The sequence below is a fragment of the Homalodisca vitripennis genome, chromosome 6, assembly GCF_021130785.1.
Source record: "Homalodisca vitripennis isolate AUS2020 chromosome 6, UT_GWSS_2.1, whole genome shotgun sequence".
Taxonomy (NCBI): Eukaryota; Metazoa; Arthropoda; class Insecta; order Hemiptera; family Cicadellidae; genus Homalodisca; species Homalodisca vitripennis.
The window spans coordinates 35,749,500-36,037,857 of NC_060212.1; the positions used below are offsets into that span (position 1 = coordinate 35,749,500).

Sequence of the window (288,358 nt, forward strand, 5' to 3'; positions counted from 1 at the left end):
ACCTCAATAAAGAGCTAGTAGTGGGGATAATGTTCTGTCCCTCGCTCCATTGATTATCTATTGTCACTATCTGCTCTGGTTCACTTAGGTAGCTCTTAAATCTTGCCGTGAGTGCTGTGCTCTATCATTAATACCCTGTGAACTTATTTTAGCCATGACTAATCGATGATCCAAGCAATTAAACACTGCTTAAACTGAGAAATAAACTGGTGACAGAATTATTTACTTCAATATTATTAGTTATATGGTCAAATAAATCAGTTAGAGTGGTAAAAATACATTTTTCAGCCAGAAAAACCATTCTATCAGTCAGGAGGTTGTTTGTTTAGAAGACTGTTAAGTAAATGTTTTGTAAAAATTTGGAGTACGATGACACAAAAGTTATAAATCTGAAATTTGAAGCGTATGAGTGTTCCTTTTTATGTATGAAGGGGATATACTTTTTATATATTTTGCTTCAAAGCGAAGATCCCCGCAGACAATGGCTTCTTTATTAAAAGCCACTGAGTGGATGGCACAACTGAACATGCATGTTTTAAGCACTCTTGATGTAACTTCATCTACACCTGCTGCTGAAGAGGATAGTTCTAGAGGTACGGATATTGGGGTCTACTGTATTCACTTTCCGGATATGCCTCCTAAATAAAATAAGTACAGAAAGCCTCAATCTTGCAGGTTTGTATGACCTTACTTCTGAAAAGCAATGGGCTTTTTTATCTTTGACAACCAGTATAAGGTTTTTTTGATGATGATTAAGATCAATTATATACATGTTAAATCAATTATATAATTTAAAAAAAAGATAAAATGATAATAATTAACCCTCCTAACTTCATTGCTCTTCTTCTCAGCATGTTTTAGCTGTTAAGAATTTCAGAACACTGCGCAGCTGATGGAAATTTCGAGCTGCAGGAGATGTTAGGAGTATAAAGGGTAAAAACTCAATAATGCACCAAATACTGATCGCTTTGCATGTATTTTATTTTTGGTAACATTTATAAACACTTTAATATTACAAAAGAATATTGAAGTTGCAACTGCAGATTACATGTGAATACATTTAAAAAAATTGAGAATACATGAACATGAACGGCATACATTCAAGTCTGCTGGACACTTACCTAATCTATCAGACACAACGAGTAACATTTTATAAAACTATTGTCATTTTAATTTTTATAACAGCAAAACCATTTATTATCTATATTTAACACTTCAAGTTATTAAATAAGTTGGGTTTATGTTTTTTATCCTTTTTGATTTTTTGTGTTCACTACGCTCAATAATTTTTTACACAAATTGTTAAAATTATATGAGGCAGAAGTAAAGTGGTAAAACTTCCTGAACATTTGATCAAAGCAATAGTAAGTATATTACACATTGAAACTGTACCTTTTCAACTTCTCGCTGTGACTTATTGAAATCAATTTGACGGTTCAGATTCTGGATAATCAAAACTCACATCTATAAAGGTGATGCAATAATGGACGTGTAGTAATACATGCTGTTATCATTTGAGAGATAATACAGCATCAAATGACAGACAACTTATCATATTTTCTGAACAAACATAAATTATCCATTATAAAATTAAAATTTCTCGCTGTACATCTCTTCCCCATTAGGACACAAATTTGTAATATTGAAATACAAATACCATTAACATATTGTACGGTACGGCTAAAGCTACTTGTATGTTGCTACAGTAAACAATATCACACTGCTCGGCTGAGTATTGAGCGAGGGGCGGAAGAGAACCCCGGACGACAATCTTTAAAGATTATAAAAATTTGTAAAGTACAAAAATGTAAAAAGGAATGTAGTAAATGGACTCCTAGTGTCTCATATTATTTGCAACAGGCTTATTTGATGTTTTATAAGGTTCAATACATTTTTCACTTAATCCTACAACTAAAATGAAATTGTCTACTTAAATACAAAATTCGTAATGATGTTACGAACAACATAATAAATTTACGTGATAAATAATATTAATGGATGTAATAAATATAAGCAGTAATCAAGTATTTTCATACTTTTTCCAAGAATGTAATTTGTCTTACAAAATGTATCAAGTTTGAATTCAGATGTATTTATAGAAAAAACATCAGTTGTTTCTTTTTCCTTTGTTTGAACAAACATAGAAAATCAACTTGCACCATTACATAGGTAGGTTTATCAAATTAACGTATAGTAACTGCAACTAAAAAAAACCTATAATCTACAAGTTTAAAATAAAAATCATGAATTTAATTTAAATAACGTTTAAACAGTAAACAACTAAGCATGAAACCCCGTTTCAACTAGGTTTAACACTCTTGGTTTCAAACGTTTACATATCACATTTATAATATACGCTTAAGTAAATATTAAAAAAATGTTTTATTTACTAGAAAATGGACAAACGTCTGAAAGCCTAACCTATACTACCAACAATAATGGACATCTCAGGTGGATAACCTAGCTTAACATACAATATATTGATGTTTGTTTGTCATTGAAATGCAACCCAATTTTTCGCAATGCAGAAACGTTTTGGCAGACAGGAGAGTCTGAAGAGTTGTGCATCTTTTCATCCGCTTTTAAGGAGAGAGCAGCCTATATTGTTCAGAAAAACATTGCACCCCAACTCAGATTCAATAAATACTACTTCTTTCATCTTCCTTATGTACCTCAACGTTCTGCTGATGTACTACGCAAGGTAGCTGACAAGTGACTTACATTTACCTCCACTTGTTTATTATTTGAGATGTATGATCTCAGTTCGCAGCAAACTTATTCTGAAACAGCAGCTCCATAACTTATCACGAAGGAATAAGATGACTCTCAATTTGAAATGAGCAAAAATTATATGCTTAATTTGAAGATATTGAAAAAACCAAAAAACGATTTTCATTAAGAATCCATTAAATTCTAAAGTTATAAGCATCCTTCAGGAGGATCCGCTCTGTAGAAGGTGTAATGAGCAGGAGGAGACTGCTGAGCACCTGATCTTTGATTGCCCCACAATAGCAAGAGCGGTATGCCATCTTTGGTAGTTTGGACAGGGGTGGTGAATTTTCCCAGGAGGACTTGATAGGTTGTTTTCGGCGGTTTGTGGAACTGCTGAAATTGTAGACTGGTGGGCCTCATGGTGTGTTTCCGGGGTGTGCAAAAAGCCCTTGAGGCTTAAGTGCATGGCAGAAGGCCGCCCCAAGGGAAAAAAAAAGTTATAAATGCTGAATGTCAACCTAGCAGTAGGTATATGTGTGTTATACTGCTGTACAGTTTTTATCAATATCAACTGGAAGAAAAATTTTAATCACAGTTGGCGCTATCCAAAATTTGAAGTATCAGAAATAGGCTTGATACCATCAACTTCAAATAATTGCGTCTGTAATGTAGTACTAAAATTAGGCACAAATTTCTTACCTTATATACAATAATGTGTTTTACTATATCTACATTACAAATCTTTAGGGTTCTCCACGGTTATAATTTCATTTTTGTACAAAATCAAAAAATATCTTTGTTTTTGAAAGAGAATTTTCATGTAAATTTGGTTTATGAAATTTTAACCATCTAATGGCTAATTTTATCATTAATGCTGTATGAACAAGTTTGGACTAATTGTATTTAAACAAAAAGATATATTTTTTTATAAATACTAAATGAAAATGTTGTCTCTGAAAGTATTTATAAATCATATGTAAATTGTGAGTTTTATAAAAAATTTGATCTTTTGAACGGCAATTACCACAGTTTTATGTTTAATTTTTACCCAAAATTAAATTTAAACTGTTTAGACATCTTTTGTGTTTTAATCTAAAAACTAATGTTTGGATAAAATATAAAAGAATATTGATTTTCTAAAATTCATAAAATACATCTTGGTAATTTTCAAATATAGGTACCCGAATGACAAATTAAGTCAAAACTTATCTATTCCTTTGGTTACAATATGTATATATTTAACTCCATTTTACATAAAATATCTGTCTCAGAATAAGATGCCAAGAAACCAGATCAAAAAATATTTCAAATAACAACAAAGTTAAGGAAGTACTGTGAAGTTTTGTTCTATCTACCGCCTGGTACACCGCAAACTCCAGACTACATTACAGAGACAACCACACGTATTGCTGGTTTGCTAAGACAGCACTGAAAGACATAACCAATGTTTGGCACACTTATAGTATAGAGGAAATATAATAATGAAACACAATTACTTAACACTATAAACGCTCATGTTACGTATCATGTTCTCTGTAGTTCTGAACACTATAAGCAAAACACTAAATTATTATTTTACATTGTTAGTTAACCCTCTCCCGGTCGAATACCGCGACGTGCTTTTGGCGCTACTGGGCTGAATTATATCGGGCGCTCTGATACGAGGGGACACTTATTCGCGTTTTTACTAAGTTAAGAACTTTATTTTAATGAAACTATTATGTATTGTGCATCGTTACAAAGATGATTAAATCCTCTATAATAATGTTGTATTTATTTTTTTTAAATATTATACTTATGAGGTAAATTAAAATTAAACAAAAAGTCAAACTTACATGAAAAATCTTGTTTTGATTGATTCTGAAAACAACTAACAAAATGATTTCAGTAAATGAGTGGTTATAAAAAGTCTCAAATAGTTCATCAAATTACGTAACATAGCAGCACAAGTCAGAAAGAATTACTACTAAACAACTAGATCACCGTCAATGAAGTAATCAATGAACCGTTTCAAATTATTAATCCTAGATAGCGTCCCTAGTCATAAAACTATGAATAAACAAGGCAACAATGACACTGCCAATAGATATTTCCAGTATTAGTTCCCTAAACAACCGTATGACAGCAGCACAAAGCAGAGGGCGTTGATACAGCAGTTGGAGGCGATTGGAGGCGTTTGGACTTTTGAGCCAGGCGCCCTGCCGAGGCGTTTCGAGGCGTTTGCCCGGGAGAGGGTTAATACAATTCACAATTGTAAATATAGCTTGCAAATTCAACTAAATTTATTACAATAAAATAATTTAGAATCATACAACTAATTAAATAATCACTTGTAGCAGATAATGTACGTTTGGCCACAAAAAATAATTAAAATACAGTAAGAGGTCCACTCCCCTCATTTTTCATCATTTTAATAAATAAACAAGAAAAGAATGATGACAAGTAAAGTGTTGCTAGTACAGTTTTATGAAAGGGTTTCCAGCAGAAAAATCCTCAGTTTCCAGCATCTGCTTTAAAAATGATTATATTTTGTGTTATCGCTAAGGTAAAGCACAATACGAGACACTGAGATTTTGCAACAAAAGCTAAACTCCAAAACTCAATCCATTGCAACTCACCTCACAATGCCCACTGTCACTCTAATGCCACATCCCCACTGTGACAAGTGGACACCCTGCACGGTACATCCAAATGGCACAGTTTTATAAAAATGTATTAGTCTCAATACAGATAGATATAAACAGAGGAAAATCTTTTGTTAGCCCGCATAAGTTGTTATTATTGAGTATTATTTGTTTCTATTTTTAATAAATTAACATATTATATTTTCAACTGTTTTTATTATTAGTTATATTGAATTATGTGGATTATTAAATCTTTTTAAAGATTAACTAATGAAACGTTGTATTTAGAATGTTGTAATGAGTTGGTCTGAAGTGCTAACATCACTGCCTGCTCGTTTATGTCAAAATACAACACACATTTCATCTTCTAATAGGATCCACCTTTGAACAATTGTGGTATAGTGTATTATCAATGATTATAATCCATTTTCTAGTCAGCATCATATGTATTTGGAAGTGATCATTGTTATTTTATTAAATCTCTTGGAGGTTTAAATTTATACGTTATCTCAATAGCAGACAACCACTGCCAATATTTAATGAAAAATGTACTATTTGTTACAGAACTTTTTCTAATACCCGGATTTGATATTATCCTTTATCAAAAATTACTTGTCACCATATTTTCTACACTTTAATTTCACTCAAGAGTATATTGTATCTTAACTTAGAATTTATTTAATTGGTTCCATGATTCAGAACATAAGAAGAATGTATGTATATTAATAAATATGCTTGCCAGTGCCCAGACTCAGAGATCATGATGTAACATGTACAGTATTAACCTGAAATAGTCTCAGACACTCTGACGTAGCTGCGGAGTCAGCTGACTTATCCGTCAGAGAGTGGCGGTGTGACCCAGCCGTACTTGTCGTGGGTCTTCACCAAGCTGCGGAATGATTCTTCCGCAGAACGCCGTGTGAAGTCCTTACTGCTGCTTTTCGACTTCTTGGCTATTCTCCCCTGAAAACATTTCAATATTGATGGTTATTATCTTAGATGACTGATTTTAGTGGCTTCGAGGTCACGCTCCCACTTTATTTAATAACCGCTGAGTTCCATTATACACAATTTATTATACAAAAGGTTCTTTGTTTAGACCATTTAGTACTTCAGAGAAATTCACACTGATCTCCCAAAAAATTTGTATGTAGTTTCATCTTCTATCTTCATTTGAGTGTTGCCGTTGTAGTGATGAGAATAATGATCCCAAAATTTATATTTTAACTACAGAAAACAATGTTTTTGCAAAAGAAACTAAACATTTACTTTAATTTTATTAACAAAAATGTAAATTTAAAATGTCTATGTAATTTGGTTACTACCACTTTCTTAAGAAGATATTACAGGAGGAAATATTGTGTTGATAAACTTTGCTTTTCAGTGAACTGTTCTTGGAGACCAATTTAAAAAAAGCAATGGTTTTGAAGATGTCAAGGTGTACGTGTCATCCAGGTGTGTGTGCTATCTATAAGTGTACAGTATACGTGCCTGATGTATTGTATTTGTATTCAACAGATAGCCACATCTAAACAGAAATACTGATTTCGAAAAGATTTAGTAAAGAAGTAAGTAAGTTAGCTATTACATTCTTTTTCTTTATAAATGTTTATACACTTTTGTTATCCATGATGTATATTTATAATGTTAGTTTAAAAAATGGGGTTTTGATTGTGCTCTTGATGAGCCTATGAATTTCTTTTGTAGTGTACAGTTGAAGATTTATTTTAATGGCTGTTTCTTATCTTTGAGATACCTCGATTTCCAAGTCGAGGTCAACTGGAAATGCTAGTATATTTTCGATCTGTGCCTAGTCCAATACATATCTCTCTATATAATGAGATAAAACATCGTAAGAGACATGTATTCTTAAAGTATGTAAAACAGAAAAGCACTGCTGGAACAGAGAGAGGGGGAATTATAGCCACTCACCCACTGTGAAAACGCAATGATAAGACTGCTTGTGAATGTAAGTGCCAATGAATATTTGAACTCTACGGGTACATGTTGCTGAGAGGCAGGCCGTTGTATTACATGAGCCGGGTGTGATGAATAAATAAATTGTATAACCTCTGTATGTTGATCTTATGGGAGAATTCTTAGATGCTTCAGCCCAAATGGCGACACTCCCAAAAGTTTATATATATATTTGAAATTTCAAGATCTGTTTATAAATAATTGGTTTTATAATCTATTCATTCCTTGTAGTAAACTGGAACAATCGACTTACTACATGACATGAAAAATAATAAAAAACTCTATCATTTTACAATAAATGTAGTATTTAACAACTTATTTCTTTAAAAGAAATAAAAAAACAGAACTTTGTACTTATGCATTTTACTCCTTGGACGAATATTTTAAAACAAATTCATATCTAAATCTCAAACACCTAAAAACCGATTTATCACCCAAAATTTACATCAAATTTTTTTGTTTATTTTAATTTCAGACAATTTAAAGACATAATCTATAAAAATCCCAATTGTTATCTTATTATGGGACTTAAATGTTTACAAATCATGTATGGTATTTAAAATGTAATATTCCATACACTTCTAAAACTGTTTAGTACTGCTTCACTGTAATGGAACAGGAACAAGAACACCAGCAGTACATAGTTGAAGATTCCATGTTGTGATTAAAAGAACCTAATGAAATGTTAATGCCACAAAGTCAGAATATATATCCAGAAGACCGTGTTTGTACTTTATGCCATGGATACTTCAGACCAGTGGTTCCCAACAAAAATATTTCAAGGACCCCCTCATCAGTCACTTTACTTACACGGACCCCTTCAAATTCTTAAACTTAAATGGTAGATTTCATGCATAATAATCTGAGTTACATTAGTCAGTAACTATCTACCCATTTTACTTTAAGATAGAAACTGTTCTTATGAAATTTAAATTTGATGCTAGCACAAGTTTATTATAGTTTATTCAACAAGTGTAATGTTTTTATTTTTATTTAAAAAACCAAAAGTAAGACCACCAATATGTCAGAATATGTAGATCAGGCGAAATTCAATACACTTTTTTATATTATTAATTTCTTAGGAAAAAGTTGGTAATGAAGTAAAAACAAGTATGATGTGTGTGTGTGTGTGTGTGTGTGTGTGTGTGTGTGTGTGTGTGTGTGTGTGTGTGTGTGTGTGTGTGTGTGTTAATTTCGATATACAGAGAAAAGTATTGATTACAATAATATGAAAATGAATATTATTAAATCAAAATGATGATTTATGAACAAAGCAATGCATTAACTCAACTCAACAACTTTAAAAACTTTCAGTGAGAACATTGAACCTGTCCTATGAATTCATATCTTTCTGAATTTCTGATATGTTAGGTTCTATACGTGACCACTTTTACTCTGAAATCATACTGCACATTAAGCATTAGTAGATGTAGTACCTAACATTGCCGCTAGACTGAGCTAGTGTTGGTTGACTGTAATGATGAGTAGCCAGATGAACTTACACGGGAACTATAATACAATAATGGCTACTGAAAGTGAAGTTAAATATAAAATACCTATTTTAATTTCTCGAAACATCTTGTGTACCACCTGTTAGGAACCACTGCTTCAGAGAGTTAAGCTAATTTTATATTATCATCTTGTTGGAGATCGCTTGTACATTTGATTTTGTCAATAAATTGAATACTGACCTGGCCCTTGACAATACTGGCGGCGAACTGCATGATGATGGCCTCGACGGTGTAGGCGCTGGCCCAACCCCTGGGAGTCAGCAGCTCCATGCAGATAGCCCCTCCTTCCATGACGAAGCCCCTCTCTATACGCGGCGAGATGACTCGCATGAACGGCGGTGCGAAGGGGAAGTTGTCAGGAAACGTAAGGTGCAGCAAGATGTGTGAGATGTGCTGCTCCCTCATATCTGCGGCGAGATCACTCTCCGAGTCTATGCGGTGGAGCCGAACATGCCACTCGAACAGGTTGTCGTTCACAAGGCTTACCTGCACATATTCATTGTGTCACACACAAACAAACTGTAAAACTTGATATCACTTAAACCTTTTGATAAATGAAATATATGAACAGATAACCACACAATACTGGAATTAGATACATGATATTGGAATAGCCAATGTATCTAATCGTAAAAATAATTTGGAAAACAGTGGTTGATTAACTTTTACACCACAGGAGTAACATTGTCTTGTTCAAGATACATGAAACATGGCAATCCTCAAAAATACTTGAATCGCACAGAAATCTCTGGAAGGATGTGAGGAGCGAGTTCAGAAAAAGCAAGAACCTAGGAACCTCCATACACTTAGGCCTAAGAGGTTTTTTATTGTTTCTTTTGTTTTTGTGTCGTAAATATAGTGTAAATAAAATGTTTTAAAAGTTTGACTGTTGAGTCATCTTGGCAGTGTATTGCTCTTAATAATTAGCCTCTACTTTCCAACCAATGGTTAAAAGAATAAAATGGTTCAAAAGTTTTGAATTGTTTGTTGTAAAATGTAAACACACGGTTGATATGTATTAGGCTCTTGTCTTGTTTTCTACAATGATTTATGTGAAATAGTATTTTATTACATTTAAAATTCCATTACAAACATGTTCAGGTATTGTTAGTTGAGTTGTTTGAATTGTCTTTTCTTTTGAAGTAGAAGTCTGTTAGGTCTATTGTCAGTTGAAACTCCCATTACAGGACAATAAGGATATTCACAATGGGTAGGAAGGACCGTGGCCTGTCTTTTTCCAAGATTCTATTGAAAATACCCAGAAAAGGAAGACTGTAAACTAACTTCAGCCTCGTCCATGCCAACTTGGAAGAAGGAGAGACTTAGCAAGAATCCAGCCACTACAGGCCAAAGTGGGCAGGGAAAGTATGTTTACTCCACATGTCAGAGCTTGCCAAAGCATCTGGTGGGGTACCAAGGTTCCCTACCCATTCAACTGTCATGTTCCACTTTGAACTATACTACTTATTAACCAAGTCATACCATAATCCAATATAAGAGCATTTGTAGTAATGTACCACTCCTGGAAACATTATGTGTTACTCCGATGAGATACTAGTTTTAAGTAAGTTTGAACTTTAAACACTCACTGTGAACACGGGATCTTCCTTCCTCTCGTTCCTCTGGATGTCTTTCAGCTCTTTCATGAGTCGCCGAGTTCGGACAGTTTTCTGTGTGAAGGTCTCGGGAGTCGCGCCTGGTGCCGGCTTCTTCTTGAACAGTCCTGCGCGTGCCGGGGGCTCCAGGGGGCCGGCCTCTGCCGGAGTCACGATGTCGCGGTGCCTGCTGAGCAGACGACGTGCCGGCGATCCTCCGGACTTGGCTTGGCCGCTCCCCCCTTCCCCTTCCACCAGCTTGTCTGAAGAACGAAACAACTTGCGGAACGCTGCTGCCATCTTCTCCTTGGACCTGGAAGTCATCGTGGAGACGTTAACTGTGCATTCGCTCTTGGAGATGAGACCTAACCCTGGAAACAAGAGACGTCTTGCAATCAACTGGGAAAGATTGGTAACAAGTTGTTTGTTTGAAATAGCTGTAAAGCTTATAGTGTTTGGTACATTAATGCCTTTTAACAGCAGCCTTCTTTCTCAACTTGGGATCAAACTCATTAACAGTTTCCCTGAAACACTAAATTTAGAAACCAATAAAAAAATTAAAACCCCAATTAACACGTTACTTGGCGTCTTATTCCTTTTACTCAGTAGACGAGTTCATGAAGAACACTCGGAATTGATATTCGCGGTAGTGTTTCAAACCTGCGGGTTGACCCCACGAATTTTGTATGTTTGTATTTGTACGAATGCGTGCCTGCGTGCAACTGGATTGAAAGTCGAGAGAATGGATTTAGTTTTTAAGATAAATACCGTGAAAATTGGTATTATTGACTAAGCACTACAATGTAATATACATTGTCAACGCAAAATATATATATATATTTGGTGATTAACATTATTATGCGTTTTTAGATTTTTCCGGACACTTGCCATGGTGCAGTGATACAATACAATCAGTAACAAAAATCATGTTTCCTTCACAATCCTTCCATCGTTACAAAACAAACAAAAAAACGAATGATATTATAAATACGAAAGTGTTTTTTTGTTTGTTTGTTTTGCTTTCGTGCATAAACGATTCAACCAATTGTACTAAAATTTTGTATGAACTTTCGTAAGGCTCCTGGTGTGAATATAGATAGGCCTACTCTTATTTCGAAAATCCTTCTGGGTTATGCCCCGCTGGTCTAATAATTATTTTCCATTTGTTTAGATTTATATATGTGAATTCTCTATGAAGTAACAATAAGTTATCACACAGTTTTTTTATTTCCACAATTAGGTAAGCACTTAACTACCTTAGAAAATGTCCTTAAACATAAGATGGTCATCATTTGACTCCGAATAATCCATTTGAAGCAGATGCTAAGAACTATGCTAGATGAAAGTTCGCTGGATTGTGTACCAATTCCAGCTCTAAGTATTATAAAATATTTAAAATATACTCAGTTTATAAAGAAACAAACACGTAATATACTTATAGTACAAGCATAAAAACTTATTAAAAAGAATTTGTGGCTATGGTGGAAAGGTTTGATTCAATGTGAATGTTGGGTTTAACTCCTGTTGACTTTCCTCTTAGTGGAGTAGCATTTGAAATCTGACACTGTCATAGACTAGACTCCTGGAATCTGGAGTCATGTTCGTCAGAAGAGATCCAAAAACTGTTGGCAACGAAGGAGCTCAAAACGAACTCTGCATCGTTTCGACATCAGAGACACTGAAACTACAGAATGTAGTGTAATCTAGGTGAAGAGGGATGCTCATTGTCTCATCAGGTTCAAAATTGTAAAGGTATTCGATATATTTATTATGGACCCAACAGGTCCCTAATATGGCCATACATCCATCTGTATGCCCAGCTGTATGATAACTCTTGCTAGAAAGGTCCTAAAGACTTGAAACTTGGTACACAGGTTCCTCTTGGTTGCTATTAAGGTTAAAAGACAGTTTGGCCAACTGTTCGGCAATAATTCTTTCTTTAAGTTTTGTTGAGTCCTTCAATACAGTTGTATCGGCTTATTTAATGTTGAAAATTTAGGAACGTTTTTAAAATTTATTCTTAAGACAGGAGCTGGTACCAATTTTATCGCCCTTAACTCGGGCATTATTACGAGGATGACACTAATACCGCATCTCATGAATGGTAATTTACTAATAAACTTTACCATGGCATACAAGACTAACTGTTACCAAGTTGTTACCAACTGTTACTGTAGGTGGAGTGCGCCACATCATGTGATTGCGTAACAGGTTCGCTAAGACTGTATACAAAATTTCTAACTAAAGCTCATTTCATTCTCAAGATGTCCTAAGCTCAAATTGACAGAAAACATCATAAAGAAACGAAAGTTTTACTTTGCCGGCAGTCAAAAATAAGAAATTGTGTCAGCCTATTAAAGTAAAGTAAAGTCGCCTTATTTTACCAGGCGAAGTTAGGGCTAAGAAGCCCTTTCTAACAACCTGGGCTTAGAGGTGACTTCCGAACCGAACCACCACGAATGGCCGGGCAGGCAGGCTGCTTCCAAGGACAGGATCGCTCAGCGGTCACCCATCCAAGCAGCAGCCACGCTCAACATTGCTTGATCCGGTTATCTTGCGATAAACCGTTGTACCCGCTATACTGCACCATTGGCAACGTGATTAAGGCATAGGCTTTAATGAGGCTTAGCTAAATTCGATAGTTGAACATGCACCGTCATATAATTCATTCTTTTATAAGTAGAAATGTAGTTTCATGCAAAATTTAAAGTTTGCAAATGATCTTTATCGATATCCATATGATACATTTACATCTTTTACCATTGTGTTATTTTTCACAGCAGAGTTTAAATAATGAAAAGTTCCGATGAGAGTGAGGAGAGTACTACAAGGCCAAGAGTGGACTGAAATCGAATCTTGTTACCAACTGTTAACATTGACTTGCACTCTTTTTTTTAGATATAATCTGCATGTATTAATATTTCACATTTTAAAAACTCATGATTGTACCAAGCTTGTTTAAAAATTTATTTATTGTGCCATCTCTTCGTTACCATCATGGTTAACCACATGTAAAACACCATAACACCAATGTAAAAATATTTGCTAACGTTCAGCCAACCCCCTTGGAATGCCATGCACCATCATCGAACCCACTGTTGCTCATATAGAAATAAAGCTTCATACACAAGTTCAAGTCTATTATAGACCACTTCATTTTTTAGATATCGCGTGGACAGACAGACAGGTAAAAAGAGAGATATGAAATTATATGAAGCCGGATCCGCCAATAAAGTTACAAGAATTACGTATTAGGTGAAATAATAAGTTTCAACCCATTATTGATAATTAGATATTTTTCACTGACATTCTTTATAAGTTATGCTTGAGTTTCAAAAAAGCTACATACTAAACTTTTAACGAAAGTATGAAATATTCATGCTTATATTCATTTGTAGCCTTGTATTTGTAAGAACCTATTATTAAAATTTAGAAACAAAACAAAACTTGTGACACATTGAACAATGATAAACAATGATGGAGCAGTATAAATGAGGCTTTTAGCTGAGGAATGTAGATTGCATTGGAGTAAGTGAAAGCTAGAGTGCTTAATTGTTTGGGCACAATCATGCATATCCAATTAACTGGTTCTGCTGTCTTTATTAAGTGACGACCTTGCTGATTTACGAGTATTACAGGTCCATGTAATTTAGGACTGCGATGAAAAAAGTTGTCACCACATTATCTATTTACAGCATTGTGATTAGGCTTTCATATATGTTGTAACTTTTACAATATCAAAAAAGGATAACACTGTTGTTTTATTACACTGATATTATAACACTACGTATCTCATCATCATCATCATCATCTGACGTTTCCGTTATCACGGGTCGTCGTACACAGCCTCCTCCACTTTTGTCTATCATTCCAGGTCTCCTCTTCCTCCACCTGTATTTTCTGTAGTCCCCTTCTCTCTATGTCTCTCCACACTTGGTCCTCCCATCTTCCTCTCGGTCTTCCTCTTGGTCTTCTTCCTCCTTCCTCCTTCTCCAGTGCTATTCTAGGCATTCTATTATCTCCCATCCTCTTCACATGCCCCATCCACTGTATTCTTCTTCCTTCCATTGTCTCTTGCAGTGAAACTACCTTCAATCTTTCTCTGGTTATTTCGTTCCTTATTCTATCTCTTCTTGTAGTCTTCTCTATCCCTCTTAAAAATCTCATTTCTGCAGCTTGCAATCTGCTTAAATCATTTTTAGTCCACGTCCACGTCTCTGCTCCATATAATAAAATTGGTTGGAAATAAGATTTATACATCAATACTTTTGATTCTTTCCCAATGTTCCAACTCCACACAATCTTCTTCACCAAATTGAAAAACTTTCCACTCTTCCATATTCTGTTTCCTATCTCTTCTCTTATTGTGCCCCATATCTGTTATGATACTTCCTAAATAACAGAATTCCTTCACCTTTTCAAGTCTTTTTCCTTCAACTAACACGTCTTTGTTATTTCCTTCCCTTCTCTCTATTTTCATTACTTTACATTTTTGTATGTTCATCTCTAAACCATATTTCTTCGCCACTTTTGCCCATTTGTTCAACTCTCGTTCTAACTCTTCTTCCCTATTTTCCCATATCATTATGTCATCCGCATATGCTACTGTCTTAAGTTCTTCTGCTCCTCTGTTTCCTTGTACTTCTAGAATAATTTCATCCATTATAATATTGAAAAGGAAAGGTGACAATATGCTTCCCTGCCTTACTCCTCTCTCTGTTTTAAAAGTTTCCGTATATTTTTCTTCAATTCTTACCCTGTTTTTACATATGCCGTACAGGTTCTTTATTCTTTCTACTATTCCCTCACGCAATCCTCTCTTTCTCATACTCTCCCATATCCTTTCTCTCAGTACCTTATCATATGCCTTCTGTAGGTCTATAAAAGTTACCACTACAGTAAAATCCGGTACTGGCTTAGCACCGAGTCTATTATAACGCGAAAAATGCAAAGTACAATTCACTGCCACCTTGATTCTGAAGAACTGTTCACCACAACAAATCGTAAAACGTATTTTGATATAGTATGATTTATTTCCTCAAACGTTTTCGCGGACGAAACTTACCGACTAAAAATGTATAGTAGTGGGCGACTTACTTTTTCATGTATAAAATTTCAACATAAACGTGTTTTTGCTTTTTTTTAACTTTTTCCATAAACATCTGCTGTTTGATACAATCTCCATTGTCATAATGGGTTCTTCTTTAGTGCAAACCAAACATTTCCTCATAACTTTAACTGTGTTTTCTAACTATGTTGATTAAACGAGGCGATTTAAAATTTGTGCCAGAAGCGGGCGGTTTTCCGGGCTGTACGACCTCAGAGAGATGCAGAATTAAGATTGCCAGTATTTTGTGGGTATCCGGTAATCAGTATGTGGTGCGGGAAACAACAGAAATCGGAATGCTGGGATGCATTTGGCGAGGATATTCCTTACATCCAAGTTCTCATGAACGTAGATATACTCTCGCTTTCTTCAACGTTTGCCTGATTGTTCTTTATTTTTGTAAATACGTAACTCCTAAACGGCAAGTTGCACTGTGATTTTGCACAGAAGTTGTTTATTAAAAGGTATATCTTATGAAAAAAAATAAAAGCTACATTCGTAATCGCGAATATCTAAAATTGTTTACATCGAACTGAGCAAAAGCTTACAATGGATACACAACAGATCCAGGAATATAAAATTTTGCTTTGGAAACGTGCTTTGTTGTTGCAAATTTATTTGTTAACATCGGATACGAATACAACATGATCTAAAAGTGCACTGTGTAAACTACCTAAAATTTGGTTGCATTAAAGGAATACAATTACATTTTTCACTTGTTTTTATCGCTCTTTTGAGATTAGGCCTACTCAACAAAAAATGGTTTTTTATGGTTTGTGTACCGGCCATTTTGTTTTATAATAAATGTAATGAAATTTTAATGTAATAAATTCTATTTTGAATCCACTGTAAATATATACCGTATTGGTTGTTATCATTAGTTTCGGTTTAAGAGATCACAGCGATGAAAAATTACAAAGATATAAATCATTTCTATTTTATACATTCTTAAGTTAAGTATATATATATATATAAAAAAACTTGTAGTTAAACGCTAAGCAAGGCTAGACATCTATACATTCATGGGAAGAACTTGCCCAAGATAATCTTGTATTCTTATTTATTGAATACAATGAGAATAGTCGTGGAGTTGAGAGCCAATTTTCACTGAAAAAGCTCACAATGTGGGTTTCCTTGAAATCGATAGATTTCTTTTCCTTAGACTATCAAGGGTTAAATTACGAAATGATATTTTCTCAGATTATATATTTCCTAGATTTATACATTTTAAACCGACCTTCAGAAACTTAGATAATAGCTGTATCATCATCAGAAAAGTAAATAAAGAGACTGATAGTCGCCAATTTAAGTTAGCTGATGCTGATTTAAGATTTTTAAGTGTATTGATCTAAGATAAATATGATCAGAGAAAAAATTATCATTTCATAATTCAACCCTTTTGATACCCTCCCATTTAGACATTCGCCAAAACTAGGGCTGCTGATGAGCGATTTGAAATTTCTCCGTGGACTTCAAGAAAAGCAAGTTGTGTGCTTGTACAGTCCAAATTGGCGCTTTGCTCCTATACTAGAAGGTTAATCTCGCGATCACAATTAGTAATCATCTCGTTGATTTATTTAATTGTCAATCAGCTGATTTAAAGGTCTGCATTCATTAGTCATCTGTTACGAATTATCAGTTAGTCTACGACAACGAACTATACTACGTTGGTCTACGAGCCCCCTGCTCAACAGAGTAAAGACCCTGCTCTGATTAATCAGTACCTTTGGAATTAAAGTATAAAAATTGTATTTTTTAGATACATTATGATTTTATTGCGGAGATTTTTGTAATTTTTTATTGTAATTGTTATAAAGATATGTTTCTTTGTGTGTTTATACACTTTTGTGCAATCATTAATTTTGTATAAACGGCAATAGCCTCATTTAATTTCAATAAAGATCGAATCACAAAAGGTATTAGCTCCGCCGCGACACGAACTTGGTCTCTCACTTTCCGGTCGAGCATGCTACCACTACACCACAGAGCCCTTACTTTTTACAATTCATTTATTTTGTATTTAACCTTTTCTGCCACATGTGTTTTTAAATAACTAAATTAATATATGATCGGAAGACCAAATACCTACATGTTTATACACTAATCGATAGAGAAATAACTGTGAAAATCCTGTCTAACTTTAAATAAATATTAAAAGTTTTATTTTGTGTTGTAATGAATTATCTTAAAAAAATATCATTTTCTGATAATACCAGGAAAATGTTAGGATTCACCATTTATAATAGTATGGGTTTTAGTCTTTTCAAAAATAATAACATTATGCTGAAGGCAACATCAGAGAAAACGTAAATTAGTCTAGGATATTTCCCGATTCGATCAGAACTGTTTTTATTAGAAACACCTTCCTGGAAATATAGGAAATTGTTAAATGGAATTAGGCATCTATTTAAATCGGGCATTATCGAGTTCAGGAATGTTTATTATAGCTTGAAAACGAGACTAAACTAAAAAAAAGAGTATTACTGATGTTGCCACTCACAAGATTAAGGAAATTAGAAATACTAGAGCAGCCCTCCCCCCCCCCCCCGCCATCGATCAAAATAGCCGGATTGTGACTGTTATGTTTTTATTCCCAACATAACAGTCCGCGTCCAACACTGATGCCAGTTTTAATTGTGTGAAAAATTATTGCTTCATATCAACATTAAGGAACAGCTGATAGTCAGCAACGATATGGCAACACCGCCTCAAATATCATAGGACTATTTTGGTGCGGCCTCCTCTAGTTACTTCGTGACGTCATCACAGTATTTTAGCATTACATGCCCATACGCTTTACTGGGTAAATAACTATGAGGGCCATACAAAGGATGTTTTAACAAATCCATATTAAACATTTCTCGAAGTTTTAAATACACTCTTAGCGCACTGTAATACCCATAATACGCAAAAAATCTATTCTCCGAAATCTCATCCCATGAAATTCTAATCCTGGATACGCTACTGTTTTCCAACATTGAATATTCATCACATTTAAAGCACTAATGCAATCCAATCCACTCCAGCGAACCCGGCAGCAAGTAACTCGATTAGTTTTAATTCCGGTGAAATTAACACTAATTGGACTGTCTTTGAGATAAACCCCTCGCGCCTTTGTTGACACAACGGTTTTCTCCATTTTGTTTCACAAAAATGAGTGTTGAATGCAAATTTTACTAAGATATTTATTTATACTTATAATATTTAAATATCGCAAAATTCGCACTACGCATACTTACTTGCTAAATGTGACCGACCCTAGAATATAGTGTATTACTGTAATCAAGCCTGAGGTAGCATATACGAGCTAATGTCATTTGGGGATTCCCTCGATGATGTCAGCGCTTGTACGCTGCAAACAGAGTTATCTTGTAACGAACTGTCTGTCTGTGTGATTGTATCAGAGTTTTTGTGAAATCTGTATTGTGTTAGTAACAAAATAATGACATTATTTTAATATTATATAGGCACTCGGACTATAATATTTATTTACTAGCAGACTTCTAATTAGTTTTGTATTAATTATTGTCTTTGCAACAACAACGTTTTTAGCAAGAGTACGACGGTTGCTGTAAACAAGATACAATTTTAATAGGTTTGTTTTGTTATTTGTGATTAGTTGTTTGTGGTGATTATTTCTTGTATCCTATGTTGGTTATTGCTTAGCTTTGTAGGTCCTTGATTCTCCAATGGTTAGAAGTTCTTTGTTTGGTCCACGATTTATTTATATTGACTGATGAGTTGTTTGGTCCCTGATTCTCGATTGGATGGTCCTATTGATCTTGGATTGGCTAGTGGTCTGTGAACTTGCTTGAATCTTGACTGGTTGATTAAGCTCTTTGATTCTTGATGGATGCTGGTTTGTTGTGAGTGGCTGATCTGATTCTCGATTGATTAGTTGTTTCTTGTTTGGTTCTCTAGTAATATTGACTGGGGAGTTATTTGGCCCTTGATTGTCAATTGGGCGATTCCATTGGTGGTCTGATAATTGGCCCTCAACATTTTTATTGGATTGAGACTGATATTTGTCTTTGTATTTTGTTAACAGTATTGTGGCTATTAACGAAAACTTCATAAATATACTATATTCACTGTTTTAACAACAGGTAACAGTTTTGTTGAACCCTCTTGATACCTTTATTACGAGTAGACCTGAATACTGATGAAAGTAACAGATATTTTTTTTTTTTTTTTAAGTAACGGTCGGCCTTATTTATTAACCAAATATAAAATAGACTATAAGCAATATAGTACTACTGTTAATTATTATACTAGAGTAAATAATACATAACAAAAATAAAACATCGATTACAATAGTTAATACAAGCTAAAAACAATTATATATTTATCCATGTTATCCATAATTACCCCATTTATTAAAACAGATCACCAACTAAGTTACTTACTCCCACCCCCATGAAATGGGAGGATAGGGTTGGGGACATCCTAATCTAACTCATGACAAAATCTAAAGTTATTGATTCGAATTATTGTACAACATTTCTCAAGGCCTCGAACATTTAACTCCAACTACTGTATGTTCGCCAAACAATTACGCTACTAGAATGTAAAATATTCCCATTGTCAGTTTTTCTCCAAGGTCATACAACTGCACACATATAACGTATAACATACAGCATAAGAGGAGGAAAGAAGTGCAGGAAGAATAATAACCAGACACCTGCCCGGATACTAACAAGTTCTACTCATTATGTTGTATAACAGTCTGGCGGTCTTTCGAAAACAATCATTAATTTCACACTATTTGAGGATAATTTACAGTATATAAACACATTGACGTGGTATATTTTACTCAACAGATTACAATTAATAACTTTTATTTATGTATTAATAATAGTGATACCTTACGTTTAAATTAATCACTTAGATAAAACGTACTTTAATGGTAAAATCTTCAAGTTTAAAAACCAAGAGCGCTACGTTGAGAGATTATATAAACAATAGAATTATATAAACTATAAATTATATCTAATAAAAAGGATGAAGCCGAACCCTCATAAACTCCCTACCAGACTTCGCCCACATGAAGAAAATGCCATACAATTATGTTTATGAAGACACACTGCTTATTATGTGATATCAGTCCTTGAAACCAACATAATGCTAAACACAGATGTAGAGCTTTGACTTAAACGCAATCATAGAGGACATAATCCAATGTCTTTGACAAGTAGAATATCAAACATAACCTAAAAACGGCTGTCTTGAATAAACTATTCTAGCTAGCTATACTGTATGCATAGGTCTACGGTAGACATTTATTTCGTTCAATGACTATCACGACCAATAACCATAATTCAGGCCCGTGCGAATGGGGGGGGGGTTTTGGGGGTTCAAACCCCCCCCCCCTTGAAGATTGGGATATATCATATTGTTTCCATATATCAGTTTAATTGTGCTCTATTGCGCCGTCAGTTTACGCGCATGCGCGCGCAAATATTTCCAATCATTTGATTGCGCGCGCTTTCCGCCTGATTTGTGTTATATACTGTTTAAAAATTGGAGCTCTGACGCGCTACGGCTACACAATTGGTCGCGCGGGACCAAAAATGGAGCGCGCATGCGCGGACCAGAGCGATAGAGCGACGGAAGCGTGCAGCGCTCAGTCCTCCTGCAGCCACGAATAGGTGTGAATATTTTGTGTATTAATTTGTAATCTATTACTTATTTAAGTTTCTTCTTTTTTATTTCATAAAATAAGTATAGAACCCCCCCCCCCCTTAAATAAAATTCTGCGCACGGTCCTGACCATCATGATATTGATGCTATATCTTTTATTGGTACTTATTAATTGATCAATCAACAATAAATCAACTAATATATGTATTTGATTTTAACATAAACTACAAAATATACACTTCGTCAGATAACCGCATAATACTGTGTACTTTGGTAAAGCAATGTAAACTGAAAAGAGCTCGACCATAAAAGCATAGTATTTATTATTATTTCAAAAAAATAAATAAATCCATATTTAGACAACAGTTACTTATTGGAATCGTATTCAATTTGGGGGTAAAATGTCTCTTATACATTATTGCTCTATTTCAAACTGCTACAATCATAAATTAGATCAGATTTCATGCCAATAAATTAGATTTATAAAAAATATTATAAATTGGTATACATTTTTTTATAAATGAGCACTAAACATCATTTAACTAAAGTGTCTTACAGGAGTTCTTTGTAAATTTCATAAAATATTTTATACGTAAATATGCATAGTGTGGTATATCACTTTTCTTGATAAAAATCAGAGAATAAAACTATACAATTTTGAGTCAAAATAAAATATATTTTTTTTTACAGTATACATGGTATTTATTATTTGACACGTGGAAAATATATTATATAAAAGTATCCACACTATATTCAAATCTAAGATGTTTCAAAAGTCCAAAATAGCTAAATTATAGGAATGTAGTTGAGAACACAAACATATGTAGCGTTAAGGAGTCCAGAAATAACAAATGGTAATAATTTGTAAGTTTACAGAGAAAAGTACAAAACGGCAAATCTTTAACAATTTTGTTACTCAGCAACACAATGAAATAAATTTAAAACAACTGACTATAATGGAAATAAATGTGTTTTTTCTCGTACCTTTTTATGAGGATGTAGAACAATATATAAGTCAAATTTCTTAATTCAACATTATCAAAAAAGAAAACATGATACAACACTTATGTCAGATTCTATAGAATGTCATGAATATCACGGATATACAAGGGTCACCCATTCTGAAGTATTACAATCAACGGTGTATGATAAAACTTTGCCCAATTCGAATTCAAAACTTCCGAACAAAGAACAAAATGGTTTCTTTACAAACAACAATATCCGCTGCACAGAGCCTAACAACAAAATAAATTCTTTGTTTGAAGGTTATTTTTGACGATGGAAGGATTGTGAAGGAAACAGGATTTTTCCAGACATTTCCATCGTTCAGTGAAACAATAAATCAGTAACACTACGTTTCGAGATCTGCAATCTGATCTCTTCTTCAGGTAATAACTAACCTAATACATAATTACAAACTACGTTAAAATAAACAAATCATACCAAAGCGTTGTGGCACGCCTAAGTCAGGAATCACAACCACCATGTTGTTTGTCAACTTCACTAACTCTAAAAACATGCACTTAATAAAAAACTATACGGTACACAACACTAATCATTAAAACTGAACTACAGAATACAGGTCACAATACGTCGTTGGTTGTTGGTAGACGAATGCAGACGTATTGTGACCTGTATTCTGTAGTTCAGTTTTAATGATTAGTGTTGTGTACCGTATAGTTTTTTATTAAGTGCATGTTTTTAGAGTTAGTGAAGTTGATTGTGATTCCTGACTTAGGCGTGCCACAACGCTTTGGTATGATTTGTTTATTTTAACGTAGTTTGTAATTATGTATTAGGTTAGTTATTACCTGAAGAAGAGATCAGATTGCAGATCTCGAAACGTAGTGTTACTGATTTATTGTTTCACTGAATGATGGCAAATGTCCGGAAAATCCTGTTTCCTTAACGAAATCAACTTGGAAAACCACACGATTGGCAACTAGTAACAGGATAAAAGAAAATCAATGACTACTAAACATTAAAAACAACTCATAGGCTTTCGATTGATGTATAATTTAAAGTTCTTTGACCGGTAATGATGCATTTACCAGTAAGTGTGTTTTAATATTTAACAATTACTAATAATATAAAATATACTATGATAAATTTACATAAAAAGTGGAGTACGTTGCAATATGTTATGCAATTCCCAATCAAATGTTATAACGCAATATTGTTCAATTTCTTTGTACGTGAATTCATGTTACAAACTGAGTATTAATGTTTGATGTATTGGCGAAGTAAAATATATTGCTACTGACTCTGAATGACAGCTTGATATATGAGGTATCATGTCGATAAGCCATAAGATATATTTCTCTAGTAAAATATATAATTTTGTCTAAAATAAAAATGTATTTTAGTCTGTCCGTTGGAGCGGAAAGAAAGGATTGTTCTATAAAAGTTTTTACTTGGCTGTTACAACATCTCTATAACAGTAATTTCTTTTCCTTCTTATACATAAACAGATCTACATGTTATATCCGGGGAAAAAATGTTATAATGTTACCATAAAAATAATTTAATCACTTAACCTAAACATAGGTCAAAATGTGAAGTACAGCAATTCCAAATTTGCATATCTATTTATAAACAGAGTTTATTTTAGGACGCCCATTTTTGCCTAATTTTTATACTAAATTAAAATAATCAACATTAACATTTTTTTGGTATTATATCATTTATAAACTGTACCAGTTTTCTGGTACCAACATTTTCCAATCCAGAAATATTGTAATAAGATCGTATTATAATAAAAAATGACAATTTTTTATTGTATCTAATACAATTTATGTCCTAAGAAAACGATATTAAAAATATTGGTTTATCAAGAGAAGGGGAGTACAATTTTGTGCGATTTTATAGCAGAAGGGTGTTTTAATTTAGACCTTTACAGAAATTTCCGCTCCAAACATGATTGTTAAATCGACTTGAAATAAAAACTTTGAAATCCAAAAATAACTAATAATTAGTGACACAGTCTGTATAAGTGAGTTTGCCCACTCACCAGACCAATGTGGCTGTTTCCATTTTTCATAAATAAGTCTAAGTAGACATGATTAGTAAAACTGTTTAGCATTATTTATTTGTAACTACAAAATCATCGCAGATCATTTCAGAACATTGGGGAGAAACGACTACAATATGTATGCTGTTAGTAGAAGTTATATTGTGTTCCAAATTAGCACAAGACGTAAAATGTTTGTAAAAAAATTACTAAAATCTGATGAACTCGGGATTAATGCTGAGTTGGGCATTAGCTAGAGCGTCATAAGGTTTCAGAACAAGTCGGAAACTCGATATAATCTCAACTCATCCCCTTTGTCTCCTACTTGTACCCCCACCCCTTCACCCACCCACTAACCCCAGTTACCTTACAACGTCACCGCGCATTTAATGCTAATTACGGTACGTATTATTTTTGTGTACTAAGTACCCGCAGCAAATTCATTACGGCACGAGTTGGCACGTGTTTACCGTACTAAGCTACAGTTTACTCGGCATTCCAGCGGTGTTTGGAATGACACAACACAAATATATCATTCAAATGTTTTAAAAGAGTTTAAATTGAAAATGCAAAATAGGAAATAGATGTGAATGTTGAGTTGACCTCCAGTTCACCTTCCTCTTAGTGCAGCGTCTGGAATTTGTGCACCTGATGAGACAATGAGAATACCTCTTTACTCAGATCACACTATATTTTTTGGACTCGGTGTCTCTAATGTCGAAATGATGTAAAGAGTGAGTTCATTTTGAGCCGAGTTTTTTTATCTGTTCAAACGAAAATGCCTCCAGATTCCAGGAGTTAAGTATATTTATAACAGTGCCAGGCTCCAAACGCTGCACTGAGAGGGAGGTGAATTGGAGCTAAACCCAACATTCAAACAGGAGGATTTCAAGTTGTAATTATAAGAGTATTCCTAATAAAATGTCAATGTCACAAAGTCTGGAAATATACCCTAAAGAGAGTGTTTTGTTCTATTATACCATGAATACTACAGACAGTTCAATTTAATGCTCCTATTAAGTTAATTTTGGATCATCATTTTGTTGAAGATAGAATATAGAATAGTATAGAAATACTTCTTTATTGAGGCGAAATTAGGACTGTATGGTCCTTTCTTACATTTAACCTCTTAAACAAAATGTATCTTAATGGTAAAAAATAAGGCTTATTAACTAAAACTTGCTAACACAATATTCCATTCACACAGTCAAGATTCAAAGAGTAGCCCCGCAACCCGCCACGATCATCCGGTCTAGGTATCTTCGTCTCAGCTCCGCCACAATGATCATTTGTACATTTTATTTTGTCAATAAATTGAGTACCGCCCTCGTTCTTGACAACACTGTCAAAATGTTGAGCTAAACTCAAAATTCACAGTGAACCACCTCTTTCCACCATAGCTTCCGTATGTGTAGTAAATAAATATTACAGTTCTTAGATCTTTGTCACGTTTTTATTATTTTTCAAAAAATATTCTCGTAAGTGTTTCCTCACTCTCATCAATGAATACGCCGCTGCACAGATATATTCTCATTATCATTATTTTTTGGAAATGAACTGTGTCGAGTAATTTCAACACGGAGTACGGAAGGAAACGAGTTTAAAAATGATAGTATGATTGCGAAGAAAATTAATGGTCTACAGGAATTATTGTAACTTTACCAAACAAATAAAGCAACAAAGAATGTTGACTGATGGTCTTTTTGAGAAAGCGGTGAAACTTCCGGGAACCTCGGCTCAGGACATTATCGAAGGCAGTCCTTGACTGGGCGGGGCCGCTGCTGAGTCCTCCAGGATATAAATACACACCGTCAACAAGATCTCCCGACTGAGAGGGTTTAAGCATTTATATTGATATGTTCGTTGGAACAAAGACACTACACAACGTAAAAACTATCGATTATTGGGGATTTTCATGAAAAAGCCAAACTGAATTCGTGACGGATTAACTGTGATGAAATGTTTGTTATCGAATCGATCAATCGATGACCAAACGAACTGTTGATCAATCAAGTTGTTTTTCTCCGTTCAGGTTTACTTTCAAGGCTTGACTCTAATGATTCCCCGTAAACGTGGGAGGAAGCCACAGAATTGGTTTTAAAGTGAGATTACTATTTCTTATGTAGCTACTGCGGTCGCTATCGCGGCAATGTACAACGGGACAAGAAGTATGGGCGATCTAAAATCCACAGAAACTTTTTAAAGATCTTTTTAAAAACTGTATATGCGTAAATATGCTGTGATAAAAATGTTATATACCGTGTGTTTAACTGCATTCATTCGAATTTAAACTGCCTTCCTTTCCGAATTACTCGGATCTGGATAATTTTGTTACCCGTAGAATGCCTACCATGGAAAATGTTGTTTAAAGCTAACTAATTAAAGAGTTTTAATTGGAACAATGGTTTATACGTCTATAAAAACGAGAAAAATGACCAAATTTAGGGCTTTAGATTAGTTGTAGAAATTTTTAGAAAGTAAAATAATTGCGAACTCAGCTATGGGAATTATGCGTTTTATTCCGTACAGCTTCTCTCGTAGTACGAGAACACATGGGAGCCCAGCGCGGATTATATTGGTAGAAGTATTAATCAATTCCCTCATATCGGTTTTTCTTATCTGCAGTACTACGAAATATAATCAACACTGCCCAGGCGGGGTAAACTTTCCTGTGTTACTGGAGATAACACTATACAGTGTAACTGATACCACAATGTGAATGTTGAGTTTAGCCCCAGTTTACACTCCTCTTAGTGCAGCTGTCACAGATTTGACTCCTGGAATCTGAAGTCATGTTCGTCTGAAGACATCCAAACACAAGTCAGCGACGAAGAAGCTCAAAACAAATTCTTTAAATCATTTCGACACCAGACACACTTAAGAGTACAAATTTAATCTAATCTATATAAATAGGTATTCTCCTTATCTAATCAAGTGCAAAATAGAGTTTCCAGACGCTGCACTTAAGAGGAAGGTGAACTGGAGCTAAACTCAACATTCTATTTGAATCAACCCTTCCCACCATGGCTACGTTATGTGATATCACCATATCCACCGATTAGGAAACAAAGTACCCTCACAAATCGGTGCATTTGCCTGAAGGGCTTTAACCTCAAATGTAGGCTACTCGCAGTCGACAATCTATTGACTGAATCAGAATATTTTTTCACTGATTCAAAAATACACGCAAACGCACGCACGCACATTCACAATTATACAAACTAGACAGTAAGTATTTTTTGATCAAGTTTATTATATCGTACAATGTCCTGTCTAGAGTACTATTAATTTACATTTGTTATAAATATTGATGTATGTATTATTGTTCATAGTAATTATTGATTGTATAAGTATAGTAAGAGGTGTATTAGTTTTCTCTTTGTTAGTTATTTATAGGCCTAATTGTTGTTACAGTTTGTTTTTTATATACAGGGTGTCCCACGGGTCCCCCACGGGAAAAAAAGTTCATATAAACATATGTCCGGAAACGCTTTATTAAGGAGCTACGGCTAATGAAAGATTTCGCCCGATTTTCTAGGCAAGGGCGGAGATAAAGCGAAACTGATGTTTATATGGCGTAAAGATAGTTGTCAAATTTATTGGATTTTATGTAAAATGAACTTAAAAATTGAATAAAATACGTCTCAGATCTGTAAGACCACCCACCTCTTTTGAAAGTTTTGGTGTTTATTACCCATTTAGTGAAGTACTTCAAATCGAAACAAAGCATGCTTTTCGAGACCGAATTTTGCATATTCTGTCTGATACCTCAGACATGGGGTACTTTTAAGACATCCGGTATATTACTCACTATTGAGCTTTCATCGAATTACAGTAAAACCACTAATAAAACTTATATATTTTTATTTGGATCGTGTAACTTTTCGTTTTGGAATTGCCATAGAAAATAACAAGCATATAAAATGACACTTTTGTAAAGAAATAAATCCAATGGAAATGGAGTAGTTATAAACGTATATGGGCAATGGTTTGAATTTTTGTTCTGCGTTAGGGCGAGCGACATTTCCCCGGTGAGTCTCGAAGGCCGTCGTCCATCTCGAAGAATAGAATGAAACAATGACTTGGGAGGTCTAGAACTGCGCTCGTGGCGACCCGGAACTGGTAGTGTTCAATGACTCAGTTCGAGCTGACAACGACAACTGGTAGTGCTTGCTCAGTGGCTCAGTTCGAGCTGACAACGAGCAAATGTCAAGAGCAGGTGATCTTTAGAACCCACCGTGGCCGGAAGACTCACTGGAGGTTGCTGAGCGAATCAACTTCCGTGCAGCAGTGATTGTATACGTGCCGTGGCGATGAAGAGAAGCACAATACGCTCTTCCGAGTTTCAAAACTAATAGCTAACCGGAATGTTCCGATTTGTGCTATATGAACGATGTATTCCATACTGGAATATTATTTTGGTACACACTTCGAACGTGCAATAAAGATACTAGTTGCAATAAAGACTACAGTTGGCCTAGTATAAAAAAATCCAAAAATTTATTTTGCCCTGTTTGTTTTTTCATCGCAAAAATTTTAAAATGCTACAATCACTGACCAAATTAAAACCTGTATTATATCTAACTCGAACCACACATTTTTAATAGTTTATAAATTGTTTAGGGTTGTTGATATGTTTAAGAGAGTCCAGACAGTATATCTTCTTTCGCATTTTAATTTTAGGTGAGTGATAAAAAACACTTTTTTCACACCGCATTAGACCATGAATTTTTAAACCAAGTGTCGTGGTACGCAAACGTTTTCCAGTTAATAATTGCTTCTTTTATACACATTGCGCTGCAACCACTCAGGGGTGTAGTGGTTAGCCACCCGCGGGCGCACAAGTTTTCTTCAAAAGTGTTCACTTTTTATAAAACACAAATGTAGCCTACTTAGATTTGTATGAGAAAACGAAGTAAATCTATAAATTTTAAACATAAATTGACAATAATTGAAGGCTTAGTCATTGCAAGGTTACAAAAGGTTTTGATTTGTGTTATATGCAACGTGTTTCCGCCTATGTCGATGCTGCGCATGCAGCATATTTTACAAACAACGATAATACAGTACTTTGCTTCGTCAGTGCAACGCGATCTGCACACTGCTTCGTGGCGCTGTTTTACTTTGTGTAAAATCTAAACATTAAAAAGAATATAAATGTTGCTTTGATTATTCCAAGAAAAGGTCTACTTAGTTACAACATATTTTATGAGATACACTGTTATATACTATTTAGTGAATTTTAATTATTTATCTAATAATACGTATTTTGTATTTTATAACATTGATCAAATCTTAATCTAACCTCAAAATGTACGACACTCTTGTACTGTGATACTCTCCCGGTTCATCGGAATGGGTGGAATCTGGTTTTCGGTATCAACGGAATGGCGGCAATCAAATCCGTCAACGCCTAATTAATTCTGCCAAGATAAGGACGGCATGATGAGCTTGAATGTCGACTTATTTCGCCAAATAATCGGCCTTCGTATTGTTGGTGGGTTCATTTAACTGTTATTAAGTGTTTGACAGTGTTTTAATCGCGACACGTTGGTAAACAATATGATTTGAGTAAAAAAAATCGTTTGATATTTTTAATCAATTTTATACCCACAACTATAGATGCTCACCAAAACTAGAGGATCCCACGATCAATATATACATATCTTAGCGAAAATTCTTTTATCGATTTCAAACATTGTATTACAAAAAATCATTATGGTAAATGATATTCTTACGTATTTATTATTAAGTATTATATATTGGGTTGTTTTTAATTAAAATTGATAAAAAGGAGATAACATGTTTTATTAATCTCCGTGAATTGTAAACAGTTTAGGCCATTTTGTAATCACACCCATTTGGGAAAAAAAAGACTTTCAGTTTTTTTTTGTAAAAAAGACTGAAAAAATGTCTAATTAAATGTTTTTATTATATAAATGAGTTATAGCTTCAGGGAGTAATGTGTTATTCATTAACTTATAACTGAAGGACATTATATTTTAAATTTAGATATCATTTAAGAAAATTACTGACTAAATATTTTTTTAAATAATTTTTTTCCAAAAGCAAAAACATGGGGCTCCCTTGAGCTAACTCGAATATAACTATAAATATAACTGTTAATATTTCACATTTTTATCTTCAGCCATTCTAAATGTCCTGATTGCAAAATAGTCGAAATTTCTCCTATTTTAATGCATGTAATTTCACAAGGTGTGATCCCAAACATCTGTTCTACTTTTTGTGCATCAGGCCGTTATCTTAAGAGCTACGAATTTAACAAAATAATACCAAAACTGAATAGTCCCTATCTACTACCTGTTATTACACCATAGAAGTAGATAAATAGTCGTCTTACGTACGTATTATAAATAGAAAAGGGCAAAGTTAAACTTGACGAGCGAGCTTGAATTTACGTCAGATTACGTTTAGCACGTAATCTGGGGTCGGGAAAGTACCGATCGGAAATGCCCCTGGCCAACAAAAGTGTGGGCTTCGGTGGCGACTTATGGTGAAAAAAAAAATATCCCCAAGATAGTACCCAAATTCAAGCTCAGATCACGTGAGCGCTCGTAAAGGGTGACTTTTGGTACTACTTAGTAACATATTTATGATAACATAATTTAAACAGTAGGCTATATCGTAATAACAATTAGTAGAAAGGGACAGAATGGCCTCCTATAATACCTAAGTATCGATTGTCTTTATAAATACAAATACATACAGTACATGTAGGCTATGCGTCAAATATTATAACACGAGATTCAAATGAAACTAAACTATTCCACGAATTGGACTTCAACAAAAAATACAAGCTCGAGCGATGTCAGCAGTGTAATAACATCAAGTTGAGTTCGCGATTTAACAAAGAAAGAAGAATGGAACAGCTGATTGTTGTTTATTTGTCGCCACACGATCGGATGCAGATGGCACTGGCAAGCGGCGCGGCGCGACTGGTGACCTTGATCAGTTGGAGGTCGACTCTGGCACGTCCACTGCCACCACGATCACGGTGTCTGTCTGCAGTCTAGTACGTGACGGGCGCCTCAACAATACCGCAGGGTCTGCGAGGTGTTATGATATTTTACCTGGCGTACTAACCATCAACATTCGCTAAAACAAACAAAGGCATACGTATAAATGTACACTGCATGCCGTGCCATTTCGTGTTTAGTGTGGATGCCGTTGGACCTTGGTAATTATTATGTATTTCTTCGTCAAAACATTTGCAATAACAATAAAAAAGTAATCAATAATTTCAGCTGAAATGAAAAATTACAAGTTCTCTGCCGCATTTTATTTATATTTCTTTCAGGAATGTACTGTATATAAGAAACATCAGTCTCTAACGTTGTAATAAAAATAAAATAAAGAAAACCAATCATTAGTGCACGTTTTTTTTTCTCCGGCAGTGAAGCTAATCCAGTAAAATAAGATTATTATACGCCATTCTCTTAAGCCGTTTAGCAACAAGCGGCGTAATCCATTTGTGCGATTGATTCTCTCACTTTGTTACCAACTACAAAGTACAATGACAGAATATTGTAATTATTCTCAAATTCAGCCATTGCTCTGCACGTATGTGTGGGTTTATTATAAAGGGTGTCATTAAATAACTCTATCAAATCATTTTATTGTCAGGCCAAAATAAGTAATAATGGCCATGCAAAGTACAGTATAGTCCTATCTTACTTAGTTTATTTTTACAAATTATTTAAATTGGATACATACTGTACATGAAATTCAAACTTTTTAAAACGTTTAGCCCAAAGAACTTCTGTAATTAGAGTCATCCGAAAGAAGTCGGCGTTGAAGAAGTTCAAAATGAATTTACACCGTTTCGACATCAGAAGCACCTAGACTACAAAATATAGCATAATCTTGAGGTATTTTTATTGTCTCATCAGGTGTACAATGGAGATTCCAGACGCTGCACTTGGAGGAAGGTGAACTGGAGCTCTAACCTCGACATTCACATTGAATCACTCCTTCCCACCATAGCTGCGTTATGTGATAACCACAAGGAAAGTTGTACAACCTTTCAAAATAAATGTAGGTCAGAAGAACTCAAACCCTTAAAAACATTATTACGGTAACTTATTAGCTAATGTCTAAAAAAAATAATATAATTGTCACTTACAGCACAAGCAGGCTTGGATCCGGTCGTACAGGCACTGGAACAAACAAAAAATATTAGCCTATAGTCCTACTAGGCATGTAAACAATGTGAATTATCGTAATGACGTTTCTGAAAAAGGTTTAAATACCTGCATTTGCCCAGTTGTCATTTTTAGTACTTATTATATTGCAAGAAACATTGTTACTTTATATAGTAAACCGGTGACGTCGAGCAAGAAAATAATTGTATTCTAGACGAGACTCCTGCTAGGGAACTCTCGATGCTAGGCCTCCTTGGGTAGTCCGGAATATTGCTGAGTTTAATTTTTGTCCTAAGTGTATCTATCCCTTGCTTGAATTATGGGGAGGAACTATACATAATCGTCATACACACTTTTTTATTTTAATTTTTAATTAAAAAGAAATTCCATGATACATATTTAAGTTATGTTTTTGAGACCCCATCCCCAGGTTATGGCGTATTTACAATGCAAGAGTACGTTCAAATTCACAAGAAAAAGGCCCTTAATAAAATGCCCCTCGACAACTCACTGTTTACATCTTGCGCGCCATATAAAAATAGATTTAGTCCTAAATCCATGTGTGTAGTTCGTATGTATACGTATATGCGAATTTGATACAACTAATTTTAGTAGGTTTTGGTTAGATAAACACAAATAAGATAAATAAATAACAATTTTCATATTTTTCAGTAAACACGTACAAGGAGTTTTTCTTTCAAAATGTGTCTTCAAAACACTGGTCTTAAATAACTGTAATTAGTAAAGGAATTACAGAAATAGGTTAAGGGGAGGCGGGCAGTCGAAATTAAGAAAATATTTATTTTTATTATATGGTTTTATTATTACATAATTAATTAGAAACTAATTAAAACAAATTCAAACTTAAACGGTTAAATATAAACATTTTTATCACAGGTTTTATGAAGCACTGTCTAACGAGTTTGCATGTTCTCGAGAGTTTTTATGTTTTGTATAAAAAACAGTGCAGTGCAATATCCAGAATGATTTTGTGTTGACAGGTTGGTAATTGTTGCTTCTGAACAACAAAACCGCTGCCAAAACAAAATACCTATCAGCTGTTGTGAGTTGTGTGTTTATCAAACACTAGCTGTTTCCCGCGGCTTCGCACGCGTCTCTTAAGCTTTGCCCGTATATTTCTTTGCCTTCAAATAGTGTTTGGATATTTTAATATACGTAACTACTGTGTTGTAATTGCAGTTTATAATGTGCAGGCGCTTTGATAACTTTTATATCTTGCAGTACAGCCTGGTGGTTAGTTACATCAATGGGCATTGCGTATAAACCTTCTACATAGAAAAATACAAATTTTCATAGTGATCGGTCCAATAGTTTCTGAGTCTATAAAGGACAAACACACAAACATTCATTTTTATATATTATGATTGCAGAAACAGTTTAAACAAAATTTGTCGTTTCTCTTAAGCTTACTCTATGCTTTAAAACTATAAGTGTAAAGAAATTTATATATAAATATATTTTTTGTCGCATTATATATGTTTACAAAGAACAGCTGATTAAAAATTTGAAAAGACTCTTTCACTTAATAACATATGTTTGCTGCAATGCATTTCTTACGGGTATTTCTGTAACCAGTGGGGCGGAATCCTGAATCGGGAAAGGGATAAAAAGTATCCTATAACCTTCTACAGATCAAGACGAACAAATTTAAAAAAAATTAGGCGAATCCGTCCAGCCGTTTGTGAGTGATGCTGTTACACACGAACAGTTTCATTTATATTTATATATATATAGATTTGTGTTGTTCGATAAATGTTATTCTTATTATTGTGTGTGTGAGTAAATTTGAGTGTTTGACTTTGTGAAGTTACTGCCTTTCAAGACATGGTGAGATATAAAAAATGGGTAGAGTATGATAAGCGAACCCGGTTTTTATATCGATTAGTACAATCATCGATATCTAATATTAATTTATCGAATACGCGTTTATAAATCATATCAACATATCTACAATCACAATCACAATCATATTTTAAATTAAAATAACTAATATAATGCAAATAGTGATAATCCCGTAAATAATAAATGAGCTCTAACGATCAAACAAACGATTAGAACTGGAAATAGAAAAAACTCATAAATAATAATGAAATGATAACAACATAAAAACATTTATAACAGGAATATGTTTTTTTTTCTGGGTAGCAATGATTAACCACTTTCGAGAAGTTAATAAAAGGAGCAAATCCCTTGGGAGAAAAGTGAAAACAAGAAACTAGGTTTATCTAATTGTAATGATAACTTAAGCCTGGCTAGTCGCATTTCCAAATTGAGTGCTTCAATCGAAAGCTTAGATGCAAGCTTAGTTTACCATCGGCAAGTGCTTCTAAATCTAGGTTACAAAAACACCTCGAAGGTTGCAATGAGTTTGAGAGTTCAAATTTTATGTATGAAATGGTTGACCTAATGAGTGTAATGGAGCCAATACTTTTATAGGCTTGTAAAAAGTGTGACTCTACACTGCAGTTTGATGTTCCAAAATGAATCGGACTTGTTTATTAAATTCTCGTTAAGTGCTATAGTCCTACCTGTGATTCAGTGAAGACATGCTATTCTTCACCTCAACTTGAAATTGATGACAGCACACACAATCTATATGACATAAACTTGAGGATAGTTTATGGAATGCGTTCAATTGGCAAAGCTTTTGCTTTGAACCAAGAACGTAGCCAGACTAAAAATGGGGAGGGAGGGTGTAAAGACAACTGATATTTTTCCGTTGTGGACAGAAAGTAAGACCCCAATTTGTTCCTTAAAAAGTTCTTGACCCATTTCTATGTTTAGAACGATCTTTCAGCAGTACATGTCAGTAGTACTGAATTATTTAAATAATAATAATTGTTTAATAAGAAATTAATTGAAAGAAGTAAAAGTTTGGGTGGGGGTCCGGAGTCGTTTGACCCCCTCGCTGGCTACGTCCTTTTTTGAACATACCTAAACCAACGGCTAAGTTTTCCAGGTGCATGGGACATATTGTTCCTGTTGTAGTAGAAGTATCCAAAGAGTATATGAACTGAGGCAGTGAAAAAAATTATGATGACAGGGATATATGTATAGGCAGGCCTAGATGGTTCTTGGCAAAAACGGAGGCACTTTTCAATATGCTACAAGTTGGCGACTTTATTGATCTTGAATTCTTGAACAAACATTGTCTGTGCCCTGAAAAGAATAAATGATACACAAACCAGCTTGTGGTATTAATTATTCTAGAACCAGTGGAGGGATAGAGATACATGGTGGACGACAAGTATTTTTAGATCAGAACACCTAAACAATGTTCAATATGTAAAATACTTAGGCGATGGGGATTCAAAGGGATTTGATACAGTTAGCAAAGAATATATGTATGACAATGAAGTACAAATAAAAAATTTGGAAGCACTGGCCATGTGCAAAGGAAGATGTATAAAACACGTTTGACACTTAAAACTCAACTGAGGGAATATTTTTGCTCTCTGGTGGCAGAAATATTAGGGCAAGGGAGGCTAACTGAAGTTGCTATGAAAAGTTTCAAAAATACTACTATGGCATTTCCATTAGAAGGCATACAAATAGGACTCTAAACCAAATCAAAGAGGGAGTTTGGGCTAGTTTCTTCCATGTATGCTCATTAAATGAAAAACATAATCATGGTTTATGTCCCAAAGGATCTTGTAAGTTGATGTAAATTTCAAAGAGCCCAAGCCGAACACACAACGTATGACCATGGAAAAAAAACTTCCATTTACCTGAAGCTGTTATGGAAGTAGTAAAAAAAAGGTATATCAAGACCTAGCAGCTCCTGACTTACTACAAAAATGTCTGCATGGAAAAAGACAGAACCCAAACGAGTCCTTCAAAAACGTTTTTTGAACCCAAGTAAAAATGGCAATTCTGCGAAATGCTAGTAGCCACACATTATTCATTGTGAAATTCGATATGTAATAATTCACATTTATCCATAACTATTAGTTAGGGTAAAAGTATACCGGATAATTTTACAATTTGTATTTATATTATTAATAAGCTATTGAAATTACATACAAAAACAACCATACCATTAAAGATATTTAAATAAGTAATAAGTTTGGCTGTTAGATTACATCAAGTTTCATTCCATTTCCCATCCATTACTTGTATACAAATTTTTAATCGTTTTAAACAGACCATATGCTATAACAATAATGAGGTAAAATATTTTAAACTGGGATTTTAAATAAATAATGATTTTAAATTAAATTACTTTGTGTAGAGTAGCACTTAACTAAACATGTTATTCGAGTTATATTTACTAATGCAAAATTTATATTCCGATTCCTGTCGATAACACATGTTTGGAGATAGCGCTTAGACTTGATTTGAGAAACGGGGCCACGGCAGGTTATCTTACTTACTCCGCTCAATGTTTTGAAGATCAACTTCCTTTGACGTCATTTTATACAAGCGTTCGATCATCTCTAATAGAATAAACTAAATTCATTATTCAACAACTTAGTGACAACTACGACCAGTACTGTAACAACGTTTTGGTTATAACGACAACAACCAGTGTTGTGACAACTGTGTGATTATAACAACGATAACCAGCATTGTGGCCTTTGTGATTATAAGAACGGAATATTATAGCAATGTGAACTTTGTGATTATAACAAAGAAAATCAGGATTGTTACAACTGTGTGATTATAAAAATGAAAACCAGCATTGTGACAATATTGTGATTATAAAAACGTCAACATTCATAATTGTAACATCTTTGTGGTTATAACAAACAACAACCAGCATTGTAACAACTTTGTGATTATAACAACGACAACCGGCATTTTGACGACTTTGTGATTATGAAAACGACAACAATCCACAATTATGACAACTTTGTGATTATAACAAACAACAACCAGCATTTGTGACAACTTTGTGATTATAACAACGACAATCAGTATTGAAACAACGTTAAGCTAGTTATAACGTAACCAATATCGTGAAAAAGCTGTTGTTGTGACAATGATAATTATTGTTAATATAACAACGATAACGTTGTGATTTTGACTACGACGACAGCAACAATTATTGCAATATTTACACACGGTAACCAGAATAGTGACAACTTTGTGGATGTCAACATAACCGGCACTACAACTAAGTGATTGTGACATTGCGGCTGTTACGACAACTTTGCGATTGTGACAACGACAACCAGCATTGCGAGAACGTTGTGATCGTGAAGGCTGTATCAATATAATCAATCGAGAGACTCAGACCAACCAGACGCATCGCGTTATCACGAATGTATTGATCGTTATCAATTATTCATCGCCATTCGCGTCGGCAGTCCTGGTCATTTCATTTGCGTGACTTCTACATCAATCACAGTCAATTCATACAGGAATTATTCAGCGACCGAGAACTTACACCTATATTTAGGGTCTTGTGTGTATACATTCTACGACTACAAACTGAATAATTAGGTTCCCTGTGCTCGTATAATGAACCTACACCATGAGCATAGTCTGGGTACAGCTTGAGTTCTGACATCTTCATCACAGCAAAACTTTAAAGTAATACATGAGGTTATCCATGATTAGACTAAGTCGTTTTTCTCAGTACCAACTACTCGTACAAAGAAAACCGAACAATGATCAAAATGTATATTCAATCTTTTAATTTACAGGCTTGACTACACCTTTCGGACGGCTAGAAAAGTTGAAGACTCGACCTAGTACTGTATATAGTAAGTTTTCTATATTAACTCTATTGCGAATTATTTACCATATGATTTATTGTTGTTGAAGAAGGCCTCGGCATTGAACTCTTCTTCAACCCCATATTTTACCTTACACATAACATAGCATTCATTGGTGGGAGAGATTGATTCAGTGAGAATATTATGAGTTTAGCTACATTCCACCATCCTCCCAGTGGTGTCTAATATTTGACGCTGTCACAGATTTGACTTCTGGAATCTGGAGTCCACCTCCGTGAAAGATTGAAAAATGTCGGCGACGAACATCTTCAAAACGAACACTTTGCATCGTTTGACATAAGGGACACAGACTAAAACGACTCAACATTCTCGTTAAATCAAATCTTACCACCATGGCTATATTATGTGTAGAATACTACTCGGTTATGTGTAGATAGTGTCTAAAACATCGTTGTGCACTCAATTGTGCACCTGATGAGCCAATGAGAACGCATTTTCATCTACACAGCCATGGATGGCTCCTGGGCAAACCGGGCAGAGCTCAAAAAAGTGTTATCTAGGTGTGTCTGATGTCGAAACGATGCAAAGAACCCGTTTTAAACGTCTTCGTCGCCGACGTTTTGGATCTCTTCAGACGAACATGACTCCAAATTCCAGGACTCAAGCAAGTCTGTGACGATGTCAGATTTCAGGTGCTGCACTGGGCGGAAGGTGAAATGGAAGTGAACTCATCATTCTCGTATGTTAAATATTAATAAAATAACAAAAATAGAAGTTTTTGAACAATAATGCTCAAACAGTATTTTGAAGACGATGTAACAGTTTATTTTTGATAAGTATGAAATGGTTTTCTAATCACCAAGTTTAGGCGTGCTAGAGCTTTATCTTAACAACGGTGAAACACTGTTATACTTGATATTGGAAGTATACAGTTCTCTCTTTATCCAAACCTCAAACCAGACAAAGGATCAGGAAGGCAGTGGCAGGCGGAAGTTGCCGTGAGGCGCGAAGAGCAGCTGATAGGACAAGGACAGGTGGCGGGCGAGCTGCACCAGACGACAGGTGTTGAGGTGGGAACCTGAATGTGTCGATAGTCATAGATAAAGGGGCGTATCTAGGAAGGGGCCCGGGGCCCTCCCGAGACGAAATTTAAAGTAAGCAACGAATATTTATAAAAATACTTTTAAAGCGTGATTGATCTAAGGTTAAAAAAATATTGATTCATAACTGTACAAATCTAATGAAATGACAATTTCAGGCACGGTATAGTAATGATAATATATATTCTTAAATCAGTCAATCTTTCATTTATTACACTGTAATAAACTCCAGCTTCAAAAAATGGCTCAAATGCTGCTTTTAGAAAAAAAGAACTAAACTGTTAGATACCACAATTGAGGCAATTATCCTCAAAAGTCAAAGAACGGGTCTTTTTACACTCTAGATTACATTAAATTTTGTGTTTTCTTATAAAGACCTGAATTAATGTGCATCTTGATATATTTTCATTCGATGCGCTATGGGTCGATCCCTTGAGGAGAAAAAGAGTCTATGCTGTTAGCTACCAGTCATTAATGACCTTTATGTGTACATGTTGATTTATATAAGTGTAACAGTTCTATCTAATGGGCAGTTTCCAGATTGTTTAGTAGCCTAAAGAAATGTGTTCGATTTCAAAGCCCTCTTTTATTAAATAGTAACATTCCTCTATTCTAAAAGGTCACACTGAAGGTCATTCAAAATCACCGTTAGTACATTATTACCGCATTTGAGGTCTACAAGGCAAGAGTACGCCAGACCACATGTAGAGCGACAGGCTTGCAAACTGAAGTTGCATAAAAATTCAACTCAGTATATGTTGTGTGTGTGGGGGGGGGGGACTGACATACAGACCGCAGAGACATTTTCCTAATACTTCGCTAACGCTCAGTTAAGTAACATCAACAAAATAAGTAATATTTTGCCGATCCACGAAACATTAAAATTTGTCCACCTTATTAAAATTTAGCTGTCAGATTCGAGAACTACCCAAGCAATTTGCACGAACTCGGTTAAATGTTAACCCCTAATAAACTCGCATCAGTTTCAAACTCGAGCCCCCCTCTGCCCCCTCCCGTAACTGCTGCAGTCGGACCTGGCGGCGTCTACACGCTTTTCTTGGCAGAGACCATAATTTCATGCCACAAGTAGATGTGCAAGGAGTCGACCTTAACTTGGAATCGTCGAAGGATCCGTCACGGCTTCCTAACCTAATTGTATTGGCACTTCACCAAGGGCAAGTGGATCGTAGACTAAGCAATTCAAAATAACAATCCAATGTAATCCACTGGTACTATCCAGGAAGCGTTTTACGAAGCCACGGCACTTGAGCGGCCTACATGTCGATCTCACTTCAAGATTCCGTTTATTTCACTCAGTGTACAAAATTTATTAAGATAATAAAGCATTCATTTGCCTAAAACGTGTGTACAAATGAGCAGCTTCACATATTCCATAATTGTTTAAGAATACATAGGTGTATGCCTATATAAAATGCAGAGTATTACAATTAATTGTACTTGATTTTAAATGTATAACTGAATAAGTCTTTATATTAGTTCCTACTCAAACATTAATGAAATCGTACACGATTGTACGGGCTGCACGTACAATCGTGTAGCTCTACAAGCTTCGCTGAGGTTGCATGCAACATTTCAGGTCTACATTTCATTTTTCCTGCAGACAGATAGGCAGACAATCATATAGAGAAGATAATTTTACTTTTTCTCGATATACTGGCGCAGGAAAACTGTTATTTTCCGAGGGCCTTCCTGGTGCCTTGTGATATAACATGAGGTAATTCTGGAAAATCAGGGGTTTTCCAGACTTAATTTGGCAAAGCTGGGAAAAACGATTTGCATCGTTAAAACGATGCTATCGATAAAACGATTTGCATTTAAACGATCTATCCAGCGTGTATCATATGACTAGGCCGTTTACTTAATCACTATTTTTGTTCATTGGCGTCATACATGGTAATTTGGAAGCCTAAGGATATAAACAGGAAAGGAATATTTCGATGGACGCTGCTGGTGTGGCTCTGACTCACATGCGGCAGAGGTGTTACTATGTACAGGCCTGCATAGCGCTGACACTGCAGCTTTAGCGATAATTTATTCCACCCACTGCAGTTCATACGAGTGGCTCGGGGAAACTCAATCGTGATCCCCGAGGAATTAGGGACAACGTCACCGTGAATTGAGACGTTAACATCATGCGCCAAGTGATCGTGCATGACGAGGTAATTACGTTACCGACCTCGACATTGTATTGAGCGCACTAAATCGTGATTTCCGGAGAGTTTGGGTGAACTTCACTGCGAATTGAGAAGTTCACATCTCGCACCAAGTGATCGTGCACGACGGGAAAATGACGTCACTACCTCAAAGTTGTAATAAGACGCACTCAATTGTGATATCCGAGGAGTTTGGGCGAGCTTCAATGCGAATTGAGACGTTCATATCTCGCAGCAAGTGATCGTGCACGATGGGAAAATGACGTCACTACTTCAAAGTTGTAATAAGGCGCACTCAATTGTGATATCCGAGGAGTTTGGGTGAACTTCACTGCGAATTGAGACGTTCACATCTCGCATTAAGTGATCGTGCACGACGAGAACATGACGTCAGTTACCTCGACATTGTACTGAGTCGCACTAAATCGTGTTTTCCGAGTGGTTACGACGAACTTCACTGCGAATTGAGACTTTCACATCTCGCACAAAGTGATCATGCACGACTAATTGCGTCACTGACCTCGACATTGTACTGAGGCGCAATAAATCGTGATTTCCGAGGAGTTGGGGTCAACCTCACCGCGAATTGAGCGTAATGACCGGAAATGATGATAGCGTTAGAAGAGCCTAGTCCACCTTGTTATCTGTAGGAAAAGCTTTACGAACATACTTTGGAAGTCGTGTGCGACTTCCTCAACGTTACTGTGGGAAATCTTACTTAAAAATCGATGTTTCGTTAGTTGCTTCTCTTATAAATAGAATATAAAAACAGCGAAACAGGAAAGTGACTTTAAAATAAGTTAACTTTACATTCTTCCATAGATTTCAGAGTAAGCTTGCAAGTTTAATTCAGCGACCTACTGACCTAAATGTGTAGATATAGATGTAGGGGAAAACAGTAATCCCAACTCTCGAGAAGAATCTCTGTACTACTCTCTACTACTTATCTTTATAATGATTTTGACAGCCTTTTAAACCTTGAGGTTTCACTCAATTTGTTTGTCTCAAAAGTCTCACGCCGTATGCAAAATGTGATTAGGCCACAACAAACCTTTTTCAGATGGTAGAAAGATCTCTGCTAGAAAGATGGAGGGTACACACAAACTCTAGCAAGTATAACGGGCTGTAGTCTAATGTGCGTGCAAAGAAACCACCAATCTTTGCTAGCAACAGGCTACAACTCCTTGTACGGTACAATTACCCTTCGTGCTTCAGCTCCTCTAGTTTGCACTAGCTGGTAATAACAGCCCTTATCAAAGAATAATAAACAGTTCTAAAAAAAGATCCCATTTTCTAAAAGGACGATTCTTGGACAAATACTATCCAATCACAACATTCTTCCAGTGACCCGGATCAAGAGCAATTTACATTAGAAACGAATCAGATCCACGATTGATGCGGTAAACAACCTACTAGGGAATTGAAGTTAACAATATGTGCTTATAATTTTTCTTCGTCTGTACAAATCGTTTGACTGTGTGCACTTTGAGACAATGCAGAACCAGTTTGAGATAGAGATATGGCACGCGGGGTCTTCCATACATATAGCTCAATTCTTATTCAGTACGTGAGGATTCCCGGATGTCCATTCAGTACGTGAGGATTCCGGACGTCCATTCAGTACATGAGGATTTCGGATGTCCGCTCAAACAACATTGAAATGGTCAATGGTGTTCCTCAAGAATCTATCTTGGCGCCTCTATGAATCAAAATGTTGACGAATAGATTCCCTATTAAAAAAGATAAACCGATGAAAAAATCTGCAAATGACTTCGTTTATGAAATTGAATACGTTGATTCTGCGTTTCACTTGAGCAAGAATTAGTCAAAACCAAGTATCCAAATTTCCTGTTTCCGTCAGAATATAGTTGTGGCCTACTGTTTTTATGGAAGGAAGCCTTCTAGAAAAAAACCAATAACATACAGCTTCCGGAAAAGCTCTTAGGCAGAGAACTGACCTGGAGCATGTTGACAATATTTGTATTTATACTAGAGTTACATCATGTCTCAAAAACAAAATGAATCAACACTTCAGACTTCAAAATAATGATTCCGTGTAAGGAGTTAGATAGTTCACCTATATTCTTGATGGATCCTGTAGTGAAGTTCAAGGTGCCCCTTGGTTCGTAGTAGGATCAAATTTCGAACTGCCACAAGATTTTACAGTTGAACTATCGTGTGGGGTTCAAGACGAAATTAACCGGGAGGCTTCCCCAAAGAATTATTCAAATTTTTGAAAGAAGTAAAATAGTGAATTTTGCACAAAGTTTTTACGTTTTTGAATAATAGGTTAAATTTACGATTGATATTCATAATATTGCGGAGACACTGCTTTAGTAGGGTTAATAATTGAAAATGATTAGACTTGTGTAGTAATGTAATTACAAAAATATGCATTATTGTCAGCAAAACACAGTACATTGTATATGAATCAACAGTGAGAAATGATAATATGTAAAACAGTTTTTGCAGAAGTAAAATTCTTCTTCACCTCTGAGCTATCGTATCAAGTACTTGCTCTGGAAAAACTGATATTTCCCCGTAGTGGACAGAAAGTAAGGCAAGTGCACTCATTCCCCATTTTGATCCTTAAAAAGGTCTTGACTCGTTTCAATGTTGGGAACGATCTTTCAGCAGTACATGTTAGTAATGCTAAATTATTTAAATAAAAAATGGTAAAAAAGCTAAAAAAATGTGCGGAGGGTCCGGGCCCCTTGGACCCCCTCGCAGGCTACGTCCCTGCCTGAACGCATCAAAACATTCAACAACAGAAGTCAATTTAAAACACATCACTAACGACTATTGCTGTGCTTTCTTTGTTGATGAATTCATGATAAGAAGCTAGGATATCTGAAGGTGCTGGATTTGAAGTTACTGCGGTTTTGTTTGAGAATGTGAAACATGAGCTATAGGTCCGGGATAAGTGGGGTTTTCTAGATGAGAGCCTACTAATTCAATAAAATTATTTATTAGTGACTACGATCATATGTAAGTTGTGAAAATGATTCAATATTGAGATTTGTATTAGTAGGTCTACTTATTGGCGAGTGTGGTTCAGATAAGATCAGTACGGTAGTCAACAATCAAACCAAAGACCACACAGCAAGATTAAAGCTGCAGTCATCCGTTTAACTGAATAGTCAAGGCCTTTGTTCTTATCTTCGTTACGTCATCCAAATATCATCTAAGAAATGTGTCAGGACATTTAACGGTCTCTGAAATGCGACGCTTTACTTTGCATTCAAATCCAGATCGATCACCTTCAGAGTTTGGATAATTGCCCGTAGATTAGCTACATTATTTAGGCTAATTAGATTTTTGTTTAACCAATACATCTCGCAATTGTTTACAAGATTACTCGTTAGATTACTCTTAACTTTACAATTAGCATTTTATTTTTATATTACAAAAACTAAAAATGGTATAAGAATAAAATTATAATGGCTTTTATACACTGTACTTGTATAGCTCTTGTATGTGGGTATTTTTTTAACACTAAAGAACTCTTACCGAAAAATGTTTACATAAAACTACACATTAGTTAAAATACGCTAATAAAAATGGTGTCGACAAAACTTTGTAGTGTCGAATAATAGGTTGAATTCCTTGTGGTTCATAATTCATTTCCTTCTCTGTTCAAATCTACATTAAGTTAAGTCTATGTGCATTAGACAACCAATGTTTTATAGAAACCCATAAGCTTTTGTACTCGGCATTCAAAAACTTGAACAAACCGCCATTTTTTCAAAACTTAATAATTATAAATTACTGTTAATAATATTACCAAATGTTATTTGACAGAATTCCTAAATTTAGGAATGTTAATTTAATTAAAACTATTTATTACCTTATTCTTAAAATAGCTATGTACTGTAACGATGTCAATTGCACATTAACTGTGTCTAAAGACTAATAAAGAATCTTTAATCTAGTCATCTTCAGTTAACAAAACTTTAACTCCATTTTGACAAGACCAGTAATGCACATCCTGATATCAATGGATAGGCAGAGCTTTATCATGATTGGCTGAATCTTAACCAAACACCGATCTATCGGACGAATCGGAGACAAACACAGCCTGCCAGCTTTTCGATAATATGATGTCGTCTTTCGTGTTGAAGTTATTTTTCTTCTCGATTCTTTCCACATGTTGACTTCTTCAATGAGACTGTCGCATCTTTCAAGAGAAAAGTGGCTTCCCTTGTAAACAACTAACTAGTAGCCTGCCCCCACGCGCGCGCGCGCGCGCACGCACACACACGCGCGCACACACACACACACACACACACACACACTCTCACTCAAACACGCACGTCACTGGTATGCATGTAGTGGATTTAGTTTATATTTATTTCAATTTTAAATTATTTAAGATGTTGTTGATTATTTATTAGGTATACGCCTGTTCCTGATTGTTTATCTTTTCTTGCATGTCGCTAGTTATTTATTGTTACTTTTGCATGTGTCAAATTTTGTTATCACTTAGTTGTTATTTAATTCTTATCACATACTACACATTTATTACTGTTGCTTCGTTTTTATATTTAACTATTTATTATTGTTTTTTTTTTACCTTTTCGTTGATTATTTGTTAACTTATATTTATTACTATTTCGCTGTTTTTTATTACTTATTTTAACACTGTTTGTTATTTAATTATATATGTATACATTATATTAGTGCTATTAATAGTTTATACTCCTTTTAACTTATTACATGTACAAGTGGTGTAATTCCGTAGGAAGAATAAATAAATAAATAAGGACTCTATAATTATCCTTAGAATTTTCGCAAGTAATTGTGACTTTTTTTATTCAATCCCATGTTTGGTATTGTATCTAGCCTATGTCCTGATATTACTGATCTTTTCATATGGTATTTTTTGTTCTGAAATTTTGATACCCCAAAGTCCTGTTATGGATCATAGAGGTTATTGTACAGGAAGTATCACTTCTTTCAGCTACTTGAATAATTTTGCATAGTATTCAAATCAGTACTTTTTGTTTCCTTTTTAAAAAGATTACTCAATCGTATGACGGATTGATTTTTAGGAACCAGATATTTGTAGTGGTTTTTAGGGTCTGACAAAAAATTGTCTAAAAAAGGATGTACTTTTTTTTAACTCAACTTCCCATAGTTTAGAGTAGGAGATGGTTCGTATGTCACTGATATTGTATAACCTCAAAGTGAATACAAAAACAATTTTTGTTTTCTATTCAACTCGCCTAGTGAAGGAATGAAATTTCATCGCGTAACCAATATCTTATCTCGTAATCAGACCCCTCCCCCCAAAATCAGGTGGAGAATAGCACTTGGCGGCCTTTAAGAGTACAAAAAGCAGGGTACGGGCGGTACAGTCAGGGTCAAGAGTGTTTAAAGTGGCGCGTCACAATCGATAGCCATTGTTGCAGTACAGTCCAGTCCACCAGCCGATAGTGTCGTTGCATGTTCTGGCATACAGTAAAACATTGTTTAATCACCATGTCGTGCACAAGGAACATCCTCGAGTTGATCAATTATTCATTCACACCACCAAACATCCTTTTGTTCGAGTACGCGTCGAAACTTTTACAAGCATGGCTGAACCTCGAGTAAGGAAGTGATTCGAGGTTCTTGAGAAGCTTATCACTTATTGGTTATAAACAGTCAATATTTGGCTAGAGTTTGATCTAGTGGTCCGAGATTCATATTTCTGTAACACCAGGAAACTAAGGCTATTAGAGATTCTATTGGACCTGTGCGCCCGCCGCGCATTCAAAACGGTACGGGGTGACTATCGAGCAGCAAAACTCCTATATTTCGACCGCAAAGAATTCCGAAAAATCATTTCTAACTCCTAAAAATACTCCAAAATGGCACTTTGGGGTGAGGAATAGCGGTCATTTTTTAAAGGTTTTGAAATGTAAAGGTAGGTCGAACCGTACCTCATTTTAAAGGTCTCTCTATTCACTGATTATTTTAAAAAAAGAGTTAATTTATTTCACTTTTTGAATACAGGGTATTCCAGAATGTCAAATTTGTACAGTTCCACAATTTTGTTACTCTCACCTCATTAAACATTTTAGGAAACCCACATTTTATACAATTTTACCAAAGTACTCTTTCTAAAAAAAATAATATGTTACAGTCAGGCCCGTACTCAGACCGGCTTTTTCGGACAATTTTACCAGGCCCGGGCCCTCAGGGGCCTCCGCCACACGTCTATTTGAAGGGACAGTGTCGGCGGACGAATACATTTCCCGGGGCCCGCAAAAGCTTAGTACGGCCCTGGTTAAGGTTGTCACTTTTCAGCATATTTCCAATTTTTATTAAATAGGTCAAATTTAGGATATTTTTTTATAACTCATAAAACCTACAGCTTCAAATGTCAAGGTATAACTTTAATTGCATCCATCAATAGCTCTCTCAAAAACAAAAATATGGTGTACTTAAAGTTTGGTTTTATCTTGGATGGTCGAGAAATGGCTCCAAAAATACTAATAGATAACAGATAAAAATGTGAAGCCGTTCAATGTTCACATTTTGGATTATCCTGTATACAAGAAGCAAAATAAATTAAAACTTGTTTTCAAAATGATCAGTGAACCTAAATGGGGTAAGGCTCAATCTAATTTTACATTTGAAATTCTTTCAAAAATCGCTCATATCCCTCCCCTTTGAAACGTGACATTTTGGGGTATTTTTAGGTGTTAAAGATTATTTTCCTGAAGTCTTCGGGATCGCAATCTCGGTTTAGTCTTATACATTGCGAACAGGTGGTCTGCCTCACCCTGTATAGTAGGACACCTGAGTTATTATCCCCACTAACTTACCCCACTGCATCAGAGTATGAAACGTTATTTAGGTCATACTCTGAAACACGTACTTGACTTCAAACATATGTAAATTCCGTAACTGATGTTTGATGCTCTTGCGGAACAACACGCGGGAACCGTGAAGTAAAACTGTTCAATTGTTGTTTATAAAATAAACATAAAAAACTCAAGACAAATAAAGTTGAATCCTCAGGTCAGAGGGCGAATCGATTTCTTAACGCAGTTGTTTCAATAAGTGTGCAAAATAGCGTGTTATTTCAGTTATTAGTTATTTAGATCTCTTGATATTTAGGGTTTTTACTTCATATAAGAAAAAACAGACAAGAGTAAAAGAGATCAGCAGCCGAACGTGTTTTTCACACAACACAATTTAATGCAATATAAAACTGTTAACAAGTTATTGTTTTTTGTCAATGTAATAAAACAAGAAATTCCATAATGTAGTCATCGTATTTTCCATACTCACTAAGTTTTACTTTACAGGCCAGTGTGGCGAATTCTAATGTCTGAGAGCGCAACTTTATAATAGAAAACACCCATCACGTAGAATGAAATTTAGTTATAAGATAAATATGGCTATATAGGTAATCGACTCGAAATTAAGTCCACCCTCTGAAAATTTGACCAATTTTGTGACTAGTTACAAATAAAAGTGACTGAGAATTGTTTAAAATGTGAATTTTTAACAGAATGGATACGAATAATAGTTTCAAGGAGTGATAAGAATTTAGTGATTTATAAATCAAGGAAATTGCACATTTTCACGAAATATAATGTAAGAAAATTACATGTCTTTTTAATAAAACCTAATTTAAAGAGAATATATATTGTCAAACATAAAAACGCATCAGTCTTTTAGGTACGTTCTTTAACAACATTTTAAACTTTTTTGTCCTCAAAAATGCATTAGAGCTTTGACTAGTCATTTTTGTAATAAAAACTATTTTTCCATCGAACAACGATTGCACCTGATCTACTGATCTCCTGATCTCCTGATCCCTTTGCTACAGATCCCGTCGCCTCCCTGAGAGCTACAAGTCGTGGAAATCGAAAGGTAATCAGAAGAAGTATAAATTGTGAAAATTTGTAAACTGTCTGTTGTTTGAGAAGCCTGGTTAGCCTTTAGGAAGCATGGGAAGAGAAAAGCGTGAGGAACGGTCACTTACAAAGCGAAGGCTCTCGTCCTCTTTGGAAAAAACAGGACACTTCAAATTCAAATAACTGAACAATGTCGACTGCTGTGATAAACTGCTACAATACACTCCCACCACTAAGGTAGCGTCTATAACACCATCATGTAATGGAGTGTGCGTGCCGTTTGATGCATTGCTTTATCTGTGACTCACTGTACAGAACGTACTTTAATTACCTTCGGCTGACACGTGTTGATCAAGTACAATATTTCAAAGCTCTTGGCGTTATAAGGCCAGTTATTACATATTGACAACCATGAAAAATACCGGTTTGTTAAAGTATTTTAGTATTTGGTACAAAGGCTTCTCGATTCGAACTATTGTCTAATAAATATTAGACTTACATAATTTAAACCGTCCAATAGTTAAATTATATTCTGTCTAAATGTGTTTAAATTGGATGGTTTTGTTTTTTAAATTAATGAAGATTCTAACTCAGTATAGATTTTGTACAGTAAAGGAAATAATATTCAAGCCACAAGGAAAACATTTTATGATCTGAGATTCAAAACTTTACTCGTCACCATTTTATTAGCATCGTTCAAATTTCATATAGTTTGATGTAACTGAACCCCTTTTTTGTTCTCTTAGGACAAGGAGCTTATAAATTGCACTTAGTCCTGTAAGAACCTTTGCGCTGCTTCCGGAGTGACAGGATATTAAGGATGGGTAAGGTTAGGGAGTAGGGGCCGCCTCCTATCGAGATCCACGAGGAAGAATTAGAACACTAATCTCAAAGTCATGTCTTCCCCGAAGAATGGGAGGCCAGCTCTGAACCAGCCTCTCCAGTCAAAGTAGGCAGGGGGTGGCACACCCTTGTTGAGGTTAACAAGAGCCTCTGAGGTAAGGGAACAAACCCCACCAACTCCAACAGTCATCCTCCACAGTAGACTAGACCTATCGAATTGCCCATGAACGCCAGAATCTTGACATTTGCGGTTAGTGACGTGGCGCTCCTGGACATCCATAAGGCTGCTCAGATTGAAGTAACACATCGGTGTTTTACTGTGCCCAGTGGTGGGTTCAACTGGAAGGTATAAACCAGCCAAAATGGATCCCTGCTGGGTAACTGAACCCCTTTACTCCCCAAGACAATGGTATGCTTTTTGACCTGATTCATGAATGTTCATCGACTTTTCAAAAGCCTGAGGAGGTAAGAATCGTTGGACTTTGAATCCAAGTTAGAGAAAACGCAATTTCAATTTTTCATCAGTACCATTGACCTTGTACTGTATCGACTCTCGCCCTTATTCTGTTTTTAAGATCCACGCACAAGCCACTGGCCCGTGAGGGCGGACAGAATAAGTCTTAAAAGGAGATCAGCCTTTTGGAAAAAAAAACACTTCTAACATTACAATATACTTGAGTAATAAGATGACAAATTGCAATAGTCACCAAATTGTGTGTACAACATATCTTTGTAACGTGTTTTCACTCCTAAACTACGAAAACTCTACTGAGAACCGGGTATTTATGTACATTGAACATAAATATTTGGTATTGAATCATCTCGGACGATAACCGCGCGGGGCCAGCTCGCTGGGGTCAGGCCAAGCGTTGATAAGCCCGGGCCTACTCCTCTTTGTTGCATCGGTGCGCGTCAATGATTGGTCCGAAGACGTCAACGCGCGATTGACGCCACGAGGCAACACGGAACGTCATCTTCGCGATGCGCATTTAAATGAAAAGAATGTTAGGTGCTCAGTCAGTCGAGCCTGTTGATTTGTTCGGCTAATCAATGGGTTCGCAGAGGTCAAAACAACTTAATCAATTGAGAATAAAGATGTCTAATTGCTATGTTGATAATGAATAAATTTGTGAATCGCAGCTTAGACTGACGTGACGGATGTTCGATGTTAGTTAAGACTTGGAGGTTAGGATTTATCCTTAGAAATTGTAAATTGTGTGTAACTTTACACGACGACAAAGAATACGCCTAGAAGCCGTCTTCTTAACCAGCAGAGATAGAGTAAAAAGTTACTGGACGTTTTTGTAGATCACTTAATTTTCTAATATAATGGGTAAATTAGATTTGAGCTACGACCAACCGTTCGGCCGCTATCGGGCTCGAAACAGTATTTTAAGAGAAACAAATCAGTGAATGTCAAATATGCGAGCGTTTTGTCGTTTAACCATAGGAGTTAGGAACTCCCTAGTCCATAGTCATTGGACTTTTTTGTAGTTCACTTCGTTCCTGACTAACGATTTTCTCGTTAAATCCGAGCTAGCTCCAAATGTTCGGCCGCTATCGGGCTTATTATTCATTTTGAAACATTTCGTAGCCAGGCCCTTATGAAAATAGCTGAAGGTAAGGATATGAATGTTTTGTTGTCTGTAAATTAATAATAGTACTTAAGGCATTAATACGTATTTCAATGTAGTATAACGTAAGAAATTAAATTACTTGTAATTCCTTCAGTAAAGTTCCATACACATACCGAACGAGACATATGCTTACCTCAACCCGTTATTCTGTGGGCTTGAATTTAAGATCACCCAAATTAATATTCTGAATGCCTTCAATTCCTTGTGGAATAATGTCAAAATTGTCACATTTTCCTGTAATACATAAATGTACCTTAAAGAAGAAATGTGTAACAAAATTGAACAAAACTTTTTAAGAAGTTCAATTCAAGAGAATTAGAGGGAAGTTTACAACAACTGCATTTTTAATTATAGCTATCCTTTAAACCCCTCCTAATTGGCTAGGTTGGTTACGAGCTCATTCTATACTGGTATCAAATAGGGTATGTGGCTGAAGGGCCGGATCTATTAGGCTCGCGCACACGCACACCCACACTCGAAAAGGGTTGAAGATTAGGGCTGCTCCATTCCAACCCAGTGGGTGCCAGATGAATTTTGCACTGGCAATTTCAGTGTGTTATAGGTTGGTATCATTTTCTTGGAATGATGTTTGTACTGAGATATTTACAATATTAAATCCTAATCGTAATCGTATTATAAATGCGAAAGTGCCTTTGTTTGGTTTGCTTTCACGCAAACTACTCAACGGATTGTACTGATATTTTACATGAACACTCTTAGGTTTCCTGGGATAAATATAGGCGTATTCTTATTTCGGAAATCACTCCGGGCTACGCCCCACTGGTCACCTAAAGCAGTAAAAATCCCGTTCTGGGTCTCTAAAGTTGTGTAATTACAATTAATAAAGAGCGTGGCAAATGTAATCAACTGTTCTGTGTAAACATTGTTTTATGACACCACTACCATATTTTTAGTTAATTTAACCACTGTTTTTTTTTATTTTTTTACATTTATAGTTTGTAAATTCACTAAGGAGTAACCATTAGTTTTCGTGCCGTTTTTAGATTTCAGCGATTAGATAAGTACTCATCTAACTTAGAAAATGACCTAAATAAAAGATTATCAGAATTTGACTCCGAAGACTCTCTTTGAAGCAGTCGGCAAAGACTGTGCTAGATGAAAGTTCTCTGGACTGTGGTTTTGAAGCTATGTACAAATTCCAGCTCTAAGTGTTCTAAAACATTACAAATATTGGGCATTTTATTAAGAAACAAACACGTAAATGTAAATAGTACAGTGACATTGTGAACATACTTTTAACTGTAAATGTTTAGCAAATATGAAGTATTACAATGTTACCATCTCACTTTTACTATAAATTTAAAGACTGTTATGAAAACCCATATTAGTTGTCTTTTGACAGAAGTAGACTTCCATGATCTGTGTATGTATATTTATTTTCTTGATCGAGAAACAAGGCAAAATCATCTATGAATCAAACAATACTAAGAACGAAGTAAATAACAATGGCTATAAATATACAATTTTGACGTATTTTCTTGATCGTGGCAACAAGACAAACTAATCATTGGCGTCGAAAATAGAATTCACTCCGTCGAAAATAGAATTCACTCCAATCAGCAGTGGTCATACACGTGCAACGCCTACTAAAGTGCGTGCTAAGCAGCGAGTAAAGTGCTAGCAGTGCAGATATAAGAGACAAAGTAGTTTAATTTTTACTATTCATTTAAGGACTGTTTAAGTACAATGTCATTGTTAACGTACTACTTTTAACTGTACATTTTTGTAAATATTAAGTACTAGTTATAAAGTTACTATGTTACTATAAATGTAAACACTATTATAAAACCCATATTAGTTTTCTTTTGACAGAAGTAGACTTCTCAGACCTTAGAATGTATTGTATTATTTTAAACAGGGAAAAGCGAAAATCAACTATAGGACAAAATACCGAAGTAAATTATAATGGACATAAAAATACACTTTTTTACATATTTTCTTCATCGTGGCAAGAAGCTAAACTCATCATTGACGTCAGAAGTACATTTTACTCGAACCAGAAGTGCTCATACAGGTGCAAAATCTACGAAATTGCGTGAGAAGCCGCGGGCAACTGCTAGTAATATTATAAATGCGAAAGTGCCTTTGTTTGTTTGTTTTGCCTTCATAAGTAAACTATTCAACCAATTGTACTGAAATTTTTTACCTACTCTTAGTTCAAAAATCCCTCCGGGCTACGCCCCACTGGTCTTTAAAGTACCGAAAATCCTATCTTGGTCTCTAAAGTTTTGAAATATTAATTGAAAGAGCCTATCAAATATAATAAACTGTTATGTCTAAACATCGTTTCATAGCAGCACATGTTTGATTAATTAAACCATTATTTTCGACTTGTTGTGTAAAAGCATACAGTAAGCTTGATAGAAGCAACACGTCTTATCTTAACCTTTTCTGCAACCGCTTTTACGACTAGAGTAAGATAATATCGAAATGAAAAAATTAAAATGAATAGTAAAATATACTTTTAACTGTAAATTTGATCAAATATTAAGTATTATATGTAATAGACAGAGCTACTATTTAACTTTTACAATAAATTGAAAGAATACTATAAAAAGAATCTTAATTGTCGTTTAACAGAAGTAGCCTTCTGAGAAATGTATTTTTACCAGGAAACAAGGCAAAATCAAATATAGAAAAAAATACTAAGACAGGAGGAAATTAACATTTTCATAAATTTCACTTTTTGACATGTACTTGATCGTGGCAACAAGGCAAACTCAACATAAGCGTTGGAAATATATTTCACTGGAACCAGAAGTGCTTATACAGGTGCAAAATCTACGAAATTGCGTGCGAAGCCGTGGGTAACTGCTAGTTTAGGATATAATTACAAATACCAACATTCTGTTCTATGGGAAATTGCATTACTGTCGGTGCAGAAAGTATGTACCCTGGAGTTTGTGGGACATGTATGGACAACCCGACAGGCCACACACTGTTTACTCCCCAGCTCTGACCAGCGGCTGCATCATTTCATAAGACCAGTACAAATATAAACCACTTTACAACCGTTGGATTCATTAATGCTTATACAACGTTGTTATGTAACTTTAACTACCAACGATTACAGCGATGCCGAGAAATGGATTTTACGACATCACAATAACAAGAATAGTATAATCAGAAAATATAGGCTTCGTCAACATCTTTCCTTGCAAAGTTTAACTTTGAAATTTGAAAACTACGGAATAGTCTATCCTTCTACTAGTATTGAAATTGGAATGCAATCTGAAGGCACGATTTAAAGGAATGAAAATCTGTAAATCGGTAAAAACAAGTAAAAATTCTGTACCTTCTTACATTCCAACTGCGATATAAACTATTAACACTTCAAAAAATATGTTTAACCTTGTACACGGTGTTCACAAAAGGGTGTCAGAAACTTCTGTTGGTGACAGTAATTCACACTTCGAACAATACTTACATATATTACTCGTTTTTTTTGTCATTTCACTTTAAAAACTTTCAACTGATTCTATTTTGTTAATATTGAAGAAAATAACACAATTATTATTTTTAATTTTTTTCTCTTATTTATTAAAACATAAGTGATAATTTGGTTTGTTTAACTTGACTAGTTTAAGAGATAATAATTGTTTGAAAAAAACACAAAATGTCGGCTAGCGATTAAACAAGACATTTCTCGACCTACGTTTATTTGAATTTTTTATTTAAAATTATGAGTACTAAATCCCTTAGAAGTTTGTGACACCCTTTCGGGAACACTCGTTAAAAACTAACGTGACATTAAACGAGAAAAACAGTAGTATGAAAATCGGGGGTACATACTTTCTGCGCGGAAAGTGACTGTGCGGAATTTTCGCAGCAGCACCCCCCCCCCCCCAATGTTATAGTATGATAATGGTAGAGTTCATTTACAAAAGTTTATTTCCAACATGAAAAAATCTCTTGGACTTTTTTAAATGCATTTCCACACAAGCACGTGGGCGCGATACATACATATGGATAGGTATATATAAAACATTTCACCATTCCGGGCGAGATGTGTCTCGTCTTAATGAGTAGCTCGTTTTCCTTACTACAACGAAACACGTGTCTGGAAACGTGTCTAGAATAGTGCCACTGCTAAGTTCATCAGTGTTGATACGTCGTTTGTAAACTGATAAGTGGCACACAGCTGGACTTTACTGTCATTCATTACTGTTGTATACTACTACAAGGAAATTAATCTTGAAGAGTCATATCATGTTTGATACCGCGTAGGTCTAGCTATCATAGCCTATATGATACAAAATCAGTTATATATATGAGATTTTGTCAACATAACCTAAAAATGACTCAAACCACTATTGGATCCGGAGAGCATGGTGGCTAAGTAACTCTTAGTCTATATAACGAGTGCGTCAACATAACCTAAAAATGAATAACCCATAATGGATCCGGAGAGCATGGTGGCTAAGTAACTCTTAGTCTATATAACGAGTGCGTCAACATAACCTAAAAATGAATAAAACCAATAATGGATCCGGAGAGGATGGCGGCCAGATTATGTAGAGAGTGCGTCAACATAACCTGAAAATGAATAAAACCAATAATGGATCTGGAGGGAATGGTGGCTGAGTGCATACTATGTAGAGAGTTCACTCACCTAACCTAAAAATGAATAAAACCAATACAGGATCCTGTGTAACCCCAGACTATGTAGACATTCAGTTATCTCGCTGTTGCTAATAGAAACTATTCGCTCTTCGACATCAGAACTCCAACACACTCCCCGTTGAATAAATCCCTACTATTCAAAAGAGGATCCCGTTTTGGGAATATCACCTATTCTAAGAGTGTATGGTACCGTATTACGTATAATAAAAAACAGTATATAGTAAAAAAGCAGTATTAATGACTAGCTAGAGCTAGTTAAAACTCAATTTGATCCATCCAGTAAAATATATTAAGCAAAGAAAATGTCTTAGCTATTGAATCTGGAAAATAAACAGATTATGGGAACGTCATATATGTTATCAAGAAACTAAAATTATTACCACAGGTCAATTTTTGTAGTAACCAGTCTTATTTTATGTTCTCTTAAAATCAATTTGTTGTTTAAATGTATATATTCTATTTATAATATTGATATTTTGCCTTTTACCTTGTGTATTAGTAAGCCAAAAATAAAATATAAAACCTGATACTGTTACAATACAATTATTAAGTAAAACAATTTAAAGTTTTTAATTTTTTACAGACCTTCAGTACACAATTTAATAGTTTACCAATATCAGATGTGAAATATGTCTGATGTCGCGGCTAACAATGGAGAAGGAACTATCACCTTCTAAATTACCTGTGACAACGACAGTAAATTGTCACTGGTTAGTCCTTTGCGTGTCGCACGATCACCATCAATCCAGTTTCTTGCAGTGGATTGCACTGTCAAGGTTGATCCACGTTAACAGAATCCAATGGATTTTTACATCCCTGAGATTTTTCTTTTAACCAGCGAGATACATACATTTTGCAGAAGTTCGAATCGTTTAGTATTTCTAGAACATGTTTAAGCTGTATAGTATTTTTAAGAGAACTAAGAAACCAAGAAATAAAGATAACAGATTTTGATGATCAATAAAAACACATAAAGCGAGAGTAAGCTCTCCCCACATTTTCACCGGGGTCGATCCACAAGTTTTGCAACTTTTTTGTCTGAAAGGGTTCTTTTGGGTTGGAGCTTTCTTTAAAAAATAACGAACCGTTTTAGTGTGAGGATACCATAGAGTGAAGAATAAAAATATAAAGTAGAAAAATGGATATTATAGATCGGTTATAAAAGTTGATCACCGTAGCACAAACCCTCGCTAGCTCACTGAAAAATCGAGGCCCTAGTTTCCGCAACTATCGCATAAAACGAAACTAGGAAAACATTTTGGGGGGTTCAGACAAGTGATATTTTCCCGTAGTGAACAGAGAATAAGGCCCAATTTCGTTCCTTAAAAAATTCTTGGCCAGTTTCTTTGTTGGCAACAATCTTTCAGCACTACATGTCTGTAATACTGAATTATTTAAATCGTTTACTAAAAAAGTAATTGAAAAAAATTGAAAATTTGGGAAGTCCGGACCCCTTGGACCCCCTCGATGGCTACGTCCTTGCTATCACATGAATTTCAAAATTAAAAATGGAAAATGTTAAAGATGAAATAACGATCAATAGTATGGTATTATTTTATTTATACTCCTTACTTTGATGTTAGGAGTGAAACACCTTCAGCCAATTAAAACGATGAACTGTGACGAGTACTCTACCCTCACTATGTCGAGTTTAAGATGTTCTAGAGGAAGCCGCTTTTAAATTTGTGACGACAATGAATACAAATTAGACGCTAGAGCGAAGCCACCGCTAAAAACAGACCGATTTATAATACTTTTAGTGGATTTGTAGAAAACCAAGTAGGGGTGACGTTGGTCCTTGGTCACAAGTACTAACGATCAATCCAACCACAGACATTTTCTTCCGTACTCAATCTCACGCCGTAAGCGCCTCGCGCAGGTACGAAGATAAGGTGTTTACAACAGAATAGGCTATAAAACTCACGCTTGTACCATCAAATAACCTACGATACTCGTGCTTGCAACGTCGAATAGACCATAAACTCATGCTTTACTGTCAGATCGACTATGATACTCGTGCTTGCAACGTCGAATAGACTATAAACTCACGCTTTACTATCATATCGACTATAATACTCGTGATTGCAACGACGAATAGACTATAAAACTCATGCTTAAACATCAAATCGGCTATGATACTCTTGTTTGCAACGTCGAATAGACTATAAAATACACGCTTGAACTATAAAATCGGCTATGATACTCGTGATTGCAACGTCGAATAAGACTGTAAAACTCATGCTTTACTATAAAATCGGCTATGATACTCGTACTTGCAACGTCGAATAGACTATAAACTCATGCTTTACTGTCAGATCGACTATGATACTCTTGATTGCAACGTCGAATAGACTATAAAACTCATGTTTTACCATCAGATCGGCTATGATACTCGTGTTTGCAACGTCGAATATAAAACTCATGCTTGTTGTACCACCCAATCGCCTACAATACTCGTGTCGAATGAGATAAGAAACTCGTGTTCACAACAATGATGTAGGATGTCTCATTATTTTACCGTCTTCCAACAAAAATGACCATTTTCAACGCGCTGCTTTTGAGAGAAATTTATAAATTGCGGGTTGCGATTATTGTGTTTCTAACTACGCTATTTTAATCTACGAGGAATTATTGACAGGAAATCGTAATTAATTAATACAAACCGTGTCGGTGACTTTGGTCTGGCAGGAGGGTCTGTTCACAAAAATATACCTCAGGGAGAAATTGTTCTTGCACTGTGGCCTTGGGACAGAGGAGGCTAGATACACGTTAAAAGTTGTGCGAATATACCAGAGAACTAGTCGATATATCAGGCCGGGGAATGTATAAATGGCGACGGCGTGGCAGGATGATCTAAGTTTCTCCCGCGGACATCTCGGTCGCGTGTGGCCTGTGGTGATGAAACTGGCTCCCGCAGCGTCCGCCGTCTCGTCACACTGTGGAATGTGCTTTATCCGATGCAGCAGGACTATGACACACAGTGCGTTCTACACTGAGGACGCTGTAACAAGATATGGCTTGTCACAGACACGAACCTGTGTGTAGTGTTTTACGTCGAGTCGTTTGTATGTTTCAGAGCGTAGCCAAGTTTGGGGACAATCAGTAATGGTACTAACAGCCAAATGATAATGACGTAAAGATGGCCAAGGGTAATCTTGAACTGATGATCCGACAGCTCTGCGGCGCCAGAACATTAGTGCAAGCATTTTTTACTGTTTCCCCAAGCCTTTTATTTATTTATTTCCTCCTATTTTAGACTTACTCTGCCCGTCCTAGTGGCATGTACGAGGATCTTATCAAACAGAGTAAGAAGCAGAGTGAACACAGAACTTACAAAGTCGATAGTAACAGCGCAAAAGTGCTAAGGACTCAAACAGAATACGAACCTGCGCTATTTCTAATTCAAACAAAAGTCTGACGCCTTAGATAGTGAGGTGAGAAAACTGGCTCTTCCATATTAAGCTGCTGCGTTCAGGTATAATGTAGTGTTATGATGTAAGTTAAATGCACAGTATTCTGAAGAATGTTTTACAAACCTTAAAACAAAAAGTGTAACTAAAAACGTGTTTGATACATAATTACCTTGTAAGTCACGCTATTTTTAAATTTCAAGAGTTGTTGCGTTCGATTAGAAAAAAATGCACATCAAAGAAAAACATAACTAGACACAGGGTAGTAGGGAACATTAATCTAATGTTATTATAATATTTTTTCACTTGTATTTTACTTAACTTAACGTCTTGCGTATATTGCAATGATCCAAAACCAATATATCAAGTGAAATCTATTATTTATCAAAAACACGTAACTCTTATCCCAGCAGACTTGCAGAACTGAAACCTTCTCGGCTCTTTAATAATTCTGAAATACAGTTTTTATTAAAAGACCACGCAAGTTGGGCCCCAGAATATTGTCCCATACCTTGATATCGTTCTAAATGTGGAAAGTACAATATACGCAGAACCTCATTACTACAGACCTTGGCGAGATAGTTTAGTACAAATCCTATGGTTCGAAGTCTTTCCCATATATGTTCTACGGGACCGCTCCATTGGAGCCTATTATCGACGTGCAGACTCTGAAGTTTCTTGTTTGGCATCTTCGTGTTCCGATCTGTTGACCCTGAAAATGAGACGGAAGACTCGTATGAACAATCTTAGTTTTGCTGATATTTAACTTCGTTCAGAGTGTACAATAGCTGGATGCAGTAGATTTTGCAGTAGATGCAGTAAAAGTTTGAAATATATGCAGTAGTCAATTTTTAAAATTTATTAGACACAATAAAAGAACAATCATCGGCAAACTTTGTAACATGTAGCTCTGTTATTCACATACCAGGGAATAGTATTGGACCAAGAATCGATCCTTGGGGAACGCCACAAGTGGTAGTTCCATACGAAGATAGAAGGTTATGGAAGACCATTGTGGATTCAGACAATTTGATTCCTTTCAGACTGATACGATTTATAAATTGAACACCATGGCCTCAAACTCCATATCTATCAGGTTCCAAGAATGTTGTTATCAACAGAATCAGACGTTTTGCTTCGATAACAAAAATACCAAGAGCATCATAATTATTTATTGCCTAAAAAATATGCAAGGTTGTTAATGAAATTGACTACTGTAACTGTATGGTGTAACTTAGAATGCTCCATTTGCATTTTGAAATTTGTATTAATAGGTATTTAATGCTACTACGTATTTCAGTTACTGTTGTTTATCTTTTAATAACTATCAAATATTTAAGAGTCAGAGAGGGCTCCTTAGATGTAACTTCGCCTGGTGAAAAGAGACATCTTCTTATACGTACCGTATTTAAAGTGTTATTACTAAAGTACTATTATTTGAAAGTTAACAGATGGGAGATAGCAACTGGCATAGCCAAAGCGAACGCAAATATATTTATTGTATTGCATTTGATTACCTTAATTAAAAATCAATCTTAATAATTTAGTTTTATTTTCCGTTCAGTCAAGCGCGGACATGGTTATCCCGATCTTAACTCAGTGTTGATGAGTTAACTGAAATCTTCTTCCGGTTTATTCTGTACAAGCCAATACAAACTACAGTACAGAGAGTAATACATCTCCTTCGAGTTGCCGACAACTCTCGCCGCTTGATAAACGAGTTTACTCGACGAAGGCACTGTAACGAAGATGAACGACTGGAAAGATGGGCTCACTGAGGAACAGCACTGTGCAAAGTTCTACTGAGTTGAAAAAGAGTTGAAATTCAATTGAAAGTTCCGAGAAGTAACGAAGTGTGAAGTGAACTGAAAGACTTCCGGCCCCGTCACGCAACGTTCTCTGAGGTGTTTATTTGCTAAAGTTGGGTTTATTAAATTCAATAACGGAAGTGATTCATTCAAAATGTTCTTTACAATTACAGTTTTAACAGTATTAAATATGGACTGCCATTTGGGCTTTGTTTATCCCCAGCGTTTTTCTTCGTCGTTTTCAACTTATCACGAATTTAATAAAACACAGTTTAGTCACATAAAAAAGTTAAACTCGCTTCACATGGTAAAAATTAATCAAAATGGATAAAAAGTTTTTAATATGTTTTACTGTAATGTTTATTAAATATGGACTGCCTTTTGGGCTTTGTCGGCGATTAAAATGTATTCTTTTGTTTTTTACTTATCACGAATTTAATAAAACACAGTTCAGTTGCGTAATAAATTTAAATTTGCTTTACAAAGTAAAAATTGATCAAAATGGATACAAAGATTGTTAATATGATTCATTATGTTGTTACACATAATGTAATTGTATTTTACATAAATAAAAACCTGGATGCATATCATTGCCACATCAAGGAATAGAACTAATGGAAAGTGCATTTAAATGTAAAGAGTAAACACCGTCAATGTTTGCTACTAAAACATAAAAAATAAATTATGAAATCGTACTATGGCTATGGAATAGATGGAATGAGCGCTTCTCTTGCTTCTGACACCTTCAAGGAATGTTAAGTTGAAATTTCTTTCGTATAGGTCAAAGCTAATACTTAACCCTGGCGGTGGAATTGACAATGTAAAATATTACACATTCATGTGTATTAATATGTATGCATATCAGTATGCATGTACACACACATAGAACAACAAATTGTGATACAGAATATTTTAAAGTACCCCAAGGCTTCTAGTTGGGATGTATATTTTTCTAGTTGTTTACACTTTATCAAAGACGTCCGGCATCATATTCAGGAGTACCCCAAGGTTCCTAGTTGGGATCTATATTTTTATAGTGGTTTAATGTTCATCGATGACATCCGGCATTACGGTGACGATATTACGATCTCTCCATTGATCGCGGGAGTTGAATACCGTGTAGCTCTGCAATTAGACTTATTTTGCTTAAGGATGGGCTTGTGTCACTGAACCTCAGTCGGCGACTGATAACTGTGTAACTGACTCTTATACGCCCAATTAAAAGTTTGATGATTGGGCTTTACTCTCAGCCAAGGACGTAGACGTAGCCAGCGAGGGGGTCCAATGGGTCCGGACCCCCCCCCCCCGGATTTTTGAATTACTTTTTTAGTAAGCGATTAATATTATTTAAATAATTCAGTATTACTGACATGTACTGCTTAAAGGTCGTTCTCAACAAAGAAATGGGTCAAGAACTTTTTAAGGAACAAAATGAGGCATAAATGGTCCACTACGGAAAAATATCAGTTGTCTGGACCCCCCCCCTCCCACTCAAATCTTTTTCTGGCTACATTCTTACCCTCAGCCCAGATTATTTCGAGTTTTTCTGATCGGATGTCACAAGCCAATGAGAGGTTGGTAAAACAGAGAGAGAGGGGAGATTTCTATTGTTAAATAATATTAAACTAGAACGCGATAAAATATTTCTGTTTTTATTCAATTTAATGATATATATATAAATATAATTATACTTATATTTCAGTTCGTAGCATTCATATTAGGCCTAATAATGTAAATAATACGTTAAATGTAAGGGCGGGTTCTAATTTACAGACATACTTGTTGGAACTGTTTTTATTCATGTGCACTATTCCCTGTTACTTCTGTTACCCGTTATTTAACAAATCTAGGGGATTCCGTAATGACCTTATGGAATCGTGCACTTGGTATTCAACTCACATCTGCATGTAGTGTATCGCTAAGATGATGATTAAAGAAAGTTTATAAACAATACCGTGGTGTCTTAACGTGGGTTGATAAATAATATAGATAATCATAATTCTTGAGGCAGCTATATTTCAAATTAATAACCATTACTACTCTGTATTATCTTTTATATTCTTTCAAATCATATTTGTTTTATTGCTGAAACAATAATTACATTGTATGACAAACGTCAATTAGTAAGGATATGCTAAAATTTCTGTCATTCATACTACAATACACATTCATACAAACAATCTTAACAATCACGCCTCTTTCATTCATCGCTAATGCAACCCACTTCGAACAGCGGGGCCAGTCTTCTAATTGGGCGGCCTCCCAGTTGAAAGCCAAAACCTCACCTGCATTAAAAACTGCCTGACACACCAAGAAGCGTTTTAAGCGAGTCTTTGAGTCTTTAACGCCTTAGGCGTTCGAAATTGAATTGGACAGTCTTTACTTTGTTATATTTTTAATTTTAAACTTAGTAAATCCTTTATGATTTATAGTCTGATGAACTCAAACCAGAGTTCACTCAATACAGAATGCTTATTACTATCGTGTAACGTGTTTTTAATCACCGTTTCTGGTCAGATTCCGTTATATGCCCCCAACGCTTGAACTTTTTTCAATGAACTTAGAACGTTATAAAACGATGTAGTAGTTGAGTAACAGAACTAACATTATGCCCCCAACGCTAATTTTTCATTTACGGATGATTATAATGAATTACAACTGGTTACTAGCTAAGAAAAAGGGTATACTTACGTGTTATATCGACCACACCCCTACATTTCTCCAAACACAAAAATTCAACAAACACAAACATTACCAAACAAAAACTAAACTCTTTATAGAAAAAAAACACACAAAACTTGTTTTTATTCTTGATCACACTCCGCCACCCAAAATGCGAGTGTCTCCGGCCGAAGCCAAAGGTGCTGCCGAAGCCCGCGCTGATGTCAACGAAAGAAAAACATCCCTCGAGATAGTACCTATCAGTAAAATATCAAATTTTAGAGGGGCTGATCAGAAATATAAATTGAATTGTAAAGGAAAGGCAATTATGTACCGTGCAAAGAACTTAAATAATCATGTGATGCCGCGCGGCCTGCCGTAATCGGGATTATCGAGAAATATCTCATAAGATAACAGCGACAACAATACCGATCGCAGTACCTGGAAATGCTTGTTGATTGATAGAATGTTAGCTCTGTTAATCAACTACATCGTTTTATAACGTTCTAAGTTCATTGAAAAAAGTTTAAGCGTTGGGGGCATATAACGGAATCTGACCCCGTTTCTTAGCACCCAGAACGTTTTTAGCATCCGATGACATATTTTACAACATAATTTTTAGATAACTTTTTAATCACTCATTATTTTTCCACGTAACTGGTACGAGGATGTATTGTTGTCTGCCCTATTAAACGATTCCATAAGAAACACTAGCGTATTAGAGGGGTCTCGAGACCTTCTGGCCCCAACTTTTGGAAGGTATTTTGTACTTCTTAAACCATCCAGTGTGTCAGCTCCCCCCCCCTCAAAATAATTGTCTATAGACTATACACTACTGATAAAAACATATAATACATAGATGAGTTTATTGTGGGAGAGATGCCAGTTAATTAATTTAAATACAGACACAAAACATGGGTGGACAAAAGGCATAAGTTTGGAGACACAAATAAAGTAGATGGAGGGGGAGTATATCTGGTATTTATACAAAAATGTCACTTTTTTAAGTAGCAATTATTTTTGTACAGACTAATCACAATTTATTAATAACACCATGAGAAATGTAATTTTTAACTGTAATAGTTTGAAATTAATCATAATTTTATTCGAAACTAAGTAATAAACAGTAAAAGTGAAGTAGGTTAATTCAAATACAATTTTAAAAGGCAATCAAAAACTTTACCGTTAATTTGCTATTTAAAATATTTTTTTAACTATTTTGTATCTTAAGTTCAAGAAATATTACTAAAAGATACTGAGTCAACTTTATTCCTATACGAGAATGAGCTTTTCGCTGAATTGGAAGCTGGTTAAGGTTAAAAGTAGAAAGAAATCATTAAATGGTGAAAAATAAACTTAAATTGAATGTACAGTTTGAAATTTAGCTCTGCGACATGGGGATCCATGTAGTCATAGAAGAAAATTATTTTATTACAAATCAGCAACAAACATAAAGTAACAGTTTTTAAGCTTAAATATAAATTATTTATTTTGCAAAATGATGAGTGTGACGCACCCCCTAGCACCCCTTTTAATCCGCCCGTGACCAAAATACAGGGAACCGTACGTTGTTGTTTAGAAAATATAACAACTGTATTCAAATATTAAGGTACACAAATCAAAACTTATAGCGTGAATCGATTTTACGAGATTCTCTAACAGATGGTCTGAACGGCTGTCTGTGGCTACAGACAAATTCACGCTCTTTCTGAGAAAAACGATAATTGTATTAGAATTGTAATGTATTTAGTATTGATTGTATTTTATTTATTGGAACGCGCTTATTAAGTCGCTTCTTAAATATTTGTTTGTGTTTAAATAAATTACAATAACACATTTATTTATTCATTACTACGATATATAATTTTCAATACAGCTGTCTCCACAGTTGACACATTAACGATAGTAATGGTAGTTTACAACGTTAAATAAGTAAACAGCGTAAATATTTGTAACACAAATCCGTGCTTTCCCTTTGTTGGTCAACACACCTGAAGAGTGTTAAAGCGTGGCAACACAACCTGAATATAGACAGATTTATTTAATATCTATAAAATAGTGAAACAAGCAGTTTAGTAACACAAAATAATTATTGCAAGGTAAGTTTCAGGCATGGGAATAATAAAAGTTGTTAACTTACCAAGTTCAAAACCCAACGGCAACCTACGACCTCACACGGCGTCACAACCTAGGCCACTGCGGTGGGATAAAGTGGGATTGGTGGCGGAGTACAAATCAGGCTGGCCACACAGCCGCATTTCCCTCTCTGTCAAACTTAAATTTCCCTTCTGCAAAATGCATTTACCGTCAACAAAGAACTGTCACCTACTTTGCCGTAAAATGTAGTTTTTTTAATGTGAATAAATACAAACAAAAAGTTAGTCAGTTTACTTATGCATGTCTTTTTTTAATAATCTTACCTCATTTTTTATAAATCAGTGTAAAACTAGTGGACCCGTCTCTTGAAACGAAGACTTGAACTTAGTTTGTAAACTAACTATCGCTATTTATAAACTACTTTCAATCGCTTAGTATAAATATCTTGACAAAGTAAACAAAACTTGTCTAAGAATTAATATAAATAAAAATAAAATAACTAACATTTCTATTAGCTATCCGGTGTATAAGTTAATGCACAAATTTAAGGGTTTGAAATAATTAAATAAAAAACTATTCAAAAGCAGAATACCTAATTATAAACAAAATGTTTGGTAGCAAAATCTCCAGTTTGAGATTTCTCTTTTTGTTAAGTTTTTGTTCTACCTACAGCAAAAATGCAAAACGACCTTATAAATAAATTAACCTTATAAACCTATTTATCTTATAAATTTAACCTTGTGTGGAACAAGGATTTTTTTAGATATACGGATAGCTTAGTAAAGTTACTCCCCTAAGGCTCTTTAAATAGTAATTGCAAAGGTCAATATGAGAGGAAATTGCTTTCCTTGCATTTAAATGGAAATTACTTACTTCTATAATAACTTCGAATTGAAAATCAAAATGTACGTCCATATTATTCAATATCAATTGTGCCAATTATATTATTGCAATTATTATATTACCGTTCTTCCTCCGAGAGTTTAGACAACACTGGCTCATTTATAAAACCACATTCAACATTACCAGGTGCAGGAATGGCGTCAGTTATTTTTTCTCCTCTTCCATACGTTCATCAATATTATGTACAGTAAGTAACTTATGTAAAATATATAAATTATGTGAACTTCTTGGTCACCGACTAACCGATTACAGCACCTGTACGAATTCCAAAATCCATTACCAAATTTAATTTGTTATCACAGTTTACAGTTCAAAAATCCTTTATTTTCTATAAAATTGACAAAATATATATACATATCCAAGTGGTTGTCACAGCACGCTTGGAATTTTTTTTTAGATATATTTGATTACATACATTAATTTACACGACTATCCGTACAGTTGGCAATTAGTCCATCATTTATCAACTATTTTTCAGTCTATCTCGTGTTTATGTTTTCAGTCCTGTTGCGTATCCACATGCAACACTGTCCATATATACCCAGCATTCCATTAAATAATACAATATTAATATAAAATAAATGTTTTTATTAATAACAAATATACAGTACTTATGATCTCATAACGGTGCAACAATAAGTAATAATAAATCAATAACAGCAACAAACGTAATAAAATGAATGAGAAACAACAGTTTATAACATTTACATAATCAAAAAGATAACAAATTAATAATGTAACGATTCAACAATAATTTCCACATAAAATGTAGCTCATTTTACATTAAAAAGTAGTTTACAAAAAATGATTTTACCTTCATTTTGAATTTTGATTTACCCTCAAACAATAAATCACTACCAAACTCAACTAAGAATCTATTAAACTGACGTATGCCTGTATAAGAGAACTGTTTTCTACACATGTCCTTAGAGTAATTTGAAACACAGAGTTATTATATTTGAAGAGAGTGTATTTATTTCGTTCAGCTTCTCTAAAAGTATAATTTTGGATGTGTTCAAAAATAATGATTAAGTGTACAAGAGGAATATACAACTGTTTTAGAATTTCTGTTATTTTACAATTTCTCCTTCTACATCATGATTAGACCTTTTCTAACAGTATTATGTAAACATAACTGGCAGCTTAGTGCTTAGTCAGAGCCTATATCTGCTTGACCCTTGTTACATCAGGAAGGCTCATTCAGCTCTAAGTATTTACTGTTTGATTCTACTACAAACTCTCCTTCGAATTAAGTGAACATGCCTACTGAATATACACACATGTTTCTATATCGACGCAATTAAGAATTCCTGTCTTAGAGCGATTTAAGTCCGGTCGATATAAACTGGAGTCTGTTTTTCGGAGCCTAGTAGCTCGACTTTCAACTTGAGGCATCCTTCAAAACTAATTCTAATTCCTTAAGGACAAAACGAAGGATATGCGCCGTTATCTTTCGGTAAAGGCCGGACCAATTTGAATAGAATTGTTTAAGTTTAATAAGCACGTTTTGAACCCCTGCACCTTCTTATAGCTATAGGGGATATAGCTAATCCAAATTGAAAACTCAATTGTTTTTGTTTTTTATTTATTCAAATGAGAGTAGGCCTACGTGCTGGAAGCAGTATTATTTCATAATACTAAAAATCTATCCCATAATGGCGACACACATTTTTTAGAACTGGTCAATATTGTTAATTTTCAGCTTTTATTAAACAGTATTAGAATGCCAGAGTCTCACAAAAATCATAAACTATTCAAATTTAATTTTTGCGTAAACTCATATTGTCTTACACATATTTGTCCTTGTGAAACACGAAGAGTTAATGTTAGTTTGTAATACTTATATTCTTATTATAGGGAAACAGATTTGCTATTAAAAGTCCTAGCAAAGCTAATGGACTCATCGAGGTTACGTCAAGTTAATTTAAACTTTAAAGCAAATTGGAATTAACAAAAAGCATACAACCAATTCAACATTCAATTGACTTAGAAAAAAACATGCGCATGTAGACGTCACGCTGTAGCGTGTTTACAACGTTCTTAGGATTTTATGATTGTCGATGTATTACAAATATTTAAAGAGATGCATACAAATTAGAGTATAGCTCACATGGAGGCCATTGAACAATGCCTCCATTCTACTTTAGCCGTCGTTAAGAGCCGTAGATAACTGTCTATCACTGACTCACGTGGTAAAAGAGTGAGTAATGGAATATTTAAACTATCTTCACTTGGAGTTCCGTTCACAATATTTACATATAAGTGGAAAGAGAATGAAATAAGTTTCACTAAATTTTGACGTTTTTACAGGAAGAGGTGCAAATGTTTTTATTTCGTTTTCCATTTACACACAGTAGCTGTGGTGGGAGGGGTTCGTTCAATGTGAACTTTGAGTTTAGCTCCAGTTCACCTTCCTCTTAGTGACCGTAGGCTACTTAGAGATTGTATCTTAAACATCGCAGTGCACTCAAGTGTGCACCTGATGAGATATGTAATTACCTCTTTGCCTAGATTACAAAATTTTTAAAATATTTTGTAGTCATTGTGTCTCTGATGTTGAAACGATGTAGAGTTCATTTTAAACTCCTTCGTGGTAGAAGTTTCTTGGGTCTCTTCAGACGAACATGACTCCAGATTCCAGGAGTCAAGTCTGTAACAACATCATATCTCAGGCGCTGCACTAAGAGGAAGGTGAACTGGAGCTAAACTCAACATTCACAAATGGTCTAGTTGTGACCTTGACATACCAACATTTCACCTTGTATGAAAGGTAAAAATAGTCGTCGATCTGTTAATATACTACAGTCTAGATGCCGAGAGCGAATTTTCATATTATTGAGTGCACAACCAAATTTTCCGCTAAATCAATACAGGAATCTCGATCAATGTTTAGTCGTGATACATTTTTTAATTTAAAAGTAATTTCTTTTCATGGTAACCAACCTTAAGACAGAAAAAGTGTAATTTTAATTTCTTCAAGAGGAATTAAAATAATTTAAAGTAAGAAATTGTATAACCAGGACCAAATAAAAACAACTGGAGGTAAAAGATATGTCGTTTTTCCAGCATGTATATGAGTCATAGGTTTAGAGAGTGATATATAGCTTATATTTATTTATTTTGACGTAATGAAATAGTATTTTCTTTATTTGAAATATAATTTAAGAAAATCGCATTTTTATTAATTAACAAAATCTTTTATAAATAAAACCATATAATTTTTAGTAACTATATATATATGATTGACTAAAAATTATATTGTTTGAAAACTTTATAATTATATTGGACTAAAACAATATAATTTTTGAAAGAATATTGAATTATATATATATAATTAATATATTTATAATTATATCTTATATATATAAAAATCTTGAGTCACGATGTATGTTGCCAATAAACTCCAAAACGACTGAACCAATTTCAATCAAATTTCACATGTATCCGTAATTTAGTCTAACTTAGAAGATAGGATAGTTATTATCTGAATTATTCTCTTATGTCGTGAATATAAACGAATAATAATTTTTTAATTATAAATCGTTGTTGATGTTAGAGTGTTTTATATTGGATCCGACAGACTGCGCTACGACACATAATACAAAGCGAACTGATACTTAACAGCTGTTAATACTTTCAGCTGAAGTTCATCAAAAGGGTCAGAAACATTTGTTTACATTTAAAATTTAGAAAATTTTTATTGTAAAGTACTTGATCAGTGGTGTAATGCAGGTTGCATAGAAGACGTCATTGCCTAATTTTAAATTCAGATTGCACCAATGATCAATAAACTATCTAATGCAATGAAAATACGCGTACTATTAAACGCTATTATGAAAAACAACCTCATTGTAAAAATCCGTGAATGTTTGCACATAAGGTAATCGAATTTGTACAGTTGCTATAAACATATACTTTTTAACAGATTTTCTTGAATGTGGCATCAAGGTAAACTCTACATCGGTGTTGACAATATAATTCACTAGAATTAGTCGCTCTTAGACACGTGCTTACGAAAAGCGTGCGAAGCCGCTGGAAACAACTAGTATATATATATATATAATGTTGCGCAACCGGTTTTCAGTTCTAGTATTGTTTATCTGTAAACAAAATTATGTTCGCAATATAATGAACATATTTTATTAAGACTAGAAAAAATTATCGTTCAGAAGAGAAATATCTATATATATAAAAATCTTGAGTCACGATGTATGTTGCCAATAAACTCCAAAACGACTGAACCAATTTCAATCAAATTTCACATGTATCCGTAATTTAGTCTTAATAAAATATGTTCATTATATTGCGAACATAATTTTGTTTACAGATAAACAATACTAGAACTGAAAACCGGTTGCGCAACATTATGAATTTAATGTACCGCAAAGAAAAGCGTTTTACGTATATCAACCGAAAAAGCATAATCTCAGGAAAATTTTTTTATATTAAAAAAATTTTTATGCCCTTCCATTTTTGAGCACCGGCGAAACCAGCGAGGCAGACGATCTATTTCTTTCTCAGGGAAAATATATCAATCACGAAATACTAAACTGAGTGATTATAAAATTCAAATTTGTTCTCAGCTAATGGACTGTTGAGAGAAAGTGGATTTCTCGCAGCAATATCCCTGAGTAGGGAAAAGTTCCCGGCAGGGGCAACACTGACGCGCTTGTGCAGCTCTGCTGATCGATATCAGCTGGGTCCAGGTTCACGTGGGGGCGGAGTACCAGGCCAGGCGATCAGGCGTTGGTCGAGGGCATGGAAAGCAATACATCTTCCTGTAAACAAACGGTCTCTTGGCCTAACTGTGATATTAAGTACAATAGCAACAACACACTTTCACCTAATCATAAATACTAGTTATTTATCTCTTTTTAAATTACAAGCAGAGTATGTATTGGTTTGTTTTTTCACCGTTGTTCTTTCACCTTTTGTTTTTCACCTCAATATGTTGGATATCTTCAAACAAAATTATAAATCTTACAAATTTAAATTAAAATGTAGAGACGTTCTATCTGTTTGGAAATTTATGAAGGGTATTATTACAATATTGTTATATTGCATGACAATTTGTTTCTAGTCACCGATAAAACTATTGCAGAAAGAAGATTTTTCCGTGTATCTATATTTTTTTATTCTAAAATGTAGGAAACTGAATTTATTTTTTGTTAGCGTTTAATCCCACTGATGTTTTACTTTAGTTTTAATCAAATTGTATATTCATGTTTACGGTCGTGATATATAAATTGTTCAATTTTATGTTTACTGTATAATTTATTCAAGAGATAAATTTCACTCAACACTGAAATGGAGAAATGTAAACCGCAAATATATAGAAGACATATGGAGACTAAGTGATATAGAAAGTGTTGCTGTCAGACGAAGCTGTTTGCTCTTTTATATACTAAAGTTTAGGAACTATTTAAGAAGTGCCCACTAAAGAAGTGATGGATCAGAAAATTGCATAGTTTGACCAAGGACAGATATGTACAGGTGTTCAGTAAAAGTATTCCAATACTTTGAGATTTGTTCTACAAATAAAAATGAGCAAAAATGTTCGCATGAAGGCATGTCCTAAAACCTTTAGTTTTCCGTCTATCTGACTGTATGTGTTTTTTAGTTAAAAAAATATATATATTTTGAATCAGTTCAGATAAAGTTATGAAACTTGAGATTTGTATTAACCTTTGGTAGACTTTTTTGAAATACCGTTTGTCCGTTTCAAAATGGCGTCTGTTTAAACTTTTTTTAAGTACAATGTAAAAAATGGTTATAACATATCCATTGGATACTAACTATTTAATAATTTTTATACCAATTCCAACGGTACCTTTTTCAAAGAAATCCGTCAACGCATAACCGAGCAAGACACTTTGAAGACACGCTTGCACAAACCGGAAGCACCAAACATGTCCCAGTTAAGTGGTATCAGTTCTTTGTTGCTCCTGGCTTGAGCAAGCGTATCTTTAAAGTGGCCGTGCTCGTTGTGCCTTAGCGGATTTCGTTGGCAAAAGTAGCCTACCATTGGAATTGGTATAAACATGACTAAATAGTTGGTAACCTATGCATGTTTTGTAACTATACCGGTTTTTTGTTATTTGACTTTAAACATTTTAAACAGACGCCATTTTGTTAATATGACAGAAAATAGCACAACTATTTTCTTAATTTCTCTCTTATCTCTATAAAACTATGTGCAAAATTTGATTTCTTTAGCTTTGCTGCTTTAAAAGATAATAATTCTTTTATAACAATACAAAATGGTGGTTAGCGGCTAAACGAGACATTTCTCGGCTTATGTTTATATGGCATTTTTTTTTTAATAATGAATACTATCATCCACAGAATTTTGTGACACCTTTTGTGAACACCCTGTATAATAGTACAGTCCGGAGTCCTGATATTGTGACAGTACAAAACTCCTCTGACCGCTCGTCTTCATTCAGCGAGAACAATAAGCGAGCGATCGGCCTCATAATTTTTAATATTTGTAAGTTTCTATTTTGAAATTGGAAATAATTGAATGCCTTACTTACGATAGATCATTTTGCATTTTTAAATAGTTGTTTTGTTATTGAAATAGGTTATGTATCTTTTAACATGTAAACCCTTACACGGTAAAAGAGTTTGTAGCAGAAAACTTTACTAATAACCGGTAATTCCCTCGCTTTTAATTAGTCAGCTGTGATGAATACGAGAGGAGTACACGGCTGGTCGGCCGAATAGTGTGACCATAAAGCCAGGAAAGTCCAACAGCGAGCGCCTCAACACAATTTAGGTCGATATTGGGTGACTTCCTTTGGAGTGAATAATAAATTCACTAACAGACTTTCAATAACTAAAAACAACAATAAAAAATTATATTGTAGTCCGCAAAAAAACAATAAGGAATACAAAATTAAAACTTTGTACAGACTTACAAAAAAGAAAAATAAGTTCAGAATTCACATACAAAAACACAGTCCACTTCTGTAGCGTGTAAAGTTTATAACCATTTAAAGCAGAATCGGAATATATTGTATCGTTACGGTTTTTATGTAAACATGCTTAAATGAAATAGTTAATAAGTAAAAGATACAGCAGGTGTTTACATTAAAAGAGAAACATACTGTATATTACTAACAGTTAGAATGTTAAATCTAATCCCCTTATTTATTATATTTATAATTCATTATAGGTACAATATATTTCTTGCCGAAATATAAATTTAAATTTGTTAAAAGTCAATTAAATTTTTTTTAACCAATATTTGAAAGGCCAATGAATAATTTATTTTCGTTCAAAGAAAAATGAAGTATCCTCTACATTAGTATTTCTTATTTAAAGAAAATTTCAAATCTCCATTAAATGATAGTTCTTATTAAAAGCAAAATTTAAACATATATAAATATTTAATTTTATTAAAAAAATAAAATCTATAAATTTATTAAACGGCTATTTTTTTATTTAAAGTTAAATATGTTCACAAATGTGTATTTCTTAATGTACAAGACCATTAAATATTTTGATTTAAATCATTAAAAGGTCCATGAAATGTTTAGCAGTGGTGGCTAAAGTTCAAATCTTTTACTCTATTTGCAGTCGCACAGATATGAATTCTCAAACAATGTTTCCTTAACTTTTGGTCTTTAGACATTACGATGTTTACAGTTACGTGTTCTATAGCCATCATACACACTCATATAAAACATTCTTAAAACCATAAAAACCTATAAATGTCGAATTGGAAGAATGTTTAGATTAGTGGTAAAGAAAATTCCCGTTTCTGTTTCAAAAACATCACTCACATGATTTTGTGTTTTTCTTAAATTTGTCCATGTATATTTTGAAAGTTCACACCAACAATGAATGCATATTAAAGACCTGAATGTACTCGTGATAATACGTAGTGCAGTATTAGCATTTTCGTAACACCCATATCACACATATGCCTTATTATAAACAAAAACTTGTACATACAAAATTAATGTACTTCGTTTTTTGAAAGTTTACTACTATTTGATTTGATGTACACCATTCCTTTAGTATGCCAAGAATATGTATTATTTGACTCCATAACTGCTCCTTATCAAGGTGTGAATAAGTAGAAGCAACGAGGTCAACAAAGGCTTAAAAGCCATTAAAGGGCTTTCATAAATCATTAATACAAATTAGGAACATATTCTCTGCCAGTATTGAGCCTTAGGGAACTCCTTTTTATAACTCTATTGATGTACACCCTTATAAGTGTAGACTTATTTTTGATTTTTACTATTTGTTCACGTCCTGTTAAATAACTCCTAAACCAATCCAGCGCAACTTCCCTTACTCCAGCTCTTTACCAATAGAAATGCATAATCAACCATATCAACGGCCTTATTGAAATCGATGAACAAGGCTGTCACCTTTTCATTCTTATTTAATGAGTTGTAAACATTTTTGTCTTAATGAGAGAACAGTTTCCGTAGACTTTCCTTTAATAAATTTATACTGGTTTTACAAACTTATTATGTGTAAAGATACTGACTAACCTAGCCCTCATTAATTTATTTTAAACTTTCGAGAGTCCAGAAAGAAGCCTTCGGTCTCACATCATTAAACCTGTCGGAATTAGGCTGTATCTGAATTGCAATTTCCGAGCTAGTTTTAAAATAGTCTGGGAATTGGGTTTGCTTCAAAACTTAAGGGGGGAGTTTCACGGCAAAAACACTAAAAATCAAATTTTTTTGACATTTTATAAATTTATTTTTTTTCTTATTCTCTCCGTGTTTTTACGAACACGGTGATTGTATAATACATGACCAAAAACATTTTTTTTTCTACTCATAAAAAAAATAATTAGTGCGGCACTACACCGCTAAATTTTTGCTACTTTGAGCGTTACCTCTAGTGTCTCGCGAAGGCAACTCCCAATTTATTAGATAACATGCATTTATGGTGAGTACATGACTTATAGTATGTATTCTATAATTCTTTTGTAAATTATTTATACTAATAGAATCTTTGGGATATGATTTCTGCAAGTCTGCCTGCAGACAGTTGTGATGTGTCTTCTGCAAGATCAACAAGTGATTCATACTACCATCTGATTGTATTTACAAAACAGTTTGTTATTAGTTCTCATAAACAACATTACAGTGATCTGTGTATTGCAATAACATTTAGTGATTATTCAGTTTTATTTATTGCTTATTTAGTTTCATTCGTTCTAGTAAGTGTTGGTTTCGTGTATTGGTTAGTAAGTATTGTAGAGTAGCCAAACTAGGCTAGTTCAGCTGGAAAATGCCTCGAATGAAAAATATTCAAAAGTGAAACAAGATAAGAGCTAGGTTAGCTATTCAAAGAGATGGGAATTGGACAAAAATCTAGAATCAAAAAATGAAATCCTGAGTGGGGATATTCTAAGTGTCACTAGTTCAATAGGCAGTCCAAATATGCCTGAGCCTATTCCTAACATAGAGCAAATAAGTCTAATACCTGGACCAAGTACGTCTACTCAACCTAATGTTCCAGAAACCAATGAATATAGATGATTTGTACACGAACGTCAGAAAAAAGGACTTTGTAGACAGTGACATCCAGGTAGGCCTACAAGATTTAGACGCTGCGCCTGAATATTTTGTTTCGTGGACAAAAGTGTTTCTGAGCAATTTGGTGACAAATTTGTTATGCCCCGATTGTTTTAGGTCAAGCCTGAAGCTATCTATTACAAATAGAGTAGGGTTTTAACGCTCAGCTTTCTGTGGAATGTAGTGATTGTGTGCCCGGAAACATAATGTCCATGTCTATTCAAGGCAAATAGAATCGGAAACTGAGTACGACATAAAAAAAAGAGTTGCTAAAGCTTTTAGTACTATAAGCAAGGGATATGCCGCTATAGAGCAGTTTGCTTTAGTAATGAAACATGAACATTATGAGCAAGGATATTATAGCAAGTGTATGAAAAGCGTAAACAAATCCACAAAAATGGCCGGTATTGCTAGTCTTTCAAAAGCACGAGCACGTGTGCGTGAACATTGTCAAAAAGAAAACAGCGCCTTAGAAGCTAATAGTGCCCATAGACTTAGCGGTCAGTTTCGATGGATCGTGGCACAAAAGGGGGTTTACGTCAAACTATGGAGTAGGCTCTATTATTCATATAGATACGGGACTAGTAATTGACTATTGCGTTCTCTCGAAATTTTGTCGCAACTGTGCCTCAGCAGAACATGATTTGGGGAGAGAAGCCCAGAGTTTGACATTTGGTATGCAGGCCATGCTATAGATTGCGATAAGAATTATGAAGGATCCTCTCCAGGTATGGAAGTCGCCGCCGCTGAAATTCTTTGGAAACGCTCACTAAGCTACAAATTTCGCTACACAACATTAGTGAGCGATGGAGATTCAAAGGTGTTCACTCATTTAAAAAGACCTCAACATCTATGGAGAAAGATGTTTTAAAAAAAGAGGAGTGTATAAATCACGTTTCTAAAAGACTGGGCACTGCTCTCCGCAACCAAGTAAAAGTGTGCAAAGCTCAAAAAATCACTCTTGGAGGAAAATCCCATGGCAGTCTAAAGGACTCAACCATCAAAAAGCTTACCAGGTATTACCACAATGCTGTATTTAGTAGTATCAACAAAAAATGCACCCACTGTTAGAAACTCTATCTTAGCTACTCTTCACCACTGCACATCGACCGATGAAAAACCTAGTCATACCAAGTGTCCAACCGATACAAATTCATGGTGTTTTTACAACCGTGCGATTGCTAATAATGAAATTCCTGGAAGCCATAGGACAACATAAAAACACCTCTCAATCCAACTGTTCTCAAACATATTGCTCCAATATATAAGAGACTCACAGAAACTAGCCTGTTAGAAAGATGTCTCAAAGGTCAAACTCAGAATGCCAATGAAAGCTTACATAGCTTCATTTGGCGGAAAATGTGACAAAGCGAGAAGTGTATCAAGAAGGATAGTTGAAGCTGCTGTAGCTGAGGGTGTGAGTGTGAGTGAATTTAACTTTGGAAATGCCTCAGCTATCAGCATTCTTCAAAAGAACAAAATATCACCTGGAAAAAAAAGCATCATGATTGCAAGAGTGCGAGATCGACGTCGAAAACTTAAAATCCATCAAGCGAAGTCGGAGAGAGTCAAACGAAGAAGGAACTATTTGAGAATGAAAAATCTGCAAGAAGAGGAAAAGAGGAAGGAGCTAGAGGGCATAATGTATGGTGCTGGAGAATTTTTAATAAAAAGGTAGGCCTATTCATCAACTAGTCTATTTTTTCCTTACTATTTTTAGTTTTTTTACGTTTTCCGAAAGTTTGTTTTTATATAACAAACATTTGAATAACTCAGGTTGTAAAAAGAGATAGAGCCCTAATTTTTTTTTTATTTTGTTCATAATTTAAATTGTCTACAAAGTGGAGTATGGATTTGCTGTTAAAAATAATGAGAAGTGTTTAAAAATCATTTTTTAACTAAAAAAGTTGGTTTATTTATTTCTGAGTTTGAAAAAAAAGTTTTTCTCGACCTAATTTTAATACTAAGTACAAACCCATACTCCACATTTTAAAGACCAGTATTCATGACAAAATAAAAAAAAAAAAAATAGCTGAAAATGTTTATTAGTTTTTGAGCCTTAGTAATTTTACTAAACAGCTAAAATTCGGCAAAAACCCTCCCCCCTGGAGGGGGGGGAGAATTTTCAAGGTTTAAAAAATACAATTTCTTTCTTAAAACTGTCCTCTATCCAATTAAAAGGGTTTGAAAACATAATAATAACAAATAAAAAAATTGTCCTTTTTCATGAACTCCCCCCTTAAATTAAGTATACGTTGTTAAACTAGTGATAGATTTGTCGCAACCCTTTTCAACAGAAAGACTGATGTGGAATTATCTATGCGACAAGATTCTTATTTTTAAGCTGGCAATAACTTTCTCAATCTCTTCTTTGGTTATGAAAGAAACGAAAAAGGAGTCAACTAAACTAGAATAGTCTGTTTTTACTACAGAATTGTGAGGTGTATTTGGTTCGATGTTTACAAAATAGCCATTTATCGTATCGTAGGCCTACATATCGTCATTGCTATCTACTATCCTACCGTTATCAAGAATAACTAGACTATCCGCATTTTCCCCTTTACTTCCTGTTTAACCATACACCAATTTCTACAGTTGACTTATACCACATTACGTTTTATAAATTTGCTTCTATGATACATTTGTTTTACAAATCTATTTCTTTCCTAACATTTCACTTAAATTGTTATGATTTAAATTTGAAATTGTAAGGGGGTTTTCTAATATTTTAGTGTATACTGTTTACATTTTTTTTTCAAAATACTTCCTGTTATCCGTGGACTTTTTCTCTTAGCCTGGCTAGATTATTGTTTATTTTATTCCTGTTAAAATATTTTTAACGAGATTTTCAATATTATCATACACAATTTTAAAGCGCGAATTAATATTCTTAGATGCAATTTCAATTAATTTTCTTTAATTCCTCCACAACTTTCACGTAATCAATAATTGTCTTTTCTTCATAATACATTATTTTTCTTATAATAATTATTAAGGTATAATTTAATTCCAGCAAAATAATGATCATGATGACATTCTTAGGTCAAAAATTGCTACTGAAACAGAGTTTAAATGTGTGTAACACATAAAAGCATGATCAATGCAAGATTCAGATACTTTGCAAATGTTTTTATAACATATACATTAATACTTTTATTTTGATAACATCATTTCTCTTATAACATGTTTATCTATATTTTTTACTTATCATAGGGATCAGGTAAAGTAACTGATTCTGAAATCTCTCGCTCGTTCCTAATTGGCCTTACAAATAATGCGATTTAGATAGCGTGGTGAAGCAACAGCTTGGCCATGCTTCTTGGGCAAATTCTACACGATCAAGATGTATGCATCATATTGGTTGGAATCCTCTCGTGTTGGTGGATAGTTTTGACGTGGTTTTCTCTTTTAATTATACTCTTTTATTAATAATCAAATGAATTGTGAGCTTCTCAAACAACATCGTTACACTTACACATTCTGAAAACTGCATTCGACAATGTTGAGAACTATGTTTGTCAATACTCCATCAAGTGTACTTTGGATATCCAGTGACAACTCCATAGACTATCCAGAGGCGTGTGCGAACTCAGCGAGCTGTCACGTGTGTCTGATGAAGAATCTTCCCGCAAGTTGCAGCATGTCTTATAATCATTACATTTTATATAAAACCTCATTAACATATATTTACTCTGCTCTATTCATAGCCCACATTTTATTTGAAACGATAAATTACAATAGCTTATTATAGCCACTTTTACAGTCTTATGTTTGAGTATTTCAATTTATATGATTTATGTTTTTATTAGAAAGTGAAAATTTTATACACGTTTCCAGCACTAAGCGCAACCGTGTACAATTTATTAACCTCTCGCATAGTCAATATTTTAGTGTATTGATTATTAATTTGTTAAATAATAAATACAGTTTTAATTAAGTCTTATAATTTTTTCTATATGCTTATTTTTATAAGAAAGAAATATTTGTAAATCCACTAAATATTACATTTTATTAAAAATCTTTAAAGGACATTAAAATGTATTTTAATTTTAAAATAAATTCAAATTTTATAAAAAACAGAAAAACAAGTGTTCATGTTTTTACGAGTTCGTTTTTAATTCCCAGAACCCTTCATCAGAAACACACTTATTTAATGAAAAAAAAACAAACTGAATCCAAGCCAAGAATTAAAAACATAACCAAAAAAAGAATGTTAACAAATAAATACCATAAACAACATGATTTAAATCAGCTTTATGAAGAAAATTTGTAAATGTTTACATAGAACTAAAAACAAGAAGGAAAATATAATCACCTGAGATTCAACCCATCTGATTGCCTTGATTTTAAACTTAACAGATGTGCGATTTCAACATTTCTTAAATTGATTTTATTTTATTATGTTGAATCGCATGAGCAGATAATGGTGTCTCGTAATTTTGATGAACAGCATCAAACCGATAATTGGTCATTCTCATTATTAATGCAGATATGGTTTTCCCAATATAATCTTTGGGATATAATTTACAGGTTATCTGATAAATGACTTTATTGTGGTGCAATCAATATTGTCTTTAATAGGATATTCTTTTTCAGTTGTACTATTTTAAAAAATATGTAGAATTTATTTACATCATACAAATGCCGCATCTTGGCGTGTTACAAAGATTGCACACGTTACATTTGATGTTCTTACTTTTTGGGTTGCCTTCTTAATTTAATATCGGTCTAGAGAGAATGCTTTGTAAAATTAGAGGTCTTTTAAACAATACTTTAGGGTACTTAGAAAATAAATTTCTAGTTTCGGGAGAAGATTCCAAACTAGGAAGGGAAAAGTTCAGAATTTTGATGAGGAAAATATTGAGTAATATATTTAGGGTCATTTGGATTAATAGCGCTGTAATTGTATTTAGATGCTCTGACTTGTTTACTAACAAGATGTTTAGGACACCCCTTTTCATAAAGTACATTAGATAGTCTATATACGCAGTTATGAAAATCAAAGTGATTGCTACAAAGATGTTTACACGCACGCACACATATTGATCTTCAAAATAATAAATAAGAAGGTGTTATTAAAAGATCTATATTTCGGTTTCAACCGTCTTCAGGAAATTAAAGAAAAGTTATAGAAATAGGGCTATAAGAACATTAAAAACATAAACATCAACACAGAAAATCAAAATAAAGAATAATGAAGTAGAATTTGTAACGTATGGCTTAATTTTATAAATTCACGTTGTTGACTTGAAAATTTTGATTTGGTGACGAGATGGTAGGCTTGTTCCATAGTTCTTAGGTTATCCGTACTTAAATTTTGTGACATTTTTCTTATCAGTGTCACTGAATATTCTTCTTCAAAATTTACATTATGCATCAAGCCGTGTGCCACAACATGTTGCTCTGTCTTGTTATATTTATATGCATTCCTGTGACCTGTCCTTATTCTCAGAGAAGTTATTGTTAAAACAGTGTAATCTTTAAGGCATAACTTGCATTGCATTTGGTAAATAATATTTTTTATTCACAGTACTACCTTAAATGAAATCCCAGATTTCGAAATGTACATTGTAAAAAAATGTACATTGTTGCAAGGATGTGATCCGATTGTTATGTTTTCTTGTTCCTTGTGTTTATTGATTTCAAGTTATGTTGGGTGCACTAAAATGTCCTTTAAAATTGTCGGTTTTCTTAATCTTATTTTTGGAATGTGTTTAAAGATTTTGTTAGTTGGATCATAACAGTCCAATAAACTATGTTCTAGTAGAAATATATTGTTAATTTTATACAGTCCCGGGTGGTATTTTGTCAAAAAAATTGATAGTGATTTAGTGTTAAAATTGTTGTTTAGAAGTTTCCGAGGAAACCCTCTGTTAGAAAACGCTGATAATAAATCATCAATATATTTTTTTAATGATATTTTTAACTGCATACATTGCTCTGTTTTGCTAAGCTCTTTGGAATGGCTTTTTGACATGGAACGGATGACAAATGTTATAATGTAGATATTGAAATGTGTTCGTGTTTTTCATATTGATTTGAGTTTTCAAGTTGTGATTTTCAATAAAAATATCTATACCTAGAACACTTACAATTGAGTCAGATATGTCCCACGTAAACTTTAATTTGCAGAAATTGTTCAGTGATTGTAAAAATTCTGTAATTGTTAATTACTATATGTTCATATCTTAAAGATATCGCCAATGTAACGTTTCCAAAATATAGGTTTGTATGTTTGGTTTTCTAGAAAATCATGTTCAATCTCGCCCGTGACAAGATTAGCATAAGAAGGAGCCATTCTTGTCCCCATAGCTGTCCCTTTTTGCTGTATATAAAATTTATTTTGAAACCTAAAGCAGTTCATAGTTAAAATTAAATTTATTAAAGTTAAAAGAAAATCTGACGATGGTTGTACATATTTTTGGCGTTGGTTTGAATAAAATTTAACAAAATCAATTTCTGGTTGGTTTTCAATATTTGTGTATAATGATTGAACATCGATTGTTATTAATTTAGTATTTTCAGGAAGAGGTTGAGCTACCTTTTTCAAAAGATGCAAACAATCGTTACTATTTTCACGTAAGAAGGAAGATTTGTCACAAATTCATTTTAATGGTCATCAACAAATGAAGAAATTCTCTCAGTTGTAGAAGTTATTGCAGCATTCGTCTTTCTGGTGGATGTAAAATATTCTTGTGGACTTTTGGCTATATGTAGAATATTGGTGTTTTTGGAGATTGATTTATTAGTAACTGAACTGAACTATCACTTATTTTCTCTTGTAAGGCACTATTTTTTTTTATTTATTTATATATTTTTCAACAAAATTCTCCATTAAGATCTATTTTTAAAAGTTTAAAAGTGGTTTTGACCAAAACTAGTTGGTGACGAAGAACGAGCCGCTCAAAGCGAACCCCCGCATCATTTCAGGTGCACAATTGAGCTCACTACGATGTTGACTGACACGATCCCAAAGCACGGTGGAGCAACCGAGTCTTCTACACATAAAGCAGCTATGGTGGAAAGGGCTGATGCGATTGTGAATGTTCAATTTAGCTAGTAAGAGGATGGTGTACTGGAGCTAAATTCAACATTCACATCGAATCAGCCCTTCCCACTATAGCCGCTTTATGTGTAGATACACTTTTTGTTTTAATAAAAATATTTAAAAATTATTCTAAGTACTTATATTTGGAAAAAAAACGTGAACGTTCTACAAATATCAATACATTTCATTGTATTCAATAGTCTGTTCACTCAATATTGTATTAAACTTGAATATATTTAATATTTTTGAGAGAAAACTAAAATGTATAATATTTATTATATTTAAAGGTCAACTAAATTCCATTAGACAGTGTTCTATTATAAACCAAGTCTATATATGTTGGCTTTTAGTATATAAACGTTTATACCTTTTGAAAATAACTAGGTATAAAGTCCACGCAATACTTTATTTTTTATTTAAATTAAATTTATTTTAAGGAAGGTGAGATAAATATATATGTTACACTCAAACACCGAATTCGGACAATGTCCGAAATTTTTACTCACTCCGCGATGTGGACAACGTGAATTACCCACGTCGCGTATTGAGCATTTTTTTCGGACATTGGCCGAAGCGAAATACCCAGAACGCGTTGTGGGTAAGCGAAAGTACTCAAGAGACGAAATAAACACGTTCATCGGAGATTGAGCAAAACCATAATACCCATAACCCGACGTGGGTAATCTAATTTGCCCCACGTCGGTTGTGGGTATTTGTAATTTGCGCAAACGCCGAAAAGCCTCCAAAACACAACCATACCCTACCCTACACTAATTCCATTATAACAAGTAAGTAAAATAAAATCAAATTTTCCTTGAAATTCCATTTAATTTCAATCAAAACAAAAACTAAACAGTAAAATACAAGTATCTTATTATTGAAAATAGAAAAAAAAGTTATTTTTCACACATGTACCACTTTCAATGTTTATTAAAGTTCTTTTCAGAAAGTATTCACTTTACTTGTTAGCACAAGAAGTGCTACCGTGACATTTAGAATTGCATTTTAAATTTGATTTTACACATTTGCAAGATCTGCCCGAACACTTCTTCTTGCATCCACATCTGATGAAACCTTGTTTGGACCCGGATGACTTCATTGCTTCTTTACGGACATTGAGCTGTTCATCAGGTACATCGATGTTATTAATACATTTATTAGGAGCTACCTGGAACTGGTTTCTGGAAAACTGTTTGTCAAGAACTCCATGCTTTGTACCAAAGGGTATAGGAATCATCGTTCTTATTTATTACAACCAGCCATTACATTTCTTGGAGCTAGTCGGCCCCGGTCGACATCAGGAATGTTTACCAAAACGTTATCGCCGACTGAGACTGGAGTTAATTTTCTTTTTCAGTACGCTTTAACATTTTGGGCTGCCTGACTTTTCAATGCAGTTACACAGTTTTCTCGTATTGTGTCTATGGCAGATTTTCTTGAGCAAAGAGTGCACAAAGGTAAGCCTAGGTCTTCGTTATTTAAAACTTCATAATGTATGTGCTGACCACATTCAAAACAGCTGTTTGCTTTGTCACAATCTATTGCTTTGTCACAATCTATTGCTTTGTCACAATCTATTTTTACAGAGTGTTAAGTTATCGCTGGACATAGTTTTCTTTTTCTATGTGTTCATTGTTTTCTACAGTCCTTGTCAAAATCTCCGAAGCATCTTCATCCACAGCATTTATTTCTTCGTTGTCTTCTTCATTAAAACTTTTTTCAAGCTTAGAGAACTCTCCTTCTAGTTCTTCCTCAGTAGTTTATTTTTTTTACGACGTCGGCTGTCAAAGGGGAAATCTAATAATCCATTTTTCTGTGGTGAACCAAACATTGCCTCATAAGGGTTCTCTTGATCCCACTGTGGTAACTGTTGTTCTTAGTATTCTGAATGATCCTGAGACCATTTGCCTATCCTGAGGTGTTGTTATCAGTCATCCAAGCCACAAGACTATCTCGAACGTCTTGATTGGCCCGTTCGACAGACCCTTGACTCTGCGAGTGTCTTGGTTTTCCATGTACTAGTTTTATGGCAACTCCATTTTACTGGCTAGGTTCTCGATAACCTGAAAACCGTACCATTACCATTACAAAAATACTAAATTCTAGGGTGGGATCTTTTCACTACAGTAATTTGTTTTTTACCACTTACCCGGATTACAAAATTCCCGTCCATTATCACTGTTGAAGTATGTATGGAGCCCCAAATAAGCAAAATATATCCAAAAGGATGTCGGATACTTCATCAGCAGTTTTAGTTTTCAAGGACGTAGAACAACAAACTTGGTGAGATGATCTTGATAATTAAGGATAAACTTGTATTCGCCGTCAGGCTCTGATTGCATATCAATTAGATCCACCTAAAATACAATAAAAATACATAAATCGACTCAACATAAATGTTTATGTCAACTATATACCATATACCTCATTATAAACAACTGCCAGTGCGTAATACGCTTAGGTATTTGTCAGCAAAGGAGAAACTGTCTTATTTAGAGAAATGCTATGATATCTTACCTGGCAGCGTGAATTTAATGCTGTCATAATGATGGGTTTAACAACCAGCCCTTTACTTTTTGACTTTTTCTTAAGTGCGCAAGGTTCGCAAAAGATCCAAATATATTTAATTACCTCCCTGGTAATGTTACAAATTTCTTTTTTAGCTCGGCTTCCATAGCTTTTTCTTTTTTATGACCAACTCGTAAGTGAGCTGAATGAATTGTGTTCATACATTTGATCAATGCGACAGAAATATTTATATCTGTCATTTCTTCAGTTGTTTTTTCAATCAACATTTCTTTATCGCCAATGTTTATGACATCAAACCGATTGATTCGGCGATAATCTTTAGACATCAAGGACTGACCATTTTTCCTCTTCTGTTTTGCCTCCTTTACTTCGCTGATAATTTCTTCATAGCGTGGCTCCTCGATAATAAAATTTCGACTTGTGAGGACCATTCTTCTTGGACATCAGATCTTCCAATTTACTGTGAAATGATTCCTTCATTTCAAACAAAATCACAAAACACAACAGCACTTTAAAATAAGTCAACACACGCCACTTACGCACAGAACAAAGAAAAACTGCTTGTGTATAACGACAGTGCACTAATGTCAATGAAAATAGACAGTAGGCCTATTTGTTGCTAACAGTGACGATAGTGGGGGGGCGCATGTCTCGACCTGCACGTCTGGACTGTGGGAAACGGATTACGGCGTTTGCGCAAATTACAAATACCCACAACCCGACGTGGGCAAATTAGATTACCCACGTCGGGTTATGGGTATTATGGTTTTGCTCAATCTCCGATGAACGTGTTTTATTTCGTCTCTTGGAGTACTTTCGCTTACCCACAACGCGTTCTGGGTATTTCGCTTCGGCCAATGTCCGAAAAAAAATGCTCAATCCGCGACGTGGGTAAATTCACGTTGTCCACATCGCGGAGTGAGTAAAAATTTCGGACATTGTCCGAATTCGGTGTTTGAGTGTAACATATATATAATTTCTTTTAAGGAAGGTGAACTGGAGCTAACTTCAAATTAAATCTACTTTTCATACCATAGTTACATCATGTGTAGAAAACTTGGTTACACTCGGTTTATATATATATATCATACATATATATACGGCTCATCGGCTTGTATTTTACTTCACAGTAGAATAAGTTAAGTTTATTTTCACTGAAATTGTGCGATTGTCTAAAAGGGATAAAATGATGCTCTGGCATTCATTTTAAAATATAATTATGTACGGTTTGTAAAGAAAGTTAGCTTACCATACTTGGTCTAAAGCATGTGCCACTTCTAGAAACAGGCAGTAAAGTACACTTTATTTTCAAAACCTTGTACTAAGTTGTATCTAGTTGTAGATCAGTTGTAATAGTTTTGCAGGATGCCGAGTTGTTGAAATATTGTAAAGACATCCAAATCGATTGAAAAGAATAGATTGAGCTTCATCAATAATCATGACCAGTATTTTCTGAACCAGTATATCAACGCATTGGACATGGTAATTAAAAGGCAAATAGGTCTTTAACTTGGGGGAAAATTTGGATGTTTCAGGTTTATGAATAACGGCCACTTTAAAATGTTTGATACCATAGTAATACAACCAATGATTATACACGTATTAAATATAGTTTCAAGTAATTGATATGATCTTTTAGTTCAATCCTTAACCACTACTTACACTCCTTACACTAATTTAAAAGAATATTTTCAAGAAGATTATTTTTGGTTTGACTGTCTAATAAGAACAAAATCAGATGTATATTACTTTCATTAAAAAATAAATTCTTTCTTTCTACATTAAGTATATATTCGTATCTAGAAGAAGTTTTCAGTGGTAGATTATGGATAATATTTTTATAATATTCTGAAATGAAAGAAATAGGAAGTGCCACGGGAAAATACGCCATTTAAGGAGTTATTTGTTTGTTTCTAGCATTAATAATATTGAAGTAAGATTTTAAGATAACGCATTCTTGGAAAATTCTGCTAACAATTATTCACTCTTTTTTGAGCCACTTTGATAAATTCTTCAACTTTCTTTGTTTAAAGTTTGTTTTTGACGATAGAATTTTGGAAGGATAATAGGATGTTGGTCATGTGCTAACGTTATATGTTACAAAATGTATAGCACTACGTTTTAAGGATTGAAATCTATCCTCTTCGTCAGGTATGAAGAAAGTTAATAAATATACAAGTACTTAAAACTTATAACGTGCTGCAACAAACTAAAACTAAAAATAAACAAAAGAACATAAAATAAAGAAATCATACCAAACACTGCTTGGAGTCATGATTTTTTTTTTATAATAAATAAATGAGAACAAATCATACAAACCTCTATGCAGCGTTAGAGAGGTCTGTGGTTTTGATACATACTCCAGTCAAGCCCAATATTGATACTCACGCAAGGGTATTCTTCAACTCTCAGACGCTCGCTTATAATTAGTCGCTCGTGAAGTTGATTGGTTTGGTTTTAAAATACGAATTTGTTTTCTTAATAAACCAACTCGAGATTTAATTCATAAAATGGCTTCAGTGTTGCTACCAAATGATCCTGCTCCTGGATTTTCCTTTGACAACTGTAGAAGGTACAAAATTGACTAGTTATTGTTTTCAATACATTTATAGGTTAGTTTTAAGTGCATAGTCATGATTGCAAGTTTTATTATAGCTAAGTGTTTTCTGAATGTAAAATGTATAATTATAGGTGGTTTAGTTTTAATTATCCAGTTTGATAGGTGATTCATTATGTCTAGAAAATGAAATTATAGCCTATGTAGTATGTAGTCATATTATCAACAAAATTAAATTTAGGACTGGCAGTTGCCCTCAGCTTCAAAAGCAATCTTCTGCTGAAAAAACAAGGACGCCAAGACATAACCATTTTAAATGCCATACCAAATACTCTTGGCTAAGTGATGATCAATGAAGAAATTCTAAAGTCGGTATCAATTTACAATAACGTGACCATGGAAAGGTATGTTCATTTTTTTCCCCTGAAAACTACAATTTTTCCTGAAAACAATGGTGAAGAAAAAATTCGTCGGCAAAGAAAATCAAAGGAGTTACGATTTTTTTGAAATCCTCTGAAAACTCTGTTTTTGACAGTACCTCTGGCTGAAATGATGCTGACTAGTACGTTAATCCTGTCAACGATGCCTGCCCGCTGCGCAGTGCTGCGCACTGCTGCGCACTGCTTGCTCTTTTAGAAAAAAAATTAACTCGAGCTTGCAAAAGTCGAATTCCCAGATCACGTGATGCCCCTGCTCCTTAACCCTCTAAGTGTTGTTCGACAAAATTTTGTCAGTTATTTTCCATCCTTAACGCAATAATGCCCGAAAGGCATCAATATGATACAATAATATACTTTCCCCCCAGTTTATGTGCACCTGTGATAATAATACTTGGCTATAAATGCCCAACCCCAGGAAAAAAAAGTCCATTTTCCATGGTCACGCTATTGTAAATAAATACCCTAAACTCTTCTTTGGTAAAGAAGCGTTCTAGTATATGTATTTTCAACGACATAGTTGAGTAGCCTATACCTTAGTGCCTTAATCAAGAAAATATGTACGTAAATATGTAGATGCTTTAATCTGAGAAGCTTATCTCTGTCAGAAAGCATCTGCTGTTGCAGATTGTAATTTATTTCCGATCTAAATAAAGTTTTTTTAGTGCCCACACCAAGAGGATTCACTTCTGTCAGATATTCTTTTCAGTGAGACCTACGCTTGGTACAGTATCTTTGCAACCCTATCGATGTTGAGGAACACATCATTAGCCGCAAATGTTCAGGTATTGGGTGAAAGATAGATTGATAGGCCTATTATGCTGCAGAGAATGAGTGTTTGAAGCTCCCTTAGTTAAAGGCTATTGGGTACTTTGGGATTATACCGACCACACCAGTATGAAGAACACAAAAATATAAATTTATAGAAATAAACATGATAGAACGAAAAAACAACTCTTTAATTACAAAATTACAAACTTACAAGCATTTCCAGGTATTGTGATCGGTATTGTTGTCGCTGTTATCTTATCTTTCTCGAGAATCCCGATTACGGCAGGCCGCGCGGCATCACATGATTTGCACTGTACATAATTGCCTTTCCATTACAATTCAATTTATATTTCTGATCAGCCCCTCTAGAATTTGATATTTTACTGATAGGTACTATCTCGAGGGATGTTTTTCTTTCGTTGACATCAGCGCGGGGCAGCACCAGAGGTGCTACTAGACCGCTCGACTTTGACCTCTGTCTGAGGATGGGGAGGGGTTTGCGATAAGACAATTCCTGTTTTATATTGACGAAATATTGTTCTACGCTAATCTAGTAATCAGTAGAAACAAAATGTCAAATAACGATTCATGTCTGGGTGTGGTCGGTATAATCCCAAAGTACCTATACAAGTCATTAAGACGAACGGTTATGGTATTCTGCCTCCCAAATGAAAGCGATATCTGTGAGAATTGAGTTGAATGCATCGCCACCAGACGCCGCTACTCCCGTTACATGAGTTCTACAAATAAAAAGTTTTCCTCTTCAGTTCGTGGTAAATTCCAGAGGTGAAGATAATTATTCATGATGAAATTATAAATTAATCAAGCGATCAACAATCAATGGAAAAGAACTAAAAGAACAATAATTAATTATTCAAAAGTGACATGTGATTCGTGGGTCTAGGCCTATTTGGAGGCGATTTGGCGACAGGAAGTATGACTCATTGGGTATTCGTTATGAAACAAGGTAAGTACTAGTAACATATAATAAAGTTTATTTTGTTTCCCGATAAGGAAAACTCGTCCAAAAATAGTGGCCTCTGGATAATACTAAAGAACATAAAAATTGGAGTTTACCTCACATAACTCATGGTACAAACAAAGAGTTGATTTATTCAAGGGGTGAAACGTCGAAACGCTTAATTGATTTGTTTGTGTTAACTTTCATACTCAGGTATTTAAACTTTTCAATGTAAGAGTAAGGAGTTAACATATTTCAACATCAAGTTCTTAAGTGCCTACTCTAATTTACCATGTTCAGTGTAGTATTTAGTAAATGTTACTATCTGTTTTGAATAAACATGTTAAGTGTGATTTTTTGTGGTAATTCAGAAGCCTCTAGATAATTTAACATCTATTTCCTAATGGATAATAGAAGCATTTCAATGATGGTATTACAGACAGTATGTAAGACTGGGAATACCAACAATGTTTCTTATGATATTTCATTGATGAATAATGGTTCATGATTAGTTGGATTGAATAATGATTGAGTTGTAAGAAAATTATTTGTTTACACAATCATAAAAGAAAGTTTGGAATGACAAAACCTGTGAATTTCGATAGTCAATATTTTACCAAAATCAGATAATATATTCACTGGTTTTAAAAGTACATAATATGAAAGTAGCCTACACAAATATGCCTTCTCATACGGCAATGCCACTTACACAACAGGCTTAAGTGCCGCATTCTACTTCCAAGGTTAATTGTGATGTATATTAATGTGTACAGGATCCATGAATCATTCATTAAAATGAGGTATCATGGCATTGTTAATTAGAATAAGAAAAATTGCTAATATACTTTTAATGTCCGTAGAAATACAATGTTAGAAGCCAAGGGTTTCCAAGTGCCCAAAGCGGTGAAGACAGGAACAACAATCGCTGGGATCGTGTTCAAGGACGGAGTTATCCTTGGTGCTGACACAAGAGCCACTGAGGGGAACATCGTTGCTGACAAGAACTGCTCCAAGATCCATTATTTAGCCAAAAATATCTAGTGAGTCTCAGTTATGCATTTGGTTTCATCAGTGAATAATGTTTACTTTAGCCACGTTACCTAAAACAACCGGGACCAGGAGGAATTGAGGTTTTGGGATGGCGGAGAATAAACTAAGGAAGGGTAGGTTTAAGAAGAGGAGATATCAATGTTGTCAACATTCATCTGAGAGTTTGGGGTGGAAAATGGGTCTATAAACTGCATTTAAATGTAATTGAAGAGTTTTTCTGTACTTCTGTTTTTTGTTATGTTTGCCTCAGTACCTAACTCCATGGTTATTTTTTCCAGGTTACTACATATGGTACCTTTGTTATTTCAGATGGTTGGCTATTGCACATTTTCTTTGGGCATCTTCACATTGCTTTTCCTGATAGTTTAGATTTGATTGCATAATCATTTACAGAAATAATCATAATTATTCTCCTTTGTGGTTCTAATGAGTGATGTTTTTCTGTATATTTTTTAATGTAAAAGTATAGTGAGAAAACTTTAAAATATACCCTTTATTATTCTATCAGAATGAACAGAAAAGATGTTGTGTTGTTTTCTTTTACCTAGTATTGTGAGTTTAAATTCTTAGTGTACTTGGTATTGGTTATTGGCCATGGCCCTGCTACATAGAAAAGTAAGGTTAGGTTAGTTTGTAATATATATAGTTCTCAAGCATTAGTGATCAGGCTTTTGGAGTTTTATATTTTATTGATCAGAACTATTTCAAGGAATGTTTTTTGTTTTTTGCCACCAGCACAAGGCAGCAACCTTTGGTGCTGCCACAGCCCACGCTAATTGCCAGAGGTTTTATTGTCTGTCCGTTCAATTACCAGTTTCTTTTACAAGATTAAACAATTATGTTGGCCTGTCCAAAATGTAATTGATTTTTTAAATTTGCTTTTTAAGCATGTTCCTCTTGAAAAAAACATCAAATATTGTGAAGTGGCTGAAGTAAACATTTACCACATAATTTATATTAAATTCATTTATAAAATAATCTTTAAATTTCTAAGCGTTTAAAAATATTATAAGAATGTAATTATCATCATAAATAAACACAACGAATACCAACAGCTGCTGTGGAGCAGGCACTGCTGCAGACACAGATATGACCACAAAGCTGATTGCTTCTCAGCTGGAGCTGCACCGACTGCATAGTGGCCGTCCTGTCAGGGTTGTCACCGCGGAGACTATGATGAAGCAAATGCTCTTTCGTTATCAGGTGAGTTCGAAAATGTTCCTGTATCAAAGCTTCTTTCTAACAAATAATACCCTTATATTTTACTTATACGTGTTTAAGTGTTTCTGTATAACACGTAGTAAATTAAATTGTAGACAGATAACAGAAAGACATCCTATACTGTAGTTCTATGTGTTTTTGCACATGAAGAGAAGGAAGACAGCTATATGTTTTTTATTTGTGATGTTGTTTATAAAAACAATTAGCCTTGAAATTACTATTTTTCCCACGAAAACCATGAAGGACCCGTGAAACTTTTTCATTGTCAATATTTTAAATAGACAAAGGTAACTTACTGTAAACTTTAGTACCATTGCCACACATGAAAGTGGTAAAATATAATGACTAATAAGTGTTTGAAGTATTTCTTTGGAATGTGAAAGGATTTTAGATCTAATGTCAATATTAGCTGTGGACAACCATTGGTACAACTCTTTGTACCACCGGTTAACAGTGATGTTGCAATTTAATGAACTAATTAGGGGTATCAACTGTGAAAGATCGATTGCTCAACTAAAAATAGTTCTATAACTAGTTGACGACAGTGTCTGGACAGGAAGATGGCGCCGTCTAATAAGAATCCGTTATGTGGAGCTTGTCCGAAAAATGTTACAAGTCATTCTGGAGGAGTTATGTGTGAGGGGAGGTGTCTTAAGTGGTTCCATTTTGCATGTGCGGGGAAAGAGGAAGAAAGATTTTTCATTTTCTAAAGGTGAAAAGTCTAATTTTCTATGTGACAGTTGTAGGGTGGATCCTGAAGATAACAGTGCCGTTGCAAGTGTCTTACCGGCTGCCAAACCTTTTATTAAAGAAGACTATAGTGCTACGTGTGATTGTATCTCACATATAAAAATTTCTAACCGACCAAATTCTTGATTTAACGCAAAACCAAACGTGATCTATGCAATCGTTTTGGACATTGTGGAGGCAGAAAATGCCAGGTTATCATCTATCGTGAGTAACCACACTGAGGCAATTGGCGATGTTTTAATCGGCAATGATAATACAATTTCTTATTCTAGTGTTTTGAAATCTACACACAAGAACACTAACTTGTGTCCTATGATTTTAAATGGCAATGATAGTTCTTATGCTAATTCTAACCAAGAAATTAAAGATAGTCTTGATTTGATTTCAGTAGCTAATAAATCTGACAGTCGGACATCTTTTTTTAGTGGCAGAAACGTTTCATCAGTGCTGCCAATCAGTTCTGTAGCACGAAAAAAACATCATGACTGAAAATGGGAAAAAAAAGTCTGCGGTCAGCAACGGCTTTGAAAATAAAGTAGTTTACAACTAATTCGGAGGACTGTGAGTCACCGACCAACTCTGAAGTTCAAGTTCCAGTATGTAACTTTGTCGGCGGTGACGTGACATCGGAAACGTTGGACTTGGAACAAGGGAATAATATAGGAAGTGGAGAATTGAACAATAACAGTGGGTTTGTTAAGGTTACCTACCAAAAAGCGTAATAGGCCTAGGCCTAATACGAAAACTCAACATAGTTTACCTAATACGATGACAAATAAAAATAAAAAGCCATGTTTTTGACAGGTAGGGCTTCTGTTAATAATGAAAGACTGAGGGCTGTGGAGAAATACAGACACATTTTTGCGTCTAGATTTGGTGAAAATGTTCAATGTGAAGATCTGAAACAGTACCTAAACGATACTGTCAGTGGTAGTTATGAAGTAATTAAACTAAAAAATAGGTTTCCAGGCTACAGCTCCTTTAAAATTGGAGTCCCTCTGCCACTTTGGGAGAATGTGTTCAACCAGGATGTCTGGCCTGCAGGTATTTATGTGTCACGCTTTAGATATTCTAGTAAGAGTGCTCCTGGTATGTCTTTTTTGGAACCCCGGGACTGCAAAGGAAACCGGGTACATAGGACTATTATCGTCAGTGCAAGTATATTGCCAAAAGCCTATTTTAAGTGCTTCCCAACTTGGGCCTAATGGACCTTGTGAAACTATACTTCACTTAGCCCACATTAATATCCAGTCTATAAGGAATAAATTTGAACTTACTTAACATATTTAACAGCAGTACCAATTGCGACATACTTTGTGTGAATGAACATTGGTGTACCAAAGACGAGATTTATCTATATGTACCAGATAATTTCATCTTGGCTGATAGCTTCTGCAGGACATCTTCATACGGTGGAGCTGCAATTTTTGTAAAGGAAGCCTTTCCACACCCTTTTTCGGTTGTAAATATTGACTCTATTTGTGAACCTAAACTGTTTGAATCTGTAATGATAGCCTTTGGTACTATAAAATTGTTAGTCATAGCTGTATATCGTACCCTGATTCATCTTTTAGATGGTTTTGTATATAAGTTGTCTCAGCTTCTTGATTTTGTTAACAACAATGCTAAGTATCGAAATTTTTAGATTGTTATTGCGGGAGACCTAAATGTTGATCTCAATAGATGCAGCTCTTCAAAAAACTAACCGAGCATAAAAACTAATAAATGTGTACTTTATGCTGATGACACTACGTTAATGTGCTCTAACTTAAATCCTGAAATCAATGCAGCCATGATCACATATATGAGAGAAAGGTCCAACCTCTGGTTTTCTGCCCAATGGCCTATGTGTGAATGAAGATAAGACAGAAAACATCATCTTTAGCCTAAGCACCAGTTCTGTAAACTAAGTCAGTTAAGCTACTTGGAATTAACTTAGACTCTAAGCTTACCTGGAAACATTCACACAGATGCTCTTTGTGCTCGGTTGTCTAGAGTTATATTTTTACTAAAAAAACTTAAAACCTGTACAAGCTGTAGTCTATTAATGAAAGCATACTTTGCATTATTCCACTCACATCTTTTGTATGGAACTTTTCTTTGGGGAAATTTCAGGTGGGGCTAAGGAGGTCTTCTCATGCCAAAAGAAAGCTTTGCGCATAATGTTTAATTTTAATGTCACTGACTCTTGTAAGCCACTATTTATAAAGCATAGTATAACTCACTGTTCCTTCCATTTATATCTTGCAAAGCTTATGTATGTTAAGGAAAATCTAGATTTATTTAAACTTAGACGCTCTAAGCATGACTACTGCACTAGACAACGAGACCTTATTGACCTAAAAGCACGCTGACTAACAAAAAACTCAGCACGCATACTCTTATATTGGTATCAAACTGTTTAACAAGCTGCCTATGTCTGCTAAGGATGTTACCTGTTAAAAACTTTAAAAATGTTGTAATTAAGTGGTTAAAAGAAAAAAGCCTTTTATAGTATAGATGAAATGCTTCTGTGTAGTATAGACGATTTAGCCTTTAGATTTTATTTCCTTTTGACTTGTACTTTTAACCATAAGTGTCTAGTATGTATTTTATTTTATACTATCTTGTTATACTGTGTAAAATGTATAACAAAATGACTTTGTCAATGCATTGTAATATTGTGGGACGACAATAAACAGATTCTTGATTCTTGATTCTTGACCCTGCAACAGCTCCGTCAGCTTTTTTTTGTCTTAGTTGAGTCAGGGGCATTGCTGTATATGCAGGCCTACTAGCCTATATGCAGACCACATTGGAGCAACCCTAGTGCTGGGTGGAGTGGATGTGGAGGGTCCCTGGGTCTACTGCATCTACTCCCACAGTTCCTCGGAGTTTCTACCCTATACCACGATGGGCTCAGGCTGTCCACGGCTAATAGTGGTCTCTACATTGTGTATGTGTTTGTAGGGCCACATTGGAGCCGCCCTAGTGCTGGGTGGAGTGGATGTGGAGGGTCCCTGAGTCTACTGCATCTACCCCCACAGTTCCTCGGAGTTTCTACTCTATACCATGATGGGCTCAGGCTGTCCACAGCTAATAGTGGTCTCTACATTGTGTATGTGTTTGTAGGGCCACATTCGAACAGCCCTAGTGCTGGGTGGAGTAGATGTGGAGGGTCCCTGGGTCTACTGCATCTACCTCTATGGTTCCTCAAGTTTCTACTCTATACCATGATGGGCTCAGGCTGTCCACAGCTAATAGTGGTCTCTACATTGTGTATGTGTTTGTAGGGCCACATTGGAGCCGCCCTAGTGCTGGGTGGAGTGGATGTGGAGGGTCCCTGGGTCTACTGCATCTACCTCTATGGTTCCTCAAGTTTCTACTCTATACCATGATGGGCTCAGGCTGTCCACAGCTAATAGTGGTCTCTACATTGTGTATTTGTTTGTAGGGCCACATTGGAGCCGCCCTAGTGCTGGGTGGAGTGGATGTGGAGGGTCCCTGGGTCTACTGTATCTACCCTCACGGTTCTTCTGAGTCTCTACCCTATACCACGATGGGCTCAGGATCCCGTGCCGCTATGGCCGTCTTTGAGTCTCGCTGGAAACCTGACATGACGGTAAGGTGTACTCTCTATCTATTACAGTGCTGTAGTTGCTATGGTTTGGTTATTAAAAATGTGGTATTTAAATTTAATTTGTTCATATTCAATTAATAAGGAAGCTCTTGTATACTTCAGGATAGTCCAAGGTCAAAAAAAATTTGTTCTTGAAAATTAAATTTCACCAAGTTCATTAATTTAATATGTCAAGTCTTTTTTATAAATGGAATGTGTTATTTGATTGAGTGGATTTAATTTGGGAATTAAGATTAATTAATTTTGTCACTTGAATTCTATTACTCAGGAGAAATAAATCTCATTAAAATATTTTCACTCACTAAATTGAAAAAATTGTCTTTGTATAAATTTAGAGGTATAATATTTAATAACAAAAATCTCCTGATTTTACTTGAAATATATATATAATATACATTTTTTAATAAGTTATTATAAAATGTTTAACTCACGACCCTGTAAATGTACTGACGACACCTTCACGTAGTCGCCCATCATATAATAGTACTGAATGGCTACGTGGACGTCTCATCTCAGTTCGTGGCTTGGAGAGAACTGACTACTCCAAGCCACCTCCTCCTCCTTTGTGTCCTTTCCTCCACCTCCTCATGAGCCAATCAGACACAAGATTACCTTATATGGGAGCTTGAACCAATGTGAAAACATTTGCTAACACTCAGCCAAATTCTATGAGATGACATGCACCATCATCAAACTCAATGTTGCAAATGTATGAAGCATCATACCAAATTTTAAGTCTGTAGGTCAGTTTGTTTTCGATACATCATATGGACATAGAAATCCTCTTGCGCAGGCTTCGCTGACGCTCAGCCAATAACGAATCTATTCACTTTCCTCTACCCCCATCCCTGTTCCATTCCAGGGAGAAAAATATTCCATAGTGAGTAGAGTCAGTGATCTTGCACTGTTTACAGCAACTACGCAGATTTGCACTGGTCTAGATAAACTAAAGTTTGAACATTTCATCTTAAAACAACACATTCGCACAAGCACGCCTTATTTATGAGTTTTGCATATTGTAAAGTCGACAAAGGATTGCCTCTTGGAAGACAAAATGTATTGATTGTTGAACAATAGAAGTTCATTATAATTGTATCTGCCATGTTGGTGAACAGTGAAGGCAAATTCCCATTTGCATTTTACCAGACAAAATGAGAACTAAAAATTGTCTTCCTTATGGAAATTAGTTTAGTTAGGCTAGCATGTCTCTATTTTTTGTAAGTCAATACTTACTAATGAGGGTTTGTAGTAAACCAATACTTACTAATGAGGGTGTGACCACCAGGAGGAGGAAGGCAAGCAACTGGTGAGAGATGCAATCGCTGGAGGTATCTTCAACGACGCCGCCTCTGGTGGTTTAGTTGATCTTTGCGTCATCCGTAAGGATTCCGTAGATTATTTGCGTCCTTATGAAGTCACAGTATCGAAGGGCAAACGGTAAGTTTTCAACACCAATATTCTAAAAAATAATTCACTATATTCACAGACAAGGTATAGTTCACTTCAACCTTTACTTGGTTTTCAATTCATAGACAGATCAAGTATAAATTCTGATAATTTCACTTAAAGTTGGTAATACTCAGCAGGCTGCTGTTGGCTGACCACAGTTTCAGCAGCAGCATGAGTAAGCAAAGTGGTGAAACTTGTTACCAGGACTTGTACTACAGTACAATAAAAAATTTCTAATTATGTGAAAAATGTGTAACTTTCATGTGTTCTTTCAATCAGTGGACCCTAGAAGATAGTTATAATGTAAGCCTGTTGATTTTCTTCTAATTCAGTGAATAAAAGAATACTAATTTAACAGATCAGATCTAGATCCAGCTATAGATTAAGAGAGAAGAAAATTCTACACATTTACTAAGACATTATATGTAATCACAAAAGGTGCCATCGTCAAGAACACAATTACCTTGTGTTTTAATGTTTTTTTTATTAAATTTATACTTATCACGTAGAAATGAGGAGCATTAAGTTTCAAAAGACTAGAAACCTAATGATCATCATCATATCATATGATTAAATGAGTTATACTACATTTTTGTGTATAGATGTGGGAATTAATCTCTCGAAGTTGTAGTAATAAATTGTTTTGTAAATAAATTACACATGAATGTTTGCAGCCAAGGGTCCTACAGCTACGCCAGAGGCACTACAGCTGTGTTGACTACTAAGATAATTCCTGTGGACGTCGTAGATGAGACTGTGCGTAGGCTTGAGCCAGAGTCCATGGAAGTGGCTTAAACTATACAAGCTTTAATTTTAAATAAATTCAATTTCACTTTTTTTGATGAATTAAAGTTGTTTCTATACTATAGTTGTAAAATTCTTACCCTTTTGTCCTAGCCTCTTTGCGTTTATTGAAATGCAATCATTCATATTTAAAACAGTTTATTGTTGTACAGTAAATGAGGTATTATTTGCAAAGTTTTTCGATTAGTTGTTTCATTTTACACCTCACTGTTAAATGACAACACTATATTTCGAGGATTGGATTGGAATCCATCCTCTTCACAGATGTCAAAAATCTTTTAAGGCATAAATAAGGTTAAGCATTCACAAAATTTAAAAATCGAATAAATTTGTGACAATGACCTGTCATCATCTCCAAACTTTTCACCTCATTGTTGGTGAACATTTCAGCATATACATGAAACAAAGCTCCAACTGAGATTTTAGCAAACCCTACGATTTTAGGTTAGCTAAAATTTGACCAATACTGTCATGTAATAAAACTTCAAATCATTAAGAAGAAAATTATATGTAATACAAGAAAGAAAGTATAAAAACTCAATGTTTAAAAGTTAGCATGCAGAGGTGAAAAATGTGTCATTTTGGAAGCATTTGTATATTTGGAGCCACAATGCCTGTGGAAGAACAAAGTTAAAAATTTACTGGCATCCTAATTTTGGTGTAAACCATTGTATATAAACCTTCTACTGGTCAGTGACTCATTTGAGTTCCTCTTTGCTCACTTAATGAGGAAATCAGAATCAGTTCTGGCCTTGCGGATGATAGTCATTTTCAATCAACAGATGTTAAACCAAATTGAAAGATCAGTAATTCACATCCACAGGTGAGTGAAGAGGGAAGAGCAATACCATGATTAGCTTCATCTTCACCCATTTTTAATCAATATGTCCTGATTTTAATGTGATGTGCTGGTTATAAAATTGGTATAATCTAATGTTGTCTCTATGTTGGAATTACTAACAAAAAAAAAAAACTAATGTTTCCGCCTTGCTTAGTAAAGCCATCTTCGATCAAAAGATGTTAACCAAACTTAACAGGATTGTACTTCACATTCACAGGTGAGTGAAGAGGGAGGATGAATATCACGATTAGCTGGAGCTTCACCAATCAGTGATAGGTTGGCATCAATATCAATTGTCACCAAATTTTAATCAAACTAACAGTATGGGTACTGCAATCCACAGGTGGTTGAAGAGGTTGGAGCAATGATGTGATTAGAGTTCCACCAATTGTTTGATCAATATGATTTTTTTCTATCAAATTAAGCTGATTCTTTGGTGGAATTATTAACACAATCTCTATTGAAACATTTTGTCTTACATAGGAAAGCCATCTTAGGTCATCAGATGTTACACCTAATATACAGGGGGTGATCCCCAGTGGACTGAAAAAGTAAATTTGAAGGGTGACACCGGCTCTAGTGTCTCTCAATATCAACGGGGAGTTCCAACCATTGGTTAGACTCTTTTCAACGGTCCTTCATGAGCTGGTTTTTGCAACGTCCCAGAAACTATACTAGTGGCCTGAAAGTGCACACAGATAGAGGTTGTCCTTGGAGTGGTGGTGCCAGTTTAGATATGTCTAGTCTTGACTGGCGTTTCTTAACTTGATTTGTACCACACATTACAACCTTTAAAATATTGAGTTTTAGTTCGTTTTCTAGACACCCCATTTTTAATTCTTTTTTGTCTTTTATATAAACCTTCTGTTACAAATTATTTTGTTCAGTTTTATAACGAGCAAAATTAAATAATCAAGATTTTGGGACGACACATTTACAATCACTGGGCATATTTACAGGAACATTCACAGTTGAATTTTTTTATATGAGCAAATTGTGTTCTCTTGAGATTTTAAACGTTTTCCTCACTTAAACATAATGCTTCAGGAAATGTAAAACAAAATTAAATCAACAAGAATCTACTGTTGGGTGGGGAAGGTGTAAGTCAATAATTTGTACTCTGGCTAGTTTGATATAATTTTATTTCCTAAGTACATAACAGTATCCAGTATCAACAGTATAGAACGGTTTGTATAATAAATACTTTTATTACACCACTACTTCTTTATTAAAATATTAGGATTAAGAAGAACGTATCTACAAAATATCTTTGGATGGATATTAAATATACACATTATTATACAATATGCACAATCTGTTAATTAGATTTAAATTTTTAACAAAAGTTTGTCGTTTATGAAAAGGCCAAAACTCAGATATACATAGTAAATACATTCATATTAACATAAGATTGACAATCGCTGTACATATATAAAATCTACAATGTATAGTTTTTTACAGTCTTGCGTTGGGGGTTTCCTTAGAATTAAATTCATACAGTTTAGTAAACATGGGTGATAAAAATTAAACTTTGACAGGATTTTCTTACACTTTTAACACAGAAGAACTTAAGCCAAACCAAATAATTTACACTTAATAATTATGTGTAGGTAATTGGAAAAGGAATTATTTCCTTGAAAACTCTTTCAAACACGATGGGTTTTCTACAGTGAGTCTCCTGACATAACTTGTGGCTGTGACATACCTTTCAGTGAAATGAAGAAGTTATAAGCTTATTCTATGTAAAATTTGAAGAAAGGTAATAGAACTTAATATTTTTTGAGCATTCTAAAGACACATGCCAGAATTGATAAAATATGTTCGGTGCAGTAAAACCATCACATGTGAAAGAGCTGTTGGTTATCATTAACAAAGTTCAGGTATGTAAGTTTGATACAAAGTAAAAGCTACTTAAGGGCGACTGGAAACAGTGCTTATGGCACTTTAGGGCGGCACCATGTAACACTGAAGAGCAAGTTTGGTGACTTCAGGGCTTGTCATATTTGACTTGAAATCTCCGCTCCCTTCAGTAGCTTTTTCTCAGATCAATCACCAAGGTCAAACTTCATAAAATATTTTAAAAATTGCAAATTAGGTGAAGAAAAATAATATTGCACTTAAGACGCATAAAGTAGTTTACAGGACCTGTGTTGTACTTATATAACTGTACAAATTTCATGTGACCAGTGAAGTTAATTCTTTATTTTTAAAATGAGCAATTCTTTTCATTGATTTTTAAGTTAACCTTTAGAGCGATAAATACCCATTACAGGATGTTCAAGGATCAGTATGTACCAGGTAGTCTGCTTACAGTGTGCCTAGGGTTAGGAGATTTTAAATTTCATTTTATTAATACTACGTGTACATAGCCAAAATGCGGAGCGGCACAGAAAAAAGAAAACATCCCGCGAGATAGTATCTAACTTCAAGTTCAGATAACGTAAGCGTACAACATTGCAGACATCCAACAATATAATCAAAACTAATAGTGTATTGTCATTTGCCCTGCTTTTTATAATTACTAAGTACCGACATTTCTATGGAGTAGAGCAGAAATACTAGAGGAACCAATGTTAGACAGGATTGACAAGAGAGGAGTGCTGAAAGAGAGACACGTTTGCCGCAAAAGATATTGTACAAAGCCAATCCAATGACAATGTATTTAATGATATCTTAAAGAATATATTAAATTTATCTACAAACTAGAGAACATCCTTACTCGTTAGTATTTCTTATCCAGTCTTGCGGAGTAGAGTGCCAGCAAAACCTGTCCAAAACTTGCCTTGCTCATAAATGGTTTGTTCATTTTTATAATCCTTTTTAAAAATTAAAAAATTTTAAATTATTTGAATTCTGCACAACTATTACATTTTATAATTAGTAGTATGAAATGAAAGAGATCTCTTTTCATTGTTTTCCTCACTGTTGTCAAAATATTTAATCATTAATTTGCAACAGCATGTATTTTAAATGAATTCAAAACATGTCTTACGATTATTAATTAACAACATTAAGTTGATTTGAAAGATTGAGCCTCATTTTACATTTTTCAATTTTGACCTACCTCACCCTCACAAAATTCTTTATAAGGGTTCTGACCCATTCTTAAGCATAAAATTCACGATTTTCACAGTACAAAAATAGTAATTTCACGGTTGATTGTTTTTATAATACAATAGCAATAATTGTTTTACAAATAAAAATAAAAAAAGATGGGTGTTTTTTCACAAGGAGTGGCCGATTTCAGTGTCTAGAGCGCCAAAACGCACTACGAGAGTTGCAGTGGCCCTGGACTCTGCGCTTCAGCATCTGTTGCCGGTTCTCATGTAAGTTGTAAAGATCTTCACAGTTTGTACATTAAATTCATGCTTATTTAAGGATTTTTCACAGTGAACCAAATTCACGGTCAGGTTGGGACTGTGTTTATAAAACAAATATTGTAAATTTATAGAATTCTTCTCATGCTTACACATCTAGAGTAACATAAATTCCAATTCTTGTGTAGTTTTATACATTTTTTTTTATTTAAGGGCAGTTTTAAATGGGTTTCTACTACAATTTTTTTACATACACTTGTAAAAGGTACCCTTCAAATAGAAAAAGCAGCTGCATCGACTTGGTTGATTTCAGCCCAAGCCCTAAACTAAATTTAATCATATAGTGTTTAGGAAAATTTCTTTCTCTTCCGACAATCTGAAACTTTGATATCTTTTACATAGAACCTTATGAAAAGAGTCCAGTCATGTGATTTAAATCGAACCATTTCCAACATAAACATTGCTTTGTTTATAGTTTTTGACTGACAATGGAAGGTTTGAAAGGATAATACGATTTCAGACATTAGCCATTGTTATGACAAAAACGATGATGTCTGATATCTTATAAACATTACAATTATTTTAAGCAGCAAAAAGTACAATAATATAATTACTACCCAGTGTAATAAAGCTGTTAGTTTTAATTCATCTCGTAGTATCTATGATAGTAATAATTACGAAATTGTCATAACATTTTTTATGTGCAGTATTATTCTGTATAATAGTCATCAATATATTTTTTTTGATTTGTTAAAAATATTAACAATAATAAAAAATACTATTTTTACTTTGACTGTATTTATAGCACCATTTATTATTAAATTGGTAAAAATAAATGTGTTGTTATATTTAATAAAATTGACAACACAATTTTTTTAAACCCACCTGCCAAGTTTTTAGCTTGTGTAACTAGGTGGTTAGAAGTATCATATAAAACTATTTATTTATTAATAGTTTGATTTTGACACCAAATTTAAAAAAAAGCATCCTGGGAATTTCATGTATCACCAATCTAGTGTTCCTGTACTTTACTATATGTGTTGTCAGTCCGTAACGAACAGTACATTGACACAAGTTACTTGATTATAAACAACATTTGTTCTATTTTATTTAGCAAAAATCGCTTTAAATCCATAACTGCTTAAAATACTTAATTGTACACAGAATACCAAACCCGAAAATGTGAAGTTCTTAATCCAAAACGATTTTCTATATCACGTACAGGCGAAGCAGAATACTTAGCTAAAACTCTTTTACAATTTATTAAACATAATAAATACAATACACTTAAATTTATGCAAAAAATTCTAAACTTATCACACTTTATTGTACTAATGCAATGAAATTTGATTTAATATAACAATTAAAAGAAGGCATTATGAAAAAAGTTGTTCAAAAGTGTGTTGGTTGGTAGTAATGGCCTAGTTCAATGATTCCCAGAGTGGCTGAGGCACCCTGGAGTGCCTCGAAATCCTGCCAGGGGCGCAGCGGTTGAGCTACAGTGAGTAAAAAAATATTTCATGTGAAAAAATTTAAAATATATATTTATTATTGCCTACATGATAGACTTGAATGTGCATAAACAAAAGAGATTGCTGCAGAGACGCTGTAACAATTTTATTAAAGTAATTAAATTTCAAAATTTTTATTATTCTATTATTAATATAAATGGAGTTGTTCCCCTTATACTATGGGCCTTATTAAGGGTAGAACTTTTACAGGTGAAAGGTATTTATTCCGATCTCTAAGGCGTTTCAAAATAAACAATTAGAAAATGTTGTAACCATAGAAATAACTTAGTAAAAATCATTCAAATTTCAAAAGTGACATAAGAAGCAAGTCTGGTTAAATTCTTTAGTATCTAGTAAAAAAATCCTGATGTGCCTATGCTCTGATGTGCAAAACAGAGATTGAAACGACTATATAAATTCAAAAAGCCATAGTAAAGGCAGTTTCTAAAATTTGACATTCCTGCTAAATCAAAATCAATATGAAGAGTAAAGAATGGAAATGCAAAGAAAATAAATCAAAAGCCCCAGGGACCGTACTAACAGATCAACAGCACCCATCACAATTCAAAGAAAATGGTTGATGTTAAATTCCTGCTTGACGGCTTCATCATTCATTTATAAGTTTTACCAAGGATACTTACCACCACGTGCCAAAAATTAAAATTGACAGGCGCTTTGAAATTAGTCATCTAGTCCAAATTCAATTGTGGATACTCTTCAGGAACCCAAATTCCAGTTTGCGGCCGCTGCACTACTGATTATCAAATCTGAAGAACCGTTGAAGACACACCAGCTACCTAAATTCCAGTTTGCAGCCACTGCACTGTTGATTATCAAATCTGAAGAACAGTTGAAGACTCATACCAGGTACCTAAATTCTGGTTTGCAGCCGCTGCACTGTCCTCCATTCAATCTGAAGTCCCGTTGAAGACACACACCAGGTACATAAATTCTAGTTTGCAGCCGCTGCACTGTCCTCCATGCAATCTGATGTCCCGTTGAAGAAACACACCAGGTACCTACATTCTAATTTGCAGCCGCTGCACTGTCCTCCATGCAATCTGATGTCCCGTTGAAGACACACACCAGGTACCTAAATTCTAGTTTGCAGCCGCTGCACCGTCCTCCATGCAATCTGATGTCCCATTGAAGAAACACACCAGGTACCTAAATTCTAGTTTGCAGCCGCTGCAGTGTCCATGCAATCTGATGTCCCGTTGAAGACACACACCAGGTACCTAAATTCTAGTTTGCAGCCGCTGCACTGTCCTCCATGTAATCTGAGTCCTGTTGAAGACACACACCAGATACATAAATTCAAGTTTGCGGCCGGTGCACTTTTGATTATCAAATCTGAAGTCCCGTTGAAGACACACACCAGGTACCTAAATTCTAGTTTGCAGCCGCTGCACCGTCCTCCATGCAACCTGATGTCCCGTTGAAGAAACACACCAGGTACCTAAATTCTAGTTTGCAGCCGCTGCACTGTCCATGCAATCTGATGTCCCGTTGAAGACACACACCAGGTACCTAAATTCCAGTTTGCGGCCGCTGCACTTTTGATTATCAAATCTGAAGTCCCGTTGAAGACACACACCAGGTACCTAAATTCTAGTTTGCAGCCGCTGCACTTTTGATTATCAAATCTGAAGTCCCGTTGAAGACACACACCAGGTACCTAAATTCCAGTTTGCGGCCGCTGCACTATTGATTATCAAATCTGAAGAACAGTCGAAGACACATACCAGGTACTTAAATTCCAGTTTGCGGCCGCTGCACTGTTGATTATCAAATCTGAAGAACCGTCGAAGACACACACCCGCTGCCTAAATTCCAGTTTGCGGCCGCTGTACTATTGATTAACAAATCTGAAGTCCCGTTGAACACACACACCAGGTACTGAAGTTCCGTCGTGGATGTTTACTAGTTGCCAACATTGCCACTGCACTATTGGCCGTCTGCTTTCATTTAGAACACTGCAGTTGAATACAAGTCACTGGGGCTGCTGATTAATGGATTCAAGTTTCCTTTATTCTGTCTCTGGCTCTTCATAATTGTAATTGTTATTATTTAATGTCATATAATTTTTTAATATAACAATAAAAATGTTCTCTTAAATCTGAATATTTACTTGTCTAGATAATATAAAAATATCAATATTTGTTAAGAATAACCATAACTCCTTCCCTTTATTATCCAATCACAGTTGGTTTACAATATGAATATTTTTAACTAATTATTTATTAATTATAAATTTATAGGTCTTCGTGTTAGGGAAAATTTAAAACTTTAAATTGAATGCTAAAAACCCTTAAATAACTCAAATCTTCAGTGTTATTGTGACAATCAATCACAAATCCTGTTTTTCTTTCAGCTTAGTAAATGTAATTTCCTCTTAACTTTATTGGAGAGTGATAATCGCCAGGAAAACATTATCTTACAAATCGTTTTTCATCCATAAAATCCTATCAAAAAACGAGCAAATTAGGAAACTAGTGTCCTGCGGTTGTCAAGAAACCTCACCATAAAACATCCCTTCAAGAGTTCTTGTTAATATTGATGGTAGTTACCATCAATGTTACCACCCAGTTGGAAGGATTGTTTAATTTGCGTTCAATAAACGCAGAGCCATTTTTGAGATATTTGTCATCATTATTTATACATTTTTATCATTTTAAAATATTCCCATTTCCATAAATCAAACTGGGCCTGATTGACAACGGTCAATCTGCTGAGAGACTCGCAGGTGCACTTACCACCATTTCTTGGAACGTGTTGTCTGGACAATACATATGACTCCACCCAGACAAGCCAATAAGCATGACATTGATTGGCAAATACTGTGATAGTGTCAGTTCAATGGCGGATCGAAAAGGGGAACTTCAAGCTCCGTTCAGGCAAAAGCGACCATTGTGATTTAGATCCATTGCATGATCCACAGAGAAGCCTTACTGAACATCTCATTAAGGAGTTTCATTACATACTTAACATTGGTAAGTGTGCAATCAACTACTTTTTAAAAACTCTCTTTAAAAGTAACATTTTTTCAACAATTGTACAAGTACATGGAACCGACCGCTCATGTTTTATTCTACAGTTTGTAGTTCTTGTTGGCTATCTCTTGGTAACCCCCTTTCTAGAGTGTTTGAGCTGAGACATGAAATATATGCTTACCAGAAGGATAAAAACCATGTTATTGCTGATACATTTATTGATAAGAACTTTCTGTCGACAACAGCTTTTCTTGCTGAATTGTTTGAAAAGTTGAACATACTAAGTAAGTAATTGCAAGAAAAGAAGACGAATATCTGTCAGACAAAGTGGAAGATTTTAAAAAGAAACTCAATTTGCGGAAGGTTATCATGGCTAAAGGTGAACACACTAGATTTTACAACAGTGCATTTTAATGAATATCTTTATGTCGACTCTTTTCGAACATGAGTCCAGATTTTGATGTAGTAATTAAGGGAAAAAATCTCATCCTTCCCAGACTTTTAGCAAATATGTCCAATTGTTTTTTGAGAAACTTTAAACGAATATTACAAACTGTGATGAATTTGAGTAGATTTATAATCTGGGTAGCTAAACTATTTATTTATTATTATATATTTATATATTATTATTTATGAAGCAATCATTGAATTATTAAAACAATACTTGAAATGTTAAACGCTTTTTTACTTTACTTACTTCCCTTTATATATTTACTAATGTGAATTAATTATTATGTGAATTTGTAGATTTACGCCGGACCCTGGATAGATATTAGAAAATAATGACACGACCTAACAGGTAGCAACGTCAGTCAAAGCGTGAATACCAAGAGGTAGATCTGGTGAGAGAACAGCCAGCCATTTTTGATAACCTTAAAGTTATTTAAAGACAAAAACCAACTACAAAACCTACAATTTTTATACCTCCTAACCCAAACATTAAATTTCAAATTAATCCCATAGCACAGCCTGTCATACACCACCCCCTGACCTACTTAATCATCATTATTAAACTTAGCCATTTTCACAATTATTATTACCAAAACTAATAGTAATGCCAATCATATAAATAACACTCAAATTATCCTTGTCGACAACACCCCACAGCAAGCTGACAGATTCACTGAATACCTTGTACTCCTCCTGATGCGTACCTGTCGACATCACCTGAACGACTCCACTGCACTTATCCTGCAGACCTTATCATTCTGCCCAACTCCTCTCTATCTCTCTCTCAGTCACAAATCAATTAATCATCTGCCCCTCTGTTCACTGGGTTACCCCCTAATAGAATTAATATCTGGTGAAAATCACCACAAATTAAGAAGTAAAAATACTTTGTTATTCTTCATCGACTCTATTGAGATGAGAGCTGAGGAGGTGGGGCACCATGGAAAGTGGTACAAACATAAAGGGAGCCTTGAGTCCAAAAAGTTTGGGAAACACTGACCTATTGTCTCCAAAATTAGAACTTAAATATTTCTCTAAACTACACTTATTATTTTATGAAAACAAGTTATGAAAATTTCTTTTAAATATCTGAAACAGTTTTTTTAATCTAGCCAACTAAAACTGTACATAAAAATATAACTTTTGAGTAACCCATTGCGGATCAATTTGTTTGGCTGTATGTGTCCCAGCGGGTGCGAATTAATTTATGTGTCAGCAGCAGAACCGTATTGCTATTATTGTTACTGTTATTACATGAAACCAATACGTAAAATGTGAAATTTAGTTGCTGTTGAAAAACAGCAGATTAAAACAATAAATCAGTAGTGCTACACAGCAGAGAGTGAATTCAGCTGATTTTTCAACTTCTATATAAAAAAAACTGTGATCTTTAGAATATTTACAAATATGTTTGAGAAAACTAAATAAAGACCATTGTTAAGAACATTCAGTAGGCTAGTAATCTTGCTCACGCCATCTACAGGTCAGTGAACTGAGCTGATCACCACGAAGCTAGGCCCAGCTATTGCATGACGAGATATTTTATCAGTGATCCACAATGGCTTAAGTGAATTTTAAGTATTAAGAGGCAACAACAGAATTTGAAAAAATATACTCATGCACCTTTGCCTAATTTGCAACCGTGAGCAATTAATCCACCTCCCAGAAGTATTTGACCGTCCACTCCAGAATTATTGATTTTAAAGCAACAAATCAGCAATAATAAAACATATATCAACATTTTATTTATATTTACAAACTATAACATCATTACTATTTACATAATTATGTCCAACCATCACTGATACAATCATAATTTGGAATTTTTTCGCGATCACTTAATCTGATATAAACTGTTCCAAGACTAAACTATCAAATGTTATTTATAATGTACTACACTAAGAAACGTGTTTGCTAACTCAAAGTACTAAGAAATAAAAGATAATAGATTTTTAAAACACCATTAGCGATTTGTGTAAAATGTAACAATCCAAATATCAAATAAGGAAAATACTTACATCACATAGAATACCTTTTAAAAATATAAAATGAAATAATACACCCGAAAACTATAGTAAGTAAAATATAAATAGTCTTAGTATTTGAGTACAATTCAACAACTAAAAGAATCTAAACAAAGATTACAGCTGCAAAACATACTATACACATATAATTTATTATAAGCCAAAGATATACAAAGTATAAGTTACATAAATCACTTTCTACGATCAAAAGTTCAAGTTTCATATTTTCTTGTTGGAAAGGTACAAAGATTGTGTTTATTAGAGTCTTGTATTTATTCTCATATATGTAGCAGATACAATTTAACTGTTTAAATTTGTTAAGTCGATCTAAGTACATTTAAATTTTGAGAATAGTAGTTAGCTATTTTAAATTATATATAATTAAAACGCTGACTTTTCCCTATGACTAAATTATAACAAAATTATTAACCCTGTGAGTGCCACAGATAAAAAAAAAACATTGTGCAAAACATATTTCAACTAATTCATATTGTAAGACACATGTGAGGAACACCTGGCAAAATAAATAAATGGGCAATAGAAAAAATGTTTGTACAAGAAAAAAAACCAATAAATTGACCTAAACCATATAAAATCTTAAATTGTATAAAACTATTTGTTTTATTACTTTAACAAATAATGTAACTGTGGGGACATTTTTATTTGCTGTAATGTAATAAATGTGAAATATCAATTCTAACATTAGTTTTTTGAAAACACTTTATGGAGTTAAATATTTTTTTAGGGAAAATGTACACAATCCAAACAAGCAGTTTAACAGGATTGTAGAGTACACAATGTTTATTCATTAAATAAATGAAATATTAAAACATTAGCATGCTAAAACGAGAGTTAACTGATGGATATAACGGATGGGATAGTCTCATTACGAAACTTTGACTATGTAGTTATACTGTTGTCTGCTAGATAGCAACACTGAACATGCTTAGAATTCTTTCTTATCTTATCAGTCACATAGTTAATGTTTTTGGTTGGCATTAGCAAGCCAATGGGTAAATCATATTATTGTGGTTCCAAATTCCAATCTTTACGCTTATTTATATTTGCCCAAAAGTTGATATACATTATTTACACTATATACACCTCTACTAAACCAACAAAATTAAATTACATTTGTGTTAACGGAAACATATGCCATAGCAACATTTTCCACTGTTTACACAAGACTTTATATTTTTCCTTCCTTTCTTATAACAATAAAAATCTAAATCAATTTTAGTTGTAATTAAATTGTAGTTTTTAAATTCTTTGTTACAGATGACCTTGTATGGTCCTGAAAAATAGTTTGAAATGAATTATAAAAAAACTAAACATTATATGAAAAACATTTTTAATTTACAAAAATGTCTGTTGATTGTGAATTTTACGCACAGTTTAGTGGTGTCAGAGTATCAGCACATTTAGCATGGTTTTCTAAAAAAAGTCCTCTTTATGGCACTCACAAGAATTAATAAAAACTGAAGGAACTAAAAACAATGATAAAACTAACAAGAAAAATATAAATACAAATTAAGCTATTTCTCTCTCTATATATATCACAATAATATTGATATACATACTTGTATTATCTTTAAACAAATTATTCTGGATTCAGTATTTAAAATATGTTGTAGTGCTTGCCTAATGTACTATATGTACTTAAATTCTAAAAATCTTTTATAATTAATTATGTTTTTCCTAAAAAATAACTCAGATGTTTGTATACATAAATTTAATTTACAATTAATTGTTTAAAAATCATAAATCTATCAACACTTCAAAGGTTCAGAGAATTTACACTTTTATTAATGATGATACCATGACCTATACTTATTTAGGATTTTGAATATATATGAAAGTACAAGTTGTGAAAGAAATTGTACTTGAGAATACACTTTTGGAAACTGGCTTTTGGACAATGTGTTTATTGTTTGTGTTTTTACAATCTAAAGTTTAAAAAAAGAGTTATACAAAACTGCGCAACATTAAAAAAAAAAGTAGGCAAAGAGGCTGAAAGTAAAAAGAACAAGTACACATTACCACTTGTAATTTTTAACTAAAACACATCGAAACTTCACTAAGTTTAACTTCACTTTAACGGTAATGACTAACAAATAGGGACAAATAATTTAATGTAATTTTGGTAACGTTAGCCATTCAATGATATTTTTCAATTCTTATTTACTAGCTTGCAAACTCTCTCCGTGTGTATATCGTTGTTATGTAAAAATAAATTGCTTAATTGAACCACTCTTCATTACTCGATCCAGCTGAAATTTTGCATGTAAACTGAAATCCCATGACATGTTACTTTAAAAATATTTAGACCGATTACTCAATTAATTACAGCAGCTGTCTACAGTTAGCTATTATTGTTTAGTGACTGAGTTTTTGTGTGTATGGTTTCTTTCTCTTGTAGGAATTGGTTGTAACCAAATTATAAACTATTAATTTAACATAGCTATTATATTGTACCAACTTTCTCCACAATAATGCGTGGAATTAAAATGGATTCAAATAATAAACCCGGATTAACGGTAATGATCTCGGCTATTCAAACTGACAATGAGAAAGAACACAATGCAAGCAACGTTTAGAGAAAGAGAAGCGAAAGCACCAAAAGAAGCAAAAAAGGAGAAGCGTTTTACGCTTAGATAAATATAAAATGCGCTTACAAAATGAATTACAAGAAGAACGCAAAGTGCAGTTAAATGCTTAACATGAGCAATATATAACAGCACACTCACTAGAAACTCTAACAAAGTATGAATTGATTTTTAAAAACTTTGTAACTATTTTAATGTAAAATTTATTTATATTTGTTGTGTATTAATTTGTCGAGCTTCAAGGTACTTGCTACGTAATACAACTAACATCTCTTTACTAATTCCAAAACTCAGACCCCGTGTCATTATAAAACCAGTATTGAAGGAGGACAGGCCTTTAAAGCAGAACAGTTTTATTGGAGTAAAGACAATAAAATCAAAACTATTTATATACTCCTTTTCCAAGCCAAAATGTATATACTCGTATGTAGTTGGTATACACTGCTTTTGAAATGTCCTCATTCATTATCCTATATTGATCAAAATAAGAACAATTTTTTCCCTCATAAGAACCCGTTTATATAATATTTCTCCATTATCATACATCCACAATGGTGCTCTCTGCAGTGTGTTTTTCAATACTAAGAGATCCGTAAATTAACTCGAAACCCATAAAATTGGTAACAGTAATAACAAATAATGATCAGCAATGTGCTACTTGCAATGATGGTATATTTTACTAATTTTAAAATCCTACTAAGTGATAATAATAACATTAATAACAAAACAAAATATGCATGATTTACACTGGACGCTTGGCCAAACATTTGATTGTATATTGATGCAACGGTTAACATTCACCGTAAGCGGTGTAGAGTGCTATAAACAAGAATACGACAATTATTTCAGTTCAGTTATTATATCCAGTAATGACATCCCTTCAAGTATTATTTTCAAATACAAGCAACGTATAATAAAGATAAATAAAATAATTATGAACATAAACATCTTTAAAATCAACAACTAAAACAACTACATATACATATATATAATTTACAATGTTCAGGTATTCATCTGGTAAAATAAATTAATAACACCATAAAAAAATAATTTTCACCTATGTTAAGTAAGCAGGATAAAGTTTTATCAAGAAAATACATTTCCACTGTGATTTCAATATAATCTCTGTCACGTTTAAAAAAATATAAAGATACCTTAAACCTTAACTATTATTGCAAAAATAAAACTTTCAGTAGCAAATAATTGGATAGTTTATGAATGTACAGTACAAGGTGTGGTGCGAGGTGTGAACCTGCCGCTGGAATGATAAGTTACTCCTGTCCGAAGCCCTCCGTCTCCTCGATCGCGTAGTTCAGCTTCTCCACCATCTGGTCATAACTCTTGTACGGCGGAAGGTCCAGTCGGTTGAAGCAAGTGTGTGACCTGGGCAGCCACGTCTCTTTGCCCACTTTCTCTATACAGAACCTCTGAGGACCGTTACTCCCTGGAACCGAGCAAACAATTAACTCTTGCCCACACGGGGAGCAGTCTCACCTAATTCTTTGTTTGAAGTTTGTTTTTGACTATGAAGGAAACAGGATTTTTCCAGACATTTTTGCCATCGTTCAGTGATACAAAAAAATCAATAACACTAAGTTTAGAGATCTGCAATCTGATCTCTTCTTCAGGTAAATAACTAACCTAACACATAATTAAAAACTACGTTAAAATAAAGAAATGATAACAGAGCATTGTCGTAGGTGAATGCAGACATATTGTGACTTGTATCCTGTAGTTCAGATTTAATAATTAATGTTGTATATAGTTTTATAATAAGTGCATGTTTTCAAGTTTGTGAAGTTGACACACAACATGGTGGTTGTGTTTCCTGACTTACGCGTGTCACAACGCTCTGGTATGATTTGTTTATTTTAACCCAGTTTTCAATTATGTGTTAGGTTAGTTATTTACCTGTAGAAGAGATCAGGTTGCAGATCTCGAAACGTAGTGTTATTGTATTTTTGTATTACTGAATGAGGGCAAAAGTCCGGAAAAATCCTGTTTCTCTCAGCTAATGTCGTTTGTTAGGGTAACAATTTCATTCCTAATTACTACTACCGCCTTCTTAGTAACTCATTAACCCATGAGTTGGAATATACAGGATAAGAATGTTAAGTTCACCACTGTCTCATTGTTTCATCAGGTACACAATTGAACGTCAGACAATGAGAACACCACTTCGTCTTGATTACATTTGTTTTTAGTCAAGGTTTCTCTGATGTGGAAATGATGTTTGTTTTGAGCTTCTTCATCGCTGACTGTTTTAGACCTTTTCATATGGATATTGATTCCAGACTCCAGGAGTCAAATCTGTCACAGCGTCAGACTTCAGGCACTGAACTAAGTGGAAGGTGAATTGGAGCTGAACTTAACATTCTAATCACCATCATTCCCATCATTGCCCCTCGAATATACAAGATGTTTCATAAATCTGGACAAATATTTGGGTTCCTCCAACACTATGCACTATGGTCTATTTCACTTTGTTTAGTGTCTGTTTATGTTTTTAATAAAAATAAACATATTTCAGAAACATTTTTAGTTACGCCATTGTAATTTTGCATGTGAGCATCATATCTTATTTCTGTTAAAAGAAATAATTCTATCTTTGATACTTTCGAAATTGCCTAAATTAAATAGTTTTAAAATTTTATAAAAATGTACGAGAAGAGAAAAAATTGTCAAGACACATAAAAGATAGCTTGTAAAAACACAAAAGTACTGATACCTCATTTGTTACGACCATGAGTTGATCTAAAAATAATGTGCTCTGATGACAAAACGTTGCCGTCACTCCAGAAAATGTTGATCATGTGCATACAACAACACTATGATCCAAAAGGACAGATACCATTAGTGATACCATTTAGTGATTGAAGCTTCCCTAGGGCAGCAGTCCGAATAATCTTGCATAACTTTTTAAAAGTCAGAAAAATTGTTTCTTGATCAATCAGCAAATGCTCCAACTGCTTAATAATGGTGGTCATCAGATTATTTCCAAATTGGCACTGGTGAGATGTACATACCATTTTATAATGTTCCAACTCGAAGAGAGAGCACATATGGGTGATTTGAAGATGAGCCATTCTTCACAAGAGTAATAAAAAAACAACGATCGCTGAAGAAAGTAATGAACGCTAATTTTTTCAGGAGTATAGGATTGGTGAAATCTATTAATTTGGAGGGATAGAGGATTGTCACAAAGTGTTGGTACACTTAACAATACTTGCCAGATGTTCTTTAGGGTTTGGCACATTACAATAGGATTTAATTTTGCACCACGATGCCTCTTCATAAGCTGCTACAAAAAATGTTTTCTAAAGGAGTTTATGGCTGAAGATGGCATCAAAACGTTGTGTGACTTCTTGCTATTCTTCAATGTGAAGAAACAATTGCACAGTCATCACTTTTATTTGGAAACTGAAATTGATGATATTTCCAAATAATCTGACTCCATTCCAAAATATTGTGTCCTGAATGCTTTCAACGATTGGCTTATAAGTAGATTGACTGATGCAGAAGGGGACCATTTTGAACACACAAAGTATTAGGTAAGTCTGTCAACTCTGAAAAAGTTTTTGTTCTTTAAACTGGTAATTATTTTTTTTAATTTTTAGTTTGATATTACATAGGTATAAATGTTGATATCTGTTCTGTTGGTAGTACTTAAGACTGAAGTGCATCAATATAAAATATTTTCACTTTTCCAGATAAGTTCACTGATTTTATTTCTATATCCTCAAAGCTTAACATTTTCTTTTAATTAAAAGTAATTACTTACCCATAAGTTCTGCGAACCCTCCAACAGGCACTCTACACGTTCCAGTGACAAACTGTAGCAGACGAGCTCTTTTCTCACTGTCCGTTTGACGAACAAACTAAAAAAAATTATTACTTTTAAATAATCACATTATAATTACTATTTTAGTTACAAATTTATCACAGAGTTATTCGTTAAAAGAGTTTTGAATGAAAATTTACTTATAAAATATAACACAATAGATCACAAATTTACAATGTATTACTTAAATAATTTCTGTTACAGATCATAAATAAACATAGGTTCATTTCAATAAATGGGGAAAATTAATCTGAATTTATATTAAAAGGGAATTTGTACTGGTGATAACTTATATTGGAGGGGGTTTAATGATCTATATATATAAAAATGAATGTTTGTATGTTTGTCCTTTATGGAATCGTGAACTATTGGACCGATCATGATGAAAATTTGTACGTATATGTATTTTTCCACGGAGAAGGTTTATAAGCTATGCCCATCCCTTTCCCGATTCAGGATTCCGCCCCACTGGTTACAGAAATACCCATAAGAAATGCATTGCAGCAAACATATGTTAACGTCTTTTCAAATTTTTAATCAGCTGTTCTTTGTAAACATATATTACACTTATAGTTTTAAAGCATAGAGTAAGCTTAAGAGAAACGACAAATTTTGTTTAAACTGTTTCTGCAATCACTGTTAAACATAGACTTTACTATCCAGATAATACAATTCAAATTTGACGTAAAAATTCACCTTTAACTGCAATATTTATTTAATATAAACCATGCTCATGCTTGATCAGAAGAGCAATGCAGATATCATAATTACTATCTTACGTTGGCTACAAATATAAAGAATGTTATAAAATCAACCTTAGTTGTTTTTTTTGACAGAAGTATGGTTCTCAAAACTCCGTGTGTACATATTCTCTCGATCGAGACAACAAAGCAAGCTCAATCGTGGCATCGGAGATATAACTAATTTAATCTAAAATTTATTATAGTAAAAAAAAAAAATTTACTAAGTAATATAAGGACTTCGGTTCTTAAGATTTGCGTGCGAAGCCGTGGGTAACAGCTAGATAGAGGCAGGAATATGGTACATACCTTCATAATACGCCCAAGAGGCTCACGATGGAACGACTATCAATTATCTCAGCAATGTTTAGAATGTGATAGAAAAAGAATAAGTGAATATAGTGTACTGTTTTCAACGGGAAATTGCGTGCGAAGCCGCGGGCAACTTTTGCAAAAAATTATTGAAATGCGCAGCAAAGCGCGCCGGGCCCGCTAGTGATCTATATATTTAAAACGTAAAAACGCAGTGAATTTGATGGGTCCGGAACACGTGGTGATGACCGTACAAATAAGGTGATAGTCGTGGTGCCTGGTACTGGCCTCGTATTGGTCGATGATATAGTGCGAAAGAGTGAGGATAGATGTCTGATGCAGCAACAGCCAAAATTACAGTATAGTGTTATACGGACAACAGTATTTATACCCTATACACCCATCTCGCATCTTTGGAACATGTGGTGACATTCAACTGAGGATGTCGTCAATCATGAGTTGATGAACAATCCTTTTATTATTCATATTATTTATTACTTAATGAAAATTTAATAACAGGAGATTTTATTTTTTAAACATGAGAAATAATAGCTAAATTTATTTGTGAACATAAATTTGAATTTGAATTCATAATCAATCTTAGAGTACATATTATTTACATTTCAAATTGAAAAAGCCATTAATTTATTTAACCTATGTTTGAGTATAAAAATCAAAATATTAATTAATTATAAACATAACATCAATTTTATATAAAAATAACCTTAACAATTATTTATCCATACAAATGGGACACCAACTATAACTGATGGGATAACCTGGCCAACAAAAATTAGTTAACAAAAATTGACATCAGTACTGGTAGGAATTACTAGCCACTGTATCCAGTAAGCGTGGCTAACTCAACTGAAAGTTGTACTTAATTGTATAATTTCAGTTGAATCTTAACAAGTACATCGTGCGGTTAATCTTGCAGTGTGCAGTGTGTGTAATTACTACACTAACGCGGTTGGCCTCCTACACGAGACGCACTAGCAGATGATCAACTATTATAATTAATACTATCCGGTTGTACATAAAAATGGCACATCCAATGTGTGGCTAGTAAACAATTCCACAGCAAATATTAAATAATTGAACAGGATCCACATCAAACAAAATTGAACTTGCATGCTTATTGCAATGTCAGTTGCACTCCTATATATAATTTAACATAGTAACATAATCACAATTGAAGTATGCATATATTTTATGGTATCTTTTAATACCATATTGTACAACTAATGTTACAGGTATACTCATTAAATTCAATCAAGTACAGTGATTTTTAATGAAATATATTAGTTTAATGAAAAATAAATAGTTTATATTTTGATATCCTACAAACACTCACATAAAACTGTTATAATAGAGCCATAGGATACACTAACCTGCCAGAACCAGACAACTTGTTTGCTGTTGCGCGTGTAGTGCCTGTAGATTGTGTTACGCTGCCAGTCTTCCACATCTATCTCCTGCATGCCACAAAGCATCAGCTCTAGTTCCCTCTCATCAAAGTACTTAAGCCATTCCAGTGGCACTACTTCGTTGAAACCCTCCAGGAACGCTTGAGTCTGGTCTTTGATCCCCCTCGTCATCCTCCACTCTGTCATCGACCTGTCACAACATATAACATCAGCTCCAGTTCCCTCTCATCAAAGTACTTAAGCCATTCCAGTGGCACTACTTTTGAAACCCTCCAGGAACGCTTGTGTCTGGTCTTTGATCCCCCTCGTCATCCTCCACTCTGTCATCGACCTGTCACAACATATAACATCAGCTCTAGTTCCCTCTCATCAAAGTACTTAAACCATTCCAGTGGCACTACTTCGTTGAAACCCTCCAGGAACGCTTGTGTCTGGTCTTTGATCCCCCTCGTCATCGACCCTCTGCCAACGACCTGTCCCAAAATATAACAGCTCTAGTTCCCTCTAATTCCACCCTCTCAAGAACTTGCTTATGTTTTGAACTAAAGTCATTTGGGATGAAAAAGGTAATGATATTAAGATTACAAAGCCACTAACGATGTCTACTGAAAGCATTGTGAAAGGAAACGCTTGTTATGTTGTGAATTGTGACACAGACAAGTAAACTTTATTTCAAAAATCATGATTGATATTTGTACATGTAAACTGATATTGATTTGTGATCAATTGTACAAAAGAGAAATAAATTAAAGATCCAAATTCTGATTTTGATTGGACTACAGACGTTAGCAATAGTAAATTGTTGTATAATTCTCACTACTTTAATATACATGCCTAGAAGATAAGAAATGTTAAGATAGTGATGACAACATAAGTGATATATATATATGAACATTTTTTATAGTTTAAAATATTAAAACAGGTAACTTTGCACAAAACTTAGAGCATAATATTCTATCTAATATAAACTTTCTATTGTTAATTCTTGTTGTTGATTATTGACAAAGTGCTTATTTTTAATTACATATTTTTACACAATTTCCACACCTTTTCACAGCCCTTCAGTAATTTGTTTGGGATATGGTAAATTTCACCATTACTGTTTGTATTATGACACAATTCATGATCAATTATTATGTCTTATAATTCACTTTCACTTTGTTTGCCACTACTTTTTCAAAACATTTTCAGTTAATGCCATGAAATCATTACAATTTGTAAAAGATGCACGAGTTTATATAACAAATTTTAACTACAAAAAATTGTTTACAAAACAACAACAATTTGGCTATAAATTATGATTAAAAAGATTATAAAGTAGCGTAACGTACTTCCTTTACAAGTATAATGTATATTTAAAGTCTTAATTGGTCAATCGAGGAGAAATAATAATGACTTCTGAATATACTTTACTTACCTCATGTATTCCTCTTTGTTTTCTTCACAAACTCTAATTTTATCACCGTTTTCCTTCAGTTCGTGATGAATGACCTGCCCTAACACTTCAAAATCTACACTAAAGAACAGTTCGAGTCCGCACTCATCGATGTTATTGTCTCTGATCCACACCAGCGAATTGTAGAACTCTGGGTCTATTGACTCGATGTCTTTCATTGTGAGTTTCTTGTTTAACATCCTCTTGTAGAAGGGCATCGTGAAACCGGAATAAATGAATCTGCCATGATAAAGTGCCTGTGAAAAAAAAAACATACTCTTAATCAAAAGATTCATGTTTCTGTGATGGTTAGTTGACCATGACATTCAAATTGTCTCTAGAGCAACATCAGATTAGCTGAAGGCTACTGCTTCATGGCCAGAACAATAAACAACACACAGGAATTAACGATAACAGCTGTGGAAGAAACTACAAAGTTAATTTAACACTATAGAATTTAATACTTCAATACCAACTGCCAGCTGGTAATTTATTAGATTTTCAATGTTTTAACCCTCCCTTTTTAACCCTCCAAGTGGTAATTAAATCACTTTAAAGTGCTGGGCTGTTTTGAAGCAAAATACGTGGTTTCTTAAAAGCCACTTTTTAGATACAAATATACATTCAAAGATCATGTGTTATATATAATTCTTTTTAGAAAAACATGCTTTATGAAATAAAGATAATTCAAACAATTACCACTTTTCTCTAAAAAAAGTCTTGATGAATTATTTTTGTTTTTTTTTTAGATGTTGAGGTTGTAAATGTGTTTTAAAACGTGGTTATAAATATTTCAAAATATACAAATTTTTTCAAATTTAATTGTGAACAATACAAATGTCACTTCTTTGAAGTGACAAAACTACACACACAAAATATAAAAACTAAAAAAAATGTTCCGCACACCAAAATTTGCACAATGGACACATTCAAAGTAAACACTTCTCAAACAGTTTGGTTTGGATGTACATATAACCTCACAAAAGCTAAATGTCTGTTATAATAATTATGAATAGTAAAAAAATCCTATTATGGTCCTTTTGTTTATATACATATTTACATTTGACTAAAGAAACTTAGTCAGAGTCAGATTCTGATTGCTGCGCTACCCTCTTTCTTCTGCCTCCCCCTACAGGCCTCCTGAAAGTGCTCTAAAGCACTGTAGCAACTCATAATAAAATAGAAAATACACACCCAAGAAGCAAGAATCTATCGCACATTGAATAATAACACAAATCAAAACAATACGTCGTGGCCGAACAATAACTAACCTAGACGAAAACTACAAGGAGGGTTAAATATTTTTTTATTTATTTATTTTTGTAAACATCAACAGTTTTTGCTGTAGGCTTATTAAAATATGTGGCTTTGATCTAAGAATAGTTTAATTATTTTCTTATTACTAAAAAAAGATAAAAATGTTAACCAATAAAAAATAACATTTTCATTGTCTATTCACAATTTCAGATTTTTAGTGTTATTATTATTTCCTCTCATAATTAAGTAAATTTTTTAAACAAAATTGTTCAAATAACTCAAAATTTTTAACAACTAATTTGGAAATAACCGTGTACATGTATGACTGTACCAATTTTATAAATATTTTTCAAATTTGCGTTAACTGAAAATAATACATTTTTGTGAAAAAATATTGTATATGGACGGCAAAAAATGTCTTCCTCCACAAACCACAGTATTTATTTTATTTACTTATCCCTATAAAAAAGTTTAAAATATATGAATAATAATTACATTAGGGTAGAAGATACAGTTTTCCAATTTTGGTAAAAACTTGGAGATCATGTTGCCAAGGAAAATCTGAAAACCTTTGGTCCTAAAAGGTTAAAACAAATTAACTTTATATGTTGGTACTTCTGTAAACATTAATAAAAGTCCTAGTCTACCTGGTCTTGACTCAAGTGTATTGTATCATGTCACATTAATAATTATTTTCTTATTTATTCAAGATGCCACTACAATAACTAACATAAAAGTATTCCAGTTTATTCTGCATGGAAACATTGCTTAGCCTACACAATTAATTTCTTAAAACTGTTCATCAACTTTTGGGCTGGCATAGTAATTAATTTATAGGAATGAGCAATAAAATAGGGAGGATATTAAGCCAGCCCAAAAGTCAAAGAACTTTTTGAGACCAAAGAAGGAAAAGATTCATCTATGTACATCAGGAGTTTACAAAATCTCATGAAGCTATATCTTAGTCAACATTGGAGAGACCATTGCTATAAACCTCCCAATGAACTTGAAACTCTACTCACCATTGCTACAAAACTCTCCATGAACTTGAGACTCTACTCACCATTGCTTTAAACCTACCAATGAACTTGAGACTCTACTCACCATTGCTATAAACCTACCAATGAACTTGAGGCTCTACTCACCATTGCTATAAACCTCCCAATGAACTTGAGACTCTACTCACCATTGCTACAAAACTCTCCATGAACTTGAGACTCTACTCACCATTGCTTTAAACCTACCAATGAACTTGAGACTCTACTCACCATTGCTATAAACCTACCAATGAACTTGAGGCTCTACTCACCATTGCTATAAACCTCCCAATGAACTTGAGACTCTACTCACCATTGCTATAAACCTCCCAATGAACATTAGAGTCTACTCACCATTGCTATAAACCTCCCAATGAACTTGAGACTCTACTCACCATTGCTATAAACCTCCCAATGAACTTGAGACTCTACTCACCATTGCTATAAACCTCCCAATGAACTTGAAGTATAACAAATGGTCAGGATTCACGTAGGAGGCTGGGTTGATCTGTAGGCTGTAGTTGTTCTTGTTTGCGTATTCAAAAAGGCAATACATTGGATTGAGCACCTCGTGTGACAGTAAAAAGAACCATTCTCTGTCGGCAGACAATAACAATTATTATTATTAGATGGCAAAACACAACATATCTGAGAGAGATTACTGATATGTCCCCACTTATCAAATACCTTATCTCCGATATTTGTCAAGGGTAGAATCATCAATGGTAACTAAATAACTTATGTATTATTGTAATCATTACATGCTTTTATGTTCATTGGAAAAGTGTTCCTTTTTACTTTTTAATTTGAGTGAGAATAACATGTGTTTACCTATCAAATGTCTATATTTGATTCCTTTCCAAATGAGGCCTTCAAAAATTATTAAGCAATATTTGACAGTTTCTCTGATTATATCTATGATAATGAATTAAGATTTTGAACGACGTTAAGAGTACTAGGAAAAGTGTTTGGAGTGTTAAGGAAATTATTTTGAAGATAATTTTATTAAAAATAATTGACAAATGAATAACCTTTTTCCAGATTAAGGTAAAATACTTTTTGAACACACTTCATATACTGGACTTTTAAAGCATCTTTTACAATGTGTTGTATATTGAACATAAATCGTTTGAGAATTTAACAAAGAAAAATAATACTTATTCTCCTACTGCTTTATAATTATCTGAAATTGGAATTCAGTCTTTTTTTGTGGATAGGTGAGATGGACTGTATTACCAAAATAAATTTATTAATAACACTTGATTGTACCACACTAAAACAAACATATAAAGCAGAGAATAAAACAGAGCAGAAATTATTTTAAAATACACATGTGAAATGTTTCTTTTCAAAGGTCAACTTTGTAATTACTGTATTGATCAGGACATTTTATCAACCTTGGAGTTCAATATGTGAAATTTTACCTTGACACTCCGCCATAATCCAATCCCTCCTCTCCTCTAAAGATTATATACAGGCGTCTCCTTAGTTCGTAAGCTGGCAACCGCATTATCTGGTGGTAAGAATCATCGAAAAGTGTTTGTCTCGTGACTGTGATCTTTATATGACTTGGTAGGACGTTACTTTGACACAGGTACCGGAACTGACTCAACTTCCAGCGGAATGATCTCTCGTACGCTCTCGGTACACCGTACACTCCTTTCGGTCTGAAAACACACACAATTCAACATGAACTATTGGAGACTTTCTGGAGATGCTGTGCTATTGCCCTTGAAGTGGAGCAGTGGGTAACTTTCAGAACATTATCTTCACCCTTTGAATGCCAACGTCCCATTTTACCGGAATGTCAAAAGTTGGCCGAAAAGTGCCAACGTCCGATTTTAATAGACGTTAGGGAAAAAAAATCACAAATAATCGAAAACTTGATATTTTTAAACTAATATTATATTAAATTGTTTGTGAAGAACTGTTCTTATCAAAATAAATTGTTATATAGTACACTTCCAACCAATTGACTTCAACGAAAATCAATCTAGAACTCACATATAAACATTTTTTGTTGACATGCCTACCGGAAACAATGTGACATTAGTTTCTTAAACGTTGCATAACTCACTCATTATTGAAGATAATGATATACATTTTTCAAGATTTATAGACAATTGAATACCCTTACCAGTGATATGGACAAAGAAAAGGATATGATTTTTTTTGTAATGATAATTACGTAGGTTAAAAAATGAAATTTAAATAAATTCTGGAATTCTTTTACGTAAGTCCATTTTTAATATTTCTAAATTTAATGTTATGGTAAATTTGTTATTTAATGTTAATTTGACAGAGTTTTAAGAGAAAAATTGCAAAAAAGTATGTCGATAGCTTATTAAATAATCAAACTGTGTATTTTTTACTGAAACCTTGCAAAATGCCTTCAAAAGGGTTGGCACTTTTAGGTGCACCCACTTGAAAAATCGTTGGCACTTTTCAGTACACCCACTCAATCAATTCTTGGCACTCAAAGGGTTAAACAGTTTTACGGTAAATTTCCAAACTTACCGGTGTTAGTAGATTAAACGTTTTATACGTTCAACTAAAAGATATAAATAAACAGTTTATCAGTAGGAACCTTTATGTAAGCTACCTGTGAAGTAGGCTACATTTGGTAATCCCCCAATAGCAGAAAGCGTGGAGAAAAGCATAATAATGTGTGATGTGCTGTTGTTGCTTTATATATTGTATGAATACAGTTACAACCAGTTCATTCCAAAACAAAAGGAACCTAAGATTACTACTATGATATGAATTATTTTTACTTTATTGTGGAACTAGATTTAAATGATAACAATATGACAATGGATATGCAAATTTGAATAGATTTGTTATTATTATTTCAAAGTAAACTTTTATTTACTAATATCATACTTGCATGAATTGTGTAACTGATATGTATATAATGCTAACTTTACATTATTTCAATAACTATCGATTAATAGGACAAGTCAAACTTTACATTGAAAAATATTTCTGAAGCCTGATGACAAAATGTTCTTTACACGACTATATTTACTTATTCTAATGTCTACAAGGAACATTTTGATTTCAACAGGAGCTCTATGAACCCTTTTATCACTAACATTGTTTTAAAAATTTTAAGGTGTGATTATTTTTGTCAGAGATAAGATTTTACATTATGAAAAAGGCCATTAAAACATAATTCAAGTAAATATTATTATGTTTAAACAATTTTCCATTATTTTACTGAGGATTAAATATTCTTTTAAATAATACACTACTTAACTAAAAAGATATATATATATAAATAAATTAATATGAATGTATATTTGTTCAAAAATTGGTTCAACAATTTTCCATTATTTTACTGAGGATTAAATATTCTTTTAAATAATACACTACTTAACTAAAAAAATATATATAAATAAATTAATATGAATGTATATTTGTTCAAAAATTGGTTTTTGTCTCATTATACCTGAAAAAGAAAACAAATTATCTGTTGAAGACGTAATATTGTTTTATTATAATTACAGTATAACTTACTGCCAAAACAAAAAAAAGTCATAAGAATTGAGTGAACTTTAATTGCAATACAATGAAAAATTTACAATATTGCAATAAGCAAAATTATCAATTAATTCCATTCAAGCACCCAATGGAGTGGTTCTCAATGTTGAGAGTTGTTATCATGAGTATTAGCTGACAATGTCACCAGTATCACTAATGTCAGACAATCATAGTTCACGATCTACCACACTGCAGTAATCTACAATGTTGAGATTTGTTATCATGAGTATTAGCTGACAATGTCACCAGTATCACTAATGTCAGACAATCATAGTTCACGATCTACCACACTGCAGTAATCTACAATGTTGAGAGTTGTTATCATGAGTATTAGCTGACAATGTCACCAGTATCACTAATGTCAGACAATCATAGTTCACGATCTTCTACCACACTGCAGTAATCTACAATGTTGAGATTTGTTATCATGAGTATTAGCTGACAATGTCACCAGTATCACTAATGTCAGACAATCATAGTTCACGATCTACCACACTGCAGTATAATCTAACAATGTTGAGATTTGTTATCATGAGTATTAGCTGACAATGTCACCAGTATCACTAATGTCAGACAATCATAGTTCACGATCTACCACACTGCAGTAATCTACAATGTTGAGAATTTTTGTTATCATGAGTATTAGCTGACAATGTCCACCAGTATCACTAATGTCAGACAATCATAAGTTCACGATCTACCACACTGCAGTAATCTACAATGTTGAGATTTGTTATCATGAGTATTAGCTGACAATGTCACCAGTATCACTAATGTCAGACAATCATAGTTCACGATCTACCACACTGCAGTAATCTACAATGTTGAGAGTTGTTATCATGATGTATTAGCTGACAATGTCACCAGTATCACTAATGTCAGACAATCAATAGTTCACGATCTACAACCGGGGGGGGGGGGGGGGGGGGGGGGGGGGGGGGGGGGGGGGGGGGGAGGGGGGGGGGGGGGGGGGGTGTCCACACTGCAGTAATCTACAATGTTGAGAGCTTGTTATCATGAGTATTAAGCTGACAATGTCACCAGTATCACTAATGTCAGACAATCATAGTTCAACGATCTACCACACTGCAGTAATCTACAATGTGAGATTTGTTATCATGAGTATTAGCTGACAATGTCACCAGTATCACTAATGTCAGGACAATCATAGTTCACGATCTACCACACTGCAGTAATCTTTTAAACAATGTTGAGATTTGTTATCATGAGTATTAGCTGACAATGTCACCAGTATCACTAATGTCAGACAATCATAGTTCACGATCTTACCACACTGCAGTAATCTACAATGTTGAGATTTGTTATCATGAGTATTAGCTGACAATGTCACCAGTATCACTAATGTCAGACAATCATAGTTCACGATCTACCACACTGCAGTAATCTACAATGTTGAGATTTTGTTAATCATGTGTATTAGCTGACAATGTCACCAGTATCACTAATGTCAGACAATCATAGTTCACGATCACCGACACTGCAGTAATCTACAATGTTGAAGATTTGTTATCATGAGTATTAGCTGACAATGTCACCAGTATCACTAATGTCAGACAATCATAGTTCACGATCTACCACACTGCAGTAATCTACAATGTTTGAGAGTTGTTATCATGAGTATTAGCTGACAATGTCACCAGTATCAACTAATGTCAGACAATCATAGTTCACGATCTACCACACTGCAGTAATCTACAATGTTGAGAGTTGTTATCATGAGTATTAGCTGACAATGTCCACCAGTATCACTAATGTCAGACAATCATAGTTCACGATCTACCACACTGCAGTAATCTACAATGTTGAGATTTGTTATCATGAGTATTAGCTGACCCAATGTTCACCAGTATCACTAATGTCAGACAATCATAGTTCACGATCTACCACACTTGCAGTAATCTACAATGTTGAGATTTGTTATCATGAGAGTTATTAGCTGACAATGTCACCAGTATCACTAATGTCAGACAATCATAGTTTCACGATCTACCACACTGCAGTAATCTACAATGTTGAGATTTGTTATCATGAGTATTAGCTGACAATGTCCACCAGTATCACTAATGTCAGACAATCATAGTTCACGATCTACCACACTGCAGTAATCTACAATGTTGAGATTTGTTATCATGAGTATTAGCTGACAATGTCACCAAGTATCACTAATGTCAGACAATCATAGTTCACGATCTACCACACTGCAGTAATCTACAATGTTGAGATTTGTTATCATGAGTATTAGCTGACAATGTCACCAGTATCACATAATGTCAGACAATCAATTTAGTTCACGATCTACCACACTGCAGTAATCTACAATGTTGAGAGTTTGTTATCATGAGTATTAGCTGACAATGTCACCAGTATCACTAATGTCAGACAATCATAGTTCACGATCTACCACACTGCAGTAATCTACAATGTTGAGATTTGTTATCATGAGTATTAGCTGACAATGTCACCAGTATCACTAATGTCAGGACAATCATAGTTCACGATCTACCACACTGCAGTAATCTACAATGTTGAGATTTGTTATCATGAGTATTAGCTGACAATGTCACCAGTATCACTAATGTCAGACAATCATAGTTCACGATCTACCACACTGCAGTAATCTACAATGTTGAGATTTGTTATCATGTATTAGCTGACAATGTCACCAGTATCACTAATGTCAGACAATCATAGTTCACGATCTACCACACTGCAGTAATCTACAATGTTGAGATTTGTTGATCATGAGTATTAGCTGACAATGTCACCAGTATCACTAATGTCAGACAATCATAGTTCACGATCTACCACACTGCAGTAATCTACAATGTTGAGAGATTTGTTATCATTGAGTATTAGCTGACAATGTCACCAGTATCACTAATGTCAGACAATCATAGTTCACGATCTACCACACACACTGCAGTAATCTACAATGTTGAGAGTTGTTATCATGAGTATTAGCTGACAATGTCACCAGTATCACTAATGTCAGACAATCATAGTTCACGATCTACCACACTGCAGTAATCTACAATGTTTGAGATTTGTTATCATGAGTATTAGCTGACAATGTACCACCAGTAATCACTAATGTCAGATCAATCATAGTTCACGATCTACCACACTGCAGTAATCTACAATGTTGAGATTTGTTATCATGTTGTATTAGCTGACAATGTCACCATGGGGGGTATCACTAATGTCAGACAATCATAGTTCACGATCTACCACACTGCAGTAATCCTACAATGTTGAGATATTGTTATCATGGAGTATTAGCTGACAATGTCACCAGTATCACTAATGTCAGACAATCATAGTTCACGATCTACCCACACTGCAGTAATCTACAATGTTGAGATTTGTTATCATGAGTATTAGCTGACAATGTCACCAGTATCACTAATGTCAGACAATCACATAGTTCACGATCTACCACACTGCAGTAATCTACAATGTTGAGAGTTGTTATCATGAGTATTAGCTGACAATGTCACCAGTATCACTAATGTCAGACAATCATAGTTCACGATCTACCACACTGCAGTAATCTACAATGTTGAGATTTGTTATCATGAGTATTAGCTGACAATGTCACCAGTATCACTAATGTCAGACAAATCATAGTTCACGATCTACCACACTGCAGTTAATTCTACAATGTTGAGATTTGTTATCATGAGTATTAGCTGGACAAATGTCACCAGTATCACTAATGTCAGACAATCATAGTTCACGATCTACACACTGCAGTAATCTACAATGTTGAGATTTGTTATCATGAGTATTAGCTGACAAATGTCACCAGTATCACATAATGTCAGACAATCATAGTTCACGATCTACCACACTGCAGTAATATCTACAAATGTTGAGATTTGTTTATCATGAGTATTTAGCTGACAATGTCACCAGTATCACTAATGTCAGACAATCATAGTTCACGATCTACCACACTGCAGTAATCTACAATGTTGAGATGTTGTTATCATGAGTATTAGCTGACAATGTCACCAGTATCCTAATGTCAGACAATCATAGTTCACGATCTACCACACTGCAGTAATCCTACAATAGTTGAGAGTTGTTATCATGAGTATTAGCTGACAATGTCACCAGTATCAGCATAATGTCAGACAATCATAGTTCACGATCTACCACACTGCCTGTAATCTACAATGTTTTGAGAGTTGTGTATCATGAGTATTAGATGAACATGTCAGTTGATCAGAGTTCACGGATCTACCACACTGCCAGTAATCTACAATGTTGAGATTTGTTATCATGTGTATTTAGCTGACATGTCACCAGTATCACTAATGTAATGTCAGACAATCATAGTTCACGATCTACCACACTGCAGTAATCTACAATGTTGAGATTTGTTATCATGAGTATTAGCTGACAATGTCACCAGTATCACTAATGTCAGACAATCATAGTTCACGATCTACCACACTGCAGTAATCTACAATGTTGAGAGTTGTTATCATGAGTATTAGCTGACAATGTTACCAGTATCACTAATGTCAGACAATCATAGTTCACGATCTACCACACTGCAGTAATCTACAATGTTGAGATTTGATCAGATCACAAGTTGGAATAAAGGAATCACAAGTTATATTGTATGGGAAATAACTGCAAGGAATGACATTAAACACTGGGTGGTGTGAATATAAACTGGTATTTGCACAAATATAACAACTACCTTATAATGCTATGTTTTATGTGAATAACCACGGTTGACATTTAGTAGAGACGGATAGTAATTGATATATATATATATATATATATATATACATTATTATGTTAAATCCAATATGTAATTAATTATTAAAGTGATTTAGTTTACGTGTCACTTACAATGTTGTAATAGGTATGATTATATTTTACTTTGTTTGTTTTGTTTGGAGGTTAAGTGGTAGAGAGGACTTTTAAGTCCTAACTTCGCCTCTGTAAATAAAGACATTTTTCATTTCATTTAATTTCATTGTAAATGCTTGTAACTCTGTGTAAATAAACACATTTAGGAGATTGTTCTCTAGCATTTGCTAGATTTTCAAGCCTGATCAGGGGAATTCTAGACTATTACCTAGCACTTACTACCTTACTCTCAGTTCATACTCAGCTACTGAACTTGGCCGAGTTTATGCTCGCAAATCACGGTAAAATATATTCTGTCACAGTGGAAAACAAGATCTTAATAGTTTAATCGCCAAAGACATACGACCGCACAAACTCCAAGTCTGAATGTTTGCAGACCAGACGACAAGCGCTACAACTGAAAACATAATGGAGAAATCACCTATTTCTGACATCTTTTCAAACAATGAAAAATCCACTTATACAATGTAATAAAAAATAAAAGAAATTGTTAGTAAATAAACATATTTGAACAGTAAACAATAGCTAGAGCTATAATTTATATATTTTGTATTGTTTGTCATTAATTGTTTTACATTTATATGTTTATTTTGAAAACTTGTGTTAGATTTTAAATTTTACTTATGTTAAAAATATGGTAACATTTTTTAGCTTTATTTAATTTTTTTTAAAGTATATGTAACTTTTAATTTTGTGTTAACTATATATTTATTTAAAATTTTGAAATTATAGTGTAACTGTATTATTGTTATCCCAATAGCCCAAAGTTAGCACATAAAAGCTAGCTTCTTATTACAGTAAAAACACTGAAGAAATAAAAAAATAAAAACATGTTTGATACTATTTACACATATTTACAAACCATGTTAATCAGCTGACCCAAGCATACAGCTCGCACATCATGGCCTACCTGATATCTTTTGTTGTTCTAACACTCTTAGATATATTAATTTTGTAATTTTATACGAAGCAACTATTTAGAGTGGTTCTTTACCCTATATATTGGTGTAAATTTTATGTTCATCGGTAAAACAATCGTACAGTAAAAATAATAAGGAAAGCCAATCTTATCGGCCCATGGTGTTTCTCGGTATGAATGCCTGAGCCGAGCACATTGGCAAAACTTTGAAGCAAGTCCCATGGCCACTTGGATTGGCTTGTAGTAGTAACTGGATTAACCATAAAAAATTGTTAAGGTTTAACAATCCAAGTTGATTTTATAGCAGGAGAGTTTCTTAACATGATATTCGATGTGGCATTATTTTTAAAAGACAACAGGTGGAAATATATTTACGATTTGTGAAAGATCATCGATTTGTCAGATGTGCCACAATATGTGGGCATTCTCCCTAGCACTGTTAACGAGACTGAAGGCTGTCAGGATGCCTCATACAATGAACAAAAGGACAAATCATCAGATATGATGTTCATAGAAAGCAAAGAGATAGCACCCTTCAAAACTGCAATGTAAGAGATAATGCTACGAAAACAGGCATGTTTTCCACCATTTTTTATTAAAATACAATATTTTGGCCATAACCTGATGCTACAATCACTGTTTGATAACCACATTGTTTGGCTCAATCGGTCTGGGTTCTGGTCTGTTGGCTGGTTAAGATCAGAGCTTCCACTGTAATGGGTTTTCTGTAACCTCACAATATACCTGGTAAATTGTGACATATAAACAATACTAACCCTTTAGGGGCACCAGGTCGAGGGTCCTGAAATGTTGTAGTCCTAGTGTTATGATCCACAAAGTATCTTATACCGTCCTCCGTCAGCCGTATTTCCCATCCTGGAGGCAGAGGTGGTTCATCAGGGGCTACTTCCAATCTGTCACATAAATAAACTTGATTAATAACAAAATTAAGTAAATTAGTGTACCTGAAGTATTTTAATACAGTTAAGTACGTCAGTCAACCTTTCTTATAAGCAAGTTAACCTACCGTAGGTCTAGTTTTTATTTTACAAAACAATCAATTGTAAGTTTCAACTAACAAATGAACTACTAATACTCTATACAGCAGATAAGTAACTACCACACTGACTGTACGCTCACCCTTGTGTTCTTGGATCCTCCCATTGTGTTGTCCTGTTCTTATGGTTGACAAAGTACACTCGCCCGTCCGGCTGGACTCTCTTCTCCCAGTCCTTGGGCAGAGGTCCCAACGCATCTTCCTCTTCCACCTTGGCTGTGGCTCCAGAGTTTACAGCTGGTTGCTGTTCAACAGGAGTATTTAGCTAATTTATTAACGTTAGTCCAACTTTAACAACAATAGCATTACTGTAACCTACTACGTACCATGGTCGATGATTATGGGATTTAGAAAACATGTGCCTTAAAATTTACATGATCATATTCCTTAAAAGAAAATAAGGTACTAAAAGTCTTACAAAACATGCATGTATCTTGCATTGTTCCTAACATTTACGTTGTGTTATTCTTCAAAATCTATAACTCATAAATGTTTAAAATTAAAGCATTGTGATTTGGCATAATTATTTGTCTTTTCAAGACTTCACTGTAAGTAAATACTTTTTGCATATTTCAAAATTGTGATTTGATATTTTGTGAAAACTTAAAGATTTATCATAAATGTACATTAAATTTATTGATTGAATAAATGTGGAACTGATTTGCATCCCAATTGGAATAGAGATTTAATGAGCAGATTGCCTGGAGCTCAAAGGGTAGAATTTGATTACATTAGAGCAGTAAAATTGCATGTTCTCAATTATATACGTACCTGAGGATAGAGGAAACGCTGGTTGCCCTGCTGTACGACATGTGCCCGCTCGCCCTGCCACTGCTGATAGTGCTGGAGTCTCTCGGTGTTGGGCCGTTGCCACGTGGTGGTCCGTGTGTTGTGGTCCACATAGTATATCCTGCCACGTGGGTCTCTGCGGATCTCCCAGCCCTGTGGCAGTGGCTGTGGACGTTCCCACGAGGTGCTGCGGCTGTTGTGGTCCACATAGTACCGCCGACCATACACATCGTACCTCATCTCCCATCTGAGTAAACGTTAATTGTTATTACTTTCAATAAAACTGATACAATCTAACTCCACTTATCTGATACCATGTTCGAAGTTCAAAATGGGAACCACGTTTTTAGTATTCTGTAATCCCTTTTTAAAGTAATTTAAAAAAATCTAAACCTTATCTAAATTACATAATATTGAAAACTGAGGGTAATAAACTACAAAAATTATTTGTCTTTGCATAAAAATTGTATCGAAATAACAAAATTATATTCGTACTTTGACATAAATATTCAAAATTTAACCACACTTTTTAATCCTTTCTATAAACATCACAGAAATCTCATGCTGTATAAATGACTCCATGCACACATGAAGGCAAGAGTAAAATTCTTGAGACTTGCGTGTAAGCTTTGTTCCTGTGTCTTGTGCATGTTACATGCCATGTGTGCACATTGTACAGTGTTCTTCAAACCCAACTCTGTATCTAAATTAGTGCATCAAAGTGTGTCATTTATTGAAATTGGCAAATTCCAAGTTTCATTTTATCTTTAACCCTTTGAACCCCAGGCGACGAAATATCGTCGCCGAGAAGATATGCGAAGATCCCCGCGGCGACGATGTATCGTCGCCAATGAAGTTGCGAGAATCCCCGGGCGACGTAATATCGTCGCCATGGTATATGCGTTTTAATACATATTTATTTGAAATCGTAAAATACTTATTTTATGAGTATTAATACAAATTTATATGTATTTTATTAAAATACTAATTTTTTTATTTATTTATTTACTAATTTATTTATTTAGGTAATATCAGTGATTTTTGTGTTGTACGCCTAGATGTTTTTACAAGTCGCACACTTTTTATATAAAAATTCAAAAAAAGTTTATTTTTAGAGATATCAATATAATTTTTTTTTGTACATACACAAAACTAATTTTAGAAAAATAAAATGTGGGTGCCCATGGTAAAAATATTTCTTATTTTTTAATTAAAAAATCTTAAAATCAATTTTTTTGCCTAAAAATCTATATACATATATTTTAAAATTATTTTAATGCTGTTAAACATTTTTTTTATACTTCAGACTAATCTTTTTCTGTGTATACAATTTCATTCTGGACATTTTGGTGTGTAATACAAGACAATAGCATAAAAAATAGCAAAAGTATTAATTTTTTACAAACAGTATGCAAAACAGCTGTTTCTGCTCCGGGGATTCTCGGTAGTTCTTAGGTCAAATGATTTTGGTACGTTTTTTCCACCATCAATATTTTGGTCTGGGGTTCAAAGGGTTAATACTTTGAGTGCTGGCACCGAGTTACATGCCTCTTTATAGAATTGTAAAATTTTAAAAAAATCATGTCAAAAAATGTTCATTTATAATTAAAAAATCAGTGTTTCCCTCCTTTTCTTCCTTCTTTTAATGAGAAAAATCATTGAATTCTGTTAAAAACAGATTATTAGCACATGTTTTAAAGAAAAAAGTTCTTTACACATGTTACAATCTAAACTAAACACATTTATATTCATTTTACAATGTTTCACTTGAATATAGCAATTGTCCCTACACACATAACATATAGCCCATAAACAGCACACAGTTCCCTATAAATAGCTGCCACTAAATATTGTTTTCATAATCGGAGAGAAACTCAACTACGGCACACATCAAGTGATCGTACAACAGCTAAATGCTGACTGAACTTCTGTGCACACCAATGTGTAAGAGAGGAAGAGCTACTCCCACCACTTTTGGAATAGTCCTCGTATTATTTCTTATCACCCACTTTTGGAATAGTCCTTGTATTATTTCTTATCACATACGTATATAACATGTTGGCAGGCAATTGTCAGTATCTACTCACCCTGCAGGAAGAGGTTCCTCTGTGGCAGGGGCCCCACTTGCCTCTGGAGGCTCAGGAGCCGGACCCGGCGGGGGCCCTGTGGAGCCATTCTGCATTGGAGGCACTACAGAAGAGGCTGCGGGGTTCGGAACCACACTTCTCACTGCAACAACAACCACTATTCTCATCACATCCCACAAACATTTAGCTTTTCATAAACTAGTACTGTAAATGTTACATGGCTTGTATAATTAAAAATAAGATTCTATCAACAAAAACAAAGAAATCTTGCTAAATTAATTAATATAATAGTCAACCAATCAATTTCTCATGTCATTTTACCCTAAAGTAGGTAAAATATTTAATCTGTTTACATATTCAAAAATTTAAAATATTTTAATTTTTTAGATTATAAAATGGATTTTTTACTTACATTTTGAATAAACAACAAAAGTATTGGTTTAAACTTGGGTTATGGATGGGAAAATAGATCCACTGAAAACGAATAATTAGTTCCAGTGAACTGAATTACAAACTAGTTTCATTTATATTAATCAGGAGTAGGGAAGATTATTTAAATATATTAATAAACATTAGCTCTTCAATATATATGTAACATATGAGGGGAAAGGATGATTGGCTGAACAGCCCAGAACTTAACTTATCTTAATTACTCTTTCTGATGTCAGGATGGCAAACAAAGTGATCAACCATCTTTGTGGATGATACTTCGTTTTTACACAGTTATCAAATTACAAACATGAATCAAACATCTTTTAGTGTACTTTAATTTACAATTTTGCACTACTTTTAAAAGGTGAAATGAGATGAATGAGTTATATGTTTATCAGCAGATACAACTTACCGTCCAGCAGAACCAGTACTGTGACGCCTAACATTATGAGGAATTTGAGACCAATTGTTTTTAAGTCCAAAACTTAATATATCAAGAGGGATAACAAAAGAGATATACAAAGTAATCTACAAAAGTCTAGAGAGAGCTGAGAGACAGAGTTTTTGGGCTCTCAGGAGCTTATATACTCTGGATGTCACTGCCGAGGACTAAAGCCCCCACCGTTGGCTTCAACTCCCCACCTTAGATTTCCAGGTTTTCTATTGGTTATTGTTGGCTGCCAAGGACAATACATTCAGCCAAATGTTACATTTACCTAATACAACCTGGTCAAGGTGTGTCTCTTACAAGGTTTGAAAAATGCTTGTGTTTATTTCTCACCAGGTAGTTAGCTTGGCGACATACAACATATAATACATGTTGAATTTGGGCTTAGCTCAGTTTATTGGAAATTAGTTGAATAAGATTTATGATTAAGAAAATAAAGTGTAGGCATAACTATTATGGGACATGTGATCTTTACTTGACTCGGTTAAAAGATGAACATGCCCGTCTAGTCTAGTAACCCACCTGAGTTGACAGGCCTTGTTGGCAGTTCGGGCAACACGACAGAACCAACGGGAGGAGCTGAGTTCTCTGCACCTGGAGGTCTACTCCTCGCTCTCACTCCTCCATTCAGCACACTACGGTTGGCAACATCGTTGTTTGTTGGTGCTAGGAAAATAGTTTGAACCAAATCATAAACATTTCATTACCAGCATTTTAAATACTTGCCAGTGTACATCTGACAATCTAATCGATTTATTTATTAATGCATAGAAAAACTAAACCATAAAATATTGACCTCTAATTCATAACATTAAAAGTAGATACAAAAATAAATTGTATTAATTATGAAATATAATCAATATTTGTGCATTGCTGCTAAGCTATTGCGTCTAACTGAAAACAACAGCAGATCAGCAATGTGCAAATTATCGATTGCTAAAACTGTTATCTTTATGTAGACAGATCAAATAATTACTACAATTGCACAAATGATAAATATTGTTCTTACTATTCGTATTTTCTATTTTTATATTTGTTCAATACCATGGAATTTGCTAGGCCTATTTAAATACAACAGCTATAATTTTCATTTCATAATGTGATTAGAGGAGCTTAAATATGTCAAATCACTATATTTGTAATTATTAATCTTAATTTAATTGTTTTAAACCTTACAAATCTAACACCAAATTATAAATCAAGATCTCTAGATTCAACTAGACACAGTTTTCAGAAATGTTACAATGTAAACAAGAACGGCAGTGTAACCAAAATAGTTAGCACTAACTTTGATCACCAAAATTTCACTCAACACAATGACATGACTAGTTAGTTACCTAATGGCGTAACCTGTCTCGGAGCAGTCTCCGGTGGGCAGGTGGTCATATCGATCTTGAGGCCGTTGAGGAGGATGATGAGGTCACCGACCTTGATGGGTGTGAGGTCATGTTTGGCATCAGTCATGAGGTCAAGAGTGACCTCGAGGTGCTCGCAGCGACCACTGTAGTGCGCCAACACATCGTACAGGATCAGCTTCTTCTCACCGACCACTGTATCCTTGCGGAACGTGCTGTGGTCTAATAGTCGAAAGTGGAGGTGTGAGTACGGCGTTATCAACCTGCACAATCACAACAATAACTCACCTACGGTATCACCTACACCCATTAAGTAAAATTAAGACTCCATCAAGGAGAAAGAGATTTTAAAGGTGTCAATGTGTTTAATGTGTGAGCAGTGCACTCTCCAACATTCCCGTAAAACATCCTTGAGTACCCTGAAAATTATCATCATCGTCAATATTTTTGCATAACAAAATAGTTTATTCTTTGTTTGAAGTTTGATTCTGAAGATGGAAGGATTCTGAAGGAAACCAGAATTTTCCGGACATTTGTCATTGTTCAGTGATACAGTACAATCAATATTGTACTGTATCACTGAACAATGGCAAATGTCCGGAAAATTCCTGTTTCCTTAAAAATAGTTATTTTGAAATGGTCTGGTGTTATTTTGTTTTAAATGGATTTTTAGGTTTAAATGCTATTATTTTAAGTGTATACTAGACTGCAAAAATCCCTAGCGTCAGCCACGGGAATCGAAGATGTGACTCCAAGACCAATTCTGTGTCCGAGAGAGGCTCCTTAGATCAACATTATCCTGACTGGATGTCGTAAACATGCAGAAAGCTCACTTACGACAGCTATACAATGTCGGATTACATCTAGCATACGAGTGGAACGACAAAATCGCAATGTCAGACGTCATTAAAAGTGGACAAGAGAGGTGACCAAGCAAAGTGACACTTTGCACTTAATCCAACTGAACTGTCAGTTCCTTCTACATGTTGTGTTTGTTCACTTCAGTTCATCAATCATTCTCTAAATGCTTATTATTGCTGATTATATTAAAAAAAAAAAAGGCAGTATAATCAATAGTATAGGATCAAGTTAAATATAAAGTCCTGGATTGGTACTTACACAGTGAATTCCTCATTCCACTTGGGTTGATAAGTACACTTAACTACCTCGGTCTTCCGTGGCGCCTTGTCATCCACAGACAGTTCTACGTATGGGTTCGGTTTAAGAAAACTTCCACTGCCTCTCAAATGCGCACATTCAACTAAAACAGAAAAATATCACAACTGTAGTTCTTTACCAAGGCAGTACAGAATATGACAGGGTGCAGTTTTAAAATATAATGTGAAAATTCTTAGGATTAAAAATACGAAATTATAATTCTTTTCTCAGATTGTCTTTTTTTACTTAGATATACCTAAACCCCAGCTGTCAGACACGAAAATAAATATTAAATACTAGCTGTTCCCTGTGGCTTCGTACGCTTTTTGTAAGCTTTGCTAGTGTATGAGCACTTCTGGTTCAAGTGAATTATATTGTCAACGCCGATGTAAAGTTTACCTTGTTGACACTATCAAGAAAATCTGCCAAAAGTGTATGTTTACAGCCATTGTACACGTACATGTACTTAATTAATAAAGTGGTCTAACATTCAAGCCATAAGGCCAAACAGAAATTCATTTGAAAGACAAATATCCATAAAAACTTAGCGCCTTCACATAGTGTGTGGTTATTATACACAACTATCTCGTAATTGTAGTTTACAATGTGCAGGCGCTTTGATAACTTATATATTTTGCAGCGCCTCCTGGTGGTGAGTTACATCAATGGGCATAGCATATAAACCTTCTATGTGGAAAAATACATATACATAGAAATTTTCATAATGATCGGTCATATAGTTTCTGAGTCTATAAAGGAGAAACACACAAACATTCATTTTTATATATATAGAAGTTCATCCAACCATATACAGAGCCTTACAGTGGTGATTTAAAGTCTCGTCTTGTTATCTGATAGTAATGTGATTATTATTTATATGCCTTTCAGTCAGTTTTAAGCGTCTCAAGTTAGGAAAAATAAAATCTGAGAAAAATGATAGTTTCATATTTTTAACCCTTTTGATAACTTTCCACTTCAACCTCCACCAATATCAATGTGGCGATTCATTTCTCTTTCAGAAAATATTCCTAAATCAATTTCAAGAAACACTAGATTGTGAGTTTACAAAGTGCAAATTAGATCTTGGCTCCTAGACTACAAAAATGTCTGGCAAACCTATATATGACTTGAAAAAATCATCTGAAGTCATATCTCTTTATTAATCACGAGTTTACATAGTATGTCACATAAACATATTATATGTGATAAGACTAATAAATCTGAGGTTACAGAATACCTGAGTTGGGTGGAACACATAAACTTAAAACTAAATAAGAGCTCTAGAAGGGCTTAGGCTGGTCGATAAACTTCTGTTATTAGCCTATAAAGAAAGAGATAATATAACCAAACATAAAAAATACAACTAAAAGAACAACTCATGATATCTACACTTATTGCACTGCCATGATAACTTTAAAACAATTATATTCAGCACGAATAATGCAATCATAAAATACATTGAGATTTTCTTGGAAAAGAAGATGAATTTTAAGAATTTCCAAAGTTTTTTACTATGGATTAATTTTATGTTATTTGATTTAGAGTTACAAAATTTTTGTGTAAGATACATAGAGAATTTCTTATACATAGTGGGCTTAGCATATAAGCATTTTATCTACTTCTCAGACCGTTATTGGTGTTACAGTTATCAATTCGTTGTTTGTTACTCATAATACAGTAAACAAGTTTTACAACGGTAATATATTAAACTTTCTAAATATAGGTAAAGTATGGTTTGTTTCTTAACTGTTATTTATTATTCACAAAAATAGTTTTTGTTAACTAAAAAAGTTTTTGTTAAAAGTTAACTGTTGTGTTTTGTTTTGTAGTTTTTGTTTTGTAAAATAGTTGAGTTATAACTGTTTTCAGAGTAGAAATATAAGCCCATTAACTTTATCTCCTTAGTAAATTAGCGTCGCAAAATGGTCTTGACTAGACAAACAATCCTAATGTATTTTAAGCTCTTATTCTTTACATAATTTACATGGATCTTCCAGTTTAATCTATGATCCACAAACAAAGCTAAATGTATAACACTATCCACTACATCAATATCTGAGCAACCACAATTTTGTAACACACAAGTTATTTCATAGTATTTCAATGATAAGTTTACTCTATTTTAGCAACAAAATTAAACACCAATGCTTGACTCTTGCGGCTAATTACTAAATAACTGTCTATAAACCAAATTCTCAGTAGATTTATATAATTTTGCATAATATTTTGTCAGTTCCAGGGCAGAGTTTAATCTGTAAAAGTGAGAAGTGTTGTCAGTAAAAACTGCTAACAGCAAGTGTTGAAATGTATATAATATATGGTTAGGTAAGATTTTAACTAAAAATATATTTAAAAAATAAGTGCAATTGGTATAATGCGTAATTAACCAGAATAATATAATATACTTACTCGTTACACTTAGTTGATAGAAGCCAGTTGCCGAAGCTTCAGACATTCTTGTTAATACTTGCGATAACCTCACAGACAATTAAAACGCTAGACTCTGCTGCTCTTATAGTAAAACCTGAAAATAAATTATAAATGAAACAAAACTATAAACCAGTTTGTAAAACTTAATATATTTTTTAAATACAAGGGTCAATCTAAATGTTTAGAGATACTAGCAGACAGTGCATACTGCAATAATCTTACCATTCTTATCTGATTGTCCTAATGCCTAGTACCTGACAGCAACTTTGGTTCATCAGTGTAAAGGGACTACTTACGTCATCTGTTTGGAAAGATCAACTTACTTAGGTATTTATTTACAATACCGTGACCATGAAAAATGGACTTTTTTTCATGGGTTGGGCATTTATAGCCCAGTATTATTATCACAGGTGCATATAAACTGGGGGGAAAGTATATCATTGTATTATATTGATGCCTTTCGGGCATTATTGCATTAAGGATGGAAAATAACCGACAAAATTTTGTCGAACAACACTTGGAGGGTTAAGGATCAGGGGCATCACGTGATCTGGGATTCGACTTTTGCAAGTCTCTTAGATTAAAATTTATAACTTTTCTTAAAAGAGCAAGCAGTGCGCAGCACTGCGCAGCGGGCAGGCATCGTTGACAGGATTAACGTCATCATTTCAGTAAAATTGCCAGAGAGGTACTGTCAAAAACAGAGTTTTCAGAGGATTTCAAAAAATCGTAACTCCTTTGATTTTCGTTGCCGACGAATTTTTTCTTCACTATTGTTTTCAGGAAAAATTGTAGTTTTCAGGAAAAAAAAATGAACATACCTTTCCATGGTCACGTTATTGTAAATTGATACCCTTACTTAAAACCTACAATGTTCAGCAACAATGGATTGCCACTAAAATAATTGGAATCATAGCCGACAATAGCTTAAGAGTCCAGACAGGAGAAAATGAACCCAAGCATTGTCACTGAACAGAAGTCAAGAGCACAAACAATGTGTCACACATACACCAGCTCGAGTGGAACACATTATCTTAACTTTTTAGTGGCAGTCCATCTTAAGTGGATAAACAACTAGAATGCTTAAAAAGTTGTGGATAAACAACTTACTAAAAGAAGAAAAACTTGGTATCAAATAAAAGTCAGCTGGAATATGCTTTAAAGACTATCTAAAAGTATCAGAGACACGCAGGAATAATGATCTGATGAATTAGAAGCTAGACTGCATCACTTTGTGATACAAGAATAAATGTGTTCATCTTGTGATCATATGTTTATAAATCAGAAAACTGATATCGGATGTGATCACAAGTTACATGCAGTTTGTAAGGCTTTACATACGTACAAAATTAGAAAGTTATGGTTAGGTCAGTTTTCCTCATTTATTAAATTAATCAAAGTTATAGTTTAGACATTTTTACATTATTTATTAGGTTTGTACAAAGTTACGTTTAAATTTGTTTGCTTTAACATATTTATATTTGTGTTTATACATCCACACTGATATAATTTCAAGATTTGCAACATTAACCTTTTACCACAGTCTTCGCGAACAAAACCAGTTCAATGGATGAAAAATGAAACAAAGTTGAGAAAGTTAAAAGTGTAACTACTTCTTGCAAGATATTACGAAGTTATGATTAGATAAATTTACAATATTTTTTTGAGGTGTCAGCCCAAATGAACTTGAATTCTCCAAAGGTTTTTGTAATAAATAATACCATAATTCATTTAAGCCAGAACTCAATCCTCTTAAATTCCCTCACAAACTCACCTAACCACATTATTTTATGTAGCAGGGCAATAGCCAACAATTGCTGCAAACTAGAAGTGCGCAAACAAATCAAATTAGCAATACAAAGTAAAAAAAAACAACACACCTTTTCTGTCCATTCATACACAATTTTTAGTAAACTTTAAGATACATTCACAACACTAACTTTTATATTTAAAATGCTGATAAACATCACTCAATGGAACCTTAAAGGAGATAAACGATTGTTTCTGCAAATGACTCCACAATCAAATCTAACAAATCAGGAAAAGCAATGTTAAGATGTCCAAAGAAGTTGCGCAATAGTGATCAGGACCAAAATAACAAAGAAATATGATAAATAATCTTCACCATGGAGGTAGAAATGACAAATAAACAACTTCCATGGAGATAGGAGTGTGGCCAAAATGACGAAAAACAGAAAAATATATTGAAAAACTCTTAATTATCTTCAAATTCAGTTGGTAGATCTAATCTTCCTCTCCAAATTCTTACATAAATGACAATCCTGACATCCCCTCCTATTATAACAAGCCTAAACCTCCTTATTTTGTCCTCTATGTTGAGACTAACTAAGATATAACCTAATTTATAATAAGACTAATCATTTTACGGTACTTTGGTATTATCCTGAGTCCACTATAATTAGAACATTTATTTTTCTTACTGAGACCTAAAAAACTACATTATTATAAATGACATACTTCATCTGACTTATTGTGAAAATTACATGTCATTATGACTATCAGTTCTTGTTTCTGTCTCTAAAAAGAAAGTGATATCAGCAAGAAAAAATAGTAGCCTCCAGATAATACCAAAGTACCAATCTTTGTGCAATATATTGTTTGCAGCTGCTGTATAAGCAGCCACCACCACAATTGAATCATCAATATTCATGGTTATCTAAACTACCGAAACCAAAATGTACAACCGAATTATGTTATAAGTATTTCAAATTACATTATAGTTCAGCTGTTTTTATAGACAAAATTTAATAATTTAAAGAGGAATAAAATCTCTCGGCTATGTGTATTTATAAAATGTTACAAATAAAACAATGTATGTCTAATGTTTAGTTAATTCTTATACTTGGGGATGAATGTTTCTAACAGCTTGAGACAAATAACTCATGTAAATCACCATTATATTTACAGCCATTACTCAAATGCAAAAAAAAATGATGTTACTTTCGCAGAACTATTTTGGAACAATATTGTTAATCAATTTTTTAAAAAGAGCTGGCAATAATTAATTGTTAATATCTATTAGTGTTTTTGTATTTGATAGTCTAGGCATTTCCACTGGTACTCTGATTTGAGTGCAATGGTGGACTTACTTTACTTCAACATTGTTTGCGACAAACAATATCTTTTGTGAAATAAAAGTATATTATTTTAAGAAATTTTTGAAAGTGGTTTATATAGTTATAGGGGCTGCAGTATAATAAGCGTCCAACACTCAATTTATCGATATTTATCTATATTCATAAGTAATGAATCCTCAATATAACTACTTAAACCAAATTACATTACAGGTATTTCAAATTTCAGGATAGTTCGGATATTTTTATATCATAAAAAGAAATAATTTTATGATGAATAAAAGACTAGCTTATCTAGGTTATGTGTATTTATAAAATGTAACAAACAATACACAGTATTACTTTTTACTATTCTGAAGGATAAACATGTCTAACACCAGTGACACAAAATAAAACGTGTACACTAGCATTGTACTTACGGCCATTACAGATGAACAGTAATTAGTGTCTATAACAAGTTAATCAGTGGTACCCTATTACCGGGATACTGTTCTTCCAGTAACAACTGAGTTGAATGATTTAGCGTTCTCATAACGACTTTCTGCTATTAGGTCATGGAAATATTACAGTATGGAATGTTATTACGTGATATATGTAGGTCTAGGTTAGGTAAAAATATCTTACTAGAGTAGTTTCAAAATTAAAGATAACCTTAAAAGCACTTATGTGATCTGAGCTTGAATTTGGGTACTATCTCAAGGGATTTTTTCTTTTTTCATCATAAGTTCAGGTGAATCTCTTACTGATGGTCAAGGGCATTTCTGATTTGGTACTTTTCCGACCTCAGATCATGTTACAGACCACCCAACTTCACTGACGTCAGATCATGTATTTCTCCTGCACTTCAGGTGAAAAAAGAAAAACATCCCTCGAGATAGAACCTAAATTCAAGCTCAGATCATGTGAGCAATCATATAAATAAAGATTTAGTCTCAGTTTATTTACAACTTAGTATTGTCATTTCAATAACAGTATGATGCTAATATCAAGATTGGATCGGTTGGAAACACAAAACCACAGTAACAGGTTAACATGAATGAAATATTTCAACACATTATTTTGTAATATGTTATTGACAAATAATTGTATATCTCAACTCTAGCGGCCATTACTCAAATAGCAAACACATGATTTAACTTTGTTCGAATTAATTTGAACAATAATGTTGAACTGAATTATGTTAGGCCTACAGACTCTTAAGATTGTATATAGTTTTAATAATATGTAAATGAAATATACACATTTTAGATTATAGAAAATAATACAACTTTATTTATACTAAGTTCAACCAGTGTAGTACTTACAATTACTTTACAACCAGTAAACATGTTTGATATCTTTTAAATAGTTCTAATTGATATTTGATTCCTTTTGAGTGTTGAGTACTTATCATACTGCAGCTGTTTTAGTTAACGTGGTTAAATAATTAATCATTACTCAAGTACTAAAGACTTAAAGGTAGAGTTACGCCTAATTGAATTAAAATTAGCTGTTTGGGTGCTAGAACATAGAATCCTGTCAGTTTGAACTCGTAACACGAAGAAGACTAATATGATGCCTAATATTATCACAGTTGTCATTCAGAAGACAAGTTAATGACTGAAACTGTGCTTTGGGCAATAAGCCAGTAGTCATTTGTACAAATTTGCAATTTGATTGTGGATAACAGTAATATGGGCATCTATAACCTGTACTGAACAGGACTCTATAATAAAGAATAATGGAAGAAAATATACATAAACTTACTCGAGATGACTGTACTCAATACTTATCCTAGGTATCTTAGAGGTACAATCCATCCAATTAACAGGGATGATTTTGTAGGTGGAACAGTTTCTTGAGTTGGCAAGTGATCTACAACTTGATCTAGAGCCTAATCGAATTAGAAAAGGGGCTTTGTAAACACTAATATTAACCTTTATCAGGTAAATAAACTCGTACGCGGATTATGTAATCTTTATTATACATCCTGTAGTATATGCAGAATAAAAATTCAAGTACTTGTGCAATTTCATAAACAAATCAGTGAATCAACAAGGAAATTACTAATCTAAAAAAGACACTTTACACGACGTCTAAGCAATTACATGCAAACTTACCGCAGACATTTTAAAATACCACTTTTCTAGTATTAAAAGACCAACAGTTACTTGAAATTTTACGCGATACACCCCCAAATAATTACGTTATCAACCACTTCTGAAGTACTAACTGATCCGCCATTGCCGTAATCTTGATTAGTTGACTGCTCTCTGATGTTTCTGACGTCATAATTCGTCGCCTTGAAAATTTCAAAGGCTGCCAAGAGTTGAACGATTTCATAGAATACATCTTTTAATTTAAACGTGAATGTGTATGCGTATTTAACAAATGAAGTTTTTTAATTACTATAACCTGTGCTCGATTTTAGGTGGAACGCATCTAAACGGCGTCGTTCAAATTCCATCCCTCCGGAAAATAAACTTTCTTGATTAACGCGGAAAACATTCCCCTGAGTCTCAGAATCCATAACAGCATAATTTTGTAATCTCCAAATACATTGGTGTAAATTAAGCGTATTATACTGCCTCCTCTGTTTGTACAGTTTTTAGTAGGGTATATACTTATTTATTTATCATATGATTATCTTGTAGTAATACATATAATTTGGGAGTGGTTGTTTTTTCCAAACTTCTTTCTTTTTGACGTGACAACGTCTTAAATTAGGTTGCGGCTCGGAGTCACTCATGAAAAAGTGTAACGCCCGGTAACGTTACGATGCCCGTCCAGTGGGTCCGCCGCACGGGATAAAGCAGATAACTATGTTTATTCGTGAAAATGTGGAGTGCTTAGATTCGTCATTTACAACAACTACAACAATAAAGGTAAATAATTGTACACTGATATTTCATTATCGTAAACTATGATTGATTGATTAATTGTTAGATTGACACAAAAGTTGAGAAACTGAGTTTATAGGTTATGTCATACTATTGACAAATGTTGATAGTGTTAAGTAAATTATTAGTTTAAATCACTCTGCAATCAATCGTAATTCAGTCGATTGAGAAGAAACAGCGCGTATTGCTAGTCAAACATTTAAAATAACAAATTATAACCTCTAACCTGTCATAACAGTGCGACCAAACAAACGAACTAAACCGACCAATCACCACGCGCGGAGTTAGAATTTAACTGTGTTTAGCAAGAATTTCAAATTCCAATTTTAGTAAATGTTTTATTCAACTTTACCATTTACAATAACAAATTTTAATTAATTTCAAATTATGTACAATGTTTTAGTAAACAAAATATATTTCTATAGTTAAAATTTGTGCAATTCTTATTTTCATTCAATTCCTTGTTCCTATTGTGCAATTTAATAATATTCATATCAATAAATATTCTACCGAGAAAAAGACGTTGTCACGTAAAATCTTCGCCCGTAAAACCGACTTTACAGGCAACCATAATTTTTTTATTACATCTTGATTGTGCCTTGATATGTTTTATTATTGCATAATTTGAATATTGCATAATACACATAAGTGTTTAATTTTATGTACACTTATTATTTAATAGAAGACTTTATGGCAAGATCGTTCTAATTATGCATTCATAGTATATGTCATATTCTATTTATATGCTTATGTACTGGTGAGCTGTCGTTTTAATAGTAGTTATTACTTGTAATTACCAATAATTAACGTTTGCTCCTTTATTATATTGCATATTAATTGATCCAATGTGTGTTTTCCTGATGCTTCTGATTTTCTTTGTTAGTATTTTCATTATTTGTTGCTATGTCATTTGCTGATTGTAATGTTGACTGGGATTTTAGCTTATGATTTTAACTTCTTAAAATTTACATTAACAAGAAAACACGTTAAGTTTACCATTAAAGTATATTTGTTAAGGCTTTGTTCCAACTTATGTGCAATTTATTTCCCCCTCAAAGTATATACATCCAAAAAAAATTAAGGATGATGCATTCACATGCAATAAAAATATACTTGTCTCTATAAGCAATATAAAGTTCATAAATTAACAATCTTGAGCTTTCAACACAACTAAATTAGAAGTGACGAATGGCTTTGATATACAGATACACTGACATTGCATTCATTTTTATTCTACCAAAAACTGTTATAATCTGTGTACTCTACAATTTGAGTTGCACTCCACTCCCTGCTATTTGTTATTTTATATCCTTGATTATTCGTATATATAATCGAGGTTCATATCGTGCATTCGTGGTAGTAAAGTCACTGAAGCATTTTTGCTACTAGTAGCCATGGAGTAGCCCATGAAACAAGACGTGATATAGTGCCGATGTGTGCTTTTACCCTAGGGGTGGATGCCACACCTTTTAAGGGTTGGACATTTTTTTATAAAAAACCTAAACATTCGAGGGGCAAATTCTAAGAAAACATTTTCTGAGTAGTGAATATATTTGAAATATTTCCACCTAAATGTGGCCGTTTTAGCTTATAAATGCATATTTCTAGCGATTGTTTGCAAATATCTTAAAAACTTAAAGTTTTATAGAATAAATAATTGTAAATATAATTAAATAACTAATAGGTTGCGTATTGTTTTATTTTTGTAGGTGGTATATAAACAGAATTATAGCTTTTTGAATTTGAAGTAGATTTTTAACATGGCTAAATAGAAACTTTCACATGTCATTTAGCGGGGAAATGAAAGCTTTAAAAAGAAAATTGCTACATTTTTCAAGTACTTGAATAAACCTTTAAACTGAGCCAAAGTAAACGTCATTAGCTTGAAAATTAACAAATTTACAATCAAAACAACATCGTTTTTTTATTTTTTTAGAAAAAATTGGTATTACAATTTATTACTTGACAGCAAAAATTAAAATTAAATGTATGGTAATTCATCGCCAGTTTACTTTATTCTTATGTCAACAATACTTTTTGGTAGTTTGGAAGGCCAAAATTTCAGCTTGTAGAAACTGAAATTTGAATAAATGTTTTTTATTAGTGTTAACAGGTTAAGGGGAGCAGACCTCCCTATCTCAGTCCATGTTAGCCTAGGTGCACTTCTCTCTGGAACCACTGCAGATAGAGATCTGAAATTTTTAAAACTTATTTATATATTCAGACTTTGTTCAGTGAGAATCATTATTTCTTCATCAGAGAAGAAATTATAGTTATTTTCAAAACATGTAGCGTGGAACTGGTTCTTAAAATATCTTGTGCATGAATATAATTCATACTTGAAAAATGTCCTTCTTATATAATATACATATTACATGTGGGATTTTTTTTATTGGGTTTAATACTAGGGACAAACATTTTTTCTGGCAACCATAGATGTTTCAGCTGTGAAAATCTTGTATCTGCTGTTGTATCACAGGTAAAAGTTTATAATCTGAGCTAGGAGTATGTATTGAAGAACCTGGAGGGTTTAGCAGCCTCTTCACAAGACTCAGCGAGTCAATAATTTGATAGAGTATATGGCACTTCTAGTATAGACGCAATTTGTTACAAAGCAAAATCCAAACAGTAAGGAGAAACACTTTGAACTATCCCTTACAAAACAACATGATAACTCTTTGGCTTCCAAAGCAAAAACAAAGTGGAAACAGGTGGTCTATATTATGGGTTTATTTGTCCTCTTTCTGATGGAAAGGTATAATCACATTTCTCATCTCTGTGTGTTGCATTTGTAGTATTACTAGCACTTTGGTTTGTGACATCAGCACAATTTAGTAATGGGAGAGTCGAATACGGTGTATTCGAAAACACCCTTGTATTCTAGTATTTGCATACTTTATCTGCACTGAATATTTTTAACAGACAAGTATAGACTTGTCTTACTTCCACTCTGCTGTTTCTTTATTATTTGCAATTACCCATTACAAAAATGTGGGAGAATCTTTTACCTTTTTGTGCCTCCTACAAACATGTTATACCCATAATTGACTTTATTTACCGGCTACTTCAGTTCCATCTGAAAGACTCATTTCTACTACAGGTCTTGTTGCCAATGATCGTAGAATTCTACTGCAGCCAAAAAAATCACATTTGGTTTTTAAACATGAAATATTCACTTTTGTCTTCATTGCTTTTAAATGTATTTATTAATTGAAAGCAAAATTATACATTTTGTCAAGTTTGACCCTCCAATGAATACTTGTAAATGATTACGAGTACAGCTCTTGAATACCTGTAAATGATTGCAGCTCTTTAATACCTGTAAATGATTGCAGCTCTTTAATACCTGTAAATTCTTGCCCTTTTAAAAACTTCAAAATGTTCTAAAATTGACAATAGGTGACTTTTTTGCATATGTGTAAAATGCAAGATTGTTTTCGATATTTGTGTATGTATGACACGTACTATTTAAATGGTTAGCATATTTTGAATTTGATGCTGTCTTCAATGATTTTACATGTCTTTAATTAAAATTTTAAAGGAACGATTGGTTCAAAATAGTGGTTTTGACCTTTGTTACATTTGGAGGCTACAATACAAACTGCTGTACATTACTTTGACTGTCAGTTTGTAAAATATTAATATGACAATAAAGGTAATATTATGGATCTAGGATATGTTTACAAGTACACTGATAAATAATAAAACATATAAAATTAAGAAAATATTGGTTTGAATAAAATGCTGTCAACAAGACCCTTTTTATATTTTATTAACAGCTGGTTTCATAAACTATCTTTCCAGACATATGTATAAAGAAACTTACAAGTCATAAAACTATATTTAACAATTTTTATTTACAAATTTTATATAAAAAGTATTGAACATTAACACATTATATAAGCTCAAACTTCGACAGGATATACATACTGTAGTTGTTTCAGAGCACTTGCACAAAGCACTGCTAGCTGTATTTAAGCCACTTTATCTTACTTAGATACGTTCAAAAGAGGGCTATATTGCACACCTTCATGTTACCCCGAAAGACAAATGGTTGTTAAATTCTTAACTCCTTAATGGCTTTTACTGAGTTACTTCATTACTGACTTATGACTAAAAAATGCCGCAGACAAGTTAATTCGTTGTGCAACAATGACCAAGTTTTATTTTGATTTGTGATCGGTGGTGATTCAACAAGTGGAAAAACGTAGAAATAATTACCAGTACGTAGTTCACTATTTTGTGTGGGCATACTAGTGATTGGCTTACATGGGGATGGATTTGTAGTCTTATTGAAGCTTAACATACCCTGAGAATTGTGTCTTAAGTACAGTGATTGTGATAGGTTTGTGTGCAGCTCCTTGCTTCAAGGTTTTCCATACCGAAAAAATAAAAACTACTAAAACTAGCATTCACATACAAGTGCATGTAAATAATGTCTATAATGTTTGAAACATTGGTGTACCTTGATTTTCATTAATTCAAAATATATAAGTGAAATTCAACAAAACCTTCAATAAGGTATTTTTGCATATTTTTAAGCCGAAAAATAATTATTTTGTTGTAGTTAAAGGGATCAATAATTTAAATATGTAATAAAAAATAAGCAATTTGTTAATTTTTGCCATTCTAATAAGCCGTTAAGGGGTTAACAAGAAAATCAGTATTTTACTACTATCCCACAATATGGAAAATTTACATCTATCATAGGTGACAGGCAGCTTCTTCCGAAGATGACACGTTTTTCCTCTTACACATTGTTTTTATTACTTTAACTTCATAAAAGAAAGATGAAATTGTGCTTTATGATATCACAGCACTGCATCAGGTACCTGTATGAGTCGTAATGAAAAATCCATCACCAAATCACCAAACAAACTTGAACACGTGTTAAATTATGCTAAAAGAGAGTCAAGTTTTTCAATAACTTGTAAGATGTTTGGCCTCTTGCGTTTTTCCAACAAACATAAATCTACAAGTTCGAACATTTTGGTAACAACTTCAGGAGGCCAGTTCCCGGCTTTGTCGTCAACCATAGCTTCTCTGTCATCGGAGTCCTCTACATGAGTTATCTGGAACATAATTTAAACAAGAACTAAAATCATTCGGCGTAAATATATTACATCATAAACCAGACTGTATAATCTTGCTTGGCAATCAAATTTTGATTTAACTACTATACTCATACATTTTGTTTGACAATTTAAAATCTACTTTTAGACGACACAATATTTTGTATGTAAATACCTGCATAGTTCAGAATTAAAATCCATTCAAATTCTCAAGCTTCTTTTGATGCATAAATGACAAGTTACTCAATAATGTTAATGTTTTAAATTTATTCTTTTTCTCAAACTGTTTTTTTTTTTTTTTTTTTTTTTTTTTTTTTTTTTTTTTTTTTTTTTTTTTTTTTTTTTTTTTTACAAAATTAAGTATAAAATGAAATAATACATTTTAACTTTCACTTGAGGAGTAAACTTTATATAAAACAGCTACAAATTCCCAAAATTGTTATTTTCCTAAATGTTTTAGAAATTAAAAACTGAAGGAAGGTTTTGGTTTTAATATCAAAAATTACGTCAATAACGGCTTAAGGAAGTGCCCAATAATAATAATCTGAAAGTAAATAAATTATGGAAAATTATAAAAACGAATATTAATATTTTACTAACAAGACATTAATTAAAAATCAAAATTTCACAATTGAAACACTGGTAATAGTAAGGCCCTCTATATTTCTTCCTCTTTTATAAAACTAACTAGGATATCATAAAATAAAACATACCAAGTCATGGCCCTCTCTTGTTCCATCGTAAGGAGGCAGTCCAGTCAAGAGTTCCAACAGAACCTGAAAAAATTTGGTCAAAACTTAACGTATTTAGTAAACAACTAAAATAGGATCTTGAAATGACACATGATTGTTTTCCTATTAATGACTTCCATAATCAATAATTTAATGTCCTGATAATATATTTTAAATCATAAGTTGTATATGTTAGCTAATCATAAAAAATAATCTTTGAATAATTTAATTTGTTAGGAAATTGTCAAAACATTTCAAAGATTTGATAAATTAGTTTTAAGATATACACAGTTTAGTTAATTATAAAAAGGAATATTGTATTAAGTAGAGGACAATCTTCTGTTAATAAGGTAAACTCAAACAAATCATGGAATCTTGACATATATTCAAGCAATGGATTGCTGAAGAGCAAACTTCTCCTCCTGTTGTTAGTCCTCTATAATACTCTTTTTGTTACTATTGTTGAAAACTGGAGATTGTTCGTGATAAAGGATTGTTTCTTCTCCACATTTGTTGTTTTTTCATTTTTGTTTTCTAATTTTAGATCTGAGGGTCATGAAGAAACATCACATCCCTAGACATGTTTGTTTTTTTGGAATTTCCTTCTCTAGTGTAAAGTTTATATGCACTTCTGCATCTATTCAGGGAACATGATATACAAAATTGGAAATTATCTGTACTTTCCCTATCCTCGAACTCGTTGGTTCATGATGAGAGGTCATCTTAGCCAATTGGAGTAGTAATAACAGCCTTTGGTTCCGATCTGATGTCAAAAGTGATTAACTACAGACGTATATATTATTGGCTTAATCACAAGTCGAGTCTACAATTTCTCTGTCATTTACATTTATATTTGTACTATTGCTTCTACTACTCACATAAATTCTATGTATTGGATGAAAAATATATAAGACCAAAGTACAATGTTTTTTTCTTAATACAGTACCATTAAATGGTTTTCACGGAAATTCTTATTTTGAATGTTTAACCCTGAATCTGGTATGGCCAAGTACATGTAACAACAATAATAGTAATCCGGTGTGCCCACATCTCATATGTGAGCAAGTTCAATCACTAATAAAATTTATTTTAATGAATGGTGCAAGAGGAGATTCCAATGCGTCGAAATTCAGAAGTTTTGTGCTGCAAATCCAAATGCGCTGCATCTGTGTGTTATAACTAACTCTACCCTCTGTCAGTACTTGGTCTTTGTTACATTGTTGTTTTGAGGTAAATATATCCAGTTTTGTATTTAATATAGTTATAATAAGTGCTCAAGAGTAGGTTGTAATAACAAGTTATGTGTTATAACTATGCCATAAACTAAAATTTATGTTTCCATAGTAACAAATTATGAGTTTCATGTATTATTTCCATTTTATGTACTATATTTTATATACATAATATTAACCCTCCGAGCATCCATCATATTTTGTAAAATGCATACCCGTTTTGTGAGGTTTTGCAGACTGTTCTTGTAAAATTTATAATAAATCTAAATAGTAGCTTAAATATAAAGTTTTATATGCTGCTTTTTTTTTGCAAAGAATTGTGCCTTTACACCGTGTAACCATGAAGTTAGAAAAAACAATTTCTTTGTTTAGAAATTTAAAAAGTTAAACAAAAAATAAAAATAAACACAAAACTTACAATAAAGCATGCATATGCATTTGAAATATTACAGATATTAAAAATTCAGAATAGCCAAATTGTAGGAAATTTTGTCCTGGATAGAAATGTATAATAGCTCTTTATATTATTAATTTTTTGAAAAAATAAAAATACATTGCTATAAGTTTTTTTAGAAGTTCAAAATATTTACTTATAGAAGAAAGTCAAAATAGTGATTATCTTTTATAAAAAACTATTTACATGCAATAATATCAATTCTAACAATTAATAACTACATAACAACACACTGAAACAAAAACATGGACAAAATAGATTGTAAACAGCGAAATTCACATGTTTGTATCTGAGCAACAACATACAATGCAAACACACTTTGCTGGAAACAATAGCTGATGAAAATGATGTAGACTAATGTTTGTTATAGAGTATGTGAAATCGAAAAACCACTAAACATAAAGAAAAACTCATGAGGTTTCGAACAGTATAGGTTATAATGCGATTTGATCGGTATTAGTATCAGCAATATGAGTTTAAAGACATGAATGTTTATCATCAAAATCTTTGATGATGATGTTTAGTGAAAGTCCGAGTCATCAAAAATATTGATGATGGACGCTTGGAGGGTTAATCTATATTTCCTGAGAATATATAGAAAGTGTTGTACATATCTGGTTGAATTCTAAATCAAATTATTCTGAATTAAGTTAAAGAGTAAATATATTTGGATATATAGAGTCTTAAAATAGTTACCACTCCGAAACTGAAGATGTCCATCTTGACAGAAACATCACCCCTGTGGGCCTCAGGTGCCATGTATGCAGAGGTGCCGATAACCGTTGTTGTCATGATGACAGATCGGCTGTTGCTTCCGCTCCCTCCCAGTTTCACCAGTCCAAAGTCTCCCAGCTAAAAATAGTGTACAAATTATTATTAATTACCAAGATCCATTTGAAAATATTCTTAGAGAATTCAAAAGAATACAAAACTTACTTTAAAAATTCAAAAATGTTGCAAAAAATACATTTTTACTATAAACCTATATGTCATACACACTTTTTAGGACATTATGTATTATATATATAATGTACCTGGTAAAGTGTGATAATATAATAAATATTCAAATCTGAGATATCCAGTTTATTATTTATTTGATCTAATTTTAGAAAATATATAATGGTATCCAGGTTCTCTTAAAGAAAATTTAAATATATTTTAAAAACCGCAAATGGTACATGAAAGGGCTAAATTTGTTACTATGGGTACGATTATTTTAGAATATTTACAAAAAATATAATTCTTACACTAAATGTTTCTAAGATATACCAAAGATTTAGACAGTTATGTGCATTACAAAACAATATATAAATTAATAACAAATTTATATTTATTTTATTTTTTTTAAGTAACGTACCTAAATTTGTTACTATGGTTACAATCATTTTCAAAAATTGTAATTAAAAAATACATTCTTATATGAAAATATTTCACTCATATTAACCCTTTTAGTGCCAGAGATGAAATCAAATCCATGTTGAAAAGTGCAGAGTTATTTTTTGTGTGACTACGGGAAAAATGCCAGAGAATTTTGGACGAAAAAGCAAGGTTTTAGGAAAAAATTTGTATAAAATTTATTTTTGATCATAAAAAGCTCCTTTTTACTTCTTTGTAAAGGAAAACTAATTAAGTATCAGAAACTATTTAACATTTAAATTTTGTTTTAATTTTTTAAATTAAAAAATCACTTTAAACGGCAACATTTCCACGGAAACAAAATAAAAATCAAGTTTGAGGTACAATAACTATTATACAAATTTTTTATTTTGAACTTTCAACACTTTCATGATAAAGATAATTTAAAACCAACCCAAAAAATCATGTGTAATAACCTAATATTGTACCATAAACAAAATTTTGTAAATAGTTATTTGCTAGAGATTATTTGTACTAATACACAAGGTTTGAGAAAAAAATCCACTTAAAATTTATTTTTGATTAAAAGCTTCTTTTTAATTCGTTTTAAAGGTAAATGAATTGTCCATCAGAAAATATATAATCGTGTTTTTACAATCGCCTCGTAACGAGATCCCTGGAACTCAAAGGGTTAATTTTACAATATATATAAATACTATTTTTTAATTTTTGCTGAAATATTGGCTTAGTTTGGGGTTCCAGAAAGCATAAAGTGAAACTATTTGTCACTGTCAAGGCCTAAGTTGTCTGAGTCTTAACAAGTTCTCTAATGTCAAAAATCAGCAAAATTTTGGAACATTGAAATGAGAGCCTAAAACAAAGCTATAAATCAATATAATAAACCATACCCATGATAAATCACCAATACCGTAGCTCCCAAACACTTTCACTGCATAGTACAATATTCTAGCTTGACTTAGGTTTACTAATTACAACATATTACATGTACAACTATAAAAGTGTAAGAAAAACATTACAAATCGATTTGAAAAGATCCACAGTAAACTCGTTTATAAGTAATTAACACTATCTGAATATACAAAATAAAAACCCTTTGTGACTAAATCTAAAGACTAAAAAATGAAGACTAATTCTTGCAAGTTTATGATACCACTGTCACATCTCAGTTGCCAAAACAGCAAAACAAATTTCACCATTGAAATAAAAAATTCTTTCTGTTTGAAATGGTATATAAATAATAGTGGTGAAAGTGTTGACTATGTACTATATGAACTGTCAAAAGGATTGTGTGTCAGATCGACATAATGTCGATTGCCACTCCTAATCGATTCAGATCGACATTACAATGTCAATTGCCCGTTCCGGGGTTGAAATATTTTTTTAATCTACATTTACCTGGTAAACCTAAATGTGTTAAAGCAATACAACATTTTTCTCAAAGATCTATACATTAATAATTATGAATTACAATAATCATCATATTATGGATAGTCCTTTTCCCATACAATGTTTGAATTTTATTTAAAGTGGTCAACATGCACTTGACAAAGAATTATGATATAGTAGAAATTAATATCTGGTACAGTCAAATGTATCTAAATTTAATATAATTTAAAAAATTATACACTATATAAAACTTATGAAGGAAACATTTGATAATAGTTCAAAAGCATAAATAGTACAACAATGCTAACAGTATTACCACAGACACAAGTGTTTAAAATATTAATACAAAACATTATTTTTGCACTACATATTGTGTTTAGCTAAACCAAAACTCAGAACATAAAATAAAAATGTTATTACTGCATGAAATGGACTATAAAATGATCACAATATCAAGCAATAGCTTTGATAACAGAGGCTAAATACACAATTTCACAAATTCTTCTACATAAAATCACAAATTTATCAAGCAAACTCTACCTCCAGAGTAATACACCCTGAGAGTGGAAATGAAATGAAAAAACATCAATATGTAATAAAAAATGGGCAAAAGTTTTACTTCGAACTAATATTCATTATTTTGTAAACACAATATCATTGTAAATATAGTAAAATAAAATATACCACTGAAATCACCAACTTTTTCCGATCCCAGTGTAACTATATGCCAATTACGAGTACAATGATGATGTTGATTTATACACAATAACAAATGTCAAAATTGGTACGAGTCAGATCAGCTGCAATCACTCATTGCGAATGTTAAGTTCAAATCCTCTATCACCCTCCGCAGCATCTGAACTCCAAAAAAAGTCACTGATGAAGAAGCTCAAGACAAACTCTTTATTTCGTTTTGACATCCGAAACATCCAGCTGCAAAATCAGGTGTAATCCAGGGGCATTCTTCTTCAGAGACAAAGAGCTGAACTCTACATTAAGATTGTCACAATTTCCTAGTTAATGTTTAATGGCTTTAAACACGTTAAAGACATAAGTGACAGAAAAAAGTCTGAGTTCGATTACTAAGACGATACCTTGGCTGTGAAGTTGTTATCAAGCAAGATGTTGGCTGACTTTACATCTCTGTGCACGAGAGGTTTCTGCAGAGCCAAGTGCAAGTGACAGATGCCTCGAGCTGTGCCTTTTGCTATCTCAACCCTGGTCCTCCATGCCAGCGAGACCTGACAAGAAACAACCAATTAACTTATGGATCACCATGATACAAACAGGCAAAATTGATAAAACAGGGAAAGGGATGTGACATCGTTCCATTTTTACGTCTAGCATCAAAAGTATGTACTGTGTCAGAAATCATATTTATTTTAGAGTGCGTCTCTAGGACATCTCTCCTCTACCCCTTCATTCAAATTCAAATTCTTTATTGTCACAGTTTGCATAACATACATTCTCTTAATCCAGCACAGCTGGAAGAACAGGTGACATTGTCAAGATATAAAATAGAACTTAATATTACTATCGGTTATCAAACATTGTCCAAGTCAAAAGTTTAATAAATTAAGTTAATGTTATTCAATTAAATATGTGCAATGTTATAAAAAATTATAACAGTCATAAAAATAAAATGTTTAAATTTATTTATTTATATTCATAATGTTATTAAATTATTGTATCACATAGATACTCTTCAATAGGGTAATATTTTTTTTTCTTTATCTGAAACTTGTATTTTAAATCCATTGTCTGTTTGCATTGATTTAAATCTAGTAGGCAATTTATTGTATCATTTTCTTCTAAAATATTGTGGTGAACGCTTAAATAAAGTCTATGAATTGGAAAGTGCAACATATCTCTATTTCTTGTATTGTAATTATGGAGAAGAGCTCAAAATTTTGCCTTTCAAACAGTAAGCATCTCAGCACATAAACCGATGGACAGGTTAACAGATTGAAGTCTATAAATATTCCATTGCATGAAGTTCTTCTTTAGGAAAATGTCATAATCCTTAAATATTTCTTTTGGATTTTGAAAATGTCTGCTAGCCTGCCAGAACTTCCCCAAACTTCAATGCCATATTGCATGACTGAAGCAAACATAGCATTAAACATCATAAGTTTTGTTTTTAAGTCAACAACATTTCTTAAGATTGACATCTGGAAACAAACAGAGTTAAGCTTTCTTCCCAAAATTTGAAAATACTCCTCCCGCGCTCTACTGTTATAGTTTCAGTTCACCTTGAAAATTTGCAGTCAATATAGAGACGTTCAACTGCCGTTTACTAGGATTTTCCTGCCCCCAGCGTGTTATAGAATAAAGTTTTCCTTTATGGACTTTTATGTGACTTTACTGATTTCCATTGTTTTCTGTTTCAAATTAACATGCAATTGGAAAGAGAAGAAACCTGTATGAGAAATGTAGCTACAGAATTAGAGGCGAAAGTACCGGAGACAAATTTGATGTTGGGAGTATTAAACATGTGGGGAATCCCTGCCTGCACGTGTTATTGCGTCACTAATCGTAACAGAGAATGACATGGTTGGTTTATTTATTTAATTTGATAATTTTAGTTACTTTAATAACTATCATAAATATATTAATACGTAATAGCAAGGACATTTATTTTACTATTTCATAAACCTTTATATTTAGAAGTATACGGGGTGCGACAATAAAGTAATGAGACTGATGTGAACAAAAATTTTGCTTATCGTTATAGTCGAGTTTAGTGTTGTCTCCTTCAAAGTAGTTGCCTCCTGATTGCACACTCCTCTCCAAAAGCCTTCTGAAGCTCTACCGTAAGTTTTTGTTGCGTTTTCACCCAATGTAACGCAAAAAGAAAGGGCATACATACCGTTGTGCAATATTATGCGGCTCCATTTCCGTGACGAGAAACACAAACATGTGTTAACTTATTACAGCACCACTAAAAACTGAGCAGTTGCATAAATGTGCCGCTTGAACTAGAAGCAGCTTGTAGATCAAGGTTAAATGTATTGTACCTATGCAAGCCTGCAGGGTTGCCACATCTTGCAAAGAAAATCAGTCTCATTACTTTATTGTCGGACCTCGTACAAATATAAAAACTAAGAGTGAGTGAACCCCACTGTGTGTGTCAACATGTGACTATTTTTATGCATGTCACAGAGTGTTAAGGAAAACGATTTAATTGGATTACTCACTGCCGTAGACAAGATATCTTTTATTTGTTTTAGGAAACAAGCACCAAAAACTAAGATTTTCTTGTAATATACTTCTTACATTTTTAATATTTTTACTTCTAAATTTTTCAGCTGAACATGTGATATTTAAGAAGCATATTATTATCCAAAAATACTTGTAAGTCACTGTTACATTGTCTTGTAGGAGTACATCAACCCAAAATTCCATAAGCAAGTAATACCCCATCAGACACTTTGGACCTGATTTAATGCCATTATTACGATGCAATGCGAAAGATTGTTGTACCAGGTATGGCTTTTAATTGTTAAAGCAAAGTTGTCTTGCTGTACCAGAAATGGGTTTCTATGAGTAAGGGTTAGATAGTAGAGAGATACATTCCTTCATGCATTTTACCAGAAGGACATACTGTATCGGTGGAATGAATGTTTTTGTTTTATTAATCCGTTCAGCCAATTTTAGTTTAGTTTGCAAACAAAAATATTTAACACTGTATGTTTACCACATACAGTGGAGTCCCGCTAATCCGAAAACGTGTAATCCGAACGTCGGTTAATCCGAACAGGTCCAAGAGGAATTATTTATAACGATAATGAACAGTTATAGGAACTAATTACATAAAAAATGAAAATGGGTGCATCATTTCGTACATAAACAAAGAAAACTTTAATTAAATAGACATACAGTATTTTATTAAAACAAATTGTGTACGGTACAGTACATAAATAATGAAGTTAAATACAGTACCAAATTGAAACTTATAGGTTAAGTATGAGTTAAATTACTGTATTAAGAAGTGAAATCAAACAAAAATTGGACGTACAGTACTGATATTATTATTGAGTACAATATTAATTGTTAAAAGACATAAATTCAGTTATTGTCTTCTGTCGCATTAAAGAGAGTCTATTGGATGACGCGTAGTTACGTACAACTATTGAACGCGTGGACCCGTACAATATCCTGTACGCTCACATTGCTTAACAATAGAACTTTCACACTAAATACGGTAAATGTGCTTGTTATTCGAAAACACGTTTAATTGTCAAGAAATACAATGCAACAGTCAGAAAACATGTTTTAATAAACAATGTTGATAATTCTATAACAAAATAGACCCATTCTCAAGTTTAAAACCGTATTTTTCTGTAATTCTGGCTAATCCGAACAATCACATAATCCGAATAGGGCTCGGTCCCAATTAGGTCGGATTAACGGGACTCTACTGTAATATCAAAAAAATGAAGTGGTTGACCCACCCCTCTCTTCCTCACTCCACATAAAATATGCCACAATGTGTTTGTATCCCTCATACTGAAACACTGAAAACACAACTGGCCCCAAAATTAATTCTATCCACAATAATAAATAGGTTTAATTTCCAGTTCTAAAACCTTTACCTGGCTAGCAAGCTGGTCCAGGAGGGAGCCGTGTCTCATGTACTTGTAGGCCAAACAGAGAGCTGGGCCGTCGTCGGAGTAGGCCAGTAGTGGTAATAGGTTAGGGTGGGACAGCTGGGCCAGCACTTGCACCTACAAGTACAACATAGTCTGCTTCAACTTGTGAAATAAATCAAGTAGCGCCAACATTACCCAATCTTGTTTCAGACACATTTTAAGTTCACTGATAAAATATACCAACGTCAATTTTTTTAACCGGAATCTTCCACCTATTTTGAAAACAGCTAAAGTAATTCTGGTTGTAAAAAATATTATCCTTTCAAGAATAGAAACTATCATCCAATTTCAATCTTTCTAGTACAGCACTGTTCTCACCTTTTCCAGCCATACAACATTATTTAAGAAATTGTTTATGTATTACTCCTGAAGCCAAATAGTTTTAAGTTTACAATTTCATTGTTTTCTAGGAAGCGATTGTCTTTGATAGTAAACAATTTTTTAAATTGTTTACTGTGAAAGACTTAATCACATGAACTGCTCAGCATATTTCTCGGCTGTTTTGTACACATCAAAATGACCCATGGTATCCCTCACAGTTCTATTCTTGAACCTATTCTGTTTCCACACTATTCTGCAAACAGTACTCGGTAATTCGGAACAGAGATCTAATTCAATATACTGATGAAATAATTCGTTGTTGCAAAAGATAAACATCAAAAGACTTAAAAATCATATCATTTGTGGAACAGAATTCAAATTTGAAAAAAAATCAAAATCAAATGTTACCAGTTTTTATCTAGAAGACCGCGAAAGTGTGCAGAAAAACATGCTGCATTTGTGGGTGATATTCTTATATATGAAACTGAATCCATTAATTTTCTGAGATTAAGGTCTCACATGTGATTATTATTATGGTATTTGCCAGATTTCCATCACTAAAGAGTCTGATAAAGTTCTGTTCCCTAGAAGTCGTAAAAGTCATACTTTGGTCTCATCTATACACATTTTGAGTATGGATTAAGACTGTGGAAGAACTGTGCTAAACACTAATTGGTACAAGTTTTTAGGCTTCAAAAAGAATCAGGTGGTGGTAAGAATCATTGTAAAGTTTAATTACAGAGGCTCATATATTCAATTCAAATTCTCTTTATTCTTGAATGTACAGTTCAACAATCGAATAGCACTATACTATTTAAATATGACTAAACTAAATTTTAGCGTTTAGCAATAGCGATTTGCATTAGTGATATAGCGTTTTGTTATGTTCATATCTAAAACACTTCATTCAGTAGAGGAGTTCATTTTGAATTACTGATATGTTTAAAATAAAAGCTGAGTTCAGAGACAGTGTGACCTAATATAAACAAGTGTATGTAACATATGGCTGACCATATGCAAACCATTCCAAATATAATGCAATAAATTATTATTATGCAATAAAAAGTTTTTTATTAAGGTCAATTCAATATCCATAGTAGAAGTTGGTTTGAATTTATGTTGTACACAAGAAAAAATAAGCTTTCGTTTGTAGTGTTTTGTTATTAAGATGTTTTTAGGAAAGATGCAGCCTATAACAGTAACACATTTGGAGGGTACACTAACACAAAAATAAAAAGCTTATTTGGGGACCACGTGAAGACGTACCTCGTTGCAGAACTGCTGCTGTGGGTTGCCCAACACATCATTGGGATGGAAACGTTTGACCGCCACAGCTCCGAGGCGGGGCAGGCAGGCCTGGTAGACGGACCCATAAGCACCGCCGCCCAAAATACGGGACTCAGTGAAGTTCTCCGTAGCTGATTCTAGAATTGAGTAACTCACTCTCTCCACATCACCCCTGTTATGAAGAGGGTAATTATTAGATAGATAATGATTTTGTATTTGGATGAAAGGATTTGGCATCTCAAAACTAAAAAAAAACACTCGTATGAGTTTATTAATTCCAATAAATATTTACATAAAATCTCTCAATAAGGATCATCTTTATATTTTGATTTGTGGAAACAAATCATATTTGAAGAATAATAAAGATTGGGATATAGATCTGAATATATACCTATAAGTACAAGGAGTATTCCATAAAATAATAACACAGAGGTTATCCAGAAAGTTAGGACCACTTTCGTTTTTAAGAACTCCCAATATATATGCATTAGGGACAACATTGGAAACAGCATAAATACTCACGTATCTGGTTCCACCAAGACTGTGGGATTTTGTGGTGTAGCAGCTCTCGGTGGTGAGGGAAACTGCGGTGTGACGCTCAAATGAGGAGGTGTGCTGGGTGGTGGAGGTGTGACGGTAACGATATCAGATGGAAGTGGAGGAGCACTAGGGATATTGTCGACTGAGGCTACAGTAAGGTCCTTCCTTGAAGCTGGCTCTTCAGGATATACGACAGCAGCTGCAGGTCCTGATTCAGGCCTTCGAGGTGGAGGGCCTAGAAAACAAAAGACAAGTTGCGTAAGTTGCATAGGCAAAGTTACAATCTGTCGCAGTGTGTGGATGGAAGCTAATACTTGTCACACTTTTCAGTAATGAGATGTTGAATGGTAGGCTACATCAAATATTTTATTGGTCAATTTGCAATAAATTGCATGACAATTGCATAAAACAATATCTTAAACTTCTTTAAGTTTATATTGTAGGCTTAGAGTCAGTCATACTAAGCCATGTGTGACGTGCCCATCTACACACTTTACATTTTCTAAGAGTAACAAAAATAGAACAAAAATAATGATTTTTGTTACAATTTTCTAAGAATTAGAATTTCAAAAAATAAATCTATAACTTATAAAGTTTACATTCTACCAGCTTCTTCTTATTGGAATCAAATACTTAATTTATAAACAAACACTCCAATAATTATGAAATTACTATTTTAAATTGTATTTTATAAAACTTCATAATTATTGGGGTGTTTGTTTATAAATTAAGCTTATAAAGTTTGTTTGAATTTGATTAGTTTTGAATATTACAACAGTGAAAAATTGATATTACAGTGTTTATTGCGATCTGATATCTGAGTGTTACAGCCACCTGTGCTGAGTCAACCTCCACTCGTCAAACCCACGCCCACACCACGCCACGTCTCAATCAGCATCCAGTAAACAAGAGGTTTTGTTTTAGTGATGATAGTGCTTCAGTGATTAATAATATTTATGAATATGCTCTAGTAAGTAGTACTCTACCCATAATACTCTCCTGCAAGAACTAGGCACCAACACTGCCAGCATTATGTAAGTTCTTTCAGATTACCACCTGTTGGCAACTATACCTACATCGTAGAACCTGCCACCCAGTTACTTATATAGCTTATGCAGTATTTTTTTATTAAACGAGCTTCTACATAATCTGATGGCTAGCCTCTGTACATTCGGCATAAGAAGTCTGTTATTCAAATAAGGGACAACTACAATGAAAAGTTAAACAAAATTAACAAGGGATAAGTCAAACACTAGACAGGCGTAGCTAATAAATCTATCACTCAGCCATATATTCCCTAAATAGTTGGCTCAGTGTAATACAAACGTTTTGTACACATCTGTGGATCTAACAATCATCTGGGCCCCGTCGATAACTATACTTCTCAGAAATGTACCTTTTCACTTACATAAGGCCATCATCACCTGGGGGATTAAGAGATTCATACCTGAATAAATTTGGTATCTTATAACTCACTCAGTTATTTTACGAGATAAAAACTATTGGCTGGTCAAATAATTTTTGATCAAATAAAGGGCAGGATGCAAATGAATTTCATATATTTAAACAAACTTGCCAACTTTTACTCTTTCTCTTTGTTTAATCAATGTAAGTTATTATTCCTAGATCCAGACTATTAAGAAATCAAAAATAGATTAAATTTTTTCAGACATTAAAACAAATATTTTCTAACAAAACTTTATGAATTGATTAGTTTAGATGAACACATTACTGTATATTTGTATGTCTAAATATGCAGAATACATTTTTGTCTCCTACCCTTAAGCAACTGAACTGCCACAAAATCTGCAGCTCTGTAAAGCTCAGCCTTGAGCAGGCACTGCAGCAACACCGAGACCGTCGGACGACACTTCCCACTCGTGCCCCATTCCTCCAGCAAGATTTCCGAGTATGGGCGCTTCTGGCACATCCCAGCAGTCTCGATCAACCTGAGAAAAGTCTTGACAACTTAGCAACAACACTAAGACTGTTGGTAGACACTTTACCCTTGTGCCCCACTCCTCCGGCAAGATTTCTAGGCATGGGCACTTCTGAAATTAATTATAATAAAAATTGTAAAATAGTTGGTATCTTGTAAATTTGTTATAACTGTATACTGGATTTTTTGTTGTTTGACTTTTATAATATTCAACAGGTGCTATTTTGTTAATATCAAAGCAAATAACACAATTATTTTTTTGAGTTTTCCTCTTATTTGTCACAACCTATATGCAAAGTTTGATATCTGTAACAACTAGTTCTAAAGATCACTTTCTATACAAAATGGTGGTTAGCGGCTAATACATTTCTCGACCTACATATGACATGATTTGATTTAAAATCATAAGCAAATTAGCCACAGAAGTTTGTGATGCCCTTTTATGAACACCCTGTATACAGGGTGATTCGGTTAGTGTTTACCGGCACTTTCTGAGCTGATTGTACTATAAAAAATAAAGAAAAAAGTTCATATAAACATGGGTCCGGAAATGCTTCCTTACTGGGTTATGGGCCAATTGAAGATTTCACCAAAAATTGTGTGCAGGAGGTCAAAATGATGATTTGCCGCGTGTTTTATGAAGAGATATTTATAGGCGAATGCAACTTTTTCTAACGGATTTTTAGATGAGAAATTGAATAAAGTTCATCTCATAGCTGTATCTCATTTAGTTTTTTTGTTATACTACAAAAAAACAGAAATAAAATAATTTTGAAAAACACTTTTTTAAGGTTTTAACGGACAATTATTTTGTTAAATAGGCATTGAAGACCCACATTTTTACAAAGAAACTTGCAGAAAATTTAATTCTGAATAAAATTATGTGCCACACACGGCTATTAACAGCGAAGTATTAGTTTCTGGAATTTAATTTTACAACAAACATTCTACCACGCAAGAAATACGTATTTAGTAAATAAATAAACACCGTAATGTTAATGATATAAGGTACACAAATAATTGATTTAGAATACAATTGTAAATACGGATTTTAATAGATTAATGCTCAACTAAAAAACAATAATACTATTACTTTTTAGGACTATCCAAATGGTTACATCATGTACCTACATATCTTTGTCACGTTAGCTTTACAGAAGGTAAATTATGTTTTTATAAGTTGGTATCACAAATCAGCTGTTCAACAATACACTGCAATTTATTGAGGAATCCAAAATTATTTGTTACCAATTCTGTACTAGTTTAATGAGTGCAATTTAATACAATTAATTTACTACTCGTTTGTTAAGTGAAGTGTATTTTAAAGTAACTTACTATCACAATTGCAATGCCTTTGTTATTTACAACGGAAGAATATGCCGACATGGTATTTGTCTTAGGCGTTTGTGACGGAAATGCAAACCGCTGCTACTGCAGAATACCGAAGACGATTTCCTAATCGCAGAGTTCCAAACCCAAAAACGATCAGTGGATCATTTCGTACCCTAAGAGTAACAGGTAAACTTCCTAGTATTAATAATTATCGGGATCGCCCTGCCCAGAATAATGTAGATATGGAAGAGGCTATAATCATGGTACTGAACGCAGTCCTGGTGTCAGTACACGGCGTCTTTCTAGGCGATTCGCAGTGTCTCAGTCTGAAGTATGGAGAACTTTCGCGCAAAAATAGCATGTTTCCCTTACCATAAACAACAAGTTTCAAAGTATTCAACCAACAGATCCTCTTCGATTGGAATTTTGCAACTGGTTAATTAGAAAAACCGTCAACATCATAGAGAACCATTTTATTCACTGATGAAGCTCAATTTACCCGAGATGGCGTCAACAACCTTCACAATGAACACACTTGGGCAAAGGGAAATCCACATATTACAATTCGTGCGCAACTTTCAACACAGATTTAGTGTAAATGTATGGTGTGGACTCATTCATGATCGATTAATAGGACCATTCATTCTCCGAGGACATCTAAATTCCCGCATGTACCTAGAATTCCTTACAGAACAACTACCACTATTATTAGAAGATGTTCCATTAGCAGCAAGGTGCAATATTATTTATCAACATGATGGTGCCCCTGCCCACTTTTCCCATAATGTAACAATGCACTTAAACGAGCAGTTTCCTGGGCGATGGATTGGTCGCGGTGGACCACACACTTGGCCACCAAGATCACCAGATCTAACTCCATTAGATTTCTGTATATGGGGTTGGATGAAGAACCTGGTGTACCAGGAAAAAGTAAATACACGTGAAGAGTTAATAAATCGAATTGAAGATGCCGCCGCACAAATCAAAAAAACAATCGTGCAGCGTTGCGGAGGATAACTCGATTCAATCAGAAAGCGAGCTGCTAAGTGTATTGAAGTACAAGGACTGATTTTTGAACACCTGTTATGAAAGTGGTACGTAGTATTATAAGCTTTAGATGAAAAACAATAATTTATTTAAAACTTAATTTAAATTGCATCCTAATAAATCTTATGTGTAGGCAACTCTATGTCATTAAAATGCGGTTTTCCTTTGCTTTGGAATTTCTTGCTTGGTAGTACTTCGCTGTTAATAGCCGTGTGGCACATAATTTTTATTCAGAATTAAAATTTTCTGCAAGTTTCTTTGTAAAAATGTGGGTCTTCAATGCCTATTTAACAAAATAATTGTCCGTTTAAACCTTAAAAAAAGTGTTTTCAAAATTATTTTATTTCTGTTTTTTGTAGTATAACAAAAAAACTAAATGAGATACAGCTATGAGGATGAACTTTATTCAATTTCTCATCTAAAAATCCGTTAGAAAAAGTTGCATTCGCCTATAAATATCTCTTCATAAACACGCGGCAAATCATCATTTGACCTCCTGCACACAATTTTTGGTGAAAATCTTCAATTGGCCATAACCCAGTAAGGAAGCATTTCCGGACCCATGTTTATATGAACTTTTTTCTTTATTTTTTATAGTACAATCAGCTCAGAAAGTGCCGGTAACACTAACCGAATCACCCTGTATATATATATATGGTATTTAAGAACTCTCCAAAAATATTTTGGGAATTTATTCCTCATGTCAAACAAACAAAAAATAAACATAAACATGGGCCAGAAATGCTAAGTTTACCATCCGTCTGTACGTAAGTGTTTAGTTTTTATTTTTTTCAAGAACCAGTAAAGATAAAAAAACTCAAATTTGCTATTATTTTTCTTGAAGTCTTAAAAAAGATAAACATTAAATGACATTAATCTTATCAACTTTCAAGATGCTACGACTGTTAAAGTGTTTAAAGCTTAACATAGTAAAAACTAATAAGATTAAAAAAGCTTTGGTGTTCAACAGTGTATTTAGGAGGATTACTCTCTTTGCACGCCACTGGGGTGACAGACATTAACTGCTTCCTACCTTCACTACATTACAAGATTACACTCAAGCTACAGTGTGACTTACTTCATGTGTTCAACAGTGTACTTAGGAGGATTGCCCTCTTTACACGCCACTGGGATGACAGACATTAACTGCTTCCAATCATCACCACAGTCCAAGATTGAGCACAACTTGAATAATGAACCAGCTGGCAGCTTTCTGATTTCAATGTCACCTAAGTTGTCTTTTGTCATCTTGACTTCTTCTATAAAAAGAAATTATAATTATTACAGTTTTATAAAAGTGTACAATGAAATGTATATAATGTTATCCTAGAAGTTTCAATACTATACTCCTACAGTAGCAAGTCTTTTTTTGAACCTCTTCGCAACACAACTTACGTTTTTAAATGTAATAAAACACACTTTTTTATTCCGACTTTATTGTTTAACATGTATCAAAATCTTCACAAAGGTTTCACTTTCAAGGTATGGATTTATCAAACTTGGACTTATTACGTGGAAAACCCAACAGGCAACCCTGCAAAACCTGACCGGCACTGCAGCAACACCGAGACCGTCGGACGACACGACTGCCTAGTCTGTTTAAGTTGTTTTGTTGCCGTGGTCGGCAGGTTTTTCAGCAAACCTGGTCTTTAAAATAAACTCTTACAGAAATATGTATAATACTAAGGACTTTTTCATCAATGATTTATTTTATACTTAAAATTTGGTAAAATGATCTACAGCGGCAGGTAAAAAGTTGTTAAATTACAACAGATAGTTACAAAAACAGTAAAAATGCCAAACATTTATTTACTGAAAATTATCAAATTTCTCTCACCTTATAAATTTCCAAAGATTCTACATATATTTGTTTCAAAGAAAAATTTATTTGTCTACAAGAATATATAAATAGTTTGCATCAATATTCCTTTTATCTGTGGATCAATATCATATTGAAAATAGTGACACACAATATGAATACAAACACAAGTGTACACAAACAATGAAAGATGTATCATACACAGATTGGATTTCATTGTAGATAATTATTGAAAAAATAACATGCCCACAACAAAATCAATTTGTTAACGTGTTTACAATAGGGATAGTTTGAGAATACTTTGTTCTCTGTAACCTTGTGATTGTATAGTTAAGGTCAATCAGAGGCTTGGTTTTTAGTTAGCTGGTTTATTAGAAGGGGAGGTATAAATAGCTACGACACGCAATTCTCTGTGTCTTTTTTAGTGTTATTTTGCGGTTAATTTAGGTGGGGTTTTGCGTCTTTATGTTCTGGTTCTGTACGCTTTTGGGAATTAAAATATAAATATCTAACAAGTACAAACATTGTTACTTTAAATCCAAATTAATGAACTGCTAGTTAATAAACGGGTTTTAAAGTGATTTCAGAAAGTATTCTTCAGCCTATCTACCCTAACAAATATAATTAATTAGTTTTTAAACAATATAATTTAGTGCAGTTAAACTATTTAAAAAATTATGTAAAGGGATTTTGTGAAACTTGTGGGTCTCTGTACAACTAGTACTGTCAAAGTTAATAAAACACTTACGTAATCTGAACTTGAATTTGGATACTATCTCGAAGGATGGATTATGTATTGAATGTATATAGAAAGTTTTATCAAAATCGGCTCGTACATTTTTGAGGTAGGGCCATCCATAGATTTGATTTTTCAGCAGATAGCCTGTAAAATCGATGTGGCTCCAAAAATAGACGCGTCCTAATAATGAGGGTTGTATTTTAGTATAGAAGACTGTATCTAAAATGTGTATATAAAGTTTTATCAAAATCGGCTTGTATGTTTATGATGTACGGGACCTTCTATAGAGTTTCTCAGAACTTGTCTTGTTAAATGAGTATAATCCTGAAAATGGCCGCTATAAATGGTGATTATTATCATAAAAGTAGTCTTTGTTCATTTAAAATCTTTATTTGTAGTATCTATCTTCATGTTATTAAATTAATATATATTTTGTATGGGTTACGTTTATGAACTAGGTCAGGATTCAGTTAGGAACTAGAGGCTGCAGTATAATAAGAGGCCACCATCACAATAGAATCATAGTATAGGAACCTTAAAAATAACTAAATGTAAAAAGTAACTAAATGTTAAACTGTTTTGTTTGTTACATTTTATAGATACACATAACATAGATAGTTTTTATATAACATAAATCATGTAAATATTTTTGTTTCTATAGTTTAGATAATTATAAATACGATTCTATTGTGGTGGTGGCCTCTTATTATACTGCAGCCGAACTAGGTCCGGGTACACGTTCTTTCTATGGATGGAATCTATGGCCAGTTTCACATAGGCGATTAATGGTTATGGTTCCTTTATTATTTATGACATTACATAATTGGTTCAACTATATATATATATATTAATTTGAAATATGTTACTTTAATTTAGTATTTTAAATACGTTGTTATTGATTGATGGTTTTGTTATTCAATATATAAAGTATCGATGATAGTCATGAGCAATATAAAAACCAGGTCTGCTTATTGTAACGTGTCCCTATATTTTATATTATAATGTTTCCTCATATAGGCCTACTATAATAATATAATATGAGAATGAAAATTGTGTTATGCTTATAGCAACACATTTTTACCACAACTAAGAATATGACAACAGAAATTTGAGGTTAAGAACACCAAAAATAAAGATAAGCACTGGATTACCAAGCGTATATTAACAACAAACGCACAATATGCTAAAATTACTACTACTATAATAAAATATAACACTACAAAATTTAAAAATGTTGGCATACTACCTTTCACACCTTTCAGTTTTTCGTCTGACAGTAAACAAACATAAACACGTCTCTTTTCCTTGTTGTTTAGATCTTTTTCTTCTTCTTCTTTTAAGGAGTGGTCTATTGCATGCACCTTGATAGTAATTTTATTCTATACTCTATGCCATGCACTTCATCCTCAAGAGCCTTTTACGCACTCCGGAAGTACACCATGAGTCAACCAGTTTACGTTTTCAGCAGTTCTACAAACCCCCTAAAACAACCGATTAGGTCCTCCTGGGGAAATTCACCACCTTTGTTCATATTACTAAATATGGCGTCGCGCTTCCTTGCTATTGTAGGACAATAAAATTGTAATGTTCAGCAGTTTTCTCCTGACCGTCACACAATGTAGAGCTAATCCTCCCGGAACTCTTTGGAGATGTTTACTAAGACAACAATGTCCCATAATTAGACCCAACACTAGAGAAGACAACGACCTACCTAAGGAGAGAATATTAGACGCCATCCTGGTGAAAAGTGACTGCAGGACTAACCTCTTGCTCCTCATCCTCAGCAAACTCGGATGCTTCTCCAACTTCTCTAATTTTCAATGTGAATCCACTTCGAACAGCCCTAAAATATTCACAAGTAGAAATACAACAGGTTGACCTCTTACTTGCCATCGTGAAATTAGCGTCTTTTTATCAACATAGCTTCTTGAGAACGAATGAGATATGTAACTGGAATTGTTTCGCTATTCAGTGGACTGACAAAATTTTTGTTTGGCTGTCTATTTGTCTGTCTGTTGACGTAAAAAATATCTCAAAACAAAATCCCATGTATTAGAAATTCAGTATGAAGCTTCTTTTCTATATAGACAAGATCAACTTTGATTATGATGCGATTCTGTTAATGGAATTTAGCTAAGCGCTAGAGAAGTTTATCAATCAGGAAGATATCTCAAGAACAAATTGAGCAGTAGCTTTGGAATTTTAGATGAAACCTTATTTCTACACACGTAAGGTTGCATTCCATAATGTTGTATGTCTTTCCATGAGAATTGGCTGAGCATTAGCGAAGATTCTTGTGAACAAATTGAGCTATAAACTGGAATTTTGCATAAACAGACACAGGCTAGAGAATTTTGATGCATTCATGGTGCGTTTATGGAAATGTAATTGCTAAATCATCAAATGATACTAATCGACTAAGACCAAAGTATTGACTATTATCAGTTGAAATAAATTTAATATATAAATAACATTACAAAAAATTTAAATATGTCCAAACCAAGCAACAAACAAGACCCTGTGAGTATCATTCTTCTCATTTTATATCACGTCAACTAACAAGTCGTAACAAATATAACCGTACAAGATGTAAGAAAACGCAATCAAACTGTACATATTGATCTGTTCTATTATAGATACTACATGTATAACTTATATATTGATGGACTCTTTTAAAACAAGTTTAAAATTAGAATCCTTCGAGAAATTCTCATCCTATAAAGAGATACGATACAAAGAAGATGCATTTACACATTTTAATAAATCAACTGCAGTAACGTAAAAACAGTCTTTTAATATAGTTTTAATTTGTATCATAAGCATTTAGAGAAAAATAAGGTACTTTGGGATTATACCGACCACACCAGTATGAAGAACACAAAAATAGAAATTTATAGAAACAAACATGATAGAACGAAAAAAACAACTCTTCAATTACAAAATTACAAACTTACAAGCATTTCCAGGTATTGTGATCGGTATTGTTGTCGCTGTTATCTTATCTTTCTCGAGAATCCTGATTACGGCAGGCCGCGCGGCATCACGTGATTTGCACGGTACATCATTGCCTTTCCATTACAATTCAATTTATATTTCTGATTAGCCCCTCTAGAATTTGATATTTTACTGATAGGTACTATCTCGAGGGATGTTTTTCTTTCGTCGACATCAGCGCGGGGCAGCACCGAAGGTGCTGTCGAAGCCCGCGCTGATGGCCGGAGGCACTCGCATTTTGGGTGGCGGAATGTGATCAAGAATAAAAACAAGTTTTGAGTGTTTTTTTAATAAAAAGTTTAGTTTGGTAAATGTTTGTTTTTGTTGAATTTTTGTGTTTGGAGAAATGTAGAGGTAAAACACGGAAGTACAACAAAGCGATGCACCAGCTGAACGGGCGGCGAGACTCTGCAATCACGTTATCTACTAGACGCTCGACTTTGACCTCTGTCTGAGGATGGGGAGGTGTTTGCGATAAGACAATTCCTGTTTTATATTGACGAAATATTGTTCTACGCTAATCTAGTAATCAGTAGAAACGAAATGTGAAATAACGATTCATGTCTGGGTGTGGTCGGTATAATCCCAAAGTACCAAAAATAATTTTGTTCGCCAATTTTAGTCGACAGTAATTACCTAGTTTAACACGTATTCAAAATACATATATTTTTTTATTAAAATAATAATGAGTTACGATTATTTAAATTCCACCGTTATCTTTTTCCATTAAAACCTAGATATCGAGCAATATTAGGTGCATTAAATCTGCTTTACCCATAGTCCAAGATAGTTTTTGAAAATTATTAATTATTACTCTATGTCTATGGCCACATCCTCACTCCACAGTCTCCACGAACACAACCACGGGCCTCAGGCCACAACAAGGAAAACATTCAATACAAACTACAAAATTCAAAACACACCAGCTCTCAGAGGGGGTATATGTGGGTGGGGGGTTTTTCTCACAGTCAAAGAAATACATAATTATACAATATTCGAAGGTAACTATCTGCATGATAAAGTTATATATCAATGTTTCACAATATTTAATATACATATTACTGTTTCATTAATATTGTTTTGAATTAGTTTCTAAAATAACCTTGATATTAGGTTATCTTTGAATTTTGTAATCTAAACTAACTAGCCATAGCACTAATGTGCCCATTGGCTTTCTAATGACTAAAATATTTTACATAAATAGGCTAGGCTTTTTAACAATAACAGCATATGATAACATTTACTTAAGGGGGTCTCTGTGCTCTGTCTTCCACCATGTTAACATATGTCCATTTTCTCAGGAACTAATAAAGGTATGGTGCTTATGTTTATTTTTACTGAAAATACATGGTTTTTACACATGTGGAAACCTAGACATAAATATTTTGATATAAAATAATTTTTAATATCAAACAAAATGAAAATATTTTTTGAATTTGAAAAATAATTTATTTTTTAATAGGTATAAGCTATTTTTTCTATGTTTAGATATATTTCAGTTAGAGATGGAAATTGATGTGTAGCAGCAACATGTTATTTCAGCAACTGTGGCCGATTGACCATTGCGAAGCGGTTGTCCCTCTATCCATCGCACAATATTTTTGAGTGTCTCTTGCTTATAAAACGTTATTGAAATACATTAAATTACTAAAACAGGAAATGTGTTACTATCATAAAGTTTTCAATCATTATCATTAAATCTGCTTAGTCTCGTTACTATAATTTACCTAGAGATAATTAAAAGTATAATTTGGTATAATTAAGAACAAACTTTCAAAATTAATCTCACATTATTCATTAAATTCTTTATGATTATAATAATTTATAATAAAATATTATTTTTAACACACAATGTTATTGGATCAATAAAGTAGTACAAAATTTAATGAAAATACGGTTTTATTATATGACTAATTCAGCATTCATACAATTTTATTGTTGAGAGTTGATGACACAATGAAAACATATATGGATTTGCAATACGTATTAAAATAATTATTAAGAAATAAAACAAAACATTATTTCAGTTTTTGAATTGTATAGGATTAAACGATGCACACAAAGTAAATTTACATAACTATAGAATTCACATGAGCATAATGAAACTGAACAATTTATTTTTTGTATTAAACATAATTAAACAATTCATTTTGTCTACTAAATATAAGTTACACTAGGGCTTTATAAAACTTATATATAAGCTTATATTATTGAGCTTTAGATAGATTTCCGGCAATGAAATAATAATGGTTACACTATAACTATGTTGTTGATTATATATTCAATGAAAGAAACAAATTCATTGTTCGTTGTCATGACGTTGCCAAAATAATAGGGAGTTTCTTACAACATGTGGGTATAACTGTTATTGCGGGGCAACACCGTTGTTTATCCTGTTACGTTAAAATAACACCCATCTATAATTTGATCTCATAAGTAGCTTTTGTACAAAAGATCTCAAGCAGATACCTTAAATAGTTTCTCAGATAATAGGACATCTGTATAAAAAATTACAATGGATAACGTAAAAAAGCTGTTAATTATAACATGCAAAACTAATTGTCTATCCTACCTCTAATACATTCCTGATGTATAAATGTAGGTGCTTTCTCCTCTTCTTCTTAAAATTTATCCTCAGATAGTTTATTCTTTAGTAGACTCTGGTGTTGTCTTAAATTATTTTTAGAGATCCTTGCTTGCATTCTCCACCTTCTTTTCTCGTCGTTGGTCCATTGCCTCAACTAAATGTTTGCCTGGTTTTACGCTATATCTTTCAATAAACCTGTTGGTGCTTATATTTCCTTCATCAAAATTACAAACTGCCATAAATACTTCAAACTTTAGGGCGTTTAGCCTAACAAAAACGGTTTTTGCAATATAATTCCATATAACATTGTTCAAAGATTCGTATGGATTTTGGGTTTTTCCTTTCGCACACTTTTGTAGTACAATTGTAGCACATATATCTTTGAACACAGGTGTAATGAACTCCATTATATCAGAAGGTACAGTGGAACCTCAATAAGTCGGATTAATCGGGACCACGGCCGATCCGGGTTAACAAAAATCCGTGTTAGCCGGAGAATTAGGTAAAAATTAATAAAATACGGTATACTTACAGATAAACTCCATTATAATTGTAAAAACATCAAACATATGCACATTTAATTATTATTTATCCTTACAGTAAATTTATAACTGTTCATTTCCTGGTAAAAAACTCAGTCAGCTTCGGTTGTGCCAATGTTGTCTGCCGCTTGCGTGCTGTGCGATCCCGTAGTCTCTTCAACATGAGCAATTCAGTCGGCGATGTTTCTGCCTGCCGCTCGAAATAAACCATTAGTTCGTTTAGTTTGGTCACTGCATCTCCATGACTCATCACTGGATCTTCAATGTCCCCGTCTGCCTCCTCAGCGTCTGATTCATTAGCATCAGATAAAAACGACGCGATCACTTCCTCGTCAGTAAGTGGTTTATAGCCTCCGTTATTGTCTGCCCCTAACCACAGAGTAATGTCATTTTTCATCGACTTCAGAGCAGCCATAAATATTTTGGAACATATCCAAAAGTTCTTGGGGCTGGACATCGTCTGGAGAGTCATTTTCCATATTACAGTTTGTTGCCATCGCGTAGATAAAAACAAACGCACAACACAAATGAAGCACACTATCTGAAGCACGATAGCAGAACAGAAGCAAAAAATACAGTACACTACACACACAACACGGGCACAAGCGAGGTAGGAACGGTACTGAGGGGCCAGGCGTGGCGGTAGCGTGGGAGAGGATTTGGGGAAATACGCGTCTGTTATTGTTTTCGAGAATCCGGGACAATGACCGCCACTCGGCCGCCGTGTGCCATGAGTCACACACTCACTGTTGTACAGTCCCATCAAATACTGATGCAACATCGATTCACGGATACTATACCACTCAAAAATATTACGTTTTTATTATTGAAATATTTGTGTGATTTTTTTATTGAAAATCGGTCCGGGTTAGCCGGACTTCCGGATTAAAGGGGGCCGACTTATCAGGGTTGTACTGTAAGTGGAAGTGTTTAATGTGAATGTGCGTTTCTTTGTTTTTCATTGCTACTCGGTATTTACACCGTGTTCCCTCGTCGCTTGGACACAAGCCATGCTGGGGGTTTTCATTACTGGACAAAATTTGGATTTATTCTGCCCAAATGCCAGCTCTCATGTCTTCTACTTTTGTGTGGTTTCTTCTGATTGCTAGAACTTAATATTTTTGAATTACTTTTTGAATATGGACATGGAGTGTAATGGTGTTTATCATTGAAAATAAATAAATAATTAAGCATATTTTCAGTTGTAAATGCTACTTTTTGGTTTAGTTTTTACAAAATTTGAAGATGTTCATTTTTAATACTCTGTTGTTGTATTTTTTGCCTAATATTACAATTTTGTCTATAATTCTGGCACGTAAGAGATTACACGTACATATTTATGGCTGGCCCAAAACAAGGACATCTGATGTTTTGCATCAGTCACCTCTTTCTGCAACTCATGCGCAACACATCTAAAGAGGAGAAATCACTAATGTCTAACATCGCAACTGATCCGTTGAACCAATGTCTGGATGATGTGGAGTCGGGGGAGGAAGCTGGACGTTAGTCACCTACATATAAGTCACATTACACTTGTCAAATGAGACTGTTTTTAAGAAAACAATTAAAGTTTTATAGAATTTTGAATTCTATTTTTGAACTTATGCATAAATAATGAATGAATGAGCGAGTGAATGAATTAACAGTGCAAATAATACAATATTTAAATGAATCTACTTTTTAAAATTTGTAGTTTTAAAAGGGGATAAATTAGTTACAAATCAGCCAACAACTGTTGTGTGTGTTTAAACAGCTTACATATGTATAGCTTTGAAAATTACCAAAACTGCCCACAGTTGGTTATAGAGCTATCCAAACTTTTCATTATTCACTATAACCAAGTGAAGAAGAAAAATGAAGTGTTGAAGAAATATTAAAATAATTTGTAGTACTTGTTGCCATAAGTTAATTGAATATTTCATAAAATTTAATTCTGATAACACAGGTATATGGATGTTCCATTCACTTCTCTCTATTTCATTGACACAATAAAAAACTCTTCAATATACTTTTCAAATAAGATTTAAAATAACTATACTATTAATATGATATTTTGAAAGGGATTGTGAATATAAACAAGATTAATATTGGCCTTATTTAAGGTCAGTTCAGAAATAAAATTGTAACGCAAAAGAACAAAACGTCTTTATATTTAGTTAAGGATATATTTAACACCTGGTTTGAGAATATTAATTTTATAGATTAAATATATGCTATTCAAAACATTACTAAAACAATAAATATATTTTCTTTATTATCGTAGCAGTAATACATGGAAGCTTGCAAGAACCAGCTAGTTAAAATAATTAATTAAGCTGTTTTGTGTTATTGCAATTACTTATTTATCACAGTTAAATATGTAAGAGAATACATATTTTTCACATTGCCTCTATGAAAATTTTATATTTTAGATATTATTATTTATTCCTTTTAAATTTTTCTTTTGTAAATCTGAACCTCTTTTCAAATACATAACATTAGCACTTGAATCAATTACTTGTTTGTGTTACTGCAACAAATTTTGATGACAGTAAGACATAAAACAGTAATCATTGTTATCTCAAGATAATAGACTCGTCATTTTCTAATCAGTGTTTATTTTACCATTGTAATTTTAAAACTATAGAAGTGTGTACAAATTTTCAGACAAACGTTTTGTATCCATGGAATGTATTGTGATTGTGGGTATTAGATAAACAGGAGACCTGAGTTCTAAGGTTAAAAAGACATTGCCTCACGATTCTGTAATCACCCCCAAGGTCAAGATAGTAGTGATAGACTTGAACCAATGTTTGTTGTTTGAGAACCCGTTGTGTTGTGTCATCACCAGGCATGTAAGTTCTAAGTTTAGACTGGTTTATGTTTTTGTTTTTCTGAAGATTATTTAATGTAGTGTTGGTTTTTTATAGTTCAATCAGTGCTCCAAAAATATTTATGAGCTGTTGTATGAGCAATATTTGTAATTCGCTTCTAGCTGATAATCTGCCCATTGAAAGGAGAAAGAGTTGGAGGATGCATCCTTCCAAATTTTGAAATTTAACAGTTGAAGAAATTTGTATGTTTGAAACAGTGGTGTATTCATAGGTAGAGCATGGGGCAGGATCCTCCCCAACAGTCTTGAGAAAAGTAATAAAATTCCCTGAAACAAAACTGCTATTATTATACAGTAGTACCTTATTTTATTATTTATGACTGTTATTAGTAACCATGGTATTAAATTATCTACATTTCAAGTCTTTCAGTGTTAAAAATTGAAGTCAAAACAAATTTTGCATTATTTACTTGTATCCAACGTTAAAATATTTCAACAAATACAGCTGGGGTCGTTCTACATTTTGAAATATGTTACTTAAAAGGAATATTTACATACATGACATTGGTATAAATGGCAATAACCTATTTAATTTCAAAAAAATATTGAATCACAAAAAGAACTTGCTCTGCCGGGACTCGAACCCGGATCTCCCACTTTCCGGTTGAGTGCACTACCACTACATCACAGAGCCCTTACTTTTTATGATTAAATTATTTTGTATCTGTTATTTAAACACATAATATGTGAACAAAATGGCCAAATACAAAATCATTTAATCGTAAAAAGTAAGGGCTCTGTGGTGTAGTGGTAAGCACACTCACTGGGCAAGTGAGAGATCTGAGTTTGAGTCTCAGTGGAGCAAGTATTTTTTGTAATTCAATATTTATTGAAATTAAAAGAAATATTAAAATACCTGTATTTTGGACCATTTTTATTACAGCTGATGAACGATTTTAACGTATTGTCAAAATGATCTGCTATTAATGTAAAATTATGGAAAATAGATATACAAATAGCCAGTATTATATCTGCATATGCATTACAAAGTTAATAACAAAGAGAGCACAGTGAAAGAGTGGAATATTTTACTTTTTTTTAATCAAGTCTATTGGACCGTTTCTGAAAGGTTTGGTCCACATTTTCTAAGCATCATTAATACATGATTTTTATAAGAAGAAGAGATCTAGCATCAGAAAATGTGAGAACAGACTTGGGCCCTACATATTTTCTGGATACGCTTTTATTTGAATCCATGTGAATGTATATATTGATTTTTAATTAATTATGTTGTTTGCTTAAGTAAAATGGTACTGTAATCATTTTAAATACATTGATAGTTTTGGTAATTACAAAATCTAACAATTGATTATACGTAGTATAATTAAAACAGTACAAAATTAACTATTAACACCTTCCTTTTATAGTACCCTGAGTAAGGCCTGATTCATTACAATTATTTATTAACTGGTAATAAATCAGTAGGCAAAACTTGTTTCATTATGAAATGACTTTTCAAGAAAAATATACATTTAACAGTTGATAGTTTTTTTATTTTTCAGTATCTGAATTAACTTCTTTGGATCAAACTAATCTATGGATTGAAATTAATAATATATGAGAGAAAATTAGTAATAAAAAGTTTTCATATGTGAAAATTGTAATTGTAAATTGTTAGTAAATAGTACTGTATGAAATGTTCCAGGAACAACATGGCAGAAAGAGGAAGAGAACCACTTATAGCTGTTATAGATGAAGGAACCTTAACAATTAGATTCGTTGTAAGTATTTTGTTATCATCAAAAGATTAATAATGACTATGGAAATTCTGCTCAGTTTATGGGCACCATTGAGTAGTCTTAAAGCGTTATCATATTTAACAAATAAAACTCTATAATATTACAGGAATTAGTTTTAGGTTCACTACATATGATGGAGTTACATATTTTATTTCATTTTCTGCCTTAGTCATTTTAGCGTACAAAATTGCTTCATGTTGGTTACAAAATTTGCCGAACTGCCATAGCATTTGAACCTTTTGCATTGAATCGCTGAAAGCTCACAAAGCTGCTACCCATATAAATACAAAATATTTATAAAACAAGATTCTGCTTTAAAATGTGTTTATGTACATTTGCATTTACTAAGATATTGAAATATTACAAGTGTAAATGATGATAATAATAATGACAAGTGATCTGCAGGTATTCTCCTCGAAGACCAGACAGGAGCTGGTGTCACACAAGTTGGACGTGGTGCAGAAGTGTCCGCAGGAGGGTTGGGCCGAGGAAGACCCACAGGAGATACTGTCAGCGATACAGCAATGTATCGCGCGCGTTGTGGAACAGATGCCTGCACTCGGGCTGCGGGTTACAGACATCGTAGCTGTTGGCGTCACCAACCAACGCGAGACCACTCTGGTGTGGGACAAGGAGACAGGAGAGCCACTCTTTAATGCAATTCGTAAGCATCTGTTTCTCAGTGTACAATATTTACATTTTTACAGTTGACGGCATCATTTGTTCCTGTTTTAAAAAATTAAGTTTGTTCTTAAAAGTAATAATTTTTTGTAATGAACTTAAAAATTCATTGTCTCGTTAATCCTTTATAGCCCAGATTTTAAAGTGAGAGTACCACACTCAGGTTTAAATATTGTGTCAATATGGCTATACTGGGCTGTTACGGGTTAAAATGATAAACAATTTTGGGAAAGTGAGTAATCAGAAATAGATCTATAGTTATACAGATGAATTTATTGCCTTTTTTTAGCGGAGTGATAGTGAAACCTATCTCTTGAGGCACTGAAAAAATTTCATTTCTGTCTGTCTGTCTGTTTATCTGTCCGAACGATATCACAAAAAACAGATTGAACTACAGACTTGGAATTTTGCATGAAGCTTCATTTCTTTATAGGTAATACTGAGTTAGATGATGATGCATGTCAGTTAATGGTATTTGGCTGAGTGTTAGCGAATACTTTTATATTGGTCTTATGGGTAACCATTTCGGGAACAAGAAAATGGCCGGATGAATAAATTTGTAAACAAGCTGAGTACAATCATGTAAGATTTTAACATTTGAATTTATTAACACATGTAGCTTATTCTAAACACGGCTATGATACCTAATTGAATGAAGAAATTAAATGTATCACGTAGAAAGATATCTCTAGAAACTTTTTTCTACTTAGAAAATTAAAATCTTGTGTTGGTGGAGATATGATGCTTATCTCCTACTTTAGTGAATTTCACTCTCACTTGCTATTATGCTGCAATGCTGTGGGGAAATAGTAAGGGTGCTAGCCAGGTTTTCACATGGCAAAGAAAGGCAGTGAGAATTTTGGCCAATTTAGCTTATCAGGATGATTGTAAGCAATGTTTTATTGATTTTAATATAATGACAGTTCCTTCCATTTTTATATTTCAAAATTTAATACATGTAAAGAAAAACCAAAATGTATTTGTGTGTTTTAGTGAGGTCCACGACTGTTATACTCGAAGGGCACAGGATATTATTATACCTTCTTCCAGGCTACAGAAGACTATAGCTAGTCATAGACATTTGCAAATTAAGTGTTTTAACAAACTACCACAAGAGTTCAGAAGTTTAGAACTTCAACTATATTCATGTAAATTGTCACGTTGGCTTATAAGTAAGGCCTTTTATTCACTTGAGGCATTTTTAACAACAAATATTAATTTACCTTAGAATAAGTGGCTGTGTGGCAGTTTCTCTCTGAAGAGGCTTTTTCTGTTTGCGCTGACCTGAATCTATTATAGTATTCTTTCTGTGTTTTGTATAAGCACTTACATGTGTCTGAATGGTACAGGCCTTTGGGCAGTGTGGACTTTACCTTAGTCTCATGATCACGTTTAGACTAATTATTTTATTATGTATTTTAAATTAACATAATGTATAGTATAATATAGTTTTGTATAGTGTAATGTATTATACATTTTATTTCTTGGTGTTGTCTATAGCAATGTAAAATGACAATAAATAAAAATGAAAAATGAAAACATTTTATGTGTACAATTTAATTTTTGAATGAAGCCTTTTTGCATAGACAAGAATGGTTTCTATTTCGGTGCATGTCCAACCACGGAATTTGGCTGAGCGTCATTGAAGCCTGTCTATCATTCTTCAGTAGGCTGATACAATTTATCATATATCTGTGAGAGGTTGTCAAATAATTATTTCATTTATGATTGTCCGTATGACTTCTTAAGAATGACGTGACCTGCAAACTTGAAATTCTGCATGTAACCTTTGTGAAGCTTGTTACGCGACACATGATGTGGTGTACTTCTTTCTACTTTGTTTGATATAGGTTACTCGTAGGAAGTTTTAAAAAGTAGATAGATATAATTTCAAATTATGTGTATTCCAATAAAATCTTTATATAAAAGATATTAAGTGTACATTTTTTGACTTTTAATTCAGCTTAAAACAGTGAAAATGTTAAACACTTTTGGATTATCCTGTCTTTAAATTTTGATTCCAGTATGGTCTGACATTAGGACAGCCGTGACTGTTGATCAGATCTTAGCCAAATTACCTGACAACAACAAGAACTACTTTGTACCTATCTGCGGTCTGCCCGTCTCACCGTACTTCAGTGCCATCAAGCTGCGATGGCTCATAGACAATATCCCCTCCGTACGCAAGGCCATCAGTGAACAGCGTTGTCTGTTTGGAACCATTGACACGTGGATTGTGTGGGTGAGTACAACAGTATAACATGTATTGGAATTATTCCATTGTCACTTGAACACACAATCTGTTGTATTGACAATTTACAAGCTATTTTGTAAGATCAAGAGTGGATTTTAACCTGTTTCATATACCAGCTAAAATCATATACACAAGGCATTAAAGTTGCATTAATCAATCGATATCAAGATGCCAATGGTGCCTATTTAACAAATGGTAGTATTTTTACATTTTTAATTGAATTAACACACCATTTTTATATATGCGCTATCAAGTTCCAATTCTATAATTGTTATTTTGTAATCTAAATATATGAGTATGTTAGTTATCGTAGAACTTTGTGACAGAATTTGACGAGAACGGACCTGGGAGCTCTGCATGTCACTGATGTCACCAACGCTTCTCGCACGATGCTGATGAACTTGGACACTCTCAACTGGGATCCTGTTATATGCAAGTAAAGCAAAATATTCTAGCTTGAAAATTGTATTTTTAACCATGCATATTTCAACGTAGCTTATAACTTCTGTAGCCTACTGGCAAGTCTATTTTGTCCCATTTGCAAGAGTTTTTTTTTTTTTAACTATAATAAAATTGTATGCTTTATACAAAAGTTTACTTATTATATATGTATACTTTTTTGCTAAAGTATGCAGAAGTTAAATATAGAACTGGAAAAAATATTAGCACTCTTATAAAAAAATTTACTTTGAAACATAGTAGTAGTTGAGCAATTGTTGCTTAAAAGTACAAGTATTGATTTCCTTGGTTATTATCAAAAATTATTCTGTAATAAATAAAAATTCAATATAAAATATTGCATATAGCCCAACAAGTTTTATTTCATATTTATCACAAATTTGTATTCTATTAGCGAAATGCAAATTTATAAGTCATAGTATAAAAATGAGAAATACAAAATATGTTGAATAGCAAAATTATAAAAATGATTGTTACAAAATTGCTATATTCATGTTGGTACCTTTTTTTTAAGATTTTTGTAAAACCAATAATTTTATCACATAATGTAGAATATATTTGCTTTCCATAGATATATAATACTTGTTGTAAATGTTTACTCTTACTTGAATAAAGTTCGAAACATTGAAATCATCATAGCATAAAAATACAAATACTTTTTAATTATGAATTTGATGAAAAACACCTACATGATGAATAGTAATATAAAAATCTTAAACAATACATACAAACACCATTTGCTACATACACTTGTACACGCCTAAGTCAGGTATCACAACCACAACCTGATTAGATGTGTCATAACGCTCTGGTATGATTTATTTATTTTATCCTAGTTTGTAATTATGTGTTAGGTTAGTTATTTACTGGAAGAAGAGATCAGATTGCAGATCTCGAAACGTAGTGTTATTGAGTTTTTGTTTCACTGAACAATGGCAAATGTCCGGAAAAATCCCGTTTCCTTCACAATCCTTCCATCATCAAAAATAAACTTCAAACAAAGAAGAACAAGTAGAAGTAGTTTTTACCAAAATAAGATTTTTCAGTAAAACTTAACAATTTATTTAGTTATTAATTTATTTTCTTTTGTATATTGCGAACTGAGAGGGTTTTATTCTAACTTTTTTTTAATCTTGCTTTTTTAATATGTCTTAAATTGTACATCTTTAGGTCTTATCATGAATTTAGTACTTCTTTGTCTATTAAATCCATAATTTTTATAAATACTGCTAACTTTGAAGTTTAGTACCTTCACTGCTGCATTACCATGTTTTCAGCACTGTCAAGTGGATCTTCAGATTTCCTTTTACAGTATTCAGTGTAATGTATCTTAAGAGATATGGATTGTTAGTGACCACTTTACCGAACACTATCTGATTATAAGCTGGTATCTGTGTATTCACATGTGCCATAATGTGCAGGTGGTTTGGTTAGAAGCAAACTTCATGTGAAAACTAATTTTTCCGAGTGGAGTATACAGTTTATTTTGTAATGTTCTGCAATGGAAGTGAATAATAATGACATATTCTGTTATGTTTAATTTAAAATTTCTTGATTTAACCAGTTGAAAAATTCACACTAGTTTACACCTGTTTTGCAATTTTTTATAAAAAAGTAATGTTGTTAACAGAAATCAGGTGTAGAGAATTAAGTAACCTTGGTTTACATTAAAAGTTAATCTTGCCATGTTTTGTTATGGCATCTTAACATTTTTCAATATTTTAACAGACATTTTAACATTCCAATGGAGATACTGCCAACAATACGGAGTTCCTCGGAAATATACGGCAAAATAGCATCTGGCCCTTTGAAAGGAGTCCCAATTTCTGGGGTAAGTTTCATTTTCTGATACTTTGGTTTCTGTCTGAGTTGGTAATACATTTAATAAACCAGTAATAAACCCCTTGACAATCCCGCATACCATAAGGCAATAGAAAACAACACTCCTTGTTTATTTTGGGAGTATTATTCTTATTATTAATCTGTAGGTACACATAATTTACAAATTTGTTAAGAACACTTACGAATGTGTGCGCTGTATTGCACGGCAAGGCGGTTGTTGTCACTAATTCCCATCTGCCTTGTTGTTATTGTTTTTGAGGACTGTTCCCTCAGTTTGACATTGAGGCCAGAGATACAGTTCTTGATTTTTTGTTTTGTTTATGGATTTGGCTAGAGCTCAGCCAAATCCTATGCAGTGACATGCACCATCATCAAAGTCGATGTTGCCTATCTAGAAATTAAGCTTCATGCCAAATTCCAAGTGTATAGGTCAGTTTCTTTTTCAAGATAACATGCAGAGAGACGGAATGTAAATCCTAAAATTAAAGATTTTCTTGAGTGAGAGAGTTTGCTAACAACACTAATTAGCCAATTAATGTACTTTTAGTATGTAAGAAATGTATATTTCATCATTAAAATACTTTAAATTACAAGGTTAAATAGAAATGTATAGGCCTATATGTTCCTATAGCCCTAGTCCATTTCGTAAATGTCATTATAATCGTATATTACACTAATAATAAAAAATCATTTATTAATATAGTTTTCGTACAATGAGGACCGTTTTCTTTTCACCCTGAATTTCACACCATGACGACCAAAAAATGGCAGGTCAGCGGTGAGCGCAGTAGTCGATCGCGCATCTTCCTTGCTAACATATTTGTCACTGCCGAATTCAAGTAGTCAGTTTGTGCTGAGTTGCAGTCACATAAACTTGGCCGTCTCTGTTGATTCTCCTGCCAAATGTAAATTGAGGAGTGTTATTCGTTTCCTGCAAGCAGAAGGGAACAGTGGAGCAGAAATCCATCAGAGAATGTGCTGTGTTTACGGAGAAAACGTTATGAGTGATGGTGCTGTACGCACTTGTCTGGCCGTCATGGCATGAGTTCGGAAATTACAAAAACAGTGACTACCTTTTACATCTTTAATCCGATACTTACAAGTGTCAAACATGGTGGTAGCATCAAAAATTTCATATCAATTTCTTATTTAGATTTAAAATTATTGTATTCAATCGTTTAAAGTTTATTTTTCTTTCAATAGATACTAGGTAACCAACACTCGGCCCTGGTTGGCCAACAGTGTCTGCACATTGGACAGGCCAAGAACACGTATCGAAGTGGCTGCTTCCTCCTGTACAACATGGGCAATAAGGTGGGTTTATAATATTTACTGATTTTATTTTAATTTCTGGGAAATAAAGGTCCTACTCCTATTGGTATAAATGTTGCAGAAAAATTGCAGAATCAGTTGTATTAGAAGCCTAATCTTTTAGGTTTCTGTTAAAGCCAGATCCTTATGTATTATGATCATGAGTCAAAAAAATCAATTTACCAGACTTAAAATTTTATACTGAATACTGGAGAAGCAACTTTTTGCTTCCAGACATTCTCCATTGGTACTAGCTTGTGTAGAGTTGGATCTAGCTATGTTATTTTCCATATATAGGTGTTTTCAGGTAGGAGAAGAACTTAACCCCTTTTTTAAATTCCATTACCACAAAAAAACACTTGTTTTCTGGGCTGAAGACAATTAATTTTGGTAAGGAGGCCACTTCAGTAGTTATAAACTTGACTGTTCAAACTGGACTAAATTTAAAAATTAATTAATATTTGATTTGTATTATAATTTATTTGAATTCTACTAAATTATGAAATTCCTAAACAAACACAAATAGTAAAATCCACTTTATACAATCAATCCCAACTTTCCTCAGTTTCAATTACTGTGATGGAATTCTATCAATTTAAACTTTGATGTCCCTTTCAAATTTTAGTTTTTTCTGTGGCAGGCTGTAAAAATAAATAGACTAGTGAAATGGACAATAAACATTTAGTCAGAAAATTGAATTAGGACAGTTGCAGTAAATATAATGAATTAATCATCTAAAACGGGTAAAGGGAAATAAATAAAAAATGTTATTAATATTTCTGGAAATTATAACTTTATATTAGTAACAACTTTAAAGACTATTCATAACTGTTGTAGTAAAATAATAAACGTAATTATACCACGTGAATGTTGCCAGTTTGCCTTCCTCTTAGCGCAGCGTTTTGGGATCTGTAGTCAATTCGTCTGAAGAGATCCAAAACATTCAGTTGTGGAGAAGCTTAAATTGAACTCTTTATATCGTTGTAACATCAAACTAGACTATCCAGGAGTCAAGTCTGTGACAGCGTTTTGTTCCAGACATTGCATTAAAATGATGGTGAACTGGAGCTAAACTCAACATACACATTGAATCAACCGTTTGCACTACAGCTACGTTATGTGTAGAATTTTACCATATTGTATTCTTATAACTGTAGTTACCAAATTGAACATCGGAAATGAATTATTTAGTAAGTGTAGGAAAAATCTATATCAGTTAATTTAAAATTATCAATATTGATGTGTGAAGACTTAAAAACAATTCATTGGCAATGCTTTGTATTAAAAGTCATGAAATTAGTGATTTATTTTTTCAGTATTAAATTATTGTTTGAATAAAATTTGATTTTACAAAGTTCTGTATTTCAAGCCAGTTCTGATTATATCTGTAATGGTGCAGATATAACAAGATTTGAGTTATCTGCATACATGCATAGTTTTTTTTAACCAGATTTGTTTGACTGAGTATCTTAGGCATGCTACCCATATAACAAATAAATACAGTGGAACTTGGATAATTCGAATCTCAAGGGACCAATAAAAAAAAATTCGAATTATCCAAAAATTCGAATTAAAAAAGTTAAGAATTAAAGGCTTTAAAATAATGACCACTTCACATCTTTGCTGAAAACCTTTATTGAAAAATGACATGAATGGTTGTAAATGTATGTTTTTCTATGCATTTCTACTAAGCAAAGTGAGGCAAAACAGTGCAAAATTGAATCATGAATTGTCTAAAAAATACACAATTACAGTATATGTTTATGAATAAAAGAAAATAAGTTGAATGGTGATAAGAAACATTATGCAGTACAATATTATTTAATTTTTTCTAAAGAAGTCGGAAAATCTTCAATTGTTTTCGAACGTTAAGTCTTTTAGAAGTGACAAAAGATTCTACCATATTCAATGAATTGAAAATAGACTCACTTACGTCATTTTTACTTTCAAAAAAAAACGTCTAAGTTCCATGATGTGATGTGCTGCTTTGGCCGCCACTCGGAACGTTTATTTTCCGCCCCAACTGATGACTCACCGTCTTCGTCACTCGATGCCATGTCTCCATCTTGTTTATTGTTGAGCACTTCAGCGATGATCTCCGCGTCTGTTATCTCACCACATACTGCAACATCTTCATCCACGTTGACAAAATCTTCAAAAGAGATGGCAGGGTCAGTAATGACGTCCTCCCAGCCGTCAACTGAAGGTAACGCTTCCGCTATAATGTCGTTGGCTTTTTCGGCGTCGTCCTCCTTTTTTACAAAACCAGCTTTTTTAAAGCAATGTTTGATCGTTTCGGGCGTTACTTTGTCCCAAGCTTTCTTGCACATGCGAGAGGCTTGAAGAATGTCTAACTTGATTTTTAGGGCGTCACAATCTTCAGTCAGTACGTACTCAACCAATAAACGTCTGTAAAAAATGTTTTAGATTTTTTTATGATCCCCTGGTCCATAGGCTGGACAACCGAAGTTCATATTGGCAGGGAAAAAAAATTACTTTAACATTTTCCATTACTGGAATCGTGTTGTGCGCAGTACAGTTGTCCTATAAACAAGATAACTTTTCGTTTTTCTTTTATGAAACTTTTTTGTCTAAGTTCAACAACCATTTCTCAAAAAGGTGACTGGTCATCCAAGCTCTTGCGCTGTTCACTTACTCCACTGGTTTTGATTTGACGTTCTTGAAACAACGGGGACTAGCCGACTTGCCAATCATTAGTAAAGGCAGCTTTTCTGATCCGTCCATGTTTGCACCAACCAGGAGAGTAATTCTCTCTTTACTCAGTTTTCCTCCGTGGCATTTTTCTTCTTTAAATGCGAGTGTTTTGTCAGGGGTGCATTTAAAAAAAAGTCCCGTTTCATCAACATTGAAGATGTCCCTTTCATCCGATCCTGAATCATCTCCTCCAAATCTGTTTTCCATTGGTTGGCTTCTTGTTGATTAACGCTTCCACTTTCACCACAAATGGATTTGAACGAAATTTTGTTGCGATATTTGAAGCCGTCAAGCCACCCTGTACTAGCCTTAAAATCTTTTTTCCCCAATTCAGTAGCAAATTGTTCAGCTTTGATTCTTATGAGAGGACCACTCACTGGAATCTTCTTATCCCTAGTTTGTTTGAACCACTTTAAAACACAATTGTCCAAATCTGGATTTTCTGGCTCCCTTAACCTTTTCCGGTCTTTAATGTTGTCACTTTCACTCCCGAGAATTTTTTCTTTATTCTTTAAGTAGGTGGACAATGTGTTAGGAGGAATTCCAAAGTCCTTGGCAATCTCAGATTTTTTCTTAACCCCCTTCTCTACTTCTTCGATTGCCGCTATTTTTTTGAGCCAAAGACAAAGTTTTGTATGTTCAAGGATTACGAGGTGACGACATTTTTGCTCAACGAACAAAGAGTCAAACACTAACAAATCTTATGTAAAATTACGGAAGACATACAGCACTGTGTATGTAAAACAAAACGACAAGCGAGAAAGTTCACACACACCCGCACAGTTGTCAAGATAGACTAACCACGTGAAACTAACGGTTGAATCAATTTACAAAACAAACAGCTGGTGGGGAGTGGAGTGGGTGGGGGTGGAGTGATCTTGCAGGCAGCGGAGCTTGTGCCAGTCGCGATGAGTCACGTCTACAAAACAATAGGCGCGGAAAGCATACAGCCGAGCCGGCCGGCCCTGGCGGGGAGGGTGGCTAGATTTGTGTCCAATGGCCTTGAAGCAAGTGCCTTGCGAATAGAGAGAGTGCAGCGTCTTTTCGCGAATCTTTCCACTTTAAAATCGGCATCGGGTTCGAATAAAAAGTTCGGAATTATCCAAAATAAACTTCGAATTAACCACGATATTATTACATTACTTATATAGAAAATGCTAGGGACCAATATAAATATTCGAAATTAAAGAAGATTTCGAATTATAGAAGTTCGAATTAGCCAGGTTCCACTGTAGTAAGGAGCCCAAAATAGACCCCAGGGGGACACCATGGGTATTTTTTGTCTCAACAAAATTGCTTATGTTGTCGGATTGTTTGCTAAGTATGAAAGTTTGACATACTGCCATCTGTTGGTTAGATATGACTCATACCATTTTAGTTATACACGTCTGATACTCACAGTACTTCAAAGTTGAAATATAGCATATTTGTACTTGCACACAGAAAGTGTACTCAACCCATGGCTTACTGACGACTGTAGGCTACCAGCTGGGTCCCAACAGTCCAGTTACGTACGCCCTGGAGGGCTCGGTCGCTGTGGCAGGTACTGCCGTCCGCTTCCTGCGGGATAATCTCAACCTAATGAAGGATGTGTCAGAAGCCGAGGGACTAGCTAAGAGCGTTAAGACAACAGGAGATGTTTACTTTGTTCCTGCATTCTCCGGACTCTATGCTCCTTACTGGCGGAAAGACGCAAGAGGGTGAGTCCAAAATGCAAGATTTGACTCATTTCAAATCTAGTCATATTATTAGTATCATTTTTTAAGAGAAATAGGATGATCAGTTGTGCTGTATAAAATTACTTCTCGTAAATTAACTGTCAAGGAAGTTTCAGAATAAGAATTATCAGAGATCTAGTCTACTTCAAATTTTTTTCATCTTACAGTGCTTTGAAAAAATGCAGGTGAAGTTCTGTAAACTGCTTATAAAATCAGCTTCCCAGCTGTGCTGTTTATTTGTTCTTGTTCAAACAGCCTAAATAACATCTGATATTTTCATAATGGGCATAGTAGACTGGCACTCATCAAATTTAATGAGAGTTTTTGTCAGAGGAGATGATTTCTAATGAACTGTTTCATATTTACCAATGTAACTAGTAAGTATTGCTAATTGAAATAGAAGGATCAGTCGTTATGTTTGAAAATAGCATTAATTGTTGTTATTCAAGAATAATTAAATTTTGTGATAACTTCCAGCAGGTATTACCTGAATAAATTCAGTTAGCCAAGAATTTAAAAACTTTTGTATAGTATAGAGCTAATGAGTTACAGAAGCCAGAGTATCTTCACTATACGGACATTATATCTGAAAAGAGTTCACTAATGATTGTCTAAGTGTGGCTTATATTTGAAAAAAAAAACTAATGTATTTTTTGAGTTGGCTTTCTAAAGAATCAGATATATTTTATTGTCATGAGCATAAAATTATTCATCCAATAGACAAAGCCACAATATTATTTTCTTTTACTGATACAGGCTATATCTAGAATATGTTATACCAGTGAGAGCATTGAAGAAAATAAAATGTAATAATCACTTTAAAAAAAATATTAAAAAGTAATAAATGTTTTAATGTAAAAACATAAATAAATGAGAGTATAAATTAATAAAGGTGTTATTGTTTGAATGGATATTATTTTATTTGTATAATTTCCTTACAAAATAACTAAAATGTTAAATAATTTTTTCTGTGTTAAAAATAAGTATTACATTTAAATTGGTTTGTGTACATTGGAATATTTAACTAAGAAAGTTTTTAAAATGTTAGAATCATATGTGGGCTGACGCAGTATACGACGAAGGCGCACATAATCCGAGCGGCATTGGAAGCCATATGTTTCCAGACAAGAGATATCTTAGAGGCGATGCACAAGGATTGTGGGGTGCCGCTGACAAAATTACAAGCAGATGGGATACTTACAAACAACAAGCTACTGATGCAATTACAAGCAGACATTTGCGGCATTCCCGTAGGTAAGTTGTAGCAAAGTGTGACTATGTAGTAGGACATAAACACATCTGTGAATGTTGAGTGCAGCGTTTGAAATTTGACACTGTCACAGACTTGACATCTAGGCTACAAAAGAGATCTGTCTGGATTATCGAGCAGCCACACAGTGTAATCAAGATTTAATTCATGTGCCACTAATGTCGAAATGATGCAAAAATGGAATGTCTTTGTTGTCAACTAGATCTCTTCAGACGGACGTCACTTCAACCTCCAGAAGTCTGTGACAGTATCAGGTTTCAGACGCTGCACTGAGCAGCAGGTGATATGGAGTTAAAACTCGTCATTTGCATTGAATCAACCCTTAGCTAATGGCGCAATATAGCGGGTACAACTGTTATTGCAAGATAGCCAGATCAAGCCACGCCGTGCTTGGCTGCTGCTTGGATAGGTGATCACTGAGCGATCCAATCCTTGCAAGCGGCCCGCCTGCCCGGCCATTGGTGGTGGTACGGAAGTCACCTTTAGACTGTTAGTCCCCAGAATTCTTTTTAACTGCAAGCAACTCTAAGACTACCAAACAGTGCAATGAGTGTCCTACCATCATATTTTTAACTGCAAGCAACTCTAAGACTACCAAACAGTGCAATGAGTGTCCTACCATCATATTTTTAACTGCAAGCAACTCTAAGACTACCAAACAGTGCAATGAGTGTCCTACCATCATATTTTTAATTACACTTTGGAAAAAACATGAAAGCCAATTTGTACACCATTTCGGTGTGAATGAACACCTTTATACTTAATACACAAATAATTGACAAACGTAACATTATTGCAGTAAAAGCAAATACTCAATTGTCCAATAATTTTAAATTTATTGGGTATTTTGTTTTACTACAATAATTTGTTTTTCAGTAAGAAAAGATCCTCCTTTAATGAAACAGTAATGAGTTCAGTATCTGTAGTAGAAGAAAATTTTTTAATCTAAAATTGTGGTTTTATGAAGGTACATCAACAAGATTTTAAAATGTAGAAACCAATTAAAAGTAACTGTCATCTATTTTTCAGTTCTGTCAAGTGCCAAGGACGTGACGTCACTGGGTGTCGCATTAGTAGCTGGACATGCAAAAGGTATCGAATTGTGGGACTTGACCAAGGAAGAGGAAGATGCAGATCACATCGGAGATACTTTCTTGCCAGCTGCTTCAGCTCTAGGTGTGAACAATAGTTTTAAATCCGTCTATATTCTAATATTATATAAAATAAATTTACTCTGTAACTTGTATGCTATTGATTAGTTACGTTAACAGTTACCTTCTTTGTTTGGAAGGAGTTGCTTACTTTTTGTTTGACAGAGCAAAGTGCTTGTGCTTTGGCTAAGATGGGCAAACAGAAATCAAATAAGTTGAATTACCCTTTTCAGATTGGATACCCACAGTCTGTTGTAAGTGCAAATGAAACAATGGGGGAACAACTGGAGGCAGAATATGAAAAGAGAGAAAACTTTGTGCACATGTTAACCTCTTATTTGCTGTCATTATTTTAAAAAAATTAGAAGAGTAGGCAGAACATTTAACATTAGGACAAAATATTTCAAACATTCTACAAGTATTGTAAAAACCTAAACAAAAGTAGACATGCAGAATCCAAACAAGACTGTGTTTATTGTAAAACATGTTCTTATGATGTGGAGTAAATATGAGATAAAAATAATACTAAATACAATAATACAAAATACAAAGACAACATAAAGCGATGATGCACAGAATGGCTCTACATTGATAGCATAAACAATGTAGTAAAAATACATTGTAAAAGATAATTTTTCCTAAAGCCAAGTAATTGAGGTTTTATGCACAAAATTAGGAGGCAAACTGTCCAATCAATGATCTGTTGAAGTTAGTTTACTTTGGCAACTAATTAAGAAAGTATTGACTAGGGAGCCCAAACAAGTTATGACAACCAAAACAAACACGCAAATAAAATGAGGGCACAACAATTGGGAGAACCAAAATAAATTTAAAATAAGGTTGAAGATCTCTTACTTTTGCTGTTCTGTATTTTTTCTGCCTAGGTGATGTGGAGTGTGTTGTTACAGTGCGATTGTATCTGTTTGGAATTATGGGTTTTCCGAATACAGTATAGTACTGTGATTCTCTGCGCACATTAATGCTTAGAGCAAACTACAGATATCGATGTAAACCATATCAGCATGCCCACACCATCTAGCGGCAAAACAGTGAACTATATACTGTTAGTTATTTCACCATTTTCCTGCCAGTCGAATTGCTGCCCATCACAAATCAGGGTCATTGTTAAATGGCAGATTAACTTGTCAGTGGCCCTGTTTTAGTCACAAGTCAGTGACCAATTAAGTTGGCAAAACCCACTAAGTGGTTAATAGAAAATGTAATTCAGTGGTAAATTTGATTTCATTGGATGTATGGTATTTTAGTTTTACAACCCTGCAATGGATTACAATTCTGTAATTTATACTTAATGTATAATTTACAGATCGGAACCTAAGGTACAAAAAGTGGAAAATGGCTGTAGAAAGGAGTTTAGGCTGGGCATCAACAAAGAAATCCGTTGCAATGACAGGTAAACATTTTAAAATGATTCTTTAAAAATAACTTCACATGTGTTTTGAAAATGATCTATCCTTTAAAGGCCTATTAATTTTATTTATTTATAAGTACTTGTAGGGTAAAAGAATTAATGTACATGTGCAGCCTTAAAAATAACAATATGTTACGTAAAAAAATCATTACTTACTCTCATGACCAAGGTATTTGACCTCTAAACTAGCTACAGGACCCCCTTCCACTCCTGTCTGTTTTCATAGGCCCCTCACTGCTTGGTCTTTTCGATGTTTCCTTGTTGGATTTCCTTTCCATATTTCTTTTCTTCCTTCTAATCAAGTGTCCTGCCCACTCAAGAACATTTGTGGTAATACAATTTTATTTATTAGGAGTTATTAGTTATTAGGAGTATGGTACTTGCACTTTTCGGAAACAAGATAAGCACACAACTGGGGAAAATATAATTCTTTGATAATTTTTGAGTAGATTCTGTGTCAGTAACATATGTTATTGCGGTTTGCAAGTATCACAGTTCATAACTCATGTCATTACGTAGTAAATGCAAATTAATTGTATTTTATTCAAGTTGAGTTATTGTTAAGTGAAACATCTATAACTAATTTGCAAAACAACTTGTATGTATTGGAAGAGCTCGTCGTATTGAAAAACAAATTATTGATGTAAAATAAAATACACAATTGTTAAATAATTTAAAATTGATTGCATGAGGCCTTTCAACATCAAAGATGCCTCAGTGTATCAGGTGTGAATTCAATTGAACAATTTGAAGCACTATAAATATTTTTACAGTAAAAAAACTTCAAATTTTAAAATCGCCCTATTAACACAAAGAACTTGACACTAGTCCAATAACCTTACTTTAAAGAAAATATAAATTTATACATATATTTATTATAATATTCGTTGTACTTATATTGGTACACAAATTGTATTAAGTCTTATTCAGCTGATAATCGTTTTTAAGTTATAAAAGTATACGGTTTCAAATTGTTTGTATCTTCATCTAACGATGGCATTTTTGATGTTGTTTGACCTCGTGGAATAAATTTAAAATTATTTGACAATTGTGTATTTTATTTTACAACAATAACTTGTATGTAATTTAAATTAGAATGGTAAATTCATTCAATTTATTTTGTTTGCAGATGAGCGTTATCGACTACTGGCATCCATTCCTCCGAGCTGGTTCCTACTGGGCAGTTTCACAATGCTTACCATCTCTCATGCCCTGGCAGCTAGATAGTGACAGCAGGATACTGTCCAGAACTCTCCCTCTAGTGCAATACCTGCAACTCTCTGGTTGTGCCATATCTACATATGTACTTAATTTTGTCATAGATCAACGGGTAGGGCAGTCATATAGAGTATTAATGGGATAAAGTGTGATATGCACTTATCCAACTGTTGCTAGCGTCGGTTGTTGCAACACCATAATTGTAGCAGGAACATTCTGTACTTAAATACAACGCGGGAAATTTGGTTCTTCACGTTAGAATAGAAAAGCTGTAGACAGTTTCCTTCCTCTCCCCAATGCTGGACTTGCCACTAGGATAATAACTTGGCACTTAGGGTCAAGAAAATTTTGAAAAATAAAAATAATATAGCTACAAAGGAAATATATTTGTATTTTTAAATTATCATATTATCTTGATTTCTGCTAAACCATGTCTGAAAATGAATGAATGATGGAAGTGTGCTGGTGTGTACAATATTGGTCTTCCCTGGAAGATGGCACTTTTAGTAATTTACACCATAAAGGTTCCTGTGACAGGGATGTACCCTGAATAGAAACCTACTCTAAAGTCGTTATTGATGAGTAACACTGCAGCTGTTCTTTTTATAATAACCCTGGGTTCAATCCTGTTCACAAATTTTATTTTGTAAAACCGTTATATAAATTAGATGAAAATGTTAATTTTAATACCTTAGTATCACAATAAAGTAAATTGAACTTTGTGAAAGAAATCTGTATCTGGAATAAAAGTGTGAAATTACTTTTTGAAATTGCCTACATACAGTATTTATTACACTGTATTTATTGGACATAGATACAGTGGGGAGAGTTGAATCAATGTGAATGTTGGGTCTGAAATCTGACTCTGTCACAGACTTGATTCTTGGAATCTGGAGAGTTTTGTAGTCTGGATGTCTGTGATGTCGAATTGAGTTAAGAGTTCATTTTGAGCTTCTTTGTTATTAACTTTTTAAAATCTCTTCAGACGAACATGAGTCCAGACTCCAGGAGTCAAGTCTGACGGGAGTGTCAGATTTCACATGCTGCACAAAGTAGAAGATGAACGAACGGTGAAATGGATAACTCAACATTCACACATTTATTTGAGTTTTAACAAAATCTGTAGATAAGTTGATCGGTTAACAGAAGTGCACTATAATAATGATAAATTCTGAATCATTCCTGAATTAACATTTATTCTGGCTAAATTCAGTATTTTTATAAGATGAAAAAAATGGTTAGGTAATTAAATTTTGATGTAAATATTACTTTGAAGGGTATTTTTGACTTAGGAATTATTGTTATAATAAAACGATATCTATTATTTAGTCAGTGAATTTGTATATTTTCTCTCCTTATTCCAAATCCTATCCCAAATAAATGTTACCTATGTAAGTAAACATGTAACATGTTATTGTTCAACTTAGTAGTGATTGTTTTCCTAAAAGAACACCTTAGTTGAGACTAAGTTCTTGACAGTAAGCATTAACAATGATTGGGGGAAAATATTTATTTACAGAACAAAGAATGTTACAAAGTAAGGTGGAATGTAGACAATGAAGTTTGAGCTGTCATTGTTCTTGAGAGAGAGGTGCATCACCATCAGCTGAACAGAAAAATGTGTATATTTTCTTGCTAAGTTCTGGGCCAATTCTCCGACTCGAGGCTAAAGGTCCTTGGCTTCTTCTTACCTGAAGAATACATAATTTTATCAACTGAAGTATTTTATAACATATCATGATTCAAATATATTTAGTGTTACCATTATGATGGACAATCTTTTATTACTTTCTGTAGCTAGCTAAGAATTATAATCATTTTATCAAAAACTATGTATCAACTTTAGAAATCTAGTGGGCACGGTATAATTTCACTTTGTAATTATTACACTTATTACAAAGTGCGAGCCTCTTTGTAAAACTGTGTGATAGACAAATGGAATCATTTCACCAACGTATCCATCCCACTGATTGTTGTTGTTGAGTGATAGAGGTGTAGCCAACTGCCCACCTACCCATGAACATCGGTCGATCCCACGGGAGCCCTACCTGGTTTGAAGCGAGAACGTATTCGGTGAGACAATATCGCTTCTTATTAAAACCTTCTCTTTTACCGCTAATGTTGATATTCCCAAAAGATGTATTGATTTTCAATAATTGAATAACACACTATTCAATAGTGTTAATAATTTTCAAAGTATTAGTATTAATACGTGTTAATAAGTGATGTATTACACTTTGAAACATTTTTTTAATATTTATAAACTTAATATGTTAACAACTTACTTGAATATCTCTTAGTAAATCTTCACACTCCTTTTGTGAATTGCAATTATCGTAAGCCTGAAACACATCAAGATATTAGTTTGTTATGCAGTTTGTAATAAATTTTCTCTGAACTAAAACAAGACTTTTTAAGCTTCATCAGCCAAGCTTTCGGTCCATGGCAACTTCCAGTCTTGGAGAATTAATTCATGTTGTGTAACTTTAAACTTTTGATTTGAGGCAACACGCTGGTTACCAAATATATTAAAAAAAATTTTGAATGAACATACGGATCTGGATTATTAATTTTTTTTCATATGTTTTCTTTGAAAGTCAAGGTTTGGTACATATCATATGTATATACAAGTTGATGAAGTTAACACTTGTTTTAACCTATTCTATTTCTCTCTAGAGGAGAGAAATTTTTATTTTATACTTGCAAATTTACTTTTTTTTTGTTCAGCTGTTTATCAAATTTAAATCCAAATCAGTTGATAGTTCCAGGATTTTAGAACACAATATCTGCTGTTATTTATCACCAACTGGCCTGTGTTTCTATTTCTCAATATTTAGTTAATTTTATGTTTAAAAATATAACAGGCTTTGAGTAATTTTTAAACTTAAAAGTTATATTACTACAGTCGGGGCCACCAAATTAGGCGGGTAGGTGGAATTGCGTCGTTGCCAGATTGTGCAAACATCGTGAAATAGAACAATCCCTGAATTGTATCCATTTTAGAGCTTGATGTTGTTTGCTTTCTCCTGACATTCTGATGACATCTTACAAGTTACAAAGATGAAAATCGTATTATTGGCTTCAGGAGAGACTGCTGATGATAACGGTACCTATATAATTTTTGTATATAAATACAAAAATGTAATTTTGAAATACTAAATACCTGCAAACAAATTTTAATTCATTAACATGGTGTATTAAACATTTCAGTAAGCGAGGAAGTTTTTTATTTTTTGGTTAGGAACATTTTTTCTGTGGCAAAGTTTGAGACAAAGGTATAAACTTTATTTTTTGTTCCAAAAAATTTTTTCTCAGTTTACTAACTTCGCTGGGAAATGCGTGCAAACCTAAATTATTGAAATCAAACACGCAGAGCGATGCGTGCGCCGTGCGTATACATACAATTTCTACTCAACTTTTTTTTAATAGCAATACTTTACTTTCTATTATTTATCATTACTCAACTATAGTACTATGTATGGTAACCATAGCGAAAATTTAATAAATATTTTAAGTTTAATAAAATTAGCCATGATTAAAACAATCTTTTGCCTTCCTTAGCAAAATTATTTTTAGTATAAACATTTTAAACACGTGTAGTAATACAAATAATAAAGACACATTTTTAAGTATTTATTATTAAACAAGTGACATTGTTAGTACATACTATTACGTAATCACAGTGAAATTATATGTTAGTCCATGGTTGATTTCATCACTTGGTGGTTCCGAGTTACTTGCTTTTAATCTTTGTCAATGTCACAGTCACTGTCGCTGTTTTCACTGTCTCAAACACAGTCGTCTAAGGTTTATAATAAATGGTTCCATTATGTCATCTCTAACAATTTCTTTAGCCCAATCGTCAGACTGCAAATTCTCACTGTGTCTAAAACAATTTTCCCAATCGACAGCGGCGACGTTATCTATAGCTTCTGAAGTGAGTTTCAACTCACTTAAGGTGTTTTTCCATTTTCACATGAACTACCAGCTTCCTCCATTTTCAATATGTAACTACACTCAGTAACTAGTCAGACAGTAGAATACGACTGGCACTGGTACTGGCGGGGTGGCGTGTGGAAGCTGCAGCGTCGGCGCGACGCTTGGACTAGGCAACAATGTGCACACAGCGTTGCCAATTTGTGCCTGAGAGCGACCGATTCTCGACCTTCCTCCACTTCACCGGTCCCATACGTGGCAGCAGCGCAAATCCACCCACCCGCCTTATTTGGTGGCCGTGACTGTAGTCTACATATTATATTATTGTGCCACGAGTGTTGTAGTCGGACATGTGTTGTATGGCTAGCCCATACTTTGTCTCTATGTTTTGGAAATTGGGGAAATAAAACAAAGAACAATAGACTGTAGCAACACAAAGAATCATATATAACTTGAATAAGTTTTGGAAAGTTTAGATAAAGTTTATACTTACTCTCACTAACGACAAAGGACCAGGATAAACAGCGGCTATTGCCTGGGCAACATCGTGCCCAGCCAAGTTGAACTGACAGAGCTGTTGTTGCCACAGCCGCAGTAGTCCATTGCCAGCCTTGTCAATGGCAACACAGTCACGACTGTCACCTACTGCAAACCACTCCAGGTTCTCCTGTACCCGCTTCTGCTTGTCTAACCTGCAACATGTAAGTACATGTTACAACATTACCTTAGATTGATTGAGCTTTGGTAGGTTTGTGTTTATTATGCAATTTTTTATTGTCTCTCACACGACTCTTTACCTCACCAATCCTCTCACTGGCCAAGAACACCTAATCAATACAACTCTTAAAGAGTCAAGTTTAAAAAACTATTTTGCTTTAATTGGACAAGAAAATGCTTATTGTAGAGCAGATAGCTGAAAACTACTTGAAGAATCAGGAATTAATTCTCTCTTATCATCATTACATTATACAGGCATGACAATTATTGAGATAAAGATCTGAAAAACAGCAGTCACAGTAGAAGTAGAAATCAACTCAGCTGATTGACACGTTCACTCTTAGAACTTACAACATATCGTCCTATACTACAATCTGAGCTACTAAATGGAAACTGGAAGTATTTCATGTCAGGCGAATCTCGAAACCTAATTGCATATACGGATAGTCTTTCAATAGGAAGATGATTTCTGTGTTCCTTTGGCCAGAACATCACCAATATCGCTAAAATCCATTTGTTTTGGTCATAATTCCAGATCAAAGAGATTGTGATCTATAAAGGAACCACCAGAGAGAGCAGTTGGCGGCGACCAATAGAATGGACTGGCCTGCGCGACGTTGCCACACAACTGCCGCTGTCGCCCGGCACGGCTGGCGCATTGTGGCTGATAAACTGCTGCGCTGTCACAACTAACACTGATACTGAACATTTAAAACTTATCAGTATAATTGAAAAACAATATTTAAAATGTGTTGACAGCTATATTATATTTAAATTACTTGTATAGTTTATTAATGTTATTACAAACTAACTATCGATTAAAACAAACAAATCGTCCCGTCAGTTAGTCAGAGTAAAGTACTTGCTTATTTCCATACGATACAACAATCTTTTCAGTGATTTTAAACGATTACTAAACACACACAAAATTAATATACATGTTGCTTATACAGGGTGATTCATGAAGTTCTCCCCCCACTTCTACAGCACATTATACTAGTAAAAATAATTAAAAAATGTTATATAAACATAGGTCCGAAAACGCTTTGTTAGCGAGTTACAGCTAGCGAAAAATTTCGCCTGAATTCCTGGGTAAAGAGTAAAATAAAGCCATACTGAACTTTTGGAAAGGTTAATTAAGTAAGAAATATCGTGGATTCTTATGTATTTTTACCTGATAAAGCTAATAAAATAGGTTTCAGAACTGTACCTGTAGTAGTTTTTGAGGGATTCAGGGTTAAATGCAAAAAATTGGGGCACGAAACAATGTTTTTTTAAGTTTGATGTACAATAACTTTGTTAAATTGGTAATAAATACATAAAATCAACAAACATTAATTGTAGAGAATTTAATTCTAAGAGAATTGATATAATCAAAGTTTAAAATAAAACAGAAATAAGTACTAAAAAATCGATTTTATTCAGTATAATACATTACTAGTTTTAAGCAAAATTAATCAGGTTGGGCCAACCGTACGCACCTTTTTATAATAGATGTTCGAAAATGAGGCCATCATTATCAATACATTTTGCAGCACGTTTGTGTATTGCTTTTGTTGCGTTTCTTAATTTTTCAGGACTTCCCTGTATCTGCACAGCCGAATCCATAATACGGGCAATTAATTCATCACGAGAATTCACTTTTGTCTTGTATACAATGTCTTTCATCCATCCCCAGATGCAATAATCCAATGGAGATAGATCTGGTGATCTTGGTGGCCAAGGGTGAGGCCCTCCACGACCAATCCAGTGTCCAGGAAATTGATGATTTAAGTAAGCAGAAACGGCACGTGAAAAGTGGGGAGGTGCTCCGTCATGCTGGAAGTACAAATTTTGTCTGAGATGTAAAGGAACATTCTTTAACAGCTGCGGCAACTCTTCTTGAAGGAAATGCAAATAGAACTCAGCATTTAGGCGTCCAGGTAATATGAAAGGTCCAATCAGCCGATTGTGCAAAAGGCCACACCAGACATTGACGCTAAATCGGTGTTGAAAGTTCTGTTCCACTACCTCATGTGAATTTTCTTCTGCCCATGAGTGTTCATTGTGCAAGTTATTGACACCATCCCGAGTGAATTGTGCCTCATCCGTAAACAAAATACGCTTGTAGAGTTGATTATTAATATTCAAAAAGTTGCAAAACTCCAAGCGAAGCGGACCATCCCCTGTAGATGTTGAACCTTTTGTTTATGAAACGGATAAAATTTGTTTCGATTAAGTGACCTCCACACCGTTGACTGCGAAACTCCTATCCGCCTAGAATTACGTCGTGTACTTACACCTGGACTGCGATGAACAGCATTAATAACAATATCATCATCAAGTTGGACAGCTCGTTCATAATTGGTTCTAGTACTTGGTAGTGATCCTGTTTCCCGAAGAGTACGAAAAGTTCCTGAAATTGTTTTGGTATCTGGAATCCTCCTATTAGGGTAACGTAGTTCATATTCTTCTACAGCAGCTCTAGCATTACCATTACAGTAACCCAAAATAAAAACCATATCAGCGTATTCCTCTGATGTAAATAAGTAAGGCATTTTTTCGCTGAATAAACAATCGAATTATAACTCACAGAAAAATTGCATTTAATAAACCGATTCACAGAACCCGATCTCCTGCTGTAGCTTGCAAAACACCACTAATACACAGTTCTAACGTAACAGTACAGAATACCATTGTTGATCAGCACTCACAGAGGTAAATTCGTGCGTTACCAACTTAGAAATTAATAAAACAAAAAACTGCATTTCGATGATTAGTAAACAATAATGGGAAAATGTTTGCTTCATTTATTTTCGAACATTTGATGTAAATTTTTATTAAAAAAAAAATACAACGTAATAAAACATGATATTTTTATTTAGAAACAAATTTATTTAACAGTTAATCTTGTTTTCTCAATTTATCTCATCATTAAGGAACAAAAATTTTGTTTTTGTTTTATTTTAACCAAATACCGTACGGTATTTCTTTACAGCTAGTAATGTATTATACTGAATAAAATCGATTTTTTGGTACTTATTTCTGTTTTATTTTAGACGTTGATTATATCAATTTTCTCAGAATTAAATTTTCTACAATTAATGTTTGTTGATTTTATGTATTTATTACCAATTTAACAAAGTTATTGTACATCAAACTTATAAAAACATTGTTTCGTGCCCCAATTTTTTGCATTTAACCCTGAATCCCACAAAAACTACTACAGGTACAGTTCTGAAACCTATTTTATTAGCTTTATCAGGTAAAAATACATAAGAAACCACGATATTTCTTAGTTAATTAACCTTTCCAAAAGTTCAGTATGGCTTTATTTTACTCTTTACCCAGGAATTCAGGCGAAATCTTTCGCTAGCTGTAACTCGCTAACGAAGCGTTTTCGGACCTATGTTTATATAACATTTTTTCATAATTTTTACTAGTACAATGTGCTGTAGAAGTGGGGGGAGAACTTCATGAATCACCCTGTATTGGACACTGCATGAAGTGTTGCTTGATTAAAAATAATTAAAAAAATATAACAATATAATCAATTTTAAAATTATGGAACAATTATATTTTTAAAATTTGAAATAATCTAATTTTCCACTAAATAGCTTTTAGAGCCTACTATTTTAAAATGAAATACGTTAAAAAGCATGATTGACTTAATAATATTCTTACCTTTGCACTTGTATATTATTTATTCGCTCTCAGGTGGCAATATCGTAGCCAAAACCTCGGAGTCTTCTTCATTTTCACGGAATATTAACGGGAAATTAACGTTTTTGCGGTATTTTTATGTTTTTTTTTTTAATTTATATTTCGGCTAAAGATTTTAATCCTACGATCTTCGTATATGAGTAATATAATACAATAATTTATTTCAATCCATTTAACTCAACATGGAAATAAGCTACAGAGATGTACTTTTTTTTAAAAATGACCGTAAAATTACATTTTGTAATACGTAGTTAATTAATTCAAGACAGCTCTAACATTTCTTTCGAGCGTAACGGTTAAGTATTTTAAGAACGCTGGACTCGCGCGGCTTGTGGTTACAGCGGGGAACAAGTTTGGCAACGTCGCTCAGTTCTCGTTGGCCGCTCCAAGGTCACGGGCAAAATAGGCTCCTCCCTTAACTGCACTCTCTTGTGGTTTTTTGTATAAAAAGGATTGTAGGGGATTCAAGCAGACTAATCCATACATATTTCAATCCGTTTTAACAATAAAATAAAAACTACATTAAGAAGAATGGTATATTCATCCTGTTACTTATTGTTCAAAAAAGTCCATTTATCAAACAAATAATATTGTAAATGCTTGTTTGGTGTCAATCAATCACTAAATTATTTAACTTTACCACTTGAATAATTATATAATTTTAACCACAGTACTTTAATAGGAATAAACTTTAATGTATTAAGAAAAGTCAAGACCATCAATTCTGGCAAAATGCAAGTTGACCTCAATGCTCAAATTTTAACCAAACGTTAAAGAAAAACTCTTCATCTAACAAACTAATAAAGTGACAGGCTAGTAGGATATTACATTGTATTCAAGTATGAAATAAATGACTGAGTCTGTATTATTCCTGCAATTGTCACAAACTAATAATCCTCTATAAACCATTAACAAGCCTACACTTGAATTGAAGAAGTTGGGCGCATTCATGTCTTTAGTCAAGAGCTCATGAAAAGATTACCCGTGTGTTAAGAAAGACATGACTTGAGATAAAAATTATCTAACAAGAATAATTCACACAAAACACTCACTTGAAAGGTGTTTCTGCAATAGCTTTGGTTATTTGCACAACCAGACTACCAAGATCCTCAGGGCATTCTATTAGCCTGTGGGTACAATTGGCGGTGATCTGGAGTTCAATCAACTCTTCTTCTATTACTTGTCTGTAACAGTGTAACATTATTTAGCTGAATAATTTTCACTTACTTAAAACCATGAAATTACTAACATCTGGGTAATAAAGCGTAATGTAAAACTAATTATATGCAGATGGATCTTAATAATATTACTAACCTGAAGTCAAAAAAATTGGAATATATTTTGTGTGACTGAAATTACCTGAGGGGTTTGAGAACTAGATCCACCTTAGAGCTTGTATATGTATGCCTATTATAGTTAGTGTACATGTACATACAGTAGACACTTTTAACCAGTAACATTACAATTCTTTCTCTAAAGAAGCACACATTTTTTTACTAACAATCGTAAAGAATTTAACCACATATTGCTTTTTCATTTTGTTAGAAGAGAATTAATTTAATTATATAAATATTATTGTTTTATACATTTATAATTTTCAAAGTATGAATGAGATTAATGGTGATGTTAGAGGAAAATTAATTTTGTAATCTAAGGTGGATTAAAAAAATGAAATATGAACTTCAAAACACCTGTTAAAAGATTTCATCTACTGTTTGATGGACCACCCAGTGGTAGATTTACCAATAGGTCTAGACCTAAGAGCCACAAACTTGCTACTAATGGTTCTATCACTGTTTAATCATTCAAAAATATTCGATTATCTTTTACACTTCTTCAAATTCAATAAAAATGTGCTTTTCTTCTATATGTAAAAGATTTTTTACAAAACTTTAAGGTAGACCTTCTCAGTTTTCTGGACCTAGGGGCCGATGAAAATGAAATCCATGACTGACCAGCACCGACTTTAGAGTTTCAACATTAAAACAAAGAACCAACTAGAAAACTAAAACTTTTCCAGGAATAACAAGTACACTTCTAATATACTCACTTGGTTACATAGGGAAATTCATTGTTATCAGAGCTGCTTTTTCCTTTCTTGGATTTTGGTGGATTTCCTGAAAGATTTCTTCTGTTGCTTTTTAAGTAACTGAAAATAAAATTAAAGCTACATGATTCATGATCATTTAAATAATCTAAATCTATTCCAAAAGTTGTTTGTACATAAGAATATAATAAAACAATGACAGGAATTATTACCCTCATAGATAAATGTGAGTAGAGGATTCAATCTCATTTTATTTCTTCCCTGTATAAAATTACAATATAAGAGGGTTATTCAAAAGTAACCCCCGTTGTTACGTAGCACAAGAAGTAGTGCGGGGATTGCCGCCTTGTTACTATCAGTATGCACTACAATTCAGTCAGCTGTCAACAAACTGTTTAATGCAGAGCATTGTTACTGCCTTGTGTGTTCTATTTATAATGCCACAATCATGAGGGTCACCATAGAAGATGCCACCAAATATGAAGTGAGTAGCGTTACAAGATTTTTTTTGAGCTAAAGATCTTATATGTTTTGTTAATTGTGTGCAGTTTATGGCTTAAACATTATGAGTAAAGGTGGATGTGGTGAATTAATGGGTATGAATAAAAATAATGAAAGACCACACTATTTAATGTTTTGATGTTGTTAATGTATTTGATGTTTTGAGAAGAAACAGCTTCTTGCTTGTTTATTTCATTGAGTGAATGATATAATATCACATCAAAGCTACTGAAAAACTTGAAGAAAATGGGAAGAATAAATCAAGGTATGTGTCATGATTTTTTCCTTTTATTTTGTTGTCTTAGGACAAGGTGAGAAATTGCCTTGCACTTAGTATTTAACTATACTAACTATACAGTTAAAGGACCTTTAACTATACTGGTTATTTGTTATTTGATTTGAAATATTTTCAACAAACGCCATTTTGTGAATATTAAAGAAAATAAAATAATTATTTTATTAAATTTTTCTCTTATCTATTCAAATCTATATGCCAAATTTGGTTTCTTTAACTTAACTAGTTTTTGAAATAATTTGTTACAAAAAATACAAAATGGTGGCTAACAGCTAAACGAGACATTTCTTGGCCTATGTTTATATGACAATTTTTGTTTGGAATGAATAAAATACTACCACCCACAGAAGTACTATAACAAATAATCTTAGAATAAGAATGACAGGTCACCGTTATGATTTTAAGCATAATAATGAAACAAAACTATTAGTCATTCATGGTAAAATACACAGAGTCTTTTGAAAATTTATATATAGTAAAAACAATACAAACAATTAATAATAATAATTCAAACACAACAAATTTTAAAAAATTAGAAAAAGCATGTCAAATTGTCACAAAATCAAAATTTTCTTTTGGATTTAATCTTTGATAATCAATTTAGATCACCTGAACACTTATAATATCTTTATAACCACAGTTCCAACATATGTTTAACATTAAAAAAGATATTATGTTTATTTATCAGTTTGTATTTTATGTTTTGATTATATGTTTTATTTCATTAAATTTGTACTTGAAGAAGTGTGATATGAAATATACATTACATTACATTAATATTAATATGTTGGCCGTTTTCCAAACCTCCCCCTCCACACATACACGTGCATGCACATACACGTTTATTTATTATATATTTATATTATATATATATATATAAATTATCTATATATTATTATATCTTGAAGACCATCCCTCGCACAAAAAAATTATTTATGTTTAAACATTGGGGTTTGATGATCAGATGTTGCTCAAACAACTTTTAACCACAACTTTAGGTCTTTGTTGGTTTAAATATGAGAATGAATTGATATGTAGACAAAATAATAAGCTTCGTATAAGTTGAAGATTCTTGGAGCAATTGGAAAAACTTATAAATACTACTAAATTTAAAGAATACAGTAGAACATTTCCAATTTATTTATTTTTCACGTATTAATTATCTAAAATTAATAAAAGAAGTAACAAAACCAATGAACTTAAATGCTTGGGAAACACTACACATAAACATAAATAAAGAAAAACTCATAAACAATAAAGAAGGCCCTATTGAAAATTCCAGTCTTCTTTCTTCTAGCCATATCTAATTTTCATACTGGCTGAAATATTACCAAAATCTTTGTATTTGCATATTTACACCATATGCTATTTTAATTGTAATAAAAATTATGTAAATATTTATTTGTGGAGTCGCCTGATGATGAAACCTTTGGTTTCGAAAGATCTCATCCGAAAAATAAATAAATTGGAAATGTACTGTATTCTTTAAATTTAGTAGTATTCGTATAAGTTGTTTTTAATACTTGTTATTTATGAGCAATACATACATAATGAAATTGCTAAAGTGTACAATAAATTTGAAAACAAAACAATGATGAGAAACTACAATTAGGACATATGAAGCGAGACAAGAATGACATCAGACCTGAAATAACCATTAAGACCATAGATGATGAGGAATAAAGACTTGCCGAAGTGTTTTGCCTGAACCTCTTGAATTTTTGAAATAAGTGTGTGATTTTTTATAGCTGGAATAACAAATTCCCACTGCCATATCAAAAGCACATCGTTTTCTTCCTTCGCATTTGGCCCAGACTGGAAAATATTCAAAGAATTACAAATTTTAGATTTATACAAAATTGTTATAGTTTAGTTCAATTGAAACTGATTTCTAAATGTTAGTTTATTCAAATGCTGAACTATTAAAAAAATACCATTTTAAAGGTAAAAAATTTTATCTATATATTTTATTTATTTATTTATCAACGGTAATACACCATTTTACAGATAAGGATATTAAGATGGCAATACAAATTATAGAAAAACAATACAAAGGTATCAATAAAGAACAAAACAATAACATGTTGCAAGCACGTCAACCAACAATAAGCTAAATCAATAAGCAAACTTAATAAACTAAAACAACAATTCAATAACCAACCAAGCAATTTTTTTTTTTTGGTCAACCAACAATAAGCTAAATCAATAAGCAAACTTAATAAATTAAAACAACAATTCAATAAATAGAGGTAATACGAGGAAAGCAATATAAATAATAATAACAATAACAGTATTAACAATAATAGCAATAGCTAACATAACAATGACAAGAAAAAACGATAACATACATAAACATAAAACAATAAGTAAGCTCGAGATAATAATTTATTTATTTATATAGAAGAACTCCATTCCGGAAAACAAACATTCACTGGGGAACCCGACTCTGGAAGATTCCTCTGATCACAGATTGGCTGTCATCAAAGAAGTCGAACTGGCGACACAGCTGGTTGCCCAGTTGATGAAAAACGTGGAAGAGGACCGTGCATGATGTAGTTGGTGGGGTGCGACCGACCAAAAAACAGGTTACATGAGCGGGTCAATCTTGAAGCTCGTAGATCAATGCGACAGAGTATTTTAATAAGAAGTTAACTCTAACACATTTAAATAATTAAAAAACACCAATATTATTACACAGTGTTAACAAATATTACGAGAATTCAGTAACTATACACAAAAATGCCCAATTATATTTGTCTACAATATAATTTGTCTAATCCAGAGTTTTTGATCTCAATTTCAAAATTCTGTAATGGTGTCACAGTACTGTACTGCGTTTTTGTGTGGTTGTTATCTTAATGTGTTTAAAACTAAGAGAAAAATGTGATGAAAACAGTGTTTAAAAAATGGAGGTAATTTTTTATACGAATACTATAATATTACAAAAACATCATGATAAAAAAGGCTAAGGCTCATAACACGAATTAAATAGAATTTATTTAATGTTACTATTTGTTTGAATCAGATAAGAATAACTGAGAAAGAATTGAAAATGTTTACCGTTTTTTATGCAATAATTTTAATACACACATCAAATTATATCATATATTCTTAAAATGCATTTTTATTCTTCCTACCTATTTACAAAATTATGAATTCTTATTAAAATTAAAAACAAATAAATGCAATTACACATAATTGGATTTTTCGGTAATTTTTCATCATTTAGGGTTTGAAGAAAACATAACATTACATTTTGAGACCTGCAATTTTATCTCATCCTCAGGTGAATACCTCATCTTACAACACATAACTACAATCTAGGTTAACATAAATAAATCATATGAAAGCGTTATGACACACATAAGTCAGGAATCACAACCATGTTGTGTGCCGACTGGTTGCACACTGTCTCTAAGACATGCACATATTAAAACAACCCTAATTATTAAATCAGAACTAAAGAACACAGAGGAATAGTAAAAAGTTTACCTTAATAACCAACCACTGACAACTGAACAAGATGGCCAATAGTAATACAGGATACAACACACATGTTCACAATAACTAGCCACTGACAAATTACCAATAGTGAATATGGCAGATGTAACATCGCAGCAAATCAGGGAATGGGAGGTGGGCCTTTTTTATTGGTGTATTCTAGATGAACGCTAAACCATACAATGTCTCTACTGTGGATGATTAGTATCTCTATTCTATTTTACTTCACTACATCATACTTTTAATTCGTTTCAGAATTGGTAACCAAATCTGCATATTCTCAACTGGCGGTTGACAGCAGATGGACCACTAATTCAATATATGAAGTCTTGATTAATTTTTTAAAGAAATGAGATCCCTGGTATATTATGTTGGCTTCATCCCAATTTATTCAATATTCACACAAAGCTTCCAGACCACCAATGATGTGCAATTTTCTATTTTACTAATGTTTTCCCTTTCTCATGTTTCCTTTGTGTTCTTTTATTTTAACGTTTAATGAATTTTTTATCTCAATTTGTTACAAATACATTTTATATTGTACACACAGTTTTAGGAGTGCTGTGTGCTATTTTTTAGTTTTGTTTTTATATTACTTTATAAAGAGTTGACATATTTCAAATTTATCTCTATTCTGATATATCTCTTCAGAATTCTGCCATTATCAAAAATGAACTCTAACAAAAAATTAAAGAGATATGTTCATTGTTTATGTAGCTGACATTGCTTCTACAAAACCTTTTTCTTTCCAATTGTCCAAATTGATAAGAAACCAGAAAGAAGTATGTAAACGGAACACTAGTAAACACACTCACAAAAAGTCCTAGTCAAAGCCTTCCTCAAACTTGTAATTATCTAAATTTAAATCACTTTTACTGGCGTAACAAAAGTTAACACATTGCTATTTTTGTTCTCTTAGGGTAAGAAGCTGAGAAACCTCTCATTTCACTTGGTCCCAATAGGCCTTTCGCGCTTACTTCTACAGGGTAGGGCACTATCAGTCATATCACCTTGGAAGAAGGGGGCCCAGCTCTGTACCAACCTCTCCAGTCAAAACTGGTGGGTGGCACACTCCTATGCCCAGGCTAGCAACTACCTGCCCCTAATACTTCAGGAGTCCCATCAACTCCAACAGTCATCTCCTGCAGAAGACTAGACCTATCGATTTATCCTTGAACCTCGACATTTGCGGTTAGTGATATGTCGCTCTTGGGCATCAATAGGGTTGCCCACATTTAAGTGACACATTCGTTTTGCTATACCCAGTCTAGGTTCTGCTGGAAGATGTAAACCAGCCGGAAGTGAACAGATTAATTAATATTGATCTTAAATGAAGAATATTTGACTTACCGCTTCTCGCCTCCAAGACACTGTTAATGGAACTGGTTGAGCACAAATTTGGTACTTTGCTTCAGAGTTCTGTATGGCAGCCATCAAAGTTCCACTGAATGGACAACTTATAAGTGCTGAGTCCAGTATCACAGTCATAAACTAGAACACATATATTTACCTTCATCACTGCTATTAATCTAGACAAAACAGAAACTGTACACTTCATACAATTTTGTATACCATTACTACCAAAAAGGTTGTGATTTAGTACAGATAAAGGAAATCAATCTTACTTTTATGGTCTAATAGTACAAGGCAAAAATAATTAATCTAGTTCACATAGATTTTACATACACTATAACATGTTTGTGAGAATCCGAGAACACTAACAGAAACTTCTTTTAGAGGCTCAAATTTATTCCAGAATTTAGTACAAGTTTAGTACAGAAAGTCAATTTGCTATATTTCTATTGGTTTTTTTTGCTCTATAAGATACTTCTTTATTAGTAATTGTCAGCAACTTCATCATACCATTTTATAGCTTTACAGTAAATCCCTAAGGTCTGCTTCTGTTTTCATCATTGCTTCTTAAGGCATTTCTTTCTTAGTTAATCTCAAAATTAACTTATCATACCACAGAACTATTATTCCTCATGAGAAAGTTAACCCATAATTGTAGTTTTTCAGTTTCTTGTCTTAACTTTAGCAACATTAATATGCAATCGTCCCCCGTTCCGGATAGCTGGGTACATAAAAAGAATAATAAAGAAAGGGAAGATTTAGTATACAGAAAATAAAGTTCCTATCACAAAAATCTTATTATTTTTATACAATTCTGTGGAAACATCTTGCCATATAACATTTTTCAAGAATAATTCATCATTACAGTTTATTACACACTTCGCTAATGTCATTAAGTTCCGGAACTTAGCACATCATCCTTTGAAACGTGAAGTCCTGCATGTTTGCTATTACATCTTTTTCACCAATTATGTGCCATTGTACTTGTGAGTGCCATAGGCTATTAACACCCATCATCAGCTAAGTCTGACATAGTTTCTCGTAGTCCTGAACACATACTTTTGGTTCTGCTTGTGTTAGATATCCTCGAAATGTTCTGATAAAATAGTTCTGATAACATTCATTTCACAGCCTGGATCATGATCACTCAATATTACTAAAAATTAAACATTACAGAATTAGACAAATTCTGCTTTCCAAGGAGAATTTATTAAATATACAGACTAGGTAAGAGATAAAAACACTTCGTAAAATAAAAACTTTAACATAAGTTCGTAGTATTTTTACAATAAAAAAAATACTACTGTTCAATTAATTTTAATATATCTTATTTTATTTACTTTCAGATAAATCTAGCTCACAAAATCTACTTCTAAGTCTATTTCACTTCCCCAAATCGAAAAATAATTAATTGTTATCAAGTTACCTTCATGCAGTTGTTAGGTTTCATTTGGTTCTGTAATTCCTTAGCAGCACGTTTCTCAGCTCTAATTAGTTCTTTTTCTTTTTGTTTCTTCAATTTTTCTTCCAGTCTCTGTTCTTTTGTCATTTTAGTTTTAGTTTTAGGATAAGTTGTTTTGCTTCTCGACTCACCCTGAAAATGAACACCTTACCATGATATTCAAGAACTGAACTATGAAACAAACATTCCATAGTATGCGTTTTAAGGTTAATTTTGAATAAATAGATATGCGTATAATGCAGTTGAATTAATACAGTCTTATGGTCTTAACCAGCTTTATTTAAAAAACTACTGTAAATAATTAGTGAAACAAAAAAATGACAAAACAAATATATCAGATTCTCAAGAATGCCATGAAATTAAAAGTTAAAATTGCAAGTTTAAAGATAATGATTAAAAAGAGCTAAAAAAATAATTCTTTTGAAGATGATTAAAATAAAAGTTCATGCTTTGAGGATAAAAATAAGTGTGTTATATCATTTTTCAAAATAGTAAATGATAAATAAATGTCCAACTGAATTCATAGATTTAAGCTGCAGCCAAAACATTTCATTCTTTTTAGATTTTAAATCTTAGATTTTAAATGTAAATCTGTAAATCTTAGATTTTAAATCTATAGTATACAGATTTTAAATTCCTATTATATTACTGTCCTCTATTTATATATTATAATCTGTATTACACTTTTATTGTGGGAGCCAGCTCGTGCAAACTGCGGAATATTCGTGTCTGGAGCGCCATGCCCCACCACCCACTAACCCTTTTGCAGTACAACCATGTTAAACCTAGTAACAAAGCTGGCGTTACTTGTATGGCTCCAAGGCTTGCTTGCATATCTATATCTCTACAAAAATGGTGGCCTGTTAAAAGTTTTGATAAAATTAAGTATTCTTTAGATGAAAGTTTTGGTAAAAAATGAAGAAAACACTGTTTGTTAGACACTGACTGTACCACGTGCTCTAGCGTGGAGTGGAGAGAAAACAGTTGCTTGTGCGCTTGCACTAACCACGGTTCACACTGTCTCCTTCAGTACCATCCAAATAATGTGTTTGGATTAATATGATTACCAAGGATTTGGTTCATCATTGAGTTCATAAAGTCACCTGCCTTTATAACTATTAGAAACTGTTGTTTATTTAAATAATTGATATGCATAAATCACAAACATTTGGCTACACCAAAACTGTAAATACCACTTTTACGTGTCACATTTTTGTTTATTTGTGGTATGATTTGTTTATTTAAACCTGATTATATATATGACGTTAGTTATCCTGAGGAAGAGATCAGATTGCAGATCGTGAAACGTACTGTTACTGATTTTTTCTATCTGCACTATGACAATTATCTGGAAAAACCTGTTACCCTTACAGCCCTTTTACAATCAACAACAAACGGACCTACGTATGGGAAAATGGCAAACTTCTTTTAAATAGCATTTTAGTATTTCTGAGATGCCACGTACATTGGAAAATATCTCTCTATTATCACTCCAAATCATTGAATGTAAAATGGCTTTTCAAAATTCCATGGCATTGGTTAGTTAGTTCCTAAGATAACCAATATTGTTAAAAGCAATAGCTGCTTTTAAAAGTTCTAAAAGGTCAGAGGTGCAAACTCCTTGACTTAAATATTTTGAAATAAAATTCCCAAAACCCTTTTCTGTAATGAATAGGCCTAACTGAGTGATCTTAACTAGTGTCATGTGACTACTCTTTTCTGGCGTATCTGCCGCAGTCAACATGTTAATCAGATTTTGTCAGTTAACAAACTCATCATAGGAAGCCTATGCAGAAGTTAAAGTTTGTGCTGATTTGGGAAATCGGTTTAATAAACTGGCCTATATAGTTAAGACATACATGCACACGTGCTGTACTGAAAAAAAAACAAAATGTATTCCAAAAACTAAATCTGTTAAGAGTTTACATTCCAAACTTCGGTCTGGCTATGACGGCAACTAGAATAGCTCATTTTCACAACCACTTAGCTATGTGAATTTACTAAAAACTTATCAAAAAAACTGTTAGGCTACACATATGTTTTCAAGATGTACATCTAATCATACTTTTCAAAATTTAAAGACTGCCGCCTTGAAACCTTAAGACATATTTCACAAAAGATGCAACAACTTCCGTTTTGCAATGAGTTAAAAGAGATGAATATATTGCTTAGAAAGTGAAAGTTTATATTAACTGCCTCATGCTCTTTATTTTTCGTGTAAATGTGTCGATCATTTTGGTGATGAATACCTTTTGACTAATGGGGTTTTTACCCCATAAGGTTTTTGTTTTTTTTCTTTTTATTATTTCAGGTTTTCTTATTTTTACAGAAATAAAAAGTGTATTAGTAATACACAATATTTGTATTTTTTATATAAATACTGAGATAAGACACTAGATGATCCATGTCCAGGTTTATGCAGTGTACATGTGTACTTTTATGAAATTTTTAACAGTATAAAAGGTTCAGAGCATTATGAGACACACAGCACAAAACACCCTTATGGTACAAATCCAACCATTTACCTGTGTTGTTGCTAGTCGATTATCTTTAGTATCTAACAATCAAGCTCAAATAACATGAGTGCTTCAACCCCTTGTGAACAGTGAACACCTTATCGCTGCCTGCATTTTTAATTTATCTTAACTTTTCAAATCAAGTTTCCTTTTTCATTTACTTTTACTGTACCTATATCAGGAACAATACGTTCAGCTTATTATTACCTAAAAGTACAGAATAGTTTCCAATCACATTGTTGAAATAGTAAATAAAGTCAGAAATTAATTCTCTATGGCTAAAGTATAATGAACGGCCACCAACACAATCGAATCAACTACCAGTTAGAAATATCTATAGAATATAAAAACACTTGACCTATAAATATTCATAATTAGTCATTGTCAGCTGTTTTTATTTACTGAAATAATAATATTGTTGAAAATTAATTTAATTCAATAAAGTAAAATCATTTAAGTGCTGAATGTAGTAGTGATATTGGCAAGAACAATGGCGATGAAAATGCAATTATTGTCTCGAAGTTGTCATAAATAAATTTTTACATTATATACAGTCAAACCTTGGTAACTTGAAATGTTGGTATTTATTCTACAATAGGTACAAAAAAGTTAAATTTAGCCTTTACAAGTGCATATGTGATCTGAGCTGGAATTTAGATGTTATTTAAAGGTATTTAATAATATCTTTAAATAATAATAATAATAGCCAAAAGTGTGGGGGTGATCAAAGCCTGCACTAATGGACAGGGGTATTTCTGATCAGTACTTTCTTGTACCAGATCATCCAACATGATTTAAGCTCAGGAAAGTACTGAGTTATGAACATATTATTATTGGGAGTACACAAAATCAGGATAACAGACCTAGAGAGTATGTGGACTAAAATAGTTTGAGAACCCCTGGATTACAGTATTTTATACTGTTATTTTTAGTTTTGTGGAGTAATATAAAATTTCACTAACAGGAATATATTTACTGGATGTTCCTAAATTATCTTCATTGTGTAAATGACCTATCAAATCCTTTTCAAGCAACTCGTTGCATGGTTCTTTACTATACTTAGTCCAAATGTCACAATCTTTGTCAATGTGGTATTCAACTTCAGACTCAGAGTTTGATTTATCTGAAAATGTCAAATGTTCATTTGGCTTTTCAAGTTCATTGCTGAATAATGGTTCCTTTTCATGTGACAATTTGTGTCTTCCAATAGTAGAATTCTCATCTAAAGTATGAATTTTGTTAAGATCTCTGCCTAACAGTTCTGATTCAGAGTCATCACTTTCCGATAAAGCATGCACAAATCTGTTTTTCGATGGAGATAACACAATTTCTTGGTTTGAAATACATGACTCTCTCTTTTCTGTTTCATTTAATACTTCAGATATGTTTATGAGTGGAGATGAAGGTCTTGAAGAATCACTGGACAAACTTATTACATCCATATCTGTTATACATAGATAACTAAAATTATTTGAGTGGTTGTGTTTAATACGAATCCCGATAAAATATGACAGTCTTATAATGACGTTCGGTCTAAAGTTAAAAAATAAAATTCTATTAAATGATGATTTAAAGGTTATATAAACAATGTCGAGGAACACATACGAAATGTTATCTTGTAACCAAGTTTCTTAAAAAATATTACTGTGCCTTAAATTTATAAAATATGATCGAAGCTTGTTATAATAAATTTGTCACATTCATAAACCACACAATGTCTTCTTCTACTCTAAATAAGATAAATTACTAGATGTTTAAGTATACGAGGCTACTAAACTTTCTTCAAATATGCCTAATTTGAAAATAACCTCAAACACAAATCAAAACAAACCTCCCTCCCACTCATCAATTAGAAAATGATGGGAGAATCGATTACAGAATCGAATAGTACTCGAATACAGCCAGAGTATTCACATATTCGAATACATCAAAATGAATTCGAATACTTTTGAAATGAATACAATTTCTCTGGAAAAATTGAATTCAAACGTGGAGTATTCGTTTATTCTGACAAATAGTAGGCTATTCAAATAAAATATTCAAGAGCTGTATACGTATTCATATGAGGTCTACAATTAATACATATAAGGAGACTTTGAAAAGAATAGGGGAGATTCATAATTTGAAATAATAATTACAAATTTTAATATTTGAAAAAATGTATAATTTTATTAAATTAAAAAATACATATTATTTAAGAGTTACAGTTGTAAGCAATAAAGACAAATATGAATGTTTATTTCATATTGTTGTGTAAAAACAAAATATTATTGAGGTTTTCTGGCTTCAGTCTATTTCTACGGTCATTACTGACAAGAGCTGCTGTGGAAAATAGTCTTTCAGACGGAACTGAAGTAGCAGGTATACAAAGATGTTTCTTCTGAAGTTCGTATATCATAGGTATGACTTGTTTATACGAGGCACAAAAAGCAAAAGTATTCGAATACAGGGGTGAATTCGTGACAAACAGGTGAAATAACCCAGGAACAATAAATTGCGGGAAAGAAGTAAGACAGGTCTAGACCTGTCTGTTAGAAACGCTCAGCTGACTAAGAGTATTCGAATATAAGTATTCGAATACATATTCGAATACAGGGGTGAATTCGAATTCACTGTATTCGATTCTTTCAAGTATTCGATTCTCACATCACTAAATATGTAATTTTTCAATTAGTGCGGTAGGCTAAATATTTAAATCATGTAGTTCTACTATTCTCTAACGAGTTGTTAATTCTTATTGCATTATTTAGTTCGCTTGAAATGTTCGTTATTTATAGCATAAAAATATGAAAATGATACTGAAACTCAAAATATAAGAGTATGGAAAACTATACATAATGCTAAGTGATGTGTTCAAAATCCAGCCGTCATACACCAAGTAATGCACGATAAAAAGGACAGCATGAGTGATAAACTAATTTTATATATATGTTTACTGAAGCTTTAAAAAATTGTTATTAATCTATTGGATAATTATAAAGAAAGTATTACGAATAATTCAATGGAATGATTTTTCCTACAGTTATTCAAAAGTTCAGTTTTAATTATCAGTGTTGTGTTTAGTTTTTTATTAAGTGCATATTTTAGAGTTAGTGAAGTTGACACACAATATGATGGTTGTAATTCCTGACATAGGCGTATCACAACGCTCTGGTATGATTTGTTTATATTAACCTTGTTTGTAATAATGTGTTAGATTAGTTATTTACCTGAAGAAGAGATCAGACTGCAGATCTCGAAACGTAGTGTTAGTGATTTTTTGTTTCACTGAACGATGGCAAATGTCCGGAAAATTCATTTCCTTCACATTCCTTCCATCGTCATCGTCAAAAATAAACTTCAAAGAAAGGATTTATAATTATTATTAAGGAGATGGCAATATTAATTCGTACGTCTGAGTGATGATATTTTAAAGGGTATAAATAACTTAAAATTAATTTTAGGATATTTCAATGCTTATCATATTACTTGGAGTTCTCAACATATTGTTCTAGAGGAAGACAGATTTCTAACATAATAAGTAACAATAACTTTATTCACATAAATCAAGGTACTCACACTACATTATAAACACACTCACGAAATTCAAATGCACTTCTCCTGGCTATTGCAATGCCGCTTTCGTTTAATAGTATATCATCTTAAAAAGTGCAATCGGAGTAATTTGGGAGCGATCATTTTCCAGTTCATATTGAATTGATTGTGCAAGTGAACACAATAATTTAAGCTATTGGAGATGTTAGTAGACGATTGAGAAAACACGAGAAACGGGTGGACTAGTGTAAATATCGGAAGTCTATCAGTGTTTTAATACTATACATGCTTCATGTTTTATGCTGGACGATAATCATCTTTTTTAAACGATTTCGTAATATATTAGAAACTGCGATACATGAATCAATTTCATAAGAAACAAGTAAGTTCTTGAAAAGATACTGGTAAATCGTTTAAGCCTAAATCAAGGTGGTCGAATGAATGCGGATAAAAGCAGTGGTACAGGGAAGACTTTGGTTTTTTTTTAATGTAGGTTAAGTATAACGCCTGAAAACTATGAGGCTTATAGGATGTGTACTAATAAGGCCAAAGGAGTTACGAGGGTCATTTAATAATTAAAGAAACAAACACGTATAGAGAGGAAACAATTTATTTAAAACAACAATTTTACTACTTTTCAATATTATCTCCTTGAAAATTTATGCACTTGTTCCAACGGATCACACGCTTTTTTATACCAGCTGCAAAGAACCCTATCTTGGTGTTTGAGCCAATTTCCCACGAACTTCTTGACGTCCTCGTTATCCTGGCACCTCTTTCTACGCAATGCCTCCTTCTTCGGACTAAACAAGTGGAAATCACTTGGTGCTAAATCGGGACTGTAAGGGGGTGAGGCATTACTTCCTAGTCCATTTTGTTAATGGTTTTTCGGATTAGTTTAACAGTATGAGGACGTGCATTGTCTTAGTGGAGAATCATACCTCTCCTCTGAGATCTACGACGTTTCTCTCTCATGGCTGGCTTCGCTTTGTTCCAAAGCATATCCGAGTAGTGTTGGCTGTTGTACGCTGCTTTTCAAGATAATCACAAGAAACCACACCTTCAGCATCCCAAAACACCGTCAACATGACTTTTCCTGCTGGCGCTTGGGTTTTGAAGTTTTTCCTGACAAGTGAGCTGGCGTGCTTCCTCTTCGAGCTTTGTCTTTTTGGTTCTGGCTCATAATAGTGAACCCAAGTTTCATCACATGTTAAAATTTTGTTGAGGAAGTGTTCAGCTTCTCTTTCATAACGTTCCTGTAGCTCTGTGCAAACTCTCAACCTTGTTTAGCCGAGTCAACTCCTTTGGGACCCATATTGCACATGTTTTGCGGTACTTCAACTTGTTTTTAATGATGTTATTAACTGTACCCATACTCACATAAACTTTTTCAACTATCATTTCCACAGTAACTCCGTGGTCAGCACTAATTACGTCATCAATTCGACTTTCCAGAGAGCGAGTTGAAATTTCAACTGGTCGGCCAGGACGGTGTTCGTCAGTCACTGAGTCTTGGCGATTTTTGAACAGTTCTACCCACTTGTAAAAATTTGCACGATTAACACAATTTTCACCCTACACTTTAGTCATTCTAGAGTATATATTCACTGGTTTTCATCTTCAGCAAGTAAAAAAACAAATAACAGAATGTTGTTCAACTAAAGTGGAGCAAATTCAACCTGGAAAGATAATTCAATGTATCTTTGAGGTTATAAAATCAACAATGTTAATTTCTTTCTCATTTAAGCCTCAGCGTCAGTTATGCCGGCTTCGAAGTGCACTGGCTTTTGTTATTATTACATTTGAGGCGTTGAGAGTCAAAACTCACATGATCCCAAAAGTTGAATTTTGGTAAACCTCAAAAAAGTAGAACTAACATAACCATAATGTTTTATATAATGATATTAGTTTTTTTACTGATAAGTATTGGTACTAGAATAGATTTACTCAGGTTTCAAGGTTTTAGCCATAGGGTAAACCATTAAAAATTGGATTTTAAAATTGGATCATGTGAGTTTTGATAATAACTATTGGATTATGTGACTTTTGTTGATAACTTTGTTGGAACATGTGAGTTTTGCAATAAACCTTTCTAATTGGAACATTTGAGTTATGATTGTAATTTTAATAATGTTATTTTACTTTTGTTAATAAATTGAAATTAACTATTATAATAGCCCTGGATGCACAGTCAAAACTTCACAGGAGGAAATGTAAAGGTATAAAATAAATGTTGACTATAAAAAGGCAAAGTAGTTTATTTTACAGCTACCAAAAATACAATGAAATACATTGTTTGGTTGTAAAAGTGTTTTAAATCATCAATATTTGAGGTATATCAACTGATTCACACATAGTTTCTTCGACAATACCTACATTAGAAACACTATCAATTACTTTAACATAAAACTCTAGTCCTTGGTTTCCTCGCCAGTTTTGTCCAAAATGGTTGATAAGCAGTTTCTCAACATCCTTCTTTTTTCCACTGACACAGAGTTCTGCATTTCTATTATATTCGGGTTTAGTCGATTGATTAAAACTCCTTTTTCGTAAGGTCTTGTTTTTCCCCATGTCCGTGCGATAGGTGTTTTCTCCTCGAGTGTATATATTGAGATTTTGTTTACACCTTGTAAAATTAATTCTCTTACATTGAGAAATCTGGAAGTTCCACTTTTTCAGGTCCTTAAAAGATGAACGTGCTAACTAACGAAAGTTTCCTACTTTGCAGTCACTTCCAACTCTTTTCACAGTTGCATATTCTGATACTACCTTCACTACATCCTCAGGTTTGAATATTTTTTCAAGTTTTTTTATTTGCTTTTCTATGTTTCCAAAAACCCTATCTGGAGGTAGGAACCCTATGTCCTGTCACAGGGAAAATAACTTCCATTTCCTTAATGTTATGGGGAGCAAAATACACAAGCCATGAGTGACACATAGCAACTAGGATCGAGTTTTTTTTATTCTGGCCCGCACATCCGTCAGAAACCAGCCTTATTTGTTTATATTGGTTTAAATCAGTTGTGCGTAGACAATTAAAAACACATGATGCGATAAGGTTGGAAGCCCTCGCGTACTCATTTTCAGTCCAGCAGTAAGCAGTGACTGTTGATGGATTTAGGGGTGATTTACTATGACCCTTAACAATGGTAAAGTTCTGAAAATAAAACTGCCTACTGTAGTGCGTAGACTGGTCAGGAATTTTGGGCAACGCTAAATTCTTCTGGCAGTCGAATGAAAGTATTAGCGTTTCATTGTCCGTATCTTGTAATTTACTGTAAAATGCCTTATACTGAGGGCGGTGTACTCGTTTTTCTGGTATTAAAGTGTTTTTCTTTACATCATCTTTTCAGTCTTGATTTTTTCTCGCAGGCTCAAGCATGTTGAGCACACATCAGTTCGAGGTGAGCCAAACCCAACATTGTATTGAGTATTGAACACTTTTCTGAAGTAAGAACAGTTTACCGGCACATTTTCACTTTTTGACAAATACATTTTCCATAGTTTCTTCACGTTTAGCTCACTAGGAAGATATTTTCTGCAGCTTTTCCCCCTACAATAATAGATTTCAATGCATTTTAATTTATTAATGAAATTCATAACTGAGGTCTTTTGTTTGGAGTACTTCTTAATTTTACGAAATCCTCCTCTCTTTTCAACCACTTCCCCAGTTTTTTTAAAGTCCTTTGTAATGTTGTTGACACAAAATCGTGAAACGTCTAGAATTGATAAAAAACTTTGCATACACACAGGAACCTTATCTCCATTATTGTTTCTAACAAAATACTTTGTTGTTCTCAGTAGTTGAGATTTTTCATTAGTCTTGTTTGTCCTAGACCGCCGCCTCTGAACATTATTAATTTCCAAATATCGCAAGATGAAATCATTCTGATATGCTTGTTCTGGCCGTTTGTAAAATAAACTGTGAAAATTGGTTATGTCCCTCATTGTCAATGTGCGACATTGGAAAGCACCAAATAAATGATTGCATTCTGGATATTGCGGCAGATTCTGTGGTTTATGTTTGAAACAAACAGAAACTAATTTTTACTTGATTGTAAAAATTGCTTCCATCTGTTCAGTTTTGACAGTGCAAAGGACTACAAAATAAATGAGAAAATGACTAGTTAAATTCATTTATGCATTTAACCTTTATTACCTTTATTATTTAACCTTTAACATTTATTATTTATGCTATATAGTTTGCTGTAGTTAGGTTAATTTAACCTATAAAAAAGTTGGGTTAGGCATACCTTGCAGTCTGCGCTTTTGTACGTTTCCACGTAGTTCTGTCCGGCGTTTTCTTTGTTGGTTTCTCACCTTCCTTTACGGGCACAACAAATGCTTCCATATTCTCTAGAAGTTGATTTAGTTTTAAACTAACATTGAAAAGATTGCACTATATTGTAAGAGACAATGTCAACAAGCAGTCTTATTAAAACTCAAACAAAACTATGAGGAATGGGTTCATCTGATTGGTCCAAAGTGGTCATGTGACTGTGGCAAAAGAGGGAGCAGCAAAACACACATGATCCAAGGGAACTTGTGAGTTTTGCTGCGAACCATCTCTTTTGCGTTTAAATTTATATTAAAACATGATTTTTTTGCTGGAAATCAATTGCATAGTAGTATTTATAAATATATTAATTGTATTGTAGAATACGTAATTTCTGGGTTTGTAATAATGTTTTGTTGCTAAGTGTATTTTAGTATTATTATTTATTGTATGTTATTTTATTTAGTTGCAAACACTGCGGTGGACCGTTAGGATTTAAGTTTATTTAGACTGTAAGAGACGTTTTCTTTTTGTCAATTTCGTGTTGTGCTAGCCATCTCTACTTGATTCGATGGCTAGAAATTCCGAGCAAAATCTGTATTGTGTACATAAAACTATGTAAATAATCGAAGGAATAAATTCATATTCTATTCTATTTAGAGTACAAAGAAGAACAAGATGGCAGTGCTATCTCAATTTCGATTTTTTTTGAATATGTGAGTTTTGACTCTCACCGCCTCATTTTTTGACATCCCCGGGATTCGAACCCGTGATCTCTCTATTAGAGAGCCGAGACTATAACTAGTCTACGGAGGAGGACAACAATGTTAATCAATGAGCTGGTCAGGGCTTATCTCATTGATGCCAAATTAAAACTATGAAAGTACCAAAATTACCCAACAAACGGTTTACTCCCCAGATCTGTTTGTCTCTTTAAGTATTGAATCACCCTCATATTACACAAGAAAAAAATATCATGGGAACCTTCCTGATTATAATTTACATGCAAAATTTATCTAGTACATGAAAAAGTATTAACATTTTTCAGGGAAAATATATACCCAAGTGTAATATTCTTAATCAGTCCATATAATCAAACTTTGTAGAGGCTTTCACGGACAGCAAAGTTCCAGCCAGCGATTCCGAATTATAACGAAGTAATGTGTTCCAACTGTGACTAACTCCATCAAATAAACTGAAAGAATAAGTGGTCCTTTATGAGTAAAGAAGCTGGAAATGGTTTCTGCAAATAACAACAAGAACACATTGCCAGGTTCATATAGTATACCACATTCTATGATGAATTGCCTGATAAAGGTAAGAGGCTACTCTTAAAACGATAGTACAGTGGTTTGAAATCGGAGAGTGCTGAGATGCACAGGGCTTGGAAAAATGTGATTTTCCCCTTGTTAAAATCAGAATGCAGTAAAAATTCACGTGAGGGATGCAGGCCTATTGAGTTGATTTTCTGTCTAGCAAAGATCTTAAACGGAATTGTTAAAAACAGATTAGTATGGTGTATAGAATCTTCTAATTTTATTCGGTTGACTTAGTGTGGTTTACGGAAAGGCAGACGTTGGCAAGACCATGTAGTTATTTTCCCCACAGAAGTTAACATAGCTAAAAATAGGAATACATCTTTAAGGGCTGCATCTCTTGGTCATATTTTAAAGCACATGCCAATGTACATATTTCTATACTTTTCATATTATAGCCTCAAGGTTACTTTTTCTATATTCAGAAACATTTTATCAAAGAGTTTAATTCAGGTTTCAGAACTCCCTCCTTTAACGTTTGCATTCAATGTTTACTTATGAAAGAGAAAAAAGTGCACTACCGAATTCACAAAAGAAAATCCTTTTAATGGCTGAAAAACCTTTTACTCTGGACTTTGCAACAAAGAATCCTACCTCTTTTACTTGGACGGATGACTAATTTGTAAAGGGAAGTACTGAAATTTCTTCTGCTATATTGGTACACTTAAAAACCATGGATTACAGTAGTAATACAGTTCTTCATTTATTTTGTGATGGGTGTGGGTCACACAAAAAACATACACCTATGTATTACATGCTCACAATAGAGACACCATTAAATAAAATTCAGATGTATTTCCCTGTGAAAGATCGAAAAAAATATTACGAAAATATGTTACAATTGTTTTAAAAGAAGAATAAGTAACTTTGTTTACGCCAATTTGGTTAAACAGGTCAAACAGTTAGGGACTGAGAGGCAGATTCTAAATACAAAATCCTTGTCTAATTATTTCAAGTACCTAGAAGCTATCTGTGTTATGAAATGATTTTTATTATTGCCTGTTGTCACAAGGCAAATGAAAAAGAAAGACGATCAAGTAGTAATCCAGAAAACAATTCTGAAAGTCGGTGTAAGGGCTACAAGGAACTGCTGATCCGAAGATGTGGAAGAAGACCAGTGGTATAAAGTAATCATTAACGACCTTGTGGTAGCTGAAGCAAGGTGATTACAACAGTGATGAAGCTTAGTGTGAGTGTTTGAAGATGAGGTTGCTATAAGAATATAAATACTAACTATTTCTGGGTGGAAAGTAATGTTAAATGGTTTTTGTACTATATTATTCCTAATGTAACTAAAATTGTAACAATACAGTTATTTAAAAATGAAAAAGTTTTAATCTTTTTACCTATAACCCATGGTGATATTTTCTAAAGGATGTTTTAGTCAAAGTGTGTTAAGTTCATGGCCGAACTAAACAAAACGTGTTTTGTTTAACCCGTCTATTCAAACAGTATTTTGATCACCTTTTAAATGTAATTTTATAATAAACTATCATTTTTTAACAGAAAAAGTGTTCTGTTATTATTTGTTGACAAGCTACATTATCAAATGACCTCTAAACGAAATAGACTATTAGAAAATCATAGCTTGAATATCGCGTAAGTTTTAATAATATTTGATATAGGTTTTTGTGATTTCCAAAATTTTCTACCTGAGACAATACACATTTTAAATTGTCACTCCATACTTTAACTGCTCTCATTTTTTGTTTTCTTCTTTAGAAGTCAAAGTAAAAATCAAAGTCTTTATTGCAACAAAAACAATTTGATAACTCATACAGTTGACGTCAAAGCGCAACTAGGAGTTACAAAACAAATAATGTTATATATTAGTTACAACTTTACTTGTACAGCTTCACTTAAAGTTAAAATAATTCAAGTAATAAAATCCATTCCTTACAGAAAAGTAAAACTAACTATAAACAAATAGTAGCACAGTAAAAGCCAAGTACAACAATTAAAGCTAGTCAATATTTGAAATACAAAACTATCACTTAAAGTTCTATTTAAGGCATTGCATAATGATGATAAAAAGTAAATCTTAAATCCATATATACAAACATTAATTTTACAGATAAGGCAAGGTCATTAATGAAAGCTTATGTCAATTTTTTGAAAGATCCAAAAACTCATGTACACTGTAAAATGGATTCCTTAGTAATCCTAGAATATCCTCAGAATCCTAGAAATATCTATAACACAAATTCTAATGTTAATTGTTTGTGAATTGGTAAAGTAGCGTTGGTAATAAATAAATAATTTGAATATAAAAACTTTGCAACTTTACCACATTTACCAACCCTTATTCAAACGGATCATTATAATCTCTAGGAACACACTTAGACTTTTTTAACATAAGGAAAAATAAAGATTACAAATGTAGATGATATATACATTTAAATGTTCTGAAAATATATTTTTCTTAACAAATCAATAATACAATAAATATATATAAATGTGAAGACGTTTTTACCAACCGGTACCAATTATTATAATTTGAAGACAAAATACTAGTAGCTTCATGGTATAGATACCAAGCCCAAAGAAGAAATACATTTTCTCTTTTCTAGTAATTTGCCTTGATTGTGATCCCGCTCCGCCATATTTGTTACAGTAAGACTTTTCTTCAGTTCATGTGGATGTGAAGTTTGTTTTGCCGTATTTATATTGTACTTTGATGAAGCGCACTGATTTTACTTATAGAGTTTAACATAATTAATATTCTGTTTTAGTTTATTCAGTTCAAGAACTGCGATTAATCTCTAACTGTAAGTAATTATTCATTATTAGAGCTATAAACAACTACCCTAAATTAGGGCCTAGCCTCTTACTGAGTTTTGTTAAGGATGCCTCCTTTATTATGTTAGTTAAAATTTACAGCCTGCTATTTCAGGAATAAAACGTTTTCATTTAATCCCATAATATTACTTTAGGTTAAGTAGTCTATTAACTTTAAGCTTGAACTTGGGGAAATGTTTATTCTTTTGGTAGCCTATATCGTAGGCTGCAGTGTAGTTAGTGGCCACTACCATAATCATATTGGATAGCAAAATTATCAGTTAGAAGTAGGCTATCTAAACTATCTAATTCAAAAACGTCCTAGGCCTAGTTATGTTCATTTATAATTTTAATTATTCCCAGCTCTTAACCCTAGAACTGGCGGTCATTTCATCCTGTAGTGTCGGGCTGTTTTGGAGCTTCGCGCAAGGTTTTTTTAAAAAAATTATTAAAAATATAAAATAAAAGCAATATAAATAAGAGTATATATTTTTGTGTTCAGAATTAAACGTAGAATTGCACTGTATTGTAAAATTAACCATAAAAAATTTTCTAATAAACACTTTTTTTAATCAAATATAAAATTTACGAAAAATATTTCTTAAATTTGGGGGGGGACCATACCTAGCAAATGAAGTTATAGTGAGAAATATTTATAAGTGAGATAGCCATTCTGTGTCAAATTTTATCTAGTTTCAGAAAAACATAAACATTATACACATTTATGAAAGCATCATAAAGCTATAGAACAAAAAGCAGCGATGCGTGTAAATTCTGAAAATCGGGTGTACACGTAATACTTTGGTAAAACAAGTTTTGCTAATACATTTATCTATGAATATAGGGTCATTCCACATCAATTCAACCAGAAAAAAATAATTTTTTCACCAAACACCTCAGATTTTTATGAAACTTGGTACATTTGTTCTATATATAGAGATTAATAACACCACCAAATTTTAAATTTTTATCTCACATACTTTTTTAGTTATGGCACTTTAAAGTTTGGTCGTTTCTCAGTTTCCGAGCATTGGATAGTGCCCAGTAAAACGTGTATTAGGATAGAAAAAAAAATTCTCATTCACTTATTTGGCACCCAATCTTGGTGAAATTTTCAAGGTAGGTTTATATAAGTATAAGGAAGTTAAAAAAATATATAACATAACCCTAAGCTAAGCATAAAATATTATAAAAAAAATATTTTTTGAACTTTTTACAATTTAAAAAACGGGAACATGGCTCAGCGTAAAATTAAATATCTCAAAAAGGGAATGAGATAATCAAGAATTTTTTCCCCCCTAAATTATCTATATGAAGTGGGCTTTAATTTAATAAAATAAAAGTTTTGTGTATTTTCTTCCTTCTATTAACTAAGGCCATTGCAAGTTACAATATATTAATTACAATCAAAGCGAGGTTGTACCAGTCTCAATGGCTACAGATTGTTAATGAAAATTAAATAAAATTTTTAATAATTTTAATTTAACATTTTAATAATTATAATGTTCTATATAAACATTATAATTATTATAATATTTATATAGAAGCTTAGTTTAACACAGTACTGTACCTAAGTTCAATGTCAACATTCATGTTTAAATAGATTAGACTACAGAAATAAACAGGCAGATATTCTACCTCCTAATCTGGGCAAGTTGCAACACGAGGTTTTCATGTCATGACAGGCTGCTTTTCTAGGCAGTGTATCTGACAGTTATGAGCCAGTCTGTTACTAGTGTCCCAAGAGGTAACAGTGTTATAAGCTGTGGTGGTTATAAAGTGGTGTTTACCTTTCTTTGGATTTATGATATTGTGTTAGTGTGTGTGTCTGAGTGTTGAATTGAGTTTTAACTAAGGTGCCAATCTTTAAAAAACCTAATATTAATACAAAGATTAATGATATTCCATATACTTGTATAGATCAAATTTTTGAACTTAATTTTTGAAATTTTCGTTGTTTTATGATGCATTTGTAAAGAAGAGAAATTTAACCTGCTTTTAAATCAATTAGAAATGGACAATAAGTGTAGTATAGGGCTATTAAAACTGACAGAATGCCACAAATTAACTTATGTTACAAAAAAAGGGCTAGAAAATGTTAGTGATTTGTCTGAAGAAAATCTCAACTTGATTAAAATAAGAAGTGAATTAGATGATAAGGAAATAATTAACATTTGTTTGCATCATAAGAGTTTATTTTTGACCAAGTACGAATTCCTCCAAAAAGTCTGTTGTGATCCTTTTAAAAAACATAAGAAACCCATTAAAAATGGCTTAAGAGTTGTAAGTATTCAGCAAAGTCAGGCCTGTATCACAAAAGGTTTAAAGGTAAAACCAGGGGAAAAGTTGTGCACCAATTGCTCTAAAAATATATTCTCTACTCCAAATGACTGTGAAGAAGAATCACATGATGATGATCTTTTTACACTGCCGACTGAAACTGAAACTCAGTTACAAAAAGAAGAGGCTATTGATTCTCTAAATTCCTCTTTAACGGATATTGGTTGTTCACCTCTTAAATTACATGCGTTGAATGAAAACTCCAAAATTGGTTATGCACAAAATAAATTAGAAAAACTGCATCAAAATGTAAAAAAGAAAATTGAAACAGTTTTAGATGTTCAGTTGCCACCAAAAATACCTAAATTGCAAAAAACAGCTGAACAAAAAGCAGATGAAATGGACCTGCTTGTTGAGAATATAAAAAGTGAAGTAAATAAACTTTCATCAAAAAAGAAAATACAACTATTAACGATTCCAGCATCACTGAATTGGTCGAGAACAAAAATCAAAGATGCCTTTGAAGTGTCTGATTATTCTGCTAGACAGGCACAAAAATTGTACAAAGAAAAAGGACTTTTGGCTGAACCTGAACCAAGAAGAGGAAAGAAACTCAGTCCTGAAGTTGTGGAGTTGGTCACAAATTTTTATCAAAGCGACGAGCAATCAAGAGTTTTGCCAGGTATGAAAGATGTAGTAAGCCTGGGAAAGAAAAAATATGAGAAGAAAAGATTAATTTTAAGTAACCTCAATGAAATATTTGCAAACTTCAAAAGGGAACATCCTGACATAAAAATAGGGTTCTCCAAGTTTTGTACTCTTCGTCCCAAATGGTGTGTTCTGGCTGGTGCTAGTGGAACACACTCTGTTTGTGTGTGTACTATTCATCAAAATGTGTTGCTCTTAATACATGCAGCACAACTGGAAGAGAGTCACAAAGATCTACAAAATCTTCTTTTATGTGAAAATCCAACTCAAAACTGCATGTTAAGGCGATGTGAAACATGTCCCTCAACAGACAATCTGACAACATTCTTACAAGCAAAGTTTGAAAACTATGAAGAAGATGATAGAATAGAATTCAAACAGTGGGTAGCTACAGACAGGACACAGATGATAACACAAACTTCAACTATTGATGAATTTGTTGACGAGTTGGCAACAAAAATAGAAAAACTGATCCCTCATTCTTATATTGCAAAAAGCCAGTCCAGCTATTTTAAAAGCTTAAAGGATAACTGTGCGCCAAACGAAGCCATTATATCAATGGACTTTAGTGAGAATTTCTCATTTGTGATTCAAGATGAGGTGCAGGGTTATCATTGGACCTCAGACTCCTGTACTGTTCATCCAGTAATTATTAACATGTGTGTTGACGAGGAAAAAATAGTCTCATCACATTGTGTAATCTCCGATGACTTAAATCATGATGTTTGTATGGTTTATAAAATACAAGAAACCCTGTTAGAGTATGTCAAGGAAAATTATCCCAATGTCACGGATGTTCACTATTACAGTGACGGTTGCGCCGGACAGTACAAGAACAAATACAACTTCATGAACCTTTCACTTCATGAAAAAGACTTCAAAATTAAAGGCCAATGGTCTTTCTTTGCTACAAGCCACGGCAAAACTGAATGTGACGGTATTGGGGGAACTGTTAAAAGGTTGGCGAGAAAAGCAAGTCTTCAAAGGCCTCTTCAAGATCAAATACTAACAGCAGCTACCTTTTACGAGTTTTGTAAATCAAACATATCCAAAATAAATTTCCATTTCATTTCAAAAGAATCAGCAGATGATGTTCGCCGACAGCTTGAAACACGTTTTGAAAACCTTAATACTCTTCCAGGTACCAGAAGTTTTCACAACTTTAGACCCTTGGACTCTTCAGGAACATTAGAAGCAAGGCGAATTAGTACTGATGAACATCCTAGCCTAACGTACAATTTAAGGAGAGGGTTGGCCTTAAATGTAAGAGAAGAAGATTTGTACCCCTCACGCTACATTGCTTGTAAATACGACAATCTTTGCTTCTTTGGGATAATAACAAATGTTGCCAAGGAAGATGGAGACGCTACAGTAAAATTTCTTCATCCAGCAGGACCATCCCCCTCATTTTACTGGCCAAAACGAGATGATATATGTGATGTGCCGATTCCACACATCCTTGCAGTGGTTGAGCCTCCACACACCTCGACTGGAAGAACATATCAATTCTCACCAGAGTGCATAAAATTAATTGAAAAGCTAATGGTTCATTAACTTTCAAAGCCTTAAAATAAGTACAGTGAAAGGGTGAATTATGATTTCCAAACATAAAAATGTAATTTATCCTTGTTTAACAAGCTATACCCATTTATTGAAACCAGGCGAACTTCACATTGCTCGTAAGTAATATAATGTCACTTTCAATGGTATCAATAAATAGAAGGAAGAAAATACACAAAACTTTTATTTTATTAAATTAAAGCCCATTTCATATAGATAATTTAGGGGGGAAAAAATTCTTGATTATCTCATTCCCTTTTTGAGATATTTAATTTTACGCTGAGCCATGTTCCCGTTTTTTAAATTGTAAAAAGTTCAAAAAATATTTTTTTTATAATATTTTATGCTTAGCTTAGGGTTATGTTATATATTTTTTTAACTTCCTTATACTTATATAAACCTACCTTAAAAATTTCACCAAGATTGGGTGCCAAATAAGTGAATGAGAATTTTTTTTTCTATCCTAATACACGTTTTACTGGGCACTATCCAATGCTCGGAAACTGAGAAACGACCAAACTTTAAAGTGCCATAACTAAAAAAGTATGTGAGATAAAAATTTAAAATTTGGTGGTGTTATTAATCTCTATATATAGAACAAATCTACCAAGTTTCATAAAAATCTGAGGTGTTTGGTGAAATGACCTGGTTGAATTGACATGGAATGACCCTACATGTTATTTTGCATATTTTATTACTTAGAATAAAATAGAATATAGGCTACAGTAGTAATGAAATAATTACCATAAATTATTTTTTGAAAAGTAAAAAAAGTTAAATTTTGACATTATTCAAAAATTTTGCGAAAAATTTTCATTCAGCAAAATATAAAATAGTTTCTAAAGCTTGTACTATATCAAAATTTATAAATTTATGGTTTATAAGTAATAGGAAATATTATGTAGTTAGAAAACTATAAATATAACTAAAGATATTGAAAAAATATAGAATAACCCAAACAGTTATTATATATAACAAAAAAAATTACAGGAAATATATATTTTATTGTGAAAACTATCTATTTACCAAAAATAAATAGTTACTTCAAAGCTAAAAGAGTGCTATAAATAACGTTTAGTAAGTGAAAACAATAACAAACTATGTAAAATGAATTTTAGCCAAGTCATTTTGCCATAGCCTACACAAAGCCGGTAATTTCTCAAACATATTTCAGTAAATAGAAATTGATTTATTCTAAAATATATATGTTTACACTACTACGACATCAAACAACACACTACACATTAAATACGACACTAAAACACGCGTAAAACTATTAAAACTTACAAATATCCACAGCTCGGCACGAAAGTGATACAGAACGGCAGCGGCAATATGGCGGTCACAACAAACGGCGTCGCGTTTTCTTTTACATTCAAAATAACAAGTTTTACGTCATAACCATAATACAAAGAGGAATAAAACTCATCTGTTCCTTAGCATTTTTCTTCCCGAATCCAATAGTGCATGAATTATATCGATACGTTACCGGAGTATATTATAAAAAGTAATTATACGAGGGAATGTTTGATCGACAAAATTTTGATGGTTAACACCACAAAAGCGGCATTAACCGACATAATTATGTCGATTAACAGTTCTAGGGTTAATGTATATCTAATAACAATGTTGGGTGATATTTGACATTAACAGCCAAAGTGGCAAAAAACGAGTTTCACATTATAAACCTGTTGCTTTTGTCCTCCTGAACAAACCAATATAATGTTTCTAGCGGTGTAATTGACAGGCAGAATATGTTAAGTATGGGTAGCCTAGTAGTGGTTTCAGGGTGTCCACCCGACCAAGAAAACCGGGATTTAACGGGCTGGGAAAATTAAAAAAACAAATCTTTGTCTCCAAGAACTTTTAAAATCTAAACGACATAATTTGACAGCTTCTTGAATCAAGAACGGATTAATCTCGAAAATCATAATTTTTGCGACGTTGTTTGTGAAGTTGTGAATGATCAGTTTTATTAGTTTGTATTAAGATTTGAATTTAGATTAAATTCTCAGTATAGTAAATAGTTATTTTTAGATTTTTATTAACACTGGAACTGGCGGTCATATTTCTCTCAGTGGCAGGGTGTTTTTAGTACTTCATACATTGCCTTATATTTATTTTATTATTACATGTTTACTATAAAGTACCTATGTCATATTATATATTTCTTTATTCAGCATTGTTCAAGGAACATTTTTCACATAATATAACGAAACCAACAAAAAAACCCTTACTCTACCTCTTCATGAAAAAAACTTTTTTTAGAAAAAAGAAAAGTTAGTTTAAAGTTTTTGATTTGTAAAATTGTTGTTGTTAATGGTATGCAAAATCCAAAACATATAAAAGGAAGAGCATTTAATTCTGAGTAAAAATAAAACAACACATAGTTTATAAGGTATTTATTTTTACATGTGGTAAACAATACAAAATCATACAGTGACATTCGAAAGTGCTACTTACCAACAAAAGTAAGAACTTCAAAGCTCACTTGGATTTGTACAATCTTGTAACTATTAGTTTATATTAATTTTCTATTTTTTATATTTAGCTATTATATATTTTTTAATTATATTCTAATTGAATGTCTAAATCGGAATTCTCATTGTTGCTTATTTCATGTACAACTAGTTTTCAAATGTCACTTGAACGATCGCGGAAATTACGATTCATTATGTAAAACACACACAAAAAACTTACTATTATTGTGTCATATACACAACCATCATTACAACGAACCCTAACAAACAATAAACCAGACAGAACATCATGCAGCTGACGAAATAACGGTACTTTGGGATTATACCGACCACACCAGTATGAAGAACACAAAAATATAAATTTATAGAAACAACCATGATAGAACGACAACTCATTAATTACAAAATTACAAACTTACAAACATTTCCAGGTATTGTGATCGGTATTGTTGTCGCTGTTATCTTATCTTTCCCGATTACGGCAGGCCGCGTGGCATCACATGATTATTTAAGTTTTTTGCACGGTACATAATTGCCTTTCCATTACAATTCAATGTATATTTCTGATCAGCCCCTCTAGAATTTGATATTTTACTGATAGGTACTATCTCGAGGGATGTTTTTCTTTCGTTGACATCAGCGTGGGGCAGCACCATTTTGGGTGGCGGAATGTGATCAAGAATAAAAACAAGTTTTGAGCGTTTTTTCAATAAAGAGTTTAGTTTTAGTTTGGTAATGTTTGTTTTTGTTGAATTTTTGTGTTTGGAGAAATGTAGAGGTAAAACACGGAAGTACAACAAAGCGACGCGACTCTGCAATCACATTATCTACTAGACCGCTCGACTTTGACCTCTGTCTGAGGTTGGGGAGGGGTTTGCGATAAGACAATTCCTGTTTTATATTGACGAAATATTGTTCTACGCTAATCTAGTAATCAGTAGAAGCGAAATGTGAAATAATGATTCATGTCTGGGTGTGGTCGGTATAATCCCAAAGTACCGAAATAACAATAGCTGAATGAACTAGTTGACTCATCGCTGCGCGCGCAACTAGCACGGTACGCGGGAGAATGTAAACAAACAGTTCAGAGATAATAAACGTATGGACGTGTAACGAAAAGATAAAATGATTTATTAGTGAATTATTTACATAAATTGAACCTTCCTCTTTCGATTGGTATCAATACAGATACTCTTTGATCGTGTTTTAAGTACATAATATTAAGAAATAAAAGACGTATTAAAACGCCCGATATCGGACGCTGCCATCTAGGATGCGACTAAAACGCCCGATATCGGGCGTTTGCCAGTTCCAGGATTAATAAATACACTAGGTTTAACTAAATTTCCGTGCTTAACATTTTTTGGCATTAACCTCTTGTAGCGTATTTATAATAAAATCTTAGTTTTGAAGTTTAAGAAAAATATATTTTATAGATGTCTTGGCATTATAGGGAAATCAATGGATTTATTATTGGTGTGCAATGGGTTAAGTAATAGATAAACCATAACAACAACAAAAATTTTGAAACTAATAAAACACAGGAAGGAAGTCCTTACAAGACAAAAAGAAGTACATATTTTTACCTTACAGCAAAAAATAAAAATCTAAGCTCATTTTTCTTAGTATTTATTTTTTATTACACCTGTAGAAAACTGTATTCTATACTAAATTTTGTAAAATACAACATAACCATATTCAAGCAGTTGCTGTACAGTATTTATTTTTACAGTTTTTTTCATGTCACGTTTGTCTATTGTTAAAGTAATAAATATCTACTAATATATGTAGGAATGCAGCCTAAAGCAGTGAGTTTTCAGTTCATATGGTATAAAAACAAATTACATTAAAATGTTTTCCATCATATATGGTAGGCCTAGGAATTTTTCTCCATTCAAAGTATTATTCTGCACTTTAATTATAATGAAGTCATGAATTTTTTTTGGATATTGTAATAATTACACATTTGTTACAAATTGGATAAACATTGTAGGTATTTTAAAATTTTCTTGCTCAAATATTTTATTTACGTATTATATGTATTTTGCTTATATATAGGTCTACTACTAGTAAAGTATAATTTAAAGTACTTGTTTTCAGTAAACCATGAGGAGGAGAAGTGATCGGAGCAAAACCAAACCCACACCTAAGGAAGAGTCTCCAGAAAAATCTACACGTAAATCACACAGACATTCAAGAAGGCGAAGAAAGTCGTCATCATCCTCGGACGGTGAAAACAAAGCTTCTAAGCCTGATGTGGAGAGTATTACACAACCAATAGAAGTGCAAATTCAAGACATCGAGCTACCACAGGAAAAGCCTGTTGAAGCACCTGTTAAGGAGAAAGAAGAAACCACGAAAAAATCAAATGATAAACCTCAGGAATGGAAAGAGGATGACTCATTTTGGGGATCTGAAAATGCTAAGGTAGTTATTTTATGAACTCCTCTAGTAAACTTGACTTGATAAAATAGATTTTTAATAAGGTTTTCTGCAGTAATTGGTACAGTTTAATCCATCACTCTCGGCACCAAGAGCATGGTCGGATTATCAGAAGAGCACTTTTATTGTAATAAAACTGTAGTTTAACAGAAAATATTACCTTAAAGTGTGATTTAAAGATTATAAACCTACAATACGTCATAAACAGAAATTCAATAACATGCAAGAATAAATAGAGAGAAAATACATTATGCTACAAGTTTATAAAACACTAAGCCTATGAGTACATCCTGTAACACAAGATAGGCCCTCTCAATACACATTAACAAATTGAATGTCATGGAACATTTAATGATCTTCTTTGTTTGAAATTTTTTTTAACGATGGAAGGATTGTGAAGGAAACAGGATTTTTCTGAACATTTGCCATTGTTCAGTGATACAATACAGTCAGTAACAATAGGTTTCGAGATCTGCAATTGATTTCTAAATTAACTAAACTTATGCATGACTTAGTTTTTTATCTGAAGAAGAAATCTGATTGCAGATCTTGAAACATACTGTTACTGACTGTATTGTACCACTGAACAATGTTAAATGTTTGGAAAAAGCCTGTTTCCTTAATGATCCTGTTCTAACCAAAAAAGTCTGAACACTAATGTTCTTTTGCTTAATAGATGATAACTTCAAGTTTCCTGCAATATTTCCCCATTTGCGGGTCCATAAAATGTCCATTAGAGTAAACGTACAACTTTATTCAATTTTTAGCATTTTAAAATAATATTCTTGTCGTAGGTTTAGTGTCTTGAGCATTCTCAGAACAGTTTCAGTAATTTGGCCATCTGTATGAACTGTTTATATACAATCAACTAAACAGGAAAATTAGGTGTCTCGTAAAAATTTCAATTACCTAAATCAGTTGTCTTAAGCACAACTTTATTTCCATTGTGATTTACTTTGTGGATGTGCTGAAATATCAGTTCTGTAGCAAGTGTGATTGTTTTTGGATGGATATACTTGTGACAAAAGATTTTTCATAGTTTTCTAGTTGTCACAAAAATTAATGTTTATATAGTTTAAAATATTTATTGAGCCATTTTTCCAGTTAAATTTTATATTGCTTTTGAAGCAAATTATATTTAAATGGGGTAGAATAACTTAATTGGTTATATGTAGGTATACAAAACTGACTTCCTTAATATATTATATATGGTCTACAATATGTGCTAGATATAAATGTAAACATACATTTGAATACATGGCATTAACATGTTCACTGCTGAAAAAATATGACGACTTACGGCGAATGCGGCATGTCAATTTTTCTAACTTATGCTCTATTTCTGCTTAAAACTATTTAAATGGGTATCTTTTGTACATTCAATGACTAATTCATCAATAAAATATAATAATAATAATAAACAACACCAATTGGCATAATGACAAATACAATATGCGGGTAACGGCAATTGGCGTTTTATGCGTATTTATTACTAAAACCAAAGTAATAAACTGTAAATATATATATATATATATATATATATATATATATATATATATATATATATATTATGGTGTAGGAACACGTAGTCCAGTTGGTTGATTAAATAAACAAGTTTTCATTATTGGGTTGTCATCCCAAACTAGTGGTATTTGAGAAAGATTTGTGTGTCTAATTTGACTGGTGCTTGGTTGGGGAGAATCGGGATTTGAGTGGCTACTCACGGTTGACGCGTCTGGGCCGCCACTTGCAGTATCTGCTTCAATTTCAGACTCAGAATCACTTTCATCACTTGGCCTGTAACTTACTCCACTACTGTATGCCTCTGATCCACATTCAGAATCGTAATATCTATCAATTTCACTAACTGTCAAATTATTTGGATCTCGTGGCTCGCGGTTCCTATTATTATTCATTTCGGAAAACTATTAAAAGTATTGCATGGAAATGACACGCACAGGATAATGTTCCAGACCGTACTCAAGGCTAATCAAGGTTAGTTGTTCCGGCTAATCAAGAGATAACGCTGAAACCGGTCGGGAAGTAACATCCCGCCCAAAACGCCAAATGGCGTTCACTGCATTCGTCATAGCATCACAAAACGCCAAATGGCGTTTGCCGCAGTGAACTTGTTAAAACTCACACATACTTAGGCTTTACAATACTTAGTATAGCACAATAATTTTCTTTAGTATAGAATTATACAAAGAAATATTAATTTGTTTCATATGTAAAACTATATTAGTATTTTGTGAGCAAATAAAGTAGTCATTTAATGAAACAATTTATTTATTTATTGTATACGGTTAACACCATTTTTATATTACATGATAAATTTACAGTTTGGATTTAGATGGCTAACCAATACAGGCATCTAATTCTATGTATATGAGGTTACCTCCGCCCTTATTACTATTAAATACATACTCTTATAGACCAAACACAAATTAACAGACCATGCAATTGATTTAAATAAATAATTAAAAAGACGTAGTAAATCATTACAAGCATTAAGAAACCTTATTATATTATAAATATATACAGAAATGGTTCTAATCAACAGGCAAGTTCAAAATATGTCTACACTCTACATATTCCAGAATAAACAGATCACCATTCAAAAATAAAACTTGGAGAGTTCCTTTTTAAAAGTTACCTCAGACATAGTAAAGAAAATCAATGTGATCTGGTAAGCTATTTCCTAGGCGGTGAAGACGTGGCACTGAGCTGTGGTAAGAATACAGAGTCTGACAATATTTCCTCTCAAACATATGATTTGTTCTGGCCAATCTTGAGCAGCGAAAATCTATTCTCCCAAGTAGATCAGGAGAATCCACTGAAGATGTAATAATCTTTCGGAGAAGAAGTAAATCATTGATCCTCCGCCTGGTGCTCAGAGATTGAAGACCAAACTGATGGCTGATGTCATCCAAAGGAACCTCCGCATAATGAAAGCCAAGTTTCATTCCTAGAACTCGAAGAAGAAACTTCCTCTGTATGCTCTCAATGGAATCAATATGGCCTATCTGATATGGCGACCACACTGGTGAACAATATTCTAATATGGGACGAACTAATTGTACATAGAGTGTTCTAAGCGCTACAGGGGAAAACCCATCTCTGGATACCCTAATAATAAATCCAAGAGCTGAATTTGCCCTACGGCTAATATAAAGTCAATGTGACTTTTAGGATTAAGTGAAGATGTCATAGTCACCCCAAGATCCTTAATCATAGAACATCTGCTGAGTGGTTTCCTCTCCAAGAAAGTACTCGAAGGTCTCCTCATTCATCCGTCGGGAGAAAGTAAGTACTGAGCACTTTGATACATTAACCTCCATTTTATTTCTATAACACCACAATAGTACACCATTCAAAGTCAGCCTGTAGATCTCTGCAATCAAACTCCGAAGTGATCTCCTTGTATATTTTGGCATCATCTGCAAAGAGCAATATCTTTGGAGTGTTAAATGACAGAAACCATATCATTAACATAAATGGCAAAAAGCAAAGGCCCAAGGAGGGAACCCTGGGGGACTCCAGAAAGCACAGGGAAAGCTGTGGGATTTTCAAACCTCTGTATCTAACCACCTGATAACGATCACTCAAATAACTTCGAAAAACCATCGTAGCATGGGACCAACAACGCCCAAACTACTAAGCTTGGCTAGCAGATGTTCATGGCTAATCTTGTCAAATGCCTTAGATAGGTCTATGTAGACACTATCAACTTGACTTCCTATATTGAAAGCAGATATGATGTCATCCTGATAAATAATGAGATTCGTGGCGGTTGATCTTCCCCTCAAGAAACCATGCTGAGCAGTGGATATAGTGTTCTTGACAAAAAAAGAGAGTCTATTGAAAACCATGGCTTCAAACACCTTAGCTAGAGTCGATTGAATTGAGATAGGTCTGTAATTTCTTATGTCTGAGCTGTTTTCCACTCTTATATATGGGCGTAACGTAGCTAGTCTTCAGGCAGTGAGGGAAAACCCCCAACCGCAAAAAACTCATTGAAATATAAAGTTAAGTGAGGAGCTAGAATAGAGCTACAGTATCTTAATATTGACGGAAGGTATCTCATCAGGTCCCGCTCCTTTATTGGCATTCAGGGAGGACAGCACTCTCTCAAGTTCCACGGAAGAAATAGAAAATTCTACAAGAGAAAATGCAGTTAACTGGTCCTCATATGAAGGACACTCAACATGCATCTGGTAGACAGATGAAAAATGCTCTGCGAAAAGTTCGCATATATCTTGCGGGTCATCTACAGCCCTATCGTTTAGATGCATTGTGTCATTTATCCCTGTTTTGCCCCTTTGTGTTGTTAATGTGAGCCCAAAAGGCCTTAATATTATGTTGCATGGCGCTTTCAACTGAATCAATATACTGCCGGTAACAGTCTGCAGTAAGTTCCTTACATTGTGTCCGCACACTGCAAAATTCTCTATATAATTTCAAACTATTTGTTGTTTTATATTTGCAATGCAGCTTCTTCTTTAAGGATACCAGTCTCTTCAAATCTTGTGAGAACCAACAAGGGAAGGTAGAAGTCCCACAAAAACTTTAAGGGCGTATATAAAATTTAATCAGGGCAGTAAGATTAGAGCAAAAAGGTTCCAAACGATGCCTCAAACCTGCTCAGGACTAGTCAGTATGGGGTACTGCCAAAGTTTGCAAGGTTACGAAAGATTTCCTCCTCATTACTGTTGTTAAAGTCATACTTAGAGATCTTACTTTTGGATTTTCCATGTTCAGAGCATATAATTACAATATCCAAAGCAGGATGATGAGATTCCAGATTTACTTAAAGGATCTAAGGCCGGGTTTACTGATACATAGCTGTCTGATGAGAATATGAGGTCAGCAAGACTCCACGATCATTCATAACTCCATTAATTTGTTGAAGATGAAAAGAGATTAGCCAGGTTTAGAATAGAATTAAAGGAAGAGTCCTGCACAGTTCGGGTGGTACATTCCCAGTCCCTGTCCGGCAAGTTTAAAATCTCCAACAATGAGAATAGGCCCAGTTAAATTTGTTGAAAGAAAGGTTTCCTCACAGGTCAAACTGAATCTGCATATTGACTTGCCAGCTTATTTGGTGGGAGGTATACAGCACAGAGAAGCAAAGAATACCCCGTGAACCTTATCTGAGCAAATACACACTTGACAGGGCGAGATTTTTGGGAAGAATTCTTGAGAATGCAATCTGGTGTTAATTGCTGTGACAACAACTCCACCAGTAATCTTGCTTGATGTTTCAGCAGATCTGTCACAACGATACACCTTGTACCGTGCAAGACCAAGTTCCGCATCCGTTATATCAGAAATTAGGTTAGTCTCAACCAAAACAATTACATCATAGTCACAGGGCTGCTACAAATAACTTAAAAACATTTAACTTTTCCTCTAAGGCCATTCACATTTTGGTAATAGATATGCAGTCTACTCCGGTCTTCATGGTCTATTCGTTTTTTGCTGGTCGTTCAACTATAGTCGGAACACCATGGGATATACTTAATAGTCAAGGACTCCTCTCCCTTCTTCTTCCGCTCGTCAAGCTCTCCTCTAAGCTCCTGCAAGTACTGGCGTTCCTTAGGCGTTCTATCTCTACTAATAGTAACTGTAGCATATTCTTCATTCATCGCTGAAACGGTATCCTGCGAAAATTTATTACAAAAAAGTTATCGCATCAGCGGACGACTCAAAAACAACCTTTAAACGGCCGGTTCTTTCCACGACTTGGCTTGCCCAGCCTGTAGGACTTTACACGTTCAAGTGAAAAATTGAGTTTTTAAGGCTTCAACAATCATACTAATGTGTTTCATATCATGATCTTGCCTATTTTTCAAGTTTGAACTAGTTAGACTCCCTTAAATTATACATTATTACATTAGCAGCACGCTGAGATCTATCGTTTAAACTCCCGATAATAGCCTCAGTGCCTGAGCCAACTACACCACCTTCCAAACACACACAATTATTAAAAGACAATAAATTTACTATTTAAAAATGAACAATTGTTATTTTAACGTATTATCAATTATGTTATACAATAACAGTGCAGTAATACACGATAAAATGAAATTAGGTTAAACACCACTGTTTAGTACATCAGGAATGTTCTGAAAAAATATTTAATTGTTTTTACACAGTTATCCCTCAATGCATAATAACGGACGGGAACAGTAAAAATTCAATATATATTGTGTAATTTCAGCTATGTGAGTGAAGGATCCAACCCTAAATGAAATAGATGTTTCTTGTCAAACACTAATTAGCTATAAGTGTTTTATTTATTCAATTTCAGTACCAATTAAAAGTTTAATTACCTGAATAAAGTTTGTCATGGATGAGTGATTTATAGCTACACCAAAATAACTGTGCCATATCTTCAGCACTGCAATTTTCTCTCTAACTTGCTTGTGTTGAATGTGTTAAGACCTTTAGTGTTAAGTGTCTGAACTAAAAATAAAATGTTGTACGACTTAAAAACACATTATTTGTAATTCAACATTGGCTCGAAACCTTATACAGGAAAGAATAGTGACATTGATGTTTTGCAATTTTTTAGCCTGCTCAGGATAAACCTGGTGAAAACGCAAGTACAAATGAAAAAGAAGAGAGTTCTGTGTGGAAGGTTCAAAGTTCAAATGGAGCCGAAGGAGGTGAAATACAAAAATTGAAAATATGTCGTCAGAGACCGACAGAATCTCCTGAAATAGGAGAAACATCTTTACTCAAAAGGTAGGAAATTGTATATTTTCTGTGTAAGATAGTTTCTTTAAGTTGTTTATTATCACTATATGAAATTACAGGTACCTGTGTAAAGTAGGAAATGTAGGCAATTTTGTATTCAGGCCCAAATAAAAACGCCTGAAAATAAGTATCTGTAATTTTTACAGTATGTGTATTCGAGTCATAGCTTAAGGGAGTCACATATATTTTATTCATTTATGATTTCAAAAACAATATTTTTCATATAGTTAAAAAAATGACTGTTACAAAATATTTTTGTACTTACAGAATTAAAAAAAATTAATAAACACGTCACTCTCTGTGAACTTATAACTCATCACAAACTGTACAAATTTCACCATTTTATCTCTGGCTGTTTTTATTTGTGCCTGATTATAAAACTGTGTATGTTTTCTATATAAAGTGCCTGTAATTTTATGTACAGTGATCAAAGAAAGAATTTTCGGTACTTTGGCCAACATTTTTAGAAGAGTTTTTCTTACAAGGTCCTGAAAACTGAAATTATTAGAAAGAACAGACTTTATTTGACTTATTGTGGCCTCCGGAGAATACCAAGGTACTTTCTCTATGTATTTTTGTACTATTTCTTTATTTCAGGGAATTGTGTGAAAGGTTGTGCATATAATCAGAAAATATTTTTCAAATACAAAATCGATTGCACCGTATTAAACCAATGCTTTTGGCAATTTGTAAAATTCTCTGGGGTTACTCAATAGTAGAAAGATCTAATGACTACTGTAGTAGCCAATGTTTTACCTTCTCTCTGCGGTGGACTTGCCCTTTATCTTGTCCGTTGTCAGATGTATGCTAGGAACATTCTGGTCAAATCATTTAAAACCTCTTATCGTATTTTTTATAAGGAAAGACGATTCTCTTTAGCTTCATTTTGCTCATCCCCATGGGCCACTAGCCTATGCGAGAATCTTGTATAGAATAAAGGAGAGAGTGTGTATAATACATGGTTGATATTGTATAGCAATAATGAATTTAAACTTGCACTATCTCTCACTCAGATCCAAAACTCAACATGTTAGAGCCAGTGCAGACATTGTTCTCACACTAAAAGGAGGACGGTAGAATCAGCAAATACTGAAGCAGGTTGTGAGGTTTCTGTGAAGAAACTGAATGTTTGTGAAGGTGGGCTGGTGGAAATTCTCCTTTGTAGCTCAACACAAGTCGTCTAATCAAATAAGAATTGTGGGAAGGCCAATGTTATTGTTTGTGTCACAGTAATATCACTGGCCAGTTGAATTGTTAAACCCAGTTGTTTGCACACATGCTCTCCAGCGAGTAATTTGTGCAGTAGCTAAACTGTAATATTGTGCCGCAGCAAACCATCTTTATATACACCACATTGCAATTAAATTCTTGGAAGTTTTGGGTCTCATTGTGAAGAGCAATCTTCAGTCAGACGTTAAAATAAAACCACCACTGATACACTTACGTCTCTACAGGTGAGTCGGTAGGGGCAGAGTTTTATTGTCATTGGCTAATGATCAGCAGTGATCAAATAACATGGCTTCCTTATTACAGGCTGCCAGCTTTTCAACAATTTGATGCTTTCTTCTTTGTTGGAGTTATTTTCAATCTTATTTATATCTAAAGTTTCTATTGTTATGCTTGGATAATACAAACAGTACAGTTTGGCAAAACAAGTTCGGAAAATAAGTTCAATACATTAAATCACCATCTTGTTCATTACAGAATTTCATAAAGTAAATTGTATACTAAAATAATTACAAAAGCTAATTATTTACGTGGTGTTACAATTAGGTAATGATAAAGTTATCTAGCAGAAGGTGTTTGAAACTTATTAGGCAGAGTGCTTGTTTGTATTGAATTTAGCTGTGATTTTTTTAATATTTACGACGGTATTGTGGTGTACAACTAAATGTAGATCCTTGTTAATATTAAGTTATCTGATATTGTATTCACACAATCTACGAGATACTATTAGAACTACTATAAAGTATGATTAAGAACAGTATGCTATGACGAGTCAGACCCATCCGTCACGTAATGACATATCTTTTATGTCACCCATCCGCAGTGGGAGACAGCACATTATTCTCTCAGTTTTACATTTCCATTATTTCCTTCATATTTCTGCACTCTCTTCATCTGTTTCTTTGTCCTCCTTACTTTCTGTAATGTATGGTCCTTTACTTTACATAAATAATTGAAAGATTAGATCATTTATAGTTGAAAAAATATGATTTTTTCATAGGTTTTAGCTTTTTGAAAGATTTATAACACAATGTGCACTTTTCTGCTATACAGATAGTGTATGGTTATTCGTTGTAAGATGTATGTAATAAAATTACTGCAATCAAGGATGTACTATAATCAGAATGTAGAAAAAATTACTAATTTAATAAATACTGAATTCTAGGCTTTTTTAAATGTAGAGTTGTAATTTAACAAGTATTAAAAAATCCTTTATTTTGGCAAAACAAGTATATAATAATGTTTTATTTAGATTTTATACATTTAAAATTAATTTATTTTTTGTTTCACACATTTCTTTGTTGAAGAAAATTTCCTGCATCATTAACATAATATATTAGAGAGTTAATATTCTAAATTTCATCATGGTTCAGCAATTGTCATTTTCATGATTGTGTGTAAGATATTATTTTTACAGTTTAGAGCATTTAAATGAACACCTATTAAAAAAAAGCATTTTTCAAGAAATTTTAACAGTTTGAGCTCATATCTTCGTTATAAAGGGAAATATAAAATAGTGGCAAGAATAAAGGAGTCTTAAAATTATTTTTTCCATCAATAATAATAATATTATACTGTGTGCCTTTATAAAAATAACAAAGTTGATCTCTGTATTGGAAAATGGTGGCAGTTATTAAAAGTTGATGTAAATATTTTTAAATTTCTCTATAAACAAGGAAAGGTCCATATTTATAGTTTTCTGTCAGAATATTATTTTCTACGATCATAATGGTTGTCCATTGAAAAAAAGCCACCCTCTATAATAATTAAGAAAAAGGAACACTTTTTATTATTCAGAAGCATAAAAATTGTTTCATAGCAATTGTGAATATAATTCAAGTGACAGTGGTATTATGGATTCATTTAATATTGTATTATAATTAATTGCTACCTCATCTTGATAATTATTTCAGGACTAGCGAATTACTGTAACAGCATGAACTATATCAAAATCGTATATGATTCACTTGGTGCAATACAAACATTTTAAGTTAGTGATAATTATGTATTCAATGTAAACCATGAACTTGTTATCCCAGAAAATATATTATTTTTGTGTAAAAAGTAAAAAATACATAATTTGTTAAATTATTATTTTTTTATAGATACAGTGTTATTGGTTCCTTTATAAGAAACATGTGAACTATAAAACAATGATCTAAATAGTCTACCTTATTAAAACAATGTTTAATCTAACAAACAATGTTGTATACTTTTATGGGCTGTACTTATAAAAATATATAACAAATATGAAGTACCTATTAATTTTGTTATTTTTAATTTAACATTTTTAAATTTTTGCCTTTATTTTACCATTAAAGTATGGACAAGCATTTCTTTAAAAAATCATTTAAATTTCATCATTTTATCACAAATAGAAAAAAGTTATAAGGGTAAAACCAAACTTAGATTTTTACCAAATTCAATTGATGGCACCAAGATTGCAAAATACTGAATAACTGTTGTTACCTTAACGGGTTTAGGCAAATGCGTAAGAAGTTTAATATCAACTAGTCCATTCAGAAGGATAGAAAATCAGTACAAAATAACCAATAGGCATGAAAATTACTAGAGCATACCATTTCATAAAATCAAAGCCTAAATTAGTTTTAAATATTTCTATTGATTTAACAACAGTTGAAGTAAAGTTACTTTATATGTATATGATTACAATAATATGGTGTGAGTGAACTACATATTACTTACTTCTAGTTGACAGTGTAGTAAGTAAGTCATAACAGTGTCTTAGTAGAAAATACTTCATTTTTTACTGCCTTTTTACATTCATAATTTTTGAAATTGATTAAAAAATGTATTCCAGCATAAGATTTTTATTTGTGAGATACTCTAAATTATGCTTAGAAATTCTAATTCTTAGTTATAAATGATGATTTTCACAATGTGTTAAAATTGGATTGATGAGAGAATGTAAGGGGCTATACAGTTAAATTCAGGATAAATAATTTTTAACTGACTCTTCCTTCTAACTTTTAGTATTACTATAAATGACTTTATTGCAATATAAAGTTTTATTTAATATTTGGTTTTGCATCCTGGTTAAATCGTGTATACACTCCTATTTTGTATGCAATAAGGGATTGAACATGGCCATGAAAACACATTTTTAAAATCATTTCATTGATAAACTACATACGTAAAACAGTATTTTATTAATTCCAGAATCGATACAATTAATTACCTGTTCTATGTGCAAATCCCGGCTAAGGTTGTTGTCTAAATTTGCAATTAATAATTTTGCACTATAATCCTGAGCCATATAGGTGTCTTTTGTTAAGATATTAGGGCTTAATATTGTTTATATAGTTTTGTACTGAAAGAAATAATTTGTTTTCGGTTTGTAAAAAATAATATGTTATCATCGAACATTTTTGTAATCATGAAAGTTCCAAATATGCAGATATAGAAATAAATAAATATAAATATATGGTATATATAATATATATATATATATATATATATATATATATATATATAGGTATATAATAATAATAATAATAATAATAATATAAATAAATATATATAATATATATTTATTACAGTTATTTTTTACATAATGAAAATATCAAATGCTTTCAAAAATGTATGTTGTTTTTCACTATGTCTAATGTTTCAACTTTGATTTTAAATTTTAATATACAATTTTATGAACAGTACTGTATAGTGGGAAGAGCTTTCTTCAAACATTAAAAACTGAAAAATGTATTTTTTCCGAGGTATTGTGCTAATTTGTTTTACTGGCTATTTTAAGGTTAAATCGAGTCCCTAGAGAAAGTCGGAGCACTGATGATTCTGCACATGAAGAGTCCGAGAAGGAAACAAAGAAATCAAAACACAGAACACGGACTTCATCTAAAAATAGTCCCCTAGTCTCACCCACCGTCATCTGTGACATGTCGGAAGATTCTCCAACGAAAATCAAAATAATCAACGTCAGTCACATAAGCACCGAGAAGGGTGGCGGAAGTGTAACCAAAGTCACGAGTGATGAAGTAGTAAATGAGAGAAGTCAAGAATTGATTGCTAATCAAGCCCAAGATGATAGTCAGATAAGCGACACGCTAGACATTGCTTTGCCTGCAGATGATCCCCCTCCACAAGTTACACCAGAAGCAGAAAACAAACAGAACACTGAAGAAAAGGTTGAAGAACCTGCAACAAACGTTTCTGTTCCCATTGATACCTCTGAGACAACCAATGTAAAAGAATCCCCCAAAGATGAAAGCAAACCTGTAGAGATTTCCGGAGGAAGCGAAAGTGCAAAAATGTCTCCAAAAACATCTCCAACATCAAGCCCAAGGTATTCAGATTTATTAGTCGGACTATCCTCACCATCCTCACAATCATAATACCATCATAAATACTAATCTAGTGGCCTAACAGCATGTGCTTTAATACTGAAAAGCCTATAATCCAATTCTTCTTTAACCTGTTGATGTTGCCAATCTGAGATGGACTTAAAAACTAAACTCTGAACTTCTTTTAATAATTATAATACAATGTTGTGGTTAACAGTTTTATGAGAATATTACTTTGAATAAATCTAAAGTCTTTAAAGTAAACTGTATTAACTGACGGAGTATCTTTTTATAATGGAACGTGTGTTGAATTGATCAAAGATGAAAATCAAATCAAAATATTTTTATTACCATAACAATTACGAAGATTATTGAAAAAGTCACATTTGCAGCTACAGCCAAGTCTATCCCTGTTTTAAAAGACTAGCTAAAAACTTTAAAGAGTACAAATTCAGGTTCCAATACAGTAGATTTCAATCAAACTGATACTTATTTGTCAATCTCTTAGACTAGAGTGCTATAGATTTTGTGCAAACGAATTCTTCCATTGAATAAAAAAGCTTTTCTAACGCCATAAATAATAATTTTTCAAGAACTTTTTTGACATGTTTTTAAAACTGATGTCAACTTATATTATACTGATAATATACTTTAAGAGAATTTACGGAATGACTATTTTGTTTTGGTTAATCTCTTAAAATTTATTAATACTAAACTCTTATGTCTTGTGTTGTATGAGTAATGTATCATTTTGGGGATTTTATTCGTTTTGGGTTTTGAAAATTATATTTCATTAAACCAGAAAGATAAATATTTGTGGCATTTTGTACTTGTAGAGTGTTATAAAGAGGGGTTCCAATGTCCTAAGCGATGTGAATTGGTAATTTTTTGTAGACTGTAGACCATTAATGAATATTTTTTGTTTCCTATAATTGAATTTAACTGTTGCGTTCCTAGTTTCACGGTGACACCTGAGCGCCGGGCTTGTTACAAACTAATACTTCTGCTGAGTATTTTTTTTCTTTTATAGAAGATTTTGACATGTTGAACATGTTATTTAAAGTTTAATAAATAGGGTTAACAGTTAACAATGTTTACAAACTTCTCAAATAATGTCAATTTGTCAAATAATTACCACTATCACTCAACCATCTACGAATAAACATAGGAAAACACCTCGTAAAATATCAATGTAACCATTCCCAAACTCATGTAAGATGCGTAAGAACTCTTGTGACGCCTGAGTAGTTTGAGTAATGTCCACCTTGCATGATCATATGGATAAACTATCTTCTAGACATTTCTAACATAGTAGAACACCAAGTAACACAAAATAACAGCTGATACAACAAAAATAAAACAGCTGATAATATGAAAATGGGTATACTCTGGCATGGCGTTTGTTCACAAAACTACAGTTTGCACGGTATACCTCAGGCGTGGCAGTTGTTCATAAAACTAGAAGTGCACGATCTATCTCAGTCATGGGGGTTAAAGGGTTAAGTAATTAACATTTTAGAAATGAAATTGATCTATTGCTAAAACCATAAAAAGTTCATGACTATTGGGCATGTCATAATTTTCTGTATTATATAGATTTTTAAGGCATGAAAAATGGTTCTGGTGTGATTTAAATCCATCGAAATTGCTTTTTCTTACCAATTTATTAGAGTTAGAAGTATTGCTTAGATTTTCTTTTGAGTCAGTAAATGAAATACTGAATGAAAATATCTGGTCAGATATTAGGTGCACTGTGTTTCAAATGAAATTGTTCTTAATTATTTTCTAAGCTGCCTTGTAGTTGTTCTTACTTTTATTAATTTGATTTATATTTTATGGAAGCTTTGCTGAAATTACAGCTTGTGGGCACTCTTTCTTTAGTTTTTAAACACTTTTTAGAGGTTGAATCGTTCTTTGAAATTTTTGTGGTGGTTTATTATTAATCTGTCCTTATTTTTTACCAAATCATAACAGTCTTATTTTACTTTATGTAAATTTAGATTGCAACTTTTTAATTTTATTTTTTTAAGTAGTAAGTAATGTAATTTAAAACAATTGAAATTATTATGTACGTTTTTATTTTATTATTATTTTTTGGTCCCATTTATGTCGTACAGTCAACACATGTTAGTGAAGGTAATATTTAATAATTCAATCTTTAACCTAAGATTTTGGCCAAACTATAAAACATGTTTAAATAAATATCAATAAAAAATTAACCATTTATAATTCTTAAACACTCTTGTTTTTGATCAGTACCGTACTCTGAGTAAAAAATAAAAACGACTAACTCTTTTACTCTATATTATACGAAAAAGTAAATTTTAAACATTAAACAATATAAAGAGAGATGTTAATTATGTTTTTAATACTAGTGTTATCGCAAGAATCTTCTATACTCAAGCAAAGTTTAAACAATATATCTGAAGCCTAAGTGCATTTAAACAGCAGTTTAATTTTTAGGCTTAAAAACTTTAGTCCACACTCTGCAACTTTAAGTTAAAGAAGCCGACATTCTTTAGTTATTCTATGTGATGGGAACAATGTAAGCCAAACAAGTGAATTGAGTGATTTTGAAAACAAACGAATGTTTGCTTGATTGTTGAATTCAGTCAATTATTCCATCATTAGTTATTCTTCCGTTAACAGCTGGCAACATTGTATCACAACCCAGACTTGCATTGATGTGTCTCGTACTATAGCGACACTATCACTATTACTCTGCTTTAGTGCCTCACTTACAGTGAGGTCGTCCGCAACCACTTTGCTCCAGTACTTTGGTTTGATGTCACAAGTATGGGTTGAACATCGGTCAATGATGTCTCAGGTGTTGATGACAAAAAGCTTGCCGTTTCCATGTCTGCTACAAAATTAGAAGATGTTGTTGGACTAAACGTATTGAAAGATACTATTGTGGCTATAACTTTGAATTTTTTGTAAATAGATATTTCTTTGAGTCACCATAAGTCAATCCTTCCCTTAATAAGCAGTATGATTTGGCAGAATACGATAGCATAGTAACTCTTGCTTTGATTGCTAGTGTGACAACAGCATTCATGAGGAAATTCTTATGATTCCTTACATCTGAGGATGAACGTGAGTATGTCATAGTACATCTGAACTGAATCATCTGTCACTCACTTGTTAATACAGTCTGACTAACAGAGAGTTAATAATCAGTTTTATTTTTTTTGAAACTTCATTTATTAAAATGTATTATGAGCTACCTTGTAGCTTTCTTTGTATCTTTTTGAAACAGATTCTAATGAAAACTTAATTTTGTTGTATTCAATATAAGGACAAATATTAGTTTTATTAACAAGTACAGTTACCTCTGTCAAGGAAAAGATGACTTCAAACTTATTTATATTCTCGAACTTTCCTTATCAATTCTAGTCAGTTTTGTTGGCCAGAAAGGAACCCTTTTACGTGGGTAAAAACGAAACCGTTAATTTTGTAGTCATGTGTCTGTAATTTTAGTCATTTTCTCGATCGGCGGATGCATTCTATGTACGTATATGGCATTACCAGATAAAAAAATAAAAGGATAATTTCTATATTAGGTTTTATTTAATTTCAATAGGAGACACTTATTTACAATGGCCTGACATTTGCACTATAAAGTGTAGGCCTCTCTCTTCATATATTCTTTTGTAACTCTGGTTCCAGCTGTATGTGTATAATACCGTTTTGAAGTGTCTACAAAGGAACTAAGAATCACATATATATGTTACTGTTATTGCGATGTAGGCTACTATCTGTCCTTGACTATCGGTAGTAGTTAAGAAGTCAAATTAAAATTTGGTTGAAGCTTAGTTCTCAGGCTTATGCGACCATTGTCATAACTAACCTCAAAGTCGTCTGGTTCACACTGAGAAGAAACATTGCTACACAATTATCTTCTTAAAATATTACGGCCTCACTTTGCAGAGCCATCTTCAGTTAAAAAAAGGTGAAACTGAGTTTCGATATAACAATCGTTTCAATTAAAGATAGCTCTCTATAGCGAGGCTAATATATTTCAAGAAGATAATTGCGTAAGCAATGTTTTGGCACAGCGTGAACCGGAAGACTGATGTTAGTTAGGTTGCATGTTGAGTGTTAGAAAGGTTGTCTATGAGTAGTTAGTAGACTCTTAACTACAAGTGCTGTACAGAAAGTGTGTTACTATCACAGCCAATCTCATAATTGATGTTTGTTTAGAGTTATGTATCAGCAATTATATCATACTGATACTGACATACAAAATCTTATCTACTGTTTTATAAATGAAGTTGTATGCCTCAAAATTATTTAAAATTGTACCTGAAATGTATTTCAATAAAGTTCAAGTAAGGGTATTTATTGTAACTGAATACTTTCTGGACAGTTGTATAATTCTTAATGCACTGTAAATATTGCATTATACAGATTTACCTCACATTAGTTAGCTATTTTACCACAAGTTTTGTATTGATACGTGCACAGTGAATTCATATATGTGCATATACTGTGTTGAGGTCAAGGGATGTAAGAAAATCTTGAGTACGGTGGACTTTAGTGGACTCAATTTATATAAATGACTTCAGCCTTGTGTATAAATGAACCATTTAATGTTCTAGGCCAAAGAAAGAAGGTGAACATTCAAGCAGATCGTCTAGTGGTGATAGCGATTGTTCGGAAGGTAATTCTAAACCACGCAAAGTGAAAAAGAAACGGAGACGTGAACTTCAATCAACGGTGCAGCGGAAACTTAGTACGTCGGCCAGCCCAGCACACGAGTCTTCTGAGTAAGTTCCTCAAGAGTTATTACAATGTACTTAGTTTGCTGAAATATAATCAGAATTATGCTTGTAATAAACTAATTGCTTCTAAAAATTACATTGTAACATTTATTACTGTAATAAAAAATGATAAATTGATATGCCAAAGTTTACAATATTCTAATATACATTTGTGATTCTTGTTGATTATTATTGAGTAAAAGTTCTTTAATAGTGTTTTCTTTTACGAGTCAGGCTGTACACTGGAAAACACACATCAAGTTAAAACAAAATAAAGAGAGATCCCTTTTAAAAAATTAAACTTTTTAAACTTTCCGACAATCTCAACTAAAACTTATATACTAGGTTTTTGTATTTATATACTAGCATTTTTTATTTATAGCAAAAGATTTTTTTGAATAAGCCGTCTTTCCTAAAGTTTTTGACGTCCTTGTTTGAACTTCTCACAATGTATTGCCTCTTAGCCAAACCAGACAAGAGTGAAGTGTTAGATAAACCAACATTTGGCTTTGAAGAGAATACTCTCCCAGTTTATGTTTTTGATTGGTTTTTTGTATCAATTGATCAATCAATCAAAATATTTATTTGTACTTTCATAGAGAAATACAAATTCACTTCCACTTCAATTCAAATGTTACTTGTTCGCTATCCTCACACGTGGCAGACTTCTACGACATCGGCATTAAAAAGCTCATAGAATGTTATGACAAATGTTTAAACAAAAATGAAAACTGTGTTGAAAAATATAAAAAAATGTCAGGATTCAAAAAAAGAAGTTTACACAAATTTGTTGTTATTTATTTTTTATAAGAAATCAAACCTTACTTCCTGGGTTTATATTAATTTCAAAATTTAACCCTTTGAACGCCGATATAAATTTATTAATTTTTTAGATTACGCTCATTTAAGGTGAAAAAATAAAAATGAAAATTCCTTAAAGCTAATTTTTTTATTCATTCCTAATGACTTATAGTCACAAAAAAAATAAATTTTACAATAATGTAATACTTGAATTAAAATATACACATTTTTTCATAATAATGGAATATTTCAATCAAAATCAAATTTAGGTTACAGAGTAATCAAATGCATGTGATGAAATATGAAAACTATATACACGGATAAGAAAACAAATAAAGTGTAATATGCTGATCTTGGTTAGTTTTATAAGTTTTGATAATAATAGATTTAAGCAGTTGTACGGTAAACTTCAAAACAAAATCGGGATGAATCCATGGGGTCTCGGGACATGACTTGCAGCCATAATTACACAACAGAAAAGAAACAATAAAAACTTTATTATAACACCTAAAACATGGTAACAATAACTTGTTACAACTGTTTGTATAAGGAATGACAACGCAAGAACACTTCCCAAACGCACAAAGCGTGCTCCACTGACAGTCGGTAATGGCAGATAGTATCGTCATCGGCGTACAGACGGGAGTGGGAGAACAGCTGCCAGCAACAAAACAAATTACTGTTTACCTACTGCGGCCAGCTAACAGCTGCAACTGGATTATTTGGTCAAGCCAATACATTACTTTGTATTGTGGCTTATGTATTGAACTTATAAATTTCAAAAACAGTAATAAAATATATTTTTATCGATCGGCGGATTATTTCGTCTTTGGCGTTATAAGACCAAAAAACATCGCGGATTATTCCGTCTACGGCGTGCTAAGGGTTAAAGTTTCCCAGATTTGAACTAAACCCAAAGTAAAAATGTGCCAAATTAAAATTAGTTCCTATTTATTATTAAACAATTACTTACCAGATCCGAAAGCTCATGCCAGCTGGTTCTCCAACTACCGAACTTGTCACTGCAGCTGATTTTCTCTATCATCAAAAAAAGCATTGTTTATTTTCATGTTCTCCTATAGTGTTATACGTATGTATTTTATTTTTTTCATGTGAACTGATAAATCGCTTCAAGTATTTATATTTTTAACGGAATATTGCATTTATTATTACTATCTGTATACAACTATAATGTAGCATAGGGTTAGAAGTATAATTTTTATAATAAATATTGTTTGGGGTTTTTAGCTCCGAAGACGACCAGAAGAAGAAAGAAGCCAAGAACCAAGAGTCTACGGATCCACAAAACAACAAGAATATCGTCAGTGATAAGGTAAATATTCATCACCACTTAATGAACAACATTATAAACATTTAATTATAAAATAATTTTATTTAATTGTGGATTAGATTACAAGACTGGGAGTAAGTGTTTACTGGGCGAGTGCTTATTCGGTGTGTTTACTGGGTTACTTACCAGTTTTATTCTTTGTTCACTTCGATTTTGGCTGTTGTCGCATAAGCCTTCAGCTACAAGGTAGATCTTTGTCAAGTTTTGGAGCTTTTGTACTTCTATTTCTAGCATAATTTTCACTGCACTCTATAATGTATTTTATTTTACCGATGCTACCACAAATACTAGTTATTTTATGCCCTTCATTCAACAACTCAGTTATTAATTATGATACTGTGGGAAAGAATATTGTACTGTTTCCATAATAAATACTTACAATTAGACTACATTAATGGGGTTTTATTCATACTCTCCGCTTTCCATTAAATGTTATAGTGAATTATAATTAATTAGCTGAGTAGCCGATTTTAGTGAGGTTTGTATGTGGGATATATTCAACGGCCTTTATGAGTTTATTTAAAAAATCTGAATGATTTGGTAATTGGGCAGGAATCTGATCCTTAATAACTCTTCAACATGGGGATTTTCATGAGCTAACCTCTAGCCTATTCCAGTAGTTTTCCTGTTAATGATGTTGTAATAGACATGTTTTAGTAACGAATAAATTAAGTATAATTAGCACAGAAATATCTAAATGTCAGAAATAATGCACCAACACTTAATCAAAATTGTTCACATTATGCAAACAAACAACTAACTTTCACAGATAGGTCTAAGCTTACAACACTCACAAACACAAACCCACTAAATCACTTTTGTGTTGTGATTATTTTGCACTTACTGGTACAGTGAAATTTGGACCAAAACTAATAATCTATACATTGGTTACTGACTAGAAAATTATTACAAAACCATTTTTGTTTTACCAGAACAGAGGAAACGTGATGTTGCAACAAAGCTAATTTGAGCCATCTATTTGGTTTCTATAAACAGCTAAATAAGCGGAAAAAGGCTTTCCGTGACAATGAAAATAAAGAATGCAATGATTCTTAATAACAATTTAAAATATCGCTGAAGTAGTTCAAACTGATGCCACTAGATTGCATATGATTACGGTCTGCATCAAACCATGACGTTTATGTGATACCATTGCAGTAGGCTTCATTTGTCGGCTGTGATTGTCATGTGAAACCACGTTAATCCAGGGGTTAAACCAGGTTAAGGGTTAATCCAAATTATTGACATTCTACTACGATATATTTCTTTTCTATGTGAGTTCCTAATTAGGCAGAGTAAAATAAACAGTTCATTCATCAACCCCAGATAAACTTGTTACTTGACGACCAATTAATTAAATTGTTGGCACCTAAGTTAGATTAAATTGTTAATAGTATTTTGCAAAAAAAATACTCCTTGCTGATGGGAGTGTGATGTCTGATAATGTATAAGATGTGGACACTTACATAATATTCATCCCATACTGATAAAGTGTGTTTTCGCTAAAGGCTTTAGAAACTCTTATTGACAAGGCTGAAAGGCATATCTCATATTAAATAAGCTGCTATGAATATTTTAAAACTACATAACAGTTCGTTTTTATTCATTAACAATTCGCCACAGTTCTACTCAGCTTACATGATATTTATCTGCAGACAGTGTAAATATAATTTGTTAATTTTTATGTGGTATTCTCTGGTGTATCTTGATATTCTTTTATTTTATAAAATAATGTAATAATCATAATGCTTTTTATTACAATACAATCTTATTTGTTAAAACTCATTCAAGCGAATTATTGGAAATAAATAACCACAAATTAGTTATGTATGACTGACAAATTAGATGTTAGTATCTTGTATCTGGATATAATACTATCCAGCGGCAGATGCCGCTGAGTTATTTGAACATTTTTCACTCATCTATTTGCTACAGTATAATACAATTAGTATTGTTTATATCAACCAGGATATGAAATTTATTTTTGACTGTAGACTGTTGTACGTTAATTCAGAAAATTTTTTTTGAATGGATAATAGATAAGCTAAAATGATTGTTTTTTTTTTTGTTTCAGGAGAATGAAGCTGATAACTCTCTCCAGCCGAAAGGTTTGTGTTAATAATATTAATTTACTTATTTGTTGACAGACTTCAAATTGAATAATCATGATTTCATCAACTAAAAATGACTAACTTGAGTTAAACTCATTTTAATACCACTGGTTTTTTTATTTAACAAATAATAATCACATATTTCCCAATATAAATTTTTATTTGGTACAAGAACTTTCAAAGTAAAAGATTCTTCTGTAAGTAACTTAAAGTAAACACGAAATAAACAGATTTATATCGAAAAATGTATGATTATTATTATTTACATTACATTTTTAAGTTTTCTAATTGCTATAAGAATTTTTAATATTTTTATTTTATAGTAATTTCATTGTTATCTCCACAATAGCTTTTAAATCTGTGTTTGGAAATTTCTTCATTATTACTTCATCTTGTATTGAAGTGTGATTATGAATCCTAAAACTGGAAATAGTTGCAGAATTAACTCATTAATATAATACTTCTGGGTAAAATAATTACTAAAAGTAGTGTTTTTTCTCTGTGTGTTAAAACAAGTGTCATGATTAACCTTTCCAGCGTCATTGACACGGATCCGCGGAGGGCCACTACAAGCTCAAAACGTTATTGCCGTGGATCCGCGTTTTTGCATTCTTTATTTTCTTACTGCTATGTTAGTTGAATATTTCGCTGCTAGATGGTTCTAGTAGTCATGCGACATACAGACGGGTTGCCCCGCCTCAAATTCTGTTACAATGGGAGTGGCAGTTGCTTCTAATTGGCCAAACACTGTCTAGCGGGCGTGGCCCCGCACCTTTCACAAAGTCATTGACGGGAGCTCCCGTCAAGGCATCTAGCCAGTTAGTGGGAAGCGTCCGGTACGCGCATATGTATTTCGGTTATCGCTCATTTTCTGTTGTGTCCTATTCTTTTTAAAGTAAATTATTCATATTATATACAGCAGTTTCCAGTATTTATTTAGTGTTTTTTACCATTATTCGTGTGAATGGCGAATCCAGACGATTCGGAATTTGAAGATTCGGTAATTTTGAGCAATTACTTGTCAACCCCAAACTTTTTCATATTTTACTACGGTCATAAGGATGTTATCAGAAAGCAAGAAACATAATTCAAGCCCCGCAAGGCTGTTCTACAGGTTGCCGAGCGATAAGAAGGTTCAAAGTCCACGCGATAACAGTGGCTTGCGGGAGACGAGCGGAATGTCAGTTGTGACAGCCCGCCACCAAATAAACATTTTTTGTCTACTTTTGTATTTTTCTAATTTTATTGGTTTGTAATATAGTATATGTTTATCTATAAAACTGTGTTTCATTCCCATACAAATTGAAATAAATAAAAAAATATTAGTGACAACTACACTGCTACTCTACGATATTTTCAAAAGTTAACAATTAGCCTAGGAAATCCAAAAAGGGCTAAACAAATTTTATTCGCCGTTAAATAACTCTATTTTGGTATACAGAAACGAAAAAAATTTAACTTTACACATTAGAAATTTAAAAAAATTGTAACTTTATCAAAGATCAGGTGTAATTTTTCATGACGCTTAAAGGGTTAAACTTGACCTAACGTCAAAATAATACTAAGCTTTTTTTTACAAGAGTAAATGTCTCTCTATATTTTTTCATGTAATCCAAAACATAACAGAATGTTTGCTATTTATGCAAAGGACACGACAGAATGTTTGCTATTTATGCAAAGGGCATGACAGAATGGTTGCTATTTATGCAAAAGACATGACAGAATGTTTGTATGCAAAGTAAATACAGTCAACTTCTGAATTTCTGGGGGCTAATCAACCGTATAGTGGATTAATTGTAAAAAAACTTCGACTACAGTAAAAATTAATTGTATGGTCAGTGCAAATTAAAAAAAATTGGAAATTTGATTTCCTTGTGATTAAAATTGAGTTTTAATAATACTAATAATAAATATATCAGATATAGAACTGCTATGCAGCATTTGTAGATAAAAGGGGATATAATGTTCTTAAAAGTCATAAATCACATTGAGTGATTGCTGGATTATGTGAAGGGGCAGGAGGACAATTTGATTTGTGATAAAATGGTTTTGTGGAAGTTATGTTTGACAATAATAATGAAGAAAACTGCTGCTTAAACAGACAAAGAAACTGATTAATGACTTATAACAAAATAATAAGTAATCATAATGTATCAGTTGAATTGTCAATATTCTACAATGTTTATTAATTTTTGTGGATATTAAATTGTGTTACTTGTTTTTATTGTCAACTACATATACATCATAAACTAATTACAAATGCTCATATTAAGTAATTTTTAACCAAATACCATTTTTATTTAGCAATTAATTACTAGTTAAACATTGTTAACATTTGTTTTTGGGTTAACCGTGGAAGGCTTGCCGTTGATTGCCAATCGAGAGTTGACTGTAGATGGTTTCAAGTAAACATGTTCAGCATAATAGTTTTAACTTAATTATTACCTGTGTATGAAACAAAGAATTTAATTATTTTAATATTTCCAAAACTGTTTAATTTATACTCCTAGATAAATTCAATAACACGAATATTATAGTAAAAATTGTTCATACTATCTGGTTATGATTAATGATTTGTTATAGGATTTCGGACCTTTCCCATACTTTTTGGTTTTAAGAATTTTGTGTATGCTTTAACATTCTGTGTTAGAGTTTTTGATACTTGAGAAAGAGGGTAGACTTCAATCTTCGAAACATAGGTTTCTATTATTGAAACATATAGCAATGTAAAATGTTCAGAGTAATATTATCATTTGTTACTTTTGCAATATTGATGGTTATAAATAGCAAATATCCATAATAACTAAAAATAACAATACATGCAACAATAATAACTAGGGATAGTAAAAAGAGAAAACAAAACTTGTGTTATTTGACAGCTTAACAGTGACAGTGACTTGTCTTCAGTTTGCTAGTTAACTTTAATTAACCAGACCACGGTATTGTCGTGGTATACACATGTGACAAGTACAGAACCATGCAGAGCATGTGAACCATGACGAGTTGCTGACGGCAGGTGCCATATTGAGGCACTGCCACCTCACTTCAGCAACTCTGACTGTAAAGAAATAAATTTTCTAATAAGTGAATGTTTTAGAGAACAATGTCGATGCGAACTGTGCTCAGAAGGAAGAGAAGCCTCAGTGCCCGATGCCAAGGAAGAGAAGATGGGGTTCTAGCAAGACAAACCACTCGGACAAGCTACAAGTTCTCACCATATCGACAGACTCGCTCAAGGTTGGTTCTACTGTATCCTGTATCATAACTCAAGTAACTGTCCTGCTTGCTTTTATCATCGTTCCTCTACTCCCCATAAACAGAGTATTGACGATACACATTGGAGCTAATAATTGGGGGTAACAGAAATCCCTAATCCTCCTTTGTCCATTTTATCCTGATCTTTGGTAAGCTATGTTTATCATCTTCTCTCTTCCAGCAGACTCAGCCAGAACTGTTTATATCTTTACACTTTTATTTTTATCCACCACCTATCTTTAAGTCTCCCTCCATTATTTATTTTATTTTGTAAGCTTGTCTTATTCATATTACTGAATCAAATTGTTTTACAGATAAAATGGAGATTTAAGTGGATAACATAAAATACACTAATTGTACAAAGATGTATGGTCAGAGAAAAAAATTTGTTACCTACAAGTCTATATTTAAAAAATTCTAAAATATCATTGAATTAAGATAAATTTTTAAAATACTAAAATGCTGTAAAACGTGTAAAACAAGTAATAGGGACACATGTTGTGATTTGTAGTAACTTAGATCAAATTAATTGTGCAATATATTATAATATATTTATCTGCAGAAAATAATAAATAAGCAATATTCTGCAATGTAGCATATCAAATTAAACAGTAATAAATGTATTGATACTTAAGTCATAAACACAAAAAATTGTAAAAACATTAGTTAGTACCCGAAAAAAAAGCTCTGGACACAAAATGACATTAAAATATTTATCTACCGTTTAACTTTATGTGCTCTTGCTTTCAGAGTTTAATACCAGATGCAAAACCAGTGCCAGCGGATGAATTACAACTCTCTGTTGAAGAAGAAGAAGGACAGTTGGATGATGACGAGGAAGAAGATGAGGTAGTGGCACTAGTAGTGAAGGAAGAAGAGAAACAAATAGAACGGGAAAGGCAGAGAGAGGAAAGGCAGAAGGAGAAGGAAAGAGAACTGGCAGAGAGGAAGAAAAAGTTTGAGCGAGTGGAGAAAGTCAAAGAGGAGAAACATTCAACATCACAGTCAAACACATCTGATAAAGGTAATATAATTTGTCTTAATATTATATTTGATAATATAATTGGTTTAGACTGTACAAATCGTACTTAACTGAACATTGTTGAGTTTTTTTTAACCTTCACATACATTTAGAGAGGTTAAGAGTCATACAAAATCATTTTATGAGAATACGAGAGAGCTCCTTTTCGATTTTCATTCAATTAAAAATTCTACCACTGTAACATTTGTTTATTTTTTAAAACCCTTAGGCTGTTTTATACTAGAAGTGGTAATTTTCGAACAAAGAGTCTAAATTATCCGACCAGAAGCATAGACTGGCGAATTTTCAGAACACCTAAAGTCAACAAGTCAGTACTAAAACATTCTTTTCTTTACAATGGTCCAAATATTTTTAATAAATTGCCTTATAACATTAAAATATCTGTGAATGTTAGAGAATTTTGTAGAAAATTAAAAACATTGTTATTACAACAGAACTGTAACTCATTTTACAATTAATAATCTCCCCCTATAGTATATTAACTTTATTTATTATATAAATCATGTGTACAAATAAATTAATATTTAATTAACATAAAGAAATATGTAAATATCAAAGAATCATGTATTTTACTTGTATATATTTAGCATAATTTCTAGTGTTTTTAGTGTTGAGGAGGAAGGATTATTGAGATATGTGTTTTAGTTTGTAAGATAAGGATTGTAACAAGGAAAGTCTTTTTAGTTCTGTTGGTGACTCATGCAGTTATCCATTATTTTGTTGTCCACTGACCACACTACTTGCAAAAATCAATTCCGAGGTATTATTTTTGTATTGATGTACATTTGATGTTGGAATAAATTCATTATTCATTTCAAGGGTTTCTTATTGGGAAGTAGTGGGCTGGGCTTACTTCCATGAAGGAATCTAATTTCATGGACCTGGAGCTTACCAGGGTTTGGTCCCAATTTCCCACCCTCACCCATCCTGAGTATACTGTTACTCCGGAAGGCGTTACAGAAAATCCTATAGGTGTAAGTGCAGGTATTTTCTCAGCAACTTGTCCTAGAGAACAAGAGGTTAATATACTACTGTAGTTAGAAAATATTTCAACTACAGGTAAAACAAATTCAATTAAAATTAGTATTATTTACAGTGTTACTGCATTGAAATTACAATTTGTTTGTATGTTTTTGAAGGTGTGGCTCCTAGAAAAATCCTATTACTGTCAGATGATGCCAAGAAACTGGCACGTTCTCCATCCCCACCCCGCCACAAGCCCACAAGTGTACTGTACATAACACATCTTGTCCGGCCGTTCACTGTCCAGCAACTCAAGAATCTCCTGCTGCGCACAGGCACTATCGCTGAGAATGGCTTCTGGATTGACAAAATCAAGTCCAAGTGTTACGTCGAAGTGAGTTTTAGCAGTACAAAAGTAGTTTACGTAACAATTCAAATTAATTTAAAGCTGCACATTTTTCAGAATGTGTTATACGTTTTTGTTAAAATTTTAATCATTAATAAAAGTAATAAAATCAGTAATAAATCATTAAAATCAGTAATAAAAGTTTATACAAGAATTGTTCATAATGTACCTAAGTAAATTAGTCCTCTGTTATAAAATCATTATCATCATGGCTCTTAGAAAATGCCATGATTGTACATTTATACTTAATTTTAAAGAGATAAATATTTGATCTGTTGAACGTTCAATACTAGTAGAATGATTATTTTTATAATGGTGGCATTCATGTGGTTTTTTTATGAAATTAAGATCCATTTACTACATATATATATATCTTAATACACAATCAAAGGTATAAATAAGATCGCTAAAAATTTAAATGAAAACCTTAATAGATTGAAATTGAAAAAAGTATAGTGCATAAAAAATGGTACTTTATACAAGACATCTAAAGTGCTTAATGTAAGATAAATTTAATATTTTCTACTTGTCCATAAACATAAATGTCATGGACCATCAGCTGCTGATCTATTGTATTTATTTATAATGTTTGTTTATCTTGTTTGATTCCTTACTTTCTTTTCTTTCGTATTTCTTGTAAATATTTATACAGTTTATATTTATCTGAAAATGTGTATTAGATGCATGAAAATTCTTAAATGTTTTGAATCATTATACAATAGCTTTTTCTTGATTTTTCTATTTTTACTTGTAATGTTTTTTATTAAAACAATTGACTGTGAAATTACTATTACTGTAAAAGCCGTGAATTTGATCGTTAAGATGAGTGGGAACCCTGTGTACAGTACTAATTGGTGAGTGTGTTGTCGTGCAGTTCACGACTGAAGATGCGGCAGTGGAGACAAGACACGCTCTGCATGGAGTGAGATGGCCCCCCAGTAACCCCAAGACGCTGGTGGTGGAGTTTGCTTCTCATGATGATCTGATAATGGCCCAAGCGTTGGCAGAAGAGCCAGATGTACCTCGTAAGTCTGAACCGTTGACCATGGTTGAAGGATGGGTCGCAGATCAAGCCAGAATAAAGGAGAGGAATCGTCGGGTAAGGAGAGAAAAAATTAATTAATAATAGTACATTTTTATACTTAATGTCATTTTCTCCCTGTCTGTATAAATAAAAAAATATATAACAATTTCTTAGTAACAATATTCCTTAAATTAGTTTAGTTCAAAATATACTGAAGTTATAACTGTTATATGAAATTATTTCAACTTTTGTTAATACTCAAGTTGAAAAGTGTGATATAAGATGGTCCATCCTGGGCAATCTGGCGATTTCCACGTTCAAATGAGCAGGTGCCAATCACATTAAACTAATAAAACCAGTTCAATTTTTTCTGTCTTGAAAATTAAATGTTTTAAATAGTGGTTTACAAAATCAAACACTCAAAATGACTTTAAGAGCTCCATAATGTGACCAATCTAAAAATTTTCTAACCATCCGGTCTAGAGTAAAAGTTACAATGGTAATTTAATAAAGTTTTCTGCATATTAATTCCAAAATTACATACTCAAAAACAATACACTTGTACCTATCTTGTGTATAGATTTGGTCTTAACGGGATCAAAAGTTTAATTGTTATGAGTTTTCAAAGGCATTTGCACTTCAGTTTAAAAAGCGCCAGCCGTTATCTTTTTCGTTCTTACTTGCAACAAAACGGGAAGTAAATTTTATAAATAATTTGCTTGATACAACTAAACACAGAAATAAACAAGCCAAATCTTAATATAACACATGTTATTGTTTCTCTACTGACAAATTGTGGTTAACTTTAAAACTTGGTTATCTAAACTTTTTGATACGAAAGTACAATCTTACCATTCAACATTTTGCCTCTTAAATTCATCTAAAGGTCGGTAATATTCTTCCTGTTCATTTATGTTTGCTTTGTACTGAATGTGCCTCATGATGACTATAGTGGGAGCATTCTCGGTGGTAAGAATGGCTGCTATGGGACTCAGTAGTGTTCTTTGTTGTGCGAGTAGGCTCTGAAATTGACTAACCTTGAAACTGGAGTCTGCACTTACATTACAGTAATTACTAAACTGACAATATGAATGCCGACTCATATTTTAGGCGAATCTGAGCGTTCTATTCAAATGAAAGTGAGTGGGTATTCTCAAAAACAGGAATTAGAGGTCACTTGGTTTCAATCAACTCACCTATTCCTGAATTTGAATATAAAATTGTAACACCTATTTTGACGGCAGTAAATAATAACGTTACAAATTGCTATATTTTTATATGTATTAAAATAACAGTTTAAAATGTTACAACACACTATAAGAAGGTAACTGATTGGTTCTAAAGAATATTAAGTTACTTTGCCCCCATAGTTGTAAAAATGTTATTATTAATGATATAGTAATTAATAATCTGACTAGTTCTGTTTTTCATTGTAATTTGTCATAAGTTTATTACAGAAATGACTTGTAATAAACTAAATTACTATTTTTGTGTTTTTCTTAATTACATCCAATTCGGTAAATATATTGGTTTTGTGTTATTCATTTTTGAATTTTTAATAATTTATTTTTATAATTAAAAATTATAATAAGAATTTAATCATGGAAAAAATGTGGTTTTCATAAAACATAAAGATAGCTTTTGGATCAGCACTAGCCTAGAATCGCTTTTTTAAATTTAACTCAGTATAATTATTGGTTTAATATAGAACACTGTGCGAGAATGGGACGTTGGCAAACCTGATCATCCAGACGAGGCTTTAGATATTGAGGAGTTAAAAATGAAAGAAAAAAGAGAACAGGAACGAAAGACGAGAAAAGAGCGCCATCACCGCAGCCCTACTCCAGAGGCAGAACCTCCAGGTTTGTTTTATGTAATGTTCTACAGATTTGTAACATGTTAACTGATTAAGTCGTTATAGTTATATTCTTGAAGCAGATATACTTCAGATTAGAGTTATGAGGATAGTCAATCTGAGATTAAAATTAAAACTTACAAAATAATTATGTTTATTCCTAAAAGTTAAGAGTGTTGTATGAAGCTAATTTATCAATATTGTCTTTTTAACATCTTCAACAGGTAATATTTGGATTAAATTGTCAACTTCATAAATGGAAAATACTCACAAGGGAATAGACAGAAAAATATATTGAAAGGTACTGGTTTCACTAATATTTACCATAATGTGGGGGGCCATATCTCTGAAATGATTCGCAATATATTCAACTCCACGGTTCAAGTTGCTTCAGTCCCAACTTCTGACATCAAAATGAAATGATTCAAATTATTGGATGTGTGTATGTTGGTGTTGTCAAATAAATAAGTTCCAATTAATGTTGGATGATGAACACCAAATGTTAATGTTCTGTTTTAAATGTAAACCAATTTACACTCCTTGTTTATGATGACAAAAGATGAAGTTGAATTGTACATAAAGAGATTCAACTCAAAATTCAGGAGTGAATTTATAATATTAAATTTGTTAAACTTCAAACATATAAGTCACTATGTAAAGTATGTGGGTCACTAAGTCATTATATTTATTGTAGTTCAAATATCTCATATTTATATTTTACTATTTTTCTCTTAAAATATTGTTTCAGTGCGCAAGGCTCGAAGGAAAGAAGAAGATGCTCCTGCCAAATTATTAGATGACTTATTCAGAAAGACTAAGACCTCTCCTTGTATATATTGGCTACCTCTCACCCAGGAACAGGTAAAATGTACTGCTAAATCAGACTATCTCAATTAGTTATAATTAAATATAAAGTAATATTTAATGTAGAAGTTTTGTGTATTAACCCTCTATAAAGCACATTGGTACGAGGGTTATCCAAGAAGTAACTGACGTTATGCTTAGTAAAAGAAGTAGTGGGGTAGGGACACCATGTTGGTGTTGTATACAGTGGTTCAGTTCGCGGCGTAGGGCAATACATTCAGGTGTTGTCCAGTTATAACCTCAAAATATGAGTGCTGTAATGGAAAAATCACATTTCATTGAGTGAAAAAACTTTCAGCAACCAAGGTTTATGGTGAGGTTTGTGCAGTTTATGATAAAGGTGTAGTCGATCAATGGGTGTGAGAATTTAAAACTGAAGAACAAGCATTCACGATAAAGAAAGGAACGGCTTTCTTTTGTCCCTACCTATCCAACCTTCACTATTTTTGGAACTATCCAATTATTTTCCTAAAATTTTGTGGAGTGTTTTACACGAGACAGTAACAGAACAACTAAGTATCCACAATTATTGTGCTCGTTGGGTGTAAACATTATTCAAATTCATTATTTAGATTGCGCTAAACTTTTGATATGTTTAAGCTTCAAAACACATTGTTTACTAATTAACAGTTAAACATCTTTTTAAATGTAATGGTTTTGGGAAAAAAGACAATTTCACACCATTTGAATATAACATTCTTCAACAAAAACCATGTCTGCTAATATTTTGTTTATAAATTATTTTGTAACTATACTATAGTTAAATATTGTATAACATTTTTAATAGTGATGTGTGAATCCAAAGACTGTTTTACAAAGATTCAGATTCAATACTCGATTGTTGTGATACACAATCAAATCTGCTGGGATTTTGTGCCTCATATTACTGACAATACATAAATTACCGACAATACAAAACTTACTTTGCGTATGAAAAACCGTAGATTGATAATGTAATTAACAAATTGTCCTAGTTTTTTTATAAAACATCTTGCAACTGCGTGACAGCTGGTTTTCAATGCTTCTATATTTGAACGAAATATACAACAAAGAAGAGATAACTATATTATTATGTAAATATATTCTTAATCTAGTATGTTTTTCCATGATGAAATTAGTACTAGATATGATCAGTTTGATTAAACAAATGAAATACAAAAGTCCGGTTGTTAGTACTGTATTTCTCACTAGTTACAGACGCGTACGATTAACGGGAGTGTTTCTCGGCACTTCATTAACATCCAGATCTATAAGAGTACACAAAAGAATGTACGTTGGAAGTCCTTATTGTAATCTACCAAATTAAAGCAGAAAGTAGGGAATATATCTTAGTTCTTAAAATATAGTGATTTGACAGAAACTTTCGGATTCTGATTAAAAGATTATAGATTTACCCATAACTAATTTTTTAACCATATTTATCAAATATTTTTGTAAGACTGCTGAGCACCTGCTCTTTGATTGCCCTGCAATAGCAAGAGAGCGGTATGCCATCTTTGGTAGCTTGAACAGGGGTGGCGAGTTTTCCCAGGAGGACTTGATAGGTTGTTTTCGGCGGTTTGTTGAACTGCTGAAGTTGTAGACTGGTAGGCCTCATGGTGTTTCCGGGGTGCGCAAAAGGCCCTTGAGGCTTAAGTGCATGGCAGTAGGCCGCCCCAAGGGGGAAAAAAAATATATATAAAACTAAAAAAATAAAAGTTGTATAAACAAAACAATGGAAATACAACAGAGTGAAGTATTTAGAACTATGTGAAATAATTTTGAATAACAAAAACATATCTGAGAAATAAAATGTCTTTTCTTGGATGACTATTGCTAGACTTTGCAACCCTCACCAGGCGGCACAGTGAACTATAAAGATAAGGTTGTCAGTTTTATATAAACATATCTTTACACAACTGTAACAATGTTATATGTTTCTGTTTAGATCGCTGTTAAGGAAGAAATCAGAAGACAACACATGGCTGAGCATGAGAGACGGATGGCGGAACTGAAGAAGGCAGAGCAAGCTCGGAGAGATAGAGAGAGGCGAAACCGGAAATGAAATAGATTTGATCAATGACGACAGCGTTGAATAATTTGAGGTCAAGAATGCAGAAGGCAGAAGACGGTGGAAATCCAAAGAAGAAATTAGGCCTTCCACGCTAGCGGCCACTTGGGGAAAGTCTGTAATCGGACGCGGTTACTGAGCTTGGTAAGGCAAAATATTTGCCTATGCCTTGTTCGAATTGTTCGGTTCTTGACCCAAATAATTAGGCGCTTGTCTCCATTTTAAATAGTTAATATTGTTTTTTATGTACAGTTAGTTGTCGTTTATTCCCTTATATTTTATAGTTTATTTTTTTGTATAAAGGAGATCGTCATAATTACTTGATTTTCTTTTGCTAACATTTTATTTTCACCAGTAAGCCAAATTCAATTAAGTTTAATCTTTGTTTTCTTTTGTTTGAAAAACTCGACTTGATCAATAGCCGAGTATAACATCATAAAATTTATAATGATTAAACATAAATTCTAAATTTCCATTGCATGCAAAAAAATTTCCTTTAATCGTGTTTTTTTTGCAAATTTTTGAACTTAGTACCACATGCTTTCTTACCCCATTGCTCTCCTACCTTATTTCAGGGATTACAGCATTTTCTTTACAGGTCATAGTTAGTCGCCACTTTGGGAATGGTCGCCGTCATTGGCATCATAAAGAAGAAGATGTGTGTCAAGAAAAATACCATTTTGTCTATGTTGAATATTGTTGCAGCTTTCATCGGCAATTGTGTGTGGGGATCTTGTGATCTGAACAGTTTGTGCAGTGAGGACTAAACTTATTCTTTCACCTGTAAACAAGAAAAATTCATCCATAAAACCCAATATACTGTACTATTATTAATTATTTTCTCTTGTATAGTGAAAAATATGGGAAATACCAGGAACCACGGTTATTGATTGTAAATACAATTGTGATGAAATCTAATTGGGAAAGTGATCTGCACAATGTACATCATGATGTGATCTTCTGTTGGACTTGAAAATTTGTACTGGGGAAGCATCCCTGTTAATATAATATTAATATGAAATAAATTAGATCAGTTACAACTGCTCTTTTAATAATTTTGAACAGTGTTTTATAGACAGTTGACAAGTATTATTTTACATCCTTTATAATAGAAAATGTGTTTTATATTTTCTAAAGACGTGTTATAAATTATACTGGTCCTTATTTTGAGAAGTTGTCTGTTCTGATTCCTTTACCCTTTAACATTGGTAGTTTTTTAAACCTGAAATAAATTTTTGGACTGTTGGTAGCGTGTTGAAATTAGTTGTGGAAAACAATCTGTACTTTTGTTCCGTTGTTGATTACCTCTGTGTTACACTGTATTAATGTATTAGAAAAGTTATACATAATGTAAAATGAATTTTAGTATTTTAAATTAGGTATACAATAAAATGTATACAAAATCAGCCTATTGAAATTGTCCTAATGATAGCACTTACTGAAAATGTTTACATAACTTCACCAAACATTACCTCCAAAGTCCAAAACCACATCCAAAGTTTATAAGTGAATAGTATATTATCACTTCTGGACTACTTTCAGAGCCATTCAAAATTCAAATGCAAATTTTGTCTAAAATACCATTAAAAATGTATAAAATCATACAGTAAATGTTCCACAACTGTTTAAGAACCATAAAAAAAATAAGGAAAAATCTATATATGACTAGCTGTTACCCGCAGCTTCACACAAAATTTTCATTTTACTTAGTAAAAGCACTTATAATTAGCGAGTCCTATGAAATTTTTTCAAATGTAAGTAGCCACAAATCAGGTAGATATTATTTTATTTTTCATGGTTGAAAGTATCAGAGTTTTAACTGACTCTGCATTGTGTTTTGCACCTGTATGAGCATTTCTGGTTCAATTTTATTATATTTCCAATGTCACAGCTGAATATGCCTTGTTAACTCGATCAATAAAATACAAATATACAAGAAAACCTACTTTGGCCAAAAAGCGTTTACCTCTAGTCCATGTTGTATTACTTCCTGTCCAAGATGTTTCCAGTACTGTAGCAGTTTATCTATAGAACTGAGAAGTCTACTTCGGTTAAAAGGTTCCTACATCCGGCCATTTAAATTAATTTTCTGTGCCACAGTTTAATTTGTCTTATTGCCCTGATCATGATACTATATATGTATGTAGCTTTGCTTTCGGTTCTTGTAACTAAGATATTTCCAGTGTGATAGTTGAATTTTCCTTGCCCTGATGAAGAAAATATACATACATGCGCAGAGTATTGGTACGATAAGAGAGCAAGCAATATAGTAATAATAAAAGTGTTTGTGGATTATTTACAAGCTGATTTAGAAGTAACATAAAATTAAGGTTTTATGTTGATTAGTGGGAAAGAGCAGCAATAATAGCCCCTCTAGAAAAATATGTAGCTGCGACTCTGTTTAACATTGTAACAGTTTAAATGTTTACATTTAAGGCTTTGTCTGACCATGATGGTCAGATTCATGAATTGAGTGAATTGGAACAGCAGTATAAACAATAATTGTTTGTCTCTAATTGGAAAGAAATTCCCACATGGTAATATGACACTATTTAGGAATTTATTGCAGTGTGAGAAGCGGAACTCTGTGGTGCTTCTGTGTTTAAAAAGTATGAAGCTTTCGTTACAATTGTAGTAATAAAGTAGTACACAAAAATTTTTGTGTACTACTTTAATTTGGTGTTCCTGAGAGTTTTTAAAAGGGTAAACAAATTTATTGATACTGTAATTGGGTAACTGATAAACTCAAATCTGAGACAAATAACATTTTAAATTTGAGGTTGCCAAAACAAATAAACTCACCAGAATTATGTAATTAAATAATTAAAAAAATGAGGTATGTTAACCAATGAAAAAAATTCTTTCAAAATTAAAAACCTCGACCAATTTTTGAAATCAACATGGGATATTTATTACAAATAAAGAAACAGGAAAAAATAAGGTAGAAAATAACATACCTGTTAAAGTAGATAATGGATGGAGCTCCAATCCGACACGAGTCATTAATGCTTTTAATGATAACTTTATTAGTATTATTGATAATTTGGTTCATAAACAACCTGTACAAAAAGCATTAATGGTGCAAGGAAACAATCTCTGATATACAACATGGCTTTGGCATAATAACATTTGGATGTCCTGCAGTGATTGAAACTGAATTATGTATGATCTTTTTTTGAAGCGAGTCATACATCCATTGGTTATGATTATAGTCCCATAACATTAATTAAATTTTAAAAGAGATGTTAATAACCATTAGTTGACATTGTGAATTTTTCCTTTATACGAGGGTCGTCCAGAAAGTAAAGAACGTTTTGTTATAAGTCAATAAAAACAAAAGATAAGAGCATGAAAATTTATTTATAAATACTTATAAACTTACTCTATTTTTCTACAAAATCGCCGGAACTGTCAAGGCACTTGTTGTAGCGTGGCACCAGTTTTTCTATACCGACGTTATACTGTTCTGCCGCCAAGGAATGAAGCCACGTTTTTACTCCTTCTTTGAGGTCTTCGTCACCCAAAAAGTTTTTTTTTCCGCCTAAAAACACTTTCAACTTTGGAAACAAGTGATAGTCACTCGGAGCCAGATCTGGACTATACGGAGGGTGTCCGAAGATTTGCCATTTGAAAGAATTGAGTTCTGCTTTGGTTCGTGCACTGCAATGAGGCCGAGCATTGTCGTGGATCAGCACCACTTTCGACGACAGCATTCCACGTCGTTTGTTCTGAATAGCGCGGCGAAGCCGATGCAAGGTCTCGATGTAGGCCTCTGAGTTGATTGTTTCGCCTCTCGGCATGAACTCTACATGGATTAGGCCTTTTCGGTCCCAAAAAAACTGTTGCCATCAATTTCCTGGTGTTCAAATTTGGTTTTTCTTTCCTGTTTTTTGTTGGTGAATTCGAGTGATGCCATTCCCATTGACTGGAGCTTTATCACCGTAAACTGCCTTAATTTGCCTATAAATTTCAATAGGTCGAACATTCTGTGCATTCAGAAACCGTATCACACTACGCAGTTCACACTTGGCGGAATTTTCAATTAACTTTTAAACTTTCACAGGAGACGCAAACGTGACCTCACGGTACCGCTACTCAGCTCACACTGAGGCAGAAGGTGTGGCTAACGAACAAGCTATCTACCGCGGTGGTGGGTGAACTGCGCCGCCCGTGATGCGCAATCGTTCTTTACTTTCTGGACGACCCTCGTACGTATTAACAAAAATTAAAAATTTGTAGAGAAACTCCTATATTTCAAAAAGGAGAAATTACAGATATTTTTAATTATCGCACTATTGCTATCTGCCATCAACATTCAGCTCTGTCTTTATGGAGATGACTCAAACCTCAGAGTATCAGCAGACTCAACATGAATTTGAAGCATCTGCTTATAAGCTATTGTCAAGTATCTGACAGTATTTTTGGATAATTTAATATTGAACATATGAAATACAAGTTTTATGTACTTTTCAAGAAAACAAAATAAAAATACCCTTGAACCATATACTTTTCTGGGTTTTATGCACTAAAACATTCATATTTTTATGCTCATATTCAATCTCGTATCTCTTATGATGTATGTATCTATGGAGCTAATTCTTGTAAAATCTGAATAGTATTCTCATTTTGGAATTTTTAAACAAAATTGAATTGAATTCCTTAGAGGAACATTGTTGTCAGTAATATTTTAGAATTGCATCTTTATGTTATTATTTATAGAGTATTACAATTTTAACCGTTTTAAATACTGTAATTTCTTGAATTACGTAATCTACTAAATGACCACCAGCACGGATGTAGAAAAAGCAAAAGCACATGCTCAGCCACAATAGAATTAGTAAGAGATGTGCTCCAAGGACTGGAAAATCGGTATGGATTTATTCCCCCACAATATATTACTTGCGAAGTTGGTATACTATGGTTTCAGTAATAATAAAGGCTATCTATTGCTGGCATTAAAGACAATCTCCAAGGGTGGTAACAGGTGATGGAGTATGAAGGTGGTAACCTATCAAATCTACAATATATTACACGAGGTGTGAATCAAGGATCGATCTTGGGGCTGATCCTCTTTTTATTGTTTATAAACGACCTACTATACCACCTCACCTTCTTATCAATATCTGCATACCTCTTTGCTGATAACATAACTATCCAAACTGATGCAAGAGAGGACGAAAATTTCATTAAGCAATTTGAAAAAATAATAAACTGGTGGACCTCTAGCTAAATTCTGATAAAACCCAAAATCTTCATATTAATTTATCTGAGGCATACAATAGTGATTTAAGCGTGAAATTCTTAGAAGTGACTCTTGATAATCGTCTTTCCTGGTGCGGTCATATAGACAACATATGCAAGAAGTTTTCAAAATGCAATTTTTGCTTCGTAGACTGGCCCGATCCACCTCCTATGAGGTGTTACGAACAGTTTACTTTGCTTGCTTCTTTAGCAGATTGTCAAACTGCATACTGGCCTGGAGATTTTCACCTCGTACACACTATTCTATTTAATATCCAAAAAACTGCAATAAGCATTTTGTGTGGTTTAAGTCATGGAGTTATGTTGTGGCTAATTTAAAAGAGAGGGAACACTTACTCTTCCCTCCCTATACACTATGATCCTGATGACCCATATAAAAGGAAACATAATTTTTGACAAACTGGAGTGAAGTACATAGCTACAACACTAGGCAAAGAAATAATTTAGACGTGACCCATTACCAATTCACCAAGATGCAGAGAACTGATCCCTTCCAAACTGGAGTATGATCAACCTTCTACCAGAATGGATAAAACGTGTGCCAAAAATACTTTTAAAAAACAAAATAAAAAAATATTCTGTTAGAAGAGGAACTTTATTGTGTGTCAGACTTTCAAAACACATACTTTGATGAATATTGACAGCTCAAAACCAATTTTCAAAGACTAATATCAACATGTTATTTCACAGTGTATTGAATATTGTACTGCCTTTGGCTTATTTAATAAAAAATTATTTTATTCTATTCTTTCACTAAGATTTTGGTAATGGCTGATAGGGTGGAAACAAGTCTCAAAGCGTTGGAGTAGTAAATTTTGTTGTAATTTTTTGTACTCTATTTATTTCTACACATTTTGGAATATTCCATTTAAAGAATTGAGCGTATATTTTTACAAACTTCTGCTGATTGACTATTTTAAAATTTTACTAGCTTTGAAGTAAAAAATATTTGTAAGATGTGTTTTTTGTTTGACATTCACACAATGCACATCAGCTAATCACGTGGTTATATCTTACAGGCAATTAGTGAGTTTTCTGGACTAAGCAATCATAGGAGAACAGTAAGGATTAAACTAGATGCTATAGATCTCCAACAGAGAGCAGTCCCAATAAAAGCCTAAAAGGCTCCATTAGCCAAAACTCAATATTAGAAAGTACAAAAATGCTTATTGATACACAACAGATCTTTGAAGACCATGATAGAAGACAAGCACAAGTTCTATATGAATATGAACAAAAGATTAAAGAGCAATGTAAAGAGATATTAATTAAAAAAAAACAAAGAAAATCTATCACAAGAAAAGGTTCTTGAAGAAAATAGTACACAAACAGATTCTCCATCATTTTCAACAGCTGAATCAACTCCACTGGTAAGAGAGATTGTTGAACTAAAAAACAACTACAGCTTACTAGAGAAAAAACTTAACCTTTTAAATCTGGATAATCAAAACTGCACAGAAAATCTAAGAAATCAAAAGAAAGGGGAAGCTATCAACCAACCTCATAACTCTTTAAAAAAACAAAAATTTAAAAGAAATTCTAAAAATAAATTTAGCATCTCTTTACAAGTGCAAAGAATGAAAGACCAAACAACCTTATCAAAAGACCCTTACAACAACTCGGTCCTAACCATATCAAATAAACAGCAACAAGCTCACACATATCCACCAAGTGACGAAGAAGACTTTGAAGTGCTCGAGATGGAAGCCATGTTTCACAGAGAAAATAATTGTACAATACCAGAGACTAAAAATTCCAATAAACCAGACTAAAAATCAAACAAGTCACCTCCTTGTACAGCTAAACTTAAAGCACCTAATGAAACGTACCAGGACTTCTTTAACAAGTATATTGAGTACTATAAAGCAACACAAGAATTTACCAAAACTAACGTAACGGCTCTATCACCTCATCTGACGACAGTAACTGAAAATTCAAGTCATAAAACAACCATTATTTTTTAGACAGAAAAAGACCAAATTCAAAAGCAGGTACATTATACTCAAATCTAAAAAAGCCCAAATAACCTTAAAATACTACACCAAAAAAATTACACAGATTCAATCACCTTGTTAATGATATTGGCCCCAATATACTAGTGCTTACCGATCACGGCCTGAACAAAATTGAAATAGAGAATACAAAAATTGAAGGGTACTTTCTATTAGCTGAATACTGCAGAGAAAGCCATAAGCTTGGTGGTGTAGCCATATATGCCAAAGAAACCCTGGTAAATTGCACAGCAGCAATCAACATACCTCTGCCAAGAATTTAGCTGTGAAGCAGCAATGGCAACAATTGAATCCATGGGTTTCACACACACACATTCTTGGGGTATACCGATCCCCCAAAGAAAATGTACAAGCCAGTATAAATGCCTTATCTAACATCTTAGAATATACTCAGGCACACAGTAAATCAATCATGCTTGTTGGAGATATAAACATCGACACTCTGCTCAAATTGCAAAAATATATTACTGCAGAGTAAACATCCCACCAAAAGTCGTTCTCAAGAGATATTTTAGTTATTCTAACATAGACCAGATTAAATCTCTCCTAATGGACAAAAACTGGAACACTGTCTATATGGCCCCAAATGCAGAGCAAGCTCAACATCTTTCATAGAACTCTTCAAGCAACGCTAGACATTGCCTGTTCTACTAAACAATGTAGGCAAAAACACAAAAGGAAATATTTATATTATGACAATGAGGCCAAAGACCTTAAAAATGACTTTCTTAGAGACGTACCACGAAACAGGCTTGCAGTTATGGATATATGAAATTCTGGAACACCACGTCCACAAAACAGGCTTGCAGTTATGGCTGTATGGAATGCTGGAACACCACATACCACGAAACAGGCTTCACTGAGCCTGCATGCAATAGCAACGTGTTAGTATGTCTCATTATCGTATTTAGTTTATATATAAATTTATTTATTCTGCAATTTTATTGTTGCCATCATGGTTAACCATAAGACCCATGTGAAAATGTTCACCAATGCTCAGTCAAATCCTAAGTAGTGAAATGCACATCATCGAGTTCAATGTTGCCTATAAAGAAATAAAGCTTCGTGCAAAATTTGAAGTCTACAGGTCACTTTGTTTTCAGGTTATCACACAGATAGACAGAAATAAAATTTTTTACATTCACTTGATTAATTCACAGTGTAATTCTGAAGAACTTTATGAAGATGGTATTTTTTCAGAAGCGTACGGGTAATATAGCATCTATGAATGATCACAATCCCAATACAATTGAAAATGAATTTTTATTTCTTACACCTAGGCCTCCGTAGAATGTTATTTTTTGCCAGATTAGGAACTGGGTTTAAGACTACAGTTTCATATATTAAAAGGATGTTAATAAAAATCAATTTGAGGTAAAAATCTAAAACAATTTATTTTATTCAACAGACAACACAGATTTACAAAAAGCAATACAATATTATAACAAAAACAAATATCTTAAAATGCTACTAACCTGTAAATATTAAGTTAAATATCTTTTTACAATATGATAAACATGTAATTCAATCAGGCTACACAATAATGTGGATAATTTACATTTTATTGCTTCAGTATTGATGTAGAAATATATAACATATGTGTTGGTAATATATTATATTTTATAAATAACAGAATGCTCTTAAAATTAAAAAGTATTAACAACTGAATTATTTTAAAATTAAAATATCCTAAAATGAGCAAATATGCACAAAAGCTTTAGTGATATTAAAGGAGTAGACATGAATCAACAATAAATATTATGTGTTTGCAAAGTACTAATAATATGTCTTTTTCAATGAAGAAAATCACAGAAAGAGAAAAATAATCTGTTTTTACGTAATTTATTTTTTAAGTGAAGTGAATGCAAGACAAGGCCCAATATAATTGAGTAAAGGTTATAATTATAATCAACAGAAAGACTCATTTTCTTCCAGGATTAAATTACACTATGGCTTTATTAGCTAGAAAAGATCTTATCAATTTACTTTTAATCCTTTTTTAAATCCCGTCAAGAAGAAATTAGTAGTGAACTGGGAGAGGAATTAATATTAACCGTGCTGAAATTCAATACTATAGTGTGCTAAAGTTGGTTTTGTAAAATTTTGACAGCTTTTAAATTGGAGCCTAAGTAACCTAACCTGAAATTCCATAACCAAGGAAAGTCTGCAGAAGCAGGGATGGATCCAGACAATGTGATATTTCGAATAACATATACGTCAATAATAATATGAGTTAACTGATGGAATAGTTAGAAAACATATCATTGTAAAACACTACTAAATTAGAGAAGTGTTTCATTATTTTCCTTATTATATATATATATATATATATATATATATATATATATATATATATATATATATATATATATATAAAGTTGTAAGCTATTGTGGTTTATATTTCCCTTTTAATTTCATAAAAAATTTTTCATTAAAGTCAACTTTTGGTTTGTTTATGTTTTCTTGAACGCAGTAACAATGAAAATGATACTACAGTATCGAAAATACCTTAGACTAAAAATAGATTACAATGGCCGGAAATAGCTTTTTGGCTGAAGTAAACCTTTTAGACCAACATACATACTTTCTTGATCAGGGCATCAATGCAAAGATTACTAGGGCACTGGGAATAACTTTATTTTTGTTCTCTAGGACAAGAAGCTTAGAAATTGCACATAGTCCTCTAAGGACCTTTGTGCTGCTTCCTGAGTGAGAGGATATTCTGGATGGGTAAGGTTGGGGGTAGAGGCCACCTCAAAATCTATGAGGAAGAATTAGGGCATTAATCTGTCATGTTCACTTGGAAGCAATATACTAGACATATGATCTACCCTGGTAAACTAATATATCGACATTTGTGGTTGGTGATGTACTGCTCCTGGACATAAGGTTGCCCAGATTTAAGTAACATGTTGGTTTTTGCTGTGCTCAGTGTGGGTTCAACTGGATGGTATAAACCAGCCAGAAGTGAACCCTCCTGGGTAAAGAACACATGGAATAACTTAAACCAGGAAAAGATTACTAGGGCTGGCAGTAGGATTCAGAATAGAATGGACTTCTCAGACCGAATTTTTTATATTTGTTTTATTGTGGTAATAAAGAAAACTACTATAACGTGTGTGTAATATAATTAATCCAAGAAATTCTTCTTCGTACATTAAACCTAAGAACTATTGGAAATGTTAACCTTTTGAATCTCTTGGCAATGGACACTGAAATAATGAGTACCGGAAAAATGTCTAACCCAATTAAAAATTAATATAGGTCTCCATCGTACTACAGACTTAATTTAATATTCCTCCACTCTGCCCTTAAATATTTCAAGTGTGCCTGAAATTGCTTGAAGAATTTATTTACATTTTATGGAATGTTGCAGATATAATTTGTATTTTAATGGTACTTAGAAATTGTTTCACTCTCCTATTCAGGGCCTCAAAACTATGCTCTTTTAAACTGAAATCTAGTTATTCTGAAATTAATCAGATAATTGCAATATTTTCCAGTAACAATCATTTTCAGGGGTGTTTACTATGCTATTATAAAGGATATGCCTATGACGTAGGTGTTATTCAATAGGAAATTGCGTGTAAAGGTAAAGCTACAGGTAACTGTTAGTGTGAATATATATATTATATATATATATATATATATATATATATATAAATGTTTGTCTGTAGGTCCTTTGTATTTTTTTCACGGAGAAGGTTTATATGCTATGCCCTTTGATGTAACTCACCACCAGTAGGCACTACAAATGATAAGTTTTAAAAGCACCTGCACATTATAAACTGCAATTACGAGACAGTTACGTATATTAAATAGCCAAACACTATTTGTAGCCGCTAAGTTATGATGTATATTTGTCTTTAAAATAAATTTATGCTTGAACTAAAAGCTTGAGTGTTAGACCACTTTATAATAAAGTACATATACATGTACAATGGCTATAAACATACACTTTTAACAGATTTACTTGATTGTGGCAACAAGGCAAACTCTACATAGGCATTGGAAATATAATTCACTTGAACCAGAAGTGCTCATTTACGGACAAAGCTTACAAAAAGCATGCGAAGCCGCAGGAAACAGCTAGTATATACAGGGTGTCCCACAAGTAACCCTAAAAACTTCTCAGGTGGCTTCCTGTCACCAAAATAATGAAAAAAGTTCATATAAACATATGTCCGGAAGTGCTTGTTAGCAAGCTACAGCTAGCGAAAGATTTCACCCAATTTTCTAGAAAATGACGGAAATAAAGCGAAAGTGATGTTTCATGGCATCGAGATAGTTGTTACATTTATTGGATTATATGTACAATAAATGGAAAAATTGAATAAAACACATCCCACACCTGTACAACCACCTATTTCTGAGGTATAAGACAAAATATGCAAAATTCGGTCTCGAAAACATGCTTTGTTTAGATTTGAAGTACATTAACTTCTTTAAATGGATATTAAGCACGTAAACTTTTTAACCAAAGCTTTTAGAGAATTTAATCCTGAAGAGAACAGTGTAAAATAATATATAAACATAAAATTTGAAAATTTATGTTTATTTAAATAAAAAAATACGAAAGATAAGACAGAAAATGCAAAATCTGTTTATTAAATGAACGTTCTTCGTAAAAAAATTGCTGATCTTTGCTAATCTGTTATTCCAATTTTCATACCTTACGAATGGTGTTCAAAGTTTTAAATTTTTCACCTGAAGAACTCAGCAGAGAAAATAATAATTGTGTTGATTTTTTAATGTGAGATAAATTATACATTTTGAATTGTTTTATACACTTGTAATAATCCTTAGTGTTTATTACAAAACATTATGTTCTTTACTTTGGTTCAGCTCTAAATTACAAAGCTGGTTAAATGATTACTTATGAAAAGTGCATACGTTACTTTGTACAAATACATACTTTGCCTTTTATAGAAAGAGTTATAGTTGCTGATATTTTCCCCACCGTTATAACACGATATGCAACTATACACACGGAACATTAACATTTGAAGAATTGATGCCAGCACTATAAATTAACAGTTGAGCAGATATAAACAACAATAATGTCAGTCTTAAGTTAAGTTCCTGTAGGTTTTGGTGGCTTGAGGATTCCTACTCGTCTGAGATAGCGGACAATGAATGGCGTAGAAGCCAGAGTGATGCTGATGCGGACCGGAGCAAACACCTTGTGTACCGCATACGCCACAACAAACGTACTGGCCCCAGCAGCAATCTCACTCTTCGGATCCAGCCCTACCTTCTCCAAGAGACTTGCCACATCCAGTCCACTGCAACAAAAGGAAGACTCACACCTTTTTTAGGATTCTCAACCAAACTGGTAGCAACTACATAAAATCCTAAGTAAACCCTCTTGAATCTTGTCAGTCTAGTTCGCAGTTTTTCACCAAAATATAAATGGTCTTGGGGAAAACTGACAGACTTAACCACCATCTGAAACATACTGGTCCTTCCATAGTTATTAGTCTCAAGTTGCAATATATGCCAATAACAACCTAGGTAATGAAATTTCTAATATGGACATTGCAGAGAAAACACATAGAACTTGTTTGCGAAACACAGCTTATAAAAATCAAAATAAGAAAATATAGAATTATTTAACTTGGGGATATATATACTATATATATATATATATATATATATATATATATATATATATATATATATATATATATATATATATATATATATATATATATAAGCCTCCAGTCTACCATAATCTAGAACTGGCTCTAACAACCTGTCCACATTCTTGATAACATTAGTTCTTGAACTTCAATAACTGGGCATATATATATATATGAACAGCCTGGCTGACGAGGACAACAATTATTATTCATTAAAATTATTATTAATTTGCAGTTAATTTCCACTAGCTGTAGGCTGTTCTCGAATCTTTGTTTATTCTGGATCTATGTATATTTGATATCAGTTTATTCACATTGGGCTAGAGAAAACTTTGATGTATGTATTTGATATAAATCCTAAATGTAAATATTTAAAATTTCCCTTGTAAGTCAAAATAATTATAAAAAGGAATATTGTTAGTAAAAAGGTGGTAGGGGTATACTTAGCAACGACAGTTATGTGAATAGATTAAAATCTCCACAATAACAAAAAAATTCCATTTTTATTTTATAACATTTAAGTTTTATGTGGTTTTTTGGGAAATACATGACATATGGAACAAACTGGATATGGTACTTGGAAATCAATTTCTTACCCTGGAAACAAAAATTTTAACCTAAATGACTCATGTACCGACTTTTGGAAAGTGGGAGTAGTCGTGATGAGCGTCCACCACAGTCAATGTGTTAAGGCATAAAATACACATCAATTGACATGCCAACATAACTCTTTTGGCCACCTGAATAACTACATAAATATATATACTTTGGTTACTAACGTCCAGATATTCGGATGTGTGAAGGAGTTCCAAGAAATACTAATGTTCTGTAACTACTGATAATACTAATGTCCGGATATCAGGATGCTCAGAATTTTATTTTTCTAGTTTTACTTTTCAATTACATTAATTGCATTTACTTTATTTATATCTACTATACAGAGGGTCCCACGAAGGGGTTTAAACGTTTTATTTTATATTACTTGCCCATTTATGCACTGAACATTTTCAAACTCTAAACTAATTGTAGGTTTTAAAAATATTCTGTGAAAATTAAATCCCTCTAACAAGAAAATAAATGGTAGAAACAACATGGTGACATATTGAAAATTTTACTATTTTGCTTCCTATAAAAATGTATTTCTTGAATTACCTGATTTGATTACTGCGTGCAGTTTTAAAGGACAGCTTTTTAATAACGCTAATTGTTGAAAAAAGCTGGTTAATTGAAGAATATTGCTTGTGCTATAAAAACATAACCTAACCTCCTCCATGTTGAGTTTTACTGATATTGAAGTTTGAGAAATGGCTTTTAATGTTGAACAAAAACTGAAGTGTTGTGCGTGGGCTATTGCTTTTGGCAACATTACAGAAGCAATTAGACAATTTCAGGTTGCCTATGCAGGAGTTGAACCACCCAGCAATCCAACAATAACTAAGTGGAAAAATCTTTTGTTAGAAACCGGAAGTGTCGTAAAAAAGTACTCTAGAGGATCAAATGAGGAAAGAGAAGTACTAGTATGCGTATCAATGCTCCACTCTCCAGGTAAACTGAAGTCATTAAGGACGGTTGAACTTGAAACTGATGTTCCAAAGTCTTCAGTACAGAGAATAATTAAGAAAAACAGCATTAAATTTAAAAAAAGTCACCTAGTCCATAATATTCTTGAAGATGATCCGGACAGGAAATCTTTTGTTCTCGTATCATTGAGTTTCATGAGCTAGATCTTAATT

At 33.3% G+C, this 288,358-nt stretch overlaps 8 protein-coding genes across 17 annotated transcripts in view; 3 read left to right on the plus strand and 5 right to left on the minus strand.

The window, feature by feature from the left end:
- Positions 1 to 963: 963 nt before the first annotated feature.
- LOC124364280 (ubiquitin-conjugating enzyme E2Q-like protein 1) lies at positions 964 to 66,397 on the minus strand. Of its 2 annotated transcripts, XM_046819627.1 has the most exons (5): positions 66,311 to 66,397; positions 32,320 to 32,353; positions 10,414 to 10,790; positions 9,005 to 9,310; positions 964 to 6,299 (listed from the first exon to the last, which is right to left on the minus strand). In XM_046819627.1, the coding sequence occupies exons 3-5, from the start codon at positions 10,741 to 10,743 to the stop codon at positions 6,168 to 6,170; spliced, it is 768 nt and encodes a 255-aa protein (XP_046675583.1). In that variant the 5' UTR covers positions 10,744 to 10,790; positions 32,320 to 32,353; positions 66,311 to 66,397; the 3' UTR covers positions 964 to 6,167. The 2 variants fall into 2 exon arrangements, with proteins under 2 accessions (XP_046675583.1, XP_046675584.1); XM_046819628.1 differs by lacking the exon at positions 32,320 to 32,353 and having other exon boundaries at positions 66,311 to 66,365.
- A 22,267-nt stretch (positions 66,398 to 88,664) lies between these two features.
- LOC124364281 (proteasome subunit beta type-7-like) lies at positions 88,665 to 99,976 on the plus strand. The gene is made up of 6 exons (XM_046819629.1): positions 88,665 to 88,867; positions 91,882 to 92,061; positions 93,127 to 93,274; positions 97,476 to 97,643; positions 98,947 to 99,098; positions 99,785 to 99,976. Exons 1-6 carry the CDS (start codon positions 88,806 to 88,808, stop codon positions 99,903 to 99,905), a joined length of 831 nt encoding a protein of 276 aa, XP_046675585.1. The 5' UTR covers positions 88,665 to 88,805; the 3' UTR covers positions 99,906 to 99,976.
- Positions 99,977 to 110,746: 10,770 nt separating this feature from the next.
- Positions 110,747 to 148,164, minus strand: LOC124364282 (E3 ubiquitin-protein ligase Su(dx)). 2 transcript variants are annotated; one of them, XM_046819631.1, is made up of 16 exons: positions 148,026 to 148,164; positions 142,811 to 142,925; positions 140,363 to 140,504; positions 139,226 to 139,506; positions 138,411 to 138,554; positions 137,009 to 137,150; positions 134,904 to 135,168; positions 134,216 to 134,376; positions 133,852 to 133,989; positions 125,130 to 125,372; positions 124,142 to 124,301; positions 121,394 to 121,668; positions 120,246 to 120,307; positions 119,941 to 120,104; positions 117,438 to 117,534; positions 110,747 to 115,100 (listed from the first exon to the last, which is right to left on the minus strand). In XM_046819631.1, the coding sequence occupies exons 2-16, from the start codon at positions 142,854 to 142,856 to the stop codon at positions 114,928 to 114,930; spliced, it is 2,493 nt and encodes an 830-aa protein (XP_046675587.1). In that variant the 5' UTR covers positions 142,857 to 142,925; positions 148,026 to 148,164; the 3' UTR covers positions 110,747 to 114,927. The 2 variants fall into 2 exon arrangements, with proteins under 2 accessions (XP_046675587.1, XP_046675586.1); XM_046819630.1 differs by lacking the exon at positions 120,246 to 120,307 and having other exon boundaries at positions 119,941 to 120,166.
- Positions 148,165 to 152,561: 4,397 nt separating this feature from the next.
- LOC124364283 (proline-rich receptor-like protein kinase PERK9) lies at positions 152,562 to 174,096 on the minus strand. Of its 3 annotated transcripts, none has more exons than XM_046819633.1 (10): positions 173,989 to 174,096; positions 171,254 to 171,434; positions 167,637 to 167,806; positions 165,840 to 166,092; positions 165,297 to 165,489; positions 163,653 to 163,784; positions 160,152 to 160,298; positions 156,991 to 157,146; positions 154,591 to 154,653; positions 152,562 to 153,877 (listed from the first exon to the last, which is right to left on the minus strand). In XM_046819633.1, the coding sequence occupies exons 2-10, from the start codon at positions 171,421 to 171,423 to the stop codon at positions 153,701 to 153,703; spliced, it is 1,461 nt and encodes a 486-aa protein (XP_046675589.1). In that variant the 5' UTR covers positions 171,424 to 171,434; positions 173,989 to 174,096; the 3' UTR covers positions 152,562 to 153,700. The 3 variants fall into 3 exon arrangements, with proteins under 3 accessions (XP_046675589.1, XP_046675588.1, XP_046675590.1); XM_046819632.1 differs by having other exon boundaries at positions 173,980 to 174,083; XM_046819634.1 differs by having other exon boundaries at positions 171,254 to 171,431; positions 173,980 to 174,028.
- A 2,518-nt stretch (positions 174,097 to 176,614) lies between these two features.
- LOC124364285 (glycerol kinase-like) lies at positions 176,615 to 200,843 on the plus strand. 2 transcript variants are annotated; one of them, XM_046819635.1, is made up of 13 exons: positions 176,616 to 176,728; positions 181,503 to 181,690; positions 183,374 to 183,449; positions 183,873 to 184,131; positions 186,173 to 186,390; positions 186,729 to 186,838; positions 188,590 to 188,692; positions 189,907 to 190,017; positions 194,173 to 194,429; positions 195,496 to 195,701; positions 196,747 to 196,893; positions 198,193 to 198,279; positions 199,427 to 200,843. In XM_046819635.1, coding segments are annotated over exons 2-13 (1,674 nt in total). In that variant the 5' UTR covers positions 176,616 to 176,728; positions 181,503 to 181,688; the 3' UTR covers positions 199,525 to 200,843. The 2 variants fall into 2 exon arrangements, with proteins under 2 accessions (XP_046675592.1, XP_046675591.1); XM_046819636.1 differs by lacking the exon at positions 181,503 to 181,690 and having other exon boundaries at positions 176,615 to 176,728.
- A 166-nt stretch (positions 200,844 to 201,009) lies between these two features.
- LOC124364286 (crossover junction endonuclease EME1) lies at positions 201,010 to 221,381 on the minus strand. 2 transcript variants are annotated; one of them, XM_046819637.1, is made up of 9 exons: positions 220,508 to 221,381; positions 216,994 to 217,161; positions 215,565 to 215,705; positions 212,359 to 212,528; positions 209,921 to 210,019; positions 208,923 to 209,054; positions 203,945 to 204,143; positions 201,801 to 201,857; positions 201,010 to 201,206 (listed from the first exon to the last, which is right to left on the minus strand). In XM_046819637.1, exons 1-9 carry the CDS (start codon positions 220,985 to 220,987, stop codon positions 201,087 to 201,089), a joined length of 1,566 nt encoding a protein of 521 aa, XP_046675593.1. In that variant the 5' UTR covers positions 220,988 to 221,381; the 3' UTR covers positions 201,010 to 201,086. The 2 variants fall into 2 exon arrangements, with proteins under 2 accessions (XP_046675593.1, XP_046675594.1); XM_046819638.1 differs by lacking the exon at positions 220,508 to 221,381 and adding an exon at positions 219,555 to 219,752.
- Positions 221,382 to 231,261: 9,880 nt separating this feature from the next.
- On the plus strand, positions 231,262 to 274,882 carry LOC124364287 (apoptotic chromatin condensation inducer in the nucleus). 2 transcript variants are annotated; one of them, XR_006922593.1, is made up of 15 exons: positions 231,262 to 231,439; positions 240,578 to 240,904; positions 247,497 to 247,669; positions 252,678 to 253,226; positions 257,826 to 257,993; positions 260,037 to 260,121; positions 262,214 to 262,247; positions 265,348 to 265,487; positions 266,256 to 266,529; positions 267,687 to 267,904; positions 268,791 to 269,015; positions 270,649 to 270,802; positions 271,544 to 271,656; positions 273,587 to 273,853; positions 274,308 to 274,882. XR_006922593.1 is itself a non-coding variant. In XM_046819640.1 (14 exons), the coding sequence occupies exons 2-14, from the start codon at positions 240,584 to 240,586 to the stop codon at positions 273,701 to 273,703; spliced, it is 2,571 nt and encodes an 856-aa protein (XP_046675596.1). In that variant the 5' UTR covers positions 231,262 to 231,439; positions 240,578 to 240,583; the 3' UTR covers positions 273,704 to 274,882. The 2 variants fall into 2 exon arrangements, 1 of the variants encoding a protein (XP_046675596.1); XM_046819640.1 differs by having other exon boundaries at positions 273,587 to 274,882.
- A 10,449-nt stretch (positions 274,883 to 285,331) lies between these two features.
- LOC124364288 (protein FAM210B, mitochondrial-like) overlaps positions 285,332 to 288,358 on the minus strand; it is a 6,092-nt gene continuing 3,065 nt past the window's right edge. For all 3 annotated transcript variants that reach the window (XM_046819641.1, XM_046819642.1, XM_046819643.1), the window contains exon 3: positions 285,332 to 286,268. In XM_046819641.1, the coding sequence (XP_046675597.1) occupies positions 286,058 to 286,268 (211 nt within the window). In that variant the 3' untranslated portion in view covers positions 285,332 to 286,057. The remainder of the gene's footprint in view (positions 286,269 to 288,358) is intronic.

Excerpts from the sequence above, each read along its gene's own strand:
- LOC124364280 (XM_046819627.1), bottom strand. The coding sequence starts at position 10,743 with ATGACTTCCAGGTCCAAGGAGAAGATGGCAGCAGCGTTCCGCAAGTTG. Across the intron at positions 9,311-10,413 it reads AGGAAGATCCCGTGTTCACA|GTAAGCCTTGTGAACGACAA; the intron begins GTGAGTGTTTAA and ends GAATATGTGCAG. Across the intron at positions 6,300-9,004 it reads CCAGTATTGTCAAGGGCCAG|GGGAGAATAGCCAAGAAGTC; the intron begins GTCAGTATTCAA and ends AAATGTTTTCAG.
- LOC124364281 (XM_046819629.1), top strand. The coding sequence starts at position 88,806 with ATGGCTTCAGTGTTGCTACCAAATGATCCTGCTCCTGGATTTTCCTTT. Across the intron at positions 92,062-93,126 it reads TATTTAGCCAAAAATATCTA|CTGCTGTGGAGCAGGCACTG; the intron begins GTGAGTCTCAGT and ends GAATACCAACAG. Across the intron at positions 99,099-99,784 it reads ACAGTATCGAAGGGCAAACG|CCAAGGGTCCTACAGCTACG; the intron begins GTAAGTTTTCAA and ends GAATGTTTGCAG.
- LOC124364282 (XM_046819630.1), bottom strand. The coding sequence starts at position 142,856 with ATGTCTGAAGCTTCGGCAACTGGCTTCTATCAACTAAGTGTAACGA. Across the intron at positions 140,505-142,810 it reads CTATCAACTAAGTGTAACGA|TTGAATGTGCGCATTTGAGA; the intron begins GTAAGTATATTA and ends TTTCTGTTTTAG. Across the intron at positions 135,169-137,008 it reads GAGGAACCTCTTCCTGCAGG|ATGGGAGATGAGGTACGATG; the intron begins GTGAGTAGATAC and ends ACGTTTACTCAG.
- LOC124364283 (XM_046819633.1), bottom strand. The coding sequence starts at position 171,423 with ATGACAAAAGACAACTTAGGTGACATTGAAATCAGAAAGCTGCCAGCT. Across the intron at positions 167,807-171,253 it reads TACACTGTTGAACACATGAA|GTTGATCGAGACTGCTGGGA; the intron begins GTAAGTCACACT and ends GACTTTTCTCAG. Across the intron at positions 165,490-165,839 it reads GTCTTGGTGGAACCAGATAC|GGGTGATGTGGAGAGAGTGA; the intron begins GTGAGTATTTAT and ends TCTTCATAACAG.
- LOC124364285 (XM_046819635.1), top strand. Across the intron at positions 184,132-186,172 it reads GCCACTCTTTAATGCAATTC|TATGGTCTGACATTAGGACA; the intron begins GTAAGCATCTGT and ends TTTTGATTCCAG. Across the intron at positions 196,894-198,192 it reads GCCAGCTGCTTCAGCTCTAG|ATCGGAACCTAAGGTACAAA; the intron begins GTGTGAACAATA and ends TATAATTTACAG.
- LOC124364286 (XM_046819637.1), bottom strand. The coding sequence starts at position 220,987 with ATGGATGTAATAAGTTTGTCCAGTGATTCTTCAAGACCTTCATCTCCA. Across the intron at positions 210,020-212,358 it reads GGTCTTAATGGTTATTTCAG|TTACTTAAAAAGCAACAGAA; the intron begins GTCTGATGTCAT and ends TTTTATTTTCAG. Across the intron at positions 209,055-209,920 it reads GAATTTCCCTATGTAACCAA|ACAAGTAATAGAAGAAGAGT; the intron begins GTGAGTATATTA and ends ACACTGTTACAG.
- LOC124364287 (XM_046819640.1), top strand. The coding sequence starts at position 240,584 with ATGAGGAGGAGAAGTGATCGGAGCAAAACCAAACCCACACCTAAGGAA. Across the intron at positions 247,670-252,677 it reads GAAACATCTTTACTCAAAAG|GTTAAATCGAGTCCCTAGAG; the intron begins GTAGGAAATTGT and ends GGCTATTTTAAG. Across the intron at positions 267,905-268,790 it reads AGTCCAAGTGTTACGTCGAA|TTCACGACTGAAGATGCGGC; the intron begins GTGAGTTTTAGC and ends GTTGTCGTGCAG.